At 41.9% G+C, this 243,059-nt stretch overlaps 9 protein-coding genes across 12 annotated transcripts; 4 read left to right on the plus strand and 5 right to left on the minus strand.

Annotated features, from left to right (window-relative positions):
* The first annotated feature begins 6,688 nt into the window (after positions 1-6,688).
* LOC115403121 (zinc transporter ZIP10-like) lies at positions 6,689-40,840 on the plus strand. 3 transcript variants are annotated; one of them, XM_030111923.1, is made up of 11 exons: positions 6,689-6,789; positions 17,364-17,440; positions 19,595-20,965; positions 21,242-21,431; positions 33,852-34,027; positions 34,869-35,033; positions 35,109-35,217; positions 35,296-35,601; positions 37,363-37,443; positions 38,753-38,943; positions 39,102-40,840. In XM_030111923.1, exons 3-11 carry the CDS (start codon positions 19,616-19,618, stop codon positions 39,252-39,254), a joined length of 2,721 nt encoding a protein of 906 aa, XP_029967783.1. In that variant the 5' UTR covers positions 6,689-6,789; positions 17,364-17,440; positions 19,595-19,615; the 3' UTR covers positions 39,255-40,840. The 3 variants fall into 3 exon arrangements, with proteins under 3 accessions (XP_029967783.1, XP_029967785.1, XP_029967784.1); XM_030111925.1 differs by having other exon boundaries at positions 6,690-6,789; positions 21,257-21,431; XM_030111924.1 differs by lacking the exon at positions 6,689-6,789 and adding an exon at positions 15,601-15,730.
* A 708-nt stretch (positions 40,841-41,548) lies between these two features.
* LOC115403414 (dynein heavy chain 7, axonemal-like) lies at positions 41,549-115,227 on the minus strand. Its single transcript, XM_030112296.1, has 63 exons — positions 115,195-115,227; positions 113,224-113,404; positions 113,023-113,095; positions 112,664-112,789; positions 111,603-111,722; positions 111,163-111,346; positions 110,906-111,085; positions 110,377-110,655; positions 110,156-110,277; positions 109,777-109,855; positions 109,347-109,571; positions 109,083-109,229; positions 108,461-108,640; positions 106,416-106,556; positions 105,921-106,288; positions 104,858-105,044; positions 100,390-100,583; positions 97,761-97,959; positions 97,394-97,534; positions 95,590-95,802; positions 95,400-95,509; positions 93,686-93,854; positions 92,877-92,979; positions 92,157-92,284; positions 90,953-91,165; positions 89,993-90,091; positions 89,434-89,682; positions 88,296-88,445; positions 82,176-82,358; positions 79,981-80,157; positions 79,600-79,731; positions 77,001-77,222; positions 76,112-76,309; positions 73,677-73,832; positions 73,399-73,567; positions 72,583-72,709; positions 71,829-72,048; positions 70,976-71,602; positions 70,504-70,749; positions 70,081-70,310; positions 69,564-69,894; positions 69,117-69,463; positions 66,148-66,328; positions 64,096-64,281; positions 63,161-63,324; positions 62,249-62,403; positions 59,776-59,966; positions 56,879-57,012; positions 56,461-56,796; positions 56,120-56,246; positions 55,655-55,849; positions 53,531-53,623; positions 53,263-53,439; positions 52,889-53,050; positions 52,362-52,562; positions 52,059-52,220; positions 51,185-51,370; positions 50,059-50,196; positions 48,078-48,308; positions 46,370-46,522; positions 44,525-44,702; positions 43,664-43,767; positions 41,549-41,772 (listed from the first exon to the last, which is right to left on the minus strand). Exons 1-63 carry the CDS (start codon positions 115,225-115,227, stop codon positions 41,566-41,568), a joined length of 11,619 nt encoding a protein of 3,872 aa, XP_029968156.1. The 3' UTR covers positions 41,549-41,565.
* A 1,125-nt stretch (positions 115,228-116,352) lies between these two features.
* On the minus strand, positions 116,353-130,053 carry LOC115403123 (extended synaptotagmin-3-like). The gene is made up of 23 exons (XM_030111926.1): positions 129,549-130,053; positions 127,426-127,467; positions 126,307-126,441; positions 126,036-126,112; positions 125,851-125,920; positions 125,672-125,761; positions 125,528-125,583; positions 125,324-125,444; positions 125,025-125,201; positions 124,536-124,618; positions 124,138-124,186; positions 123,775-123,864; positions 123,588-123,650; positions 123,446-123,508; positions 121,942-122,013; positions 121,740-121,826; positions 120,371-120,520; positions 119,942-120,291; positions 119,762-119,860; positions 118,627-118,758; positions 118,418-118,523; positions 118,110-118,159; positions 116,353-116,879 (listed from the first exon to the last, which is right to left on the minus strand). The coding sequence occupies exons 1-23, from the start codon at positions 129,879-129,881 to the stop codon at positions 116,840-116,842; spliced, it is 2,535 nt and encodes an 844-aa protein (XP_029967786.1). The 5' UTR covers positions 129,882-130,053; the 3' UTR covers positions 116,353-116,839.
* A 1,877-nt stretch (positions 130,054-131,930) lies between these two features.
* LOC115403120 (protein mono-ADP-ribosyltransferase PARP14-like) lies at positions 131,931-144,754 on the minus strand. Its single transcript, XM_030111922.1, has 17 exons — positions 144,488-144,754; positions 144,256-144,362; positions 143,389-143,419; positions 141,187-141,471; positions 140,819-141,043; positions 138,471-140,692; positions 138,140-138,370; positions 137,504-137,722; positions 137,333-137,411; positions 136,939-137,088; positions 136,037-136,099; positions 135,683-135,859; positions 135,284-135,505; positions 134,060-134,674; positions 133,771-133,907; positions 133,455-133,629; positions 131,931-133,100 (listed from the first exon to the last, which is right to left on the minus strand). The coding sequence occupies exons 1-17, from the start codon at positions 144,660-144,662 to the stop codon at positions 132,817-132,819; spliced, it is 5,397 nt and encodes a 1,798-aa protein (XP_029967782.1). The 5' UTR covers positions 144,663-144,754; the 3' UTR covers positions 131,931-132,816.
* On the plus strand, positions 144,735-149,965 carry LOC115403124 (protein mono-ADP-ribosyltransferase PARP9-like). Its single transcript, XM_030111927.1, has 9 exons — positions 144,735-144,890; positions 144,974-145,048; positions 146,415-147,317; positions 147,451-147,663; positions 147,828-148,043; positions 148,207-148,267; positions 148,426-148,898; positions 148,986-149,142; positions 149,234-149,965. Exons 2-9 carry the CDS (start codon positions 144,995-144,997, stop codon positions 149,494-149,496), a joined length of 2,340 nt encoding a protein of 779 aa, XP_029967787.1. The 5' UTR covers positions 144,735-144,890; positions 144,974-144,994; the 3' UTR covers positions 149,497-149,965.
* A 2,437-nt stretch (positions 149,966-152,402) lies between these two features.
* LOC115403127 (fas apoptotic inhibitory molecule 1-like) lies at positions 152,403-156,021 on the minus strand. 2 transcript variants are annotated; one of them, XM_030111932.1, is made up of 5 exons: positions 155,896-156,021; positions 154,823-154,953; positions 154,518-154,746; positions 153,039-153,088; positions 152,403-152,924 (listed from the first exon to the last, which is right to left on the minus strand). In XM_030111932.1, exons 2-5 carry the CDS (start codon positions 154,934-154,936, stop codon positions 152,775-152,777), a joined length of 543 nt encoding a protein of 180 aa, XP_029967792.1. In that variant the 5' UTR covers positions 154,937-154,953; positions 155,896-156,021; the 3' UTR covers positions 152,403-152,774. The 2 variants fall into 2 exon arrangements, with proteins under 2 accessions (XP_029967792.1, XP_029967791.1); XM_030111931.1 differs by lacking the exon at positions 155,896-156,021 and adding an exon at positions 155,421-155,517.
* A 3,193-nt stretch (positions 156,022-159,214) lies between these two features.
* Positions 159,215-162,717, minus strand: LOC115403126 (C-X-C chemokine receptor type 2-like). The gene is made up of 2 exons (XM_030111930.1): positions 162,659-162,717; positions 159,215-161,373 (listed from the first exon to the last, which is right to left on the minus strand). Exons 1-2 carry the CDS (start codon positions 162,689-162,691, stop codon positions 160,339-160,341), a joined length of 1,068 nt encoding a protein of 355 aa, XP_029967790.1. The 5' UTR covers positions 162,692-162,717; the 3' UTR covers positions 159,215-160,338.
* Positions 162,718-189,394: 26,677 nt separating this feature from the next.
* Positions 189,395-196,570, plus strand: gjc4b (gap junction protein gamma 4b). The gene is made up of 3 exons (XM_030111929.1): positions 189,395-189,579; positions 194,414-195,590; positions 195,673-196,570. The coding sequence occupies exons 2-3, from the start codon at positions 194,444-194,446 to the stop codon at positions 195,684-195,686; spliced, it is 1,161 nt and encodes a 386-aa protein (XP_029967789.1). The 5' UTR covers positions 189,395-189,579; positions 194,414-194,443; the 3' UTR covers positions 195,687-196,570.
* Positions 196,571-209,218: 12,648 nt separating this feature from the next.
* On the plus strand, positions 209,219-240,590 carry LOC115403416 (uncharacterized). The gene is given in 32 exon segments (XM_030112298.1): positions 209,219-209,872; positions 209,959-210,583; positions 210,669-212,228; positions 212,447-212,715; positions 212,792-213,082; positions 213,731-213,929; positions 214,021-214,211; positions 214,374-214,480; positions 215,036-215,170; positions 215,390-215,613; positions 215,811-216,050; positions 216,194-216,300; positions 219,294-219,401; positions 221,538-221,651; positions 221,702-221,714; positions 221,773-221,973; positions 226,869-226,953; positions 227,295-227,967; positions 228,054-228,702; positions 228,792-230,351; positions 230,571-230,839; positions 230,982-231,272; positions 231,925-232,167; positions 232,287-232,460; positions 232,651-232,757; positions 233,742-233,873; positions 234,024-234,247; positions 234,413-234,648; positions 234,860-234,970; positions 238,741-238,817; positions 239,500-239,749; positions 240,342-240,590. Coding segments are annotated over 32 exon segments (10,368 nt in total).
* Positions 240,591-243,059: the final 2,469 nt, after the last annotated feature.

A 243,059-nucleotide genomic window follows, 5' to 3' on the forward strand; every position in this document is an offset into this window, starting at 1 on the left:
GGGTCACCTCAGTGCAAATGGGGGAGTGGGTGGTCATAATATCATGCATATTTTATGTAAATTGCCAGAGGGTCAAAAGGAAATCTGGGCTGGAGTGAACCGAGGATGTTTGGGATATCATTAGAGCTGCTTCAAAGGGAGACACACCACAAAATCTGTAAGAAAACAACACGTGAAATTTGAATATCTACATTAATTACCTACCTATTAGCTGATGCAATGCAATAAGCAAATATCATTTTCACTAAGTACCCGATTAGCAAAATCAACACTTATCTTAGTGAACAACAGTGGATGAAAATGTTTATTAGATTTTGCAAGTTTTTTACCTATATCAGCTGATTCACATCATTAGAGAAAAAAGGTTAGTGTAGTCATTTCAAGCGAGCCATGACAAGTAAGACGATGAATAAAAACCTGCTGTCAAATAGATTGAATACAGTGTGAATGAATGCCTTTTCAAAATGCCAAAACCTCCTCCAATGGCTGGCCCAGGGTGCTGTTTGAAATCCTCTGCTTTAGGAAAAGAAATAATTAACAGCATTGGCACATGCTAATCCCACCTCTAAAAAACGACATCAAAGACACCTCCTAAAGTGGCATACAAATGTGCCCCCCCCCCCCCCCCCCCCCCCCCCCCCATCACACACACACACACACACACACACACACACACACACACACACACACACACACACAACCACACACACAACTTGAAAAATAATATGCTAAAAATTAGATCTGGCCCCTCAATCATCTTGTCTCATCCAAGTTGGATCGAAGCATGTCCATTTGCCATCATACCGAATGACTCCCAGATGTATAGCTGAAATCTGGCTCTCTCAAACATGTAGATGGGAAAAATATTTAAATTAAAAAAATATACTCCATGGTTTAGCTTACAGATGCACAGTGGTGACTTTGGACCTTGGGGTCTTGTAAATCAACTTGTGTTTCGGAAGAGTATTTTCTGACTTTGGAAAAAAGTTAAGCAGCCCTGGGACACAAAACACATCTGTGGGCCTTCACTCTGAAGTGGTCAGTCTACTTCATGGCTGGATATTTAAAGCACCACCTGGAGCCTGATGGAGCTCAATGAGCGCTCTTCCGCTGCCTGCATCGATCCGGTATGTGCCAGTCGGAAAGCGCGTGGGTATCGCGTGTGCGCGTTTTCAGCTTTGGCAAGTACAACAAACCTGAGGGGAAAACAAGCGAGTGCACTTGCCTTTCTTCAACCTCCACCCGATTAAAAGGGAATGAAAAATCCATGAGGGCTCATTAGATGGGTTTACAGGTGGCTAATGAGCTGATATTTAAAACTTGTCACTTGTCGTACCTCTCGCTCTCTCTTCTTTCTGTCTGTCTTTGGCTGCCCTCCAGGACAGAGATTCAGAGGGTCTGCAGGGGTGCCAGCATTGCTCTGTGTCAGCAAAATGTCAGCCAGGAATACACACGCACACACCCACACACACACACACAAACAGGAGATCTAGACGGCATATTGCTAATGCCTATTTCCATCAAATGGAAGGACACGCTCAAGATAAATGACCTTAATTCAACTTTGCTAATACAGGTTTATAATAGGCTATGCAACTTTAATAAACTATCTTACTCATGTCTGAAACAACGCAGACGTGCAGCCTCTAATGGTTCAGTGTGAAAAGTTACTCCTGATTGTCCTCATTAAAAATCACCTCACCTTTTAACCACCGTGTGATAAAAAAAAAAAGGCAATTCCACCACGAGTCAGTGCCTCGTCTTTCATGCCAATCCATGGGCAAAAGCTGCGTCAGGTGGATTGCCCGCGGACCATAACCACTCTAGTTGCAGTGCGGGAAATATTGCCTCAGTAATCTGCAGCAAGAGGCATTTCAGCAGGAAATGGCTCCCCGTGCTGGGCTGTATATATGGCCGGGGCTGACTCGAGCTCATAATTCAATGCAGTCGTTGGCACTTTTCATCCTCCGTCTGCTGGGGCTGGGTACTGGCTAAATGACAGCGGAAGCCACAATGGCACTTCTGCCATTGCTTTATGACTAGCTGAGACCCCTGGGCGCCATGGCTGGAGTGCTAAGTGAGCAGACGGCTGCCAATCACTTGATATTAATCACCCCATGATCATGAGAGGAGGGTGGGGGAGGAGCCAGGACGGGGTCCAGTTGGTGCGAGCAGACAGAAATTAGCCGGTGTGTTCTCAGTGGAGTGCACAAACACCTGCATTGCGTATCACCTGCACACTGCAAATACGCACGCACACACACACACACACACACACACACACACACACACACACACACACACACACACACACACATGCATGGACCATCAAGGTCAACTGAACTTCACTGTATAAATATAGTCTTCAGAGTAAGACTATTGTTATCATGTTGTTTGCCTTTGATGGCAGCAAGTCAAATGGTCTGGTTTCAGGACCTGTCATGCAGCTCTGAAAAGCAAGACTCAACCCAAATCAAAAATATATTCAAGATTCAAATAAAGTGCAGATAGAGTGCAATTAAAATGCATCCAACCTCAGATCTAGTTTCACTGTACTTGGTTTTGATGCTTCATCCTTTCCTGTATGAACATGTCGTCCTCAATGTAATAAAATCCATATTGCATACTCAACTTAATATGTGAAAGAATGTGGGTCTTCTTCTACAGTGTACAAGGTGTTTTTGCCACCTACACGGATGTTAAGTTTGATTTTTTTTTTTTTTTTCTGTTTCCCTCAGACAATCTTTGACGCACTGGAAACCAACTTTTGCATCACTGATGAACAATTTTGTAGGTGGGGCTGTGTCATATCAAGTCAGTTTAGGTAACCATGCTGGTAAAACTGAACAGAAATGGCAGGATGTGCTCAGTGCACTGTGAAATAATGACTCACTGCCAATATTATTAACTTAGCATTTTTGCACAAAACCCAAAAAACATATTGCACAACCATAATTTTTAATTTACCACATGTTTTTACCTTTTTACAGACAGTTGAAGACATGAAACAGTGCATTAGCAGTAAATCAACGACACAAGTTGGATATTTTAAATATGTTAGGAAATTAATATTGGAATACAAAAATACTGTACATAAGTTATGAGAAATTATGATACTTGAGAAGTCTTAGAGTCTCAGTGAACGAGCTCTGAAGGTTGTTCTCCATGAAAAACTGGAACAGAGTCAGTGCACCACTGCAGACCTTGAACTGATCTTTCTCATCAATGAGGGATAACTCTGTTCTCGGCTGGGCTTGGTTCAACATTCGGGGGGCCTCCATGGTAGCTTCCAGTGCTGAATCTGGGAACTGTGCAGCATCGTGCACAAACAAGTCTCCATGTAGCAGGGTGGCACTGGTGAGCATATAGTAATCACACATATCAATAAAAAAAAGAAGGTAAAAACCCTACTGGTTATCTTATAAACACTAGCTGGACTATACTATTGCAGCTTGCCTCTGAAGCAACTGCTGTTCTCCATGTCCAAATTTCCCCCCATCTGCTGCACAAATGCATTGTGTTCCTCAGTCAAAGAACGAATGGAGTCTGGGCTTCCCTGTATTATTTTCAGTTCTTCCACCAATGTTCTCCTCTCAAATGGATTTTGGAGAAGAGACCATATTGAATTATTTTCACTGCCCAAATCGCCTATCTTTGTCATCGCCGTCACTGATATCATATGTACTCACGTACACCCAGGGGCAAATGTGGCCTGGGGTGATCTATTTTTTCGCCCTTTGGACATCAGATTTGACAACGCTGATTGGATAAATTCTGTGCGCCTTCTATTGGCCGCCCTTCTGTAGCATGAAAGAGTGATTGGAACAGTACCAAGCACTTGCACACCTCCAGCTAACTGATAAAACTGAGCTCCCATTTACACAACAATCTTGTCAACTGTCATGTCCATTTTGTTCAAGAAAGAAAGGAAACAGCTTCTCTCATGTAACTATTCATTGGAATTTAGCATTAGCTTGTACAAGGATAATTTCTGTTCAGAAAATCACAGTCAAAAAATTGTTGGTCTACAACCAACCTCCCAGAAATGGATGATGTGTTACTGCGTTAAACAGGTTTCACAGGTCTCCAACACGGAATCTAGTATGGTTGGTCAACTCGATAAGGAGAGGCCGTGCTGTAGATTTAGCTGTCACTTGTCGCTCCATTTCCTCCCTGCCTCTAGTTTTTACTCCACTTCTATGTTTCACTCACTTGGTACAATCACAACTTTCAACAGGACCATCAGCCTTCTGCCAGTCACTGGAACAGACTAAATCAATAACAAAGTCAATTTAGCATTTGTTCATTATTTGGGAATATACAGACTTTGACTGGGCCCCTCCAGAAAATATGTTTTCTTAGTCAGTAATCTGTAATGGGATTATTTCATGTTTCAGGGTTGCTATCTCATTGTATCAGCCTCCACAGAGCGGGCAGACAGTCACCGTGACATTATCCTTCAAGATACTGAAGTAAACCTGGGAATTAATTTTCTCCTGAAGGCAGGTAGTCCAGGCTAATGCAGGGGCAGAAACACAATATGCTACTTTTTTTTTTTTTTTGCAAGAAAGTGTTTTCATTAAAAGTATTGATTTCAATTAAAGCTAGGGTTGGCGATTTGAATTAGATACATTTTTTTAAATACTGGTTAAAATGATCTTTATGACCCGATGGGAAGCAATTCATGGCGTGTTCTTAAAGTAGTTTGGAAAATATCCGCTATCTACAGCAGGAGTAAAACGGGAAAAACAGCAACCAATCGTCTTGACGGGACACCTTTTTTTAAACCAATCAAATCCCTTCGCCGTTCGACCTGCCCCCTGCGCGTACATGTCAATGGCGTGCACTGACCCTGGTTCAGTGCGCGCGTAGAAGGACGGAGCGTCGTTGCAGAATGGCGGAGAAGAATGTTTGGGGCTTTACTTACCGGTGAGTGCGCCATAACTTGGCATAGTGCAAATAAGGAAAAACGAAGAAACGAAGCGCTGAGGACAGGTTACGCCAGGAACGCACTGGACGCGGAAGCGCCGTGCGCACTGCACGCATCGCCTCCGGTCTCCGCTCCCAACGGAGCTCCTCCAATGGGGTGGGAGCTGGGCGGAGCCTTGGGAGATGCTATATTCGTGCTACATGCTAGTTTTCCAAGATCGCCGACCCTAGCTTTAATCACTTAAATTAGACAGCTTATATCTCATCTCAGTTTACAGTAAATGTATATATTTTTTAATCGAATATACAAATCCATTCATAAATATGCATCACGTTTGATTTTTCATGTACTGTAGTATAACCGTGCAAATTTGATGCTTAATCCATCAGTTGGAAAAGTCTAACCCAGCCCCTATGTGTTTCCATTCCTCACCACAAGTAATTTGAGTGTAAATGTAGAAATTAAAGCTTTCCCAAGGTGATTAATACCTTCACATTCCCAGACAAAATGCTGAGGACCTGACCCCTGCGCTGTCAGCATGAGTCCTTAACTGGTCATGTGAACGAATCGCCTCAGTGGTAATCCTGCAAAAGAGGGGCTACAAGTCCATTCATGGGAAAAAAAACCCCACATACCTAATTAAATAATTCCATTTTTATTGGTATTATCTTTTCAGTAAATGTTAATGTTGTCGGCTTAGTTCTGAAATGTGCCATTCATGGGATAAAAGCTGTGAAGTTCAAGCATTTTAATAAGGAATTTTTCAAAGTAGAAATGGTCTGATTCTGCTGGTTTTATTGCATTTTCAACGTAGTACCCATAAATAGATTAACTTACTAACTTACTATAGTTTTATTGCAGTTTAAATTCGAAATTGCCTCACAAAATATTGAACATGCAGCAACAGAAAAGCACACTTAAATCTAAATTGAGCAGGGTATATTGGCATTAAATACATTTATTTACATCTACACATTTATATGTCAGGTATGTCAATAAATAATACCATATTCGAAAAGTGGACTTTTTAAAAAAGAGAGGGACGGAAAGATCCTTTTAAAATTACTAAAGCAATAAATTCATCTTTTATGTTAGCTCTTTTTTTTTCACTATTATTTTTATCTTGTGATGAATAAGTTAATTAAAAAGTCACAAACAAACCCCTAATAAATGTATCAATTTCTTACATGTAAATTGAGAATTTTTTTTTACATTTGTTTGTTCTTTTTTTGTGTCTTTTTTCCCTTTTCTTTTTTGATTCATCGTTTATTTTGTTTGCATGTTCAAAATAAAGCCTCAACCAACCAATCTATTTAATGAATATACTTAAAAACACAATAGATCTTTTCTTTATCCATTTTACACGCACCTACAATGGCATACTGATTAAAAAACAGAAACACGGAGATAATGGAAACTGGTGGAACGATCAGTGAATGAGGAAATGACTACAACTTCCTGGTGAAAAAGGGGGGGTTTACGCCTGCTTTAAGGTAGACTCGAGCAAAATACTTGGGATTTGAATGCAACGCTATGTGTACTTTTTATATACACATGAATCAAAAAGTAAAAAACGTGATCGCGTTATCTTCCGAGCATTCTTAAAGTAAAAACCGGTCCACACGTGCTCCCTCAGACAGTCACATGACACAGCCCACGCTCAAGGCGGAAAGCGGCGTCACAGCCTTCTTCAGAGCACTGCGCACTTTGCGCAGACAGCCGCCTCGCCGCCGCCGGGACTCTCCCGTCAACTCCGTAAGTCGTGTTGGTGGATACGCTGACCTCCCGCGCTTTGACGTAAAGCAGACGGCGGTTTTTGGTACCGAGCGGAGAGGAGATGCACACGGCACTCGAGTGAGGTAACTATATAAAAAAACCCATTTGTTATCATTCACTCCCACAACATGGACCCGGGCGGTGTCTGCCGATGCGTGTGGCTGTAACACACCGCCGCCGCGGACGTTTGGGAAGGAATATACAAAATTCGTGTCGCACTCTTTGTGGGGCTAATTTCCTGGGAGTCGTCTGCTAGCTAACGGCGGCGGCTCGGATTGTTGCCTTCCTTTATGAGCTAGCTTTAGCATTAGCTAAGGCACGAGGAGGCTCTTAACACAAAAGGGGCGTTAAGCTTTAAAGTTGTGCTTTGGGTGATTTTTAGGGGAGGATTGAGGACTCCGTTGTCTTATTTTTGTGGAGCTTAAGTGTTGGTTTTGTACGATTTGTCGCCGTCGTGTTTCGGTCACGTCTCAGTGGCGCTGAGCGGCTATTCTCGTGGGGGATATAGGCTCACCACGTGCGGCTTCTATGCCTCCCCCCCTTCCCCTGCGTCGTCCAGCCTCTCTCTGCTCACCCGGCTCGCAGCTTTACTGCTTTTTCTAGTGTTTACATCGTGTTTTAAACCTTTCCTCGTGCTTCCTGCCTTTGTGTAAAGCCGACGCCATAGGATTAGCTAATCTGCGAGCACTTCCTTTTTTACAGTTCGCTTCAGTTCACTGATCAGAGCTGTAAAGGACTAAGAATAACTGATTTGTTGCAGAAATATAATCGAACCCTTTTTTTTTAATCCATACAGTGAAACTGACCAGTGGTGTCTTTTATTAGTTTTTGGGGCATAAATGCGGCCAGTTTCTGTCGTCTAACTATCATCAGGCACCTAAACTGTTTTAAATGTTAAGAAACACACTGCGTAGATCAGGGATGTCAAACACAGTTTGGGGCCACATTCAGCCCAGTTTCATCTTGACTGTGCCAGACCAGTAAAATAGCGCCATTGAAATTTAAAGTTGTACTTAACAGAATATATGTGGTGAAAATGTCTATAATTTCTTGAAATCAAACTAGAACTTTTTCTAATCCCAACACAACTTCCTCTCTTCAGGTGCTACGCAGTGAAATGGCGCTAGAAACTGCTTGTTGCATCATACAGATTTTTTGCAAAGTCACCCTGACAGGATGCCTTTGTGGCTAGTTTGAAAGCCACGAGGTAGCTGACTAACATGGCAGCATCGCTGAAATCTCAACTCAGGTTGCTGTGTCTGCTACTTTAAGAAAACCCTTGCTTTCTTTGAGATTTTTATAGTTTGCTCAGCAGTTTGGTGGGCTGGATTGGAGCCTCTTGTGGGCTGGTTTTGGGCCAACGGGCCTTATGTTTGACACCCCTGATTTAGAATCTGCTCAGAGCTATAAAGGACTTGGTGAGCTAATGTGAGAGAACTGAGCATGCAGATGAACAGCTGTTAGACACATTTGTTCAAGTAATGCAAGCTTCAAACAGAGAAGCTGATAAGTGACCTATTTATTTGATTCTGTCAGAAATCTGCACAATTTCCCTCATCTTCATATTAAACACCTAAACTGTAGTATCTGTTAAGACAACACACAGTGTCTGTCATGTTAACAAGCACATTGTTCAGGGTTCCATCATTTTCAGGAATTAGGAAGCTTTGTCTGACCTTGCGGTACTTTTAAGTGATGCTGAAAGTTCCCTTTTGCCTCTTACAATAAGGTGCCAAACAGTGCAAATCAATAATACTCTCTTGATAACCAAGACATTCTTGTCCAGACAAGACATGAGTTTCCATGATTTTTCATTTAAGGACTGATTGTCGTTACCTTGTGCCAAAAAGCCTATGCTTGGGGCTTTTGTGTGAAGATTGAATGTTCTCTCTAGACGCCAATGCACTTAATAGATACACTGGCCAGGTGGACATGGTCTGAACATACTGAGAGATTGTTGATACATTAGACAAAAGATGTTAGGGTGGATTTGACAGGCAGGATAAGATTTGTGTGTCATGTCTGTTATATCAGTAGAGAAAGATGTTATTCAAACGATTCTTTCTACATACCACCTGTAGTTTTACCTGCAGTAAAGTATGAGCTTGAATTTAAACATGAATATGTAATTGACTTTTTGAGAAAACACAATTTTCAACTTTCCCTGAAATCCATTTTTCCACAGAGAAAGCTAATTTATGAGAACACTGTCCACTTTTTCAGGTCTAAATAAAAGTTTCAATCAAGTTCACACACCCTCCTACCGTTGCCCTTAGTCATCACAGTAATCCAGTGCTTATAATTTCTTGAAATACACTCAGCAGTCACCTCAAAGTGTTTGCTTACATGCCCTCTACTTAATGTCATCTGGTTATAAATGGCTTTCATTGTAATGAATGGAAAATCATAGTGATGAGTGCAGACTTAACTTGTTCTTCCTCTGCACGTCACAGTCCAAATATGAAAATTATTACATTTTTCTAATTTTTGAGTTCAGTAAATAACTATATTTTCCTCATTAATCTTCTTTTTGACAGAAGTGCATCGTATTCACTGAAGAAGAAAAGCATGACACATCTTACCTTGTAATTATGAGATCCTGATGTGGAAAAATGTACCCAATTTAGATGTAATAAATTCAGAATTAACACATTTTCATTTGGGTTAGTATTTCCAACCGTCACCTTGAGGCCTGGTTAAGTAAAATAAACATACCACATATGGGCCCCGACTGTTCACACTCAGAATTAATGGTGGCTGCTTTCACAATAGAATAGAAACCTTTAGTGTAAGTCTTCAGATGCAATTGAAACACACAAACACATTCACACACAACAGATAAGAACAGCACAGCCTTATATTAACACAGTAGTTCCTAATCTTTTTTTGAGCCGTGACCACATTTTGACCTAAGAAAATTTATTGCGACCCCACAGACAAATTCTCTCAAGAATCAGTTTTTCATAATTTTTGTTAGACTGTGTTCCAAAGTGCACAAAGTGACTATCTTATTTTCCCCAATCAGGATATGGGCTTTATTTACAAAGCTGAAAATGAATGCTTAACAATCTCTATCAACACACAGATGTGCCAGCTCAGACATGCTCAGACATGCTGCTTTTATTTGAACTACATTTTTATTCGAGAGAGTTCAAGTAGAATTTTGTCACAAGTGCATGGTTAACGATATCAAGCCTCAGAAATGCGCTGTGGACTGTAGAGTTTTCTTTACAGGCCCTTCAGACAGTGAGAATAAAAATGATGGGTTGTAGCCCCTCTTAGTACCCGCTATGAATCTGTTCAGTTGGAGAGTTTGTCACATTATGTACACTTCTCTCAAGTGTGGCATCCTGAGTTTAGGAAGAAGCATCGACAGTCATGAGGACAGCTTTTCCACGATGATGATAGAAAATCTTTTGAATCAGTGCCTTTAATATAAACAAATACTCTTAATAGTGCACACGTCACTTACGGTGAACTAATGTGGGAGGATTTAACAAAAGCTGTGAATCCCAGAGTGTCACTTGAACAGAACAGATGTGGATCTGGTAGCACAGGGTGCTCGTGGGAAGTCCTTGTCTCTGCTAAAGAGAAGGTGAGGATGGCGGTTTTATACCCTACCTCTTAATTAAAAGGCCTTTCACAGAGTCAGCTCAGAATTTGGAGGGATGGGAATATAAAGCTCACACTCAACACATCTCTTATCCTACAGTGGCCGAAGTGCTGTCAACAACACCCCTCCATGTTTATTAAAACCAATGATTTTCAAGCTTCTTGACCTTTGCATGAGTCTTATATAAGATATTAGTAATCTTAAGACTAAGCTGAGATGACCCTGAATGTGTTGTCTGGGTTATTCTCTGAGAACTAACAAAGCCCCTCAGAGAAATAGAAAAACTTCAACTGTTCATTCAGATGCAGGAGCTTTGAGTTGTGTTCAAACCTTGTGTGCTATCAGTGGAATTCCCCTTTTGGTGTTAACTTGTTATCAAATCTTGTTTACAGCTTGAACATCTCGCCTTGAGACATTACCAGAGATTTCCATTGCTTGGCTATATGTTTGAAAATGCTTACATGGAACAATGCTGCTTTTGTTCACAACCAACAAAGATCAAATGTTCACCTCTTAAATAGTGTAATGATTCAAGGTATGGCATTCCTGGAAAGAACATCAAGGCTTATCCAATGGGACCTTGGCTCGTATGTTTTGTACATAATGATGTCTCGTGTGTGAATAGTGTGAATTAATACATTGTTTTAGTCTCAGATTTGCTTACTAAACTTCTAAAATAAGCTTATAGGACGTGGACAAATTCAGGGTAACTCTGATGCTTATTTGTGGATTATTCCTTGTTATAAAGAAAGTAAATACAATTAGCAGCGGTAGTGTTGCAGCTTGCGTTTTTTTTTTTTTATTTAGCTTTTTAAAAGTAGCTTGTACGCAGTCCAAGTTTAATTGAACATTCTGTTATTTCAGATTCAGGGAGAACAAATGTACAGTATAAGGTTATTACGCTAAGCTATGCTAATGCGGACAAAAGTCCTAAGACTTGAAGAATAACTTTTGATTGTTTTTTTTTCTACTCTGAAGGCAGAACACATTGCCAGCCCTTTGACCAAAAGTATATTTAAGGTCAAACACAATGTCTGTATTGATGATAAAAACTTGAACATCTTCATTGTTTTATGATTAGCCACGCCTTTTGCTGGTCTGTCTGTTCAGCTGCCATTCTTGTTTTATCCTCCAAAATGTAAAATGTGGCCATCAAATTATGTTTTTGGGTGTTAAATGAGCAGAGAGGTTATTGAATGGCATCGGTTTGTAAACTGGTTCAACTCAACTTGAAGCTTACTGTCATGTAGGTACAAATAAGCCAGGAGAGTGTAAAAATACAAACTCCCCGCAGTACAAAATATTAGACACAAACTGCTTGAACAGTTTGAAAACTTGAAAGTTGTGAAGTTCCCCATCGTCTTTTCATGTCAGAATCTTCATGATTCACAAATAAACGTTCCCAAATTAGCCCCTTTTCCTTGTGGACTTGAATGTAATGAGGTTTTTGTCAACACAGACATGCTTGGCGTTTGTTTCTGAGTTCTCGGTGTTTGAACTGCATGTACTGATCCAAATATTTAAGCTATACTTACTGTTGATGTCTGAAGTTGAAGTGTAGCAACACTGGAGCAAAGTTTAGACATTTTATTTGTCGTACTTCAAAGGGCTTTCGGTGTTGACATTAGAGACAGGCACACTCACACACGGCTTCAGGTCTTTTATATTTTCAACACAAATTTTCTGGTGTGGCCTAACAAGGACTCCACATCTAGTCTTTCAAGGCTTCACCTTAAGATTATTTCCATTATTATAGATTGTTTGACTAAGATGGGTTTTGTGAGGAGGAGTATTGCACGACTGCAGTCTCAGGTCTGGTTGACCTAAACTAAATGATAGTCCGATGACCCTCTGCAGCCCGGAGAACATTTGTGATTCTGAAATTGCTGTGAAGCGTGGTTTATATATTAAACCAACCCTGGACTCTGCCGTATTTGTCAATTTCAGTACTGTGTTGATCAACTCAACTTCAAAAAACAAAATAAGGGAACATTAAGGAAATTGTTGCTCCTGGTGATTCTTTAAAAAAAAAAAAAAAAAGAAAGAAGGCAAAACCAAAGTAACACAAATTAGTTTAGACCAGCGGTGTCAGACACATTTCAGTTCTGGGGCCACGTATGTCCCAATTTCATATTGAGTGTTCTCTTAGAACAGTGCCATAATAAGTTTTAAAGGTGCATTAAGGAGTTTTTCAACTATAAAAATACTTATTTTCCACCATAAATATGTTACACATTTTTAATGATGTGTACAATGTGCCCTGACACATTCATTACAAGTACCGCTAACAGCGCTAAATTGTCACTTGAAAGTTGCAGTGCCGGTCCGGCACCAGAATTTTTTGGGGGAGAATTTGAAAGGAATGATGTAATGCACGCTCCGGCTGGCTTGATGGAGTTAAGTTTCATTTTGTCCGCCATTACTCCTCCAGATGCTTAGTGAGCAACAACTGAGCAGGATCTTCCAGAAAGTAAGAAAAGACTGGCTTGTAGCACTGCCACAGCTCCAGCACAGACTCCACCAGGTAAAAGAAATTTAAATTTTACTCGAACGCTACTAAAAGAGCGAGGAAGGAGTTCCCCTCTTCCGTGCACGCGAGCCACAGGCACGAGTTTTTCACTAAGTTGCATTACGCCCAAGGCCTGCAGGGGCCGCTGTTTCAGATAAAATGTGCAAACTCCTTAATGCACCTTTAAATTTAAACCAAAATATTTTTTTTATGTTGCGCCGCAGTCTACATAATGAAAATTGAGACAATATCTACACAACACAGTTGTTGATATTGACACAACAGCATAATGCTAGTCTGCTAACAGTGAGGTGGGTCTGTTTCATGGCAGCAGATGTTTCAGTTTGGGTCTCAGTGTGGTGCTGTGTTCACTAGTGAACTTGGAAATTTCTTTAAAAAAAAATCCATGTTTTCTTGGAAATTTTTATAATTTGCTTGGTGGTTTGTGGGGCTGGATTGGATACTCTTGCTGGCTGGTTTTGGCCCATGGGCCTCATGTTTCACACCCCTTGCTTAAAGAGTGTAGAAACCTCATGATTCAGGGCCCTGCCTTTATATTTTTTTTCTGTCTGTGGTCCACTGTAGGAAAAATCAGGACACCCCTGACCTAAACACAAACCAGATGCCGACAGTAAGCGGTAGATGAGCTCAAGATTAATATGTAAAACTCACTGGGAGTGTTTCCAGGACACGGTGTTATTTTTATGAACCGTCAGGTGTGGAATAACATCCGAGGAAACCTGCTCTGTTTTAGACTTTGCAAGTTAATTTTCACCACGGCCAAAATAATGAAACGGTTAACCACGTATACACACACACACACACACACACACACACACACACACACACACACATACACACACACACACACACGGGCTGCCACAAATTATGATTTTGGTAGTCGACTAATCACCGATTATTTTTTCGATTAGTCAACTAATCGCATCATACATAAATTAAAGTAAAACATAGTTTATCGCACCACCATGAAGCTGCTCTTATATAGCCACAATTAAATTTCAGCTTTTAAGTGTTTAAGGTATATTCTAACTAAAAATAAAGACAATTCAGATGATAGTTAATTAAACCTTTATTGAAATATGCAACAAACACTTGTTTAATTGTGTACCCTAAAGTGCAAATACTTGAGTAAAATAAGGAAAAGGCACTTGCCTAAACAAGACAAAAATTAATCCTTAATGTTATTTTTTTTTCTTAATTTGTGTTTGGCATCAAGAAACCAAGGAATTATTGAAGTTTTCGTCTCACTGACTCAAAACAAAAGTGCATTTTGTGTTCAGTGCTCAACTGTATACTACTTTATTACACTGCGACTCTACGTAATCCCAAACTACACAGGGCTCTGGTTCATAGCCAGGAAAGTCAGCATTTCTACATGTGTTGGAGACAGGCTGCTTTCTTTTGGGAGCAAATGTTCTGCTGCGGAGAAAATCCGCTCCGATGGGGTGAAGCTCTGAAACATAACGTTAGAAAACATTAGCGCGACATCACTTCTTATTAAAACACATCACTGTTATAACGTTAGAGAAAACATGAAATGTGTGCTAAAGGCAGCTAATGAATCAAATCGTCACCGCTAATGTTAACGTTGACAGCTATGAGTAAATAGCAAGTTAGCCCTCTATGCTAATATTATTAGCTTACCGAGACGACGGGCAATCATCGTTGTCACGAGCCACGACGTGCTTCTGTTTCGGCTGCTCATGCATCGCAGTTGTGCTGCCGTGGAAGGCAAGTTCTGTCCTGCAGATAGCTGCATTGCACACTTTTCTCTGACGTTTTCTTGTAATGCTCCCACACTTTTGAGCTCCGCTGCTGCCGGGTAGCCATGACACCAGTCTGGTGCTGTCGCAGCTGACACGACTGCGCATGTGTGTCAAATACAGAAAGGCAGACGCGACAGTGGAAGGTGCCGCGGCAGTTTCAAGACAAAAACAATAAAAAAAACAAACAAAAAAAAACAACGACTCGTCGACTATTAAATTAGTCGTCGATGATTTTAATAGTCGACATAACCATGATTAATCGACCAATCGTGGCAGCCCTAACACACACACACACACACACACACACACACACACACACACACACACACACACACACACCCCTATAAGCACTCCAGGAGTAGTTGGTCAGGTGGTTGACCCTGGATCTGACTGGACACACACACACGCACACACACACTCTCTCTCCCAGTGCCTCCCCGCCTCCTTGTACAAATTGGTTAAGACGCTAGACTCAAACATTCAACCCTTTACTGATGTTGGTGCTGGTGTGAACATTTTGAGTTCTTGTTGTCTTTTGCTTGTTACTCAGAGGTAAGCCTCCCCGTGCTTTGACATCTGTGCCGCCTCGTGTACCTCTACTCAATTTTCTGTTTTACTTGTCTGAGTCCGGTCGAGCCTTGCGGTCTTTAGCGCTCTCACACTGCGATGAACATGTTTCCAGGCCACAGAGCATCAGAGAGGCACCTGCGTCCCTCCACTGCAGGCTCGTCACCGTTTCTTTATCCTGCTGGCAGAAACCTCCTGTCGCCTGCTACTAATTACTCAACAGCTTCAACTCGCATAACCACAATCGGTTGCTGTATTTGTTGTCATGCATGGCGCTTATTCAAATGTAAGGAGTTAAGAAGTCTCAGCCTATTTGCTTTTGTTTTATTTGAACCGACGTGCGTCATGATAGCCTGCTTTCCCAGAAGGATGCTGGGTATTTTTTTTAACCATATGTCACGCCAACAGTGTTTTCCCAGTAGGTTTGTCTGACTTGCACAGTCTGCTTTAGACAGCCGCCTTGTCATTTAGGGCTTTTTTGCGCAAGCTGGAACTTTCCTTGACTTTATCTGAGAATTCTTTCATCATTATCATTGAGTGGATGACAGGTACGTTGGGATCTGCTCATACTGAAACATGTGGCTTCACCCACCACATGTGCTGAGTCTGCTTTGCTGAGCGGTTTCGTCTGACAGGCTGGAAATGAAAAGAGGCTTTTGACGTAACTGTGAGTATTGTTGGCGTCTGAGTCAGGATTGTCGGTTTGACCTGTGGAAATGGCCACCTTGATTCATGTAGGGATCAAACGTCAGCGTCTGTACCTGCAGGTGGATACCACATTTTCTTTTCCCTCCGTGACACTCTGACGTCTTTCCGTGTGGCAGCGTCCCGCTGTGCTGAAAACAGCTATTATGTTTTCAGTTGCTGATGTTTGTGACTACAAAGTGTTACTCAGGCTCGTCTCGAGTGTCTTACTCTCCCGAATCCCATCGTGCAACAACAGCTCATCATGCTTTCATGCAACATTTGGTCCATGTGGCGACTGACGTCTGTCCTTTTCTGGGTGCTTCAGGCCTGACTAAGAAAAACCTCAACTCTCATAATTTTTTCTTGTCTTTGGAACAAGTTGTTTTTTGACCCTCATTAGGTGTCTCTCTTCAGCAGTGTTGATCAAAAATGGGAAAATTAATTATCTAATGTATCGGTCAGATCTGGAAACCAGCTTGAATTTTTGAAATGATTCTGTGTATTTTGTACCTTTTGAGTGGCATATGTAATCCAGTATTGTGTTTTACTTTTTCTACGGATGGTAGCGTTTTTGTTTAGTAACAGCGTGTTTGAGTCCTTCAGTTACATGTCTGGAATACCACAGAAGATTGTTTTTCTCTCTTTCCCTGCTTGAGACTGATATGAGGAGGATGTGCACGGTCGCGTGAGAATCATATGAAGCAGTTTAAGGGTCAAAGTCAAACTGAAAAAACAACATTCCTCTGAAACAAAAAGAATACGAAGAGAGGTTTAAGAATAGTGTATAAACAATGTTTTGGGATTAACTGGTTTTTTTAATTGTTGTGGATTACATTGCGGGTGACTTACATTATTGCTCAGTTGGTGTTTAAGAGCTTCAGGATTGATTGATTATGAAGAGGTGACTCATGTTTCCCTGTTTCATACAGATTTTTTTAAACCCTTGTTTAAAAATTACTATTATTATTATAACTTATATGTAGTTCCTCTTACAGGTTAAACATGAGTGAAAGACAACGTAGACATGCTTGCTAGGAATTTATACTTTATATTGTTTGCATGATCACAATATTCTGTGAATACTTGTGAACCAGTCTGCTTTCATTGTGAGAAAAAGGATCATTTTGTAAGCTTTTTATTTCTACTTTGAAGACATCTGTGAAGGCTAGTAGTGATCCTTTTTTTTAAACAACGATTATGCAACGTTAATTTTATTGTTGCTGATCAATCAAAACTATTTTGTGGTCAATAAAATCCCTTTGTCATTATTAACCATGAAAAAGAAGAAGAAAACCTTTTATAAGCACATCCCAAACACGACTGCAGCAGTTTCTCTTAGTAGTTCGGCTTTGAGCTTCAAGAGTTTGATTATTAATTCTTCGTCTCAGGAGAATCTGCTGCAGGACGGTTTCTCATGGCATAACTGTGTGTTGTTAAAGGAAATTGGTTCCTGTGATCCGAGTCTGAATTTCACTTTATTTTATTATTCTGCAGTGCAAGGTTGAGAAGAGTTGTGAAGCCCTTCAGAGTGTTGCGTCAAGACGGGGGCCAAGCAGGAGGAAAACTATCCGGTGAGTTATCAAGGCCGTGCATTTCACACCTCCATGATTAGATTATTTGTTTGTATTGAAAAGAACTGTGGTTTCGCCGCGATTACATCTCCAACAATTATCTTCCCTCTTCAATTATTAAAGCATTAGGTCCCTTAACGTATTTTTCTTTTGCTTGCTTTAACATTAGCTTGAATAAAAGACAAGCTGAAGCTCAGTAGAGATCCTCCTCTTCCCATGAAAGAGGAATGTAATGAGGAAACCCTGCAGGCTGCTGCACAGAGGGTGTGCTCTGAAGAATAGGATCTGTTTTGTTCCGACCTATCTCCTGCAAGGTTCATAGGTCACTGTTGTCTCATGTTTATAAACACTGTCTTGTTGGTGGCTGCGAAGCCGGTCCGTGAACGCACTCAACGTCTGCAAGATTGAGCCGGAGAGCCATCAGTTGGCTCTCAGGAAACTTTACCAACCTCTCATTCAAGAAAACGGCCGTGAGTAACATTATTGTGAGCAAGCTTTGTGTTGAGTCGCTGTTAAAAAGCTGATTTAATTTAGTTTTTGCTATATTTAGGACAATTTGTTGCAGAGTTTAAATGTGGCAAAGGAAACATTTTTACCAAATTGTTCGCTGTTTACCAAAAACAGCCATTGTGTGGCATCAGATCTTGAAACTTTGTATAGAAATTGACCTCAATTTTGTGAAACGAATGGAAGGAATGAGTGAGTCATGATTTCCTGATAAACGTTTGATGTCATCTGGATGGTGATTAGACGTTTGATGAATGGCCAAAGGCTTTATCTTCACTTTGATCTATTCAAACATCATGCTTTTAGCCTTTGGATTCATTGGCTGAGCTAATTTTATATCTGCAAAACAATAATGGAATACATTTGAGCTTGTGAGGGGAAATGTTTGTGCAGCTCAGTAGATTCGTTTAGTTTCTTGCTGCTCTGTGGCTATCCAGAAAGAAGTAACTGTTGTTACACTGTGGTGTTTTGCTGTTAGCGGTCTGAAGTGTGCTGTGTGTTGTTAACTGGCTTGACAGCCATGAGGAGGATCTATCCCCATCCTTGTTTTTAACAGTGTCTGTGGTCAGCACAACACAGATCTGTTCCCTGGCGATGGAAGAGCTGTAAATCCAGTGTAAACTTCCCTAACAAGTGTGTGTGTGTGTGCTAGCATTACGCGGCAGTACTCATCTGGCCTCTCTTTTGCCCACACCCCCACCCCCTCCCCACCCCCTCAGCCACCCACAGGCTTCACAAGACCTTATGAGGATCATTTGACTGAAATGATATTGCTGCTTCAGGCTTTTTAAAGTGTGTGTCGGGGGGAAAAACAAGCAATTGGTTACACAATTCTCTGCAGAGAGTTTACTGTGTGGCAGAAGGCCCTGTGATTCACTTATTAGATCTGTTATTCCAAGCTGAGAGTAGCAGGGTGGAAGGAGTTGGTGTTTGTGTTGTTATGGTCATTCTTTTTTTTTTTTTCCTTTGAATTTGATCCTCTTAACTCTGAGAGGTTTGTCAATTCACACATCTGCCTCAGTCGGTTAGAAGAGGGATTGTTTAATGAATCACTGATTCCAGTTAATGTTGATTATCATAGATTATCTTCATAAAGTAGGCAGTGGTGAAAACGACTGCTGGTTATTTATTGCTTATTCACCCTTGACACTTGAGTTTGGACTTGAAAGATCATCATGTTGTTAATGAATAAGTTTATAAAACTAAATAATTAAATCCAGCCACTTTCTCCTTGTTATGTTCCGCCCAAGCCTGAAAATAAATGTTTCTGCAGAATACTATAGATTAATTTATATTGTTAAAAAAAAAAAAAAAAATTGCCAGAACATACAAAGGATTTCTAGGAAATAGTGATTGAAAACATTGAATTGGTAATTTTTCTCAAACATTGAAGACAGATTTTTGTTTTCTGAATGAACCCATAGTAGTGCTGGAGTGACGTTTGGAGCAGGATGTGTATTGAAGCAATACATCCATAGTGCAGCCCCCTCTCATAAAGTGGGGCGCATGTATTGAATCATGAGTACTAGATACCTATACCGTCGTTGCACAGCCATCAGCGGTCACCTCCGATCACTCTCTCAGTCCTTGCTTCAGCGTGAAGTGTGTGAATGAGACTCTGATCCTGTGCTCTCCCTGTTGTTGCAGGGGAAAAGAAGTGAGGGGACAATGCGAGTCCAAGCGCACACCAAGTTCTGCTTCCTGTGTGTGCTCACCTTCCTCTTCCATCAGTGCAACCACTGCCATGGAGAAACGCACAGCCACGACCACGCCGACCACGGGCACGCCCACAGTGACCTGCAGATCTCCGAGGCTCCGTACGTGAGAGTGGCCACCGTGTCCCCGATGTCTGGGAGTTCGGAGTCAGACGCTCTGGAGGAGGAGCAGCGCTACTTCATCCAGGAACTGTTCAGGCGCTACGGACGGAAGGATCGTTTGGACTTCGACGGATTTCAGGAGCTGCTCTCCAGTTTGGGTCTGGGCACGGTGAAAGTGGTCAGCGTGGAGCACGAAGACCTGGGCCACGACCACGTGGCTCACCTCGACGCGCTGGACTTGCAGGAGGGGCACCACTCACATGGTTCGCCCGCCAGAGACAACCACAACCATGGGCATGGTCACTCGCACCATAAGCCAGGATCCCACCACTCACACACACAACGTGGACACACAACCCCGTGCAGCAAGACCACTGCTTCAAAAAACCACGAGCATGGACACAGTCACGAGGACAATGGTTCTGATGGACATGTGCACGGTGGACACGACCACCATCACAATCATAATCATGGCCGCACTCACACTAAGGTGGAAGGTAGTGACCAGAAACATTCTGATGGACATGTTCAGGACGCACACGACCACGACCATGACCACGACCACGACCATGACCACGACCATGACCACGACCACGACCACGACCACGACCATGACCACGACCATGACCACGACCATGACCACGACCATGACCACGACCACACACAAGACAAACAGCACAAGCAGGAGCAGAGTAACCAGAATGATCTGTCCTCTAAGACTCACAGTGATCATGATGATCATGACGATCACAGTGGTCATGAACATAATAACATCCCTCAAGAGCAAACAGCCACAGACATCACTCCCGTCATTCAGGATCCGTCTGCCCCCCTGGACCCCTCCCAGCCCCCTCTGGTTCCAACGTCCTCTCCGGCCCCAGCAGAAAGCAGGACAAAGAGACCCAGAAAGCCAGCGAGAGGGAGAGGAAACAGAGGCCGGAACAAAACCCCGTCTCCTCTCACACCTTCATCTGACAGCCATGATCACGGCCACGACCATGACCACGACCATGACCACAATCATGACCACGATCATGACCACAATCATGACCACGATCATGACCACGATCATGACCACGGACACGGTCACAGTCATTCTCATAAAAAGAAGAGAGAAGCACCGGGGTCCGACGTCACCCCGGAGCCTCTGGACACTGCTCTCTCGGGACATCCAGGTGGACAGTTTCATCAGCATGAAGAGGTAAAAACATGACCTTATACGACCTTTGATCTGTATTTTTTACTGTTTGACAGCAACAAATGTCTATATTTACTGCAGCTTTCATGTCCTGGAGGCATTTTGATGAGTAATTTTTTTTACAGAAACCTCTAATGAAATTTCTCTACACTGTAGTATTAATGTTCGTAGGGTTCTCCTTTAACCATTTACAAGTCCAGTCTGAAGCAGGCACTCTCAACTGACACTGATGCTGTGAAGTGATCTCTGGCCCCTTCTATTGTAATCACTGTCTGATAGTCTTCTCCTTTTCAGTGTTTGAACCTCACTCAGCTCCTCAGCTACTACGGCCTGAGTCCCAACTCGCTCATCTCCCCCAGACACTTCACCTACCTGTGTCCCGCCCTGCTCTACCAGATCGACAGCCGCTCCTGCATCCGCCACTACCACCAGGTGGTGGAGCAGACAGCTCTGGAGCCCATCAGCCCAGGTAAGCACACTTCTAAAATAGAAAGTAAAAAAAAAAAATAATAATTCAAGCTGGAGGATGAAGTTTTGTCATCTGAGATGTAGTAAGAAGAAAAAAAAATGCATAGTTTCAAACCACACTTTAGAGTTTAATCTCAATTAAAGCCGCAAGCGGCATTGGACGGGACCTCGCCCTCTGGCAAGGTGGCCCGACTGAGGTCGTCCTCGTACCTTGATGACCGAAGTCCAGGTCACTGGGAACCTTGCTCCTCCATAGACTTCCAGCACCCTCTCACCCACTAACATGGAGTTGTTAGCATCCCCCATCCGCTGACATGGAGCTGTTAGCATCTGTCATCCACTAACATGTAGCTGTTAGCATCTCCCATCTGCTAACAGGTAGCTGTTAGCATCTGTCATCCGCTAACATGTAGCTTTTAGCATCTCCCATCCACTCACATGTAGCTGTTAGCATCTCCCATCCGCTAACATGTAGCTGTTAGCATCTCCCATCCACTCACATGTAGCTGTTAACATCTTCCATTCGCTAACATGTAGCTGTTAGCATTTCCCATCCGCTAACATGTAGCTGTTAGCATCTCCTATCCACTGACATGGAGTTGTTAGCATGTCCCACCCACTAACATGTAGCTGTTAGCATCTCCTATCCACTAACATGGAGTTGTTAGCATGTCGCATCCATTAACATGTAGCTGTTAGCATCTCTTATCCACTAACATGGAGTTGTTAGCATCTCCCATCTATTAACATGTAGATATTAGCATCTGTCATACACTAACATGAAGGTGTTAGCATCTGCCACCTGCTAACATGTAGCTGTTAGCATCTGTCATCCACTAACATTTAGCTGTTAGCACTGAAGTTTAGGTAATCGGGAACCTTGTCAGTATATAAACCATTTTCATGACTTGACCTCATTTTCTGTTGTAAATTTGCTTTTAATTTGAAGGAATTTTGGGCTTTTATTTTGGAAAGGTAGACCATGCTGTCATAATCACCGGCTAACACATCGTACTCCATAAACATCTATTTTCATGATTGTACTTCATTTTCTGTTGTGAACGGGCCTTTCTTTTGCAGGATTTCTTTGCTTTTATTTTGGAAAGGAAAGGTTTTTTTGACACCTGGACCTTATTTATAGGTGTGTGCCTGCTCATATACTCACTCACACAGACATCGTGCAGCTTCGAGTCCTTCAGAAGTTATTTAGATCCAACCGATTCAGCAGGGGCCACGGCAATGGAGCTGCAGTGCGGGAAGCCCCATTGCTGTGGCCCCCGCTGAATCGGTTGGATCTGAATAACTTCTGAAGGACTCCGATAGTGACTCTTTACATCGCTGAAACTCTGAAAGAAGGATGAATTTGTTGTAAACAAGCTTGAATACTATTATTTAGGCCTTCAGAGATCTATATGACATGACTGAAAAATAGCATCATATGTACACTTTAATGACAGCTGCTGTCGACTGCACTGCATGCCCATATATGGTCATTAGTGGGCTTCCTGTTGGATTTAGGTTATTGGTGTCAATGGGTGATTTTTAGATCTCGATGAGCTGAACACATGAGCACTTGGTTTTATCTCTCTACGACATTCCTACGGGCTGTAGCGGCCATTTTTTCCAAAAATGTGACTTTTATTTTGAAGGGCTGATAAAATCCACACCGTGTGACTTTTGACAAAGTTTGAAACATCGTTTGTAGAGAAGCATCTCCTCTTTCAGGCCGCATTACTTTGAGGTCTCTACGACAAACGGTCTCGGACAAGAAAATTTTTAAATGAGGAGTGATTTTTACTTTGAAAGGGAAATAGCGGACTTCCTGTTTGATTTAGGTAATGCATGTCAATGGAAGATTTTTAGATCTTGATCAGACAAACATATGAGCAATTGGTTTGATCTCTCTACGACATTCCTACGGGCCACAGCGGCCATTTTTTCAAAAATATGACTTTTATTTTGAAGGGCTGATAAAATCCACACCGTGTGACTTTTGAAAACGTTGTGCACATCGTTTGTAGAGAAACTTGTCCTCTATCAGGCCACGCTACTCTGACATCTGTACAACAAATGGTCTTGAGTGGTATAACGTTTTCTTGAGAAGTGTTTTTTACTTTGAAAGGGAAATAGCGGACTTCCTGTTTGATTTAGGTAATGCATGTCAATGGATGATTTTTAGATCTTGATGATACAAACACTTGAGGAATTGGTTTGATCTCTCTAAGACATTCCCACAGGCTGCAGCGCAGGAGTTTTTTTTTTCTCAAATTTTACACTGAAAGGGAAATAGCGGACTTCCTGTTCACTTTAGGTATAGGTATGTCTCTTGGTAAATTGTAGAGCTCGATGAGACGAACTCATCCATGTTGATTTTATTTCTCTGCGACATTCGTGCGGGTCGCACTGTCCATTGTAGTGTTGCAAGTGCGTTTTCAGACTTCAAACTTTAAGGGTTAATAAAATCCACACCCTGAGACTTTTGAAAAAGTTTTGAACATCGTCGGAAGAGAAGCTTGTCCTCTTTTATTTGGCACCAACCTGACGTCTCTGCGACAAGCGGTCTCAGAGCAGATAATTTTTAAAGGAGGAGTCATTTTTTGCCAAATTTTACACTGAAAGGGAAATAGCGGACTTCCTGTTGCATTTACGTGAAAATTATCTACGTCGTTATTTATAGATCTCGAGGAGACGAACGCGTGAGCGGTGGTTTGATCTCTCTGCGACATTCCTGTGGGCCGTGGCGCCCATTTTACTGTTTCTAGGTGGCGCTAGAGAGCGGATGGGGTTATGGGGTTAATTTTTTAATTTTATCAAGTGGTCCACCGGTCCACATGTGCGTGCCAAATTTGGTGAGTTTTCATGCATGTTTAGGGGGTCAAATTAGTGCTTGAGTGCGTCAGTAAAATAATAATAATAATAGGGGAAACAAACGGACGAAGAACAATAGAGGCCTTGCCCTCAGGCAAGGTGGCCTCAGTTGAGGCCACCTCGCCCTCGGGCTCGGTCCCTAATTATTATTATTGTAATACCAAATGATTACATGACACTTTAATAGGTTCCAGAAAATTTTTCAAAACTGTAAAAGTTCTTCAATCCTCAAAATTTACCTCGTATGCTTTGAATATGGAGCAAATTACAGTGTCTTTCAAAATGTCTTGTAAAATCAAGATGTTTACTACAGGAACTATTGCAATAATTCACTATTATGAATAGAGGAGAAAAAACTAGGTAAAATGCAGTATTGTGATAAGAATGTGTGGAAAACTCAAGTCTTTGCCGTGGGCCAAAGGAAGCGGTTACAGGGGCTGAACCTCAGAGACTCACTGAGATGCTATCAGCATGTGTAACCTGGAGAGCTGGAGCTCCTCTGCCGGGAAGATCTGCATAATAGGATGCTTATTCAAAGTAATCAATCCGTGTTTTATCGGCAGGAATGATTAAAGGCGGTCAGGAGTTTTAACCGTGCCCCCCGTGGGGGCGGTCCAGTAGCGTTGGCTCCATCCTCTTCTCATTGTCAGTGTGCTGATCGAGCAGCTCGTCCGTGGAAGAGGATCAGTGCAAAGTGCACTCACATGAGGCCAACATGCACTCTGACAATACGAATGAGTCGATGTGTTTCACATCCCAGGCTGTAGTAAAGTCACTTCTTGTATTTATTCAGCTTCAACAAAGAGAAAGAACCTCTGTTTTTATTACAAACTGTTAACCGTGCTCTCTGATCTTGATAACACAGCCGCATTGTGTTGGTTTAACTTTTGGTGATACTCCTAAATGTTTCTCTGAAACAGTGATTCTCAACGGCTGCCTGTTCATGAGACGTTTACCTTTTTTGAAACTACATCTCAGTGGAGATAATTTTTGTTTTAGTATGGCCGTGAAAGTGTCTCCCGCTCGTGTGATTTAGTGAACTGCCGTCTCCTGCTAATGACCTAAAATAACCACTGACCTGGTCAATTGTGGAAGATTGAGTGAGGATAATGAATGTGGGTGAAGCTGTAAATGTTTAGTTGTCTGTACTCACCGTGGTGACATCTTCAGTCTGCGGCTGCCACTTTTTGTCAAGACTTGTGAAAGCTTAATCTCTTTATGGAGCAGTCACTGCAGGATCTCACACATTTTTAGCCTGAGAGCATTTGATGAGTCGATCTTAACACACTAGCTATTTATGCACTGTGTGCAGAATTATTAGACAAGTAACTATTTTGGCCTTATCTTCTCCAAGCTGCAAAAGTGTGAGTCTTTATTGGATTCAAGCGTTTATGTAATGAGGGAGGATGCTTCCTCAGGGGATCAATACCTAATATTAAGGTGTGCATAATTATACAGATTCTTTTCCTCTAAAAAGTAAAAGAAAAACAAATCTTTGAGTGGGATGTGGCTTGCTTGAAGCTGCAAAGTTACTGCTTTGTAATCACAGAAGTGTTAAACGTTTTGGTACAAAAAATCAACTGGGTCAAAAGAAACGTGTTGGCAAGAAAGATAGAACAAATAAAAACCCAACAAAATAACTGCCAAAAATAAATAAATAAATAAAGCTAGAAGAGTCTTCCAGTGCTGACTTATTCCTCAACTGTAACCTGCCCGGAATACCCAGAAGTCAAGGTGTCCAGAGTTCAAGGCTGAATTTCACTCCAACATTTAGCAAGACATCTCAACTGAGCCAAAAAATACTTGAAGACATATTTCTCAAAGGTTTTTTTTTTTTTTTTTTTGTGCATTATTGTAACTTTAACAGATGGCAAGAAACAAGTGAAATGCTGGAAAATACTAGTTTTTCATTTGGTTGCCCATTAATTCTGCACACTGAGGTATTGTGGAAAGAAAGAGGAAAAAAAAAACCTCACTTGTACTCCCCTGAATATTCAGGTGCGAGCTTCGTTAACATTTTAGATTGAGTGAGAGCACTGTCTTTAAGAAATAAAACTAATCATCAAACATACAGCTTGCCTAGTAATTCTGCACAGTGCGTTCAGTCATTAGAGCTCATTTCAGGATTCTTAGCTCAAAACCCAGTGACTTTGGAAAAAAGAGACGTGGGCTTATTTACATGTTTCAGCTCCATCGGTGGATCCGCGGTGCAGCCTGTGTTTTCTCTCGGACCGCGCAGGTAAACTTCTGCTGTGGGTGTCGAGGGCGTACATAAAAACCAGCATGGCTCTCCTGGCTCCTCCAGTGTCGCTTGAAATATGTCGATGCATCCAGATGGCGTCCTGGAAACGTCCAGCAATTAGCATAGTTATTGGTTCATTCATTTCTTCAGTCAGTCAGAGGTCCCAGTGAGCAACTGCATAACTAATGTCCATCAACAGGGGTTGATGGACAGCGGACGTATGAAGAGAGTTGATTAGTGTAGAGAAAGCGGTCCTGGGTGTGCCCCGAGGGTGGGCTGTAACTCATGAATGAGCAAGTGTTCAACTTCATACGAGAAAACATGGACCATCTCATGTGTTCAGTGGATAAATGCTCCTTTCGTAGTGTGTTTTTAAAAGCATGTGTGATCAGGCACACTGGGGGAGTGCTTGGGAAAGAGTGCCAAGGTTGGTAGTTTAACTCTTTACTTCTGCCTGCTGCTGAGTTTTATGGTCTCTGTACCTGTAAGTGAGCGATCACGTGACACAGGTGGAGACTGTAAAACGTTCACTCAAGCAAAGTACACTTGCCTTGTGGGACACGAGAAGCTCCACTAAGACACCCGGAGCAGCTGAGTTTGTGTTTGCTGCTTCTAAGTCTTTCTTCAGGATGTTTCGAGGCTCTCGCAGATGCTGCGATTGTGTGTGACCGCGCTGATGTGGTACACGACTGGCTGCCAGTTGTAGATGAGACAAGATGAGCCTTCCCTGCACAACAATAACCCTTAAAGTCATCTACTTTCACCACCAGCGCCTCCAGGAGAGAAACGATCTAACAGTTGAGCAGTTGTTCTAGGAGCACTTATTTACCGGGAAAAGGGCAAGAAAGGGAAACCGGGTGATCTTGTGAGCCCGAAAAATAAGAGATCCTGTCAGATTAAAACCAGGTCACGTAAGCTTCTGTCTGAGTGAATTGGTCCTATCATATTAGCATCAGATAAAGCTGTCTCACCACTATAGTGTTGGTTTTGCTTCAAACACCAGCAGGCTAACTCATGTCTTGTCACTGAACTAAAGAATTGTCCTGCCCGACCCATACATGCATTTAGACATGGTGTCCTGATGGTGAGTTTGACGTGTTGCCCACAACGCAACTCAGAGTACTTTGTACTCTGACCTTTCACTGTTAAACCAGTAGCATGCCTAAATACACCGACAAATAAAACTAAGCAGCGATATGTGATAGATTCTGCAGAGTTCATCCTTTTAGTCCTTTTCATGTCTTTTTTTTAAATCAAATTATATTGTCTGCTGCGAGAGTAAATGACGTCAAGTTTGTCCGAGTGTTCAAACGTGCATTTCTTCCTGGAAAACTATCCTTTTTTTTTCCCACAGTGTTGTATTCTGATCACATCCCTTAATCAATAGTATACAAAAAGAAAGCAGCTAAAAGACGAGCGATAAAGAAATGAAGGTCAGTGTGAAGTCCCACTCTCAGACTCTTTGCTGTTTTTAGTTTCTTGAGAATGCGAATTATAAAAATCACAGCGTTTTAAAGTTAATGAGTTACAGGTCGTGAAATAAGACTCATAAAGCCATAAAAGCTTCATACAAATCAAAGCCGTAACCTCAGATTCTGTGTGCAGAAAGAAGGTTACGCCGCAAATCATTGGGATTTATATTGTACGCTACATTGCCGTGTGCGTATTAGCAGTCCGAGCATGTAAATCTCACAGAGCCATCTGGAATAGAAAAGTATTCTGAATTAATCGGTGTTGCATTGATTTACTCTCACGTTCTGTGTCTTTGCTGTAGTTTTAATTTAAAATGTAGGCAATAAGTTGTGGAGCCTGTAACTGTAAAAAAAGATTGTAACATTTTCTGACTTTGTTTTTAATTAGCGGCTGCTAATGTTGTTTCTTTATGATGGATAAAAAAAAATTCAGTGTTTCCTTTGGGGATGGAGGAACGCTTGAGTTCAGCAGTGAGGTGAGAGGAATTCCCTAAATGTACAGCCCCCTAAATCTGTTAATTATTGAAGACGCACTCCTCTCTGAGCTGCCGCTGTCACATTTGCCTCAGGCAGGCGTCGTGCCGCCACCGAAAACACTCATGAAAATGGTAATAACAGCACAAACAGGCCAAAAGGCCAGCCGTGGATCCTCATTAAGGCGAGAACTGAAGGCACTCCATCCTCCAGAACGCCGTACCAGGACTCCGCCGCGGACCTCGCCACACGCCGCAGCGCCGCCCCTCATTTACCTCCCGCTGGCGTCCGTGGGGGACTTAAGAAAACTTCCTCTGCGGTCCCCACTCCCTCTCTTTTTGCGGCGCGCCAATTAGGAGAGCCTAAGCGACACCCTGGGCCCGTTGCTTCTGAGCTGTGGCTCACAGGAGATACGTAATTGGAGAGAAGAAACAGGCCAGACGGTCTCCTTTTTCCTCTCTCCTACTCCCCCATCACCTCCTTCAATCACCCCACAGAAACCCCCCCTCACACACACTCACTCTCTCTCTCTCTCTCTGCAGGACTGCATACAGGTAATGAGATAGAGAGGTAGATGAAGGACCTGCAGTCGTGGACTGTCTGGCTGATATATCCAGTCGCCTCTCAGGGTTACCCGGTGTTCTGCCTGATGGCGACAAATAAGAAAGCAGCGAAGCACAAAACCCGCGTTCCTCTTAGGAACCTGAACACCGGAGGTAGCCGGAGAAAAACCTGTTATTAAAGACATTCTCAGCCACGTGAGAGCGTGAATTGAGCCCGTCCAGTTTGTTCGTCTTGTTTATGATGCCGCCACCGTAATTATTCAGTATGTTGAATAAAGCAGACCGGACAGACTGGTGAACATATGTCTTTAGAGAGCCAAGTAATAAAGTGTCTCACAATTTGGTGTTTTGCGTTGATCTATTAGAGGACAAAGGAAAGCAAGGTTTAAAAACAATACAAAAAGTGGGCGTGGCATTTGAGGGAAAGCTTGTGCTCATCCAAGATGGCAGCCAAACTGATCGCCTCGCGTCTGACTGAACGTCAGAGTGAAGGAAAGCGAACACCAGCTGTTTCTCACTCATGCTGTCTTGACTTTTTTGGACTTTCAGGGCAGCACCAGAGGAGACTTCAGGCTGTCAGACCGTAAAACCTCAAATATAAAAGCTGGAGCAGAATTATACGGCCAGTGATCAGTCTTTATGCCACTGCCTGATGGCAGCTGTACGTTAGAGTTTTAATGTTGTCACGCGTCTCTGAAATACCAGAGGCTTCTTCACATCTGGCTCACACGCTCGCTCTCACTCAGAGACCTTTTATTCTGTCCTTGTTGTCCGTAGTTAGATAATGTGGGTCATTGTGACCTGGTCTCAGTGCAGCCAACACCTTGAAGATAAGATAAGGTCTCTCCTGTCATGGCAGAACACTGTGCATTGACATGTAAGATGACAGCTTTTCACCCCTGACAGCATCATATGGATGAAATCAGCAGCTTAAAGAACGTGAGATAAAAATGTGCGTTGCTGTTAAATACAAACAGTGATTTGCTTAATTAAATTACAAGAGCAGTAATTCAAGCAGAGCTGTTAGAGCCCCGACAGAAGCTGTTAAGTCTGAGAGTTTATCTTCCAAAGACGAGAAAATTCACAAGTAGCCTCTCTGACAAGTGTTAAACATATTTATTTTATATTTATATTCTTTCTTAAGTGTTTTTTTTTTTACAGAATGCACACAGTTAACATTTAGATCCAGATTTTAAAGTATTAAAGTTTGAGTTCCTAAGAGACAACTTTCATTACAGTCCAAGCTGTTAGCTGTTTTTCACTCCATTCCCAGTGTCTTAGCTACTCTTACAAGCATATTTCCTCTCCCTGTTGGCTAGCTGCTAGCCAAACCTGCAAGACCGTCGCATGCCGATGTGTCAATACACTCGGCGAGCCTGCTTTGGCGAGCCGACAGAGCAGGATCCACAGACTGATGTCTGCTGCTCCACTTACTGCTGTCTCGCTTCCTCCTTTCTTCTCTCGCTCGCTGGCGAGTTTCTCCTCTGTACGTTTGACCACTATGTTGCTTTGATGGACACGTGGACAAGTTACTGGGCGGGGGTGACGTAGGGCCCCTTTAGGGAGATATCCGTCATTCGACCACTGGTTGCTTGATGGGGTTGTGATGGGGTCGGTCACTGCAGTTCGTACCTTTTAAGACATTACTGTGGTTTGAAGTTGGCCGTCCCTTGGGGGCCCTGTAGTGGCCTCGGGCCCAAAGCAGCTGCCTGCCTTACCTGTTGACAAACCCCCCCACTTCTGGGTGTCCGCTCCCCCGAGGTGCTTTAAGCCTCTCAACCTGTTCGCCAAGATGCCATCATTTTTGTTTCCTGAACTAATCCATGTGGTAATGATCCACAATTAAATAAGACGTTTTGTAAATAGTTCTGAAGATTGACTGTCATCTGCGACATTGTGTTGGAAGCATAATGAGTATAAAACGTATCGCCACGGGCAGTAATTTCCCCCGGCCCGTTCACGATGAGATGATGCAGATAATAGTCGCCCCTGTTTACGGGGACAAGACCGGCGCGAGCAGAGGAGGCCGAGAAAGTTCCTCTTCACGGCTGAGCGAGCCGCTCTCACTCCGTCCAGCTGGCCTATTGATCCGTGGCACAAACTGTGGAGTAATTAAACACAACAATGTTTGATAGGCACACAAACCAGAGGTTTTCTAAGGCCTTGCACCTTGATCCCTCAAAGTGCATCACCACAAATAGGCCATGAGAGAGCTGTCAACAATAAATAGTATATTTACTGTCTGAATAATTCATACATACCGAGTTTAGGTTTGGCCTGAACTCTTGACTTCACTGCTCGGTCAGAGGGGAATTGAAATGAGCGTCAGTCATGTTTTCCTCATGTATCGAGCACAACTGACAAGTTTAAGGAAAGTGGGCAGAAAAAGTTCCTCATCAGAATAAGTAAATGCCTCGACTCATGTAAACTGGCAGCGAGCGTCCCTGAAGCTCAGGACGAGTGGCTGTGTGTTCAGCATTTAAGCGTGAGGGCCTGCCTCTTTAGTGGGAACGTTTCCCCCGAGAGGATCTCCAGCCTCCTGTTCCGAGTGGCGAGACTGCAGCCTGGGGACGGACTCCTCCTTTCTTTATGGAGTGGTTTTTAATCCTGCAGCTGGGTAATGGTACAGAAACAGCTTGATTCCCGCTCTCGAAAGAGCGCTCCGTCAGGCGCAAGACGCGTTTCAGATCATCTCCTCAAAAGCCTCTCCACCTGGGGCCGATAACACCGGGAGCCTGATTTTACTGGTATTAGCCGTTTTCCCCCTCCTCTCTCTCTCTCGCTCTCTGGGTGTCTTTGTTTAGATGAATTAAGCTCTGTGAGAACTCCGTGATCTGTCAGATGTTGTCTGGTAAAGGAAAAACCTTGAGAGGAAACGCAAATGTGAAGAATCAGCAGTAGATTCAGACACGTCCCACCAAAACAAAGGTACTTAGTTTAACCTGAGGTCAATTTGACAGATTATTAACTCATTCTGTGTCTGTGGCCTCATTTTACTTCATGTTTCCAAGTGAAGAGAGAGGTCAGCAAATAATAGATTAGACTAGATAATCTTTATTTTGGGGAGATTTTCATTGTTTCACCAGAAAGTGGCCCTTATTAAAGCACACAAACAATAATACTAATAAATACTATATAAAACAGTATCGACAATATTGAAACGAGACTGTTGTGGAATTTTTGGTGAAACAGATCCAAAGATGACGAGATGAGGTTTCAACGCTGCACAAGGAGGTTTTCATTTTAGGATTGCAAGGGTTACAGACAAGTCAGCTGACTGACAGTAAGGCTCACGCAGAACTCCAACCGTCTCTGCCATGGCTTCAGTCACCAGAATAACGTCCGTCTGCTATTCAGGTGAAAGTTTATGACTCCTCTCAGCTCAGGTCAAGGCAGTGTGTCCTTCACACAGTTTCCCTGGAAACGTGGAGTCAGAATATGTTTCATACCAAGACTACTGGTGACTGTAATTTGCGATAATGTTGGTATTGATTGGATTGAAAGATATTATTATACGCAGTGAATAAATGAACAAAGTATGTGGGACACGGGGCGGTTTTGGGCACTAGAAAGTGTGGGTTGGGGGTCATGTGACGGGTGGTGTCGCTGACAGCAGTGCTGATTATAGAGGCTCACAGCTGCAGGGAGGAAGGACCTGCGATGTTACTGCACTCAGCATCAGTTTAATGATTGATAATATGGTAAATTGTGACTTTTTTGATCATTTGAAATTTGTTGCAATTATATATTTTGAATATTTTGAAGAATGCTTAGCTAATGTCTCTATTTCATGATGTTTTCCATTACTTTTCATGGCATTTGTTTTTGAACATCTTGTGTGTTGTGATCTTGAAATTCCACTTATTGAAACAGATTTCAGAGCGAGGAATTCGACCAGTAGCGACAACAAGCAACCCATGTTGTTGTCTCTGTGTGCGCTCCGGTCACATGCCCCAAAAAAATTCTCAGCCTGCGGGAAACTTCACAATAAAATCCTTCACAGGTTCGGCCTTCTCTCCCCGCTGCACAGGACAAGTTTCAGCATTAATTGCCCTAAAATGAAAAAAGTTGGGATTTGGCGTTCTTCAGTTGCGTTGTTCTTCTGAAGTCAGTTCTGGGAGTGTGAGGCGCAGTATTTCAGTGAGTAAATGTCCTTTAGCTGAATGACAGCGGCGAAGGACCCGGCGCCGCTTTAGCAGACGCGGCGGCGCCGTGACATTGAATTTCATACCACATTAAACATTTTGTCGTCTTTGTCGAGTCAATCACAAACTTTTTTTCCCCCGCTTGCTCTTGTGCTGTGTTTTTGAGAAGCGTCCTGCGCTGACAGCCGGACTGACACTCTAAGTGATCGTGTACCTTCCTGCCTTTCTGTCTCCCGTGCGTCGCGGCCTTCAGTGAAGAATGAGGCGGGTAGCGCTCCGCCGAGATGTCACATCATGACTTTGGCTGTAGGCGTCAGGCGGCGTCCCAAGGACGGCGGGATTGAAAACCTCCGGGGAATGCTTTTTTTTTTTTTCCTTCACACGGCAGCCGGAGAGAAAAATACCTCCGCCTCACAGCTGTGCGATGATAAAGCTGCAGGTGTTAGCGGACTTCTGTAATTCCTGGAAGTGATGACCGCACAGACCCCCGCGTGTGCCTCAGCTCGCTTTTTCTTTTTCTTTCTTTTTTTTTTTTTTTTTTGAAGGTTGTCTAAAGTTCAGAGTGCGGTTATCAATCAGAGCTGTGATGCAGCGAACAAAGCGCTCACGCCCTGAACGTGTCAATCACAGCAGTGTGGCTGCTCTGTGTCCCTGCAGGGTGGGTGTGGCTGTGGGGCTTCGTCTCCATCACCGTCATCAGCCTGCTGTCTCTGCTGGGCGTCGTGCTCGTGCCCATCCTCAAGCAGTCCTGCTTCAAGTTCCTGCTCACCTTCCTGGTGGCGCTGGCGGTGGGCACGCTCAGCGGCGACGCTCTTCTTCACCTGCTGCCTCACGTGAGTACTCTCCACGGCCAGAAACCACCAGAGAGACCTTCCTTTTTATGTAAGTTGCTTTTTATCAGGAGACAAAGGGTCACCTCTGCAAAACTGAAGACGTTGATGATACATTCCACTGTACAGTATGTCTGCTTGGTTCAGGTTTTGGATCTGGGATCAATAAAAATATAAGCATGGAGACCGCTCCAGTGTCTGCAGTGACATAAATGCTGAGCGTCATAAATCATGTTTTGAAACATTGCTGCTCTTTGTGGAGCTGATAAAAACGAGGGTTTTCAGATCAGTGGTTCAATAGTTTTGGCTTCGGGCATCAGATGAGTAATGATCCGAGCAGGAGAAACACACAGGCGTCACGCGCTGCGCTCGGCTCCGACGCCATCACGTCACACCCCAGTGGTTAGCTTTATGTTTGAATCAGATGTTCACAATCAATAACCCAGTAGAAGATGTTATTAAAATAAATTGGTTCTCGCCATAGCGATCCTCCGACTGTCTCGAGAATCACAGATGTTTAAAATGCTCTGCAGCCACAGAGTGTCTGATAGAGACAAGAGCAGGTCTTGTTTGTCTTTTGTAGATGTTTAGATACGGCGTCTCGGGCTAAATTCCCTCTTGGATCAATGAAGGGAACTTATCAGCTCCACATTCAGGCCAGTTTGAGTTGTTTTGAGCAGGTTAACGTCCAAGTGTTGGAATGCGGTTGAGTTTTGCCCCACTGGACTCAAATTTGATCATTTATTTTATTTTTTCCTGACATTGTTTTTTTTAAGATGAAGTTAATCAATCAAACTGCAACAGTCCTGTAAAACCCGGCTGAACCGCCTCGCTCTGCTTTCAGTCTCAAGGGCAGCACGACCACAGCGCACACAGCGCCAAGTCCGACATGGACCTGGCGACGGAATTCGACGGTGTGTGGAAGGGTTTAACAGCGCTGGCCGGCATCTACCTCCTCTTCATCATCGAGCATTGCATCGGCATGTTCAAGCACTATAAGGACCAAATGGTGAGGCGAGGAACCGGACCCCGCGTCGCAGGAAACGGTCGGCAGACATTAAAGTGTGCGATCGATCATTTTCAGAGTCAGAAGAAGAGGAAGCAGGAGGGGAAGATCGGCACGAAGCTGTCGGAACACATGTTAAACCGGCGCTCCGACGCCGAGTGGCTGCACCTGAAGCCTCTGAATGAAGGTGAGAATCAGGATGGGAACGCCTCGACAGCAGCTCCGCCGTCGCCGCCGCCGCTCTAACGGCCCCCCTCTCACCCAGATCCTGACGGCACCGCGGTCTCCTGCGACAACGGCCACAACGACACGCAGCTGACGGAGCTCCAGACGCCCGACTCGCCCACCACCAAGACGCCGCTGGCGCCCGCAGGCCTCCGGGCGGACGGGTCACCCATCAAGGAGAACGGACGCAAAGCCAAGTCGCACAGACACTCGCACGGCCACGGTCACTCGCACGGAGGCAACTGCCACTCCGACCAGGAGATGAAGGACGCCGGCATCGCCAGCATCGCCTGGATGGTCATCATGGGAGACGGCATGCACAACTTCAGCGACGGCCTTGCCATCGGTAAACTGCCTATCTTAATTCACTTAATCAGCCCAGAAAGCAACAGTTTGTAGTTGGATGCTATTGGTTCATTTGCATTTGGGGGCGGGGCTTGCCCAGAGGTAGTGGTCAGGTCATTTTATTTTAGTGAGAGTGTTATTTCATCACTTATTACTTTTCAGTTTCACTCACAGTGACAGTCTAGGTTTCTTAAAGGAATACTCCGAAGATTGTGGACCCACGCCCTATCCCGATCGTTTACACAGTGAGATAAGCTCATAAATACCTTTATTGTGTCCGTTCGTCCAGCCGCGGGCTCCCAGCTGTTAGCATCGTAGTTAGCTTAGCTCAACTGCGGGAGGTGAAGAGGAAACAAAGCCGGACTGACGAAAGTGGACAAAATACTCCTTCCAGTGGTCCAGGGCACGGCGTATTAGCACGTGAAGTAAATCCGAATGGTTATAAAACATTTTAAAAGACGTGTTTTCCTTTTCAATCCGTTAAAATAACGTGTTGATACACACAGACCTGCACAAGCATAGTGCTCCGCGGAAGGATAGACCGGCGCACAGAGGCCGAGTCTATGCTTCTACTGCTGTGCACCGGTATATCCTTCCGCGGAGCACTGCGCATGCGCAGGTCTGTGAGTATCAAAACCTTATTTTAATAGATTAAAAAGGAAAAAAACGTCTTTTAAAATGTTTTATAACCATTCGGATTTACTTCACGTGCTAATACGCCGTCCCCTGGACCACTGGAAGGAGTATTTTGTCCACTTTCGTCAGTCCGGCTCTGTTTCCCCTTCACCTCCTGCAGTTGAGCTAAGCTAACTACGATGCTAACAGCTGGGAGCCCGCGGCTGGACGAACGGACACAATAAAGGTATTTATGAGCTTATCTCACTGTGTAAATGATCGGGATAGGGCGTGGGTCCAAAATCTTCGGAGTATTCCTTTAATCAAGGCTTGAATAAAGAACTTTTATTGCAGCTGTAGATGTTGATAAAGTCGCTCGCTTGAGCCATAAAACACTGACCTTGACCTACTGGAGTCAAAGACAGTTTACACAAGATCTTTTCTCATTTATTGGAATAGTTGAATTTTGGTTTTCTTATTATTACTTATTTGGCTTTTTTCTTTTTGATCGTTTTGTATTTTCTTTAACTTTTAACTTGACACTGCACTGAAGCTTTGTTTGAAGAAATATTGCGAAATAAATCTTGATCGCATGATCTGCCAGACAAATCACGACTAGATGTGTTCCTGAAAACACTCAGCCCTCGTAGAATTCCAGTGAAATTGTTTTATTGTAGTTTAGTGAAGGTGGCGTAGCCAGTGTGAAAATAGTCACAGATGCATAGATTGGTGGAGAATTATCCCCCTACACACTGACACACAGTGGAATTCTGAGCTGTTTTATGAAGTTTTTTTTTTTTTTTTTTTTTTTCCTTCCACACATCTAATTCCTGGAAGTTAAATTCAAATGAATGATCTTCACCGGTAATGAGCGCTCTGCGCTCACACAGCACATCCTGTCAGCTCTCCACCCTGAAACGTAAATCCTCAGAAACCTGTTGGCTGTATCAACACCGTGCGAACTGAAGTTTTCCGAGTGAAAGGCCCGCTCGGCAGCTTTCAAGTCATTCTTCAGCTGCCTCTCTTTTGCTGCTCTTGAGCGAGATGAGCAGATTGGCACGGTTCTGAGGGAGGAAAGCGGTATCTGTCTTGTCATCTGACTCCCCCGTCTTGTCGTCTCCCTGACTCTGTGATCTCGTCTCTGCAGGCGCGGCGTTCAGCGCCAACCTGACAGGTGGCATCAGCACATCGGTGGCAGTTTTCTGCCACGAACTGCCTCACGAACTCGGTAAGTGCACCCGGAGAAGCCCCAGAGCGCCCAACAGCAGCCGGCTCCTCGCCGCTCCCCGAGCCGAGACTTTTAATCATCGCTTCAGAAAAAGAAAGTGTCCATCTGAGCGTTTTTTTCAGCAGAGAAAAGCACCTGTCGCTTCATTTGGGGGCGTTTGTCCTCCTCGATGTTTGTTTACGGCGAGAGCAGAGCGGCCCGGAGACCCAGACGGCGGTACGGATGATGTGTCTGGCCGCTGCGCCCTCTCACGGCCTCGCCGCTCCGCTTGATGAATAGAGTCGTGTCGATTACCGCAGTGTGTGAATCGCTGAATAACGGCCCCGGTTTGTCTGGCTGCTCCCTGCTGCCCGGATCCGCAGGGATCCGGAGAGAAAAGGGATGAAACGCAGTCTGGTTCAGCTTTATGTCGCTGCTTTCTGAGAGTTGGGGGTCAGGGGCGATGCGGTTTGTGAGCCGTCGACGCTTCTCGGCAGCACTCGGATCGTCTGGAGCGACTCTCTTTGCGACTTTAACGTTTCCCGTTGATGCCGAGCCCGCCGCCACGCCCCCCTCCACACCGGGTTTGACGAGCGGCGCCTCTCCCCTCGGCTCCTCCCGAACACAAAGAGGCGTCCTGCGACCGGCAGCTGGATGGGAAGAGGATGATTATGGGGCTTCTTTAACCACCCGCGGTGAAGCTAATTGGCAGTGATGGGTGTGTTAATTGCGGTAGATGAGGCGGCGAGCGCTCGAGTGTCTGACAGTTTGGAGCCGGGGAGGCAGGAAATGTGAAGGTTGAACAGAAGCAAGAGGGAAAAAAGAAAAAGTGTCATCGAAGCGAGGTGTGTTGGAGTTTCTCTTTAACGTCTCCCCTCGTTTCTCCGGGGCTGATTGATGGATGAGAGCCGAGCGGTAATATATTCATTGTGGTAATTAGCCGGGAAAAGAGGACGCTCGCTACACGGCGCGGGGAATGTAGGCCACCCCCTCCTCTGCGTTCATCTCTTTCTCCACATCCAGGGCGTTTCCGCCGAGACTCGGCCCGCCAGCGGCGGGAGAGTCGCAGAGGCCTCGGCCTGCATGGGTAATCACCAGACGGAGTTTCAGACGCACTCCTGAGGAAGTCCGGCTCCGATTTAGTCAGGATGAGCCGCAGGGAGCCCGCTGATCGCCGCTGCCGGAAGAACCGATGAGAGAAATCAGCGCGACGCTACAATAACGCACTCTGTGCATAGTTAGGATTGAATTTACTGCTCTTCAAAACTCTGCTGAATATAGATCCTGTACGAGTGTCGCCGTGTTAATGTGCGTCTCTCCCGGCCGACAGGTGACTTCGCGGTGCTGCTGAAAGCCGGCATGTCGGTGAAGCAGGCCATCGTCTACAACGTGCTGTCCGCCCTCATGGCCTACGTCGGCATGATCATCGGCACCGCAGTGGGCCAGTACACGCACAACGTCACCAACTGGATCTTCGCCATCACAGCTGGCATGTTCCTCTACGTGGCTCTGGTGGACATGGTGAGTTGGCGCGGCGCTGGCAGCAGCCCCGAAGTGATAATTTCCCCCCCCCCCCCTTTTCTCACCTCCTCGGCAGCATTAGCTTTACTTCTGCTGCCTCCTCTCTCTCTCTCTCTCTCGCTCGCTCTCTCCCCTGACCTTCGCTCTGCTGTGTGCAGCTTCCAGAGATGCTGCACGGGGACAGCGAGGACCACAAGCGCTGCCAGCTGGGGCACTTTGTCCTGCAGAACCTGGGCATGCTGACCGGGTTCGGCATCATGCTGGTCATCGCCATCTTCGAGGACCAGATCGTCCTCGACTTCGACTTCTAGTGGAGGACGGCGGGGAGGGGAGGGGGAGTCGGGCGCATCGGTGTTGTTCTTCTCGGCCTTATCGCGCTCCGGCCCTGCATGCAGTGTGCGTCTCATTCCAAACAGGCGGCGGCTCCGCCCCGCTCCTCCGTCACCTCTCCCCCCGTCCGCTCGCGGCCCAGCGGCTCGCTGCACATCCTTCACCGCCTGTTGTTAGTATGTCGTCGTCATCGTTGCGCCGCCATCGTTTCCCCCGTCTCTCGTCCGCCCTCCACGCCGAGCTTCGGCCACTTGGAGCGCCTTTAAAAGAGCGAGCGGGAAGCCCGAGTGTCAAACTGAATAATCTCTGAATGTCTCTTTGTCTCTACCACCGCCTATAAACCAGAACTTGAAAATTGATCGAACTTCTTTTATAGCAACAATAAAATAGTTATTTATAATGTTTACTGTTGTTTAGAAACAAAACATATTTTGTCCTCGAATCTTAAAAGGTTATTTAATTACATGAGCTGGGTGATGCCCCCTCCCCCCCCCTCTGGTTCATCTGAATCATATCAATGCTGGTTTTTAAATCCCAAAGAATTCTGTGAATGAACCCAGTGGTCACAATCTCAATTCATATTTAAGTCTCGCAGTAAAGAATCAATTCAGTTGGATTAACTCTCATGTTACCATTCATAGATCTTCCAGAGAGTTGGTTTGTGCTCACGGTTCAGATTTTTAGTGGTTATAGTGATGATTGCTGCTGCCAAGACTTCGACAGATGAACATTTTACCGTGATCAGTGTTAATTTTGTTTGGATGCTCACAAATATCTGACCAACCTTTCTGTTTTGTTTTGTTTTGTTTTGTTTTGTTTTGTGAGGGTTTTGACAATCTTTAGCCAAACGAGACTTCTTTGTCTTGCTGTGTTTTCTTCGCTGGTGAGAATCAACAGCTGGGAAATGTGACTCGGGGTCAGCTGGGTCTCACGGTGCCGTAGTTTATTGGTGCGGAGCGACGACGTCTCACATCCGGTCTAACGGGAGCCGACCCGCTCCGGTGGGAGGATCTGTAGATACCTGATGTGTTTAGTGTCAAGAGTTCATCTGGAGGACAAACGCTTTTCTTTCTTCTGCTGTTTCTTCTTTCTTCTTGGGTTTTTTTTTTTTTTTTTTTTTTGTGGATTTTGATTTTCTGACAATCCGAGACGAACTAAAAACGACACACACACACACACACACACACACACACACGCGTCACAGCAGAACAAATCATCAAAGTCAGATTATTTATTCTGAAGAGCATTCCCCTGTGTGAACCACTCACTGTGGATGAGCAGTGGCTGGTGCTTGATGCCCCCACCCCCCCGTCCCCTCCTGTCCTGTCCCCACCCCCTCCACCCCCCACCCACATTCCATTGGCTGCTACAGCTGCTGGACACACACACGCACTGTGCGTCTATATGTGCGTGTGCGTGTCTTCATCTATCCTGTCACTGTGTGACATCCATGCTCTGTGTCTTATCTGGCTGTAAACCATCGAAGCGTGCATGAAGCATGACCCAAAGCGGTACGGACGTCGTGTCGACTCTAAACTCATCCAGATTCAAGTATTGACGACCTTTTGTTACTTTTCAAATGAGCAGTGTGTGTGACGATCACGCAGGAGTCTCCGGGGCGTAGTGTGGCCTGCGTTACAGGGGTCCCGTTCTTTCGGAAAACGGTTGATTTGTACGTCGTGTCTTATATATTTAAAAGTTATTGCAGCTGAACATGAATGTATTTGTATCCCAGCTGTTTTCCATGATATTATTTTTGTACTTTGAAAGTTTCTTTTTTTTTTTTTCTTCTTATTTTGGTTAATGTATTAATAATTTAAATCTGAGCTGCCCTGTGGAGTGTTCACTGATACTCTGTAATGCTTGAAACTCTACGCCCTGAAGTTTTCCTGCTGTTTTGGGTGCTCCCCCCCCAAAAAAAAAGAAGCCTTGTTTTTGCTTTATGTGTATATTTGTTGAAAATCTGGATATAAAATGCAAAATGTGACATCATTGCTGTTTTTCTGTCTGTGCGTTCTCCCCATTCTGAAAAGCAAATAAACTCTGGAAAAAAAAGATTCTGATCCCGCTCTCTTGCTGGTTGTGCTTTTATCTTAAAGAAAGCCCAGTGGGGTCACGGCGGCGTGACGCCTCTTATCGGCTCCTCGCCGCTCATATCTGCTGCTGTGTTTGTCTTTCTGAATCTGTTCAGGAAGCAGGTGAGTAACTGGACCCCGTCCCCGCCGCCGGTCACCCTCTCAGAAAAGGCCACAAGGCGCGTCTGCTTTTCTTTTATTGGCTTCGTTATGAACCTCATGAGCTGAGCTGGCAGAGCAGAGCGACGCCCCGCCTGATCCAGTGCTCCGGGGGGACGTCGGAGTTCAGCGTCATGGCGACGACGTAGTTGGTGGAGTGGCCCGTGGTGGACAGCGTCCCGCGGCGCTCGCTCGTCTTGTAGACCGGCGCCACGTAGCACATCCTGGGTGGAACCTCCTCCCGCTTCATGGGCTTCAGCCACATCTTCGGGAGAAGAACGGAGAGCGGGAGAGGTTACTGAGGGGCCACGGGGGGCGGCGGGCGGCGCCACTCCGAGGTTATTTTTGACGCTGGATATTTGGCATCTGGCATAATTCCACTACAGCTCAACACTCCTGATGAGGGCAGCACGCCGTCCAAAGGTCAGAAATAGTTCCCACAGTTTGACCTCGTGCTGCTTCTCACATATCTGGAAACAGTAAGGTCGACTGCGTCGTGATATTTTAATTTAACAGTTCATTTAGCTTGAGAAAACATTCTAAAACATGCCAGAAGTCTAGAACTGTGCCTGTAGTGCACACACACTGCCAGACTGGTAAAATAGTACCATAATCATATAATACCTTAATCTCAAAATGTGAATTTTTGTTGTGGTGTGTTTGAGATGAAACTTGATATCTTCTTAATGTCTCTTTGGTCTATCTTCAGTTGTTTCTGCAGGTCCAGCAGGCCAGTCCTGCTTCCTGACGCGTTCTCCACTTCAGCAGCGTGCCCTCCATCTCTTCTCACCCAAGCATTAACTTACAAATTGGAACTTTTGGGGCCTAAACTTATAAAACAAAAGCATCAACAAGGACAGGACCCCCCCGGGCAATTAAATGGTCTTGGTTATGCAAAAATAAGTAAACTGGGTCACTCCAAAAACATTTTAACCCCCTCCTCCTCCTCCTCCTCCTCCCAGTAAAATCAGAAACAGTTTGTAGCTCTGCAGCTGAAGAGGAGTCGTATGGCGCCACAACAGGGGCCTCGCTGAAACATTAGCATTTCAAAGCTCGGGCGGCTCCATGGTGATTTTTTTTTTTTTTTACCCACCGCAAATAATAAACACATTTTAATTAAGTTCCACTCTTCTCAGAAACTGATTCTGTTAATAAGATGCCCTGGAATACGTCTGAATATTAAAAAATAGTCAGTCTTTTGCATTATTCATGGTCACTTGGATGTATTGTGGCGCGGAGCGAGCCGAGGAGGGAAAAAGGCTCCATCGGTCGTCGGTCTTCGCCAGTGGCGCTTGTTTCCATCACTCCCGTCAGTCTGTTTTTATGCTCCATATCAAGCTCGGTTAATTAATAAAAAGGGTGGGAAGTGAAGGAGACGGGCGTCCTGCGGGCGGAATGTAAAACAGTCCGGACAACGAGGAGCCGAACGTCCTCCAGAGTGAAGCTGCTGATCGGCTCCTCGCTGCGCTGGAGAAAGAAAAACCTTGTCGGGGCTTTACACACTCGGTCGCAATGTGCTGTGAGCACAGATAAGATATTTTCTGAGGCCCGGAGGGAGCCGCAGCAGCAGAATCAATAAACCTCTTTCCCTCAAACTTTATGTAAGAATCGCTTACGCAACAAAGGAGTCGGGGTTTTTTTCTTCTTCTTCTTCCTTTCTTCTTGCGGTTGCCTCCTTGCTTTACACTTTGGATTCCGAAACTCACACTCAGGCTTAATAGTTGCCCGCACTGAGGGGCTGAAAGTGATCAATGTGAAATAAACCCTCACGCTCCTCTTTCTCTGCACGACGCAAACTGACTGAGCTTCAAATGCATCTTCTGAGAAAAGGAATGAGCAGCCGAGTGTGAGCGAGCGAGGGAGGATAGGTCCACTGACTGACTGATTGTGTGTGTGTGTGTGTGAGTGTGTGCGAGTGTGTGCGAGTGTGTGAGGTCCACAGACTGAGTGAGAGCACAGCTCCTCTCCAAACTCTCCCAGTCATCTGCTCAGAGTAGCAACTTCTTCATTGACCCGCCGAGGGCAGTCGATAGAAACAGCTGTTCAGTATGGGCAGGAACGTGTGTGTATGTCTTTATCTGAGTGTGTGTGTGTGTGTGTGTGTGTGTGTGTGTGTGTGTGTGTGTGTGTGTGTGTGTGTGTGTGTGTGTCCTCACCACAGGCATGGGGTCGTGCAGCACTTTGGGATGGGATTCAGCCAGTAGTTTGGCCTTTCTGTCCCAGCGGGCCCCGTCAAGGAACAGTCCTCTGATGTACACACCTGTCTCACACACACACACACACACACACACACACAGACACACAGATGTAACATCTGCTCATCATGCAGTACACACCTGAAGTCTCAGCTTTTTTCTTTTTTTTTTAGGAACTTCTAATGAGAAAAAATGTGATAAACTTGATTAAAGCGATTCTGTTTTCCTGCACTTTAACTCTTTGCCTGATCTTTGGTGTTCAAGAGAAGAACTTGTCTCAAGAACTGAGTGGATGTTATTAACGTAAAATCAAACTTTTTTTTTTTTTTTCAATCATTGTGAAATTAGCTCAACATGAGCTAAACTGATTACAATGTAAAATTAAGTGGAGTCATTCAGATGGCAGATTAATGTCAGTATCTGCATTTTCACATCCCTATGAACACTATGAAACAGGTTTCATACTTCTGGTTCTTGGAGTCTAATTTCATGAAGCTGTCCTGACCTTGGAGATATGAATTATTCTGACCAGATCGTTTCATGAATGGAGCTGAGGTGACCTCTACTCTCGCATTCATTTCATGTGAGCTCCTTGCGATGATCGTCTGAGGAAAAAGCGGGTCCATAACCGGACCGCTGGCGCCCCGCCCACATCGTACATGGACGCACAAACACACTGCGGGCCTGGCGGTGGTGTTGGTGTGACGGGGGCCCAGCTGGGGGCTGATTGAGGCCGAGCTGCGGGCTCAGCGAGGGGCTGAAGCAGGCCAGAGCGGCCGCCTCTGCTCCACGCCACTGGCTCCTCCTTCTCCCCGGTCGTACCGTCCTTCGGCGGCCGGGTGAACTGCCGGTCGTCCAGCACCTCGAAGTCGAAGCCGAGCAGGTCGATGGGGACGTTGTGTTTCCGAGCGTAGTTCTGCTGGATGCCGGTGAGGAAGGCCTGCGTGAAGAAGAAGCCCGAGATCCAGAAGACCGCCGGCGTGCCTTGGTCGTACCAGTCCTGAGTGACGAGAGGAAAAATGAAAGACAAGCGCACGACTTCAGTACAGCTGGCAAAAAAAAAAAAAAAAAAGATAAAAAATAACCCTGTAAACTCTGTTATTAATCATTTCTCACTTAAACACTGAATTAGGATGTCAGAGAGCGATCCCTCCTGATTCCTGGGGAGTTTTCAGTCTGTGCCATGGATTGACTGACGCGCTGATCGCAGCTCATTACCAAGCATCCAGGAGAGAAAATGACCATCTTGGCAGCTTTCATTTGGGTTTATTTTTTTGTTTTTTTCTTTTTGGAGGCGGGACACAGCTGTGCAGTCAGCAGCAGACAACAGGCGTTTATATTCGAGCACGCTGACGGAGAGTTCATCTCTTCTGCAGTGCGAGGAAGGAAGCCGGCGAGCTGGAGGCTCGTTTCAGGTCAGAGGAGAGAGAGCGGCCGCGCAGCGACAATTACGAGTTAAACCTGTGATTATTGTACAAATGTAAGATGGATTTTTTTTTTTTTTTAAATTTGATGTAAGTCAGGAAATGTGGTGTCGTAAAGAGTGCGGTAAAGAAACTGTATTTCACAGCGGGGTGAATCAACGCTGAAGCGAAGCACCTGTGACTCAAACAAAAAAATGCTCCCAGCAAGCAAAAAAAAACATTCCTGATAAAGTACTCTTTAATATTGTGATGATAAACATTTCACCTCTGCGCGGCTCACAGAGGGGAAACATTTTCTTAAATCCTCTTTCAACAAGACACACTATGATGTTTCTACACTATAGAAACATTCCAGGAAAAAAAAAAGGGGTGCTCTTTCTAGGAAACTTGTGACTCCTGTGGGAACTCATGGGTGGACGTAACACACACACATATGCACTCACACACACACACACACGCAGCATTCTTTTTCACCCCACTGCGTCCTGATGTAAAGCAGGGACGGCGTCTGCTGAACTCTGGGACGGAGCAGTTCACTCTGCAGACTCACATGTGGGCCGGTCATGTGGCTGCCAGGACTTCCTGTACAGAGCTGAGTGGAGCTGACCTCCCAAGCAAAGCATCCTGGGAACTGACGCGTGACACAGCTTAAGGCCGCTCCCACACCGCTACATGTGTTTAACTTTAACTCAGATCAGAGGAAAAACATTGAACTAAGCAGCGACGGGAAAGATACTGATTACATCTGGGAAAGTAAAAAACAGGCAGAGCAGCTTTTTACTCTTCCAGCAGACTTTTATATTTTATATTTAAACGTCTCAGCTAAAGTAGAGATTACATATGAGGGATTATTTTGCAAATAACAAAAACAAAAACTTTTCTATTTCTGGTTTCTTTCTCTGTCTCCTCTTTAAGGCTTACAAAGACAAAGTAAAAATCTGTCTGTTGTTTTAACTGAAATATTACTGAGAGGGTCGCACAGTGAAAAACATGTTTTAATATTAAAACATTTTTTGTGCCGTGACAAAGTGATGCCAGTTCACTTAGTGTGGATTTTCGTCTGCGGCTGCAGGTTGAATGAAAATGACGGCGCAGGTGACTGTGTGTGAGTTAATCTGTGAAGTGACCGGATCAGAGCGGACCTGCCGGCTAGTCAGAGGTCGGGTGCGCTCTGATCACACGGAGCATAAACCGCCTGCTACTCAGCGTTCCTGTGATGTTTGGATTGAAGAAAAGACGGCACCTGCAGGAAGCCGAGCCTCTCCAGGAAGTCGTTGACGTAGCTCCCCAGCGGTTTGAGGCTGGGGTAGGACTTCTTCATCCACAGGGCCGGGATGCGGCCCGTCAGGATGCTGCTGACCACCTCCTCCAGCTCTGCAGACATCACCACCAGGCCCTGTAGCACAGGGAGCCGCGGCACAGCTTCAAACACACACTCGTTGCTCCAGTCATGTTCTGACGCTAAACTCTCTAAAGAAATAATGTGACAGAAAACCAAATAATGGAAAGTCTTATTGCTCTGTGGGGGGTCTTTGATACCGGAGTGAAGGAGGATGTACTCATTCTCCCTCCTGACTCTTTCATGCTCTGTCGGATTCACTCAAAGCCAGTTCAATAAGGTGTTTGAATGTTGCATGATTCCTTCCAGCCTTGAATGTGTCCAGCTTTCTGTTAGCTTATTTTATTTATTTATTCTATGAAGCAGCTCAGTGAAGTAAATGACTGCAGTATTAATAGCCTGACGGTCAAACTGCTATTGAGTCTGATATTTTCTACATCTTGAAAAGGCCTGATTGTTGCGGAAAAGAGGCTGCAGCTGACAAATACTCCTCTTCTTCATTTCTTCATGGATCCATGCCTCCTGTGCGCAACAAAGCAACAGATGCGTGCGATGTGAGCAACATAAACAGGCTCTGAATCGCAGGTGAAAGCCTTTTTTTTCTCCACACCAGAGGTGTCACAGTCGCTTCAGTTCAGGGGCCATAAACCTAAACTCCAGTGGGCGGGACCAGTCAAACGAGAGCTGATCTGTTCTCAGTGTGGCTTTGATTCAAACGTTTCTCAACCAGCAAACAGCAGAACTTCCAATGAAAGACTTTGTGAAAAAATCGACTTCTTCACTTATTGAGGAAAAGTCAAAGTTCTGTGTCTTCTGTATGAATGACTTTTCAACAGAGCTCATGAAGCTCACATGTTGGTCCACGAAGAGGATTGTGTACTCCTGTTTTTGAGTGTATGTTAAGTGTGTTTGTTAAGTTTTAGCAATCTTTATAAGTTAAGGTATTTATTTTGAAATGTATACAGACGTCATGTCATTCAGCCGTGATGCTGCGTCTCGCCAGATGTCCACATGTTGAAGTGGCCCTGATTAAGATACTTAACACTAAATTGCTCCAAACAGACATTGCATACCTTCCCCAATGGCATGTGGCATTGTTTATGAACGGCTGAATGTGAAGGTTTTACACACAAATTCCTGTTTACATGCAAATTTTTACTAAAAAGCGCCAATGAGAATGCAATTTTTTGAAAAATGGCTCCTAAGGTAGAGCATTGTGGTGTAAATGGATCCTAAGACACTGAACACTGAATTTCTCCAAAGAGACGTTGAGCGCCTTCACCTCGGTATGTGAAAATGTTCATGTGTGTTCTCAGACTGCTAACGTTTTGAAAATGTCTGCATGTGGTGCACTGCGCTGAGCGCCTGCACTCCCTGATTTGTGAGGATGTATTAGTGGGGTTGTGCTACTCCAACAGCATCACAGAAATGTAAAATCAATGGCGATTCATTATTTAGCCTTGGCGTTTATCTGAAACAAACACATTTGGTGTGATTACAGCGAATTCAGCCACAGAAACTCAAACTATGTGGATCCCTGTCAGGAGAACTGAGGCTGAGCTTCAAGTTAATACGTCTCCTTCCTGCCTGTCGCTGCTCTGTCGGTGCGTACCTTTATGGCCTTCTGAATGTTGGTGCAGGAGTCTCGGATGGTGCTCAGCAGGTTGTTGAAGCGGCCCATCTCCTGCACCAGCACCGTGTTCATGCTCTCATTGTAGCTGGTGGGGAAGCGCCTCATCGCCGCCTCCAAGTCGAAGTCTCCAGGCAGCTTGCTCAGGATGTCAGCTGCCACATCAAAGACCATGTCGTCTGAGGATTTGGCATCTCCGCCTGAAGAGCGGGACTGATCAGAGACACGGAGCGGCAGAGGACCGATGAGAAGGCGAGGCAGGATGTGTGGCTCGCGTCAGATTGACACTTCATCGGAAAATTATCATTTGCTATCTTTGACTTGTCAAATTATACATTCCCTTTTAAGGACTCTCTCACGCTTGCTGCTATTTTCGATCCTGAAAAGATCTTGATGTTAAGTGGCTTTCAAAAGCTGCCTCCTCGTCGCTTACTTTGTGTCATCTTTGTCCAAAGGACACTGCATAATTGCACCTTTCCTTTCTTAATTTGCAGGCATCTCTCTTGATCGCCTATAGCTCCTCGTATCTCTGGCCACAGAGGAATACTGGCAAGTACAATCTGAAGATTTCATCACAAGCCGTGAGATGAAAGGCTTCACGTCATTTCCCCTCGCTTCTCCCGCTCGGTAATTTGAGATGCTCTTATCAGCCACTCTAATGATCGTTCATGCTGATCATAATTCACTCTAATCTGCCAATCCTTTGCTTTTCCTCACACACCAACTTGCACCATTTACCTATATGATGCTCGCTAGCTAGCGAGCGGTAATGGATAATCACGGGCTAATGGCGGCGCCGTTACAGTAGGAGAATGATGAATAGCTGCTTGGTTCCATTTAAAGTGTCTCCCTGTTTATTGGTCATTGAGACAGATGAGAGTGTGTTAGATGCTAATGAAGTCCACACATGACTGAAGCCATTATAAATCTTCTTGAATGGAAGCGAAATGAATAAAATGCCAGACTCCATGGAGCGCTAATACCATCGTGAGTGACAAAGCATTTGGTCTGTAGCAGGTATGCTCAGAGCCGCCGTGCACTTGTTTATTATCCAACTAAGTTTCCAAAGGAATCCAGTCGATTTGATCTTTAAACACAACAAAACGTATTTGATGAGGGAAGAAACGTCGCTCTACTGCCTCTGAAAATACATAAATGCAAACACGGATGAATAAACACCGCGCTCCCCTTTTTTTGCAGCGGGAGAATCATCAAGTGAGTCTTGTTGTGAAATGCCTCAGATTTGATTTGGAGCTGGGAAGCGGTGGAATATGATCCTCAATAAGCGGAACTAGCCAAACTCCTCAGAGCTGAGATATAATGATGCGGGATCACACAGCTGAAAGCCACTGTGACTCTCAGGGTGTCTCTGCTGCGCCAGAGGAAGACAACCTAATAAGAGAGGCTTTTTTTTCAATCTTTGAGCAGTCTCTCTGCAAACAACTGAAATATTCATTCAAACTTTCCTTTTTAATTATTGTTGCATCATCTATTTTAATGAAGAGCGATAAAATATTGAGAGCTGGATGGAATAACGCTCGTGCGTCTCCGTGGCTCTGGGAGAAATTACTTTATTGTCAGGGTGAATGTGTTTTGTTTTTTTTTTCTCTCCATGCATTTGATCCGGTCTATTTATTTTGAGTGTATTTATGTGTTGTGCGTTAGCTGGATGGATACGTGTTTCTGCAGCCTGAAACTCTACCAACAGAGAGGCGAGCACTCAGACACATGATTTGACCCAGAGAGGGTGCGATCCAGAGACCCTTCGCTCTGCAGCAGACTGAACTTTTCTGTTTTTGTTTTTTTTTTTTGTTCCCTCGTACATCGAGTAATTAACTGTGTCTCTTGTTGAACCTGAACTCGCTGGATTGGCAAAACTACAGACGAACACACGGACATCAATGTTATATTTGAGTCTTGAATGATCAGATGTCACATACCGTACCTTTAAAGCGTTTGTTACCTGTGTGAGCAGGATGCTGTCGAACAGCAGCTGCGTCTCGGCCTGATCCTTGGTGATGTCTGCGTTGGCGTTCATGCCGAAAACCTCCGGCGACTGGTTGAGCGGCAGCGACTTGGTGTATTCGATGTAGCTGTTGTACTGCGACAGGCATGCAGGACAGAGGGAGAGGAACAGGTTGAAGCGGGAGAACTATTTTTAAAGCGGCATCGGGAAGCATCTTGTGTAATAACACTCATTGAAAAACAAGTCGGCTCCTTAGATTGCTGACATTTATTTTAATGACTATGTAAATGTGACTTCATGAATAAAAGATGTGGTTGGAGGGGGGGCTGCCGTGCCAGAGAACAAAATGCCAAACGGGGTGGTGTGCGCCATAGATTGCGCTCGTGTTAACAAATGCATCAACCCTCACTGACGGTGGGTGCCTGCTGTGCCTTGTTACACACATTTTGCCGCCTAATGACTTTTTAAAGGTAGCTCGAGAACAGCGCTGACAAACTACCAGTCCTGTTATGTGCTTTGTTTAGATCGTTGAGTTTAACTTCCGTTGACTTTTGCTGCCAGCGGCTCTGTGTGGATGATGGACTGATGGTCATGGAATCGTTTCTCCTCCGTCGAAAACTGCTGTTTGATATGTGGATAACAGATATTGCACAGCTCTTACAAACCATTTTTTGTATTTCATTCTTTTTTAAAACTTAGCAAGAAAATGTGACACCCTTGTTAAAGGCTTGGCCCATAACTAACTGAGGAATCTTAAACTAAGAATGCTTGTTCAGAGAACCTCCGTGAATGACTGGGTGTGTCCAGACTTCAGTCAAATTTCAGGTTTTCAAATGGCAGCAATTGCAAAAATAACATTTATATTAAGAAGATTATATAGGAACATGTAGAAATAAAAGCATCTCCTGAGTGTCGTACAGTTTCAAGTCTTCCTTTGTAGTGATTGTACACAATGCAGTGTTGTTTTTTTTTAAATCTATGTCGGGAATCTAAATGAACTGTGCCTAATGCAGCCAAATTAATGCATTCAAGTTTGCAGTGACATTAATGTTTCTGTCATTTCCATGTAAACGGACATTGTTTTCAAACGTTGTCATGTAAACGGGGCCTAAGTCTTTCTTACGTCGCCCTCAGCTGGTGCGTAGTAGAGTCCACTGGGGTCAAACTTATAGTCGGGGTCCTCGATGATCTTGGAGGTGTAAAAGATGGACAGGATGGTGCGCAGAGTTCGTCTGTCCCAGTCGTCAGTCACTCGGCCGCCGTAGTTACACTCCCCTGTCATGTAGCGCAGGGCATCAAATGGCACTTCCTGCAAGAAACAAGAAAACATGACTTCTATAGGACAACTTCATTACAGTCAATAAGAATGGGTAATATTAATTCATATTCAAAAAAAAATATTTTTTCTGCGGAGAAAAACTTTGTTCAAAACAGGAACTCTTGCTGTGATTGAGTTAAAAGTTTGGAATGTAGCAGAGTGAGCTTGTGACCACTGTGGCATTTGCTGGAGGAGGATTTCACATCCACATTCACTCAGCAACACTTGGTTACAAGCTGAAAATGTCACTGCGTTCAAAAAAGATCTCAGTGGTTTATTTCTGCCACTTTCTCTCGGCTGGGGCCAAGAAACTGGGAATGGTGGTGGGCTCGAGTGCTATCTGTTTATGGAAAAATGTCAAGTGGGTTTTGAATATGGCATATGAAAGAGAAGCCTGAGCCAAGCAGAAGCCTCTCTTAACAGGCAGAATTTCTATTACGGGCTTAGATGCTTCGATACATGGAAGTGAATTGTGGATGTGAATACTCATGTAAGAGTTTTACTAGATAAAGCAAGTTCGTGAACAGCAGACAGAATAGGGCTGAGTTAGCATGTTAGCCTGGAGCCCCAAGTTCAAATGTGTTCAACATTTGATAGTGTTTCTTTCCAGAATTCCTCTCAGTAAGATCTTGCATCAAAAAAATGTGATCCAGATTCACTCATCAGAAGAATGAAGGACCTGGTATTGCTCGAGGAACATGTGGAGCTGCTGAACGGAGATGCGGAGGTCAGTCTCGTTGAACTCATATGGAATGTTCCAGCCTAAAGGTCCAAACTTTCGCCTCTCCTGGGTCAGGGCGTGGAAGAAACACAGGCCGTACAGGAGTTTCTTGAACACAGCCTGGGAGAAGGAATGAGCGCAGATGAAAGGCGTGAGAGGAGAACAGTGGTGGTGTGGTATCGTTATGAAAACAAACACCGCAAAGCTCCCGCGGGTGCAGGAATGATCAGTATGCACGCGCATACACACGCACGCACTGACCGGCTTACTGCTGCTGTTAAAAAACTCCGGGTCGGAGATGGGGTCCATCAGGAAGGAGCGCGCGATGTTGGAGCGCAGGCCTTTGGGAGCCTCGTTGGTCATCTTCACGCCGTTCTGGAGCACCGCCACGGGGAAAGTAGGGGACGGGTAGCTGGTCAGCCACAGTCTGAAGTCTGGGTGTGTGGTGTCTGGGTTCAGGCCCTGCTCACAGCCACAACAAGGATGAAGAAATGGAAAGAATCTGTGTGAAGAATGCTGTTTGTACGGTCTGAAAAATGGGAGGACACCAGACGCATGAAGTTTAACTTAACTAGTGAGGTCATAAATGCACGGCCAATTCACAAACATTTTGAAATTAGGACACGGTTATAAAGGTTACAATTAGGTAACATTAGGGTCAGTGCTAGGCATTAAGCTATAAGGGTTAAGGTCAGGGTATAACAAATGTTTTTTATCAATAGGAACCAATGCCCAAAGATATTGGTGTGTTTTTGTTTGTGTGTGTGTCTGTGTGTGTGTGTTCTGACCTCACAAACCCTTTCCAGCGTTGACATCCACGAAGTGGCCAAGTGACAATTCTGCAACACCACCCAGGTGCCCTCTTTAATGCCTGTCTCAATCATACTCATTGCGATAGGACCCTGGCCTTGACCCAGAGAGAGGGATGTCAGCTTGTTACCAGTGAAGCCCTGAGGGATGAAAGACGCCAACACACACACACACACACACACACACACACACACACACACACACACACACACACACAATAATACATTTTGCTCACTTTTTTTATCGTCTTCAGGCGTCAGAAACTTTAGAGGATTCAATTTTTTTTCTCTCATTTCGACTTTGTCCACACAGCAGGACTCCAATCCACCAAATTTTCCAGATGTCTGTGTACCTTTTCATCTCCAAACTTGAGCAAAGCTGCCATGGGGTCAGAGCCGGGCGAGAGGATGAAGATGAGGGGGGCGCTGCAGTGGCTGTCAACAAACGCCTTGCTGAGGTTGAAGGGCGGCGCCTCGATGAAAGGCTGACCCAAACTGTCTGAAACAAACTCTTGCACCATGGGAATAATCTGGCAGGGGAGGCGGGGCAACATTTTTGGAGAGTGTTCAGCAGTGTGTATAAGTATTCATGAAGAGATGTGAATTCCCACGGGGACTGACCTTGTCTGGTCTGAGGCAGCGGATCACCAGCATCTTCTGGAACTGGCTCAGTTTCTCCTGCCACACACCAGGGAACTCAGACTGATGTGGGTTCTGCAAATAAATCAGGCAACATTCAGCTTCGTCCGAGTGAGAAAAGAGGATTTTAGCTCATCCGGTCTATAAGGTCCCTGGTGAAGGACTCAAATCAAAAGTTCAGACTCGACTCTTGGTTTTCATGCTGAACTTGATGAGTTGTGTTTACTACAGTTACACTGTTCGAGTAAGATGTAATTGTGCTGTAGTGTGTGTACGTTGCTTTTTGGTTTCTTCAACAGACCTTGAGAAGTTATTCTACTTTTGCATTCACAAAATGCAGTATTTCCAAATGTTTTTCACTACAAAGACAAAAAAAGCATATCTTAAGACAAGCTTAAATAAAAATTACTCTCAGCTTCACATTTCTAAATGTTGACATGTTCTTTTTGTCTTTGTTAAGGCAGGGGTATCAAATATGACTTTAAAGTTTAAATTTAAAGATTATTATGGAACTTATTTACCACTCAAGATGAAATGGGCATGTATGTGGCTCCGGAACTGAATTTTTTTGACAACCCTGATCTAACTCATTCATTTCATTTCAAGCATTATCTGTTGAATGAAACAAATTTCAAAGCAAAACACCTCAGAATAAAAATTTTCCATTACAAAAAAAAAAATAAGTAAAAAATCTTTCTTGTAGATACGAGATTGAGCCGTCTAAATAGGAAGTACGATCTTGAAAACAGGCTGTGTGCCACATGAGGGAGGAAAACTGAATGAAAGAGGAAAAAGGATGGTGGGAGGAGGTCTGAGTCTTAGGTCGGAGCAAAATGTGTGATTAATCTTTGGAAGCAGTGTACCGCAGGAAGTGAGCGATGGAAGCAGGAACTTTTGGAAGTATTGGCCCCGGGCTGTTTGTGGAGGGATTTCTGGCTATGTGTGTTGGCAGGTGCTCTGAGACGGATACACCTATTTAGGGTCTCCCGGGGATTCTCTGTGTGAGCGCAGGCGTGTGTGTTGGCGTGTGGGAGTCTGAGTGCCTGTGTGCTTGATCGAACAGCTGTTCTTGCATCCAGATTGAATAAATGCGAATTCTACAACTGGAACAAACGAGATTTAATTAGGAGTGTTGTGGCTGATTCCGTTGATTATAAATCAAAGGCGGCGCGTGCGCGCTCAGGCACTTGTGTGACAGCGCGGAGACGGGAATGTGGGCCGCGCACATTGATTAAACAGCTGTTCTTGCATCTAAATTGCATAAATGCGACTAGCACAACAGGAACTGAATGGATTTAATTAGATAAAACTTCAATTTCAGATTCTTTACAAAATCATAAAAGGAGAGAGTGCCCATGAGCATCAGCTGGACTTGACATGCAAATGATTTTTCTTCTGTCTCTGCATCTCCTTTGTTTACACCACATTGAAATATACAATTCTCAACTATTTGACATAAAATAAGCTAAAACTTACATTTGGAAATACTGGATCAGGGAACAGTGAAGGATGAGTATAAAATTAACTAAAATGTGCAAGTGACATTGATGAAACCCACATCCAGACACAAGTCAACAAACTGTGTTATCACAGAAGAAATGCAAGATCTGCAGTGATCTTGAGCTGATTAGCACACTTTTACTGTGACCTTTATTAGCCTACATTTCAAGTTTAGACATATTGTTAGACACAGAGATGTTTTCTCCATGCCCGTCAAAAAGTCTGTTGTATTTTCAATGATTTAACATCTAAGTCTTTAAAGAAAAAAAAAGTGCTAAGGCACAGCAATGAGGTGTCAAACAATTGTTCAAAGTTGCACAGCTCTTCCCCCAAAGACTTTGAAATACATCTTTATACTTATTTTGAGATATTACGTGATTTTTGTCAGAGTTTAGGATGGTGATTGTTAAATGAAGCAAACCGCTGATATCACAGACGTGGGTGTCAGTCTACATCATGTGCTTTCAGGTGTTTCAACATATCACTTTTCAGAGAATATAACTATTTTTTTTTTCCTTAGTTTGTTTTTTCCAAAACAAACAAAACTACACAATACCCACAGCACAGGCCCCTCGAACCCCGAGCTGTCAGCCTGATGAAACTCACCGGGCTGTCGTAGACCTGCCTCCACTCATTTCGGAGGTGAGTCATGTCGCGGCGCAGGCCTGTGAAACTTTCCAACTCATCCAAGCGGCAGATCTCGTCCCAAGACTTTTTAGGGAGCCAGTTGCAGGGATTGGAGTGACGGTTATCCAGGCCCACGCCACCTGTTAGAAGGAAGCGCCACTCCCCCTCATCCACCTAAACATGAATTGGCAACCCCACGCCAAAATACAGCGTTAACATCGAGGTGGAATGACCAGCATTGTTGATTAAGCGGATTAGCTGTTGACAACACAAGATACTAATAATCTAAAGCAATCACGGAAAAGGATGATACAATAAAACAACACTCACTGGCTTGTTTGCAGAGCTTATCTCTGACTAACAAAGCAATAAGATGTGCATTTCAGGCATCTTTGGTTTGTGTGAGCGATGTGCACATGCATGTGGCAGTGTGTGTACCCCTACCAGCTTGTTGTGTATGAGCAGGCTGACAGTGAGGCAGAAGGAAAAGAGCAGCTTATCCTTCTCAAACAGAGAGCGGCACACATTGACATACAGCGTGTAGGTAAAGTGGTCTCTCAGGATCTGCAGTCTGAGGAAGATACATTTAACCTTGTTTAGTGGAGCGGAAATCTAAAACCAAACAGAGCTTAACAAACTCCTCCACACACTTTTTCAACAGGCCATAAATGTGTGAGTTTTTTCTCTAAATGAAGAGAAAACAGGCAGCAGTCTGTTAATGGTGAGCTTGAGTAACACAGAGCAGAGCAGAGTATTTTGCAGGTACATTAGTCAGGCCTTCTTACCTCTGCTCCAAATCGTCACTCTTGTCTGAGCTGTCAATGGAGCTAATGAAGAGGTTGATGAACCAGGCCAGGGAGTACTGGTACATGGGTTCGATGTTCGCCAGGTCGGCAATGGCGAAGAACAAGATGGCTGAATGCACCGCAATGGGTGTGTAGCCCATGCGGGTCTCATCAATCTTCTGCTCGGTCACCTCGGCCACGGCCTGCTTCTCTGTGATCTCATTGGCTAGCACCTTGGAGCAGGAGAGGATCTTCACAGCGGTCTCGTCCTCCAGGATGTTGCCCTCAGACGAGGAGAGCACCTCCAAGATTTTGTCCTCGATTTCCTTCAGTTGCCTGGTAAAAATGCAGGGCTGATTCAACACAGCTACAGGACATGTTTTATTTGATTTATTGATATTCTGCTGAGCCGCCGTACCGTTTGTTCTCTGCTCCCTGCAAGATGAGAGCCTGCTTCTCCTCTTCCAGGTCAGGTCTCTCCCTGGCCACAACGATGCCTAAGAGCTGGTCTTGGATGCCCTCTGGAGTGATCATGAAGTTAAGCAGGGTCACCTACACCACCCAGAACACAACATAGAAAGCATAGATTAAAGTTTCAAACAAAATCAATGGACAAAGGCTTTGTCTGTTTCACAGTCTTCCATCCAACGGTAGGATGACCATCTGTTTATAACTAGGGCACTTAAAATTTATCAAAAAAAATTTTCACTCACACTGAGATGATTTATAGTGTCAAATATCTTAATTTCAATTAATCCATTCAAAGCACAAAAGAATAATTTCTATTTGTTTTGCACTCATTTCATAAGGTCACCTAAAGTAATCATTAATCATTTCACCAGTAGTACATGCCACAGAGCATAAACAGAATAAACCTAAGACTTCAAATGATTACAGTCTTTGGTCTGACCCTCTGCACCCAGCTAAGTTGCATTTGAAACCACAACACAGCTATATTCAGTTAAATGAATAATATGCACTGAATGATAGCTAAAGGATGTTAAAATGGCATAAAAAAGACATTTCAGACCACTTTCAGATCTTCAACCCCACAGCGAAGTATGATGAAGGAAGCCTCATGATAAAGCTTCGCTAAAAGCAAAAAGACCCTAAAGGCCAGATTCTAACTGGAGATATTACTATAAAGAAGAGTGTTCAGCTAAACACGGGCAAGTGAACAAGCAAACAAGCAGAAGGGATTTATGAAAATGAATATGATTCGAATCTCGCTGACAGTTAAACTGCAACTTCCTTGTTGAAGTATCTGCTAGCCTGCCCGTTTTTATCAAACTATGTCCACGAGTTCATGAGTGATCCTCTTGAGTTTCGGGAACAACCAACAGCAATCAAAACATTTTCTTCCTAGCAGAGGTAAAGGAAAAATATGTAAAAGGAACATGAATGTCAAGATGGACTACCTTTTTCAGGAGTATACACATAGAAATGCAATTTATGGACATAAACGTGCACAATTACAGTCTGTGTGCGCGTTGTTGTGTTGTGGGGGAATTGCTCTGGAACGCCCTCGCTCTCGACTGTTTAAGCACAGTATTCAGAGGGCTGTGCTCTGTGCAGTTCTTCCTGCGAAACCTTCTATCCAATCAATTCCAATCACCACTCCAGCCTTAGCAAAGTACAGGTAGGATGCGTTTACTTTTTTCCTTCTCGGTGAAAAGGTGTTGCTGCTCAGGGTGAAGGAGTGTCTTTTACCGCAGCTGCAGTCATCCTGCTTTGCACTTACCCCGAGGTTAAAAGCCTATCTTGCTATCTACTCTCTGCCCTAATAAACGGGTGCACTTCTCCGGGGCCTAATTCCATTTCTATTGATGCTGCGAGACCCACTCAGCTGGTGGTAAAGACTCGGAGCCCATATAAATCTCCTGTTTGTCCTTTTCACACATACATCCTCCTCCTTTGCTTCTTTTTGTCTTCTTTTCGTCCTTTAAGCTCCGTAAGAACTGCCCACCCTCTTGTATTTGGAACTATTGCATTTCAAATAGGTTTAATGGAGAATAATAGAAGCTCTATTGTGAATTACATGCAAAAAAAAAAGACTTTGTGGAAGAAAAAAAAACCCATAAAGAAAGTAAGACTGAACCACTTGTGAAAAATGAGTTGAATCAATCTAGTAGCAGCCCATAAAGAGCCCAGCCCCTGCAAATAGATGCTTGAAATGTGATCTTTGGTAATGCTTTCCGAGCTCTTGCCTCTGTAATGCAATTTCCTTTAATGCTGTTTTTCTTGGAATATTTTCTTTTTTGTTATTTAATAATTCCTTTTTTTTTATTTTGGTGGGGATAGATGGTGGTGTTTGATGCTCTGTTATACTGAGTAGGTGATATGAAAGAGCAGGGGGGGATGTTGGCTTCTTGAGGTAGTTATACAGTAAAGATGACGAACAATTATTTACCAAACATAGACAGTATTAACAACATGGCACACAGCAATGTACAGGTTGCAAACCAAATAAAAGAAAATATAGGATCCCCGAGCTCATGTGACATTCATGATTTAGAAATCGGACTGCATGTTTGACTACCTGAGAAAAGACAAGAAATAAGGTTATTACTATCGGATGCAATAAAAGTGATATCTTAAAGGCAGAATAATGCAGATGTCACTGCTGCTGCCTGCGAGTGCCTGCATTTTATGAGTCCCTTCTGTTTTGGCAGAAACTCTGCTGTGGAGGATGCGTGTATACCCTCGGCTGCGGTGGGACTGAAGAGCGCCGGCTCCATCTGTCTGGAAGGGCTTGGTAGGGAAGGCAGGCAGGATTGCACGAGGCTCATTATGACAACAGTGACACCTGCTGCAAACAGCACTGGTGTGTGGCTACTGTCAGGAAATGCTCGGCTGCGCTTTTGTGTTTGAAGGTGTGTGTGTGTGTGTGTGCGTGTGTGTGGGCTCAAGCCTGTCAGGTTGGATATGTTTGTGAGCGGAGCGGAAAGGAGCTGTTGCAGTAATCCCTTACACACAGGTATATTTGTACGTCTAAACACTGCCAAATGAATACAGCAAAGGTAATTCACAGGGACCCTGGTGTTGATATGCGTTCCACCGATGCTGTTTTTGTAGAACACCACAACATACTTATGAAAGAGCTGAAAGCACATACAGCTGTATGTTAATATGAGTTATCATGGTTTACTTATCATGTTTTTGACCTTAAAGACTGTTTTATGAAGCAAATGTTATAATCCTGTAGTGTTTGCTTACTGCCATCTACTTTTCCAAGGAGATATTAAAATATGTTTCCACGATGCACTCTAACCTGAAAATTAAAACACCACCTGAGGCGGTTTCGCTCCAAAGTACCTTGACAGAGGTCTCAGGCAGGTAGTGGGGGTTGCGCAGCTTGGTAGTGATGTAGAAGCGAAAGTCGGGAGCGTATTCGATGGTGGAGTCTCCCAGCCGGATGCACATGGCACCGCCCTGTTTGAACGTCTGTCTGAGCAGCAGAGGCTCCAGGATGGGGTCCAGCTCCTCACCGACGTTCTCCAGAAGCACTTCAAGGAAAGATTCAAAGTCAGATTTACTTTTCTACACAGACACACCTGTCATTTTACCTACACTAAAAAAAAACTATGTCAAAATCCCATTCCATAATCTCAAATAGCTCAAAACCATGGGTGTCAAAGCCATTTTAGTCCAAGGGCCACACATTTTCACAAAACAAACAATTAGTCCTGAAACGGGCTCACCAACACAAGTGTTGTAGCCACTGACACTGCATGTTGTCTTTGCAGTCCACACACACACACACACGCTCACACACACACACACACACACACACACACACACACACACACACACACACACACACACACACACAGAGTCAAATAAAAAGACCATCTTCATGCTTGAATAGATTTGTTTCTCTGAAACTGCCTTCTTGAGCATTAGCTAGCAAATAAAGGCACCGTTTATTCACATGGTAAATGGTAAATCTGTTATATCGTGCATTTCATGGCCTCAGTATTAGTAACATGCGTTAATCAATCAGTCGTATCCACGGCTGCCACCTAAGGTGCTCACTGGGAGAAATTTGAGGTTTGGTGTCTTTTCCAAGGACACATGATGAAGAACAATCATTCAGTTGTCACATGAATGTATGGTGAGATTTATCCTCTGCATAGATCCTTTCTCTAAGCAGCCAGTGTGTGCAGCCAGGGGAGCGTTTTAGGGTCGACGGCACTGGGAATAGTGACATTGAAACCTGGACCCTTCTTTCACTCCCACATGGCATGGCATTCTTTATCTTCTTGATTATCAAACTGTGTGTAGTACATGAGCTCCCTCTGATGGTACTTATGGAAAATGTCTTTTCTAAATAGAAAAATGTATTAAACATAAGTATTATCTTTCCTCAGTTTATTCTATTGTTTTTAGCTTTAATCTCTTACACATAGATCTTGATTTATATTGCTCCGATGCTATCTTCCTGCCACTGAAAAGTTCCCTCTGTCTTCCTTCAAAAGGACCCTTTAAATTACTTGTACAATACAGCGATGTCGTTGGATTTGAAGTTCCATATCAACTGGAAAATCAGTGAAGCACGTAAGACATTGCCGGTTACAAATGCCTCACTCCCATGACATCATTATTAATGTGGCTTCACATTAGGTATGATAATGCTGTTCTCATGTTAAGAACATTAGCTCATCTATAATTAAAATGATGCCTTCAGCTACAAAACTAAGTTTTTGCTCAACTTTTAGCAGTAAAACCCAATGTACTCACAAGAAAAAGACACAAATCAGGTCGACCCGCGACGACATGCTTTGGATGTTGAATTTCTTACAAACAAAGCATCAGTACGTCCGCAGATTGCAATGGTTCGTTGCATTATTAAATAAATGTAAATGTTGCTAAAGAGGTTTGGCAGAGAAACAGTTAAATTATGCAGAGAGAGAGAGAAGGCACTAGTACATCTTCAGGGTAATAAGCCACAATGTACAAAACAAGAAACTGTAAAACTGTGAAATAAGTAAACAGGCTATGAAGGGTGAAAGTGTACCCTTGGGGGATTCTTTTGCACCCTGCAAGGACACGCTACTCTCTGAACTGTTAGCCTTGCAGTCTGCCAGTAAGCAAAGACCCAATGGCTGGCTGAGCCAGGTCATTATTTAGATGTCTTTTTAATGGCCGCATAGCTCTCTGTCTCTAACTCCAGCTCCTCTCTTATCTTTGTCTCTGATGCCCCCTCAAAATCCTACGAGAAAACAAAAAGCACAAGTATTTTACCAGATCTGTTTTTTATGTTTTGTGCTGTTGTGAAAAGATGGTGGGTTGTATTCTGAAACCAGCTTGTGGACTGAAAGGTCATATCCACACAGTCACACTGGGGAATGAATGCTACTCCACTTCAAGGCAACAGAGTGAATAACAGAAGGAACAAAGATTCTGAAAAAAAATGTAACAAATAAAACAGTCACATCTGCCTACATATGTCGATTCTTCCCAATATTGCAGAGATAAAATGTAAGTACAGGAATGATAACTGATTTCTCCAGAGGTTTTGTATAATTTAGAACAGTTTGACATGCTAATGGTGCAGCAGGCCTGTATGAAAGCGAACTGGGACCGCTCACTCAGAAATACTGCTTATGTGAGTTCTTCCTCTGCAGAGCAGAACAAAGGAGAGCAGCAGCCTTTGTACAGCAACAATAAAGTCTCTGTGGTGAAGGGAGACCTCAGCAGGCCGACAGACGAACTGCAGCGACGTGGGCGAGGCACACAAGTGACAAAAGCAGCAACAGCATCAAACAAAAGAGACACTCAGACTGACCTGGTGTGCCAAACTGGATGCAGTTCTCCAGAGTGCGTACGAAGTCAGCATCGCTCAGTTTGATAATATGTAGGCTGTTAGTCTTTTCCATGTTTTTCACCCACTTGTTGGCCTGACCTTGGGGATCGATCATCAGAGGCCACCGTCTGGCATTGCTGCAAGTGTAAGCACACAGAGTGGAGTGTGAGCAAATGAAGCCGCCGTGTAAAAAGTAAAACTTCTTGTAACTGTAAAGCATGAGATGCCGCAACAGCAGGAGGGATATTGGGAGACAAGAAATGAGATTGAGTTAGCAGCTTAAGGGTGAACATTCACTCTGAGCACAGTTGGACAGCTCACAGTGGGATAGCCCACCAGGGGCCACAATATTGTGATTAAAAAACAATGTTGTTCCTTCATTTACACAAACAAGCAGATGTCTTGTCATGTTACTTTTTCAAGGCACCTTCAGGTTGAAGCAGACGACTCATGTGATTGCCTGGTTGTTCATTAGGATGAATGGATGGCTAATGAGCAATAAAAACCTAATCCCTCAATAAACTACTGTGGTCATGAAATACTGTCTCTGAACAACATACAACTAGACCGCATTTTGACACTGTAACCAATTCCCTGTGCCAACGGTGTGGGCTTTAACAAAATGACCTGCAGTGAGTAAGATATTCATCAACTCGGACTGCAAGACATCAACCATTTTTCAAGGATGTATATAAAACTTTGCATGTTGCTTCAGAGGAAAGTTTACTGAAAGGTCAGGTTTGTTTCCTTTAAATCTACAATAAAATCCTATTTCCAATTTTTTCTTATGATCTGCATTTTCAGTCTATTATATATGCAAAATTTGTCCATCAGCTTTGGTAAAACAGTGTCTTCATTTCCACTGCGAAGTTTTCTTCTCTATCCACTACTCACGAGATTATGATGCCGTTGTCTATGGAGAAGCTGTCTGATGGCAGGCCAGCAATCGTCCATGCACGAATCTTCACTGGATCACCCAGTGAGCTCATGAGAGACATGTTCGAGGAGCATGGGATCTCTCTGCTCCTACAAATATCCATCCACTCCTTAGTCTGATCCTGAAGAGAGACACATGAAGAGATAAATTAAGAAACTCCAGACTAGTGACAAGATAGAGATTCATGTGTGTGGTGCCAATTTCAGTGTTTATTGTGATATCCATGAGAACCATGCCTCACAATAAGAAAATGATATCCTTAAAGTGCTTGCATTACGTATTCTAGGTTTGTAAAAAACCGGGAATAGAACAGCATGTCCATTGAACTTCAGGTCGCTAAGGTCTAGAGCCCATGCCAGCTGACTCAGGGTGCAGTTTGGAGAGGTCACCACTTCATCAACGGGAAAACACAGAGAAACTTTATAGCCAATAATAAATCTCATGTTTTCACGTAGTGGGAAGAAAGTGGAGTACTGAAATAACCTACACATGCACAGGAAGAACATGTCAGACTAGTTCTGAATTAAATATAATATTGATCCTGTATAATTAGCTCATAACGCCCATTCATACCAGAAATTGTAATAGTGATAAAGATCTGTAAATCTGTAATGAAGAATAGTACTGAAGTCTTTGTGGACACTGTGCAGGTAATGGACATGTTTGGCTGAGGTTATTGCTGCATTAGATGGCTTTCTTGTTAATAATTAAAGTACTTTTTTATCAGGACTGTCAATTTGGAATGGCTGAGTTAAGTTATCACTGTATGCCACTGATACGCAAACCTGCTTCAAAGCAAATGAAAAAAATGTTAACTCCACATATCACAACAGTCTCTTGACACGATTTATCGGACTTTTCATCTTGTGTGTGTTTCCTCAGCTCTGTGTACCTGTCTGTAGCTGGAAGTGAATGCTCCTAGGTAGGCCACTATTCCTGCCGAGATGAGGATGTCTCCTGTAAGGTTATCGTAGAGCTTTCCAAGATCCAAGGCCATTTCACTCCAGCGTGTTTTCTCTCCACCCAAACCTCCAATCAGCTGCTCAGCTCGCTCCAGCTTCTTACTGCACAGATCCACCTGGAGGACAAAGCAAGCGGAAATGTTGCAGGTGTAGAGGATGGGGAAAAGCCTTAAATAAAAAGTAAATAGAAAGACTGACCCTTTCAGGGTCAGGTCAGGGTCAGGGTCAGCGCGCTTTCAGGGACTACTGTGCTAAAGCACAGACGCGCAAGCGTCTGGCTTGGTCTGCCACGGCTTCCATAGTTCAGGGAGCGTGCGCAGACAAGCACTGCGGAAGTACGATATAGCACTGTTTACCTCTAAAACTGTACTTAATGACCTCGTTTAGAATTAATTATAGACGTTACGTGCTCAGGACACTTGGATTACAGCGGACGAGCAGTATGAAGGAAAATAGGCATATTTTGTGGACTTTATGGACCGTTTTTTCTGTCGGGCTCTGTCGGTCCCTGTTTGTGGAAAACGAAAATCCCCCAGGACCTCCAACTGCATTTGAGACATCGAAAAAGTGCTCCAGAGTGTTTCTCAGCATGAGGGTGAGTAGAAAATGAGGCCAAATCGTTTTTTGGGTGGAGTATTCCTTTAATGCACCATTAAAGCTAGGGTCGGCGATCTTGGAAAACTAGCATGTAGCAAGAATGTAGCATCTCCCCAAGGCTCTACCCAGCTCCCACCCCATTGGAGGAGCTCCCGTTGGGAGCGAATGCACTGGACGTGGAAGCACTGCGCGCACGCGCGAGGAAGCGCCACACGCACGGAGTTTGTGATCGCCTCCAATGTTATTAACCTTTCTGACTGCCCACACACAACGCGCATAGGAGCGCAGCGCGCCCGCTCCACTTCGTTCTATTTTTCACGCGAGCCGCGAGCGCCGAGAGCGCCTTGGCAACGCACTGAACCAGGGCCAGTGCACGCCATTGAAATGTACATGCAGGGGGCTGGTAGAACGGCGAAGGGATTTGATTGGTTTTTTAAGAGTGGTCCGCGCCTTCCGATTGGTTGGAGTTTTTACTGTCCTTTGGCCGCTACAGTTGTCAGATTTTTTTCCGCACCTTTTTCCGTACACATAATGTATTGACTTCTCCCAGGGGGCAAGGAGCATTTCACTCAGTATGACAAAAAGTGCTTTTGGACAACATCGCCTACCCTAACTTTAAAGTGACCACGATGTGGCAACGTGTGGGAATATGTGAATGTTTCATGACTGCTGTGAACTAAACTACATACATAATAACTGTAAAAGAACTTTGGGAAATGTATAAGCAACTGTTAACGGTTTATCTGAATTGGAAAGTATGTATGCAAAGTAGTGTTGTGTTATCTTTGTAATACTGTAGTGCATGAGGGCAGCCGCCTCATGATGTTGCAATGCTGAGATATTCTCATTAATGTTTGATTTCTGATTAGAAGATGAGTTTCGAAGTTAGTCTGTTCATTGTAAATAGTGTATTTGTTATGTTGAATGTGTTTGATGTGCTTTGATTGATTTGAACTTGTTTGAAATGTGTTTTATGATAGAATTGCAGAATTAAGATGGCGCTTCCAGCGGTCACACACGCACAATCGTGTCTCGTCTTACTGCTCCACAGTTTTCTATGATTGTGAGGCAACAACGCTACCGGCCCAGGCACCCCTAGGCTGGAGGCCGGTAACACAGGCCAAGGTATGGAGGCAACACACATCAAAACAGGACAATCAGTGAGTTGGCTGTTTGGTTAACAAAGCTCCACGTTGTCTGAAAGATGGCGAAAAGAAATAAATTCTATAAAACTCATAACATGTTGATTTAATGTAAAACAAAAATCTGCAGTTTCAAATAGATATTTGTGACTTTTAAACAGAATATTTCGCGGTCCAAACCGTTTAGCCAGCCCTCTAACATCAAGATTTAAAAAAAAAAAGAAAAGAAAAAGAAACGCAAACCTGATTCTCAAGGTCAGCTTTCTTGTTTTTGTTAGCCTCTAAAGTATCCTGAAGCTTTACAAGTTTATCCTGGACTTCCTTCAGGGCAGCTTGTTTTTTCTGCAGGCTCTCCATGGCCACCTTCAGCTCCCCCTCAGCCTGTGCCAGCTTCTCTTTCTTCGGCGCCACCACCTTGGCCACTCTGAAGGGCACAGAAAGCATTTCATTTGATTGCTCTCTGGTTTCAAGTCATGTAACATCACAGATTCCTGTCACATTGGATTAACTGGGAATGTGTGAACCGAAGGACAAAACGGAAAGTTTTCTACCACATATAATGATCTGAAACTTAAACTAAATAATCACCGATAAAGGGGAAGGCTGAAATAATGATGATTGCCTTCACTTGAGTTCTGTTTTCTCTTGTGTGAATGTGAAGTAGAGGTGTGCTGTTGTGGTCCTGGAGTGTTACAGTCCACCTTTTAATGAATAAATATTGTAATTCCCTGATTTTGAAACTTACATGATATAATACTGTCATTCAGCTGATCTAATTAGATGTGTTATTGGGAGTTACTTTGACTATAAAACTGGGTGTTAAAGCGAACCCCGATTAAAACGACTACTAGCTCTAAAAATGTTTTCACTGATGTCTACACTTAAAATACGCTGTTAGAAAAGTAGAAACATAATGCGTAAGTTTTAAAATATCACGCGTGTACAAGATTATTGTTTACATGGTTGTGGTCATGTTTTGGCCGCGCAATGCATTCTGGGAGGGATGACGTCATGTAGTTGTCTGTTCACCGAACAACGCCACAAACCACTCACGAAGTACTTCTGTTGTCAGCTACAACAGAACAAAATGCCACATTGCGTCGCTTGTGGGTGTAATTTTGAAACCAAGGTAAATAAAGGAAGTGCGGTAAGCATCCACAGCTTTCCTAAGGAGAGAAAATTAAGAAAAAAGTGGGGAGAAGCCTGTGGGAGATTTCAGCTTGACAAGTATCCATAGCTGTGTACAAAAATCACGTTAATTGCATAAAATAATAAATATTCTAACATATTATTTCACAGAACAAATGTTACTAATTTCACATTGTTTAATACAATTAAAAGTAAAAAAAAAACAAAAGTCATTTAAAACAGCTGCAGATCTGCTGACGCACTGAATCAAACCCTGCCTCTGACAGAAAATAGTTGCATCTGAGATTATTCATGAATAGAGTAAGCAAAGGGCTAATGAAACATGTCTAAAAGACAGTTACATTTACTGTCATTTCTTAAAAAGAAGGAAGGGGTACGCAATGATTGCTCAAAACGAGTCCGAATAACACCAGCAAGTGACGCTGAGCCGAAACATTAAGGAGAAGTGGCAAGCTGAATGGGACAGAGATAGAAGAGGTCAGTGGTTCCACAGGGTTAAGAGGAAGGTGGGGCCAATGAGGAGCACATGTGGAAATGGGAGGTTCGATTCAGTTTGCTCTAGGTTAAGGTTTGGGCATGCAGGATTGGAAAACACATCTCAGGCAATTGTGACTATTGAGGAGAGTCAGAAACAATTGAACATATATTCATGGAATGTGAGCAATATGATTCTGAACGGAAGAATATGTTACACAGCATCTACAATCTCAAAATGGAATTTAATTTAATGGACCTTTCACAGCATCCGAGTAACCGTAGTTTTAAAGATTTATTTAAATTTTTGATTGATACTGGTTTAGTCTGCCAAATTTAAGTTTATCTTTCCTTATTCAGATTTAGTTTAGCCGTTCCATGTTCACACTCCTTATCAGTTGGTGGTGGTAGTGCACCTCAAAGTTGTTTGTCAACCACCAGTAAAACACCACAAGAAGAAGAAGAAGAGCCGAAACATGGAGGAGGAGGAGAATCCGGACATGGACATGATGTGTGGTGTTTTGGACTGTTAAGATAAGCACACTGTTATCAGGCAGCCGTGCCATATTTTAAATTATAACAATAAAAGATTTGTGTGATCCATTGTAAGCTCCGAGCAGCTCCTGCTGCTTTCAGGGACACTTGTAAAAGTAGCTGCTGATAGATGCCGGTGTCTCAGTCAGCTGTTAGCTTAGCTGTTAGCCACCGACGAACTAGCTGGCTTTGAACGATTCCTTGATGCCCCAACATCAGTGGACGGGACGCAATCTCAACTTCTGAGATGGTGGAAAGAACATTTAAATGCTGAGCTTCTGAGACAGAACAGAAAGGTTGTTATTGACGGAAAGTTTAGTTCTGAGAGGAAGGATCTGAGCGGCGTAGCAGCGGCTTGGAGAGAAGGAGGGAAACATTGTTCTGGTAGGTTTAATTTCTGGGTTTAGCGTGGCTGTTAACTGTTCTGTTGTTGTTTTATCTTCATCTTGTTGTTCAAGGATCATTGTGTTGCTCTCAGGAGTGAGGGGGCTTTACAAAGCTGGTCACAGATCACTCCTAAAAACACAGCTGAGTGGTGAAACAACTTTGTGACGTCACTACCCGGAGTGCTTTGCAACGTGCACAACAATGGCAGCCTATGTGCGAAATAAACTTTGTTAAAATATAGATAACTGAATATAATTTTCAAAAATTTTATTCATAAATATTTTACTGGCATCAAGCTGAACCACATACAGCAAATGTATCATTATAGTCGGGGTTCCTTTTAAGAAACATGCGATCAACAATAAAACCATACAATATAATAACTTTCAGCCAAAGCTTTAACTTCGATAAATGACTGTAGGATTTAGGATTGTTACAACAGTAATGATGTAAACGTTTCCCTTTTGAAAGACTCTCATCCAGGACTGTGCCTTTTACATGAATCACTCGGGACTTTGCATATGCGTGGTGCACACCAGAATAATAATGATTTATTTGAAGCTAAGCTTCACGTTGATCACTAAGACAGATGGAAAACTTGCTCAAGCTTTGCCAATGTGTATTAATTTCCATAACTGCAAACACAGGAGGAGAAGAACATCACTTACTTTTCATACTTGTCCATGGCACAAACCCATTTACACATGCCTTCAGCGGCAGTCGAAGCGGTTCGTATCTTCTCAGGCACAAAGTCTGGGTTGGTGATGTACTTATTGCGAATGATGGCGATGAGATTTGGTGGGATGTTGTCTTTATCGTACTCGTGGAGGCTCTGCAGGAATTTGATGTCTCCCAGAAGTTTTTTGGCCGGGCCCCAAAAGTCTTCCACTTTTTTACCAGTACCCGAAGGGTCCGGCACACGGTCTGGCTTGATGCCTTTAAGAATGCAGATTGCCTCCATCACCAGCTTGACAGCTGCAGGTGGGCTTTTCATTGACTTCACCACTGTGATATCCTGCAGGTAGAAGTGCAGTTTCTTGGCATTTCAGTCATAAAAGGAAAAAAAAAAAAAAAAAGACAGAAAGATAAAAAAAAAAACATATTGCTGCTTTTACCTGAGTGGTGAGGGTATTCAGTGCGGCCAGGGCTGACTCCAGGATTGGCATGGCTTCAGCCAGATCAGCATCGCACTCATCCTTGATGGCCTTGGCAGCCATGGCTTGTTCGTTGGCTACAGCCTCATTCGCTTTGACAACCTTCTCGGTCTCTGCGACCTCCACAGATTCATGTTCAATTACCACCATCATCTCGTCTACCTCTTTGCTGGCAACAAGTAGCTGTGGCTGCAGAGCCTCGAGCTCCACTTGCATTGTGGCCACCTGCTCTGCTGCTGACTCCAGCTTTTGAAGACCCACCTCGTAGCGACGTTTCAGCTTCATCACCTCACTGGAAAAAAATAAATCAATAAAAAAACAAAGGATTAAGGGAGATAATTAGAAAAGATAATAGAAAGATGACTTCAATTGTATTTCAGTTATTAAAATTTACTACTACTAATACTACTTGACTTTTAAATATGAGTTAACTATAAGCTGAATTATAATAGACTCATGCAGTATGCCTTGATCTTACGTTCTTTTTGTCTTCAGCAGAGCTTTAAAAGTGGAAATGAGCTCCAGGTATGAGGTTGGGGTAACGTAGTTGTGTCGCTGCAGCTCATTTAAAAAGCGCACTGACAGCTGGATGGTGGAAGTGTGGAAGCTCTTGCACATGTTGATGCAGCCTTCTCGGGTCTCATCAGTCATCTCGACATCCTCCAGGAAGCGGCAGGCCACGGCCTGCAGGGCATCCTCGGGCCAGGTCTAACAAGGAAGAAAATGCCCAGTCTTACACCTGTGTTGCCAGATGCACAGTAACTTCCTATTTCCATGGTGTGCCGGTGACCTCAACAGTTACTGAATGAAGCTCAATACATGTGCTCCCTGCATTAAGTAACAGATTATTAAGGCCGTCCTTTGAGGGAACTCAACACACATGTAATACACAAAAACATACCTGGAACCAATCAATGGTGCAGCAGTTAATGAGCGCGGGGAAACGTCTCAAGCGGTCCCTGAAGGTGTCTCCAATAGGACTCATAGCTAAAACCACATGCAGCTGTGTGCGACAGCGCTCTATAAACATGTTGAAAAGGGACAACGGGCTGCCGTCTGTCTGCTTTTCACGGTCTCGCTGTCGGTCCAGCAGACGCATTTGCTCGCAGATTTCTTGTTTCTCATCAACTGCGAACAAGTTGGGTACCTGGAAATAAGTAAACAATAATGCACACTGGTTCGTCTAATCATCAGCTAATAATCCACAACTCCAACTATTGCCTAAAGTTTTTTTAACAACTACTTTCTTTTTTTATTTTTTGCGAGCATTAATACAATCCTTTGATTAAAGCTTCTAAAGATTATTGGCAGAAGTCACTCAAACCTCAACACATCTGATGGGTATGATGCATTCTCTAAGATGGAACTCTTACCTCACCAGTGTTGAGCAGGTTGCCAATATCCTCCAAGAAGGATTCCATCTTGATCTGTGTGTCCGTAAAGAGGAACACGCCGTGAGCTTCGCCCTGCGTGGACTTCTTCATGATTAGCTTCAGGTCGTCATGCCACTCGGTGGTCCCGTAGGTCTTGGAGATTTCCACCTGGAAGAGCTCTGCCTCAGCCATGTAAGCAGCTAAACGGGTGAGTGACTGGCGGCCGCTTCCGCCGACTCCCACCAGCAAGGCGTGGCCGCTCGGTTGCTTGAGGATGCGGGAAATGCGGCACACGTGCTCGATGGCAAAGCGGAAGAGCACCAGATTCATGGGCGCTTTGTTTATGTTGTTGAACTCCTCGAGGTGTGACTCCACCACCTGACGGAGCTGGTCCAGGTTGTGTACTTCGCGGTAGTTGCGGTCCTCAGCCTTGGGGTCATGGAAGTCACAAAACATGAGGCTGCGCAAGTCATCCTCCGTCACCTTTCCATCTTGGTCCTGGTCTAGATGCTGGAAGAGGTGATGGAAGTTTTCCTTCATGTGATCCTGAACCACAACCTGTAAATGGCTGATAAGCCAGGAGCGATCTGTATTGTGGACCAGTCGATCGTAGTATACCCTCAGGACCTAAAGATTACCAAGGCGAAGAAGAAGAAAAAAAAAAAAAAATCAACAATGCGGGACACAAAGGAAGGTATATATAGATATAGATTGGCTTTACTGCAATCGAGGCAATAGATTTATCAGTTAGAAGAACAAGTTCATAGTTTGACATGTGTGGTTGGTTTGTTTGTTTTCACAGCAGTCGTGCAGCTTACAGGCACCTTATGCTGTTTGAAATGTACAACATTACCTCATGGACCCAGAGACGTTTGATGACAGATGGTTCATCTGCAGTCTCTGGCCGTGACAGGCAGATGCCCTGGATGACCCGCGAGACGTCGCGCAGATTGAACAAGTAATGGGACTTTGTGGGGGTTGGCAGCAGGTTCTTGGTGGCCTCTTGGTACACTGACAATGTGCTATTGACAATCTGAGAGGTCAGAGCAGCAAATGACTTGGCGAAGGAAAACCTGTAGATGAAATGGAGATCCTGTTCTGACTGTATTCTATACATTACAAAATTAATCTGTAATTGTTGCAAATTAAATCGATGAAAAATGCATTAAAAAAAACAAAGATCTGATCACCAAAAATTTAGAAGGCATATCTGTTAATTTGTATTTTTGATATTATCTTTGGTCAATTTCAAACCTGTTCAAAACACTTGATTGCTTTAGGGGCTTGAGGAGTCTGTGTTTATAACGTAGCAGTGCATAAACAGAGGAAAAAAACAAAACTCCTTCAATCCTCCAGTAATTCAAAGAAAACCTGATGAACTGAATCATCTATAATAAATGTCTTTTATCCTTCTATCAATATAACAGTCCTGGTTGTCTCATATGACTGTCAAGCTTTGAGAACTCAAAACTTTCTCCATTCTAGACTCCGCTAAAAGGGTATGTAAACCAAATATCTGCTGCTATATTTGGCTCATGTTAAACTGCCAAATCAACAGATGTTATTCAAAAAGGATAAATAATAGGTTCCGTTTCTACTGTAGTTACCGTATTGTGAAATGCCAATCTACTATCCTGGAGAAGATTGCATACATGGTCTTTTCATCAAAATCATTGATGGTGATCATGTTGAAGTGGCGCAGGTAGCGAGGTGTGATTGGGTTCCGACCTCCACCTAAAAAAAAAAAAAAGAAGAAAAAGAATTGTGACAAGTTTTTCATTGTGCTCTTACGAAAGCACTGTATCAGTGATTTATCAACGTGCACTACTCTGTATGATTTGCATTTCTAGCTGAATACCTACATTTATAAAATCCTCACGCTGAGAAAGAAACAGAAACTGACACAAACATCCGTAAGTTATTTTACCCACTAATATTATAAACACAGAAGAACAATGTCTGTCCAAGTGTATCATGACAATCATCACATAAGCAGCATAATAACACTTAGGACAGCTGTAAAATTGATTCAGAGCTCGCAGTAGAAGACTTGAGAAGAGGTACTCAAGTGTCAGCGTCAACAACAAATATTGTTTCTGAGTGGCCACCTGAGAGTGACACACACCCCTTCTCTTTTCCAGCTGTCACTGCCAGCTGCTTCAGTGCACAGGGAGCCGTATTTACACTAGTAGTTATAGAGGAGGAGGCGGAAATGGTAAACACTTTCTATTTGTAAAAAAAGACCTTAAGGCAGAGAAGAGCCTCACAAAACAGCAGGGAGTGGTTTGTGACACTGACTCAAAAACAAGAGGGGAAGAAGGGCTCACTCTAAAAACAGCCAAACAACAAAAGCTCTGAAATGGTGCCATTGATGTGACAAGTCTCCACTCAAGAAACTTTAGGGCAGAGAAACTGCTGCTCACCGGGTGGTCCCATAGCACACAGAACCTGGATGTCCACGAGTTTGATCATGGAGCAGTCCTTCAGGTCGTACCAGTTCCAGTGGTCCAGCCACTGGCGCAGCAGCTCCACAGGGGGCTGAGCGCCATAAACCTCCCTGGCAGGCATGTTCACATCATCCACAAACACCACCTTGATTAAAGACAAAAAACTTTTGTTTTTGGCTGACAGCCAGCAATGGCAAACAAACTGCATACCTTAAAGACAATATGCCAAAAGAAAAAAACAAACAGTAAAGTACCATGTTCTTCCCAGGTGGAGGTCCAAACACTCCCTTGCGTCTCTTATCTAGCTTGGACATGATAATGTTTTGGGTCTGGGCAGCTGTAGTCTGGGCCGAAAAGTTGATAAACAATGGGTTGTAGTCGTCCTTCTGCAGCTGGTTCAACAAGAAGTCCTGAGAAGAAGAACATTGAAATATGAAAGTCCTATGCATTAATGATATAATAAATGTTTACAGTGACCTGTGGAAAAATATCACTGAGTTGTCAATAAAGAGCATATTTCCTATTTTCTTACTGAAAAATTTAAAAACAGTTATAGAGGTCAAAAAGACCTGAAGCAAAGAAATAACTCAGAGCAGAACATGAGTCACTGCAGTGTTCAGAGTAGGCAAGATACAAGTCGACGAGACAAAAAAAAATGATCGCTTTGATTCTGACAAAATGGCTGCGATAAGCTTTATAATGTAATTAAACGTGGCACTCAGTGTGTATTCCATTAGATGAAACTTGGATCTCAGTTAATCCCTAAAAATGACTTTTAATTAAGCGAGAAATTATCTGCTCTCAACGGACGAGATCTAAAGTAATATTATGTGGGGGAAAATGATGAAATGTGAAAACTTTGATTATGAAACAAGAAGCACAATGTACTGAGAGCCAAACAAGTACGATATTTAAATATTCTCTTTAGCTTATGTAAGGAGAGGACGGAGTGAAGACGGGATGTGTTAAGTGACGTGTTGTGATCTCTCTGGGACGGACTCTCTGGGTTCGGGGCACATGCCCTCTCTTGCCCTATGCACACACCGCACACAGTGCTCACACACATGCTCGCAAATTCATGTGAATAATGAGCTGCATAATTAAAGAAGACTCACAACACGAATGATCCCGGGACGAGACCAAAGTGCATCATCATCCTGTTGTATAATTTATGAACCAGTGGCTCAGCTCGGCTTTGTCTCGCTCCAGAATTGCAAGAGCATTACAAAAAAGCCCGGCGTAGAGTTGTATGAGGGTACCAGCGAGGGTACAATGACATTCAGATTCACACGGTCCGAGTGCTGGTGCTCCTTCACTGTCTCTAAACTGCTCAGGATTTCGCCACAGCCTGCCAGTTGTGCCACAGAGTATCACACATATAAGTCACACAAGGTAGGCTCCCCAATGAGACGATCTCTGTTCACCCCAGAGTCTCAGGTTTGAGAACACTAATGGATGAACTAAAGTAGCAAAGGGAAGGAGGGAGGATTAGTCCTAGATATAAATAGCCAAAGCCTCTGCAGGGAGAGAATCTGTATTCCTCCAAGGTGGCCGTTTCACACCTGGCATCTATAGATCTGTTGAGTTCAGAGCACAATCTCAGGGCAAAAACCAAACTTCTGACAAACAAATGCTCACATCTTGAACATCAGCAGTGTTTTCTGTACACAATCATACTTTAACAGTACGACAAACAGGCTAATCTTTTCTATTTTTTGCAACGTGGTATATTGTATTAAGTGATGAGCAAGTCCCAGTTTGTCTCTCATCTTGAAGTCAGTTCAATCCAAGTCTTATTTATATATCACCAATAACAACACAGTCATGTCAACATACTTCTACAGAGAAAAAACCCAATTATTCCACATGAATAAACGTAGGTGAAAGTGGAAGAGAAAAAAGTCCCTTTTAATGGGGAAAAAACCTGCTGAACCAGAGACAGAGGTGGAGACTCCTTGAGGTCTGGGAGATCATCATCTCCCCAGTACTGGTAAACAGCTGTACTCCCTGCTCATACATTTCTTAAGAGCCTCTGAATCTTCAAAAAACTCTTGCTGAGTTCTGAAAGACAGAGCCTTTTCTTCTTTGTCTTTTGGGTGTTCCCTTCAAGAATTGCCACTAATTATAATAAGATCTGCTTTGACTGGCCAGTGAAGTAGTGGGGAGCACTCCTGCTCAATAGTGGCTCAGGGCCCTTCTGTGTGGAGTTTGCATGTTCTCCTTATATCCTTTTTTTTTCTGGTTACTTTCAATTTCTAACACAATATAAATACATGCATTTGATTCTCACGGGTTATTGTAAAATTGCTCTTAGGTTTGGGTTTGTGTGTATTTGATTTTATGCCCTGAGACGGACAGAGAACCTGTCCAGGGTTTATATACCCTTCTTCACTGATGCTCATCTACATTTGCCCTTCAACTCTGAGATGGATAGAACGGGAATGGCTGATAAGTTGATAAGTTGTGATCTCACTGATGTAGAGTCATGGGTGATAAAGGAAAAAGAGAAGAAACGATTAGGGAACATGCAGAAAAAGGCAAATTTAGACACACTGAACGAGCATGCCATAGTAGTTTAAAAGCTGGCATAATAAGGGAAAAAGTAAAAGTTATTTTCAATTGCCGTTGAAAAAAACATGTCACATTTGGACTGTTACAGCGAACAACAATAGAGTCTGGGAGGACTCACAGTGATGTAGACACTCTTGCCAGTGCCAGTAGGGCCGATAAAAATAGTGGGCTTCTGGTGAGTGACGAGGAGCTGCAGCAGTGCCATGTAGCGCACTGTGTTCTCAGTGGGCACAATGATCTCGTTGAACTGCATGTCTTTGCCGATGGGGGGAGCAGACTTTAGCTTATCTGTCCACAGCTCCCACCTGCCAGGGCCCTGAAGAGGAGGGAAGAAAGATAATGAAGACTTGCAGGACCATTGTGCTTCCGACTCAGACAGAAATATCTCATCTTGAGCAGAGAGGGATATTTAATGAACTGGAGCTCATGCAATGATTTGTTCATATTGGTAGGTGCTAACAGCCACAGGTACCTGTATTTTTGAGGTCTCTCGTTTTATCAAACCCTTTCCATGTGCTCTGTAGTGATTCATTTTCATGCCTACAGCAGTAATAATGGCTAAAGTGAAGGAAGTTTCTCTGAGGCCAAATGCGGTCTCACACATTTGTTTTGTTTTTGTACTAAAGAAGAATTCATGGTAACTTTCAGACTTTAGAGTCAAATTCACATCAGTTCTCCTCTCAGGAAGTTCACTTGTAAACAAAGATGAAAATAGATGTGACCTGTGTGGAAGCTGAGAGAAAATTAGGATTAAACTAGCTTCACCATATTTAATGGCATTAGTTTGTAAAAAAAATATTATAAAGCATAAAACAATATGGTGACAATATAGAAGCACCGTCTCTTCAAATTCCTGCAATAAGTAAAATATTCTGAGCAACGATTTTAAAGAACAAGAACCTTTTTTTTCTTACAATCCTACAATGGCAAACATGAAGATCAGTCAAGAACGGAGATAAAAATGCAGAAAATCCTTTCTGCGTGCTTGAGCATGAAAGCAAACCTACTTCTTTAATGAAGCAGTACTGATACACCGATCCCTCCGTGGGTAAGGGAACTGTCAGCTCTTTAGGCGGAGCTCCAACAGTGGCCAGAATGCTGTGGCGGGCCATTGTCTCTTCTGTCAGGGGCCCGTTCAGAAGCTCTCTGATCAGTTCATCGAACTTGACGCGGCCTGAATCGTCACAGCTGGCGCCCACTGACCACACCAGGCTGAACACGAACACGCCCTGTGGAGAAGAAACACACCGATGTGACTGGATTTGACTGGGAAGCCACACTAATGAGTCACGTGCTTCGTGGTAGAGGTTTTCAAATATACCTTAGTTTGTGGGCTTTTGCATTTAATGTAGTGGGAAAAAAAAGTTCTGAAATAATGAGCAAAAAAAAGAAGTGAAGAATTTAAATTAAAAAAAATCCCTGTATGTGTATGGACTTTAATCTAAAATTATTTATTTTATTATTTATTTATTAAAAATTGGATCCCCATTAGCTGTCACCCAGGGTGACAACTAATCTTCCTGGGGTCCATAACTACATACAACAATTATAAATAAGAACATAAGCAAAGTACATAAAACAGTGAGCAGAATGGATAAAACAACTACTCATAAAACGCAGTGCATAAAGACCATTAAACAATTGAATACGAAAAAGAAGTAAAATAAATATACACACACAATTAAATAGAAGACCAGAAAACCAGATAGAACAAGGCAATGATACAAATGAGACATACAACAAGAACTAAGAATGCACCTACAAGGCAATCATGCTATGAGGATTTTCGTGACCATGGTTTTAAAAGCTTTTATGTTGTTCTCCTTTCTTACAGTAGAAGGTAGCCTATTCCACAGTAAATTGAGCTACACGAAAACAGATTTTTACCTAGTGAATAGATTCAAACATATAGAAACCATGTAAATGCTTCAACCAGAGGGCAGATTATTTTAAGAGACAAAAACAGATTCCACCGAGATGTCTTTGTCGAGTAGGAAAAAAAAAAATAAAAAGAACCAGCAGGGTTACTGTAGGAATTGGAAATGAGGCTTAGCAGCCTCATGATAGCTCATGCTGTTAAAAAGCTGATTAATTCAACACTTTGATAATGACTGGCTGGGAAACATGGGAGACGGGGTTGAAAGGCATTCATCAGTGCAGTGTGTCACAGGGGGATAATAGCAGTGCTTTCAAAAGACATGATTCAGAGGCAAAAAATCAATTGGAACTCATGCAGGGGGCAGAAGAAAGGGCTCATCTGCTAAAACTTTTCTCCCGTCTGTAGCCTTGTGTGGAAGCAGACCTGATTAGTACATTAAACAGAGAAAATGTTTACACTGCATTTGTATTGTTTCATTGGATGAAAGTTTTACAATGGATGTTTTCATTGCAGTTTGTGAGGTGAATTTTTTTTATTTTTTTCCTCCACAGCTAGACCCCAGAAAGTCTGAGACAAACAAACAATAGTTAATGTCTTTGGATGTTCTGTACTTTCGACCAGTGGTTCCATACCTGGGGCACGAGACTGCCTTGTTGGTTGTCTGAAGGTTGTCACATGTCAAATTAAAGACACTTTGTGTCATCTAAGCCAGTTCTTCCAAACATTTTTTCTTGAGGGATGCACATTTTTTCCATTGTAAACTTTGGCAACACCAACCCACCACACCCTGTACAACTCCAAACAAATTAATGGAACCATAACATACTATATGCATTATACAGTTTCTTTATTGTATTCTGTAACGATGAGTTCCTTTTTGCTGAGAAAAAAACTCATTGGGTTTTATACACAGTTTCAGTGTTCAGCGGACTGGCGCTGTTTCAGCTTGCAGTTTTAAAGCTTGCAGCTGCCGTTTCTTCTCCCAATGTTGACTGGATGTCCATGTCCATATACTCACAATATTTTAAAACTTTCAAATTTCTTTTTTGTATATTGTGACGGTCCCCGTCCTGTGGTTCTCCTCGCTCCTCGCTCCTCCTCCTCCTCCGGCTATTTAAGCTGACGAGTCACACCTGTGGAGGCTGCCTGCCCTGCACTGCCACGTCTCCTCGGCTCCCTCGTCTCTCTCCAGCCTCCTCGTCTAAGGCCTTTTATTTGCATTAATAAATTGGCGTTAAATCGCTCATCGCTGTTTCCTCGTCTTTATCCTGTCGGGGCTCCAGAGCCAAGCCCTGACAATAATTTTTTTTAATAAATATTTGTGGTGAGAGTGTTCACCAGCATTCAACTTCACTGTGATGTTTGGAGTGTACTCTAGAGTGTCATTTAGTATACTGTGTATCCAGTACAGTTTTCATTGGTTGGCTTGGAAACTGTTAATTTATCTGTTCAGCTAAGGACACTGGCGATCTGTTTTCCCATAGCGAGATAATTTATTTTTGCCTTGACGTGTAAATCTGCAGTTTACAACTTCGACATGCAACAAAATAAACGTTAAAAAAGCTATCCCAGTGGAAACCTTTTAATTCTTCCACTAAAATGCTTCAAAAATGATCAAAGTTGATACATGGTTAACTAGTAATTCATTGGTCCACTTATTCATTGTATTTGTTGTTTTTTGTAAATAGTAACCTTTAGTAGTAATAGCACAGTAAGTGTTGACAAACCTCCAGCCATGAGCAAATATCTTTGTCGTTCATCTTCTTTATCTGCTCTTCATCATGAAACTCATCCATCATGCAGTCCATCAGATTCATCAGGGACTTGACTAGATTGGTGTCGGACGTTGGGGACAGCTCCTGGAAGGCAACAGAAAAGAGGCAACAAACAAGTGAGATCTGAATTCAACAGCAGTCTCACAACTCACTAAGAAGTTCTGGGCTGATCTTTGTAGCTAAGAAATACTGTCATAAGTATAACTGAGAACCTTAATGACATGGAAACTGGTGCAAAGAGAGAAAAGAAATCTATTTTAGGTGGAAAGAACACAGTGTAACTACAGTTGGTGAATACAGTATGTGTGGAGGGAGGTTTTATTAATTCAGCACCTTGGTGGCCTTTCGAATGAGCTGCAGGCAGGCGGGCAGTACGCGGTCGAAGAGGGCAGTGATGAGGTCTTTGTGCCTGGCATTGACTGTACTTGGCAGGGTATTGAGCCAGGACAGCATGAGAGGCCGCCAGCCCAGCATATGGGGCTCCATGTAGATCATGCCACAGCGAGAGACCTGGCACAAATACACGTCAAGTCTGAAAATGCTCGTTTCAGCTGCAAGACTTAAACAAAAAGCAAGGGTCTTTTACTAACTCAAATTAACTTCTCATTTTCTTACCTGAAAGCAAAGCTGTCAGGTCAGTACCCAGATTTAAAAAAATAACAATGTAGCCATATAATAATAGCTGAGAAGTACATGTGAAAATGTTTTGCAAAATCTGTTATTGTTTTAGAGCCAATGTGATTGTCACGTACCAGATTTAAATGAAACATACAAATGCAATCATTACATCATCTGGTTTGCGCTGATAAAACAGACCCGGTGAAAAGACATGAATAAATAAACGAGTGGACACTATAAAAGACATGAAAAGACGGGGGGAGACATACAAGTGATACCTAATGCATATTCAGGTACAACAGGAGGGGAAACTAGGAAAAAAAGGTTTGAAAACAAACTGTAAAGGGAGAAAAATAACTTGCATAGACAAAGAAAGATTGAGAGAGATCAAGAGTGCACAAAAGGGACGGTGCACAAAGTGTTGCAGGGTTCACTGTGATCACAAAAGTTTTCATGCATCCGCATTGAGCATGATGAAAGGAACAGATGCCAGGCAACAGAGAGGCATAAATAAACATCTTCTTGTTAAAGAAAGTAGAGCTGAAAGAGAGATGCAAAAAAACTACCCTCTTAAGGCGTCTATGCATCAATTCAAGGAAAACTCTTTATTCTCGCCTCACCACAAAGAACTTAAACATGAGAAACAATTAAAACACTTCCTGTTTACTGAAAACCACTTGTAAGAAGTGTTTGTCTCGTGTGATCTCTTCGAAGGAAAGTTGACAGATTTCTCCCGAGATGCATATTTCTTTTGTTTCGTAATATAAACGCATGTGAAGAGTAAATGAGCTCTGTAAGCTCTGATAGATGGAGGGTATTACATGACTACTGCCAGGTGTTGTGCTCGGTCGCAAATGTCATTATGCAGGCATGAAAAATGACACCGAGACGATCAGCGGTGGAAGGAAGCAAATATCAGCATGGAATAAAATCACTGTTTTCATTTCTGTAGATGGATACTTCTCATAAATTACTCTGAATCTTAAAACTGTGATTAACATTTTCTCTGGTTTTTAAAGAGAATATTGCTGACTCCCACAGTCCAAAAACATGTATTTAATGTAATTCCATGACTCCTGTGATGGACTGGCGACCTGTCTAGCGTGAACCCGGTCTTCACCCAAGCTATATAAAGCACGACAGCTGGGGTTAGTTTCAAGATAAATAAAGCAGCAGTGAAGATATCAAATTGGGTTTCTTCAGAGAGCTTTGGTAATGAGTGGAAAACCACATCTGGACAAACAGACCACCATATTTCTAGTGATTGCAACTGATTCAACAAAAATCCATGACTTCTTTTGTTTTGTGAACCAATGCTTCTTCCAGTTTAACTACCACAGTTTTAAGTTTCAACCATCTGTTCATACTCAGAGAAACAGCTGGATGTGACCTTGCAGATTAATCTGAACACTTCAGCTGCTTCACTCTTCAGTGGTCACTAGTCGTTGTTCTATTACAAATAATTGCTGGGTAAAATTTACCAATTTAGTCTTATTTCCTTAATTTCTGTTTATTTTCCATGTTGATTCCTTCTATAGTAGCATCTTTCTGGTTCCTGGACTTGTGCTTTGTTTACCTTTACTTTCAGGGCTTATTATCCTTTATATTCCTACTGACCTTATTTAATGCTAAAAGATTTTTTGGGAGAATTTTTAAATCATGAAGCACTTTGAGCTACATATCTAGTTTTATTACACTGCAACACACCTGTATTATAGTGATTAAAATGTCTTGTGCCCTATTGCCTATGGGTAAGAATGCATAATCTGCATGGAAATAATTTTACCTTTTTTCTTAAACAAAAAATGTAATGGAATAATAGTCAACATGTGTTTAAAAGCAGTTAAATAGAGATGAGTTTCATAGCATATCGCCAGGTTTTCCCTCAGTGCTGTGAAGGCGCTCCTCACCGTGGCAGGAGACGCCACCTCCAAGTCCATGGGCTCAAAGATGAGGCTCATCTGCGGGGACATCTGGATGATCTCGCCGCTCATCAGACACAGCTTCTTGTTGTCGTCCAGCACCGTGTTCATATTCTCGATCCACACGGCATCCACTGGGCCGTCAAAGATGAGCCATTTTCTATCAGGGCTCTGATACACACAGTGCATAAACATTTCAACTTACATTAAAAAAAAAAAAAGATATGTGCCTAATTTTCTAATCACTGTTCATATGAATGAAACCAAATTAAATTGTAAAGATTCAGTTTGATGGATGCAGGTGGGAAACTCGGGCAGCTCAGTGAAGAGGCAGATTAATACAATTCTTAATCCCCTCGAACCCGGAGAAGTCTTCTTATTTCATGGAGTAGTTAAGCTAAATTTACCAGGAGGCTGACCCCCTGCAGCAGATTTTTAAGCACTCAAGCAGCTTTTATGATTATAAGAAGACTTTTAAAGTGCAGGAAAGCACACCTCTTTTACTCCACTGGTATAAATCAGTGCGTTTCACTTTCAAGGTCAAACTTATGTAGATTACACCATAAGTGCAGAATGTTCCATAATTTAATGACATTAAGACCTGCACTTTTTTAATAGATGTTGACAACAAGTGTCAATTCCCCAGTTAAAAAGGCTGGCAAAAGCTGTGCTTTAAATTGATTTCTTGTAGTATAAACAAATGGAGACGCCTGGGCTGAGGCCATCTGGAGCCAGGGAGGGAAGTGAGTACTCAGTAATGTAATGATCTGACTCGAGAAAAAGCGGAGAATTTAATACAAAGCACTGCTGCACTCCAGATTATAGCACAGAATTATTTAAGAAACGGGAGCAAAAATGAAGAACTTTTCCACAGACGGAAATAACTTTTTAGAAAATGAATTAAAACAAGAGCAGGCAAATTCTTGTTTTCCCTCTTCATTACAATGATATGTCACTCCCCACAATCTTTATTCCATAAAAAAAGCACCATTTATAAACTGACAACTTCATACACAGAGCCACTTTTTTAATGACAAGTTCATTTTGAAACAATCTGAGAATAGAGCGAAGAAATGATTTTCCATTAGGACATGCCAGCGCCGCAGCCTGTAAATTGCCTGCCTATGTGTGTCTCGCGTGTGGCTACATGTGCGGTGTGAACGAGAGAGAGTTATTAAGGTTCTAATTTTAACAAGACAGCTAAATGTTGCTTTTGTTTACCTGTCACTGCAGCCTTTCTTCCCCCCAGGTTTCAATTAATTGGAATGTCATGTCTATTTCATGATGATCCATCTCAAAGCTCATGAAGTGAGACTGAGCGCACCATAATGCATCTCCCTCTCATCTTCCACTTGTGCAGCAATAATAGGTAGCTGCATGTTGCACATCTGGTTCTGTCCTAATATCCCACCATGACAACATGCTATAAAATTTTAATTTGTGGGAAGAGGTAATTTGGTCCTGAATTGCTCATAATGAAAGCAGCATACGCTGTATCGCAGCAGAATAACTCAGAAGAAATATTTCTTCTGTCATCTGCCAGAGAGGAAGGTTGCTTGAATATCTATTTTCGGCAAATTATTCTCAGACAAAGCCATAACCATTATGTAGCTACCCAGCACAGCTGAAAGACACACAATATCAGTTTAAATAAATGTTACTGTACAACATCAATTGAAATGAATACAATATTCATTTATATATTGTGTTATGCTTTAAAGGGCAAGTGTGTATATTTGATAGCTTTAGAATTTCCTGTCTTTTGCTTCATTATCAACAGGAGAAACTTAATTCTGCACATGGAATTAATGCATATATTCATGTGCTAATGGTGCTGCTTTGTATGAGTAGTATACTTATTGTAAATAATGACACTGCAGAACAATTCAACCTTAAAATTCACTAAATATCCTCAACACTCGTGTTTTTCCGCTGTGTTTTGTCAAAGAATCTCTGAATCAAAGTCAGTGCAGCATTGCACCTGAGAGACGGTTCAATAAAAAAGAATACGGATCAAGGGTGTCAAACATAAGACCTGTGGGCCAAAATCTGCCTGCAAGAGGCTCTGATCTAGCCCTCCAAGCCATCAAGTAAATTGCAAAAATTTGAAAGGATTCATTGATTCTATTTAAAGTACATTTCTTAAGAGAAGCAGACACAGCATTACATTGAGACCTGAGCTGAGATATCAGTGACACTGCCATGAGATCTGCTACCTTGTTGCTAAAAGTGCAAACTGAAATTGGCCTTAGGGTGTTTGTGAAAATATGCAATGCAACAGCTTGAGGAGAATTTTCTTTCTTTTTTTTTTTTTTTTTTTGGGGGGGGGGGGGGGGATTCCACTGTGTCGTGCACCAAAAATAATTACTAAAATTGATTTTACGTTGAGACTGTAGTCTTTTTTAGAAGGAGCTTGAGGGTTCTGTAGGATCTTAGCTGTTCCTAGCACTGCGCTCATCTGGAAAGAGATCTCAGATGCTGTTCTCGGTATTTCCTGGAGCCATGCTTCCAGCTTGGAGGCTCCTGCCCCTGGTGCTCCGATCACTACTGGCACCACTGTTGCCTTCACACCCCACATGTTCTCGAGCTGTTCTTTCAGTCCTTGGTATTTGTCAAGCTTTTTGTGTTCCTTCTTTCTGTTGTTTCTGCCACTGCGGATTGCTACATCAATCACTCCTGCTCTCTTCTGATATTTATCCACCACCACTATATCAAGCTGATTGGCCATCATCAGTTCTGAATCTTGAAGTCCCACAGGATCTTGGCTTAGTTGTTCTCCATCACTTTCGGGGGTATGCTCCATCTCTGGGGTCTCCAGCCTGTACTTGGTACAGATGTTTCTGAATATTATGCCTGCAACCTGGTTATGGCGTTCCATGTCTGCCTTTCCTGTCAGAATGTTGCACCCTGCTGTGATGTACTGTTCTGTTTCAGCGGCTTTCTTGCACAGTCTGCACCTAGGTTCTTGTCTCGTGTGATACACCCTTGCCTCTATTGATCTTGTGTTTAGGGCCTGTTCTTGCCACGATCTGTGCCTCTGTGCTGTCTCTCACTCTTGCCTTTTCCAGTCACTGCTATGTTCTTTCTATGGCAGTTACTTCTTCAATTTGTCGGTGGTACATGCCGTGTGAGGGTTCGTCTTTCCATGATCCCATCTCTGGCTTCTCTTTCTCAAGGGGTTTGACTCGTTTGAGGCATTCACTTAGCAGGTCGTCATTGGGGGCCATTTTCTGGATGTATTCGTGGAGGGATGATGTTTCCTCCTGAATGGTGGCTTTGACACTCCTCGGCCTCCCTCACTTTGCTTCGTGTACAGCCTCAGGACGCTGGACTTAGGGTGGAATCCTCCATGAATTTTGAGGAGTTTCTTTGTCTTGATATCGAAAGCCTGCATGTCTTCCATTGGCCACGATATTATACCAGCTGGCTATCTGATTACTGGTAGGGCATACATGTTACCATCCGCCCACACTTATCTAGTCCGAACGACATCCCAATGTCGTTGCTGTATATCCTGGTGAGGTGAATCAGCGAGTCGATGTCCCGCTCACTCTTGGCATACAGCTTGATGTAGTGGAGGTGGGTGATGATTCGGTACCCATATCCACTCTTGGTGATGATCTGGCTGTGGGGGTTCAGGCCTATGCCTCTTTGAGTTTCCCAGGAAGGTTCTCAGTTCCCTGGTGATCTTGTATAATTCCAGGCATTCCAGTATCCATGTGTGCAGTACTGAGTCATAAGCTTTCTTGTAATCATCCAGGCAATGCACAGGTTGGTGTTTCTTTTTTTACAGTCTTGTACAATCACTCTGTCGACCAGTAACTGGTGCTTGGCTACTCTGCTGTTATTGCCAATTCCTTTCTGGGCTCTGCTCATGTATTGCTCCATGTGCCTGTTCATCTTAGTCACTATAATGCCAGATAGGAGCTTCCATATTGAGCTGAGGCAGGTTATAGGCGGAGGATTCCTGAATGAATGAATACATGCTGTATACTGTATTATTACTATGTATTGAATAAATACATAGTGTGAGACAAAGCACGATTGGCGTGAGTTATTTAAGCATTGCCCAACATTCTTAATGCATAATGTATTATGATAAGTTTGCATATCTGTAAACTTTACTTCATAGCTCTGCAGTTTTACATTTTCCAATATATCTAATGATATAAACCACCTACAATGCTATTTTTTCCTGATGACATTAAAAGGTCCCAAAACAGTGACAATATCTTGGAGAGTCCTTTAACAGATCCATCAGGTTAACATTTCCTTTTCAGGTATTTCATTGACTGTCCAATAAAGAGCTAAAATGTCTTGCTATGTCTGTGTGAGTTCTCCAGATTTGAATAGGACAAAAAGTAGATGGACTGCTACAACAGAGTGTCTAATTAAAGTGCTTAACAAAGCAAGATAGAGAGTGCTTTCAGGGCTCAGCTGTCCAACTCCCAGGACAAAATCAAACCCACAAAGTTCCAGCGGGACAGTTCAAGAGGTTATGTCCACTTCTTTCAGACGGTAATTTTAGTATTGCACAGGGAGCCCGAACGAATAGAGACAGAACACTGTGTTTCCTTCTGTTCTCTAGACATATTCCATTAAAAAAGTTTGTCTCTTACTAAAAAAATGTAAAAGTTAAAAAAATTAGGAATGTTTCTGCATAATTTATAGTGTCAAAAAGGCTTTAAAACAACACATTTTACACAAGATTGAAGTTGAATGCGATAAAATTAAATAAAGATTTCACGTTAGATTAATCCAATTCTGCCACCACTTTACTGCTTTACAAGACAAGTGAAGGCAACATAAAACGATTTGTATATTAGCTGAATACCGATGCTCTGTGTGGACCTGGCAACCTCTAGAAAAACACTGGGCTGTTTATCAAACTCATATTCCATCTATAACCTTGAGTTGACGGTGATTGTTTGGAGGAACCAGCGATAATGCACTTTCCTAGCTCAGCTGTGTCCTTATCCAGCGGGAGCTGTGGCAGGTGTCACATCAACTGAAAAACACTGGTATCTGATTGGCCTGCAGGAGACCATTACACACCTTTAACAAGGGAGTTCTCAGAGTGTGAGAGGATAAGCCTCGCATCACAGACCTTAAAACACATTGCTTTGTCCCAGCCCACCCACAAAACTACACATTTTAAAGTGTTCACATTAAAAGATGTAAGATGTAAACTTTTAAGTGGCGAGAAAGAGAAAGACGAATCTGACAAAAAGGAAATAAAGAGAGTTATTTGAAATATGGCTTCACAAAAGCAATGAACAAAATTAGAGCTGAATGTATCGTATGTGGTGAAAAACTGGGGGATGAAAGTTTGAAACTGTGGAAGCAGAATCAGCAGTAGTCCAACAAACACCCCGAGATGGTGTGTAAACTCAAAGAGTTTGTCTTCAGAGAAAGAAAATCATTGTTACAGAATATAAAAATGAACCTGTATTTCACATGTGGTGCATTTCCATAATGCACCGCATGTGAAATACAGTTTTTTTCAAGTTTTCCCGGTGAATTTGCACCCCTCTGCTTTGAATTCTCCACAGAAAATTCTAAACCCAAAGGAATTAGTTTCTCCTGGAACATTTAAAAACCTTGTGGGGAAATTGGAATCAGCCTCGTAGTGTTCCAGCTATTGCTTTACATGAAAGTCCCATTATTTAACTCACTGCTATGACTTGCTTATATTTGTTTTGTATTCTCTGATTTATATATTATGTAGCCTCTGCATTGTTCATTTTAATTCTCGAAACCTAATGTTTTACCCTGCTGCCTTGGCCAGGCTTTCCTTGGAAAAGAGACCACTGTGTCTCAACAGGACTGACCTGGTTAAATGAAAAATAAATTAAAAAAAAAAAAGTGCAACAGTGTTTGCTCTCTGTGTTAGATTTCCAGAACAGGTGGCTTTGAGTAACCTGCTCCCTGCTGTGAACATGTTCAAATGAATGAGGCTCGGACAGAGCACGCTATTGAATTAGTATTCTGCTTTACACTGCACGAAACATTTGTTTGTCTGCTTATTTGACTCTTTCTGCCTGAAACAAAATGTGTTCCACAGATAAAATCACTGCTACACTCGTACCCGATGGCTGGCAATTTTACCTGGGAGGCGGCGAAGGCTCTGTAGCTGACAGCGAGGATGCCATCGGACCACTCGTGGGACACAGGGTCAAACTGGCCATACAGCTGACCCATGGTGATGGATTTGGGGTTGATAACAGTGATCTGCACCTGATTCTCATCCATCAGGCCCTGATGTAACAATCACACACACAAGACCATTAGGCAGAGAAATTAACTGACCTGTCTAGTGAAATCAGACTGCAACACAACACAGTTAAAAACAAAAACAAAAGATGCTACTAAGTGAGTACAGTGATCTGCTCAATTGACCAGTGTGCCTCTGCCAAGACTCATCATTTGCTTGAAACATAACTGTCTGACTGACACAACGTATTCCAGCAGAGGGAAAGAACTAAAAACTGCAACAAACGGAAATTTAGACAAGGTGTCAGTTTGAGTTAAAAATAATGAGGAAGCAAAGTGGTGGGGGAAACGAGGAAGGGAGAGAGGACAGCGAAGCGAGGTTGGACATGATCAGTGGATGTGCAGCGACAAGGATGACGATGATAAATGTGGCATTCCCGGGCGCTCCATCAGCAGGCCTTCATCTGTCTCCTTGGTGGGATGCCTCTCAGCTCTCTCAGCCATGTAAATACAACAACCAGCTCTGGTCCTCTCCGCGAGATCGATAACTACTAAACAAAGACTGCAGCTCTGACAAATTGGATGGATGTGTTTACTCAGGACAAACATGTAGCTCAGATAAGCCTTGGATATTCAGTGTAACACATATATTTTACTTGACATTTTTTTTACTTGGAGATATTTATAACAGATTGAGTAAGTTTGGGTCCCAAGGACCAAAGAGATCCCTTGAAGATTTGTAATGAAAAACATTTCGAAATGCTTGGTCAGCCATCTGAAAAAGGGCTTCGTTTGCAAAATCTCTTCACAAATTGAAATGCACGATACCTGACATGAACATAATTGTGCCATTTACCTTCAGGACCTGTGCGACACTTTACACCTCCTGTGCTGCCGTCGTCATGTCACAGCTCTAACTTAGTTCCTCGCCGAATTACGGTTCATGTTTTTTCGCTTTTGCTCCATTAGAATTACGAAGACACTATAATCACATCATTGCCCTTTATGGACAGTTCAAATTTAAATTAGATACCTTTTCAAAGACGTCATGAAGCGCTGCTGCGAGCACTCGATACGCGCTGGTCTTTCCTCCGAAGGGTTCCCCCACCAGCATGAAACCGTGCCTCACGATCATCATCTCGAAGATCTGCAGGATTTTCTCAGCAAAGAATTCGGTCATTTGAAGATTCATGCGCTGGCAGTTTTCCTTAATGGCCTCCAGGAGGATGCAGTAGTCTCGTTTGGGGAGCTGGACTCCAGGAAAAAGGTCAGAGGTGATGCCCTGATGTAGAAAAATAATTTAGTTGAGGATAGGTGAGTTGAATCGCACAGCGGAAATAGCAGTGCATAAACTTGTGCACCACAACAAAATAATGTAAAGACACACAAGATAAGGGTGGACATGATAACAATTTCTGGTAAACACACACTCGCTTGTGGAAAACACACATCCCAGTAAACGGTTTTCACTCAAGTAGAGTGAAATTGTCTCTGTGCTGTGTGATTGTAAACGAAGTGACTGGAATGAATCTGGGCAGACATCAGCTGATGTGAGCTGCTCCATTAATCAAAACAAGGCGAGGCCCACACACCTCGAACAGCTTCAGATCGTGGGCCAGGAACTTGGGCAGATTGACATCGATAATGGACCTCAGCAACAGGGTGTCTTCATTCTCCTCGGGAAAAGAGAGCTGCGGCGCAACCAGTTCAACAAAAGAGGAGGAGGGAGAACAACATGAGTGAAAAGGAAAGAAAGAAATGTAGCAGAGGCAAACATGCAATGTTTGAATAGGTTTTTGGTTTTATGAGGTAAAGTATTATTCCATATGCCACCTGTGCAGTAAAGAGCAGACCGAGACCTTTGCAGCAGCAGCAGCGAGAACACTAAATACAAACCTTCCTGTGTGAAGCAAAAAAAAAAAAAAAAAATCTGGTATAAGGTCAGAAGAGTCAGACCTCATCTCAAGCTTATAGAAAGAAAGCAGGAGACTGCTGATAACCTTTTTTCAAAGCCTGAATCACAGCTCTTTTTTTCCACATCATTTAACTCTTTCAAACAGAGGAAAAAAAACACACCAAGCAAATACTCTCATTCGTCAATCTGTCTATGCCCTGGGGATAAACATAGAAAAACACCAAAAACAGACAAAAGCATCTAAAAATCTAGGATTTTTGCATTGATCCTCCACTCCTAAATCCACTCAAGTCAAGACATTACATTAGAGATTTTCCTCTGACTTCTTGGATACATGTGCTCAAGTCAGGGTCCTCTTATAATTTGGCCTTTCAGTTTGATAATTAAAGATTTTTCTGCTCTATTTAGCTGCATTTCCCAGGAAAAAAAAAACAAAAACAAAAAAACACACTATTCAAATCTCTCATAGTTGTCACAAAGCTGCTGCGTGATTCATGTAAGAATATGAAAAAACTCAGATCGTGATAGCTGCTCTGTGGCTACTGCGTAACTGTCAGGAGGCATTTTGTGTGGGACGAGGAAATGTGATAAATAACAAAGAGTCCCATCATATCAGAGGGAATCTGTTTTGACGTACCTTGAGGTTTCCGGCTGCTGTGAGCACAGACTTGACAGCTCTCATCCCGTAGTCGTAGTGATGCTGTGAGGACAGCTGCTCCGAACACAGACGATAAGTGGCCACTATTTTCACCGAGAGAGGCCGCGCAGTCACAAAGCCGCATGAGTAGAGGACAATCTCTGCGATCATCGCATAGTCTGGGACCATCATGGCGACAGTCCTGAACAGAGCCTGGTGTAAATAAAGACAGATTCCGACATGAAACCATGCGTGCTCTAACAACTCTAAAGTGCAGTTGCTTTAAAAGTATCTTTTTTTCCCCTGTTTTTGAACTTTGCCATGTCTCATTTCAGCCCAGTTTTATACACTCTTTCAGATCCATGATGAGCTGATAAAATGTGGGGTCTCCAACACTTTTCTTTGTATGAAAACATTGTCAAATAACAGATCCCTAAATGTTTTAGAACTAAGAGTCACTGGGGGCTGGAATTCATCCCAGCTGACTATATGTTAAGGGCGGAGAACACACTGAACAGGTCACTAATCCCTCACAGTGCAGACACACACGAGAGATGAAACAGTAACACACACTCACATTCACACCTTCCTGAGAGGATTCAACCTCATTTAATTTTTCGAACTGTGGGAGGAAATTAGTGCGTCTGGAGAAAAACCCACACAGTACAAAGAGGGCATCCAAAATCCACATAGTAAAAAACATGTTGTAACAAGTTTATATAATTCTTTGACATAGATAACCAGCATTTAGAGGTTTATTTCCTTCACAGCAGAATAAAAGTTTCCTATCATTTTGTTACCTATAGGCAGACTGAAAGGAATTGACAATCTTTCTTCTTAAGCTCTTTGGATTGTTAGATAATGAGAGTTGTTAAATCTTCTATATTAGTCTGAGGTTTTACTCATTTAAACTGAATTGGAAGGATTTGAGGATGTTTGAGTGTGATGACTTTTTAAATACTTCTTTTTTAATAGACCATTTGTTTTTGATTTCAATAAATAATTAAATCTGTTTGACAGTGTGTTCTTTATAAATAGACTCTGTCTGGGAACGTGCGACAGTTCAAATATGATCCAAAAAGACAAAAAAAGCAAACAGTGGCCTCAGTGTACACTTACCACTGACAGATGAAATATTATTCAAAGTTTTTATAAACAGTGGGTTTTTTTTATAGAAACATTTTGGACTGTCAAAACATTGTACCTTGAGGTTGTCTGGTAACTCAGAGCGTCCGGCGTAACCAGGATTCATGGTGATAAACACGGCACAGGAGGGGTTCAGTTTGAGCTGCGTTCCTTCAAACAGCAGCATCTCACTGTGGGCAGCGATTCCTGGGCACACAGTTGGGGTTGGATATCGTTTGCATTGCGACTTTTCATCATTTCATTTGTTCAGTTTGCCGGTGGATGATCGCTAGCACACTCTCAGCTGATGCACATAAAATAAAGCGAAAAATCCTTATATGAGGCTGTCCAAGTACAGGCTTTACTGATTAACGTCAGACAAATCTTCAAAATGAAATTTTAATTTGAAAAAAACAATCAAATTCAAGTGTGATCCGAACCCTGAAAAAAAAACACTAGCTCCAGTGAAGCGACATGAAAGCCATTAGCTTTTTTTTTTTTTTAAATTCTAATTCTAAGCAGAACAAATTCAGAGGATTACATGACGCAAGGCAGACAACATCCGTAACACACACAAGACCCACTGCTGTGCTGCGGTGAACAAAGCTGTGCTTGAAGTTCTGCTGGCCAGCCTACACAAATTGACTCCTCTCAGTGTTGTGCTTCTTTGTGGTCTGAAACCTGCGTTTTCTACTGGTGGGACTAAATTCGATTCTGGGATACTACTGGCTTATGCCAAGATCAAAGGAAACAAGAGAGAAGAAGCAAAATAAATGAAAAAAATAAAAAAGTAACATACCTCTTTGTATGGTGAGAATCTGTTGAGCCACCACAGACAGAACCTCCAAGTCAATGCGATTGAACTCATCAAAACAGGCCCAGGCTCCGCAGGAGAGGAGACCCTGCTCACAGATCCACACACGTACACACACAAATCCATCAGGTTAAACAGAACTCATTACATGCAAATGCATGCATCACATCGAAAAAACAAAAAAAAACATTGTCTGTTCATATGAGCTTTTTCAGCATGATTAAGTGAAGTAATTTCAGTTTTTAAGGTAATTTCTATACATCATCCCATGATATTGGTAAGAAACAGAAGGTGAGGCTTTATTGGAGTCCTATTTGAAAGCATGAATGTCAATATTAAATAGTCAGCTTTTGCAAAAAGAAGTATGCTCATGTGGAATTGTCTCGTCTTTTCACCACTTGTGTAACAACAGGCAAACACCGGAGCGATACTGTTCCCGTTATCTGTCGGGACAGGCTGCAGTGCTGTATAGGCAGGCTTGTCAATGTTTGTGTGCCTCTCTCTAGAATAGGAGGGAATACGAATGAGGAGAATTTTATTCCCGTGTCATCTCCTAGCGTATCTCGCTCTTTGAAGTGCTAATAGCTCTGCTAGCAGGATAGTCACAGGTAGAAGTCTGTGTTCTGGCACACTTCTATTCAAAAGAAGCAGGTAACAGCGTGTGAGAAAATGCTGATTAACTGAAGGGTTTCTCCCCCCCCCCCCCCCCCCCCCTCGTGTTAGGTTTCACTTATGTTTCAGGTTTTATGGCGAGTCACAGTGAAGATTAAGTCCTCGTCAAAGAATTCACCCACTTTGAAAAATTTGCCCAGAGCGATGTAGTCGAGTCCATCAGAGCAGTTGAAGACCACACACTGCTTGGCTACAGCTTTGGCCAAGTCTTTGGTAGTTTCTGTTTTTCCTGTGCCAGCCGGGCCCTCGGGGGCTCCTCCCAGATGGAGGTGGAGGGCACCAAACAAAGTGCTAGAGAAGGACAAACACACAGAACAAAGTGGACTGTCAAGTGAATTGATAGTTAAGGCTGAACAGAGGCTGACCACCTGTGTTTGAAACTTTAACTGTATTGTTGTAGTCAAGGTTCTGCAAGGTGGAACCAACTGTATTTTTGTCATTGTCCTGCATGATGTATGATCGGTCAGCCAATGAGCTCTCTTGCTGATATTTTGACTCAGTGCTGAAAGGCATCAGGTCTGTACGAATACCGCTATCTATCAAAAATATCAAAGTCATTTCTGTTAAAAATAGGCGAATCGGACCAAACTGTGGTGGGAGTGGTTAGGGTGCTAAATTCAGAGCAAGAAAATATCCAGTTTGTGTATTTATCATCCAATAGTCATAATCTTAACAATAAACATCAGTAATGGTTCATGCTACAGAGATGAAACAGAATCTTCACATATTTTTGAGCTAATTTATGACTATATTCATTATAAATAACCTCATGAAATCATTTATGTTGTCACTGGTGAACCGTTACAACCAATACACAACAGATAGTCCTCAACTAATGTGAAAATAGTAATTATGATGACGGAGGGTCAGGGAGCCACTTCATGCACAGCAGGGTGGTAAAGCATTACATGTTTACAAGTGAATTCTGTGTTTGTCCAACTGATATCTCATCAAATACACACACACACGCACACACACACACACACACACTGTTTTGTGGCCGTCGCCGACTTCCAATTAATTATTCATACCGGTGGGCGTGACGAGTGAGAGCTGCTTAATGGGGCGGTGAGTAATGAATCCTTTAGCGATGCAACAAGCCACAAAGCTTCATTGCCTCACATGTTGGTGTCACTGGAGTACAAGCAACTGGCACTAACAACAGCATAATGGGCTCTGTGCCCCCGTGGGCGTTCTGATCTTAAAATGAGGTGTGGCCAGAAACATTGCTGGTGCGCTGCATCTTGAAGCAGAAGGAACTGATTGCTCTGTCAAAGGTTCCATAAAAGGCAGAATACGCTCTACTGGGTTAAAGCAGAGGTGTCAAACACGTTTTAGTTAAGGGGCCCCATGTCATCTTGAGTGGGCTGGACCAGTAAAACAGTGCCAGAATTACATTTAAATTTAAAATGTAAAGTTTTTTCTTTGTTGCTGCTGCTCTTAACGAATGTGAAGAATTAATCATCAATGTTTTCTTTTAAATTTTTGGAATTTGTTTGGTGGGCCAGATTAGAGCCTCTTGTGGGCCACTTTTGGCCCACTTGCCTTATGCATGACACTACCAGGTAAAATGGTCGATCTGAAAAAACGATGTTAGAAATATGAAAGAATTTCACATCAAATTCCCTTCTTTTCTCTCCCTGTACAACCTCGACAAATGTCTCATGACTTATCCTTCACTTCAGGCTGTCTGCGAATTCTAAATCCCATAGAAATATGTGATTAAACTTCAGTGCCCCTGTATCTTTAGGATCAGCTTTTATAATGATAATTATAACATTTCCACATATGATGATACAATAATGTATGATGGGAGAACTTGTGTAGTAGTATTACCGGTAACAGCGGTCGGTAAGTGGGGTGATGACCAGACGTGGGGTGTTACCCAGGTACTCGTAGCCATATGGCAAGCCAGCGTTTATCATCTTGGTCTGGAGGTGATTTTCCTGCACAGGGAGTGACAATGCATCATGAGCTGACAGGAATCCCAAAACGTTGCAATCAACCCGCACCCCAGACCACGTACCACCCAGTAGTAGCGGAGTTGGCTCAGCCACTCAAAGTCATTCTCGTCGCTTATTCCCTTTTGCACCAGTGTGGCGAGAACATCTCTGGCGTGGACGTCCAGCACGACGAGGGCTCCGAGGGTTGTGCGGTTCTGCTTGGACAGCTTTCCCCGTACGAGGGCCACAATGTCGTCAATCTGTCGGTTGTTTTGCTCCAAATAAGCTTGGAGGGCCTGAGGGGCAGGGGCAGTGTTAAATATAAAGGAGAACATGCTGGGGGATGTTGAATGGACTGCACCAACACAAGTAAATATCACCTCAATTTCACCATTCTGGGCACAACTAAAAATTAATAATTGATTATTCCTTTAAGAGGTAGAAGGGTTAAAGTTTTAGTATTTTAAATAGTTTCTAAATTAGTATATCTTAATGGTTGTAGCATTTACAGAATAGATTAATGAATGATCTCAGCTGGGACCATGAAGAGAATCAGTCTAGTGACAATGGAAATTATGAACTCATGAACTTAATCGGATATGCTCTACAATCTGTAAGCTGACAGTTTATGAAATAATGACAAGAAAAAGAAGCAGCAACAAAGCAGCTGAGATAAAAACAACATACAAATAGGGGTGGCGGTTTTTCGAATCAGAGTTTAGTGAAATAATAACTATAAAGGAAATGTATTCTGCATGTGCTGAAACTAACAGATGGCTTCTGAGCATGGGAGACACTCTGCAGCTCTCCGACTGTTTTTAGGTCACCCAAAGCTAACTAGAAACAAGCTTGACTAATGATTTGCAAAAAAGAAAAACATGTTAAAACTATTTAAGCAATTAATCATGCTTTAGTTTTACACTCCATCACAGAACATTTGTCATGCCTGAGGAAGTCCCATTCAGATCTGATCATGCAACAATGGCAGATGTCGGCATTATAAGGAAAAAAAAAAATGTCTTGATTCATTCATCTACCACAATCAGCTTGAGTTGAAAAACATTACTTTGTACAAACAACTGATTTCAAAGCTCATTATGGTTCATCATTTAGATTAATTATGTGAAATGGCGTCGCTATTTCCAGTGCTGGTGCTCGGCATGTTACAAACTGTGAGGATAATGAAAGAAAACGCCAAGTGCAACTCACTGGCTTTGTGAAATTTCAACACTTAATCTTATATTTATGTACAGTATTTGTGTTTAGTTTGAATCAGCTGAAAGCTGGGAAACACAGCACCACAGTGTGAGTCGTAACCAAGATCAAAACACTTCTTAAAAGGTAGACCAGCATCGTGAAGTTTATCCAACAGTGATCGGACTCAGTTGACCTCATACTGTATGCCGGGAGTCTGTTGCATCTGTTGTTTAGACAGTTTCTCGTGCTGTGTCTGAAATAGTATACTACGCATGACTTGCTGTCATGGTAACAGTTTTGATAAAGACATCATGGAGCGTCAAAGTAAACTGTACAGAGCAAAGCATGCTGGCATGAAAAGGTTTTAAGAAAACTTCAAAAAGAGCACGTCTGAGTCTATGATAAATAAGCAAACAGAGAAACACCATATCGTTATTTTTGCATATGTTTAAAGGAATCTTTGGAGATACTTGGATTACTTTTGAAACTGTGAGTATTGTTGAACAATGCTCTGCTTGTATTTTTTTTTTCTCCAAGACTGACAGGGCTTTGTTGTTCATAAAAACAATGCTTAGCTGGGGGAATCAAAACTTCAATATTGCATGTGGAAAGAACTGAAGAGATTTCCAGCGCCAGATATGAAAATTACAATTCATTCTGTATGAAAAGCAAACAAATAAATGTTGACACCTTTTGCCCTGAATTGATGGCTTGCTGGACATCCTTTGTCCAGTACACCTGTGAGACGCACAGCACAGTCTGGCCCGGCCAAGCGCGCACCCAGTCGATCCTTTGCTCATTGGGGTATGCTGCGATTGCTTCCCCTATTACCTACAAATCACCACAAAAGAGAGAAGCTTTCAGTCCTTGATTTGAGAAGTATGGATTTATGAAATTCTATGAAAAGCTGATTTCAAAAACGCACTCTTCATTCTTTTTCTACAAAAGTATACAAAAACTTGAGTTCTGACAGTTCATTGCCACCTAACTTTTATGAACGCTATATAGGAGGAAAAAGCTATTTAAAAAAATGGAGCAATAACAATCCACACAACACCTTATGCAGGGAGGCAATCATGCCACTTTCAAGCTTGAGAAGCCATTTCTCCACCTGGCCCCTGGCTTTGGAGGTGGAAATGATATCCAGGAGCTGCACCATTTCACCCTCGCTGCTCTTCATGTGGGTGATATCCAGTTCATCAGTGAACACCACGCTCGCGATGCCTTCAAAGCATTTCTTCAGATGGGGCTGCACCCTTATCAGACAGAAAGCAAGAAAATGAAATCACTGGGGTGTTGTCTAATGCCTGTGGTACTGTATATCTGAAATAATGAGCAAAATAAATCATGCACAGATCCTTCACTTTTTATGGGCTTACCAAAATGAGCAATGAAGTGAAATGTAACCTGAACTTCACTTAACCTGGGCAGGTATCTACACAGGATAGATAATGATCCAAGCTCTACATAATCACACAAGTAAGAGATTTTGTGTCCAACAATGCTTTGTTAAATGTGTGTGAGTGCAGAGTAGAACTGTATAAAAATGAATTTAATCAAATGAACAGCTTTTGCTATTGAGCTGTTCGTGTGGAACTTTAACAGCACAGCCAAAGAGACAAGTGGAGTGTTAGTGTGAATCAGGCTCACTGTAACTAATTATTATGTCCATACAATTTCAGTATTTCTTTTTTTTAATTAAAAAAAAAGGTAGACTTTATGTAGTAAGTTGGCACACTAACCCACTAGTCCCAGCTTCTGATTGTCTTGAGAATTCAGGATCTAGTCTGTCCTCAGTCCAATGAGGCAAATCAGACAGTAAACACAACTGAGACGAGAGCTCTCCGTAATTACTGACAAACACAACATGCCAAAGCTGATAAAAATTCATCACTGCCAACAGAGACCCAAAAGTGGCATTACTTACATTTTTTAATTTGAGTCTCTATCCAGTATTTTCTGTTTTTGCTATTTTTATCTATTATTTAGTAAAAACAAATTCACAAAGTATTACCTGGGCTGCCTTATTTAACTTTCACTGAATAATTTAGCATAATAGAAATATATATTCAGCTGCATCCCCTTTACAGAAGTTTCCACAGCAAATCATAACAACCTGAACTGGAGTCAGAGCTTGTTTTTCACCTTCCTGTGGCAGGATTTGACCTTTGGCCCCCAACTACCAAGGTCAATACTAAAGGTGATGCATCAAAAATACACACATCGATTTTTTATCGCAGAAGTCTTCATGTTATATTTTGATTGACTGATGTGGAATCTGTTAGAGATCAATTTGAGGTTACATAATGAGGTAACATCATGTATAGCGTGGGAAGCTGATCTCACTCTAAGAAAAAAAAAAAAAAATTACAACCATGAAGCACAAGAGCAACAACTGCAGCAAAGTTTCATCATTTTTTTCATACTGTTCTTGACTCCAGTTAATCTTCTCTGTAATCAGTGGTACAGCGCACCAGTGGCTAATTGGAAATTAAACTAAAACATATTAACAGGCTTGATGGGAAATTGCACATGTGAAGGATTATCACATTAATTGTATCACAATGTAATAAACAGGAATTAACAAACCCTGAAATATACCAAAAAAAGATTTCAAAAATATTTCACCATCAAGCTTATTTCAGAAATTTAAAAGAATTTTTCACACTATGATTAAGAACTATAACATTTAATGGCTGGCTTTATTAAAACATTTGAGAAATAGTTGAGAAATAGTGATGCAATTGAGTTACATCCATGAAACATCAAGCAAATGACTCGTTCATCATTTGTCTTTCATGTTTGCATCATGCTCTGTGGCTTTGACTCCTCGTAACCCCACGCTCATACTTTCTTCCACTTAAATAACTTATGGATCAGGATTGTTACAGTCATTTCAATCATTACTACACAGTTAACAAAGCCTTTCTCTTGTCTATCTGTTTTGTCTCAGGATTGAGCTGCATCCCTACCTGAATTTACAGTAAGTCCATTGGCACTCAGTGACCGATACAGACATTTCTCAAGAAGTTAACAACCCAAACACAGGGCCGAACAAATCCCTCCTCTACAGAAAAGCCGAGGACTGTATAAATCTGATGTGACGAGGACTCGCAGCAGTCCGAGGGAGAAATAACAAAATGGTAAAATAATGAGGAATAGAAATAGGACAAGGAGGACAGAGAGGAGGATGCTTACCACCGTACTTATTAATCCAATGCACAGGACGAATTCAGACAAGGAGGGTGATCTCTGAGGACTTCACTAAACCACTGTGGCAGTACAGCAAGTGCAACTACATGCTTTCTCTGTCTTGACCTTATCTTTTTGGGAAAACATTCTCCTGCATCACTATGTGCTTTATGCAAAGCTTTGCAGGTCACCTGGACGACTACAGCTCAGCATTAAAAGTCGGGGAATTTGTTGTATTAATAATGTATTTTCTTAGTTGTGAATCATTGCACATGAGTGAGTGTCATAGTTTAGCGGAGGCCCTGTCTGGTCATTTGTGTGTTAAATTACATTTACTGTTGTGTGTACAGGTCGATCAATTGAAGCTCTGCTGCTCATTCCACAAATGCATATTTCTTACAGAGGTGTCTTTAAAAAAACAGGCTTTCTACAAACTGCATACAAGATAAAAATGAATGAATGAAAAGACTTTGTGCACTGATGAGACTGCGTACCTTGTTGGGTCTTTGGTTTCAGAGAGGATTTCCAGGAGCTCCTCGTTGGACAGAAAGAAGAACCGTGGGAAAAACAGACGCTTCACCTCCAGGTAGTTATTGAGACCTTTGAGGATCACTTCCAGGAACTCGTTGGACTTTTTGAGCCTGTCCAGCATCTTGTCGATGGCTATCACTGCCAGAACGTGTTTGTCCTAAACCAAAAGCAAGAATGAGCATTAGCCAGCTACCAAGTGGGCTTCGTTGTGAACTAATTCCCACACATCCAAAGGACTGATTAATATGAGAAACCAGTAAAATCGGCTTTTTGTGAGGGTAAAATAAACAGGGATCACTTCTCAATACTTATCCATTCCAGTGTCTGACACAGAGTATGTTACAATGGAATGTCTTTTTTAGGTCAGTTTGGAAAAACAAGCTTGTTTCCAGTGAAGCCTTCCAGGTAACTATCCCTACAAGCATCAGAGGTTTTACATTGAATTCCCACACTTCAATTTGAGTTGTATAATATAAATAAATGAGTATTGAACAGTGTGATGAGCATATGTGGCAGATGTTTTAAGATATCTGTCCCAATTAGGCCTGAATATCAAAAATAAATTATTAACACAAATCAAATAGGGAATATTTTCTTCAGAATTCACTCAGATGAGGTGATAGCTTCTTGCATTTTTTTTCTTTTTTTTGTCACTGGTGCTTCCAGGGTGACCCAAATATATTAATTTCCTCCTGTGGTAACTGCCACTCCAGACTCCTCAGTGAGGTCTATATGACACCCATGATACAAAAAAAAAAAAAAAAAAAAAGTGAAGCAGTAATAGAGATTTCACCTCGCGCCTGTCTAGCACCCATGAAATATTTCAGCTCTCATAAGATCTCATCTGCACAATAATTCAATAAGCTTTGGTTGAGGAAGTGACTATATATGAAGTCAAACTGATGAATAACGAACATACATGAAAGTGGTAAGGATTACCAAATGGATTAATAATCAAGCCATCATCTTCCAAATAGAATACAAACACTTGTGCTCATGTGTAGCCATCATGAAAAACATGGAGTGACATGTGACCTTATGGTTATGTCACATAGCATATAATTACAGCGCCTGGATGGGAGAGCGTTCTCACACATTACTGTGCCCCTGCTTACTAAAGTTCTTTTTTCAGACTTCGGAATAAGAGTGAAATGCTAAAAAAAATATGTATTAAGTACAATGCTAATGTAACCTTTCTGCCCTTTATCAGTGAAGAGGGAAAAGAAAGCAGATTGATTCGTTATAATGACTTTTGAAAGGCAGCATTGCTCCAGTCACAATCATAGAAACTTTCTGTTTCATGTAGAGCTGGAATAGTGAAATAGAATTATAATAACCTTTAAAGGTAAACTTTGAAGTTTTTCTATATAAATGCAGAGTATATGTGATGGAAAAACTATATTTTATTCTATATTTTCACAAAGCCGAACAATTACACCAGAAATGACTATAATCTGAACAAAGTCAATTTAAATAGTACCTTCTGTTGTAAAATATAGTCAAAACTCCTCCTATAGCTGGTGCTGGTCTAATGCTAATACCCGTCTGCTGGCTTTGATGGCAGCATCACAGATATCTCAGCTCCGGTCTCAGTGTTGTGTTGTACTCGCAAGAAATGTATTGAAAGATTTATGTTTGCCTCGACAGTTTTACAATCTGCTTGGTGATTTGGCGGGCCGGATTGGAGCCTCTTGTGGGCCGATTTTGGCCCATGAGCCTTATGTCTGACTCCCCTGGTAGGGAAGATAGCTGTATATTAATCAAAGCTACTCATAATTAAATTAAAGATCAAGCTAAATGGTCAAGTTGAAGAGGAAAGACAAAGCTGATGCAACACTCTTAAATGAATTTCCCTGCATGGGCATACAATCACACTGGCTGCGGGACTCTGATGAACTGTGATTCAACCATTTTATAGATTTCATCACACTTGTGATTTTGGCCCATTCTTGAAGGGGACAATGCAATAATGGATCCATTTTTATATTCACTGTGCCAGCGGCAAGCTATTCATGAGCACGCTGAATGGGTAACAATGTTTTATTGCGTGCATTATGTGTGATAATGTCGTTTTTATGCACCAAACAGATGGCTTCAATGAGGGAACAGGAACTGTCCACAGCTGATATGGCAGGTCTATAATCTGAACGCAAAAAAAAAAAAAAAAAAAAAAAAAAAACCCATAACATGAGGAACACATTCCTCTTTGTTCTCCAGCGACACACAACACATGAGGGACTGGGATGTCTCGTCTATTCAAGGTGCATTCTGCAGAGAATTATATCTGCATGAGCGCAAATATCATTTTAAGTGAGCTTCTCTTTTACCTGATTATTGTGCTATTATTGCATATATCCATTATTGTGTTAGTAAACAATATGCCAGTCATCTCCTCAGTGAGCTCAGAGGTGACCTGTTTTTGCCTTCCTCAGCTCATTAGGAGGGGTAGGGGTGTGTTGTGCTGTGCAGTTAAAAGTAAACAGGTTCATTGAAATAGATCTTCTAAATTGATCTGGCCTTGTTTTTGTTTTTTTTTAAGCAACTGAAATAGTGAGTAAGTGACATCAAAACAGGTAGAAAAAGAAAGAAAAGCCACATTAAAGCATGCTAAAATGAGACAGAGATGTGAAGGATGTAAACTATTGGAAGATCAGTGGATCTTGAGCAGCTCCCAGTGGTTGATTTGATGCAAACAGCCTTGGAAGAAAAATTCCACCCTGATTTTATTTGTGAGGCAGAATGCTGCAAAGCAGATGAATATGTTGTTTGTCAGCTTTTGATGCAGTATAAGACTATGTGAAGGCGTGTGTATTATTCTACTGGTCTTCACTGGTGGGTCAATTGCATTCATTAACCTTAAACAATGCAAGAAATCTGAGATTAAATGCAGATCGCAGGGCAAATCAATAAGATGTTTCAGCACTTTAGTTCTTCAGTTGAGATGCTTTCAGCAAATGAACTTGCTTCAGACCTCCTCTTGGACAATAACAGGGGTTAAAAAAGTGCACCCTGATACACTTTAGACTGCAATAGAAAAACAGTTTTGACTGCTCTCTTCCAGCATGGCCACAGCAGATGATGAGATCTGGCACAGGTTTTCTACCAAATGCCCTTCCCGAAGTACACCGAAGCTAGGGGTTAAGGACCTTGCCACGGGGACAACATTTATGAATCCTGATTGTGAAATTTCTATTTACAATCGGAGTTCGGAGACTGAGAAATTGTCACGCAGATGTCCGTTTTCTTAATGTCCCACCAGCCACAGCGGCAACGTCTTCACAGCAGAGAAACACCGGGTGAGCATGCTGGGTACAGTGAACCCGAGGACCAGACGGCTGCACAGAACAGGTGCAGCTCAGCTGGCTGGTTTCTTCAACGTGTTTAAATCAATGCGGTCAACGACAGATGGATGTTATGTTTCAAATTGTGCTCAAATCTTATCCAAAGAAAAAAATGACGGTTCTCTTGTGCGTGCAAACTTTCTGAACAGTCAGTGAGTGCAGACTGGCTGCATACAAAGATAATAATCCCCACATAAGCACATAGTGATCCACATTTCAACAATGTCCCAATTCAAATAGTCTTTTTTTTTTTCCTTTTTTAAGAAAAAATAAATGATCTATTAAATTATGCATTGTTCCTGTTTGCACATAATCGACTAATCAATGTCTGCACCTTTCTAAAAATAACACTGATATCATGAAACTGAAACCCGTTTTTCTGAAACTGGGAGAACAGATTCAAGAATAAAAAAAAGACATGTAACACACACTAACGCCGACATGTTCACTAACACAGTGCACACACACAGACACACACGCTGAATGTAGGCTCCCTGTCCCTTGGTGACCTCATTTTCTTTGTGGCTCCATACACCCCTGCCCCTTCCAGACAAAATCCATAATTTCTATTTGATGGTGCAGTCAGGCTGGGCTTTCTGGAGGACACTGCCTGAAATTGATGTGTCTCATTTCAGGTCTACTGAGGACGCCAATTACCCTTTGGAAACTCTTTGAGGATGCTGGTGCAACACTCACTTTTTATCGTTATAGTGCTGTTTTTGTCTTGCTCACCCTCTTCTTTTGGTACTGATTCACTGCCCCCTCTTCCAGTTTCCTCTAAATGCTCCTTCCTTCTGTACATGTCCCACATCTTTCTCCATCTTTGATTTATGAGTATACCTGTCTGTTGTTGTCACCTCCCATTTAAACAAGAGCAGTTCTGGTGATATATAAATGTTTATGTCATAGTTATCAAACACATTTTTGTTCAGGGGCCACATAGAGCACAATTTATTGTTGAATGGTTTGGACTGGTAAAACTGTTATAATAGTCTTTAAATTTAACAGCCATTCTCACCCTTCTGAGTAAGCACCTTTAGCACGAGCATTAGATGGTAATGAACAAACAAAACTAAATTAAACAGCTTACAGCAGTGACTTCTTTCATGGTGTCTTTCCATGTTTTGTCAACACACGTGAAGCGGCGTCCCTCTTTAGGCATCTGCTGCATGATGTCTGGCGAGCTGAATATGGGCTCCAGGTAAAGCCATGTGGACTGCACCTTCAGCCACTCGTCCAGGATTTCCTGGAGAAGCAGCAACTTTCCCTCCCATTCCCTACAAAGAAGCACAACAACGATGAGAACTGGATGTGTTTGCTTGTTGCTTTTTGCCTGACTTTCGGATTTTCACTTCTTCCTCTCAGCAAAGACAGACACCATCATGATTATGCTTTCATGAGATTGGATGAAGAAGCATTCTAAATATCCTTCTCAGAGTAAAACAAGAGCAGTGAGAGACCATTTCTTTTTTTTAACTATGCCTGGCAGCAACATATTTCAATAATATCAGAAATGACAGAGAATAGGGCAATTTTATTTGCAGAACTCAATGGGATATTGACACTGAATAGTAATGACTTTCAAACTACCATTGTGACAGAAGTAATACATGTCTTCATACAGGCACATCGACTGTGCATGTGTTTGTGTGTGAGATCGCTCTCACATTGCCTCACTCACATCTACTGAGTGTGACTGAATACAGAGAGTTGAGAGTAATAATAAAATCAATGCAATCAAAAGTTGTGCAATTAACACCATTCACCTCTAGACTTAAAAAAACAACATTCAAGCTTCACAGATCTCTGCTGATGGGTACATTTATCCATATACTGTGACATCTGTTCCCCAATCAAGTCCTTTTGCATAGAAAACACAGCCTGCGTATATGAGTATACATATCTCAGGTTATTTACTGTGGTTGAGGATGCACAGCTGTTGTCAAAAACAGTTCAATTTTAGCAGCCAAATTAAGGAGCCATTGTTGCTGAGAGTCATGGCACAGATGTCTGTGTTTGCTACATAAGTTGTACGTCGCCCATCGGTAAATATACCGCCATAACATTGTGCCTTAACAATGACAGCATGGGACTTTTCCCCTCTGTGCTTCCAGTAATTTTCCAACTCTAAAGTCAATTATCTTGTTTTTTACCGTATTTCCACTTCAAGAGGCTTAATAAAGGGTGAGCCCCTCATGGTCTGTGTCTTCACAATGTGATCATCAAGCAGCATCTGCACTTCATCCACAGACGACAGGATGGAGGTGCCCGTCTCTCGGTAAGGCAGGAGGCTGAACTCCATGTGACTCCACTCGCCGGCCATTTTCTCCAATGCCTTCTCCAAGGAGTACTCCTTGCTGGCCGCCTCGCTGATGCCCTCCAAGCTGCTCAGGTGCTGTTCCAGTTGCATGGACAGGAAGTCAGTCACACACGTGTGGTCGCCAGCCGGCTGCAGGGAGACGCCTGCTAACTCTGACATGGCGTCCCAGTGGCGATCACGCAGACCAGGGTTACAGAGAACCTTTAAGAGACAGATGAGATTTGTTTTTTTTTTTTTTGTTTTTTTCAAATTCAGGCTGCATTTGGGCCCCTCAGTCTGAGCCCCAGACAATTTGGATTTCTCCTTTTCTGTTGTTTAGATTTTTTACCTGCACCATAGGAATGTGTTCCTTGAATTCCTCCACTTTCGCCTTAACAGCAGTCACGATGTAGAGGGCCTTGGGTACTTCACTGAAGTCTTTTTCCAGTTTATACAGTGTTCGCCAGTAATTACTGGCATCACCCTCAACCTACATGATCGGTCCAGAGAAGATTCAGAAAGTAATTAGGATGAATATAAAGCAAAAAACTGTCATCTGGATTATTTTAGGAAAGTTGAAGTTTGTTAGTGCATCTCAATAATCCATCAATCAGCCATCCTGTTTTGCTTAATTTAGGATTACAATGGGTGGGAAGGTTGCCAGTCCATCACAGAGCACACACACACACACACACACACACGCACACACACACTCAGATTCACACTTATCGGTGCAAACTTCTCACAGACAGGACCCCAAGCCAGACCTCAAATCTGGATGATCCTGTTATAGGGCTCACCATTACACCACATTACACCTCGGTTCACTATTTTTTTTTGCTAAAGTTATCAAAAAACACTTTGTTTTTATCCTTTTAATCACTCTTTTGTTGAGTGTGTTACACCCGCAATCAAGCCCAAGATTTCTGACTTGTTTTCTGATTAAACACTCGAATGAAAGACGAAAGAAACACTTGAACCAAAAAAAAAAAGTAGGAAAGTCATACAAGGTAAAGTGCAGTCATACAGACAAACAAGAACCTGCCTAACAAACAAAAAGGATAACAAATAAGATAGTGAGGAGGTGAAACATCTGCAGAATGTGTGCTTGCTGGCTTCAAAAAGTTGCCATGCAGCTGATGAATTGTTTTAAATTCTACTGCTGGGGCAGGACAACCTATGGTGATACTTTACTATGAAGTACCACGTAAGCACTGCTGATACTGCTTGTAATAAACACATGGTAGTAAGGCTCACGGAGATATTATCAACACCAGTAACAACTATTTGGAGTGTATAAGACATTTTTAAAATCAAACATTGGCTTATAAAGCATTCTGGTTGAGAGAGGCAGCTTTTTAAACATGATAATAATAATGGTGTAATGAAGATAATCTGCACTGTCTGCTTTTCTTTCACACAAAACGAGAGCGGACAGACTTCATTAGAACCAGTTTCATTAAAGTTATTAGTTTCACCTGAGAGATACATGCAACAGTAACTCTGGTGTAGCTTCACTCATCCTGTTAAATCTGATTTATTTTGCTTCAGACTGATTTCACACTTCCATCTGATCTCAGCCCTACTGGAAATTTCTTTAAATGTCTGTTTTCATGCTTGTTTGTGTTCCTTAATTATCTTGGCTCAGTTCTTTAACTTATGTAAAGATCTTCAAATACCTTGGCGGTTGCTGAAAGGAACAGCATGAAACATAACTCCCTGTGTTGCTGAAGTGACGTTAAGCAAAGATAAAACAGCTGCTGATGAAAAGCCATTAAAACATTGGTATGTGAGGAGAGATTAGTTGTCAATTAAACAATGGAGCAGCGTAGTGCAATAAAAACAATGGCTCTCTGTGCTTTACTGAGAGTTTCTGTTTAAACACTGATGAAGAACATCCATGAAATAAATTCATGAGTAGGTGTATCTATAAAAAATTTCAAGCAAAAAAAACAAAAACAAAACAAAACAAGAATGCAGACAGATTTTGAATCGTGCAGCATCACTACATAATATTACATTTGCATAAAGTGTGAATAAGTGCATGATTGCAAAGCTTCTAAGGAAGCAAAAATGTGAAACTAAACACTGCCTCAGCATGGATCTCAATATAGCAAAAGTACAAGATTAGATATTATCAGTTCTTTCAGGAAGGTTTTCTTACATTAAGTATCCATGCAGTACTGTGTACAATTTAAATAGGAAAAATCAAAATAAAGTCAAAATAAAAATAGAGATCTGGTAAAAGAAGCATTTCGATATTAAATGCAGAAATTAGATTGCACAGTCCCAGTGTGTCAGTGCACTTATTCCAGCTTCACAGAGAGGAACACAGCTGATCTTATGTCAGCCCGCCCTGTATGTGAATGCAAAGTAGTCTTCCACTGGATTTACCTTGTCAGGGTTCACAGCAGAGAGAGGTCCTCGCAGCCACTGCTCATGTTGTTGTAAGAAATTACAGGCCGTCTCATAGAGGCGCAGGAACGGTGTCAACCTATCCTGGATCTGCTTACGCTGCGGATACTGGGAAACGGGCCAGCCGAAGGCCTCCTCCTCCAGATTGAAACTGTTTATCTTTTTAGCATGAAAAAAATGTTGGAAGACAGACAAGGGTACACTGAAATCATTTCACAAACAGAAAAAAAAGACACGAAAAAATAGACCGTCTCAGATTGTTGAATGAATGGCTCAAGAGTTATTCATATATCCAATGCTGCCATCTAGAGTTTAAAATAATGAAGAGCAGACCCTATCCCATTAATCCATCCCATTCCTGTAATCAGAATTCAAACATCTTCACTTTCACATAATTCCAAAAATTGTATGACTTCTATTCATCTGAATTATGTTTTTTGTCACAATGATACAAATAGTTTGGCCATCAATATAACTACACTTCTGCATGTGTTGACTTCAACACGGATCTCCTCTCACCGTTCACTGTTTGTATTCAACTAGGCTCCTGTTGAAGATTTGTCTCAGTTATCACAGATCAACCAGTGCAGGTGTGATATACCTTTTCCATGGCTGCCTCCAGTTTGGCACTGAGGGTCTGAGCTTTCTTCAGATACTTGCTGAGATCAGTAAGTTCCCCGAAGGCAAGAAACTCCTCCACCTGCGCACTGTAGCTCTCCATTTCTTCCACAAAATGCTCCCGGCGCAACTGGAATCAGTACATAATGACTCTGTTTAACCTTTCCACAGTTTGGACACAAATGCATTACGATTCAGGTAAAAGTAGATGTCAGAATAAAAACAGGCTTGGAGATGAAGCACAGACCTTGAGTCCTCTTTGATACAGCTCTGTCTTCTCCTCAACTATCTGTCGGTGCTCTTTGAAGACAGACGGCATGCGTTTAAACCACTGGACAGTCCGTGAGTTCAGCTCCATGTCCAGCGGCGACAGGGTGACAAAGTCCACCAGGAAACACAGGTGGGCGTTGGACTCCGCCAGCCTTTGCTCCAGCAGAGGCATATCGGTGGTCTTCACCTTATCAATGTAGGCCTGGATCGGGGAACAAGGAGGATGATGATGATTAATACTGCAGTGATGTGAGAGAAATATTTAGGTTGAACGTGGAATTCGTGCTCAAGCCAGGTGTTTGCTGAGTGGGTGCTGAATAGGAAATCCATAATGGCTTGACAGACAACGTGTGTATAGCATGAAAAGCATTAAACCACTGTGGGATGAGAATATCAGGGGTTTTCACCTTCAGCTCCATCAGTTTGTGAGTATCAGGTGGTGAGCTCAGTGCTTTTCCTGAAATCATTTCAAATTCATGACAGAGCCTGTGAAAGGGAGAGAAACATTAATTCCAGGATATCTGTTTACCGTACAAAGCATTGCAGAGATTTACAATCTCATTACAGCACAGCTTGGAGATATACAGCTTGACAGGAAAACAGCAGTTATCGCAGAGTAAGAAATGGCGAAAGCATTTATGTAAATATACTGGGACATACGTAACATTCATTCTTCCAGCTACAGCAGCTGACCGAGGCCTGAACCTAGAGTCCTCCTCATGCACATTTTAGCTGAGCATCTGATGTGACACGCAGAGAGCGAAACACAAAAATCAACCAACTGACTTTTTGTTGATTTCCTGATGGTCGTGCAGCATCCGGGTAATGAGCCGCTGCTGCAGCTCCTGAGCACGCTTCAGCAGAGAGTGGATGAGCTTATGGGACTGGACCTCAAACATCCCAAGACGCTCCACCTAACAGCACAGTTTCACTCATTACCAGAAGAAACTTAAACAGATGGATCAAACATGTGACTTTCCTGGATTTCCTGTGTAATCTTGGTGTACTAGTACCTTGATGGAAGTGTATTCAATCTGGTCAGCGAGCTGCTGGTAGCGTTCCACCTCCACCATGATTTCCTCTAAGGGGTGCTGCTCACTGAGGAACTTCTCCACATCTTCCTCCGTCTGCCCGGATATCAGCGCGGCGTATGTGTCGTACCCGTGGACGTACTCTTTGGGTCGGACACTCTCAGCCCGAAGCGCCTGACGAACCTCCTCCAGCTGCGACTCAATGATCTCTGGAAGGACGGTGGGCTTCAGGGTGCCTTCAAACTGAAAGCCTGGCTGAGGAGACGCAAGGAAGGGGACACAATTGTGCATAAACAAAGCACCCACATAAAGGTATTTCATTGCAATATTGTTACATGAGTACAAAACAGATAGAAAATCTAAACTAACTTCAGTATTTAACAAAAAAAAAAAATGCGGCCTCTTCAAGGTGTAGCCTGAATTCAGACATACTCCACTTCCCACCAACACTAAGTTGGTTTAAAGTACTACAGAAAGATGGACAATGACAGCTGAGTGTTCTTACCAACTCAGGGAACAGTTTGGTTTCAACACGGGGGATCATGTCGATAGATGTAAGCATCAAATCATAGACGCTAACAAAGGCCTGCTCATACATTTGGAAATCTGGCTCAAATTTGATCTCTTGGTCCTCCAGGATCAGATGCAGAACAAATCCCGGGTGCCCACTGGTTTGGTCGGAATCCTAAGATGGTGAGCAAAGCTAAATATGTCACCTGTTAACCGAAAATTTCTCCGTTGAGATTTTCGATTTGGTCTTACCAGGTCTTGGCAAATCAGGCGTGTGTAATCCCTCATTGAATCTATTACCAAACTTTGCAGTTGAGACGCCATCAGCACAGCTGCACAGTTGAAGAAATGCTGCAGTTTGGCCATGCTGCTGGACGGAGGCACCAGTTTGCGCCTGCACCCTTGATGATAAATGCTGCACACCTCAGGAATCCAGCTAGAGGAGATGAGAAAATCAAGGACACATAAGAGTCCATTTCACTTATTAGCTACTTGACTTTATCCTGGCCCCATTACAAGCATCAATAAAAGGTTTAAAACTACTTAATTTTTGAAACTGTGTGTGCCGCTCCAAGATATTATGATGGGTTTGTCACTTTGTTCAGCTTAACTGCTGTTACATCTGCTGATCTAAATTGCATAAGTCACTTTGCTCCCCACAAATTTGGCGTGAAGTGACAATGTCAGCTTACTGCTGGAGCAGGATTCCTCGGGCATTATCGAGATGCTTCCTGACAATCTGCTGGAACGCAGACAGCTCGATGGACTCCTCCCTGCTGTGGAACTGCTCCACGTCGATCAGACGGAGATTTCTGCAAGCAGATCGTCCATGAGGGTAAGCTCATGTGCCAAACAAGAATCCATTGCATCAATCAACTGCAATTATCGGCACCATCAGCAGCGTGACAGTGCATAATTGCAGTCCTGCAAGCTTTAGAAAACAGAAAAGCCTCAAGGATTAATAAACTATTTCTATTCAATTCTATAACAGCATTTTCATCACTGGATATATCACCTCTTAGATTATTATTAAAATGTTCTTCTAATAATAATGCATTTTATTTAAAGATGTCTTTCAGGGGCCTCAAGGCCAACTAACATAAAAAGAACACATAAAATCAAATAAATGAATCACAATGTGAACTCAGACGGTGAGTTTTATATATATTTTGTATTTCTTCTTCCTCCGCCTTTTCGTGCATGTAAAATAACCAGTGGGCACATATGGTGGTGACTTTTTATTTTCTCATGCTGTCTATGTAATTGGATGATTTGTTTTTCTTTCTTTTCTTAAATTGTTCACTTATTTTCTACATGTTCAAAATAAATCAATCAATGACAAGAGAGGCATGTCTTAAAAATTTGCTATTTTTCGGCTTTTTAGTCCTTTAGTGCAGTGATTCCCAGCCAGAGGGGCCCGACCCCCATGGGGGGCATTGGATGTGGACATCCTGTCTCCAATATACACAAAAATAAGCTCTCAAAATCAGCAGTGAGAGAAAAAAATGGCGGCACATCAGACTCTAAAGGGAGATGGTTCAGTCAGCAATGTCTGTTTACATTTTTAAACTCACAGATTTTTGAGTTGTTTTTTTTTTTTTTTAGTTAATCTTTTTAAGTTGATAATAATAATGCATTGGTTTCATACAGAGCCTTTTATGGGGAACTCGACGCCACTTAAAATTGCACTATTCTTTCATCAGATCGGGCATCAGCGAGGTGGTCAGAGTGCTGAAGTTCAGGGCATACTTACTTGTAAGTGACGTGCCAGTGGGTCAGGACACGCAGCATCGTGGGGTTGAACAAGTGAAGATTACTGCTCATCCTTCGTCGTGCTTGAACAAAAGAGCCGTTCCAAGGTTTTGGCACTATTTCCAGTCTAACAAGGGAATGACAGAAGAGGAGATGTAAAGAATTGACTTTTTTGCCCCAAAAGTCAATAAAAAAATATGCAATTAAATGATTTCATACTTTGCTTCAACTGTCAGATTGTTCTCATGCAATAGAAATAAAAAAAATCCCATGGTTGCTTTGTCATTGCTGTCATTCAGTTTATTAAAGTATTGTGTTTCCGTCACATGATAGATTTTCCTTCATGTCCTGATAACTTACTCAAGCCTGTGAGAAGGCACATCTTTGACTTTGGGCTTGTCACTTTCCATCGACCGTCTGAGCGTGTATTTCACTGCAAATGCGATAAAACAAGCAAAACGCATTAACAAAAATATATACATCCCAACCAAAACCAAGCACCAAAATGATCGACAAATAACTTCATAACCATTAAATCACAAAATGTGACAGAATAAATACGTATTGATGTCTTGACGCTGATTAAATATTCCTCCTTGATCTCATCAACCAGCAATTTCAAAGGTGTGCTCTGGCTCTTCAGGCGGCAGGGAACCAAACTCTTCATGTTGTCCAGCCAAGAATCCGCCAGTGGAGAAACAAGTTCCAGGTTGATTCCAGTTTGGATGTAGTAGTTGAATCTCTGAAAGCACAATTAGCATTTTTCAAGAACAGTGAAGATGTTTCTAACAAATATCTTGGTGACAGCTTCGATTGAAACATCCAACACCTTGTTGTGTACTTTGACTGTTATGAAGCATGAGATACATGGTGAGAAAGTCTTATTGTTCAGTAGATATGGTGACTTTATTGTTTATACTGTGTGCATGAGCTACAGCTTTAATATTTGGGTCTACTTCTGCATATTAACAGCTAAAGTTTTAATCCACTGATGCATGGCGGCCAATGTAAAGAGAATGCACTTAGCAACTGCAACCACAGAAACCAAGAGGACAAAAAGTGTATATAAGATAAGCAAATCAAATGTTCTCCTTTGATAAAAACAGGTTGAAGAAAGATGGAGAAGAATGTCTTCAGGATGGGGAACAATAAAAAAGAGTCACAGATAAAACTGAGTTCCCGTTGCATTTTACCGTTTCACGTTCCTGCTTTGATTTGGGTGAGCCATCTGATGAAGAGTCGCTATCAACACCCTGTTGGCTACAAGATCACACACAAAAAAAAAAGTGACAATAAAAATCGACATAAATACAATTATGTAGCATGAGTTCAGTCTTAGTTTTAGTTCATAGTACTAGATTGACATCAGAAAGGCTGGATGGGACACCAAAGTGATTGTCGACTAATTCAGTCTCTTCTGCTGTGACTAATAATGGTTGGAAATATGTAATTTGACATGTCAGCTGGAAATAGAATCGAGAAAGTACAGCTCATGTATATTTCAGTAGTGAAATAAGAGAGATGACGTTGAGACGTTTTTGTCATGTAAAAAAGAGACGAACCAATGAATCGAGCATTGAATCCTATGTATGGAAAGGGGTGCTGAAGATAAAACTGTCAGGAATGTGGAGAGGAGAAAGGCCAGTGAGGAGGTGCAACAAACGAGGACATGACTGCTGTGAGGGAGGAGTGAGATGGAGGAGGGCACAAAACAAGACAAAGATGAAAATAACAGAATCAAGATAACAGTGTCCAGTAGAAGGTGATCAAAACTCACCACATAAACTGTTTCAGAGTTTTTCGTAATCTCTGTTGTGAGGCACGGCTGCTGCTGGTGCTGCGCCCATGCATGGAGATCCGAGGATTATAAACTGCCGTCCTACGACTGGTTCGACTGTGTGTGCTTTCACTAAAAACATCAACTAACAAACACATGCAGGACAAATAGAAACTTATTTTAATGAGGCAACATGAATCTTTTCATTTTGTTGATAATATCAGAGCAATGAACCCACCTCTGGAAGCTGCTTCGCTTGCTTGAGGGTTGAGACCCAGTGGGGCTGAGAATAAAGAATCTGCCTCCAGCCAAGGCTGTTTACTGCTGCACTGCAAGGGCAGAGAGGTCAATCATCAGTGAAATGGCTTGTAAAGAACAAAAACTACAGACGACTTCACCTGCAAGTATTCAGTGGAAGCAATCATTACTGCTAATTTATTTACAGTGGATTTCAGGTTGTTTAGTTCAGTTTAGTATAGTTTTTTTTTTGGTTTTGTTTTTTTGCTTGTTTGTTTTTGTAAAAAACAAAACAAAACATGAATTGAAGCATTCATTTAATATTTTTGCATTGCTTCCAATTAAGACAAAAAAAGTATTTGATAAATTATGCTGTTTTTGATTCGATTCGAAGGGGGCTTAAAATGACACTTTTAAGTATGCGTTTGACACCTGTGTTATAAAGCAATGTGTTTTAATCCAACAAAGCAATAAAACAAAGCAATGCAAAGCACATTGTTAATGTTTTATAAACTTACCTTGGGTGGTTTTGGTGGTTTGGACATCGCCATACTTTCAGAATTATTTGTCGTTTTGTATAAACCCAAACAGATATAAACTGTTAACTTCTTGGACAGTTGTTCGGGGCCGTTGCTAAGGAAGTGGCAGCGTAACGGCGGTCTCGTCAAGCTAAAGTGGGGCAAACTGTAAAGAACACTTGTCTTTACGTTGTAAAAGGAGTCTTACTCGGTAGATGCTCAACCAAAACGAGGCTCCGCCACTCTACACCTGGCGGTGGTTTAAACCTGTGCGGCTGTGATGAAATTTACTTCTTGCTTGACACTTGGTGTTACGCAGAAATCTGTAACCCACCAGATTCAGTGCCGGTTCCTGGTCGTCCTTGCCCCTCGCGCCTTAACCAAAAAGTCCGTGTATGTCAATAATATCGTGGATTTTCTTAAATTTGTTAGATTATTGACTGAAAACGCTCATCGACTGAAATAACTAGTCAAATGTAAGTTACGTTCGGAGTTTTAATTGTTGAATAATGAGTGAAACGCCTCAGACTTACACTTTTTGCGTCCCTAGCAACGGAAGAGTCCACTCATCTGACCAGTGGAGGGGTGGAACACTGTCAGCGACTGTTACAAACAACTCACAGGGGGATTTTAAAGAGCGTATAGACATATACAGGTCTAAAATCCGGTTTTCTCACTGAAAATATATGCATAATCAGAATCATTAAGTTCTCATCAGTCAGTTAATAACTGGATAACTGTGAAGTTCCCCCCTGCCACGGTACGACACAAAGATTGGAACGGCTGAGAAATCATGATTTTGAGATTGAGAATATTTTAAAGGTGCATAAATACAGAAATTGACGTTGTGTTTTTGAAACATAATACGGTTTTGTTTCTCATTAATCAATGTACAACAAACAATCCACATAACTGAGCAACTGATCTGAAATTAATTAGGGATAAAGAAATTCCATTAAAAACTAAAGATGAGCAACAATGGAGCGTACTCGATATAACTGATGAGGTGATCTACTTATTGCCTCAAGGCCTGAGCTCTAATAGATGCAGGAGGGCAGTGAACCAAAACATCAGACTTGTAGTAAAGTGGAATCATAATACAGGTGGAATTTGATGAGTATCCACAGCAGAGACAAGGACACAAGGGAAGGCTTTTTGTTTGTAACCTGCCCCAAAGCCTAAGCTTTGAAACTGTGTTTTATTGAGTGTTAAAGTGTGTGTTGTTCACAATTCAATAACCCTTTCAGAACCACATTACTCGAAAACAATATATTGTGCTTAATTTATTTAATAATATAAAAACTGCACATACACATATTTACATAAAAATACAAAAGTATAGCTTTGTCTCAGTTGACCTTGCGCGCACACAAAAAAACAAAAACAAACAAGAAAAAAAAAACACATCTCTTCTGGTTTTGCAGAGACTTAAGCATTTTTGACATTTAAGTGATATATGCTTATCGTACCAGTAAAGAAGGAGCCAGTTCGGTATTTAAAATTTGCAAATGAAACAGGATCAAGACAAAAGGCGTGGACATGTCTGAGATCGATCCCTTGATGAAACTGTAGTCTGGTCTGCTTTCATGAGTAAAGTGAAGGGATGTGTCGTTCTCCACCTGGCCCTGCAGCAGCACTCCATCAGCTACACAGATTTTTTCAGGCCCGGCAGCGTGAGCTCATACCTGACGACAGAGAAAATATAAAGCATTAATGCAGCTGTATGGAAACACAGAAAGTTGTAAGCTTTGTTTCGTATGACAGCAGTCATCAGTTCATTTGACAAATTTGGGTAATTATCTTTGTTGCTGTGAGTTAAACAAGAAGGTAAAAATCCAATTAGTGTACAATCACCTTTGTATGATGCTAAAACAATTAACTGGCCAAGTTGTGAAAAAGATGGTAAACACTGAAAAGGCCAGTGTTTAAAAGCATGAGAAAGAATACGCAAAGGGAATGACAACAGTATATTAGAAAAACAAACAGGATATGATATATTAAAGGGATAATGATAATGTAGAATCAATACGACAGTTTGCTTGGAGATTGTATCTTTGTGTCTTTTTTATAATTTCAGTGAGAAATAAAAAGGATATTGAAGAAATTATGTTTGTCACAGAACGTCAATAGAAAGTGACTTAAAAAAAGGTCTTGTTCTTGCTGAGAACCGGTTTCTGATTATCATCCTGAAAAATGTCCCCCCCAAAAAATTTTTTTTTTTTTTTTTTTTTTTTTTTCAAATCAATGTTTTCTTTGAAATTTTCAGTTTGTTGAGCCCTCTTCTGGGCCGGTTTTGGCCCACCGACCTTATGTTTGACAAGCCTATCTAGATATTCCAGCTATAACAATATCTCTGAGTTCAAATATGTACATACGTATAAATGAGGGGAATTATTGTGGTATTTTCACTACCTCAGTACAAACCGCAAGAATTAGAAAAATGTATCAAGGCATGAAACCAACAGCAGGACTTCCTCCATCAAACACACCCGACAGCAGTGCATTCCCAGCACAGGGCAGCGCTCGTGTCCGCCTCATCCTGTGTTTGGTTTCCTTCCATGGCTTTGGTTCGTGCTCCGATCCCGGTTCTAACTGCATCAGTATGTTCGGAGCGCACCGGGAGTTGGATGGGACTAACAGAGCAACCGCACAAAAAAATTGAACCTGCCAACTGCGAACACGGCCTGACCTAACTCCAGACAGAAAAAGGCCAATATGTGAATTTCTCAAAATGCCAAACTTGTTTCTTTTTAGCAAAGATAGCGTGGAGAGGAAAAGAGGAAAAGTTGCAGAGAGAAGGTCGACCCAGCACATCAAACTCAACTTGATGTCTGAGTCACGAAACATAACTGTTGTTTCTTCAGCCACCGTGTCAAACAGATCAAGTAAAAAGAGAAAACAGGGTCGTCGTGTACCATTGTGTGACGCCTTTGACTAGATCCAACTGGGAGAGATCAATCAACACCTGTGAACAGAAGAGGAACTTCAGAAATTTGTCAATTGTTCAGACAAAGCTGCAATGAAATGGTGCAAATGAAAAATCTGACTTTCTTTTCAAATTACTTTGAGTTTTGATCATCTGCTACATTTCAAGCATCTGCTACTGCGCAGATCAACCGCACGGTCAAAGCAAGTTTTTTCGCAAAACTTCTCTGAAGCAAAAATGAAAATGGTCCGTATTCGTAATTGGGGTCGACGTTTATCACAGTGAAGCTGGACCTACCATGCCAATGTCCTTCCTCTCTCGCCTGTGGAATAACCGGTTGTTTTTCACCGACACGTCCAACATCCTGGTTTGTGCTTCTTCAAGGGTCACATCATACTCAAACCTGTCGAGGAGAGAGGTTTCACAGGAAGAGATAAGATTTCAACCTCTGAGCACAACAAATCTGTTCTCTTTAGATTGTGCTCGATAAATCCAGTTCCTCTTACTTGTCATTGAAAACCGGATTGACGGTCTTCTTTTTGACGTGCGTCCTCTTGCGGTGTATCCAGGACTGATTGGGAAGTAAATACATGCGGACGTAGGAGTCTGTGCCGTTCTCACTGCAGGGGAATATGTTTCTGTAGGGAACAAATGTGAAATAGCTCAGATTAAATTAAAGAATTTTACATTTCATTTGATCTTTATACAGCGTCGAGATCAACTGGAATCAGCAGAGGTGAAAGTCAGTAAGAGAAATCCTGTAAAAAGCAGATTTCATTGATTTCCTCAGACTGTGAAACAAACTACCGAGGTAACAAGGTGCTAGACCAAACCACTGATCAAGTCAATGATAGGAGTAATTTTCCTTTGGTTCAGAATTTCCCAGTGACACTGAGAGCCGGTCAAATAGAGGTGAAAGGCCACATATGGCCCCTGGACCTTATGATGCCCAGCTCTCTGCGACATTGTTAAAAATAAGTCAAAATTGCATATTGAACAGTGATACGCCATCAAACAACCCTATTTATTATATTCTGAAAAATGAAGCAACACTGTTACAATTATTACTACTGTTAACAAGCAGATTTTACCTTTATTTTTTTCAATAGCTGGGATTTCACGTTGAATTTCAGGTGCTTTCTTAGTAATGAAATGATTGTTTTCTGTCCTTGCTTTCACACAACCCCACCAAAGATGAAGCAGGCTGAAAAGATCCCTTACTGTCACTGATATTTCCTCAGTTTCGGAGGTTAAAAGGTAACATGCCAAGCTGGAAAGAGGAGGTGGTTCTATTAAACAGCTGAATGTGAGGTTACATCAGGTCTAATGGAGTAGAAACTGATTTGCAATGAAAATGACATTCAGAGAGGTGCGTGCCACAACAGCCTTTGTCCAGGGGAATGTCAAACACACTGCGTTGCCTGGGAATGTAATGGTGTGTAAAACAAATGCTCAGCTCTCTGATCGCCAAACAACTCTAAACCCACCAGCTGTGGAGGGATTTCATTTTCCCCGTCCCATTCTAATGTTCAGTCCAACCAAGATTGTTACTGATCTTTAATCAACACATTAAACAGCATACATTTTTGGTAATTCAGCCTTTTTTGGTGGAAGATACTGGTGTAGGTTTGTTTGTCGTACCTGCAGGAGTTAACGAGGACGATAAGTTTCTTCCTCAGCGTGGCGTAGCGCACGCTCAGCTCGATCTCTCCAAGTGAGCCCTGGTGGTTCCTCAGAGCTCTAGAACGATGACGTGTTTGCAAATATGACTTCAGCAAACTCAACTTTATGCGCCATGATATACAAAAGCCGCAGACTCACGCCGGATAGGAAGCTCCCTCCAGCAGGTCAAAGCGCGACGAGGCCATGGAGTTCTCCGAAAGCAGGCTGTGGGAGTCGAACCGACGCATGTGCGACGCGGACGGCGGCGACTTCGAGGTCTCGGAAGCCAGGAAGGAGCCGCGGCGGTGAGCCGGGTAGCTCTCGTTCAAACCGTTCTGGGAGTACGCCGCTCGCAGCGGGGAGGAGGCGGCGGGGACGCTGCTGGTGGACGCCACGGTGCGAGAGGAGAAGCCGGAGTTCCCTCCCGACGCGTTCTGGACGCTGTCTTGGGCTTTTGGAGGGGGAGGCGTGAGGATAATTTTGGGTGGCGGCTCCTCCACAGTGAGAATCTGATGAGGGAAGGGTTTATCATCAGCAATTCAAACTGTATCTGTGTGTGCGTGTGTGTGTGTGTGTGTGTGTGCCCACCCTGAGCGTGACCTTCATTTTGATATGGCTGCTGGCTCCAGAGCGATCCAGAGGGAAGCGCTGGTCCAGAGTCATGTCGGAGGTTTCCAGCAGGCGAGTGAGCGGTATGTTGAGAACGCCGAGCTGAGTCTTCTTCTCGTGCTCTTTCACCTGAGGAGAAACAACAGAAAAAAACATCTGGAGAAGCAGAGCTGGCAAAAACACTCATTATTTGCTTTGATAGGAATAGCTGCTGAAAAAAGACTTTGATAAAAGAACCAAATCAACTTCTTTACTTCAGCGAACATTAAAAAACAAAAAACAAAACAAAACTGAATCATGAAGTGAGTCAGTAAGGAATAAAAAGTTCAACTGAAGGGGCGTAAAAGTAGGAAGTTTTGAGAAAAATTAAATCCCATGACAAAGAACAACAACCTGGATTTTACTGAAGTGTCGATCCAGTATCAGATGATGTCGTTAAAATTGGCTTTATGTTAAGATTGTAGTCATTTTATACAGAAGTGTACGGTTTTGTAAAATACAGACACTTTCATCATGTATACTCTTCTCCCCAGCAACACAAAACTTTTAAATCTAAACTTAAAGTGTATTTATGGCACTATTTTAGTCTTCCAGCCAACTGAAGATGGAAAAAAAAAGAAGTGTTGCTGCAGGTTTATTTCTGATCTGATTAGATTTGGACGACGGTTGCTTTAAAGAACTGTCAAGAGTTCGTTCTGACTGCTGCAAAGAGCCAAGTGTGAAAACATTCTGAACTAACTCTAAGGACTGAAAAATGCCTCAGATGAAATGACAAGAACATTTCATCCAGCTTATCGCCACTGGTAACAGGATTCTAGTTCATCACAGAGCAAACACAGAAACAGATAAGAGTAAAAAAAAAAAAAAACAAAACAAAAAAACTCCACAGACAGCCTGGGATTGTTTTCAATCAAGAGTGCAAATCACTACATCATCCAGAGGCTCTCACTCAACTGTTTAATTCAAAACTGCATTTTTCCCCCTTTGTCCGACTGCTTTAGGTTTTGGGGGATTTTATTTTTGAGAAACAAGGAAGTGGAAAAATTCTAATTTTCAAATGCATGTGTAGTACTTTGGTGTGTCGTTTCCAGACATTTTTTGGTCACATTTGCCAAAGCAGGTGAACACCAGAGGCAAACCCGGTCTGGCTTTCATGTTGGTGATCCACCCGTTTGCTTTGGCACAAGCGTCACGCAGGACGTCCTTCCTGACACAACCCTCGCCACTGATCCAGGCTGAGGACAGAAGGTGCCGCTCCAACGGGCAACGTCACAGAAAGAGCCTCAAGAACTGTTGTGTCACTCCTATGCGGTGTTTTTAATGATGTGCACGGCATCAAATGACAAACCTGAACTTTGAGCTGCTGTGTTCTGGCATTGCGGATGAAGAAGGTGAAGCCCTCCTCCCACACCGGGTCTTTAGATGCATATTTGACCTGTAGAGAGAGACAGAGAGAGAGATGAATACTGAGAGTTATGTCAGGAAGTGCCTGATCCGCTGTAAATTCACACAAAATAAATAAAAAAATAGTGATAAAGTGAGAGCACTACCAGGCTTTTCTGGACATCTTCGTCAACGGAAAACTCCACGTACGAGTTGGGGTTGGCAACTCGCCTCGTGAGCTAAAAAAACAACAAAAAAACAAAGTGAAACGCTGTTGTCACTGTAATGTCCAGAATTATTTCCATCTGGTGCAGATTTAAAATTTAGACTGGGATGGTATATAAACACACACTGGAGGAACTGGTAGTGTGTCAAACAGATTTGACTGCATTCCTCACACACACACACACACACACACACACACACACACACACACACACACACACACACACACACACACACACACACACACACACACACACACACACACACACACACACACACACACACACACACACACACACACCACACACACACACACACACACACACACACACACACACACACACACACACACACACACACACACACACACACTGAAGAGACATGTTCACACTGGGGCATGATGGGAATGCTCCTGATGACACAGCCCGTTTTTAACATACCACTGTAATGACAGTGAGAAACTCAGCGTTCCTCCTCACCTATCCCATTCCTCACTTTGTGTATCTTCCTACTCAGGCCAGCAGGGGGAGCCAGAGACAATCACTTCTGACAACATGTTTTCAAATTTTAATGTCTCCTCAAACTGTTCCAGTAGTTTGCTTGTCACTGCTTTTACCGCCTCACAAACAGAACAAGAAAAGAACAAAAAAAGAGCAACCTTGGAGGAATCCACACATATTCCCCAACAAGAATGTGTCCAGACCCGAAACAGTCCTGAGTTTACCTGCTGAGCAACTCTTGCTCGCCCTTTCGTTCACGCTGGGAGACGAAACCTGGCCAAACTTCAACTTAAGGAGTAAATGTGGGAACAACAACACCAGCTGGAAAGCTACACTCCCCCAGACTATAACAAACATGCACCAGACAAACAGGAAATACCAGCTACACACACTGACGAGCGCAGCGGCGACGCCAGCAGAAAGCATCTGATCTGAACTCCAGACAAAAAAATCGAAGACACAAAGAGAAGACGTGCCATCGGACAATGGAGGAGGACACGCTCTTCTGCGAGATATTTTATCTGCCGACAATCTTCTGATAGGATGAATGGACTTCACTTACTGAGCATCTTACCACTTCATGTGTTTACGGCTTTTACTGTTCTCATTTGTTTTTGGATTTGAAGATGCGGCCACTGAACTATAATGTGTTTGACACTCCTGGTCTAGACACTATGAAAATACAGAAAAACTACAAAAACAATCAGAAATACATTAAGCTGTTGTTTATTTCATGAATACGTAGCCACAAAGGTACAAGCTTCCTTCCATTGTGTGCTGCTGGTAAAATTCAAGACCGAGCAAATCCTAAAATCCTGTTTGATCACTCAGAATGAGTAAACCAATCAGAAGAGAGTTACAGGAAACATTTTGAAATGAGAAAATGCAGCAAATCCATGAAAAAAAACAAAAAAAAAAAACAAAGGTGCATAAAGTCTTTTCTCACCCGCGCTTCCTTTGAGTGTTTCCCATGTCTGTGATGTGAGTCGTCTATCTCACTGTGATCTTTCTGCAAGACAAAAAGCACAATAAAGCTTCGTCGTCATCTGCTCGCAGAAGCACCAGTCACAGCAGTGGAAGCCCCTTACCGGCAGGTTCGAGGCACCGTCCAGATACACGGCCAGCATGGCACAGGAGAGCCCGTCGGTGGTCTGGAAGGAGGAGCGGCGGCATGAACCACACAGCCGGGAGGCGGAATACACACATCAGCAAGTCCAGGAGCTCACGACCTGAGCGCCAGGACCGGGGGACAGGGGAAGTCTGGGGATACGGTACCTCCGTCAGCAGACTGGAGTCACTCTGGAGGGAAAGCCACTGCAGCTTGAGATGAATTTCACCATAGGGAACGCCTTCCAGCGGAAACCACTGCAAGAAGGAGATCAGGGAGTCACTGATTCATATGGAGCAGCGATCCGAGGACTTATTTTGGACAGAAAACACAGATTTAAACAAAGTGACGCTGCAATGTGAATTAAAGTTTCCTTTCATCATCATTTTGTAACATGTGAGAGATGAAGGGTGGAACAGAACATCTTCTCAAGGAAGGATAAAACTTGAATAAAACATAACAAAACTCAAATATACAGTATGTTAAAAGCTTTGATATATAAATATCACGCCGTCAATGCAAACGCTCACCTGATCCATTTCCTTCTCCCTCTTCACTTCTCCAAAATCAAGGTTAAATCTGAAACAGAAAGCCAGTGTGATATTTGAATTATGCCAAAAATACATCAATTGAATTCATCAGAATGGAGGACAAATGTATTCTTCCAGTTTTAAACTAAAGTCTAAATATTTTTAGGCACTTTTCCAGCTGAAGAATGAAAAGAGGGAATATAATACATACAGATATATCGAAAACATCTACTACATTTTAACAGGAGGCTTTCTTTGAGCGTATTATGTGTGTGTACTGGAGGACAGGAGTAACTGGTCATGAGACGAGCTCTTCAAACCCGAGCAAACACAACACACATCATTCAAGGCAGGTTTTAATTCCAAGTGTTTGTGCAGCCTTTAACGCAGGAACGGACCTCCCAATGAAGTCGTCTTTATCCGTGTCCTCGTCGAACAGCTCCACCTCCAGCTCCTGGCCCGGGGCCTCGTGGACCACGAACTGCAAACAGGGGAAGGACCAGAGGAGATTAAGAAACAGTGAGTTTGAGTTCACGATTCCTTCCAGACATGTCAATAATACACGCAATTTAATACAACTGTCTTTGTGAAGCAGCTTTGTCATTTGAGCCTCATATGAAGGAGGCTGTTCTAAAGCCTTGTGTGTCTACTTTCAAAGTAAACGGGGTTCAAGTGTCCAAAAGTTCAAAGTTGTGGAACAATCCTGTAGATATCAGGCAGACCGGGAAACTGAGAAGGTTTAAGTTAACTTTTAAACTGTGTTACTGTCCTACAAGCACAGCATTTTGATTGAAAGAGCTTCATAAATAAAAGTATTATCACTATTAAAGGCCCAGACATTAATTGTCAGTATAAAATAATTCCCTGAAAATCCTGTGATACTCTACCTCGTATACTTCTCCCCATTTGGGGTGTAAATTCTCTTTAATGGTCTTGCTCTTGACGCTGCGGTTGCCGACCCTGAGCGTGGCGTATGGGTCCGATTTGCCTTTCACCATCCCCATCATGTAGGTGTCCTTCGCCACCAGGTCTCTGGCCTCCAGCAGGTGGACCCTCACCACACCCTGAGGGCCAAAGAGGAGGCTGCACTTTAAATTAAACCAAAAATATCTTTCCACTGCAAATAAAACACCTGAATGTCCAAAAATGGCACCTTCGAAATGCGTGATGTTCAAATCTTACGTACACGAGGAAGTGGAAACCTCATCTGGTCGACCTTGACCTGGTCAATGAGGGGGATGCACATGCGGTTGGGCAGCACCATGAGAGACGCGATTATATCCATAATGGCGTCTTCAGACAGCGAACTGGAGAAAGAAAGAGAAATTAGTCTAGACTGCAGAAACCACTGACATTATTATGAGTCTGGGGGTTTTCTGTGGAAGCTGACCTGAAGGCAGGACTGTCCAAAAGGTTGGTCATTCCCGTCCAGTTGATCTGCAGCGTCTGGCGGTTGAGAGTCGATGGAGGGATTTAAAATGTGCAGCTGCATCTTGAAATCTATGAGATATCGAGAAATGTCGCAGGCGCTCACCGGACGGCGAATGAAAAAGAAGGTGACCCCTCCCACCAGCGGCGCCTGGCCAATCAGAGGCTCCAGAATCACCCTGATCATCCCCTGGAGCTGGAAGGGTCAAAGAGTGTTCACAGAAGCAGAGTCAACACATCGAGGGAGAAAGATTAAATTTAGAAAAAAAAAAAAAAAAGACTCACTTTTAATCCTTTTACACCAGCTGTGATCGGCGGTTTCACTTCAGCGTCGATGTCCACGTCGCCTTCGTAGCTGCAAAGTGAAGAAAAGAAACACGAATACAACCAAGTTCTTCTTCACAGGAGAGTAAACCTCATTTCAGCTCAGTTTTATCTGAACCACAACAGTGAACTGAGATAAAATCTACCTGACATTCATGTCCAGAATCACCTCCCTGTGATCCACCTCATGTGTGAACGCTTTGATTCCAGTGATCTTTGGAGGCTGGAGTAGAAAAACAAACCCAGAATCAATAACACATCATAAGAATCAAATGAAGACTCATGTGCAGTCCGGACCACTCAGGATGAAATTGGACTATGTGTGGCCACTGAACTAAAATGCATTTGTCAACCCCGAGTTTAAAGAAGAAAGCAGTGCGTAACAAAACCCTATCAAATTGGGGAAAGAGAACTCACTATGTGTCCAAAGTGAACTTTGGTGAAGTTGAACATCTTGAGAGCACCGTTGGACTGCCTGACGACCGGCTGGATGTTTTCCTTCAGCAGCTTCTCCATGTACATCCCGAAGAACGGCCAGGCCTGCTCCAGCACCTGAACGCAGCACGGCACGCAGAAGAGTCAGAGTCAGCTCACTGCTGCTAAAGGAATTCATTTGGATGAAACCAACACATTAACTTCGGATTTTTTTGGGAGATTTTCAAGATGAGACTCAACAAAAATTCTCTATTTTTAACTTATAGTTCCATTTAACAAAGCTAACAGATTAGGTATCAAACAATAAAAAAAGATGTAAATAGATCAATAAATTCTGCCAATTATTTTGAATCCACAAGTCCATAATTTATACTGTCCTGCACTTTAAAATATGAAGAAATTGTGCTTTTAAAAACAATCGAAATATTACATCAGGTGCAGAATAAATGACTTCCTGTTCACAATCAAGTTGACAGAAGAAAAATAAATTTTAGAAAAGTGATAATTAACATATAATGCAGATGTGTTTCTCTATTCTGTTGGATAAACTCTCAGTTATGAGCTTAAATATAGTAGCTCCCGGTTGGTTTACAAAAAAACCTGTCAAATAGAAAATGATTAAGGGTTCTGGTTCAGGCAGATGAGAGAATAGTGAATGTAATTAATTTATGTTTTTTTGTTTGCAAATTGTACAAATTTCTGATTATTATATTGAATTTATAGGCTAGGTATAAATAAGCCCCAGGTTTCGGCCTGTTTCTTTTCTTGATCATTTAAAATGAACAGTATTGTGTTGGCAGTAGTATTTTGCATGTGTGGAACAAAGACACGAAATAAACCATTCATTCATATTTCAGATTATAAAGGCAATGCTTCACGCTGCAAGACCTCCACTCGAGGTGTAAACCTCATTTATTTAATAATTCTTCATTGTGACGATTCCAAAAACAGACATTTAAAATACAAACTATCTTCAAGTTGCTTTGCAGCATTTTTTAATAATCTATAATTGATTTAGCTTATTTGTATTAGTACTGTGACAATATTTGTGGAGTTCTGAAAGCATTCCAAAGCACGTAATGTAACGCTTTAACACCATACCTTGTTGAGCCAGTTAGCTTTCTCCACATCAGTGAAATGCACCTTCACAGAAAAACAAAAGGTAGAGTTAAAATGTGGGAAAAAACAGTTATAGTGTTGATCAAAACTGAGCAAAAAACTCCAATGCATGCATGATGGATCAAGGATGAGCTGTTTGTCATTCGGTCGAAATTATCCTTTCATGCAAATCTAAATTAAACAATGAATTAAAGTTGTGAGCCTGACATCTTTCAATTAAATACAGATCATATGCCCCAGCCTGCTGGATCCAAATGACACAGGATGCTCCCCAGCTCCTAAAATTGACAACATTCCTGGGTTTAAAAATGCACACAGACAAGCACTGACGGGTCGTTTTGGGTCTTACCAAAGCTTCTCCGCTGCATCAAAACTGTGGATTTAACAAAAGTCTTCAGTCACCCGTCAAAACACAGAATCAGTCTGACACACACACCGAATAAATATTAAGTAAGCAACTCATCTTGAATGAGAACAGTGACATCAGTTTTTAGTCTGAGTAGATTTTTTTTTTTTTTTTGGTACAGAGGTTTTAAAAAAGATGTCATGATAAAAAAAAAAAAAGAAAAAAAAAAAAAAACATCACTGCTCACACACATGCATGTGACGGGGTGGCGTCCCGAACAGCGTGTTCAGCTGCAGTATGGGTAAAAGACAGTCCAACATTCATGCATCTGAAAGATTCATCTGCTTCTTATATGTGGAACATCAGACTTCACATTTCTACTTGGCCATTTTATCATCTCTTCATTCATTCATTCATTCATTCATCTTCCATCTGAATCCAGATAAGGTGTGCCAGGACCTTATTCTCCAATAATTTGGCATTCATGCAACTGTGGAACGAGTATGTTGATTAGACGTTCGATGAAATATCAAGTATGTTGGACGACAGGTTTGTCATCTAATTAATGACTTGTGGATTAATACAATCAGTTTTTTGTGTTGTTTTTTTTTTTTTTCAGCAGGAATTGCCCACTCCATAACTCAGAAGAAATGTTTTTAAACTGTGTTGGTGCATCCGTTAATCTTAAAATCACAGAAAGTTAGGGGTGGCAGAGTGAATTGCACTCAAGGTCAAGGGTTGAAAGACCAGTCTGGACAATTCATGCTCTCGCCATGCCTGTGGCTATGCTTCTGCTTTACACCTTCTTTCCATCACTGTGAAACTTTTGCAACATTTACATTGAGAATCAAGAACATGCAAACAGTGCAGGGAGGCTGCTGCTCACTACACGGAGTGACTTTCCTCTGGAAATCCAAGCAAAACAAAACAAGTGAGAATCTGATCTTAAACAGAAATTCAACCTCTTTTCCTTACAGGGCTCTACCGTCAAAGCCTGCGGTTCTTGTTTGATAACCATCAAGTTCACAAAGAGAACTTGATACTGGTGAAATTTAGAATTCTAGACCAGGGGTGTCAAACATAAGGTCAGCGGCCTGCAGCCAGCCCTGGAAACCACCAAGCAAATTGTAAATATGGCAAAGAAATCATGGATTTGATTTAGTGGACACAACACAGTGTTGAGACCTGAGCTGAGGGATTGGTGATGCTGTCATGAACCTCACTGTGAAAATGCAAACCAGTGTTTGCTTCAGAGTCATGCTGTCACGTTTACTTTGTAAAAACATGCATTATGCAAAAGCTATGGGAGAAGATTTGTGGACATTGTACTTTGCAAGCTTTATGTCAAGGTTGTAGTGACTTTCAATCAAGATTCGTTTAATTCTTTCTGCACCACAAACAAAGTTAATGTAAAGTGTATTATGTCATTATTTAACTGCTCTGGACCACTGCAGATTAAACTGTGGCCCTGAACATCCTGCTCACCCTGATGCATTCCTGGGACATTAAAAATGACCTGAAATACTGTTTCAGTCCCGTGACTCACTGGCTGGGTGGGTGTGGTGTAATCACATGTGTCGAGGCCAAACCTTGAGCTGAATAAAATGAAGTTTGGGTGGTTTCACCACAGATGACCCAGCTGATGTGCTCCAGTTGTTTACTGTGTAATCTGGAGCGGATCAGCCTCTAACCTAACCGGATCCCCCTGAGAGGTTCGGGGTCCCTGCTGAGCCCGGTCAGATACGAGTACAGTACATACCCATGATGCCATCTGCAAGGCTCCTTTCAGCTCCTCGTTGATCGTGTCGGTTTCGTTGTCCACGAACTGGATGGCGGAGCCGATCCGCGCGTCCTTCCACTGCCGGTTCTTCTGGTACCAGGTGATCATCATCATGCACAGCAGCACCCAGCTGATGCTCAGGCCCAGGTAGCCCGTCAGGTACACGGGGTAGAAGAGGAACACGGCCCGGCCGAAGTACATGAGGAACTCCATCAGCATGCGGTTGACGGCGGAGGAGCTCAGCTTCTCGGAGCTGCCCGAGAGCGAGCCCGTCTCCCCGGGCTCCGGGCGAGTCGGTCCGACGGAAGCCATCGGGTCCAACTCCCGCTGGAGTCGTTCGCGCTCGAGCCTTTAAAGTGATCGATAACCCGCTTGTTTGTGGTTGAGAAGTCGTGCGCGCACCGTGGACGCAGTGTGACCGTCGGTCCCAGAGCGTCTTCCGTGTTTGAGGCTTCTGGAGCGGACAGGTAGGCACACCTGCGCCTGTGGGTGGAGAACCAGTTCAGCCCCAAAACACAAAACAAAACAAACGAGAGAAAAAAAAAAAAGAAACAATCCCACCCTGAAAATGACTGTCGAAAGCAAAAACAGCTTTCTCTGTTCCTTTTCCAGCTTTAAATATCCCCAGTGAGAAGAGAGTAAAACTCTGCAGGGTTTGAGATTAAATAGGCTGGAAAATGATTTTTGCCTTATTTGTCCTGCAGGGGGCGCCAGTTTTTAAAAAAGCCTCATACCAGTGAATGAATGTGAAGTCTGAGATTTCCCTCTGCTGGAAGAGTCTGGAAACATTTTGTAGAATGAATGTCAATATTTCCTGCAAATACACGAATTTTTCAAATTCATGATAATGTGTATGGCTTTTTGTAAAAACCGTTGTGTTTTTCTCTCAGTTCCATTCTTCACGCTTACAGCAGGCACAGATGCATATTGCATTCACCTGAATAAATAAATAAAAAGAAAAACCAGCTTTATTTTTCAGAAGTAACGGGTAAAGTATCTCATAATTAAGAGAAAAAATACATTTTTCACCTTTTAGATTCCGTAAGGTTCATTCTCAGACAATTCGTGTCCAGACAAGACAGAGGTGATTGTTTTTGAGAGGTCAAAGAGCAGTGCTCACCTAGACTCACATGTTACTAAAAGATAAAACTGCAGCCAGATATCTTGGTGTAATTATTAACTCAAACCTGAATATGTGCCTTAAAAAAATAGCTACAATGAAAAATTTTCTGTTCAAACAAGACACAGAAAAACATGTTGGTGCTTTCATTTTCAGTATGTTAGATCACCGTGATGGTGTTTCAATCAGGCAGCTTCAACTGACCTGGAACACTGCTGCCAGAGTGCTTAAAACACCAAGTAACTGGAGCACATTACACCGGTCCTTAAAACACTACAGTGCTGAATGGTCTTGAATGAAAAAACATTCAAGATTTATGGAACCAAAGTGCCACAGCATTGAGTTCACATGCTCCTCAGTTCTGGAAAAAAGTTCCAGAACACCTAAAGTCTGCTCAGACTGTTTGGTTGTTGATATCAGGGCTGAAAACTTTATTAACTGCAGCATTCTGATTTTAATAATCACTATTTGTCATCACTCTAATGTTTCACTCTTCTAAATGCATTTTTATTTGCTTCATTTTAAATTCTTAATTATTTATTCTCCTGTTTTAATTGATTTTTCGTCTTTTAAATGTGCTTTCATTTCAATATATTGTTTTATTCCTGGGACTTTAATGTAATTATATGTCTTTCTTTGCATTTGAGAAGTACTTTGAAGCAGTGAATGGTGCTATAGAAATAAATTTGTCTTGCTTTACACTGAAAATGCATTCACCTTGCTTTATCATTTACCATTAAATCACAGTCCCATGATTTACTTACTGCAACATTAATATAAATATCCATCAATTTTCTACTTTTTCCTCTCTGTAAAACTGCTTCACACCTGACATAAGAAAATGTACAACTGTGCAGCTTTAAGCCTTGAACTTTCAGTCCACTTGATTCCTAATTGTACCCTCAAAAACTATTGGCATATTTAATAATGCAAAAGCAGCACAAAAGTAAAGTGTTGTGGTGGATTTCTTTAGCCAAAAGTTACAAAACTCTGTTAAATGTCAGCCTGTTATATTGCATTGGCATAATTCCTCCTGTAGTTTCGCTGCCACCTGAATAGGCCGTCTGTTGTAAACTGTATGAATTGACACCCATAAAAATATCATGGTTGTGTACAAAATTCCACTTTGCGCACCTTGTGAAGACAAATAATGAGCACAAAGTCCGATGTCCCTGTTTGTTGTAAAACTGTAGTGAGGCATAGGCCAGGGTGTGAAGGGTACAATAAAACAGAAACACTGAAACTCTTCACATCTCGAATAGGCAACTTTATTAATTGCACACAAAATAAAAACTTACAACCACTTTCCCAAGGATTTTTTTAAGTGAAATTTATTTAATTTTAAGCCAATTTCAATTACAGTAAAGACGTGTTGTCCCAGAAGTCCCACAAGCAACAACTAATTACAACAAAAAACAAAACAACCAAAACTGTTTGAATTGAGGAGAAAAACGCATTCAAATAAGGATCAGTGATCTCTGTGTTGATGAACAAGTATAGACACTTTTAAGACAATTATTCTGTGGTTGATTTTCAGTCCCCTTGAGTTTTGCCCTGGGTTTCAAGTTGGCTGTGTAGAAGCAGAAGGCCATGGGTGAACAGTGTTAATTTGGGCAGTTTCTAATGGGTGTTGCCCTTTTATACTGCACAAATAAGGCACACAGACGAGCATGAGTAAGGCCTGTTAAAGCTGCTGAGATAAGAGTGTGGTTTTCCTAGAAGCATGCTCACAGGATAAGGGGGGAAAACAGCAGCGATCATTAACCTCATTCATGCATATATATATAAAACGTGCTTCCTCAATAATGTGGTTTTCTGGAACAGAGCAAACAATTCCGACTTATCGGAGTCCCAGAAAAACCAAAACAAAACTATGAACTGTGTTTAGTACACACTGATAGTGATAGTTTAATGATTTTTAGAGTGTCATACCACACTTAGGTCTCAATTGTGAACTGTTTTAATTAAAACAGATTTTTCATGGCACTATATTGGCATGATTTACATTTCACACCTGTGATGATCACCTACTAGAATATTAATTCGATTACAAGCCAAACATAACAACAAAACAAAAATTCCCTGTGATCAGAAAAGACTACTCTTTGTTCTTTATCATTTGATGGGTCATTTGAATGTAATCAGATATTCAGGACAAGCCTGCGTGTCGTGGAAGATCACGAACATGGAGGGAGTGTTCACGTTGTCAACAACACTGTCATACATTTCGATGGAGCCGGGGGCCTTGGGCGGCGGTGCGATCATGTCTCGCTTTCCGAGAGCAAACTCTCCCGTCAGGACCCGGCAGAGGTACATGCGCTTCTCTTGGTTTTGATTGGGCTTGGAGTAGGTGTCCTGAGCAGAGTAACTGGCATTGACCGCAAAGTAGGTGCCATTGCCAAAGCATGCAGCTGAAAAGAGAAGAGAAAATAAATGAGGTCCTACAGACAGGCTGGGAGGTGTAGAAGATTTTTGGATAGGTGAAGTAATCTGCAATTATATTTAGTAATGGAGTTATAACATATCTCCAAGTATTCCTTTGAAGAAGCAGTATTCATTAAGTTTAAACAACGATGATGTGGTTTGTGACTGTAAAAACACTACATGATTAAGAAACATCTGCATGTATTCCTTTATGATTGTTTCCATGCTTCTGCCTGGCAGGGGCCACATGAAGAATTGGCATAAGTATTTATTAGAATTGAACACCTTCTACTTTGCCATCAGGTCTCACATACGACTGAATCAGCTTCACAAAATCTTACCATTTTTCCCTGCGTAGCTCCTGTTGAAGCCGTATTGGTTAATGGTGGGCACGGTGGTCTCACAGGTGCCATGAAAAAGACGTCTCTCGTTGTTCTGGATTGACTTTCTGCTCTCCATGTGACGTTTCTTGACCTGGAGACCTTTCCATAGAACTGGATTCTGAATCCTCTCAATCTAAGAGCAGAAACAAGTTCATTTGAAGTGTTTCACACAATATGCAGCAACGCCAGTCATTTCTCCAGTAATGTTTTTCTTCACTAATCTGACATCTACTTTTAAGAAAGATCTTAAAAACAGGGGCATGTTTAATTGTACCTTGATGACAGTTCGAGGGCACGTGGCCTGGAAGAGCTGCAGGACTTCGTTGTGCTCAGTGGTCCCAGCAGGGATGTCGACGGTGTGACTGGCGCTGTTGGCTGGCATCGGATCCCAGTGCTCCGGCACCTCTTCATCTGGCAGCACAACCATCAAAGTCAGTTTATTGTAGATGGCATGAACAGTTGTACTATTTTCTAACTGCGGATACTTGTAAAGCTCCCAGCCATGTTTCTAATTTGTAAAGACTTATGTGCAAAATGAAGTATAAATCCCAAATTATCTTTACCTTTTAGTTTGTCAACTCGCTTTATCTCCATGGAGCCTCCCCGGCTGTTTTTGGCAGGTCCCTTTGGCATGGTGACAGTGTAGTCTTGACCGTTGAATGTTATGTTTACACTGCCTAGCTTCTTTTCCAGTGCTTCCTCCAGCTTGAAGTTGCTCATCGCATCCAAACTCTTAAAGCCGTGCCCCTGTTTCTTATACTGCCAGTCTGCCACTGTGCTCGCCAGGTCCACTTTCCTTTTCAGCTCCTCCTCGAACCTCACGTTGGTCAGCATCTTGTGGATCTCACTGCTTGCGTCAAGCACATCTTTGCTGAGACCTTCAATGGTGATGGAGGCTTGTGTGTTCTTGCCCACAGTCTTTATGCTCACACTCATTCTGAACTGGATATCTTGAATGCGCTGGTGGTCTGCGTCAGAGAAGCTCAGGATGGCGTTGTCCATGATGTCAATTCTATGTAATTCCCTCGTTACCAGGTCTGTTACCCACTTCTTGGCCGAGTCGATCTCCATTTGTGAGTTACCGCAGATGTGGAAACAAGCGGGGTCCACTTCAACAGGATCAATGATGAAATCGTCATCCTTCTGTGGCTTTGACGTGTTGTCGCTTGTAAATAATGCTGTTAGAAGACATTGCAAGAGTTTAACATTTAAAATGACCACAGAAAGAAAAATTAAAGCTAGGGTCGGCGATCTAGGAAAACTAGCATGTAGCACGAATGTAGCATCTCCTCAAGACTCCGCCTAGCTCCCACCCCATTGTAGGAGCTCCCGTTGGGAGTGAACGCACTGCGCACAGACTTTGTGATCGCCTCCAATGTTATTAACCTTTCTGAATGCCTGCACACAACGCGCATAGGAGCGCAGCGCGCCTGCTCCGCTTTGTTCTATTTGTCACGCGAGCTGCGAGCGCCTTGGCAACGCACGTGCACTGAACCAGGGCCAGTGCACGCCATTGAAATGTACGCGCAGGGGGCTGGTAGAACGGCGAAGGGATTTGATTGGTTCCTTAAGAGCGGTCCACGCCTTACGATTGGTCAGATTTTTTACTGTCCTTTGGCCACTACAGTTGTCAGATTTTTTCCGCACCTTTTTCCGTCCACATAATGTATTGACTTCTCCCAGGGGGCAAGGAGCATTTCACTCAGTATGACAAAAAGTGCTTTTGAACAACATTGCCTACCCTAGCTTTAATGTTAAAACTTTTTTTTTGCTCTTTCCGTATTTACCTCTGAGTTTTAGGCCAATATTTTCCCAGAAGCCCTTATTTTTAGGGTCGTTGTCACCAGCCACTCGTTCCTGCATACTGCTGAGGAAGTCATTGACCATCGGTGGCTGGAAAATAACAATCCGGATTGTTGTCAGTGAGCTGGAAGAATTCTTGCCCAGCACTTCTATCACCGCGTCCAACATGGCATCTGCCACGGACTTTGATTGTACTCCACCTTGACCTTAAAAAAAGCACATAAAAAAATTAAACACTCTTATGATGAACATTGGAAACAAAATATAACAAAAACTTCTATTGACTTCACAGAAGCTGCTCTTGCTGTGAGCTCATTCGTTAATTATATTCATTTTGAATTAACAATTGAAAAAGCACAAATTAGAGGAGATCTATGTCTTACCTGTACCAATAGCAGGGAATGACACAGAGGAATAGGACTTGGATATGCACATTTTCAGAGCTTCTTTCATCCGGGTGTTGATTCCTGCCGGGTCCGTGGTTCCCACCAGGTGGAGGATTTTGTTGCACTTAAGGTTACCTGGCTGTGTCATGATCATGTTTTGGTGTGGCAAGGCAGCTGAAGATGTGTAAAGTGAATCCAAATTACTTTCAATTAAAAAAACTGGAAGTGTATGTGCATTTTTGCTTCCACTTGCCCTCAGAAAACCAAAATTTCAATATCCGTGTTTGCAGCAAACAAGAGGAATACAACTCCGGTTGGCATTGAATCTGTCTTAAAAGTGTGTTTTCTTACCAAGGCTTTGGCATTCTGTTTCTACAGCCGGGCCAGCTGCATCCAGAATCGCTTTAGATACTCCTAAAAGAGGGAAGCAATAAAATCACAACAAAGTAAATATGTGTACTCCTGCGATTTTCAATGGTTGCAACATTTAGAAACTGAGGTGAATGTGTTTCCTTGTCCAATGTTTCAAACAAATTTAGACACTTGTTAATTATTCACCTTTAGGTATGAGAACTTAAATCATATCGATCAAAAGTCAGTACCAGATGCTGAATTTAGGCTGATTTTACCATTGAATTTTCTTCCAACGTGAAATTTTCCAGATGATTTAAAACAAAGAGAGGTCTGAACAGACTGAAAGCTGTCTGGTGTTAACATCAGTACATCTTCCTTAAATACTAAAGCTTAGAATTAGTGAGGTGCCTTTCTTCTTTCCTGAATGAAACAATCAGTTAAGTAAACTGCTCATTTCCCTTTTTCTCAGTATTTTGTAATGAAATCTGTACATTTTATGAAAGGCCACTTTGATACTTTAACTAATAAATGCCAGCCACAACTGCCTCTGAAATGATCTCTTTATATCAGGAAGTATTGTTAACGCTGACCAAAATGAAGACAAATTCATAAATAAATAGACTACTTTCAGGTCGACGGTGACTGTGGGTTGCTGTGTATGTGTGCTATAATTGGAGTTGCTGACTGAGCTTATTAATCCAATACTGGGGGGTGATGACACCCGAGACACACAGTAGGTCTTTCACTGCTGTTTCACTGGCATCTTACAAGCCAGGAACACAGATTTCTGATATATTTGCACACACTTCAAATTATTATCATGCTCCTGGTTATTCAGTTTAGAAAAAACAGGCCTGATCCTAAATATGGATAACAGAAAGCATTTTCTGCATATTTACCTGACTTCAGAGTAAAACTATCATTGGAGGAGTTGACAATGACGTCACTGGTTTCCTTTGTAATGTCTCCGGTGACTATCTGTATCGTCGCACTTCCCATTGTGGTCTCATGCAGTCCGGACTGTGAGACAACTTTGGAAAAGGGTCCTCCTGGCAGTGAACACAAACAGCTGTCAACAAAAACTGTTGTTGCAGACAACAGAACTAAACAAAAATAGTTGTAACCCTCCACCCGACTGCTTCCTTTACCTATAAACCAATGAACAGTATAACAACAGAAATCAGACTTTCCTAAGAAATGTATGCAAAGTTGCTGTTTCTTGGTGTGTTACAAAAACTGTAAAATTTCATGTACAGCCTTCTATGTTTGACAAATGAAAAGGAACCAACCAACCTGAACTTTTAGCTGAACCTGCAGATGCAGACGTATTTGAGGCATTGGGGAACTTCTTGACAAATTCATCACTGAAAGCCTGTCGCAGAAAAAAAAAAATCAGATTCAAACAAATCTATTTTAACTATTGTTCATCAAGTGAGATGTGTTTTGATGGGTTTTTTTCTTAACCTGGATGGTTTTAACATCCCCTGGGAAAACAATAATCATCACTTTCTTCAGGTGCTTGGGGCTATTGCTGCTAAAAGCAACACATTCGTCTAACATCCAGGTCATCACGCGGTCTTTTGGGTAGCCCAGGTTTCCTGTGCCCATGGCTGGAAAGGATATGGAGCTCAGACCAGCATTCTCTGCCATGGCCAAACAATTCCTGAATATTCCTTTCAAGATCTGTAAGGCAAAACATAAACACAATTAAAAAACAGGACATCTAATAAAAACTAATTCTGTGTTCTCACTGAAACCAAGTTGTTTATTAAGAAATGGTAAAAAAAAAAAAAAAAAAAGGAGAATAGAGAGGTCTTTAATCTCATACTAACAATCACGTAACGCATGTCAAACGTAATGCCTGGGGGCCAAAACTGGTCAGCAAGAGGCTCCAATCCAACTCGCCAAACCACCAAACAAATTGTGTTAATTACTTGTTTTGTGAAAATATAGACATTTTAATCACATTTTCCCTACAATAGAACAAAGAAAAGCTTTAAATGTTTAAATATAAAGGTCATTGTGGCACTATTTTAGAGCGCCAGCTGGATGTGTTCGCTTAACTTAAATGTGTTGAACAGCCCCGATGTAATTCCTTACCTTTTCAGATGCACCTTTGTCATTGTCCCATTGAGGCGTAACTGCGTGAAAGACGTGACTGCTCTTCAGCTTGCAGCCGTCTGTCACAATGATGTCGCCAAAGTTTCCATTAGGTGCTTTTGCCAATATCTGCTGCTGAAGTTTGGGACCAGCCACAAGCAGGATCGCATTTGAAATGGCTCCTCTGTTCAGGGCAAGATTTTCGAACACAACATTCACGGTCACTTCCGTCTGAAAAGGGGAGTTTTAAAATGATGTAAGTCTAATGTTTTTCATTTACCGTAAATCTGTCGCAAATTAATGAATAGACATGCTCCAAAATCAAACTTACTGTGGCAGTCTCAATTAAACCTTTCTTAAGAGTGATGCCTAAGCCTTCCTTGGTTTGTACGTGACACAAACATGGATCAGAAGCTACGTTCTTGCCAGCCGGCTGCTTGTTGGGGGTGGTTTTCTGAGTACTGGTAACGCCCTGGTTTCCAAACTCGTGCCTGACAGCAGCCTCCATGGCCTGCACAGCAGCGTCATCATTGTTCACGAAATGGATCATCTTCAAGATGCTGTCGTCCCCCTTTTCATCACAGTGTTCTCTCACTGCTTTCACAATGGTAACTGCACACAGGTCGAGAGGGAAGCCGAGACCTCTGCTGATGACGGGGAAAGCCACCGTGTCGCAACTGTTGACTTCGGCAAGCTCGAGGCATAATTTGACAGCTCGTTTCAGCAGCAGAACAGATTTGTTGCGTTTTCCCGAGTCAAAACTCGGTGCAACCGTGTGGATGACATTTTTGCAGTACAGCTGCCCTCCAGCAGCAGTTATCATGCAGTCTCCGGGCTTGAGGGGTCCATTCCGTTTAACGTATCTGTCACAATCATCTTGCAGCTGAGGGCCAGCAGCTTTTAAAAGTGCTGCTGCGAGACCACCGTTGTGTTTCAAGTCTTGATTTGAAGAATTGACCACTGCATGCACCGGGTAGCTGCACATGTCTGCCTTGCAAACAACTATGTCTACTCCATCAGCTGTCTGAAGTTGGTATGCCGGTGGCGGGAAGAGTGACATGTTGCCCTGAGTGCCACGAGTATCATCCACTAGCTGGACCAGGCAACCAGTCTGGTTCTTGGCTAAGTCAATATACTCTTTCTTCTCCTGGAAGAACTTCTTAGCTCCGGGCTTGGAGATTTTTAAAGTGTCAAAGATCACAGCGGTGATGATGTCGTCAAACAAATCCTTGCATTCTGTCACATCGGCCCGAGAACCAGTCAGGCAGATGGTCTCTGGTCTGTAGGACACCGACACTTTGTTTTTTAAGTCCAATAACCAAGATGTGTCGAGACTTTTAATGTATTCAAGGATGACCTGGGGCTTAACTACAATAGGTTCTTCAACCTCAGTGTTCTGTAATATGAAATCATTAAGTTCCTTGCTAACTTTGTCGACATTATCCTTATAGCCAGACACCACTACCTGTGTACCCTTGGTGCAGATTTGAGTTCTGCACAGCTTAGTGTTGGCCTTCTCTAACTGACTGACCAGCTGCTGCCACTCAGGCATCGTCAAGACTTTTTGGTCCTCAACATCAATATAATCAGATTTCAGGAGCTGTGCCAAGTAATCGCTTGCATCTTCTAGGTCTTTTTCAGAAACACCAAGGAGCTCCACCCGGCGGGCACTGATCTCAAACGCTACATTCATCCCATTAGATGTGAGGAAAGCCTCTGTGAGCTCCTCTTCTTGTTCACCCTTCAACAAGTCAAACAAAGAGCCATCGAGTTCTAAAATCTGTCTTTTCATCAACATTGTTATGTTAATTATGGCTTGGTTTCCTGCAAAGAGCTCATTTGTGGTGCCTGTTATTTTCAACATTGCTTCCTCTTTCTCATAAGACACGAGGAGATCTGGGAACTGCTTTTGAAGCCTTTCCTGAAAACCATCTTGGGACAGGATGTGGAACGTCGAAGGCGACATGTGGATATTTTGAGTTAGGCTGGATTTCTCCCTCTGCACCCTCTTTTCAATATTGGCAATGAGGTCAGAAAGCTGTTTGTGCAGCCTGTCGACATCTTTCACAAGTCCAACAACAGATAAGACACCTCTGGCCCTATCAGGCACTGCTACCACATTTTCATTCATCTGTGCGATCTTCATCTCACACTCTTCAAATATTTGTAATTCTGGGCTAAACTGCAGGGATCTGAACTGGGACATAGCTTGTGCAAAAGCAGACTTCACAGTACGCGTCCACTTCTTGATGGTAGCCTTGGCATCTTTGCACTGCAGTAGGGAAGGTACAGGACTCAGGCACACAACGGGCTGGCTCAGGTTTACGTTACAGAAGTGTTTTGCTAAGTCACTGCGGATGGTTTGTGCAGCTGACGGATTGTCAGTCAGGTATTTCCAGACAGCACTGTCGATAGATTCAGAGATTTCAGCAGGAAGTTTCAGTGAAGGTTTGTCTTTGCCATAAAGCACTACTCCCAAGGATTCATAGAAAGGATAGACTCTATATTCATTTTCCTTGATTTTGTGCTTCTGCTCTGTGATTTTCTTGACGCCTAATGGAAGATGAAAAAATTATTGGAACATTTAAAATGCATGCATACCATGAGGCTAGTGGCTGAATATGTTTTGTCACATTGTACAATCGATAAAAAAATCTTAATGTAGTGCAATTCAAATACCTTTGTGGCTTCTAAATGTGATAAAAGCCGACTCTCCGTCTTCATCAAGCACAACTTTTTCCACGTCCAGTCCTTCATTCTCAAATGAGAGGGTGAGAATCTCTTCATTTACATTTTGAATGTCTTCAATAGCAATTTGCTTTGTGGCTTCCAGTGGTCGGACTGTAAGTCCTTTGTTCTGAAACGTTCTGTGTTGGGGACATTTTTTCAGGAAGTTGGTGTTGTCTGCAAGACAAATAGTTGAAAAGCCACAGTCACAGTCACGAAAATCATTTTCAAGCTGCAGAAATTTGCTTTAATAGTAAACAAAGTTGTTCTTGACCTTGACAACTGTTTGTTTAATCAGTGACACGTCACAATTTTAATACCTTTTTCACTCTGAAAAGTCACCACGGCCGAGGAAATATCAGGAATAACTTGCAAAGTGAAGCTCTTGGGGTTCACTGGAGAGTCTGGATTCTTGATGATATTTTCCACCAGCATCTCTAAGTACTCCAGATGTATGGGTTTTGGAATATTCCCTAGAACGGCCGAGGTACAGCATAATTCGTCATCTTCTGCATCGTCTTGGCTGCCTCCTGCCTCCGTCTGGCCTTCAGCAGCGGATTGGACTTTGTCAGTCGTCAGCTGTTGGATGGTCACTGCAGCATCCACTGTCAAAGACATGTGAATGCTCAATCAGGAAACAGGTTATTTGACTAGAATGCAACTAGAAAATTTGCCTCATAGCTACATGCCTCCTCCAACTTACAATGTCAACATCACTTTCTCATAAAGTATGTAATAAGGTGTGTTAGAGCTGTGAAATATTGATTCTTGAAAGAAAATGTAGGTTATCCAAAAATCTGTCACAAATATCACACTGAGGGCCCTGAGTTGCAAAAACCTTCACACCCACAAAATTGCACAGTATTTTCAGTTTTTTTGTGGGTATTTGGCAAAGTAAAATACTGTGAGTGACATCATGCGCTAACAAGACTTTTCAGGAAGTTTTCCAGTGCATTAGAGCCCCTTTACCTGAGAAAAATCTGCTTGCTTGATTAAATTTGATAAATAATTAAACAGTGTGTTACAGCAAATTAATCTGAATTTGGGTCAGATAGATAGATAGATGGATATAATAAGGATGGATTAATTTTAGACATTTATTTTCTTGTCAAACACGCTCCAAACACACTCAAATCAGACAAAAGCAAAATGGAAACAAGAGAAAATAGAAAGGAATGAAGAGGGAGGGAGGGAGAGAGGGAGGGAGACAAAGAAAGAGTGAGAGAGATGGCAGAAAAACAAGTTGAAAAATCAGAAGTGAAACTAAATACATCTGAAGAAAAATGGGACGGTGTTTGACAAATGACTTTATGGTTGTAAGAGAGAATCAATCTAGTTTTCTTATCTTAAACCACAGGCAATAAACAAGTGGAAGAGCAATAAATGTAGATTCATGTGATAGACAGATTTTTGAAACACTGTTCATGTTCCGAGAGATGCCAGCAGCCATTACAGTAGTGTGAGCAATGGTGTTTTTCCTGTTAGACAAAGAGCAACTGAGCTAACCTACTTATCAGGCAGCTCATGAGCAACTCTTATCACGAGCAAGGTCTCGCATGTAGCGTGTAGTTATGGCCAATCAACTCAAATGGTCTTCCAGTTTAAACTTGATTTGCTTTAAATTGTAAACCACGATACTGAAGCACAATGGTTGGCTGCACATGATTTACCATCAAATGTTATCCAATTTTCATGAATAATTAATAAGTAATATGGCCCAGCCCAAAGGTCCTAAACTTACCGCATCAAGAAATAACCCATTAAATAACTTCAGATCTCATTGATGATCAAAACTCTTATCAACTAATACTATCTGTATGCACTCGGATTTACAGTTATACACTAACATCTTGGATTTAGGAGAGAAAAAAACATGTCAGGATAAAAAAATAACTATGTGTTAATGCTATTTTTCATTTGGGAGCACTTATTTATTGATTTAAAAATGACTGAAATGTGCTTTTATAAATGCTATATGATCAATTCATCCTTAAAAACAATTCTAAATGGCTGAAGATAAAACAAATAGTTGTTAAGCAGAATAAGACAATTACTTGACCTTCAGCACTTCAACAAATCATAGCAGTAGGTTTTAGTAAGGGGTGAACTGAGGAGGCAGCAGCAACAATCTGGGCATTTACGGGATGCTTGTCCCTCTTATATCTCTCAAGAAGAAATCTTAATATAAAGAAATCTGAGTAAAAGTAACTAATTTATAATTAATTTAATTTATGTGAAATACAAACTAATCAGAATGATCCATTTCAATGACAGGATTTAAAACACTTATCTGCTTGCTTGTAATGAGGCTCAACATGTAGCAGTCCTACACTTTCAAGTGTGTGTGTGTATGTGTGTGTGTGTGTGTGTGTGTGTGTGTGTGTGTGTGTGTGTGTGTGTGTGTGTGTGTGTGTGTGTGTGTGTGTGTGTGTGTGTGTGTTTTACCCCCAAGTGCTGGCATGTCCTGCTTTTTTATTCATTTTGTATTTTGTTACAGTAGATTGTGTCAGTTCACCACTTACCTTCCTTGTTGTCTTCTTTAGATGGCGTTTTCTGAAGTGAACAGATAAGACATTAGTAAAGTCAATTCTCTTTTGTTTGACACGTAAATATTACGAATGCAAGTTGCCATTGCTAAAGCAGGCATAGAAGATTTAAGACTGGATTATTCAAAGGAGAAAAATGCAAATATAACAACACATAGTGATATTGCACCTGGAATAATTCCTGCAGCTTTACAGTTTAACTTGTTTGTTGAACAATTCAATTTAATAGAAATATTGTCAGAATCTGTTGCAGGAGTTTAAATGTACTTGGGAAAAGGGAAAAGATATCAACTTAAAAACCTTACACCAAATGCTACTTAAATGCAGTTGTGTATGTGTAAATTGTTGTGAGGGGATTCTGTGCTACTTGTGGTGCAGTGACAGTCATGTGAACCTATCTGCGCTTTACAGACAGTGAACATTTTCTCCAAATGGCTGTAGCTGATTCTGTCTATGTGGCCTCGGGGTGTTTTGCTGATCTGACCTAGCTCTCTCCCATACAGTGTTTTGCTGGGATGGATTCTACCTCTGCACTATGTACAGTTACAGAGAACGGATCTCACAGGAAGCAGCACCACCTTCTGTTTATGAGTCATCTGACTTCCTTGAATCCTTGAATATACAGACTTTAGGCCTTTACTTTACTTTCATGACACTTCCAATTAAAGTTTAACCCCAAACACTGATTTATTTATTTATTTACTTATTTATTTAGTTGTTGCAGAAATTAGCTTACTTTTACTTTCACTTACTCTCTTTTCACTACACTTGTGTCAAAAACCAGAGTCTCTGCTGACACCTTTGTTTAGCTTTTCTTTTTTCTTCACCACCTGGAGCATTTACCTGCGGGGTCACGCTGGGCTCAGGTGTGTTTAGGCGGACCGTCAGCTTCAGAACGCCTTGGTCCAGGCTGATCTGGTGCGCCTGCTTCTCCAACACGTTGCGCCGGTCTGGGTAAAGAGTTGAGAGAAGAACTGATGATAAAAGTTACTTATGTACATTTATACGCAAATGCAATCGAAAAAAGAGTAAGCCCTTAAGGCCGAGCCTGAGCCTGTAAAGGGGGGAAACTCACCCTCCTCTCGGCGGAAGCGCAGCACCGCGGTCCTCTCGCCCTGCTTGTAGTCCACCTCGCAGTCTCCGCCGCTGGATTTCCTACTCTGGAAGTATTTCACCAGTTTGTTTTTTAACTTCGGAACCCCGGCGTCTTCCAGCTCGACGAGCAGAGCGAACGCGTACTCGTCCGCCATGGCGGCAGGTCGCACTGTCTGTCTCCGTCTGCCCGCCGATACTTTCACTTTTGTTTCTTATGAAATGAGACCAGAATCATCCGACTCGCACTGAGCCGGTTCACCGAGTCAGTATCAGGGTTTCGCCCCTCGCCGGCGGACAGACTCCTACTTTTTTAGAGGTCGCGCCCTCTTTTTCTTCATACTTTCACTTTCTCTTACTCCGACGGGACTTTCCAGTCGCGGGAGGTGAGTTGATTGTGCGCAATAATCTGCCTCTTCCTCCATTTTACCAGCACGTCGTTTCTGTTCTTATAACTTTTACTCTTGAGGATTCGTTTAAACTGGCGTGAATGGCTACGTGGGGACCACTCGGTCGGTTTCTGGGTCTGACGGACTCTTCGCAGGTAAGTCGCGAAAAAATAAAAAAGCATCCTCACACACTTCAAACTGTCTTTACGATGTTTTTTTTAGTCGTTGCTGTCGCAGAACGACTTCAATCTATGTTTTCAGTCAGTGTATGCTGAATGAACATGCAAATACTGGGAAACAAAAAAATCTAACAAACATTTGTTTTATAAGATTAAAAGTGACAGTTTTTTTAAGAGAATATGATATGCTTCTTTGTAATCTACACATTACCGTAATATGTATATAAAATGCAAGATTGCTCGAACAAAGTTGTATTTTGCAGCCTCATTCTCAGTTCCATATCTTTCCAGTTCAGGTTAATGAGTATTGGTTGGATTCAGCTTTTTAATTGGCGGTCTGTGGCGCCCTCTACTGGACAATACCTTACAATGCAGTGTACAATGAAGCACTAGTGTTGAGAGAAGGTGCAGCAGCTCCCTCTGCCGGTTGCTGGAGGAACTGCACATTCCAGCGTCTCCTCCACTGCCAATTAAAAACACACAGTATTCTCTCGCTTCAGGTGAGGCCACCCTCACGGTGTGGGAGGGTTCTCACCAGCTCCAACAGCTTTAAAAACGACAACAAAACGCCCATCTCTCCTGCCAGTTTAATCCTTGAATGGGGGATTTCCCCGTTTCTTTATCTTATTTTCATTTTGAGTCATTTTGCATTAGGCTTACAACAACGTTTGTTGTAAAACTCTATCAACTCTTTCATTTATTGTCATGCTTAAGTTACTTGAATTCATCAGATTTTTTTTTCTGACAGAGCTCCACACCCAGCCTGACTTAGCATTCATATTATTGTTACAATATATTGAGCAAATCTGAGTGTATACTTCTGCCATAGTTATTATTTTCATTAAAAACAATTGCAGAAACAAGTAGTGATTTCAGGCTGTACTCATTAAAGACCAGTTTTAGTGTGGGTATCTGGAAAAAGTTCACAATTTCATGCACTTTCTCTGAAGTAAATGTTTTAAACTCTCCCTTTTTTGCAATTGAGACACTCACTCAATCCATCAGGTTTTTTTTGTTTTTTTTTTTAATCTCCATACATCTTTTTAGTTAAATTTACTTTATCTACAGTGCAACTTACAATAGTAACAAGTTCACACATGCTTTGAGTAACGCAGTAATCACAAATCAACTTGAAAAGATTAGATCACAGCAAACTCTAAAAACACTGAAGGAAGATTTTTAGACTCATTGAAGCCTTTCGAATTTCTTGAAAATGTTTTTTAAACTTTAATTATTCTGTTTACTGTCACTTCATGAGTGCCCCTAACAGTCGTTACATGACAGACTGTAATGTGTTTTCTGGTTTGGACCACTGTCACTGACGCAAAGTTTATTTCCACAGGCGGGTTCAGAAAACATGGACAACAAACAGAACGTTCCTCTCTCTGGACCCTCAGTCCACGTAGTGAGCAGAAACCCAGCTGAACTGCGTGAAATCCTCCTTAACAGATTTGGGTGTGAGGCCACCTTTGAGGGCGTGGAATTTCAGGGTGGTTCTAAAACCCTTAAAAAGAGAAAGGCACCTGCCCCCCCATCGCAGAGGTATGGGGTTACCCTGCCTTCAGGTGTCCGGGTGTCTGTGTGGAAGGCCGACCTCACACAATTAAACGTGGATGCTGTTGTGAATGCTGCCAACACTCACCTTAGCCATGGCGCTGGCCTTGCTGCTGCCCTTTCCAAAGCCGGAGGTCCACAGATCAAACGTGACAGTGATGATTATATTCACAAATATGGTCCCTTGAAGACAGGACAAGCAATTATCTTCGATGCAGGGTTTTTACCATGCAAGAAATTGATTCATGCTGTGGGGCCACGTCTGGCACACCACTCTGAGGTTAAACAAGCTAGACCACAGCTGGAGAAGGTCATTGGGAGCATTCTTGACATAGTTGTAAAACATCAGCTGAACACGGTTGCCATCCCTGCCATAAGCTCTGGGTTATTCAACTACCCCCTGGCAGACTGTGCACACACCATTGTGACCACAGTGAAGCGCTACTTTGGGTCCTTGCCCAGTTACAAGTTTATCCAGAACCCTATAGAGATCCAGCTGGTGAACAATGATGACCCCACAGTTACGGCGATGTTGAAGGCTTGCTATCAGATACTAGGATCTCCGTCCTCCAAGTCGTACAGCCAGGCTGTATCAAGCAACACGAGAAGCTCTGCCAACACACCACCCATCACTGTCCAGATTGGAAATGTCCTCGTGAGGCTCATGAAGGACAGGATTGAAGAGCAGCAAGTAAGAATTATTGCATTGTTTACTCGAGTGTGCTGCAGTGTTTCTTTTCTCTTATTGACTTTGAATTACCTTTTTGGAAATTGCCAATATGCAACAATGCCATATCCATTTTTCTTTTTTTGTCTCCTACCAGACGGACGTCATTGTAAACACAACATGGAGTAAAAATCTGAATAGTGGTGCGATCTCTAAGGCTTTGTTGAAGAAAGCTGGATATAAGATGCAGCAGGAAATAAATAATGCTCAGCAAAAGGGCCGTATCATTGTCACAAAATCCCATGATCTGGAGTGTAAAGAGGTGTTCCACACCTTTTGTGTTGACAAAGCAGACTTCAATGCCTCACAGGTACAGTTTACGAGCAGTTTCCACCTTCCCTCATTCATGATCAAGAAGTATGGTGTTATTATAGTTTGCTGTCAGATTATGTTTAATTAAATTTTATGTTTTTAAAAAATGCACTCAAGAATTTGAGAAAAAAAATTTCTTGTTCATCTGTTTGTCCATGACAGGTTCTGTACACTTGTGTATGGGAATGCTTGACAATGGCAGAGAAACATCATCGCAGGTCAATCGCTTTTCCAGCGATCGGGACCGGAGGTCTGGGCTTCACCGGACAAGAAGTGGCTTCCATCATGTCCCAGGCAGTGATGAACTTTGCAAAATGTCGTAAAGACAGATTTGAAGTTCATTTTGTTATATTTCCTTCTGACGTCAGCACATTTGAGGTACAGTTTCAAGAATGATTTCAACATTTGAAGAACATTATCGGCCTGCATATAATAATAATTATGATTGATCCCGAAGGTTGCTGTAAATCCTCATGTTTTGGTGTAACACATGGAATCATGTCTGTCAAAAAAAAAAATCAAAATAAACTTTTCATTTTAGGCTTTTGAAATGGAGATGAGATCCCTCAAGTCACGACAATCAACTGCCAACGTTCCTCTTGGTAAATGGAACATTTCTTTCAGTGTAATGTGTGTGCAGAGCAGGGACCTGCAAACTAAATATACATTTCCAATTCAAGCACAGTCTCTAAGAAGCTGTTGTACATGAAATATGGCGATAATATTGAAACACCTCTGACTGTTTTCTCTTTTCTAATAGCGTCGGTGAACCCAGATGAGTCCCGCAGCAAGAAATCTGGGACTCCACACATCAGCCTGATGGGCCCATCCGCTGAATCGATAAGAGAGGCCAAGAGATGGCTCAATGACCTTTTCAGATTTTCAGAAATTACTATCCAGAACAACTTCATCCAGCACTTCAGTGACCAGGAATATCAGCAGCTGGCTCTGTTCAACCAGGATGGAGTCTCCGTGGAGGAGTTTTTCACAAAGGGCCACGCGTGCATAAGTTTGAACAGCGAATCACAAGAAACTGTCAGTGAAGCTGCGCTGCAGGTGGAGGCCATGCTCCAGGAAGTCCAGAAGGCGTTTGTCACAGAGGAAACGAAAGAAATTCAACTGATGACACAAAGTGAAGTTCTGTTCTGTGACAGAAAAACAGTTGACAGGTCAAGCCATGAGTTCATTGACGTAGTTAAGCCTTTCAAAGATTTGCCGATGAGCCCAGTGAAGGTACAGCATTGCTTGTTGAGTTAGTGTTTTATCGTGTTTCAGATCTGCTGCTGTCGCCTCATTTTGTGAAATACTCTTTACTTGTAGGTGGAAAAAGTGGAAAACACAGCGCTGGAAATCCTGTTTAGCGTCAAGCAAAGTCAGCTGCAGTGCTCAACTCGAAAAATGTACCAATGCATCCCTGCACAGTTCTGCAACATGATCAGCCGTGTTGGATTCCACGCAGAGATTGCTCCACCAGAAGGTATTAAAAAGCTTCCTTGTTGAATTAGTGATGTGTTGGATGGAAAAGAATGGAGACGTGGATGTTTACTGTTTTATGCTCCCGTGCACAGCTCCAGACTTCGGAGAGGGCATCTACTTTGCTGCCACAGTGGAGAAAGCCAGGGATTTGTGGAGGGGGAGTAAAGAAGAGTATCTCTACTTTGTTGAGGCTGTGGTGCTGGAAGGAAACTCCACCCGTGGAAAACCAGGGCTCATCCTTCCACCAAATGATTCCCAGGGGTCGTTCAACAGTGTGAATGGAGGGAATGAGATCGTGGTCATATTCAGCGGCTACCAGGCTCTGCCCAGGTACATCATCACCTGTGGGAAATAGTTTATCCCAGAACACCGTCATCTAGTGAAGACGTCTGCCATCAGACAGAAATTACAAATTCATATGAAGTAGTTCACAATAATCTAAAGAATTACTTCATGTCCCTGTTGCTCATTACTGAAGTATTTGCAGCAGGATTCAGATTTTTCTTTTGCTCTTTGATTGCGATGGTGACATAACTGTGTGAAGTCCAGCTGTAATGATGTACTGAGATGTAAAAACTACTGAGGGCACAGAGTTAATGACAGTCACATGATAGACGCTGTGCAAAGATCGAGCCGCAGATCATTTAAATGAAGTCGATTGGTTTTGTTTAGAGGAAGATGGGCAAATAATCACTTGTGTGCTGTATATAATTTTGGTTTGAGCCGATGATGCCTGTTGATTTTTTTATTTTCTTTTTCTTTTGCTGTAATTTTAAGCCAATGATTCTGGGATGGATGGTAATGTGAATGATTGTTGATATATTGAAATAAACATCACAAATGAAGAAATGTTTGCATTTTTCATTATAATTTGAAACTGCCCGTGTGCATGTTTCTCTCTGTCCTGTGATGGACTGGTGACCTGTCGAGGGTGTACCTGATCCTTCAACCCTCGCTACTTCAGTTCTTTCTGATGCTGCGGCCCACTGGTACCGCCACATGCTCCGATGACTGTTCATGAGGGGAAAAACAAAACGGACTCAGATCAGTCATACTGCTTTAATCCAACTAAATCGCAGATTCAAAAGACATTTTTGAAAAGACATTTCCTTGAAGCATTTCAGCTTGAACTGGACATTTGAAAAGACGTAACAAGAAGGTATCATTTTCTCGGCTGCTAGAAACTGCAGGTTAGATGAGTGTGATTATTTGCCAGTAACATTTTGACACAGAAAACGCTCTTAAGCTGCCTTTCACTCATCAGCTGAGGTTCGCTCAGGAAACATTCACACTGGATTTCACCAGATCTCCATATAAAACAAACACCTCTATATAAAATATCTCAGACATTTTTTAAATCATAAAAATAGGCTAAACTCTGTAATATCAGCCTTAAAAATAAGAGACTCGGCACAGTGGATCTCTAAAGACGACAACCACGATTTATAATTTACATCTGGCAAACTTTACATGTGGATGTGCATGAAAATAAAGAGTGAGCACAGATCTGTTCTGTCATGTAAATGGAAGTGGTATTTAAAGCTATGGAGAAATGATGAAGCTTAAATGGAGCGAATAAATACAGGTGCATCTGAAAATAACTATAAAGAAAAAAAATATAAATAAGATTTTTACACATGAACTGACAGTTTTCTTAGCTTATAGGTTTCAAAAGTCCAGAATACAGTGTCTCATAAAAGAAGATGGGTTTTTTTTAATTGGAGGACAAAAGTAATGAAACTGAAATTTGAAATAAAAGCAAACCAGTTTTGTTTTTTAGAGTCACTCAAATCTAAAAACATTACAAAATAAATGTGCATGGCTTTATATTATTCATTTTGTGAAGTAATACCTCAGTGGGATAATGCTATCAGATCTTACTGTTGATTCATTATCAAGAGATGATTTGAACATTTTACATTATGATGATTTATGAGCAGAGATTTAATGTTCTTCTGGTACAAGCTTCTGCATATGAAGCAAAACTCATATTGTAGCATAAATGTTTACATGATCTTCACATATTACCTAAAATGTGTTGTTAAATGTGATATGACATCAAGTGGAGGACATCCGATTCAAAATGGAAACCTTCCAAAATGCTTATTTTTAATCATAGTTCATGACAGATATTGTGGTGGAAGTTTTTGATATGAAAGTGAAATTTTTTTACATTGTAGCATAAATAGAGTTCATCACATCTGCTCAAATAGTGCAACAAAAGATTGCATGAAAGTTATGCAATTGTCTGTGTTTAGCCTTAAATGACATTTCAGATTACAGTACGATCTTATTTTGTAAACACTTTTGGGGAAAACTCGCATGTGAACATATGGAAACTTTGACATAATCAATATTTACATGAATGAAGTGAGTAATCAGGTTTTCAGAGACTATTTTTGTTCCATTTTATGCTATTTTGTTTCTGAGAATTTTCACAATGTCACATTTTACGTAGTACATTTTTGAAGAGATAACTTCACTCAAGGGATGTTAAGAAAACAGAGCATGTAACAGTTTACTGTGAGGAAGATTTCCTGGGTGTAAGGAAAACTAATGCGTTTCTCAATATAAAATAGAATTTTCACATGATACCTCAATAGATTTTTACACATTTCTGACACAATTGCATGTAAAAGTAAGCACTGATCATATTTCTTGGTAAAATGTGATTTTCTACATTATGATTTTTTAAGAGATTACTTAAAAAGACTTTTCATATTGTATTATGAAAATATGCCAATAATTTATTATGTTGTTTAACTTTAAATTTTCTTATGTCAGACCCTTTAACATATATTATATTTTAAAGCCATATCATGAAAAAAATGGTTTTTATGGGCTTTTGCCATTGTTAGTGTGTGATTACTTCATGCTTTCTTTTTGTCTTATGTTTTAAATGCTTTAAAGCACTATGTATTGTTTTTTTTAAATCTGAAAAGTGCTAAATGAACTTTGATTGATTAATGTTTTGTGTTATATTGCAATAAAATTGCTTGATATATGGGAAAGCTTTATAGCATAATAAACTTGTTTTATAGGGGGAAATTATATGCCCACGCTATATTATAATGCCAAATCCAAACATGTATGAGAAAATTACCTCAAAAAAGATTTTTGTTGGAAAGTTTTACAACATACACATTTAGATGTCATGACAAGATGTGATAATATATTACATTTCACGCTACAATGTGATAGTTTCTTGATATTAAAGTAATAATGTATAAAAACGACGTTATCGCTCAAAATGAGAGACAGTAAAACTGCACGAACTCTTTACTGTGAGTTTGTGATTTGTTATTTGTAATGAGAGGGATTTTTGTCCTAAACACATTTGACTCTGTACTCATTCATGTAAACTTTAAATGCTGTTGACAGTTACTGAGATTGGTCCCATTCAGATCAGTATAAAGTACCAGCTCTCTGATCAAATATTAAAAAGGTTTTTGGGTTGTTTTTTTTTTTCTCTCTCTCTCTCGCGTGGACATTTTCAGAAAACCCTGATCTGCCCACGCTTCTTCAGCAGCTGCACGGACACACAGTCAGCGTTCCCCGTCGTTGTGGCTGATGTATTCTGCACTGTGTGGCCATGGGAACCGGCTCCGCCAGAACACAAACCCCCGGCTGCAGTCACTCCACACACTCTGCGATCTCGGTGCCGTCCACCAGCAGCGTGTGGATGATCCCGTCTCGCCGCTTCCCGCTGCTCACAGCTTTCACGCAGCAGTTGTGATCCCCAAGCGTGAAATGTGTCTCCGTGCCGTCGTCCACAAACTCCCCCTGAGGGGAGAGAGGGATGCTTTCAGCGGTGGCATTCGGGACGCTCACAGAGACTTTATTCATGCACAGCTTCATGGAAACAGTGATGCATCCTCGAAAGGGAAACAGACTCACTGCAGTCTCGATCTTCTCTCCGTTACACCACACGTCCATCGTGTCTTTCTCTGAAACACAGCAGCAGTGAAGAGGTTAAGCCAGGCTCTCAGATCTGATCTGATCACAGAAATTGATTCAAAATAGTGATATTAGCACATGTAAACTTTAAATCGAAACATGAAACATATCTCTAAATACAATAAGACTTGTGGTGGATCTGTATAGCCTTTACAATTACTCAGTATGTAGAACACTGTAATAATCGGTGTCTGACAGATGCAACGTTTTGTTCCCTTTGTATTGTGTTTTATTTTTCTATTTTATTGTCTGTCTTGTATCTCAAGCAGGAAATAATCTGTACATAAAGATATTGTCTGTTCACTAAAAATGGGAGTAATTTCTAAACTGCTGATATGATGATTCAGCCGTTGTGTGATATTATCTAATCTTGATGTCACGTCACCAAAAACAATAGCAGAGAAAGTGATGGAGGCAGCAGGAGATGAGACTCTCTCAAAGGAGTCCATTTGTCTCTGCAGTTTGTGCCAATAAGTAGACCATTCCAAGTTAGACACGGCAAATTCACAGCAAAGGAAAGCCTTTGATTATTCTTAATGACTTGTAACAACAGGGCAAATATACACTCTATGTGTTTAAAACTGACTGGATATTTATTTGTAGTTGAGGCTGCATCTTTCACTGTTTCTTTAAAAAAACACCATTTAGAACCACATGGTTTGAAAGTATGATGGAAATAGTATAACAAGTATTACGGAGTGTTAAACCGTGACTCCATACAGGTCTGAAAAGTAAAACAGCAGCTATAATCCTGCCTAAATTTAGAAAACCTGTCTTAGCTGTGTCTTGTGTCATGTTGGAAATGCGAGTAATACGACTGATTGCTGAAAAGATCTTAGTCAACATCTCTGTCTACTCTGTTTTAACTGTTGTTCTGCACTTCAAATATTGATATTTCTCAGGGAGAAATGCTGTCTGTTGATACAGATCAGCACTTTGTGGAGGAGGAAATATCTGAGGAGCATCTTTAAACTCATGAACTTCCCATTACAAAGTCAGTAGCTGAAAACTTTGGTAGCTCTAAGCTGAATTTGAACCAATATTTTAATGTGGAATTCTTTGTCCAGTTTAGTTTTATGGAGGAGACTAAAACCTGGTTCCACCCTCTCCATTTCTGCCCATGCAGTGAGCCTCTTCTGGCCCTTCACATGTTCCTCTGCATGCCACCTGATCAGCTGTGAGAAGGATTAACTAACCCGAAGATGGCACAGCGCTTAAAAGCAGTTAAAGAGCTTAGCCTCAGCTCTGGTGTAATATCACAGGGTAGTTCTGAACGGGCATAAATCAAACTATTCAAAATCAATCCCGACTGATTAGACTGAGGATTAAAAATGATTGAATCATGGATGTTGAATGTATGAGGCAGTGATAAGTATGAAAACTACATGATCAGTGGAGGATATGGTGTCGAGGGCTCACCCAGGACCACTCTGCAGTCAGTACCGTCCAGGTTCAACACCCAGGTGCTGGTGACCTTTGACCTGTTCTCCATGTACTTCTTCAGGCTCTTGCCATTGATCTCCAGGGTGTACTCGTAGGCGAAGCCGCTGACCGCGTCGATGTTGATGGTGGCCTTGGTGTCCGCGCCGCCCACCGTGAACGTCTCCTTCCCCACCAGTTTGAACATCCAGTCTCGTCTGAGGACCTCCTGCACGCACATTACAGGTGAGCACACACACACGTGCACGCACACGTAGGGAGAGGGGAACACCGTGAAGGCGTACTTTGCCATCCACGTAGATGACCCTCTTCCCCGTGGTCGTGCCGTGTTCAAACTCGATCCGGTGGACGCCGTCGCTCAGAGCCACCTCCCACACACCGGCCAGGTCGTTGGACATCCTCACTCTGTCCGAGCCTGCAGGAAACAATGAGGAGCATAAACAAACACAGGTGTAGACACACTGGCGCATGTATACAAACATAAGTGCAAAGAAACAGGTTAACCCACACAAGTGGAACAGACAGCGAAGTAAACAGAAATGGGTGTAAACAAACAAACATGAGTGTAAACAAACAGGTGCATACACTGAACTACACCTGATTCAATGACCAAAATTGCTGTCAATGCAAATGTCTCGTGTGATTATTACTATTTAATATGTTTTGTTTTAACATTTTTTTCCCCCTTCTTGCAACTACTGCACAACAAATCGGCCGTCATGGGACAAATGCTAAAGTTGAAGGGAAACGAGCAGATAAAAAACAGGAGCATCAACAATCTGGAGTGTAAACAAACCGGAGCGCTTCATGGCGCAGCACGGATGTCACGAGCCGAACGGTTTAAGCTAACAGTTAGCAGATGACAAACAAACACGGACTCACGTGAATTCAGTTCGCATGTTTCAGTAAATCCACCAGGAAATCAACGAGTGTCGCGTGAAGCAAATTAACTTCTCATACAAACGTGACTAAAGATAACGTGAAAAGTTAGAGTGGCCTATTCCATTATGACTTCCGGTTGGAGAGGTCGCCTTTCAAAATTAAAGTCAGCGACAGGTCAACTTCATGAGGTGAAATGATCTCAGCATGTCAATTATTTTATTTAAAAAAAATCTCTATCTGTAAATGAATAGAAATAATCCAAACTCGCATTCAATGCTAACTTCAACTACACTGATAACTAACAGTTGTTGATGCCTGGGGTTTTAATTTCGAGAGCATCATCGGAAGTCGCCTGCTCCAGCTCAGCCATTATCCAAACTTGATCGTTTTCTCAGTAGCTCGAACCGCTAGCGTTACCGTGTCGAGCTGCAACAGGGGCTCGGGGATCTCATCTGTTGGGACTCACGGGGATTACCTGAATGCTGCGATGATAATCCGTCCTGCTCCGCGGCTCACAAGCGATCAGCGGGGCACTTTCGCGCAGTTTATCCGCGACAAGGTTAGCTTGTGCTGAGAGCCGACAGACGAGCTGTGACTACGCTGTTACCATGGTAATAGGAGCTCGCGCCTAAGCGCAGCCGCGTCCCCGCCCACTTCTGTGAGTGCAGGGCGGGAAATACCCGGCGAGCGGCCTGAGGGGCCAAATGGAGCTGCAGGGGCCCCTCATAGAGAATCCATGATCACGGGTGGGACACGTTTTAACATGGAATAACTATAATTTGATTCTATAAATAAAGACCACATTAAAGTGTATTATAAAGATAAATTTCCTGTTTTTTCATAACACAAGCATGGATTTGACTGCAAAATATGCCTTCAAAACATATTGCATGAGGAAAGAAAAAAAAATCAAAGAGCACAACCATGTGTAAGATGAGGTTACAACAAACACAAACATCCACATTAAAAAAAATTCAACAATTCGTTAGAGCAACTTGTGTTGCCTAGTTCAGCTGATATCCTGAATACACTGCAGGATGTCTTTAGAAAGTTTAGATTAGTTTAGATTCAGTTAAGGAAAAAAAAAGTGTGCCTCAGAAAGTACAAAGATGGTGTAAAAACCTTAAGTTCCTGGATTTTGATGAAAGAGACCAGGTAAGATTTGAAGAAATCCAACCAGGTCCAAAGACTCTGAATATGTTTGTAAAGTTCTTGATGCTTTTTGGTGAATCCAAAAAACTGAGGATACTGATCAACTTTGGGGAGAACAAAGTTGTTTTTAAAGAGTCCTAGTGAGGCCTGAAGATTCCAAGCGGTTAGTGTCCAATGGAGGAATTTATGTTTGGATTAGAAATGACTGCAGTGCCTAGTATGCTTAAGGAGTCTGAAGTGTTTACTTCAGAACCTTAACCTCACTTCTAGTAAACACTCTCTTTAACTTTTTATTGCAACATATTGCTGCTGCTACTGTTTACTCATGTCCTGGAAATGGGTCAGTTAAAAGTGTTGCGCTGTTACTCTAATGGACATTTTACTGGATTGACCATTTCCAATATGTATATGGAAGTGAATATTAATTCAAAAGATCATAAGGTATAAAATCCCCCCCACTTCCTCTTTTTATTGGATTAAAACAAGATGTATCGAGCATTTCTCGAGGTTGTGTTTTGGTCATCTCTTCTCACCGCTATTTGTAATGAGCCATTGGGCACAGTGCACTGATGACGTGCATGATCCTGGACAGATTCCCAGAATGCATTTGTGATGATTCATGCAGCTTCCAGTATCTAATCAGCTGCATCATTTAAAAAGTTAGGGGAATACCCCCAGAATCTTCTTGTCGACATAGTGACTTTTGTTTCTCAAAAATAAACAGTGAATCATTGAAAAAAAACCACAGTGAGCAGGTTCATTGGTGAACTGAAGAGGTTGAAATGATATTTAACAGAGGAACAAATCAACAGCAGAGACAGAAACATGGCTCGAGCTCTGAGCATGAAGCAGCAGTAAATCCTGTTGAAAACATTGGAAGTTTTTCTACCTTTTTTTTTTGGGGGGGGGGGGGGGGGGGGGGGGGGGGGGTCAGGGCATTAAATGTATGGCCCATTGGCCAGAATCAGTCCACTAAAGAGTTTCAAGATGAAATTTGCCAGCTGTGTGAGAAATTTCCACATTAACTGGATCATTAGGGTCCACATTGGTAATGGCTATTACCTTATTTTCTTTCTAGTTTGTATCATGTGGTGAATCAGTTCATGTGATCAGGATCATTCTAGCATTATTAATATGGTATTACGAGTATATCCATAACATGAATTAATCTACTGTATTTCTGAGGTCCAGCGGTGTTGGGGGTCAGTGGAATATCTCCAGCATGAAGATTGTACAGTTTTTCTATGTGGATTTTGTACTCCAGATGAACTGGTGATCCTTCCAGGATGCCCCCTTTATTCCCCCAAAGTATACTTATTACCATCGAGCCTTACTGGGACAAAATAGTACAGAAGGCCTGAAAATGTATGCACAATCTCCTTTTAAAGGTACATTCTACCTTCATCTTCTCAGCACTAGTTATTTGGGTGTCAAAACAAATGTGGGTTTATATTGAATAAACTACCGTCACATGCTGTCGTGTTCACTAATATATTGGGTTAATCGTGCAAAAAGAAATTCGAGGACAGTTTTAAAAACACCGCGGCTCAAGATCACAGTGTTGATTATGAACTGCAGCGTCACGTTTGTTGAACCACACATTTCAACATAAGTGCTTCATGAATGAAAATTGCTGGTCAGAGAGATTGCAATAGATGTTTCATCACTTCTGCCTGTTATTATCTGATTGCAAGTCATTTTCTCTACATATACACTATTCTAAGTGGGCTTAAAACCCAATGTTTTGCAAATATAGACACAAGATTCGCGACAGAACAAGATCTTAAATACTACAGGACAATGCATTAAACGACATTAACAACACGGAAAGGGCTAGGCAATAATTTGCCGACATTTGAATGGTGACAGTCAGGCTTCTGACGTATTGTCTTTCTTTCTTTTTTGCAGGACAGTGGTGAAGACAGTGTTGCAAGAAGAGAAAACACTTTTTTGAGGATATCCGTTTGAGATTTTGATCACATTTTTTGAAAACTGTTTTAAAACTTGTTGAAGCACTTTCCCAAAAGGCTTGACCACATATAAATTAAATTTCTGGTATGTACCAACTTTAAAACTAAACTTACAAAAGTAATGAAAAAATGTGAACACAATGCTGAAAACAGTGAATCTGTAGATATTTAGAATAAAAAATTTTTGAACCCCCAAACACTCCTAAAATAAACAGATATTAAAGTGGCAGAAGAGGTGAGAGACACCGATTTCTGCCTTTACCAGGTGGTTGTGACCATTAAAGGTTGTCACAGTGGTCACTGCATATTGTCGAGGAGCCACATGAGGTCAAGCAAGGTAACAGCCTCTAATAACAATCTAACCAGTGATCTGAGCAGTTAAGATTACGCTGGTGACACGATTTCTTAAATGATCTTTTCTCGCTAACTGCAGCAGGAAGCAGCAGCTACACCCATCTGCTGACTATATGACAGGAGCAACACATCCTGGACACATCTGAAGTTCACTACAGGGCAAACATAGAGAAACTTATAGATTGATGAAATAGTGCCATAGTAAACTTTGATTTGAAACTTCAGTTTTGTGGTGCAGAGTGTAAGTGATTAAAAAAAGTCTTTATTTTCAGAAAAAGGGTTACAATCTTAAAAAAAAAACAAAAAACAAAGCCAGTTTATTGAAATCTTCTGGTACAAAATACAGTGAAATATCCAAAAAATATTTTTAAAAAATCCTATTGATGTTAGATCATTTTACAAACTCACTCTGACAGCGTGGCTTTGGGGCTGGTTTGGTTGTAGTGAGTTACTTTTCATGGCAGCATCCCTGATACCTCAGCCAAGGTGTTGTGCTGTGTTCCTCTCTCTATAAAGAAATCTCTTTAAAAAAAAAATCTGTCTTCTTTGAAATCTTTAAAATTTGCCTGGAGGCTCGGTGGGTCAGACTGGAGCCTTTTGAGGACCGATATCAGGTTTTGTCTTTTTATTTCTTTTGTCATTACTGACTTTGGCAGCATTTCAATCAAACAAAGCCCAAATTCAGACGGCCATAAGTGATCACAGAAAGACAAGTTTTCATGCATTACTTGTGTAAACCTGAAAACAAAATTAAAACAAGAGTGAAAATACATCAATGCATTTGTAATTGTTATCACAAAATTTCCACTTACTCAGGGTAACATAATCTGAATCCACCAAACGCACAAAAAAGCCAAACTAGCAGAAATAAACAGGCACACACACACACACACACACAAAATAGACAACAATTGATATGTTTTCGTGAATAAATCATCAAAGAAAACAGTTTATCAACAGTAGGAAAATTTAAAGAAAAGTAAAAACATTTTGCAAACCAGTTAAGTTCATGGTTGTTGAATCTGCTATATTGCTTTGAATTTCATGTTTAAAATTCTGTCGTTTTGCATTTTGAAGCCGTTTTCAGCCCATATCGCAAATTGTTCATCAGTCCAAATTATCAGTTGAACCAATCTCTAAAGCACTAACTCTAATTACACGATTAATGTGATTTAAAAAAAAAAAATCTTTGACAGCCCTGCATTAATTAATTGCAATTAATATGATAAATTCCGACAGCCTAATTTTCTGTCCAAATAATTTCAACATTACTTTTTTAAAAAATCAAATACTGTACTGGGAGGAGGCTATCAGTTGTTTCAAGGTTAGCTTCTCAGTGGGAACTTGAATTTATGTCTGGAGTTACTTACAGTACCTTCAGTTATAAACATTGACTCACACTGATAAAAGCAACCACCGCTGGAGTGGACGGAGCTCCTCCATCAGACCAACACCGAGGAGTTCCTGGATCTGACGCTCCCGGCGCTGCTCCTCCTGCTCGCTGCCTGAAACCTCTGGCAGAGGCCACATTTGGAAAGAGCCAAGGCCAGCTGCCTTCGAAACTTCTCGCCAATGAAGGCGTACAGCACCGGGTTGACTGCGCAGTGCATGAAGGCCACCAGCTTGGTCACGTTCAGAACCATCTCCACCACATACTGGGTCTCACACAGTTTCACTTTCAGCCACTTTCCCCTCATGAGCGTGTCGATCAAGATGGTGACGTTGTAGGGCAGCCAGCAGAGGATGAAAGCCAACACTACGGCCAGGATGACGCACATGGCCTTGTGCTTTTGCTGATTGCGTGTCTGAAAGAGCGTTGCCACGGTCCAGCCGTAGCACACAGCCATCACCAGCAACGGCAGGAAGAAGCCCACGGAGTGCTGCAGGATGCGCACGCTCACCCTCCAGCGGTTGCTGCTCTCGACGGTTACGTTGTCATAGCAGATGTACTGACCCAGGTCGTCGTCGTACATGCTCTCCCTCTTAATCATCGCTGGTAAGGACAGCCCGACGGCCACCAGCCACACCACGCCGCAGATCACCCTCACCTGCAGGTGATGGAAGGACGAGACCCGAGTGGCTCTCACGATGGCGAAGTAACGGTCCACGCTGATGCACGCCAGCAGGAAGACGCCGCTGTACACCGACGCCTCCTGGAAGCCTGAGAGGAGCTTGCACAAGAATCCGCCGAAGATCCAACCATAGTGAACATCAACGGCCCAGAAAGGGAGGGTCAGACAGAAGAGCAGGTCTGCCAACGCCAGGTGCAACAAGTAGACCTCTGTGGTGGTTTTCCTCATGCTACACACCACATACACGACTACGCTGTTGCCCATGAGGCTGATGACAAACACAATCATGTGGACAATCAGCAGACCCAGGGAATTGAATCCAGGCACGATGAATTCGCAGGGAGCAGAGAGATCTTCCTCATCCCACGAATATGTATCATTCGGGAGTTGCTCGTACTTTTCCATCTGAGGAAATAGAAACAGAAAAGGAACAGTTTTCACAATTTTTTTGAAATCAACAACAGTGAATCCTTTGTGATGTTCAGACGAAGCGTCAAGAATCACTGTCTTTATTTCTTAAAGCTACTAGATGGTACTGTCTGTTCAAGAAATGTTTGAGAGCACATCTCATTGCCAGTCCTCCAGCCCCTATCTTAGAACCAAGAGTGCCATCTAGTGGTTTCAGAAACTAAAGACGGCGCTTCATGAAGCTCCACAAAGCTTCATCTGTGCATCTCCAGTAATCCTGAATTTAGTCTGATTGCTCCCCACCAAGACATTCAGCTCATAGAAATCACGCTCCCTGTCCTTGGTGTCAGTTCCGCAGCCCAAAACGTGGAAGCTACATTTGATCATAACTTCAGCTTAGAGACTTCCAAGTCATCTCTGCTCCGGATTGAACAGAAGACATCAGACACCTCAAAGACTCATTTTCTCTCCCCTGACTTCCTGTAAGTGTCGTGGTAAAGAATTGAATTGTTACTGAAGCTCATCATGAGTTGATTCTGGTCCATTAGAAGTCTGTTTGTGATTTCAGATCTTCAAGGAAAAAAACTAGAGGTGACGTAACTTTTCCTCTCTTCGGACCCTCACACCCAGGAACAGCCAACCCGAGGCTGCAGAACTACTCACTTCTTTTTATTCACATCTTCTATTCAGACGATGGTGTCGTTTTATAAATTCATCTTCTGTTACCACTCATCTTGTTCAGGGCCACGGGGTGCTGGAGCCAATCCCAGATAACTTGTGGTTTGAAGGCAGGGTATGCCCTGGACAGGTTTACAGTTCATCACAGGGCAATAATTTATATAATTTTATCAATGTCCTTATTTGTTCAAGTTATTTTGGCTTCAATATATTTTCAAGTGTTCCTTTTGGTTCAACAATATCATTCTTAATGCTTATTATTGCGCAAATAACAAAAAATAAGTTCTCAATATTGACAAAAAGGACTTAAACATTCAAGCATTTTAAAAAGCATTCTTTTTGTTGCATGTTTCATGTGTGATCTATAGGCTGCAGCACATAAACACGTCATTTAGTTCCTGTAGTATAAGCAAACATGTAAAACAGTTTTACATCTAAAGTTTAGAAAAAAAGTGTTTTCAATAGATTTGACAAACTTCATGTAGCTATTGATATCTTCTAAGTGTGAGCTGTTCTTAAAAACAGATTACCTATATATCTAAAATGTACTTACACAGAATTGTCACATTTCTTAAGTAAATAACTGATCAGTTGTGGCATTTACCTGTTCTTCACCCTCTGCTTGATGTATGAGCATCAAATACAATGGAGCAGAAAGCTGCAGCTCGGTTACTCTTCTGTGCACAGAGTAAACAGGAACAAAGTTCTTGGCCAAGGAGTTTGTGTGTGTGTGTGTGTGTGTGTGTGTGTGTGTGTGTGTGTGTGTGTGTGTGTGTGTGTGTGTGTGTGTGTGTGTGTGTGTGTGTGTGTGGTAAAGGAAGTAAGCAAAACATGCCTTTTATCTGATCTGATCAAATCTCCCTTTCTCTCTCTCTCTCTCTCTCTCTCTCACACACACACACACACACACACACACACACACACACACACACACACACACACACACACACGCACAAACACAAACACACACCAACCACATACATAGCATGCCATTTGTTGATTCTACACTGGAGAATCATATGTTTACATTACAAAGCATTCAAAACAAGTCTATTTCTGACGACTAATAACAGAATCGGTGTGCATCGGTGTGACTCTCACACATCTGCCAGATCACCACAGCACGGTTACTGTTGGGCACCTCCCAACGTAAATGTCACTCACTTCACTTGTGACTCCTGGTGACCTGTGACCCTCACCCCTGAACGTGCTCCAACTCCCCCCTCAGCGGAAAAAAAGGCTTCCTAATACAACCCCACCACTGCCATTTAAAGACTGGGTTCCTTCTCCATCTGTTGGGCCGCATGCTGCTCTAATCAGCAGATTCTGGACTGAGAGACCGGCCAGGAAAGCAAATGGCTTTTCTCTGCTGCTGCCAGACCAGAATCACTAATACACACAGCATTTGAAGTCTTTGACCCATTTTATTAAGTTACCCCTGCTGAAGTAATCAGCTTTATATTGTTTAGAGAACAAGTCACGTACTCTAAATTATTGGTGATAAAACGAGGGATTAAACAAATGCAGAACGTTTTGTGGCTTGTGGGTCAGAAGATTGAACTGCATTCAGACCTCCTCGTGTTACAATATGGCAATAAAAGCAAACATGATTTAGATTGCTCATATATTTGTCTGCAGTCACAACGCGTGAAGACACCATATATCACAATATTGAGAAAAAAATAGAACCAATAAAACATAGGTTTCAATAACCATTTTGCTGATTTAGTCAACTGTGAAAGAAGGCGTTTAAATTGCTTAATGCATGAAACTTCTAAAGAACTTATGAGCCTAAACCACTAAAGTCACACTGAGTGTCGTCGGCATCAAGCATGCTTCAGGGTTTCATGACCCTTTAAAAATAAGTTAGTGGTTCCAAAAACTGCCCTTTAAGCTTCAGTGAAGAAGCACTGTAATCATACAAACTGATCTGGTGCGCGCACAAGTAGAAAGCCTTGAGTAAGAAAACTTCATTCTCTTGAAAGAAAAAAAAAAATGAAAAGAAATTCCACTGGTTGCTCAAAACAATTTCTATTTTTCACAGATGATAATTAAGTGTTGCATAAGAGGGGAAGTCTTACATAACACTTTTGTAACCGAATACAATCCCTGAAATGAATTCAAAGAAGTGTGTGAGGAAAAACACCTGCAGGAATTAGTTATAAAACTCACGTGTCGAGCGCGAGGTGTTCTTGTCCACTAGGGGGCGCGCTGGGCTGAGCTGAGTTTGTCCTTCCTGCTCTGCCCTGATGGAAAAGTGATAAACATGCCGGGCAAGCTGCCAGGAGGATCCAGTCCTTTCCAGATGCATAAACACGCCGTATATTTAGGTTTTAGTACTTTGGGAGGCTTGTTTCTGTAAATCTCAGGCACGTTTTTGAGAAAAAAGAAAAGAAAAAATGCTGACAGCAGTCGTTTCATTGTGTCAACATAACTTCATTGTCCTATGATTGACAGGCATGTGCAACTAGAAATATTCCCTTTGAATCCAAACCTGAATATTTACTGGCACGTATCTTTTTTTTTTTTCTTTTTTCTTTTTTTTTTTTGGGGCAATCATCCAAAGTGCTTGTGGTTATTTGCCTTCACTTTTGCAGTTCATGAGTTTGGGAGAGCAGTTTCTGTCACTGTTTGGATCACTCATACCAGAACCTGCCGCTCATTTCACTTTATTTGCAGCCATCTCACCACCAAACTTCAGAGGCTCAGTCTGTTGCCTGTTTAATCCTCCTCTACTCTTTACTCTCCTTTATTTTAAGTGTCCTGTGTGTTTTGTGTCAAATGTGGCAGATGCTTTCCTTCTGTTTGCTGTGTGTTGTTTTAACCTTCTGCTGTGACTCCTGTTGGGATCTTACGGAGCCTTTATTTACTAATTGGGAAGTAAGAAAGGTGTAAATACCTTGAAAAGCTAATGCATTTGTGCATCAACATGACAAATAGTATCCTTGATGAAGCTTTCTCTCTAACATTAATGATCTCTCTCTCGTACTTATAGGAGTAAAAAAAAAGAGGCCTCTTTCATTAGATTGACCTACTAAGTTTATCAGCCAAGAAGAAATTAGTATTTCCATGTGTTTTGAAGTGAAATATTGACAAAAGTACCGTGAGTGTTCAAGCATGGGCGAAGGGAGAACATGAGTGCTAGTTTCTGTAGGTGATGATACGGTTTGTTCTTTGCAGAAAATCGTTGGCTTCACACGTTAACTGTTGGAAAATGAATTCCCAGCATTCCCTGCATCATCATGCTCACAATCTGCCCCAGTTTATTCACCACTTTTCTGAAAAAACCCCAGTGAGAACTCCTGCCTTGAAATCGGTCCTGTATTGGGACAGAATAGCCCAGATGTCAACATATTGATCTACCAGTAATTATAAAACTGAATTAAAATTGAACTAAGTTGATATCAGTAATAATAGTAATAATAGTAATGAAATAAAATTGATAGTAATGAATAGCTTCATATTGGTTGACATCTAACTGTGATGAAGGAGAAACTCATCCGTGAGATGAGAAAACGTTTTACAAGCTTCTGAACAGAACTGTTTGGTTTCAAAGCTGCAGCATTGTGAGAACCAAACACACGAAGAGCTGCTGATTTAGTGGATGATCTGGAGAGCGCAGACAACTGTCACAGTGTTTGTTATAGGAAGCAGATGTGAGTTTTTTATTTGTTATTGCTTCATGCTTAAAGTTTTGAACATTTATATTTCATTATTGTTATGCGGTCTGAAAACTTTGGGGCAGGTTTTGTGAACGTTTTCTTTGCTTGGAGTGATAGGGTGAGGCTCTTCATCTTCCTTCTTCCTCTTTCTATCACAGTCTATGGGAGTCAACAGGTTGTCAGATTGTCTTGTCTCCATACCTTCCCTGTCGTATGTGCTCGGTCTGTGGTGTCATGTGTCTGTGGAGAGCTGATGAAATAAAGGAAGAGATTCCAGCTGCGAACTCTGCTCACTCTCCTCTTAGCAAAAGAACAAAACAAACTCAACTTATTGCTTCATGTCTGTTATGACTAGATGGAAACTGGATGGGTCGCCAGTCCATCATTCATGGGAAATAAAATCCATGGGACCATATCTTGTAACATGAAAATACAAAGATGTTTGTATGTTTGTATGCTGTTCCTGTGGCTTTGACGGTTTTCTCCAGATTTCACTGGCCGCATCCATTCTGCAAAGACATGCTTGTTGTGGCTGACTGGTGATCCGACTAGCTGGAGTGTGGCTGCCGGACAGTTACCTGTACTCCTCTGCTACAGAGTTGTTAAATTAACATTTCATTTGCATTTACTGTTCTCCTGCTTTGAATCACTTTTTGAGGTGACTGAAATGTAAAGTAGATTGCAAATAAAATGTATTATTATTATGAATGCACATGCAAATAACCAAAGCAGCTACAATTACTAAAAATGGCTTTAAACAGTGCAGAAGGTAAAATGAGAAATGCAGCTTAAATGATTCAAACAACTTGTTTTTTAATGAGAGAGATAAGCAGCATTACTGTTGGACCAGTTTCTGGGTTTTTGTGCAGTTTAGCTGTGTTTATGAGTAGTTTTCAGCCTGAACTTATCTCTTTGACTTAATGCATTTTCGTAGGCCTCAAATCATCTGGTTGCAGCTGAAGGAGGATTTCTGACAGCTGTCTTTCATAAATCCAGATGCTTTCCACAAACTGAGGCAGTCACTCTTCAAGATCAACATGAATTTGTGCTAATCTGCAAGATCACTGATTGCAAAAAACATGATCACGTTGTTCCACCCATCAAATATTTGATCTTCTTTGGACTGTAAAGTTACCTCCCAGGAGGAAAGCCCTCGGCCATGCATGCATGTCTGTGTTCTCCGCTTTGCTGGTTTTCATATGTTGCAAGAGTAAATCCAGCACACATTAAAGTGTATTTGCATGAAGAGCGGTCAGCCTGAATGGGGGGACCGCCCTCTCGATCGCCGCCATTGGGCTCTGTTTGCTTTTGTTTTTGTCTGTTAGATGGCTGCAGATTAGCCTGTGCACACACTGCCGAGAGGTGCCGTCTGTTTAAACGGGGGTTAAATCAGATTTGGGAACAGAAGCAAGTGTATAGTCCTCCTTGTTGTCGCGGCGAGCGTGTGCAGCCCGGTCCAGAGTGTGCCCCAAACAATCCATCCATCTTCTTTACAGCTTCATGCAGTTTAGGGTCCCTGGAGGGGGGGCAGCCTGAATAGGTCACCATTCCTTCACAGGGAAAGTGGGGAGAAATGCACAGAGGCCAGATTCAAACCAGGCGCGAACACCAACTACTGCGGGGTCTGTGTATATTTTATCTAGCTTGGCAGCCTGGCTGTTCTGTGTAACGGTTCATAAAGCGGCCTTGGCATTTCGTGATATGGGCACAGGTCATTTTTCGGATCATCGGAGGCAACGTGGACGCTTTTAAACTCTGACTCAGTGCTTTTCGCGAACGCCTCTGCTCTCTGCACGAAAAGAAGTCAAATCTTTCTTCCTTGTCTTCTTTGCTGAAGGGGAACCGCAAACACAGAGCATATTGAATGAACGCTGTCCAGCTGTTGTTTGTCTTTTCAGCCTAATACTGTAAAACAACCAGCTTCCTGCTTGTGTAAGTAGGTTAGTCTGAGCACAGGCAGCGGATGTGCTTCGAACATGAAGCCATAGAATGGGATCAGTCGTAAAAAGTGACTTAGAAAGCTTCACATGATCAGGATTTGACATGCTACGGTGGTGGTGCTTCGAGTTTTACGGCAGTCTGTTCGCTTCACACATGACGTGTGTTGTACTGTTTGTGGAAAGTCAGGAGTTGTTTGATGTGTTGCAGAACTAGAATGTTCATGAGCAGATCATGGAAATGGAGCACAGGGCAATGTTGAAGCTTGGGGAGGAACACAGCTCCAACCAGGATTAAACTCAAGTTTTCTTTTTCACTCGGTTGATGCTGTGTCAGTTTGCCTTCACACAGGGAGCCAGCAGAGGCTTCGCAGGTTTATGTTACACTGACCACAATTCACAAAAGAAAAAGAGAGAGAGAAGAAAAAAGCGAACCGTCCCAGAAGCCACGTCTCACTCAGGGTCAACCGCTGGGCCTTTTTTTTTTTTTTTCATGTGGATATTTTCAAGTGTCTAAAATAAGCCGACTGTTCACTCGCAGTGCAGAAGGAAGGAAGAGAAATGATACGCCTACCCACACACTCTCCCTGCGTGTGTGTGTGTGTGTGTGTGTTTCTTTTTTGCCTGAAACAGTGGGGGATCTGTGTGGCACAGAAAGGCCCGTGGTGCCTGAGTGTCTCTAAATTTAAGGCCTTCTTGCCAATATGTCAACTGCTCCTGAGTTTTTTGGCTGACATTTTGCTTGAAAAAACAGAAACAGCTGTGTCCACAAAAGCGCTGCTTTATTTAAAACACATGAGTTTTTCAATTACATAGTGCTCACTTATCCAAATGACTCTGCTGTCACAACAGTATCGCCTTCAGGAAGGTGATAATTTTCTGATCCGTTTTGGATGATTAACACCAGTCCCAGTATATTCAATATATAGTTTCAGTAAATTTCCTGCAGCATGTTTCATCTGGTTGAAGGGAGCTAAAGCTTTTATGGCTCGCCGCCTCAAACGCAGTGTTCACTGTGTCGGTCAATCACTGGCGTGCATGAAGCGTGCTTTGCAGCCATGATGAAGGAGATGCGGGATGGGACGGAGCCACAGAGGACGACTCTGTTTGGTCACAGTGACATTTCATGGACGTTGCAGGGTTTAATTATTTAACTTAAGAGAGTCATGAAGCTCCTGGAACACTCCAGATCCAACAGCAATGGTTTCTGAAGACAAGAAAAGAATTTCATCTGTGGTTTGTCAGTCCGGATTAGAGCCTCTTGTGGGCCTCTTATGTCCCACGGACCTTATGTTTGACACCTCTGATTTAGGCATACGAAAAACAAGTCAGACTTCAATCAGTTATGTGAGCCATTTTTTAAAGTTTTTTTTCTCTGAAACTGTGCATATTCTCCTCCGGAGTCTCTGCACACAATGTTGTTCCATGGATTTTAGTATTTGATATTTGTTGTTGGAGCCTGTGGTTGTTGCATGAAACAGATTCTATCATCTGTTCATTTTAATGTGAAACTTCACCATATGCTTTTCAAGTCGAAGGTTGAAGAGTTTAAGAGAATTTTATTCAGAATCTCGCAACATGAGACGAGTCACGAAACACAACCTGATCTGAGGCTGTCCAGGAGTCGTCTGATTCTGCCTTAAACTTCTCGCCCTGATAGCCTGAAGTGAACAAGGACTGATTTTCACAACAGTGCAGCTGCAGATAATGATAAGATTGGAAGTCTCCTCTCCCCCTGGAGAAGGTCGGACCTTGAAACTAAAAGATCATCAATATTCTGACAATGTAATGTAATGAAAAGTGTGAATTCTTCCCTCGAACATGCAGCCCTGATGGCAGAACTGAAGAAGTGTATGTTGCATGATACCAACATTTGAAATGGTCATTTATTGAAAATCTTCTCAACTTTGTTTTGGGACCCAGACGTTCTCTTTAGCTGCTAAATACATCCACGTGTGCAAATACTATTTAATCACCTTCCCTCTCTTTCTCTCCAAGGCTGTGGGGTGCAGTGGGTTTATGAGAATTTTTTGACTAAAAGCAAGAGCCCACAGCAGCTGGAAACAAGGGCGATGAAAGTCAAGTGTGCAGACCACAAAACCACAGCGGATTGCACCTTAAGAAGCAAATCGGCCCGAGGGAGCTCACACGCTTTACATGACTTCGCCCTTTCTCATTACACTTGTAATTATTTTTGATTAGTGCAACTTTAACACACAATTAAAGTTGTAAGTGGCAGATTCCTGCTCAGAGGCAGTCAAAAAGCCAGCAATGTGTGGCAGAGTTTTAGGACTGCAACAGCATTTTCAATATGAGCATGCCTTTTTTTTTTTTTTTTTTTTTAGGTAAATCACCTTCTTGCTAAATTCCTTCCTGAAAAGTTTCATCTGGAAGAAACCTGGTCGCCACTGGAATGTTGAGGGATTTTTTCTCCTTTTCTTTTGAAGGAACCGATATCAGGTTCTCACTACAATAACACGTTTGTTTTCTTCCTTCTCACTTCCAGGTTTTACCTAATGGGCACACCTGAAGAGTCAGGTGTCTGAGAAACAGCTGTACCTCCCACGTGCCTCAGCACGGTTCAGTCACGTAAGCAGGGCGGCTGGAGGAGTGTCACCGCTTCCACCCTGGCGAGACGCTTCAATCTGACATGAGTAATTCACCCAGAGGAGCGCGGCGTGGCGCGGCGAGCTGTCGTCATGCGAGGCGGAGCCGTGATCGGAAACCAATAAACTAAAATTCAGAAGCTGCGTCAGCCTGGCATGTCACCACTTTCGTATTCCTAAAGAAGTACAGTAGTTTGTGATCAAACACATTATGCTCAACTATGACTGCGATATTAACAGTCAGACAAGCTGATTTTTTTTGCTTGTTTGTTTGTTTAAACTTAGTATGCATGCATCTTGGGTTCAGTAAACCTCTTGAGGTCCCAGCTGGTTGTGAGGGAGGCTCCGGAGGAAGAGGAGATCCATCTGACAAAAGAGCAAGATTTATTCAGTGACCTGGAAACAGCAGAGGACCCTCCCTTATTTACAGAACCGTGCAGACCTATTAATTCTGCAAGTCAGTATGCAACAAACAGGGCCAAGAGAGCAGTTTGAATGAAGCCGAGGGGATGTCCAGGTTAAGGAAGACACGAAGACCAAAAATATGCATCAATGCACTGTTTATAAACAGCTGTACTGGTGTGTTGAGCTTTGTTGTAATTAGGCGAACTGGGTTGATAGTAGCCATAAATAGGGATTCACCTTTTTGTAAAGTAACAACATCTGTAAATAGTTTTCATATCTTGAATGATGTGTGCACCAATATGAACATACTGGTATTATGTATTATGTCTCATTTGGATTACATAGATAATATCTTGTGAATAATTTCATTGTTTTGGTGATTTGATTATTGTCTGACTTTATAATGTATATTATATATTATTGTAATTTATCCACTCCTTTTCAGACACGTAGCAAGTCTTCAGCATGTTTTTTTCCCCCCAAATTCAGTTGAGTTGACAATAACTAATATGAAACACCATACCAAACTCAAATCTCTCTACACAACGCATAGGTATCAAGCAACTATAGGCCAGAAGATGTTTCTCAGGTGATAAAGGTGAAAAGTTATTTTAACCACATTTGAACCTGATTGCTATTCACATCAAATTGCTAAAACTGCCCAGACTAGCAATAATTCAGCCATATATGGTCAAGTTCGGCTGAAACGGGGGTTGACATGTGAGAAGTGAATGAGTCAATGATAAAGTCCTTTATCTTAAACTTCAAGAACTCCATTACACGCACAATTATCAGCAGTCGTGCACAAATCAGTATAACGTCTTTTCTTGAAAGCAGATATATTTTTAAACCGATGCTTGTAAATGAAACAGCCGAGACAAACTATCGACGTGCAGGCAAAGATCTTGGAAAGGAAGAGTTATACACAGCTGGAAAACAGAAAGACAGCAACTCAAGGATTCTTTATCAGCGCACTGTTACATAACGTGGGATGGAATTTCACACTCAAGGCCTGGGAAGTAAAATAAAATTGAAAGTAATGTTTTGTTGGACATATATTCAAACAATGGACAAAGGGCAGATGGTTTGAGCACACAAATCAAGAAAGAAATGCAAAAAAAAAAAAAAAATCTGCAAAGTCCACAAGCTGTTCCCCTTCTGGAGCTGCAGATGCAACATGTGAGGAAAAAAAAAAGAAAAACTTGGCCCAATCACAACTCATCTAAACTATAAAGAGGACATGACAGCAGTGCTCGGAGCCACTGAAAATGCAACTTTTTAAAGATATCTCCGAGGAGGAGCGTTTTAAAATCACTCAAATGCTAAATGCAATTTAATGAGGAGAATATAAATAATACTTGCTGATTACTCAATTGAATAAACTTAATTTAGTGACCAACAGTACATCATTCCTGTGATCAGCTGTTGAGCTAACACACATACTCGTCTATTATAAAAATGTTTGGTTTTCTGGTAGAAAGACGTTTCAAAAAAATGATCAGAGTTGCTCGTCCCATGACTAAAATGAATGGCTGCCTTCGATACACACTCTTCTCTCACCTCACACGTCATCAAGCCGCTGAGTCAACAGTTCCTCTGCGGAGCCCATGAGCTTCATGACTTTTCCCTGAATGCCAGTTTAACACGAGGCCGGTGATTGGACATTTTTCAGGTTACTGTCGCCCCGTCTTTGTTGGTGTGCTGCCGTCAGAGTCCTGTCCCACACTGATCCCTTTGTCCCTCTGTTTTACTTGCGCACACCCTTGCAAAACAAGACACAAGGAGGCCTGTCTTTAACTCCTGGTCTCATATGCTCACGCTCAGACACACACACACACACACACACACACACACACACACACACACAGCCTTCAGTCCAGGAAACAAAAAACAGCTGGTTCTGTTGCAGCTTCCAGCCTCTTCTCATGCAAATCCCAAGAATTCCTGCACCGAAAGTCTGGGCTGCACGGCGGCGCACGCCATCGCCGTGCTTTCTCCTCTGATGCGGCTGGCAGAGATCGAACATCTTCAGACTCTTGAGAAACACTTTCATGTTCCTGCTGAGGCCAATCAAGTCTTCAGTTCTTCAGACGCCGACATTATTGAAAAATATTTGTGCTCAGTCATGATGAGAGGCCAACTCAACAAGTTTTTTTTTTTTTCACTTGAATTCCTGCAGAATGCTTCATATGAGTCACGACTGCCTTTCGGACAACAGTAATTCAGACTGTTATTTTAAGTTTATGATTCTTTAATGCGCATATTAAAGCTTTTTGCTTGGAGCTAAACCAAGCAACTTTCTTCATCTAAACCACAATATTTTCTCGGCCATAAAATAATTTCCAGCCCATTAAATAGATTTATATATTTGGTGTACTGTACAGAGCACCAGCGGATCTTTTTGTCACTCTGAAGGACATCCACACCACAAAGTGGTTGTAAGTAAAAATGACAGCTACAGACAGTGTCGTTGTTGTTTCATTTTTAAGCCCGAGGCTTTTTAACTTTTTAACTCTCCACCACAGAATACTTTCAGAAATTCAGTCAGGGACAGCTGCAGCTGTGAAGCACTGAAACAGCAAAACGTGGGCTCCATAGATACACATAGCCAGCCTCTCTGTTATATTTCACCACGAGTGAGATTTGAGGAGCAACACAGCAAATTTCTATTTTCACTGTTTGGCATTTTGACAATTTTACAAATGAGTGAGTATTTACAAGCTTCACAGAGACATTTTTATCACAGTAAAATAAGACGGCCTCCTCACTTAGACAAGGTCTTGGTACATTTTGAGGATTTGGTTCGATCACCAGTGTTCAACAGGTTGGTTGAAAAACAAGGTGAAATCGCATTAATCACCACTGCTGATTAAAAGGAACAAGTTCCTTGGGAGAACTGGCGTTTGCTTTAGTTAAATTGTCCAGACCTGTCTCGAAAATGTGAAGATTACCGTGTTATTAAAGTGTTCCTGTTACATGTCAGACTGACTGATGGAGATTACATGACATTGCATAACTTAGTGTGAGGAGGATGATCTGTTGTCTGGATATTCCGGTTCTTAAACGAAACTGATTCCTCAATGGAAAACCTTGAGATGAAACAACAACGCTGCTGGAATAAGCAACCAATAAGCCAACAGCAGTAAGTTTGTGTATAAATGATGAATAGACTTCAGTTTTATAAAACGTTGTCATTTTCACACATTCACACATTCAGACACTCAGGTGATGTGTACATGACAATGTTTCAAGCAAAAAAATGCTTCTTATTTTTTAGCGTTTTTGTTTCGAAAATGATGTCTGTTTACACAGCAATGCCAGAAACCCCAAAAACTATGTAGTTTTATACAGGGCCACTAGAGGGTGCTGTTGTTTCTTTTCTGAATAAAATCACACACAAAAAAATATGCTATAAATATTAGCAAGACACATGCACTGAAACAGCATGTGTAAATGTTTTCTTCATTTCCACATACACGAAGTGAGAGCGTTTTCCAAATATTGCAATGGCTCATTTTCACCGATAAGGAGTGAGAGCATTTCCACGTCGAGAGTCGTTTTCAAAAAGCTGCATTTTCAGTGGCTCTGGGCATCATTGTCACTTAAATTCCCAAAGCACTTTCATTTGAAAACCTTGTTGCACAAACAGGCTCTCAGATAGCAAAGACAACGTGTTCGACCTCCTTCAGGATCAACTTGAGGTTCAGTGTCTTGCTCAGGGACACTTGGACAAGGTGAGATAAGGGAATCGAACCACCAAACTTTGAAGTGGAAGATGAACATTCAGGATAGGAGTTTAATAAAATACCGACAGAATCCTTTCAGATGTAAGAGCAGCTTAAGGAAACGCTAATGCTAACAGTCAGCTGGGCGAACAGGACAGAAAGTGGCGAGAAACAAATCCACCTAAACTTCAGTAACCGTTACTGTATCTTTTTTTCATGGTCCCATCAAAGTGTCGTTGGCAGCAATTTTTTGAGGTATTTTCATGGATTTTCACTAAACAATCATCAGAGATGTGAAACCAAGGACAATGAGCTTCCAACCAGTTCAACAACACATGATTACACAACACATCCTCTCTACTGTGTGAATTACGGTGAATTATGGTGGACTTATTCATGTTGCAGAGAGAAAAACACAAGGTTGAGTGATGGGTATTTGTTTAAGTGGATGTGATGAATATACAAAAAAGGAATTCAGTCCATTTGGTGAAAAAAAAAAATAAAGAAAACAAGCTGTGAACAATGTTATGTGAGTTTTTTTTTTCCGAGCTGGCCTCAGTTTCACTCTTTAAAGCCCAACAGCTGTTTTGTTGTTTGGCTTGAAAGCAATGAAGAGTTCATAAATTCTGCTGGAAGCGGAAACAGCTGTGATTATAAATCATCAAATATGTCTTTATATACAGCCATTTGAAATACTCTTTTTTTTTTTTTTACATGAACACATAGAGGGATGAAGTGTTTGACTAATTTGATCCGTCTAGTCTTAATCAGCTGGTGAGACCATGTCTGCTCTGCTCATGATTCTCGGTCGGTTTTCAGTGGAAAGTCTGCTCGTCTATAATGTTCCAGTCTGCGTGCTAAACCACCGGACCCTCCCTTGGTTGGTGACCACATCTGACGTAAGAAGGGAAAGTTGCAGAGCTGGTACAGGCTGATCTCAGACCGCCTGAAACTTCAGTTCCCACGTCTGAGAGAAACCATGGAACCATATTTTTGGTTTTCATTCGATCATTTGATTATTTTGTTTAAGTATTTTCTTGGAAGATGCTGTTGCCGTTCAGCAACTGTTCTGATGTCAACAGCGGAGAACAATGTCTCTTGTAATATACGTTTGATTGGGGGACAATTGAGAGAGAAATCACTCTTCACCTTGGAGTCCAAGTAATTCACCTTTCAACATGTTTGCCCAGAATTTAGGCCAAATTTAGACGTCAATGTTTAGAAGTGAAAACGGAAAACTTTCATTGTGTTTTGTGGTGTATTTACATGGCAATGTTGCTCAGGAAGTGCAACTTCTTGAAAAGGAATTCCAAAGGGGAACTTTTAAAAAAGAAGAAAAGCTCTGTCTCTGATGAAACGGGTGAAAACACGAGTTTTCTGAAATGCTGCTACTGCACGTATGTAATGCTAGTAGAGAAGCGTAAGTGAACACTCTTTTTATTTTTAAGCATAAAAACACAAAACCTTTCTGAAACAGGAGCACTATGAAGAAAGGTCGCCGTGAGTCTTTTCTGACTGCTTGACCAAGCCACAAAACTATAGGAGGAAGTTACAGTACGCAGAGATGCCGATGCTCACTCAAGGAGAACATGCATCACTTTTACATTCTTGACCCTGGTTTTTTTCTTTTGCTTTGAGGCAGTCATGCCTAATGTGACATGTGAGACTACAAGACAAAAGGGTTACAGTAGTTTCTGCTACGCACAGTTGTGTGTGTGATTAGTTTCCTCGGGGCACGCCACTCACGTAGCAATCTTTCAAAGCTCCTTTGAGAAGTTAATGTAGTGGTTTTGAACATATATATGAGGGTATTTTAGAAAACACTGAAATAACTCCAAGTAAAACAACTGCGTCAAAACTCTCTGACTGCAGTTTCTACTTGTGGTTTTGGTTCAGGTTGTTTTCGTCCATCATATCTCTTCAACTCCCATCTCCACTCGTGCACACGTCAAAGTTTCCCCTGTGGCAAGACAGTCAACCTCGCAAAGCAGCCTTCAACACTTGTGTGTGTGTGTGTGTGTGTGTGTGTGTGTGTGTGTGTGTGTGTGTGTGTGTGTGTGAGTGTGTGAAAGGATGAATGTGATTGACCCTGGAAAGAACTTTGAAGCTGCTGAAGCAGTGAAAGGACACGATTTTGATGATTGAGGGCCATCCTTCATTTTTGCTGGAATGATCTGCTTTGCAACGGCCAGAACCATTTTGCATATTAATTTCAGAGGTGATATGATCTTATACCATAGGTCTATAACCTTGTACAGATTTTATAGGTTGTTTGATGACCCAGGCTTTAACTAGATCTCCAGTCAGACTGGCCTATTTTAGTCAGAAGCAGATATTTTCTGTTCAGTTTGATCTCACTGAGACTACTTATATTTATCATGTTGCATTGAGGCTTCGATTGATTATTTTCCACAGTAACTGTTTGATCCCTTCAAACTGTGTCTTAACTCTTTAACTGTCATAAAAATCAGCATTATCAGTTTGGAAAAAATGTGCAGGTTATCATATGTGGTTACCTGAAGGATAAAAGGTTAAGGATTCATTGTATTTACTAGGTTGCTACACTTATTTAAATTATAGAAAGCAGGACAATTTCCCTTTCAATGCTTCCTGGCTGTCACAGAAAAGTATTATATGAGACCAAAATGGACATTTCACCATTCTGAGTAACTGCTCCAAACTTGTAATCTGGCGAAGAAGCGTGGTTTATATCCCGTGTGATGGTTTTAGCCTTCACAGCACCGTCCGTCCGTCAGAAGGCTGTTTATTACACTGAGTGCACAAAATGTGAGCGTTGGGGGAGTCCAAAAGAACAAAGTCGGACTCAGGTCTGGCCTTCAGCTGCTTTTTTTTTTTTTTTTTCAAGACAACAAATCACAATAGGCTCGCCGCCGGGAAAGTTCCCAGTGACCCCATTCTCACCGAGAAGCGTCGGTATCAGTGTCCTGTTGGTTTCTACTCAGTATCACACAGAGGACACTGGCATTCCTGTCACATGCAAGTGATTTTGAGTTAAGATAAAGCACTTCACACACCTTCACACACATTGTTTAAAGGATAGCTCCATTGTGAGCCTGGCTCCACCTCCAGGGTTGCAAATGAGGTTTCCCTTCCTGACATCTTGGTCTTGATTCCCTTTATTGAAGCAACAAAGGAGGAATAATGGGGAGATAGCACTTCAGCAGCTGTACCCAATTACAATAGAAAGTAGAAGACCATTTTCTGCTCCTTTGTGTTGTTTTCTCAAGTCCTGTGAGGTTGATACTTTAGTTCAGATATGCACATTTAGAGTCAAACACTATTACAGCAGTTGGAACTCTCATTGTATATGGAAAAGTAGCTTAACATAGCAACTGTGTGGTTTTTGCTGAGGAATATATTTGAATGTGGAGACAGTGTGGGGGCAATATGGCCAATCCGGCCCAAAAAAAACAAAAAACAAAAAACAAATGAACATGGTCTCCCAAAAAGACTAACTTTGCTGTGAGACCCGAAAACCTCCTGTGGATGATATCACCACTCAGACATGAGAGGGCAGGGCCAGATGGGATAAACACATGTGCAACACAAGAAGCCCGTCCGAGCTACCCACACAAGTGTGAAGACGCACAACTCCTCACCCAAACTCTTACTCAACTCCATGATCCGAATGGCTAGACAAATCTAAAAATATAATCACAACAAACGCTGACACTCATAACCAAATATACAATTTCCAAATGAGTCAAATTCAGATTTCAGTTCTGGTTACTGTGCTTCACGGATGATACTGAAGCTCAGTCTTGACTTTGCATTCTTGTGGCTTTTAAGGCACAAATCATCTTCTCCTCTGCAGTCTCTTACTGCTGCCTTGATAGATTGGCTCATTTTCCTGTCATCCCGAGGAGTGGTGCTGTACATGCTGAATCAATGGTGATCCCAGCAGTTTTACTCGGCTCATAATTCCTCGCTGTCCCAACTTACTCGAGGACTTTTTAGCAATATGGCTGCCAAGTCTTTTACGCATTTATGGCTCTTTGGCACAGTCACGCTCACGTCATCGGCGCAGTGTGCTTCAGAGGCAGAGAGCTTTTGGAGGCTTAGCTGAGGACGACTGTTGGTACATTGTGTTTTTTGTTATATTCTTAGTCCACCAGCCACTGCCCAGTGGGACAGAGTGGAACCAGAGGAGCAGCGAATGTGAAGAAACCTTTAAACCAGATGTGGGCAGCTGGAATATTGGGTAACGAAGAGGAATTAAGTACAAGCACACGCTGTACAGGACAATAAGTGATGCTCTTATATGTTCCATATTAGCTCCCAAATCAATTAATCATAATAATTAGAAAACAAGCTCTGGTACTACTTAGATGTGCAGTAGGTCCAATAGTTGCAGGGATTCACATACATTTTTATCAGAGATTTCAGCAAGCTTCATATGGTGTTTATTTTTCTTTCTTTCTTCTTTGTTAAATGATCTACAGATTGCAACAGCTGTTATCAATATGTATCATTGTGAAAATACAGGGAGTACAGTATTTAGCCAAAGATTACAAGTCAAAATGAGGCGGCGTTTGAGTTTAAAGTTAATCATGAATTTCACAAGAAATGATTTTTCTTGTCCCTTTTCTGTAGAAGCATATCAAGGAGAGATTAAATTTATCTCCACTATTAAGAAATATGCATTCAAATCTGTTAACTTTTTTAAGCCCCCACACTGTCTCCACATTCAGGATTTTTAAGCTGTCATTTTTTTTTCTACTTTAAAACAAACAGCTTGCTTTCGTTTGATCTTAAACTTTGCACTAGCATATATAATTTCTTGTCTTAATCTTAAGTCTGGATGTTATTGATTTCAAAATGTTCTTTTTTGTGACAATGAAAATACACTACTTATCAAAAGTTGTAAAACACCTCAATCTTTGACAAACATTCAGTTTATCTCTGCAACAAAATCACGGAACAAATTCAATATTTTTATTTATTTATTTTTTGTAAAAAGATCATTTATGAGAACCTTAGCTGCCAGTGGAAGGAAGTCCACTCACCAGACAAGAGCTGTGAAGGGCAGGGACAGCAGAGCACAGAGGTCGGCCACAATAACCCCATTTCCTGTGCCTTCAAGTGTTTCTGTTTCATCCTGCTAAATAACTGCCTTTTACTCTTCAGCCTTGTTTGTTCTCGTGGCATCAAAGACTGCTTTTCTGTCTCTCTGTGTGGGTACGCTGCTGCGGGTGCTGGCCGGAAAACTTGAGAACGAATCCAAGGAGTCCAGTTTGAGCAACAGATTTATGAGGGTACGGCTTATCCCGTGCCAAATCAGTCACGGCACAAAAGTGTCTAATTACAAGGTAAACCGGGGAAATGAAGCAGTTGTTGCTGCCGTTGGATCTCTGACATGACTTTACGACATCACAAAATTTGTCATTTTTCTTAAAGACCTCCCTTTTTCAGAGTCTCTCTGTTGGTTTCTCGTCTCTGCTGCCAAAGGTTAAATTCGGTCTGGAAACAGTCTGAAAGACACATTCCGCAAGGAGGGAGAAACTGATATGAGGCTTTAGCTTTTACCCAAATGAAGTGGATATCTTCCAGAAGTACAGACTCCTGCTCTGTAAAGACAGATTAGCTGCCTCAGCTCATTTTCCTTTGTCAGTTTAACTGAAAGGCCGAGTGTTTCGTGAATGAAGTCTAACTTTGTCCGAATAATAAGATGAACTGGGCCTTAAAAAGTGACCTAGAAACCAAACAGAATGTTCCATTAAAGAGACTTTGCTTTCATGATTATATAGTTTAGGAAGTGAGTGCATTTTACTCTTTTACCATTGCAAATTAACTTAGTGTGTTTTTCAGAACCTAATCAGGCAGATTGGGTTGTTTCTGTGTCAATATTTAAAGGGTAGCATGCTTATTTTATATGAACGCCTCTCGCTGTAGTCAAATGCTGACTCAGTAGAAGACGGTTGTTTGAATTCATAAATCTGACAGGAGCAGTTTCTGCAGTGTCTATGCTTTCACCTTGGTGTGCATGACAATCCTCTAATCCTTTATGGGGACCTCATTAAACCCTACATATTTAGGCATAGATAGGTATAGATATGGGTATAGACCGATATTGAATATTTTTTCAGAGAGTCTGTTGAATAGCAATAAAATCAGCTGAGAAAAAACACACAATTTCTACTGTGAAAAGTCCTGCAATCTACCTAATTTGTCGTTGGTTTACTGTAAATGATTGGCCACCACCTTCATGCTTATACAGTATGTGCACACTCAACTATTAACAATATTCATGATGTTTGTTCACATCAATCAAGCAGTCTAACTTGAGGGAAAATACACTTTGGCATTGTAAGGAGGCAAAATATTCACTCATTTGTTCAGTGTGACTAATCGATCTTGTATTTTATGACCGTTATCTAGTTACAATGATTTGTGACTTGATATTTGCAGAAGTTACTAAATAAGGTCATTCACCATATAAAGGGTTAATCCTTTTTACATTGGTGACTGAGGAATGTTTACGTGCATACATTTACCTCACATGCCACTTCAGTGAGAACACTTGTGTAATCTAAAGTGCTCCAGCACAATAACTCTGCTATGAATTCAGACTGAGGTATACAGTAAACTCAAGTATTCTAATGCAGGATCCAAAATGTCTGAAATGCGTGTCAGAAGAATGCAGCTCAGCTCAACACTGCTGCAAACTCCAACCTCAAAAATGAACTGTCATACATGATAAAATGTCTTTGACAATCTCAAGCAAGAGGGAACACCGTGACCTTTGTCAGGGCACAATCTATGGGAAACTGTCAAACTGGATCACATTAAATTACGCAAGAATGTAAGAACATAAACTGTGTATTTCTGATGCACGTTTAAACACGTTTGTTTTCTTGCTTGTACGACTACTTTCTTTGGGTTGAAATAACAGAAAGACAGACTGTTCATTGAAATTTATGAGAAAGTTGAAATTGTGGGCAAACTTTGTTTCTTGACTTGCCTGCTCACTCAGCGCTCGAAGACTTCTTGGTTCAACATCAAGGCAAAGAAGCGTTTTAATTTTTACAATTTGGGATGAACATTTTTATGTTTTCTTTTCAAGAACGATAAAAACATTTCCAGAGAAACCAACCATTGACTTCTACAATAAAAAACAAGTTCCTAAATAATTTTTGCTTTCTTGTTTTCAAGCAGTTAGGTTTTTAAAAACAGACATTTGACATGTTTTGATGGTGGTCAACAAAAAGAACCTAATTTCTCATTTATATTCCCGTCAGTGATACTATAAAGTCTATTTTAGAATATCAACATGAACAAAGCTTTGTTTTCATGATAATGGTGATCGGAGCCACTGAAACTCAACTATTTGGATGGATAAAGAAGCAATCAGACCTTCCATTGTCTATTTTCTCCCAACTATTGTCTCCCTCAGTTTCATGGGTATTCAAGTAAGGTATTAACATAAACTGTAATCACCTCCTTTAAAGGTACAACTCATTGATAAGCCTTTGTTTTGAAGCCACTAAAGGCAGGCAACATCTAAACAACAAGGTTTCCATCCACTCCAAACCATCAAAATGTAATTATTCGAATGGTTAAAACTCTAACAAGGCATTAAGTGTAATTGCCGTGGGGGTTGTTTTAACCCTCGGAACGCCTCAACGCAGCAATGCCACCTGTTTTAGTGGAGAAGGCACACAGAAGCTGTTGTTTCAGGACAGAAACCTGGGACAGATAATCATCTCTGCGTCCCGCCATCACCGAGCACCCAGCCCCCGATTCCCTCCACCTCCACCATCTGCTGCGGGGGTAGGGCTGTCTGTTTCCATGGCAACGTGGTGCCCCTCCTCCCCTCCGCTATTGTGTGCCCCACGTGCAAGTCTTTCTCCAACTGTATCCCCAACATGCTGCTGCAGGGTGTCGGTGCCGGTTGCGTGGCAGGAACGGGGGGATCCGTCTTTCGCCGGGTTTGGCAGAAGCAGCAGACGAGACGCGTTCGGGAAACAAAGCACTGACAAGACTCCACAAGTGTTAAAGAAAAAAAGGGGGGCTTGAAAATCTAAAGGATCCTCATTAAGAGAGATCATCACTTCCCCTTCCCCCCAAGGCATAAGAAGGTGACCTTGCAAATTGAGCGCTCCCCCCGATCCCCCCTTTTACCCAGTGCGCAGTCATGCCCTCTCCCAATGGAGTGAGACTATAGGAAGCAGTAAAAAGAGTGAGAAAGGAGTGTGAACGAGGTAGGTGAGACTTTAGTGCACTTTTCTGAGCTGTCTGGCCCCAATTCCTCTAAAACCTCATTCGTTGATCATTGTTTGTTTCGTGGTTTAAACCCGGTGATACAGTATTAAACAACTACCACAACAAAGTGTCAAAATGTTGCTCAAATAACTGAAAGTTATTGCTTGATTACACTACTTCCTGAAAAAGTAACTGAAAAAAACTTACTTTACTGAAAATCTAAAGTACTGAGCCACTGGAAAAAAAATGAAAATTACATCCAATGATGCTTTAAGATTTTCCTTTATATGATATTGATGAGTTAAATGGAGGCAAAAACTCTCTTATCTAGATATTAGAGGTAACATCAGAACCTAAGAAATGAAGCAATGACAACAAGGAGAAGAAGCAACCAAAAAATTAGGTAGAGCCCAAACATGCACAGCGGTTTTGAAAAGGAAAGTAAAAGAACTCAAACAACACAGGCCAAGGTAAAATATTCCATGTCGCTTCAAGCTAATCTGAGTGAGGCCCCGTTAACATGACAACAACTTGAAGAAAATCGTAAAAGTTTTGTTGTGTTTTAAGGCCCTGTTTACACAACAGCTGCGCACGGAGCCACTAAAACCGGCTCCTTAGGCGGAACTTTTCAAAACTACTCCAACTCCGTCTGGGAATGTTAGTAGAGTGTCGTTCTCAGTGTGTGTGTGTGTGTGTGTGTGTGTGTGTGTGTGTGTGTGTGTGTGTGTGTGTGTGTGTGTGATTTCATTCCAAAAAAACAGCGCCAACTCATGTCCTGGCATGCTGATTACATCAACTTCAGTGTTTCTGCCATTTCCGTGTTGATAGACATAATTTTCAAATCGTTGCCGTGTAAATACAAAACTTGCTCATAAAAAAGTGAAAATGATGGATTTTCTGATTGAAAGAAAACCTACTCTGCTGACTGAGCCACAGTCACCCTGTTAACTTATCATCCTTTTTTTTTGACATCTTTCTTATACTTACCACAGTCTGAACCCGATAAGGTATTTTAAACACATTTACAAGACTCAAAGTTGCACAATAGCTTAAAATGTAGATTCCAACATGAGACATATATCCACACTGGTTATAGTCCTTTGCAGGGGTTAAAATATAGTGCCTTTTAAATATACGTACATTTTTTTATTTTTTCATAACTCCATAAGCAATTAGTGGCTGTAGTGCTGTAATTATATGGATGTTTCTTGGCATGGAAGGAGCACCTCTTAGTTTTATTTTTCCCCACATGTGGGATTGTAGGCGTGATGTACAGTATAGATTTTAGGCCTGTAAGCACATTTTTCCCTCTATACTTTTTTTTTAACCTTCATGATGCAGGCATATGAAACTGCAGTGTGAAAACTGTTAAATGGAGCTCACTCACTCCCCTCTTTTTCCGGATGCATTATTGGGCTAAATTAAAGTGAGTTACTCTGATCTGAGGCAGAACCTTATTAGGCTCTATTTGGGATACAAAGACTCCTAAACAACACACAGATGGAAAGCATTAGTCTTGCTGGCAGGAAGCTCCACTTCCCTGTTGTACTGTGAATTAAAATGTTCCAAATCTGGCTGGGTTTAGTGCTACATCTAATTAATCTGTGTCCAGTGAATAATAGCCTAGAGACCCACAGGTGCAGGTAGATCTGCTACTTCAATGTTAACATTTATGAAAGAATGAATGATTAGAGGGGAAACTGTGTTGCACAAACAGTGAGAGTCGAGGAGCATGCAAAGTCATTAAAAACAAAGTTGCACAACCATCGAGCCGGGCATGCGGGAGAAAGGAATTTCACCGTGAGCCGCGATGAATACGCAACCGGTCATTTTTCCTCAAGTCATCTTGGCAGCTTGCCAGGCTAACCCTGCGCTAATGCCATTTAATAAAGTGAGTCGCACCCTTGTGCATTTTCCGTTGGCACGGAGACAGCCTCAAGAATGCGAGTTAAAAAATTAAAACCAGCGAGAGCGTACCGCCAGCTTTCCTGCAAACATCAGGGCCTCATTATGTATGCCTTCCACCGTCGTGCCTGTCGCGTCTGCGCTGCAAAGCCTGAGCTAATGAGGACAAACGGGATTCCCTTTACAGCGTGTCTGTAACACGAGGATGAATCAACACGTTGTTTGTTATGAGAAAAGACAATAGAGGAAACACTCGGTCAGAGAAGGAGTATCGGCCTCTGCGGCTTTTCAGCTCCTTCTTCCTTCTGCGCTCGGAGACGCTGACCACAACCGCCAAAAGAGGAACATTGTGACTTTCCTAGCAAAAAACTTGCACAAACATGCAGGCACAACCAGTTCTGGGATGAGTCGATCATCTGAAGTGCATGCGTGAGCGATCGTGTGTGTGTGTGTGTGTGGCAGGAAAGCAAATATCACCAGGATATGATTCACTGTGGGTCAAGTTCTGAGGCAAGCATGAGGGCAAATTTAGAGCGAAACCCTTTCACCTCGTTTGGCGGGTACGATGTCACAACACGCTAACCGTGTTGCTTTCTGTCTTAGTGGTTGATACTGGAAAATAGAAGGAGAGATTACAAACAGAAACATAGTTGCGAGACCACATCCAACAGTGTGGATGAGTCTTAAAATATATAGATTTTATATTTCTCTTTTTAATGCATAGAAAGAACTATAGAGCTCAGTTCGACCCCCCCCCCCCCCACCCCACCCCCCCAAAAAAAAAAAAAAAAAAAAAGAAAAATCAACACAGGAATGTTGAGCCCTCCTTCGTTGGGTAATCACAGACCACTTGAGCAAGCAGCATTAAGCCGGGCTGTATTTCATAAAGCTCCATCACCAATAAGGGCGTGTACAGGTCTGGCAGGTTTGCTTCCCATAAAACAAACTCTGGCGCTATTGCTCCGTTGGTTCAACTCATTCAAACTAGCGCTACAGTCTGGATGTAAACAGGATGCAACAAGAGGCCGAACTGCGATTTCCTTTCATTCATTGAGAGAAAAACAGGAATACCTGTTTGGACTCCTTTATATATTTTATAAGCTCTTAGTGAGTTGGGACCTCAGACACCGATATAACACTGCATTGAGCTCAGTTATTATGAATACACCGTTTTCTTTCATCATAAAGGGATCTCATATGACACATGTTTACATGCTGTTCTGGTCTGTTTCATTTCAACCCCCCTCCCCAATGCTGTCGTCTGCTACATTCCAGCTGTATCTGGACATCTCATTGGAAAACCTGGGTGGTACCATGTCAGTTTCTCACAAAAATGTAAGTCTTAAAACAACATAGAAACCTCTTGCTCCAGCTATTTCAAATATTGATGAAAATGTCAGTATTTCGGCAAAAACCAAAGAATTACAACAGAAAATCACAGTAATCTCAACATGAAGTCAATTTTAATTATGCCTTCCGGTGCAAAATACAGTGAAATTTACAAAAGACCTTCTCCTATAGCTGTTGCAATATGTGAATTTTTATTTAATCGCCTAAAGACTGATCGAAAAAGACCAAACACAGGATGTGACAGGCGTCACGATCCCTGGCCTCTTTGCAGCAGTTTCTTGTTGATGCGTGCAATGGAGGAAATCCTGCTCCACATTTTATAAACTCACAACTTGAAAAAAAAAATTTAAAAAAAATATCACAAGTGACTTGGCCCACCATGGTGCTGACGTAGATGTTATGAAAGATCTGGTCATCGTTCAAGCTGTCACACACGCCCTTTGAAACTACTGTCGATGTGTTTTCACATGCTGTGAATCAGAACCAGCCAGAATATGGATCAGTTCAGCACACCTGCTGCACAATGTGATCATTTTGGGCGTTTGTTTATGTGACAACGGTACTTGGAGGCACTTAAAATGCAACTTTTTGAAAGCGATTCTGAATGTGGAACATTTGAAAACACTTTGTCTCTGTGGAAATGGTGAAAAATGCAACTTTTCTGAGACATTGCAGCTGCCAGTGTCAGACTCCAGTGTCATGACTCCCTGTCCATATTCTCCTGGGACTTGGTGGTTCTACCGTTGAGAGCCTCTCGTAACAGATATCCAACTATATCGTCAGTCCATATGAATGTCCGTGTTCTTGCCTATCTTAACGTATATAGCATATTGTTCTCTGTGTACATGCATGTGATTTCACTGCAAAAATGGCAGCAGCACCGACTAGTTGCCCGACATGCTAACTACACTGTTTTCGGTGTTTCTGCGGTTCCAGTTGGGGTTCAGACCAGATACTTAAACAAAGCCCTGATAAACGGGTTTGCTGGTCTCACATGTCAATTGTTCTCAAGCATAGACCAAAGACAAGAGCCAAATAGATTACAATTTTCATAAAATTAGGAACACTTGTATAGTCTATTGTGCAACACCTTGGGTTTGATGACCGGACCGCAAGCTATGAAATATTTGAATTGAGAAATCAACCAAGGTTCAAGAGATTTTTGCAGTAATACAAAGATGATAACCACAATGTTTGCTAGAGATGTGCTCTTCTATCAACTATTGACGCAAACACACACACTTGTTCAGCCCAGTGAGGCTCTGAAGACGCCACAAGGCCAGGCCCTCAGCGTCCACATTATCTCCTGTCATCTGGACGGTGGTTTACCAAGGCACCCCCACATTACACCCTGTGAATAAAAGCACGCTTGCACAATAGAGCTCCGACAGCACCCTGAGAAGGGGGAAGGGCTTTGCATTCCTCCACTGACCTCCTGTTTTGCAGCAGATATCAAACAATAACCGCCACTCTTTGTGTGCCTTCACCAGCAGCCAGCTATCCAAAGCGGTGAGACGAAGCTCAGCAGTTCCTCCATATTCACAAAAAAAAGAAAAAAAAAAATAGCAATGTGCTAAAATAGAAAGGATGTGCTCCGTCCACACTCCTGTGTGGAGGAGTAGGTAAACGATGAAGACCGGTCAGGGAAGAACAATAGGATCATTCAATCTGAGTGGCTACCTCAGGAGACTGATGTCTGTCTGCATGCCTGAAATATTTAATCTCGGAGACTGCACGGACCTCGTTTAAGTCACTTCCAGAGAAATAGTGCAGCATCAGCTGAGTGGAAACTCGGCAACTTGAGGGATGAAAAAAAAAATCACTTTTGATTGATTGCTAATATCACAGTGCAGATGGCAGATGCCCCATTTCTCTCCTCTCCACCTCAGATAAAGAGTCCATAATGTGCTGAGTTCAGACATCTGTGCTTTTCACCTTGTGATTTATGACACAACTGCTTCGCATCTGACACAAAAACAGAGAGAAACCTGGTCGATGACACTCGGAGTGGGGTCAGGGGAGCGTTGCGAAGTAAAGGGCCGAGGAAGCGCACGTGTTGAACTGGCCAAAGAAAGTGTGACATGAATGAAGGGACCTTATGGTAGCAACAACTTCCTAACATCTGCACCAGCAGGAAAGAGAGAGCGGGGGCTGCGTGCTGCTCCACATCCTCAACACAGATTAAAGAGGAGGCAGCTGCCACTCACAGGGTACAACATGAATGTATGTTTTCTCTGAAAGAAAATGGCCAAACAACTCCACTTTTCTTGGCTGCTGGCTTTAAAAAATGTCTTTTTTTTTATTATTTTGCAGTTTTAAACAGTCCAGAAAATTCTTGTGTGTATTTTAAGGCAACAGGCATCGGACCAGCATTGTTTCTCATCTTCCTAGGAAATGCCTTTGGTAAAATTCCACATTTACTCAGCAGTTTGGAGAAATATGTGGTGGGTCGCATGAGTTTTGGTCTCTAAAGATCCTGGAGACCTCAGAGCTCACACTGAAACAAAGGAAGACAAAAGTAAAGGTTGAAATATAGATACTTTTTGTTAAACTTGTATCTTTATCAGACTACTGTTTGCATCATGACATTAAAAACACTGAGTGGTATCTTGATGAGGATTCGGATCATGATTTGAAACTTTCCTTCTGTTCAATAAAGAATTGCTGATCTGTTTTGATTTTCAATGCAGAAGAATCGTTACTTCTATTTTTTCATTTGAAATGATTTTAAAGATACTTTTGGGAGACTTGTTGTTGAAAACACATTATTTTAGAAATATTAAAACAGCTATCAAATGTCAAACACATTTTAGTCAGGGAGTCACATACAGCCCAGTGTCATCTTGAGTGGACCGGACCGGTAAAACAGTCCCATAGCAACCTTTCAATTTAAACTTTAAAATTTTTCCTGGCTGTGCTCTGTATATGTTTTTTTTTTTTTGGGGGGGGGTGGCTAACATTCACTCACAAAAATGTCTTTAATTGTTAATGTTAGTGATACATTTGGTGCAAAATACAGGTGGAGCAACAGGCCTCAAGTTTGGCACCACACCTGCAAAGTCCTTTTAAAATTATAAAAAAAAAATGTAAATTAATTTGTTCTCTGGCTTTTCTGAAGAGATTTATTATCATATCTATGAAGCATCTTTATGAGGAATCCTAGCACAGTTTAAGTATCTCCATTCCTGTGGAAGGGTCCACTGGGTTGGAAATCAGAATATTTCAAGTACTCAGCTCGTTGTCATTTGCTTCTTACTCAAAATTTGGATGTTTCTGAAAGCAACTTGCGCCCGGAGAGAGCTTCTCCTGGTTCTGAAGTTACAGCAGAGTGAAAAAGGACGAGGCAAAAAAAAAAAAAAAAAAAAAAAAGATTGCATCAGGAATGCTGGCAGTTGATCGTTTTCCTCCACTGTGCGCAGACAGGGGGTGGGGTGCCCGGCTCAATGGGAGGAGAAAAGAGGGGGAGGTGGAAAGGAGGAGGAGGAGGAAGAGGGGGGATTTAGGAATATTCTTTGTCCTCAGCCCGCAGTACTACACACAACTGGAGAAGGACGCGGGGCGCTCCTCAGTCTGGAAGAACAACAGGGGAAAAAAAGAAGAAAAAAAACCCTGGATGGCTTGATAGAAGATTGGGAGTGCGCTATTTAAAGAAGAGAAAAACGCCAGGAAGGGAGCTCACCGTAACTTGGACGCTTGAAAATCTCCATTGAAGGTAAAGGGAAAAAAAAAAAAAAAAAAAAGCCACACACACACACAAAAAGCGTAGCGGCGGCGCAGAGACGCAGCAACAGCGCCTACATATATGCATTTTAAGTGTTTTTGTCAGCTTTTGGGGGGTTTAAGTTTAAACCCCAACTCTAGCACGACGCTTGATGGGTTTTTCCCGGAGCTTTAAGCGTGATTTCCACCCTTTAATGACACGTATTTGTCTCACAGCTGCGTTCAGACGGGTGGTTGATGGATCAACTTTTACGCGCACAGACTGGCGGGCGGCTAATTAAAGCAGGACAGAAAAATATCGCTAATTTGAGCAAGAATTACATTGGGAACACGTTTTAATCACTGGAGCCAGGTGTGTGTATGTGCGTGTGTTGCGTTGTTGCTCATTTTGTCTCCACTTTTCAGCTGTGTTTGGTGGGATTCGGTGATGGGAGGGAAGCGCGGGGACCGGCTCCGGTTTCCACCCTTCTCAAAGCCCCACATCCGCTTATACAGCTTTAAAATAGGATGTTCGTCAGCCCGCAGGAGTTCCAGGTGTTTTTGTTCCACCATACTTTGCTGAGGCTGTTTGGGGAGGTGAGCGGCTCCGCAGGTCGTCCATGGCCGGTGTGGAGAGCATGTGGCGCCCTGCTGCGTCCCGTTAGCCACGAGGAGGAATTTTCCACATGATTCACCTTCCAGGGCGCATTTTTCCTTTTTTTCTGCTTTTGATAAGAAAAAAAAAAAGATTTGCCTTACTTATTTTATTTCCGCCATATAAATCTCTTTCAGTGTGTTTTTTTTCTCTCCATAAATCATGGTAATATGAGGGTTTGGTGAGCGGATGTGTCTCTCCACCCTTTAACGGCCTGGCTTGTATTCACTCTTCTGCCTGGTTTCCCCTCCTCTCAGCTGAAGGGCTCTCGGGATACACCGGGGTTAACTGTAACTACCCTCCCCAGATGTGAGGTGCCACAAAAGCCCCTCTGTGTTGAATCCCCAGCTGCCTGGAAGCAGACTCTTGTGTGTCAAGTGTCCCATATAGACCCAGACCGGCTCTCTGGACAGTGAGTGGAAATGCTGCATGAAGCTCTCAGCTGGTGAACACATCCCTCTTTATCAACCAGAGGAATGCAGAAATAATTGAAGGATGGCCTTCAGGAGGTCGATCTTGGTCAGTATGCTGCATATTTGTTGGCGAACACGTGGAGAAAGCACTCTGGTCCTTGTTTGCCTAAAGAAATCAAAAATCAAATAATCTGGTGCTGTTTGATTCTTTTGAAACACAATGTGATGATAAAGTCCTAACAAGATGTGGTTTGAGGATTTCTCACGGAATTCCTGGACATGTGCACTGGGAGTTTTGCTTGGTCAATGTAACCTAAGTTTATTTGACTTTATCAAATCTATTAAGCATTTCCATCAAATCTTTCATTAATATATACATTTCTACATCTGTTCCATTCATTTGAATTGGAATACAGTTTTCTTTTTTCGTAACTTATGCTGTTGCAACACCAGAATTTCCCAGTTTGGGATTAATGGAGGAGCTCTCTACTCTACCTGTAGACTAAAGTTTGTTTTACAAATACTAGTTCATACAGTATTCCGATTACTTAGATTTAGAGAATGGCTGGTTTGAGTCTGTGTTGGGCTTCAGGGTTTCTGGAAATAGTTTGTTTCACCATGCGTTTTCTTAATGCCCCTCCAGCACCACCACACATAGAATTGGAATGTACAAAAATTGCCAATAGGTCTGAAAGTGTGTGTGATGTACGGGGTGTAGTCTGTATAGTTAGCTGGGATTGGTCCTGTTGATTTTTTGGATTAAACATTGTAAAAGGTGGATTTATGTGCACCAGTATCTCTTGTTTTTTTTCTGCCTCTGTGGTCTCTACTGTGACGTGCACACAATCACTGAACAGCATTGAACTTCTCATATCTGACTTAAAGCAGTGCTTTACATCCAGGGAATCCGGCGCCTTGCCCTGGTTACAATGAATGAGCCGCATTGAAGCTGTGCAGATAACATCCTGATTGCATCAGTTGTGTCGCAGCAGGGAAAGTAATCCAGGCTTGTAATCTGTCTAACAAGTTCTGATCTGCGAAATGGAAGGGGGGATAAAAAAAAGCTACTGAACAGTAAACTTCAGTCTTTTCGTTGTCCAGTAGCTTCATTTCCAGCATCTGAAATTTAAACTGGAAAAGACGCATGCTTATGGTGGCTCTCCCAGGAGAACGTGAATCAGTACCTGTTTGAATTGTGATTGCTTGTTAGTTTTCAACAAAGTGTTTGTCCTCGTCTGATTTTCTGCCTGTTGGTGCTATTTGTAGTTGTGCAGTTGAGAACAGGCCTGCAAGGAAGTGCCTTGGGTATAGTTATCAGATCTTACAGTAACTTTGTGCAATTTTAAACCGTTAACCCAGATTACGAGCAGCTGAGCTGTGTCGTTGAGGTGTTTCTTGCGCTTCTCTCCAGCAGCCTGAATAGAGAACATTGTGGTCAACTTGTACCACATTGGTAACTGTGAACAAGTTTTCCATTTGCTCTCAACTCTGGTTCCTTTTGAATGTTTTGTTGATGTACTGCCTTAGTCGTTAGATGTGGAAACCGATATCTTTCAGGTGTCTTTTGCACTCTGCAGATACATTGAAGCAGTTTTGCACAAAGCCACAGGTTGAAACATAATAGTTGAAGTTGACTGGTGCTTGAAAGAAACATAATTACTTTCTGGTATAGAATCTGTTGTCGTGCTTTTTTCGTTGATGCTAGTTGTAATTTACATGGCCAGTGCAGATATGCCTCCATTTAGACCAGGAATCTGCCAGTATGTTATAGGTGCTTCCTCCATGATGTTTTTTTGATATCAGACGACAGCCCATGTGAGCACCGACTGCTGTAAATGAACTGTGGTGTTTCTGAAGGGAGCGTTTGTGCCACGACATTCAGAAAATAGTTTGGCTGTATTGCTTTCAAACGCATCACATCCGCTGCACAGCTTGTTCGACCGCTTTCCTTCATGTGCGGTTCACATGTGAGCGCGGAACGTGAGCGCTCAGTCATCAGGCAATAATCGGTTTTCCTCTTCAAGGAATCTGACGGAGTGACAAGTTTCAAACTGTTCTGCTCAACTGTCAAACAGCTTTCCTGCCGAAGACCTCATTTAAACCTTTAGTTGGTGTTTTGAGTAAAACATCTGATTTCGTGAGGGTCCTTTAATAGCACATTTTCAAATTAATGTTTTCAAAGCACATTTTCATTCATTAGTAGTTGTTTGTAATAAATTAAAGTAAGAACATCTTGAACATGGGCCTTTTTTTCTGTCATTCAATTTCTGGATAATGTGGATTGTGTAATGAAAGGATGTATCTTCAAGGGAACATTTATAAAATATGATTGAATGTCGTTGAAAGCTAAACAGTTGTCCTCATACTTACGTTTTCCGATGTTTTTTTTTTTTTATTTAAATGTGTAGAAGATTTCTAAACGATTTACCTGAGCCTTTGTGCATTTTTTTTAACAAATACTTCTGCTCTGCTAAATCCACAAAGCAAAAAACTACAGCAGAAACACAGCAAGGACTTTTTGCAGTCAGAAATGTGGTGAAATTTTATTTTATTTTTTTAAGTACATCTGCTCTCTGATTAAACAGTTGACTTATGGATTCCATGTTTCTCTCCCAACGCACAAATCATAGCGTGCACAGTTTCAGTCAGATGCTCTTTTTAGGTGGAGCCGCTGCCACTGAAAAGGAGCACCATAAATATTACGTAGCTGCCCACATCCTGGGATAGGCTGAATGAAGTGGAGCCTTTCATGTCAAGCTTTTCTCTCTGCTGGGCACTGTTTGAACTCTTGCAGTGCTGGAGTGGCTTTAAGTAGTGGCTGTCGTCAGACATTCGGCCCTTAAGATTTGATGTTTGGGAGTTATTGGTGTACAGAGTTATCGAGTATCAGTCTGTTAAATCACTCCTTGGGAGTCTGGTAACCGCTGCATGTGGTTCTCTCGTCTTCCAGATTTCAAGTAATCAAAGATATTGAGGTTTAATCTTGTCTGAAAGGACCAGTGTCTTACACTATAGACAACTTTGGCCACATCGGTCAGAGACGAACCAGGAGCCGAATGTGGCGAGAAACCAGTCGTCAACCTAAGTAACAAGTAAAATGTAGGATTCCTACTTGGTAAAAGCATGGTGGTGCACTTTATAAAGGCAGATAATTACCCGGCGGAAGTTGTTTTATGAGGTTTGTCGCAGATGGCGTGAAACCACAGGCGCTCTTCATTACCTCTTCGTTGGGAGTCAGATTATTAAACCACGGCCGCCAGCGAAGGAATGTGACTGGTTTGTGTGTGTGTTTTGAAATGCTGAGGGGGAGGCTGAATTGTACATGGTTATGGGTAACTGTGGAATTTTATATTCAGAAGACTTGGGAAAACGACCTTGAGTTGTAAAGCGCAGCTGGTCACACATGCCGAAGTTAGTCTCTGTTTGGAAAAGTGAGATAAACTTGGTTGAGGTCATAATTTTATAGTTTAGAAAGTGTGAGATGAAGTACTTTGGTCTTTCACACATCAGGGTATAATGCCTAACAAACCCCTTTATGACTTTGATAGTTAATCTTCTCACCTCTTTATATGGTTCCAAAGAGACTGTGACTCACACAACCTGCTTGGAACTTCTTCCTCTGGCTTTTTGTAGCATGTGTTAATGTGGTTGGCTTAGGGGGCAGAAGTTAACCAGGTTCTTAAGTGTTACTTAATGGCTCCATCTTGTGGCCATCTAGTGTAATCAGCCAGTTTATGTGAGCTGTTTTTTTTAAATGTGATTTCTTTTCTTCTCTGCAGGTCTGAAAGTCTCCCTGCCTCGCAGACAAGATGAGCTGGAGCTTCCTCACGCGTTTGCTGGACGAGATCTCCAACCACTCGACCTTTGTGGGCAAGATCTGGCTCACGCTCCTCATTGTTTTCCGGATTGTGCTGACGGCGGTCGGGGGCGAGTCGATCTACTATGATGAACAGAGCAAATTTGTCTGCAACACACAGCAACCCGGTTGCGAGAATGTGTGCTACGACGCGTTTGCGCCGCTCTCGCACATTCGTTTCTGGGTGTTTCAGGTGATCATGATCACCACGCCCACCATCCTGTACCTCGGGTTCGCCATGCACAAGATTGCCCGCATGGAGGATGAAGACTACAGGCCCCGGAGCAGGAAGAGGATGCCCATAGTGAGCCGCGGCGCCAACCGGGACTATGAAGAAGCGGAGGACAACGGAGAGGAGGACCCCATGATCCTGGAGGAGATCGAGCCGGACAAGGAGAAGGACGTGGTTGAGAAGCCCAGCAAAAAGCACGACGGACGCCGTCGCATCAAGAGAGACGGGCTGATGAAGGTCTACGTTTGTCATCTGCTGTCCCGTGCCATCTTCGAGGCCTCGTTCCTGTTTGGACAGTACGTCCTGTACGGGCTGGAGGTGGCGCCGTCGTACGTCTGCACGCGCTCTCCCTGCCCGCACACCGTGGACTGCTTCATCTCTCGCCCGACGGAGAAAACCATCTTCCTGCTCATCATGTATGCCGTCAGCGCCATGTGTCTGCTGTTCACCGTGCTGGAGATCCTTCACCTGGGCGTCAGCGGCATCCGCGACTGCTTCTGCAGGCCGAGGTCTCGGCCTCCCACCCCTCGTCACCCAGCTCTGGCCAGCCAAAGGTCCTCCATCTCCCGCCAGCCGTCGGCGCCTCCAGGCTACCACACCGCCCTGAAGAAGGACCCTTCGGGCAAACTGGGCTTCAGGGACAACCTGGCGGACTCGGGCCGGGAGTCCTTTGGGGACGAGGCGTCGTCGCGGGAGCTCGAGAGGCTGCGCAGGCACCTGAAACTAGCCCAGCAACACCTGGATCTAGCTTACCAGAACGGGGAGAGCAGCCCGTCACGCAGCAGCAGCCCGGAGTCCAACGGCACGGCGGTGGAGCAGAACCGACTAAACTTCGCCCAGGAGAAGCAGAGCAGCACCTGTGATAAAAGTAAGTGTTCAGTAAACCTTGTGAGACTTGAGTTGTTGATTTTATGAATGTTGTGCTGACGTGTGCAAAATCTCCTCTCCAGGTCTCCGTGCATAGGTCCTCTCCAGCGGATCGGCTGACACGAGGAAGGGAACAGGGCAGAGGAGTGTGAACGTGTGACATTATGAATCGGCTTGAGGTGGAATGAAGTCGGCCCCAAGCCTTGCAGTGTTATTGCCTGACTGCGGTCCATCATCAAGTCCTACGATGACGGGACGTCTCAGTCCAGCAGTACTTGAGACACCAGCCTGTCTGAAGAGCCAAAGTGCTTACAAACTGCCTTCGTGCAAAAAGAACAATTAAGGTGAACATGTCCTTTTTCCTCAGGGCAGCTATTTTCTTTTTTTAATTTCTTTTATGAAACTTAGAGCTGTTAGTCATTTTTAAAAGTTTGTTGTTGGATGTTCAGTGAGTGCATCTCATGCTTGCCTTAGAATTAAACTGGAACTCCCGTTTTATGGCATTTTGGTGAGGTGAGGTCAAGCCAGTTGTGCAAAAAAAGAAAAGCTTAAAACTGTAAGACTTTTTTTTTTGTTTTTGTGGGTGAGCGAGCGAGCGAGTGCTTAAGGATGCAAGTCAAAGGTTAACAGACAGGGCACCACTCATCTTAAAAGGTACTGGAGGTATTGTCATGCTGATGAAGACATTTTGAAGAGCTGATTTTTCATACAGAGGTGTGGACTTTTCGGGGTCGATGTTGACACTGCACCGGTCGACATTCTCGAGTCTGGTACCTGGATTGTAACTGGACCACACTTGGGGTGCCTTTGTCCAAAGGAATAAACAAACCTGGGTAATGCTTGAAGATAAAGTAAAATCATGTATTTCTTGATATTGTCTTGTATGGTTTCACACATTTGATACTGTTTATTTTTGTATTTTATGTATTGTGGTGTTGACAAAAGCCTTTGTCACTGTGGCAAACATGCTAAATTTGAAAACTACATTTACTACTGTCAAAGCTTTCGAAGCCTGATTCTGGCAGTGGACCAATGCAGACTGAAGATGGTTTGGTACAATCTTTGTTTGATCACAGCAGTTTCCTTTTGAATAATTCCATTATTTTATCTATTGTGTAGTTTTATCCGATTAGGTACAAGTCATCTTTGAGTGTTTTTTTTTTTTTTTTTCCAGTGCAGATGTGAATTACTTTGCATTAATATTCAGAAAAGGGATCAAAATGTACATTTTCTCTGAGAAAGTGCTGATTGTTCCCACTGATCCAGAATCTACATGAGGGTTGTAAACAAATGTAATAATTTCGATGTGAACTCAATGCCTTGAATGCGCTCTAATAAGATGCCATCCTTTGTTTTTATATATATTCTGATAATACCCACAGTGCCACGAGTGCCGACTCAAATGTGTTGTCATCTCAAGTTATTTTTGACCAATGCTTTTTGTACTTTTATACTTTTTGTATTGATAGTACTTTGTGGTTAGTTTTTGAATTAAATTTTTAAATCAAAGAATGCTTTTCTTGTTTATTTCAAGTGTTCAGTGACTTTCCCAGCAGTTACTGAGAATTTCCTTGGTTAAAGAGCATCTTCTCCCCACTAAGTCAGAGGTCTCATGATCATGTTAGTTCATGGCCACATTTACTCCAATTTCATCTTGAGTTTCTGCTTACTGTTGTCTGCTCCTCTAAAATGTAAAAAATTCTTTGAAATTTTTACATTTTGCTTGGTTTGGCGGACCTGATCTTTGGGGCTGGCCTTGGGCCACAAGCCTTATGTTTGACTCCCCTAACTTTGATTTATGAGCTCACAACAAGCGGCACAAAAACTAATGGACTAAACTGTACCACAGCTATTGTCTCTTCCCCAAATTTCAATAAAATAATGGGGGGGGGAAGACTGCCTGTATTCAGCAGTCTCTTGACTACAACGCTACCAAGTTAGGTTGATAGCACAAGGCACAGGTTTTATGAAGTGTTTACTTTGAACAGTAAGAGGCAAACTCTGTTTGGCCACTTGGAACCCCAAACTGTGCCAAGTGTGTGTGTGTTTTTTTTTTTTTTTTTTTTTTTTTTTTTTTACTTCTGAAGGGAATCTATAAATTCTTGTGATTTCCATCACAGGAGTCTGTATGTGTACAATACACCCTTTGGTCCTGGTATTTAGCCACTATATTATCAGTTTCATCCAAGAGACTGTCAAATACATGAAAAAGTATATACCATTGGTATATATTAGTATAAATTACAATAGAAACAGACATATCACGGGGAAAATAAAATTCCCTTTGCTATCTGAAAGAAAAAAAAATCATTGTGCAATGTAATAAGAGGTAAAATGTGGATTTTCAGAATAAAAGTTGCCGAAGTATCGAAGAGTTCATTGATCCAAGATGGCGGCGGCTCTCCTGTGTTTACGCTCACAGCTACAGTATATCCCTGAAAGTGGAGTCCCATTCAAGTGTAAGATTTACAATGTCAACAAACTTTATTTGAATTTCCCAACACTGACGATAAGTCAACAAGAGGCAGCAGTCCAGACTCTTAAGAATATAAATTGGAAAAGGCCACAAAACGGTAAGGACATAAAATATATTGCTTTTGGTGTGAAACGTTTTGGAGTTTGGTGAAGAAGTGTGTGAGAAACATTGAATTTGAGCTGCCGGTCGTAAAATATGAAGGTCGGTTTTCCGTTTGTTTTGAGAAAAGTGGAGCTTTGGGTTGGAGCACGTGGCGTTTTATTTTACACATGTATTTTAAAGATGTCATAAAAGTAAAAATTACTTGATGTCCCAGTGTGTTCACTTACTGGCAATAGAGCTTCTTGTTTGAGAAACAATTGTTGGAAAACATCCCCACGCTTTTTACACACAGTGAAGTGGTGCTGGTGCCAGTTCCGTCGAGCTTAAGCAAAAAAAAACAAAAAAAAACAAACAAACAAACAAACAAAAAACAACAACAACAACTAACCAATAAACAAACAATCAAACAAACAAACAAACCGTAATGATTGTAAATAATACTCTGCAGCACCCTGAAGACTAACCTTTTTTCCACTCAGTACATCAGCTGTTCCAGCTGTCACCCTCAGGGGGGCGCTATTGGATCAGCCAAGACAAACAGACAGACTGAGAGACAGCGCATATCCCAGGTAATTTATGAATCACACAATTGATTCACATAAATTCGAACTGTGCAAATAATTTATCCTGCACAATATCGGGTTTAATATGCCACACTCCACTGCTGCAGAAAGACATTTTTATCAGATGCACTTTTTGATTTTGATTTTTTTATTTGAAAGCTGTATCATGTCAAACATGTAAAAAAAAGAAAAAGGTGAAACATCACAACGAAAAACAGACTTCCAATCACATAAACAACATGATAGAGTCATCACTATATGTGCCTACATCTTTCACAAAAGGAATAGGAAGAAGAAACACTTTTAGCAGATTTCTTGTCTATTTTTTTTTTTTTAATATTTGAATCAATTTTATTTATTTATGTCTTTTTTAATCTATGTCGTTTTTATGCACTGAATTGTGTTACTTAAAGGACTATGGCAATACAGATGGTATTGTATTATAATGTATTCTTTGTGGAAGAATTTTGAAAAACAAAAACATAACAACTGTTAGGCAGAGCAGATCGTGTTTCTGGCTCTGAATATGTCTAAATCAACATTTTGGATTGAACTTTATTATTGTCAAACATTTCACAGCCTGTTTTTGGTTTCACTGACTTACAAAGTCAAGATTACATCAGCATAATTTATAATCTGAATCTGTATTTGGAGTCTTAAAATATTCCCACTTGAAAAATGAAATCCCCGAAAATCTGCAAAAAAAGTTATGCTTTCTCTTTTTTCCACATTCAATACATTAGTCATGTCTGACAATATCATCTGTCAGAGTAAACTCTCTGGATGCTTTTGACTAAGAACTTATACATGCTCGAGCAGCCTCTAGTGGCAGCGGGAGGTTTCTACATACATCACAGCATGGAGCATGCATCCACTTTATGTTCAGTTCAGTAGATAATGATAAGGAAACAAATTTTCTCAAATGCAGTCAGGTGACTGGTCAATCACAAGTTAAGGCATGTGATTGTTTGCTTGCTTGGGTTTGTTCTTCCACATACTTCAAAACAGATGTCTGGCTGCCGTCTCTCTTTTTCAAGGTACTTTCTGTCTTCTGTCATTGTCAGGATCACAGTGATCCAGAGAGTACCTTGCTGTCTCTGCTCCATCTGGAATCATATTTCTCCAAAAAGACAATTGAAAATTTGCCAGTGACTCCTCTTTTTTTTTTTTTTTTTTTTTTTTTCACAGTATGGGCTTTGTCTAAGTAAAAAAGTTCATAAAAGAATTGCTAAATCATTATACTATTCTATACTATACTAACTACAAACACTATAATGTGAAAATGAGGAAATATAACTATACTCACTGGACTTTCAACCACTTTCAGTTTTTTGTGAAGTGTACAAATTGTTAAACATAATTACAAAGAGAAAAAAAACCTCTTAGAACTTGGTAAAAATAAGAACGCTTATTTATTGACGTATTTGTTTTTTTGTTTTTTTTTTGTCATTGGATGTCCTATTACTTTGCTTGAACAGACCAGTGTGCATTACACAGCAAAAGCTGATCGACCCCAACCAAAGAAAATGGTGTAAAATTAGCAAAAGACTTATAAGGATCTTGTTTTTGTAATTTAGTAATAAAACCTAAATGTTTTCTTATTTCATAATATGCTAATAATAACTTGAGGATTCTGAGGATGAAAGTTACTTTATAGAGATGTTGACCCAAAAGCTTTAAGTCCTGTTCTGGATTCTGTTTAGCCTCTACTCTAGTTATGTAAATCACTGTAAATTGAACATAATTTCAACGTAGAGCACTGTGGTGCGATTGTTCCTACAGGGATGACACAGAGGTAACAGGCTGGACGGACTTTTAACACTAAGGGCTCTAACTTCGCAGACTGCGCCGAATCCGCCCGCTGTCAGCGGAGCGCAAGGTGCGCCGTCGGCGGATAAAGTCAACGGGGCGTGTCCAGAAAATTGTCCTAATTTCGTGAACCAGGCGCAGTCACGCCTCCATCCCGCCCACTGGCGCAGGTGGCACAAGAGGGAGGAGAGAAAGTGGGTTTAACCCAGCTGAGAGTAATTTGACCAATCAAATGAACACCTCTCCTTTTTTTCAAATGCACTGCAGCAAAGGACACTGCTTCATTAACATGATGAAATACATTTTATTTCCTGGCCTCAATACTAAACCATAGTGAAGCAACAATGTATATGAAGGTATTTTAAAATAAATAATCTCTTGAAGAGCTTGGGGAACCAGACAAATGAAATAACAATGCAGACACATTTACAGGCTAATACTTCTTTCAGAGCGCCGATCGGCTCCGCCGAGGTCTTTACATACAGTGCGCGCTTTTACGCACGGCACTATTTATTCACAAAGAAAGACAAGGCAAACTGACAGGTGCATGGCTGTAGCAAATGCGTCGTGACAAGATGCAAGATCAATAAAACACTCTAAGAGCCCTCCCAAGACTGTCCGAACCGTGTTTTGGTCCGATGGTGTGAAATAACTTCTGACATCGTGTGGGTTTCCTCCTCAAAATCACAGGTAGAAATGATGATTCACCTGCATGCATATACAGCCGTGCGGGATCCACATAGTTTCCGCGCCTGCAATATGTTCATTTTATCTTTTTTAATCAGATCAATCAACTGAATGAAGCCGCTGTCATTGCGTGGAGTGTGTTGGTCAGCTAGTGACAAACGGACCGATTCTCCATATGAAGGATTTTCTTTAAGCCGGTTCAAAATGACCTGAGAGATCTTCCATCACAAAATAGAGACTGTTCATGCATGAATGAGGCGACGCAAAGCGGAGAGTCCCTCATTTTCGACTCATTCATGATGACAGAGTTGGTGTCACAGCTCTGTAGAGACAGCGTATCCTGCTCTGGGCCCGGCCGAATTGTACATTGACCCACATGAAACCATTTTCGCGTGTGGTTTGTTTTTCTTTTGTCTTTTCTTTCTTTCTTTCTCTTTTTTTTTGTGTGTTTTTTTTTTGTTGGTTCTTTGCCTGTGGAAGATTGACAGCGGTCGAAACCTAGCGCGAAAATAAGATAAATAAACAAAATATTAAGTCAAGAGGATCAGCAAACCTTTTAATGCCTCATGTCTGCTTTATCAATGCCTCAAATCAGGTTTCAAAATTTATTGAACTTTTTACAGTGCGCATTTGCGCAGCGTCACCTCTCACTGACACTCCGCGCACTTATGTCCCTGATAAACACGCACACACACACCAACACACATAAAAAAGTTGTATTATTAACCGTCAATAATAATCAAAAGCATATTAAAATTAGTAAAATAAGTCTCCCCGGCTGCGCACCAGGACGGACAACTTCCCACACCGTCCCGTCCTCTGCTCATTTGATTCTGGGACTACAGGCTTGACAGGACAAAGGTTTTTATTTAGAAAATATGTTCGTTCTAAAATTAATTTTTGGAAACGAAAAATACATGGTTTGCTGTACTGTGATGGAGAATATAATATTTTACCTGAATCTGTAATTGGCACCTCTGGAGACGCTGCAGTGCTCCTGCTGTCAACTACAGTGTTCACTGTTGTTTTTAATTTTAATACATTAGTTGTTTTTTTTACACCATTTTATGTTATAATTATTTAGTTGTAAACTGACAGCAGCCTACAGTAATTCTCTACCTGGAGGTGACGCGTGAGCGCTTCATGCGCCGCTGCAGGTTCTACGCTGGACTGTACAGCAGCTGGAGGTCGATCGGGCATTTTTGGGGCAGCAGGATTAAATTTGTTTCACTGTTTGGCACGTGCCTGTTCTGACTCTGATTCAGAACATTCCTCCTCTTCACTCCAGTCAAGATCGCTGATGTCCGACACGTCTCCGCCATCCAATTCCCCCTCACTGACCTCCTGTATCATTGCTAAAGCTTCTTCCACCTTATATCTCTTATTTATGCCTGTTTTTATTGTCTTTCTTTTGGGATTTGCTTGATATTTTTGGCCGTCTGTCTGATTGTCTGCTGTCAGAGCTAGCTCCCTGTTCAGATGCGCGCATGAACCAAAACAAATCAATAGCAGAAGAAAAAAAAAGCCCCGTGAAGTGCGTCTTTTTTTATCAGCAGTCTGTGAGACCACTGTTGGCCTTTGGAGGTATAAATGCTTTGTAATATTATTTGTGTCATTGTTAGGACCTTATTTGCTTCAGAAAAACATACAAGACACATATTTAGGAAAAGTCAAAGAATTAGAGGACAGGGAAATTATTTTTCACAGATTTATTTGAATTCCAAAAACCCAAACGGTCTGTCAGAGCATTTTGGCTGTTCTAGTGCTAAAGAAGATAATAAAAACAATTATGTGCTTCATGAGTGATTCTGTGTATCTTTCATGACACTGACAAGCTGTCAGTGTCATCAGATCCTCCTCCCCAGCCTGCTCACACCTTCTGCACTGAACTCTCACTGCGCCCAGCTGATTCTGTCGATCCCTCCCCCTGGTGCGCCGCCACGCCCATCTCGGCGCAAGTGCAGCGGACCTGCCAGACACCCTCTTCTGCGCCTGTCGAAAATAGGAATGCGCTGTCTCCGCCGCTGATCATCGCAAAGTTGCGCCGTCAAATTAGAGCCCTAAATGTTGAACTTCCTCTCCTTTTCACAGAGTTTGATCACTTCAATGCAAAGTTACAGCAGCTGTCTGGCCGGCTTTCCAGACAAGCAACCATGTTAACCTTTATAAAGTAGTTTACAGATTATCTTTAAAAAAAAGTTATTTATTTTAGATAACATGAACTGACAGATTATAAAAGCGTGTCCCTCCTTGTAATCCACTATAAATGATTAGCTTTGGTGAAATTGAGCAGCCCACAGTGGGGAAAAAACATTTGATAGCCTTTGATAAGACTTAACGAATCACAGCTTTTATGATTATTGTATTGCAAAGGTTTATGATATTGCATTTTACAACTTAGCTGTAATCGTTTTGGTCTTGAAAAACGTGGTAGCAGAGCGATAGTATTGCGATGTTGCTTGAATGGTCGTACAAATGTCAGATCAGATGGACAAAGGTTAAAAAAAATTGAATGGAATTATTTAAGCTATTAGAATTATTGATCCATGTGATCAATATTATCTGTGTGGAACATGGAACATAAGTGATAAGCAATGAAATTTAATGAGAGTAACCTTGGAGGAAATCTCCAAGAAGCTGGTACCGACTGTTGGTACAATGATTAACTGTGATTTCGAATATCAGGATGGGCAAACTTCCAACTTCCGACAATACAATATAACGTGTCCGCAATGGCAATGTAATGACCTTTTGGAAAAAGATTAACACAATTCAAACAAATGCTGTGCCATGCTTCGTGTACCTGTAATCTTTTATCTCCAAAGGAAATTCTGCTGACAGACAGCAACAGTCAATGTGCAGTGTCAAGAAATCCAATTATGACAATGCAAATTCTGCAGATCTCTCTACACACACACACACACACACACACACACACACACACACACACACACACATTCCAACTGCTGGCAAGTCACCCAACAGCTAAATTTTTTTACTCATGAAATCACACATGATATACATGTTTTTGAGATGAAAAGAAAGAAATTGAAGCTAAATTCAACGATGAATTTAAACTACATGTAATATGATGATTCATGCTAATGAACTGAATCACTTTTATTTAAATCCTTGACAATTTTAAAACTATGGCGCTTTCAAATGTGAGGGCTCTGAAGTGGAGGAGCAGTGTGCTTAGTGAGAAAGGAAGTCTTAAACATTTCACTTTCGTACATACAAACATAAATGTATATGTAGGATGTGGAGAAAAAATATTGTCAATGTTGAACATCTTCAAGAATTATATGAATATATGAACACCTATGAACTGAAGATGACGAAGCATCTTTCTCTTAGTGCATCCTTACATAATGAAGAAAGATATCATCTTCCAATATTCCGACCCATGGCGTTTTATTACCGCGTTGTGATATGGTCAGAAAGACTCTGAACTCTGTGATAACTGGATCTGCAGCCAGAACTTGTGTTGAAAAATAACCAGTTTAGCAATATGACTTCAGCATTAGAAAGGAAAAACCATTTTTGAATATATTAAAACTCATAAATGTAGGGACATTAAAGTTTACAATCGTTAATGAATTAAGAGTGCTGACTTTGTTTGGAACCTACATGTGGGTTACTCTTTTGAGGAAAATACTATTATTTTATCATAGATATCATTTCTACAGATCATCTGTAAAGTTTTCATTTTCAAGAAAGTCCTGTGAAATCACTTGGCATGAATTTACTTGTCATTACATATAGTCCAAAATAGGATAAATCAGAAAGTGCAGTGGTAGGATGTATGACATTTTCAATCATTTAAAAAAAAATAATCAACAGTAACAAGGCCCTTCAGGTTTTCTCTGATCTCATACTGAAATGTTGGGACTCTGATGGGACGGTTTCAGGCCTTGTTGGGATTTGGTTCCAGGTTGATGGTGCAAAACAAGAGTAGAGGTTGTGAACAGCATGTCGATGGATGAATATGGTGGCCTCCTTCCACCAATGGATCAGTGTAAGAATCTGCATAGAGATAATGATATCCACATGACCAAGGAATAAGAAATACAATGATGGCCAAGACATTAACATCCATTTATAAATCAGAGGACTCTGTGAAAAGCTGAATCTAATAAATGAAGAGATTGTGTCATGGTTCACATTTAGTTTCTTGTTATTTTTGAGTTTCTGAGTCTCTTTCGTCTCAGGCTGCTTGACTTACCCTCCTCCTGTCCTCGTTCTCTGCCCTGATGCGTTTCACCTGTGTGTGAGTGAGTGATTGTCTGCGCCTGGTAGCTCAGGTATATATTGGGACTTTTCTTAGGTGTCTTGTTTGCCAGTTTGTCTGTTTCCCTGTGGTTTCTGTGTTCCTTGTGCTCGGTTGTGTTTGGATTTGTGTTTTGATGGCGCAACTCTGTTAGCTGCTCGCTCCACTTCTACTTTCCTCAGTGCTTCTAATGTGCTTCCACTTAAATCACAGTGTCTCGCAGCTTGTGCTGCCAGATTAATGAAACAGCACAAGCGTCCAACAAAACAAGGGAGGAAGTGGCAGGTGCAAGCCATTTCCGACCAAAACATGATATTTCTAAAGAGTAAATCAAATTTCTGAACTGAAAACTAAAATGACCAAAATAAGCCTTGAAGTTTTCATTAATAAAATCAGAAAAACTATGCGAGAGGCTACAAGCTCAGTGGCGCAACCTTCTGGTGTCATGATACAGATTGTCATGAAAGACGCTTTCTTCTTATTAGAGAACAGCATGGCCCAAGCCTTCTTGGCATTTAACACAAGTTTGGGCTCATTCAGCTGTGACTTGATTCAAAAGCCAGGGAAACTGTATGAGAATAACTGTAAACAACCATCAGGGGCATAAAGATGAAGTGAAGCATTATGATAACACGTTTTGCTTAAACTATGCGCATCCAGAGGTCAACACTTACAGAAAACCATGACCAACATTTAGTTGGACCGGAGATGATCCATTGACTTGAACCACCTGCTTTCAGTGGGATAGATAATCAACCCAGAGAGTGGTCAGACAGGTGTAAGTCACATACGGTGTGGGACAAAATGTCACGATCAACAGAACCGAAGTCCTTACAGTAGTGGACTACGAGGGCAGCATGCTGATTTTTAGTGTTTAAAACCTCAATAATGTCACTGAGAAATTGTACAGCTGCACTGCTTGTACTGTGCTTCTTGCTGCAATTAGACTGACAGTCTGTCTGTGATGGACATACCCAGATGGGTATGATCGTCAAGATGTTGTGCCAACAAAGACAAAATTGTATGCCAGGGACTACAAGTGACTGAATGTATCTGGGGATTTCTGTAAAACGATGCCCTCTCTGAGATCCTCCTGGACACAGGTTTTGGACAGATACAGTGACAGCTGTCACGGTGGTTGCCCCGCCTGTGCCCTGTGAGTTGGCTTTGTTCTCAGGCTCTGGGCCTGGTGTTGAGTTGGACTGATTATAAAAGGGTTCAGATTTTGTTAGCTGCTCGCAATAAACGTCATGTTTACACCCTTTGAAATACTTATAAACTGGGCCCAAAGATCAGAAGACACTTACATAATCTTACTCTCATTGTTTGTTCAATCTCTTCCAAAATGTATCATGCTTCATTTGTTCACTCCAGGTTCCAGGTCTGACTGGAAAATACACAATAAAATGAGACATTTGATCCTTTTATGATGAATTTAGTGGAACGTAGTGTGCATGTATCATGTCGATCATCAGAAAGTTTTTTGATTTCTCGAGATTTTCTTTATTTGTGGACTTTGGTGTAACTGTAAGATGGTGAAAAGAACCTGTTGTAAGTGTAATTGTTGACGAATAGCAACTCCAAGTTAAATGGAACGACTCTGTTGACGGCTTGGTTGCATGGGAGGGCAACAGATCAGGCTTGTAGTACATAGATGCTCCTTCGGGGGGTGATTGTGGTGCTGGATGCCAAACACTTTTTCCATTAGAAGGAGATGACTGTTTTACATTTTCATTTCATAATGTTGCATGTGCAGAAGGAAACATTTTAACAACAGCTGTACACAAAAGTATTAGTGAACACCTTTTGCTTAGTGTGCCATTTTAAAAGGTTTTCTGAGACCTGCAATGAAATTACTGTGTAAATCAGCAGCCAAAATGCAACAAATTATATGTTTTTAACTTGAAAACATTGTTGCGTTGTATGTCTTTACTACTAGACTTGAGACCAAGACGTGCATTCACTCTCAGAACTCCTTTATCATCTCTAATGTAATCCAGTTCATATTCTCTCTGCATAGATGCATGTCTGTGGCCCTCGCTCTCTCTTGCAGCTGATAGGACATGCCTCGGTGACGGTATTGCAACTTGGTGGAGCACTTCGGCACAACTGTCAAAAATGTTTGCAAACTCAGTAATTAGTCATAATTTACTATATGATGCTCAAAACACCATTAAAATATACTCAGATCATTCTCATAGCCTGCAGACATGATGTTTAAATCATTAATGGATGACTAAAACTTCATTTGGTTATTCATTGCTAGATTACGTGAACCACACAGCCTCATGTTTAACTTCTATACAGATATTTATATAATAAATCTCTTCAGTTTGAACCTTTGTGTGATATCAGAAACTCCTGTCCACATCATAAAGTCTCACAACAGTTTGACCATGGCAGTTATGAAACCGCGTGTGACTGAAAGTTCAAGATTGTAAACACAACTTCTATAAAAGGCCAGCCCTGCTCGGGCTGATTCACACCAAGACACCATGTCTGTGTTGGGGAATATCGTCTTGGTGTTTCTGATAGCTGCTTTAAGCAGCTCGACGAGCCTGGTACATGGACACAAAAAGCGGCCGTTGGACACTTTTGCTATGCACCACTCCCTAAAAAGGTATTGTATTTGATTTGATTAATTCATTTTCAACATGCATAAAAGGGAAAGAAAATGAAAAATAAGACGTGAACGGCAAGGAGTAGGAAGAAGTAAATAAATTTGTTTATTCCTACCCCTCAAGTGCCTCTGCATCCTTTTGCTCTCATAACCAGAAATTAAATAAGCACAACTGTATCTGCTATGTTATCATGCTCAGACAATTTGGCATTACGCTCAATCTGATGTTAAAAATTCTCAATCACTGAAATAAGCACACTGTCCACTGACAACTCCTGATAACAACTTATGCATAATGCAACTCTGAAGACTCAGTTATTTGTATTTCTTTTAAAATTGATTTCCGTTTATTTGTTTGAAAACCTTGTTTGGAACCTTGAAATTTAGTTTTTCGCTTAGCATTTCTAATAATGCTGCTTCGTACTTTCTAAATGCCTTTAAAATTATTTTGTATACTTTCACAGTATTTCATAACAATAGTCCTTCTTACATATTATCACAATGTTAAAGTTTTAATATTTCTTGTACTTATTTTCTGCCTACTTAGTTCTGTACTTTAAATACTGGATACAGTATTTTTCTTGATCACGCATTTTTTTAATGTCTGTTATCCACTAAGTATCATTAAGATTTCCTTGTAAATTTCTTTGTAAATTGTATATCATCTTAAGTATAATCTCAAAAGTACCATAGGCATTATCGATGTTTTTCTTGAAAAATTGGTTCCCAGTCAAATGTTTGGAAATCTTTTTTAGTTTTTTTCAAGGATTGCTCTGTTTTGACATCTGTATGATGTGAGCAAATCTTCTGTGTGAACGTAAAAAACGTATTCATATTAGATATTATAGCTGATTGGCTCACAAACAACATTGTAAGAACATTGCAACATTGTATAAAGGGTGTTTGCAATCACATAAACATGCTACAAAGTATTTCTATGTGGGAAAAAGGAATGCAGAGGAACATTGAGTAAATTGAATAAACAGTCAAGTCAGAGTTTATTTTCAGTGATAAATTAGGAAGGTTAAATGTTCAGAAAGTGTTCTTGTTTTCACATATCATTCTGTGTATTACACCCTACAGTCTTCCAGACGTCAGGAAGATGAGTGACCTCAGAAACAGTTACCAAACTGTGTGGGACAAGTTCAGAGGTCAAACTGCAGCTGATCGAGATGCTTTCCTGACTGACTCATTCCCTAACGGCTTCCAGTGGGCCACTTCCAGTGAGTCCTTCAAGGTTGAAGGAGGATGGTCAGTGGGAGGAAAGGGTGAGACCATTTGGGACCGCTTCGGGCATCAAGGTCAAGCTTTTGAAAATCAGACTGCTGACCTGGCATGTGACAGCTACCGCAAGGTTATTTATGACGTCTACCTCCTGCGAAGTCTTCAAGTCAACACCTTCCAGTTTTCTATCTCCTGGGCCCGCATTTTCCCTTCAGGCCACAAAGACAGCCAATCAGAGGATGGGGTTCGCTACTATAACAGCCTCATTGACACTCTCATAGAATCAGGCATCAAACCTATTGTCACTCTCTACCACTGGGATCTGCCCCAGAGTCTCCAGGACAGAGGTGGGTGGGCTGACGCTTCCATTGTCGAGGCCTTCAAAGAGTACGCAGATTTTTGTTTTTCTGAATTTGGGGACCGGGTCAAGACCTGGAACACATTCAGTAGTCCCTGGGTGGTGAGCCATGCTGGATATGGCACCGGTGAACATGCTCCTGGTGTCAAGGACTACGTGACTGCAGCCTATCAGGTGATAATAAAACTCATAATAAACATCTCGGTGTTTCACTGGGGGTGAGGTCCATTCAACTTACACTTGTTTTTGCATTTTTTCAGGTCACTCACAATATTCTGAAGTCCCATGCTGAAGCCTGGCATGTCTACAGTGACAAGTACAGAACGGCACAACAAGGTCAAGTGGGCATCGCATTAAACGCTGACTGGGCAGAACCAGCAGATCCCTCCAAATCTGAAGATGTTGCTGCTGCAGAGCGCTACCTTGAGTTTATGCTGGGCTGGTTTGCACATCCCATATTTGGAGCCGGAGACTATCCTTCAATTCTGAAAACTCAAATTGAAGAGAAAAGAGCAGCATGTCCATCCTCTGTGCCTGCAATACTACCAACATTCACTCCTGCAGAAATTACTAGAATCCGTGGCACGGCTGACTTTTTTGGACTGAACCATTACACCTCCCGGGTAATCACACATGTTGATGGTGGCTGCGTCGCAGGTCCTGAGGGGGTGGGTAACTTCAGATCAGCTGTGCACCCCTCAGGGAGCTCTGTGCCTTTTGGCCTGAGAAGGCTTCTAAACTACATTTCAACAGTGTACTTACAAACTAGGAAAGTACCAATCTATATAACTGGGAATGGGATGCCAACAGAGTACACTGGGGATGTCATCAATGATCAAAGCAGAATACAGTACTTAAGGAGCTACATCAATGAGGCTTTGAAAGGTATGTTGAGAATAAAAATTCATTAATTTCAAACATCTATTTACACAATATTGTGGCTAAAAATCTCCATTTCTTTTTCCAACAGCTGTCAAACAGGACAGTGTAGACGTGCAGAGATTTACTGTACAGTCACTTCTGGATGGCTTTGAAGGTCCACAAGGCTATAGCGAACGTTTTGGTCTGCATTATGTCAACTTCGATCTGCCTGACAGACCCAGGACCCCAAAACAATCTGCCTACTTTTACTCAGAGGTCATTGAGAAAAATGGTTTTGCTCCACAAAACACAGTCTTTCATAGTTCACAAGAGAAAAAGCTGAAGTCAAAGAAAGTAGGACCACTGCCACCGTCCACCGTCCCATCCAGCGCCAAAGATGTTTGGAGAAAGTTCTCAGGTCAAACTGTTTTGGAGAGAAAGTTGTATCACTTTGGTACTTTCCCAGATGACTTCAGCTGGGGAGTTTCTTCTTCAGCTTACCAGATTGAAGGTGGCTGGAATGCTGATGGGAAAGGGCCCAGTGTCTGGGATACCTTAACTAGTACAGGTGGCAGCGGTGTCCCTGAGGATGCCAATGGACAAGTTGCCTGTGATAGTTACAACAGATTTAAAGAAGATGTTTACATGCTGCGAGGTCTGAGGGTAAACTCATACAGATTTTCTATTTCCTGGTCCAGGATCTTTCCTAATGGAAGGCTTTCCTCCCTGAACCAGAAAGGGGTTGACTACTACAACAATCTCATTAACAGCCTTGTAGAAGCAAATATCTCCCCTATAGTAACACTTTATCATTATGACCTCCCTACTGCTTTGCAAACTGAGCTGAATGGCTGGGAAAATCCTGAAATGATTGATATTTTTAATGACTATGCTGACTTCTGTTTTGCCACGTTTGGTGACAGAGTGAAATTTTGGATAACTTTCCAGCAGCCTTACACAATTGCTTGGTTAGGATATGGAATTGGACAGTATCCTCCAAGGATTAGAAATCCAGGAACAGCACCATACCAAGTTGGACACAACCTGATTAAAGCTCACGCTACAGCTTACCACACATATGATGATAAGTATCGTGGTTCCCAATTTGGCAAAGTCTCCATTGCTCTAAATGCTGATTGGATCGAGCCTGCTGACGCTAATAATCCCCGTGAGATATATGCTGCTGACCGTGCAATGCAATTCCAATTAGGTTGGTTTGCTCACCCCATTTTCAAGAATGGTGACTATCCTGATGCACTGAAGTGGCAAGTTGGAAACAAAAGTGAACTCCAAGAACTTTCAGAGTCAAGATTACCCTCCTTCAGTGAAGAAGATAAGAACTTCATCAAGGGAACTGCCGACATGTTTTGTACAAATCATTATACCTCAAGAATAGCAGGCCATGCAATAACTGCAATTAACCCCCCATCCATGGAGAATGACTATGACTTTACACTGTCCGAAATGTTTGATCAACCAACCACGCCTATCGAAAACCAGAGAGCTGTGTCTCATGGCTTGAGAAGACTTCTCAACTGGATCAAAGAGGAATATGGAAATCCAGAGATTTACATTACTGAGAATGGAGTTACTTCAGATAGGTGGACCACATTTGACGACACAGACAGAATCTTTTTGTACAAAACTTATATTGACGAGGCTTTAAAGGGTGAGTGTGCACATCAGTTTTGAGGTTTGTTTTTTGTAAGATTTAATTGTTTGTGATGTTGTGAAAAGTCTAGCTTTTAGTCAGTTTTGGTGATGCCAGTATGTATCAGTTACCATACTGTGCTAGGTTATTCGTTTTGACAAATAAGTTAAGTTTGACGATATACGTGGCATTGTTATAGCTCAGTGATCATTTCTATCCTGTCATTTATCATATAGCTCAGAATCTGGATGGAGTGAATGTGAAAGGATACATGGCAACATCACTCATGGATTCCTTTGAGTGGACCAGAGGATATCTATTTGCATATGGCCTGCACCATGTTGATTTTACAAACCCAAACCGGCCAAGGACACCAAAGCGCTCGGCACATTATTACTCCCAGATCGTTAAGGACAATGGCTTCCCAATTCCAGAGGATGACAAGTTTCTTTATGGACACTTTCCTGAAGGTTTTCGCTGGAGCACTTCCAGCTCTGCTTATCAGGTAGGCCATCATTGCACATCATTTTCAACAGATTTTCTGGAAATGATTCCTTAATTTATTGTTATTGTGATTTTAGATTGAAGGAGGCTGGAGAGCTGATGGAAAAGGACTAAGTATTTGGGATGAGTTTTCCCATACTCCTTCCAAAGTGCACAACAGTGACACTGGGGACATCGGCTGTAATAGCTACAACAAGATCACGGAGGATGTGGAAGTACTTAAGAGACTGAAAGTCACGTCCTATCGATTTTCTATCTCCTGGTCCAGAGTCTTGCCTGATGGTACTATCAATAACATCAATGAAGCTGGACTGAACTACTATCATAGATTACTCGATGCCTTGCTTGCAGAGAACATTGAACCACAGGTAAACAGTGATATTGTCTGGATTACTAAAAGCCTTTTACTTTTTAAAACTGACAATGGCTGCAACGTGTAGTATCTGGATAAACTTGTGTAAGACTTGGCATGAATCAAAATGCCTGGAGGGACGACCTGAGACAAACTTGTTGGGTTTATGAACTCCAAACACATTGTCTTGTGATTTCATAGGAATATGAACACAGACAAGTTTAGTTCATTATCCAAAGTTATCTAGATTATGAACTAAACCTCCATCAGAAACATTCAACCTGACCTTCCAAAAGCACATTACATTGATGATTGGTTTCAATTTTTACTTGAAATCTGATCATCAGCGTGCGATCCGTTCCAAAAACTTAATTTGTTTTTGTCTGGATAATTGGGTGGGGTTAATGATGGAATATCAGACCACACCAATAAGAGTAGAGCCGGTCATACATGTGACCTCAAACAAACAAAAACTACAAAAAGTAAGAAATTGCATTTTAAATTTCACGTGGTTATTTTAATAAAATGCTTACGTGAATGCTAAGGTGGCCTCATGATGCAACAGTGGGTCTTTTTATGTGTAGACCAACAGAACTGTGAGCATTAAAACACATATTGCTTTGAAATATAATCAATGGTACTGACACTTTATTTCATTTTTCAGGTTACCTTGTATCACTGGGACCTTCCTCTGGCTCTGCAGAAAGATGGAGGCTGGGAGAATGACACCATTGTCCAGCGCTTCAAAGAATATGCTGATCTTATATTCGAACGACTTGGGCCCAAAGTGAAGTTCTGGATCACTCACAATGAAGCCTGGATTGTGGCCTACCTTGGCTATGGAGTTGGCGCTTTTGCTCCAGGTAACAGCTTCCTTAACATCAAATGCCGCCTTGAACATCTTGAAACATTCATGAATTTTGTCTGGAACTAATGTTCTTTGAAATGTTCCAGGTCTCGTTGGCAACCAGTATATTACTGCTCACAACCTGATCAGGTCCCATGCCGAGGCTTGGCATGTTTATAATGACAAGTATCGAGCAACACAGAATGGCATCATCTCCATTACAATCAATTCAGAGTGGGCAGACCCAAGAAACCCATACAAGCACGAGGACTGGGTTGCACAAGAACGCTACATGCAGGTAGAGAAATGAAGTTATGAAATGTTGCTGTTTTTTTTTTTTTAACTGCTTACCAAATGGATGATATTTCATCTACCAGAAATTCATCTGGTTTCCTTGGTAGACTTTTCAGCACATTCATTGTCATAAAGATATTTTACACTAATCCTCACCATTCCACAGTTCTTCATTGGTTGGTTTGCCCATCCCATCTTCAGAGGTGATTATCCTGAGCTGATGAAAAAAGTTGTTCGTGAAAGAAGCCTTGCTGCAGGACTCCCAAAATCACGGTAAAACTGTGATCAGTACTATTGCATGCATGGTAATGACTTGAGATTCAGACCATATTATTGTAGTTCAATCAATCAAAAAGCCCAATTTTATTCCACTGATACTCCCACAGATCATTTCAATGATATAGGATGAACTTTTTTTTCAGTTTGCACCTTCCTTGGTGAGGCAGATAACCCTCCAAATTGAAGGGAAATTATAAACTCAACAGCTGCATTGCCATTGCATACTGTATGTTAAAGACCCATCAGATCGTTTCAAGTAAAAGCACTGGAGCAGTTATGATTTTTTTTTTTTTGTAAATGGACCCATATTATCGCAAGTGAAAAATAAGAATACATCTGAGAGTCAATCAAAAAGGACTGCATGATGTGAGACATTGTGTTACAGAGCTGTGGGTTGTATTGATGTTCGAAATATGCAACACTTTCAAAGCACGTGATCAATAATTATATTAAACCCGATCTGAATCGCATTGATCAGAACGTAATGGCTTGTATGCAAGAAGTTTCAGAAAAAGTTTGAAAAATGTGCTTTTCTTTCTTCTTATGCAGGCTCCCAGAATTCACCCCTGAAGAAATCGCAAGGATCAATGGGACTCATGATTACTTTGGCTTTAACTTTTACACAGGAGTTCTTGGATTTCATATTGAGCAACCACTCGATCAGCAGACTTATGAAGGTGATCGGTAAGTTGAAATGAAAACAAGACTTTCAGATGGTAACTTGGAAGTGGATTGCAGACAGAAATCGAATCAGTTGATCAAAAAGGCACTTTGCCTTGCTTTAGGAGTACCTAACATATAAACATCTATATTAAAAGGAAAGGCACTTGAATGGGATATGAAAATATTAAACTGAACGTTACATGATCACTGATGCTGACTAACCTCTGATCAAATACACAGGTCAGTTGCCTTTATTCCTGATCGTTCCTGGATCGATTCTGGCTCTTCCTGGCTGAAGATCACACCATTTGCATTCAGGAGACTCCTCAAATTCATAAAGGATAATTACGGAAACCCACCCGTCTATGTCACCGAAAATGGGATCTCAGAAGCAGGAGAAGTGGACTTAAATGACGCTCACAGAATATACTTCTATGAGCACTACATTGATGAAGCTTTGAAAGGTACCAAGATCAGTGGGAACAAAGCAGACAGATTTAAGATAGCTTTATGGCATTATATATTTTGCATCCCATAAATGTAATAATAGAGTAGTATCAGAAATTTATGAAATCTGAGATGGTCATACATCTTCTTAAGGTAGGCTAGAAAACTCTAACAATTTTTTTTTTTTTTTTTTTTTTGTTGTTGCTTTTTTCAGCTATTCGTCTGGATGGAGTTGATGTGAGAGGATACACCGCCTGGTCACTAATGGACAACTTCGAGTGGGCTTCTGGCTACAGTGAGCGTTTCGGACTTTTCTATGTAAATCGCTCCGACCCCAACCTTCCAAGAATTCCCAAGGCATCAGCAGCGCGTTATACCTCCATCATCATGTGCAACGGTTTCCCAGATCCAGATAAAGGACCCCATGCGTGTTTGAAGTCTGGCACTGGTACTGGTGACAATAATAATAATAACAATAATATTAATCATAATAATATGTTCTCATATTCTTAAAGAATACAGTCACTTAATTTTTTGGTACAATTACTGACATTCTCAATGTTTTTTCCTTTTCTCACCCTTTTGCTACAGGTGCAGACCCGCCCGAGACCACCGTGAACAAAGTGGACTTTTTGGGTTTGCAGCTTTTGCCTGAAGACGCTGAAGTGGGACTTTATGTCCTCTTTGCGTTTCTGCTTGTAGCCGTACTCAGCATTATTTTTGCTGTTTATATGGTCATGAAAACTAAAAAGAAAGCGAGGAAAATGAGCTCTGAGATGAAGATGGAGAAAATGTGAAGAAAAGATACACAATTGTATTAAACTGCCCCAGCATTTCTTGTATTCTGCTCACTGAATTATGATCATATTCAACTGAGTACTGTATGCAGTATCTAACTTTTTTATGTGTTGTTCGAAACTCAAAATGTGACATATGAAATATTTAAATATTTAATACGGATTGGTCATGTGTATGTCATGTTGTCGATGTAATCATCACCCCTATTATGAGGAATAATAAAAAAAAAACTTGTACTCTGCCTCGTCGCTCCCCCTTTGTAATTCTGTTTAGAATGGCATGGACAGAGAGATTGTTGGATGGATGAATATATAGCTTCAAAATGTCAGTCAATGTTGCTGAATGACCTCTGGAGGGCGCAAGTCAATTATCTTCAAGGCTACAGTTACTATTAAATCTCACACAGCAGAGCAGTGGCAGGCCCTCTCGCCTCTGTGGTGGGAATTTCTAATGAGTGCATGCTTAACTGTCTCAGTGGTACTGTCTCAGTCACAATGAGAAGTTGATGGGTTGAAATGCTGACCAGACTCATCTGTGTGGCTTTTTCACAGTCTGAAGAAAAATGCATGAATTGGTGAAATTGCCTGTGAGTGTGTGAGACTGTCTCAGATGCCTTTACCCACAATTGGCTGGGATTGTCACCGGCACATCGCCCAACCCTGCATAAAATATGATAAGGGGATAAAGTGATATACTCAGTTGCTTGCTCTATAACTAGCATTTCTGAGTGAAATAAAAGTATGAGTTGCATCTACAGCAGGGTATAGATTGCAAGTGCCTTAAAAAAATAAACAAAAATAACCCTGAATTACTTAAGACCAACATTAAGATGTGTGGGGTTGTATCTTCATGGGAATGTATCCAAATCTCCAGAGCAAATTAAAAGTTACCTCTAAAAAGATCTGGAAAATTGTGTAAAGTTCTCAGTAAGAACCTTTTTGTTCCAAATCAAGGAACAATATTTACAGAAGATGTTACACTGGGAGAGTGAAGGTACCAGTTCAGGTTCGGATAATGTAAAAATACATTTGAAAAAGCTATTAATATAATTAAATACCCTCATAAGTTAACAATTGTCATGCTGTTTCAAAATGGACAGTTTATCATCAAGATATTAACTATATAATTTTCTTTCTGCACCATTCACGTTATAATGAACATCTTCTGTACCGGCTGTGTGCCACTCTGTTCATTTCTTGGGATTTGTGTCTTCAATGTTTTCAGATTTGATCGAACGTTTCATAATCCAGTAGAGTTTCCTCTTAAAATTTTATTGTCCCCTCTGTCCTTGCACTTCTATCGATGTGTCCAATGTCCTGTACAATAAAAACTTGGAAATGATAACTTTTGACACAGACAATGTACTTTGTTGTGTTGTTATCGGCAAGATTAGTAAAGATATTATTAATGTTGCACAATCAAAAGTGATCCTGCTGTGTCTGGATATTTTTCAGATAAAGGATCAAACACCATACAGCGTCAATAAATTATTCTGTTGGTGAGTATATGAACTCAATAAATCAATGCTGAAGTCCCGACAAGAGAGAGAAAGACAGTCAATGGATGACATTCAGTTCTACCTGTCCTCCAATCTTACTGCATTACTTCCTCTCACTCACTCGTAACTTTCTCAAACTCAACAGATATAAAACAAATTCTTCTCACTGGTACCAAATAAACACTCCATGAATCTGACAGTTTTTCATTAAACATTGACAGCGCTGCAGTAGATCAAGAGTCCGCGTGCTATCAGCTGCGTGACAGCACTCTTACCTTTACCTCCCACATCAACAACATCACCCTGACTTTTAACCCCTCTCTCTGAAACCACCTCTGTTCACCCATTCATCCGAAAGTTGTCTGCTTGCTTGCATCATCTGAAGGACTCGCTCCACACAAGGTCCCGACATTTCAAATTCTATCTAAAAACACACCTGTTCAAACTGGCCTTCCCCTCCTGAAACAGTGAAATTTCATTATTTCCTCAGAATTTAGACTTTCCCGGTGATGTGCAGGTTCTTTTTGGTAAGATACAGATTGATGTGGTAAATGTCGAACCCCGGCAGCTTCCTCCTGTACCTTAACAGCACTGCTTTGTGGTCTGTCCTCTGAGACTGGAACAATGGGGTCACCTGGCACTCCAGAGAGTCTGACACCACCTCAATGTCATTCACTCCACCATCCGGCTTTCTAAAAACATTATGCACTTTTCCTACTCTGTATTTGTGAGGTTAAGTATTTTCACCTCCTGAGCTCTGAAAGCAGATTCCAGACACCAGTAGTCTCTCAAACCTTATATGAGTTACACTACATGCTAACTCAGGACTCTTCATGCTCACTAATCTGTGAGTATGAAGAGATCTGTGTCTGTTGAAGAAGAATAGCCTTTATTGTAATTATACAAGTGTACAATGAAATTGAAGACCTCCTTCAGTGCAAGTAATAAGTTGAAGTAAAAGTCTAAATAAGTATATAAAAAAGTAGCAGCAACCGCAGTGGCATCAATATTGCACATTTGCATTTACTCTTGTGACCAGAGTAGTTGTAAAGCCGAGTTCAGGGTGGTGATGGCTCTCGGGAAAAAGCTGTTTTTCACTCTATTAGTCTTAGCTTTAATGCACCTGTAGCGCCTGCCAGAGGGCAGGGGATGTGATCTGTCCTTGATGATGTTGCGAGCTCTGCTGAGGCACCGGCTGGAGTAGATGTCCATCAGGGAGGGGAGAGGGCAGCCGACGATTCGCTGTGCTGCCTTGACTGTCCTCTAAAGCCTCACTCTGTCCACCTCGGTGCAGGTCCCGTACCAGGTGGAGATGCAGTAGCTCAGCAGGCTCTGAATGGACGAGCGGTAGAAGGCTAGCAGCAGCTCCCTGTCCAGGTTGTTTCTCCTGAGGACTCTCAGGAAGTGGAGACCCTGCTGGGCCTTCTTGATGACAGCTGTGATGTTGGCTGTCCAGGAGAGGTCATCGGAGATCTGGACTCCCAGGAACCTGAACGTGTGGATATTCAGGTTCACTGACATTCAGGTTCAGGAGCACTGATGTGATCATTAGACTCCATTCTTAAAGGTATAATACAGGATTTTCTCGAAAAGACAAAGCCAAACGTCTGTTACTCACTTTTTGAACAACGCGCATGCTCCAGACCATCCGCCCGGCTCTCCTGCTTCTCCCAGGAAACGCGGAAGCGTGCGAGCACGATTTCCTCTTCTCCGGACGTGCACGGCTCTGTTTACAGTTTCTGCGATCGGCCTCGCTCATACATAAAGCTTGTTTTCTGAAACAGTAACAGTTTCATTATGTCAGACTCGCCATCTGTAAGTACTAGCTCAGAAGCTCACCGGCTACATAAACACTCTGAATGCGCATGCGCAAAAGGGAGAAGCTTATTGGGCGCAAGCAAACTGCCTTACAAAACCAGCTCGTCAGAATGATTGACAAACAGACCCACCAATTATTTAGGTGATCCACCCGGAAATCAAAATCCTGTATTACACTTTTAATTCTTCAAAATGCCAAAATCACCGATGACCCCGGTGGCCTTTTAATGAATGATTTTTTTTTTTAAAACAATACTGTTGTAAAAATGTTTTCCCTCCATGTTTTTCTCTTCTACATGTTGACAGTCCGCATTTCCCTGAGTATCAGTGGACTTATATATTCATCATTGATTGTGAAACTAGTGATTTCTAGAAGTTATGAAGCGTTGTACAACATGAATACATGAAACAAAACAAACAAAAAAGGTGGTTTTTTTGTAAAAAATCACATGAAAATAGACATCTACAGAAAAGACACCTATGGTTTGAGATAAGTTTTGAAACCTGCAGATGTTGTGTCTGAACATATTCATTAAATGTTTGTGTGATATTTTGGTCCAATATTTTAATAATTATTGGGGTTTGTAATCACATTATGATTTTTTTGTCACATATAGTAGTCAAACCCTTTCTCCGTGGTCAATAGGGTGCATTTCAACCCCTTTCATATCACTACTTATATGAGAACCAAAACAGTTTCGAGAACCTCAGCATAGATGTGAGTGAAACTTGTACAGTTGCACATTTACGAATGTGCAACCAGCAATCTGCAGTCACTATGTCTTCAGGTCAGAATGGTCCTGGGGCAGTTTATTAGAATGCTCATCAATGAATGAAATGCACCACCAGTGAAACACACCAAAACAATTATTTCTTAAAGAAATCCAATGAGAGCATTGACAAGGCTGTTGTAGTCGAGAACCCCATGCTCTGATTGTCTGTCTTTGTAACCTGAAGGGAAAATGCAGGTCCAGGAGGTAGAAAACTGGAAGGTGTTGACTTGAAAACCTTGCAGGAGGTAAATGTCATAATCCAGCTCCTGGTAACTGTCACGTGCCAGGTCAGCAGTCTGACTGTCAAAAGCTTGGCCTTGATGCCCGAAGTGGTCCCAAATGATCTCACCCCCTGTCAAACTCCTTCAACCCTAAAGGACTCAGTGAATGTGGCCCACTGGCAGCCGGCATCAAACGATTCAGTCAGGAAAGGATCTCCTTCAGTTTGGGTTTGACCTTCAAACCTTTGCCACACATTTGAACTCACTTATTTGGTTGAATTGGGGAATACTGTAAATTCTAGAAAAAGGACGTGAAAAAAAGTCATTGGCATTTCTTATGAATAACACCAACAACAGTTTAATGGCAATTCAATTCTTTTTTTTTTTTAAGATAACATAACTAAATGAGAAACCTTGATCAAAGAGGGACTGAATTTTGCAACAATTCATATTTTGTTTAACAAACATGTGAGCTCAAATTTACAAAGCTTGTACTACAGTTTTCATCCCACCCACTCACTTATACAGTCTCCTTTTACACTCCAGATTTTATGGTTGTTTATTTCAAATAGGCTGGAACTATTATTAAAAAAAAAAAAAAAAAACGTGTCCACAGGTTGTACTCCATGATAAACGTGGCTGGCTGTATTAAACTTTATCAGCTCAAAGCAATAGGAAAGCACAGTAATTCAAGCCCTTTGATAAGACTCCCATGCTTTTATGATTATTGTTTTGTAAAATTTTATGATGTTGTTAGCAACTCAGTTGTACTCTGCCTGGTCACTGAAGCCGACAGCCATGCTTTCCTGAATTTTTTCGCTGATAAAATCAAGAAGCTCAAGGACAACATGCCACCCCCTCAGTGTGGTGCCTCAGCTGCTGCTGAGCCTATCTCCAGCTTGTGGTTCACCTTCGAGTCTGTAACTCTTGCTGATGTTCTGGCTCTGGTAAACAAGACGAAACTCTCACCCTGTTCCTCTGACGTCATTCCCTGTAGACTCTTCCCAGAGGTTCTGGAGGCAGTTGGTCCCTCGGTCACTGAAATGATAACCCTCTCTCTGTCATCAGGTGTGTTCCCGAATGCCTTCAAGCACGCCATTGTGGAGCCTCTTCTAAAAAAAGGAGGTTTAGACCCAGCAGACCGAAATAGTTATAGGCCCATCTCTAAGCTGCCATTTCTGTCAAAGATTCTTGAGAAGGTGGTCTGCAATCAGCTGTCTTCCTACCTCGACCAATACAACCTCTTCGACAAATTCCAATCTGGCTTCCGTAAGCACCACTCCACAGAAACAGCCCTACTAAAAGTGTCCAGTGACATAATGATGTCTGCCGATTCGGGCAGTTGCACCGTACTAGTTCTCTTGGATCTGTCCTCAGCGTTTGACACTGTTGACCATCAGGTCCTGTTATGTAGACTGAGGGACCATGTGGGACTGTCGGGGTTGGTTCTCCAGTGGTTCACTTCATATCTGTCTGGACACAGCTTTTGTGTGTCTATAAACCAGGTTAAATCAGAGTCCATGAATCTGGCAAGTGGGGTGCCTCAGGGCTCCGTCCTGGGCCCTATTTTATTTCTATTGTATCTGCTCCCCCTGGGTAACATAATCCAAAGGTTTAAGGATGTCTCTTACCACTTGTACGCTGACGACATCCAGCTCTACTGCTCTTTCAAGCCAGATGGGATACAGAAGCTGGATTCCCTTTTCCACTGCTTGGCAGAAATAAAACAATGGCTCAGCGAAAATTCTCTCCAACTTAACGCAGACAAAACTGAAACACTCATCTTCGCCCCGGATGTCTCAATTCCAGGGATCAAACAGTACCTTGGTGACCTCGGGCAGTCTGCTAAATCCAGTCTTAGAAACCTGGGTGTTTTCTTTGATAAAGACATGTCTCTGGCGGAGCAATGCAAGCAGCTGACGAGAAACTGTTTCTTTCAATTGAGAAAAATCTCTAAACTTAGGAAAATGGTCTCATTCAATGATTTAGAGCTCATCATTCATGCTTTTGTCTCTTCGCGCTTAGACTACTGCAACAGCTTGTTCTCATGCCTGAATAAGAAGGAGCTTTTGAGGTTGCAACTTGTGCAAAACTCTGCAGCAAGAATCTTGACCCGCACAAACAGATGGACCCGCATTTCTCCCATTTTGAAGGAGCTTCATTGGCTGCCAGTCTCTTATAGAGTGAACTTTAAGATTTTGGTTTTAACCTTTCGGGCCTTGCACGACCAAGCTCCCTCTTATATTCGCGATCTGCTCCAGCCTTACTCCCCTGTGAGGGCTTTAAGGTCTGCGGACCAGAATCTCTTAAAGGTGCCGCGTACCCGCTTCAAGACCAGAGGAACCCGATCGTTCCAGGCCGTTGCTCCCAGGCTCTGGAACAATCTCCCGCTCTCTCTTCGATCAGTTGTGACTGTTGACACTTTTAAGTCACAACTTAAAACCTTTTTATTCTCTCAAGCATTTGCTTAGTTTTTTGGGCCTGTTTTTGATCACATTTTTAGTGCTGCTTATTTATGTATGTGTATTTAATTGTTGTCTTATCTATGTATGCTGTGAAGCACCTTGTGGCTTTTTGTCTGTGAAAGGTGCTATATAAATAAACTTTACTTACTTACTTACTTACTAAAAACACAAGATCACACAGATAATGATGCTTGTTCCGATGTTGCTTGGTATCTTTAAATGGCTGTACAAATATCAAACCAAATGGAAAAGATTTCACAAAATTTGACATGAAGAATCATGCTCATCATTTTATGAACGACTATTTAGTCTATTTTTTTTTTGTTTCATTCTCTTTTGTTACTTTTGTAGCGGAAGTTCTCAGCAACCTTTCTCATTCGAAATGCCTTAATTTAACTTCCCTTACATGCAGAATAGAACCTGTTGTGAATATGTTCTTATAAAACTACCGATTGAGGTCATTCTCATTCTCAATTTCAATGAACACAGAAGTGACAACTTCTCACATGCATAAGAACTGAAGCATAAAAAGCTCTCATCTGAGCACTCCTGTTCATGCGTGAAGTCAGTGGTTTTATTATTCTTAAATCTCAATCAACAACAAAAACACCCTGAAAACACAACCGATTTGTGTGTGTGCAATTTAGCCACTTCGTGCCGTGCCATTACACTGTCAGTAACTTTGGGGGATCATAAGTGGAGTCCATTTACCATTTATCATACCCGCTTTCTCCCTACATGAAGTGTACTATTGTTCCCAAGCCAAACACTGAGCGCTTCACCTGAATTCATACAGAATCATGTACGATCATCAATGGTATTGTCAGGGTTTGATAATAAAGATTAAAAATGGGCTGGAAGAAATGTTTGTGATTATCCAGTACAGGAGTGTAATGGTGGTACTGTTTCATTAGGTCATTATAGAGAATTCTTGGATGTTACCGGTTGGTTCGGTTTAGTGAAGCAAACATTAAGCAGCCAGTTCAGGTATTCAAACAAACAACAAATCCACAAGGGAGGTTGGTGTTTACACCTTCAGTATCATCAAGTTCATGGGATGTTGGAAAAATGTTTTATCGTAGAAGCTAAGAAACACAGTATTTTGTAAAATTATGTTATGTATGTAAGTATCTTGTGTATTTTCGTGGAGGGCTTTCTCCACACATGTCACAAGATGATCCAGTTCTCGCATGATCCTGCAGTCCCTCCTCTGGTGAGACTGCACAACTGACACGTCTGGTGGGGAATGGCAAAACTCTGCTGTGGAGAAAAAAATGGGGATCAGTCTGCTTCCCTGTCTTTCTTCTGCCTTCCTCCTTTCATGTGAAGCAGTCCCTCACCTGTTGCTAGTTTGTTTGTTGACTGCTGCTCGGGGTTGGTCTGCTGTCTTCAGGGGTGATGATCTACTTGAAAACAACAAACAACTTAAAACACAATAAATAGATCAGAACATGCAAGTAAAGTTAAAACATTAAAAAAAAAACCTGCTAAGGTTAACATTAGGCAAATATTGACTATCCTTTACAGTTCCACTCTGCTCAACCCTGATAATGTTAAAGTGATTCTTTTACTTGATGTTGAATGAGTGTTTGATCAGTTTGAATGTCACAACCTATTCAAAACCAAATAAGCTTTTAAATTCAAATCTTGAAAATTTCACCCAAAACTCTTATCCATGGATTCAAATTCTTTACACTTTCCAAATGACTGTTTTCCAGACTAATATAGCAACTTATCTGCCTATCACCTGTGCCTGGTGGCCTCATTCCACACCATGCTTGTCCGGTTTCTCCGGTCCACTCCGCTCCAGACCGCCTCTGTCTTGTATGTGAAACCCAACACCCCCACTGCAGCCACTGAACCCAGAAGATGGGTTGGCCTCTTATTATTTACAACAAAGTTTTAAGTATTAAACACTCATTACAAGCATGTAAGTGAATTTAACTCCATCCACTTGTAAAACTGGCGCTATGTCCGCCCATACTCTCCCCTTTCTGTTGGTGTCTTTGTAGAAAGGATGAAAAGGTATTTTTTGGCTTTCAACTTCTAAAAAAAATGAGTGTCTCCTCATCCAGTGTTGTGTCAATGAAGTAAGTGTGACAGAATGTGAGGCCTGTGAGGTCATTCAAAATAAAACCAAATCTAAGAATTTGGGGTACGCAAATATTGGTACATAACAGTTTGAAAATACTTTATTTATTACAGGATTATTGTACAAACAATTTGGTGCGACAAGCACATTTCACATTGCATATATATATATATATATATATATATATATATATATATATATATATATATATATATATACATATGTCTAACCTTTAATTTCACTATCAATTAAATGTTTTGAAATGCAAACACTTTAGACATACACTCGATTTAATTTTGAAAATTTAGAGGCTGCCGCCATTCTTTTTCCTGTTTGGTACGATGTTGTCTGTGGAACTTGATCCGTCAGTGCTTGACAGATCAGAAAATGGACTTGATCCGTGTTTTGGACGTGACAGAGTGGAGCGGAGGCCGTGATTTTTGGACTGTCATCAGCTGTGAAGAACCTCAGAGCTTCAGTTGAGTGTCCTGTTGCGAGTTCTGCTGTGGTACCACGTTCCCTGTTCCAGCAGTTTGTCACATTCTGTCATGGTTCTGAGACCCCGTCCTGTTTCCAGTTGACGATTCCTGCCAAGCACTTGACTGATATCTGAAAAATGGCGGCCCGACTCTCTCAGCCATTGATTCCAAGGGAGCCCATAGCGGCCCGCAAGAGGCACCCCTGCTACATCAGGGTTGTACCCCTGTTCAGCTCCCCTCATCTTCACAACACTGCCGCCAAGACCCAGCTAGACCATCAGGATTCAGCCGTCGAAGTGTGTAAACAGTCACGGTGCATGTTTTACGACTCATCTGTTTCCTGTTTGTTTTTGAAGTCTCTCTCGTCTCAGGTCCCTTGACTTCACTTTTCTTCACACATTTACAAATCAGAGATTGATAGAGTTTGGGTGTCTCTACTCTGTCTCAATAGAGTTGTGGGGGTCTATTAGTTATATGTTTCTTGGGTGCAAGCCGATTTTTAAATGAGGGTACAGTTACCGTGCTGTGATATCTGCAGCATGTGATGTCTCTTTCCGGTTAATTATTTTTACAGGCTGGAGCTATAAATTTTATCTTACCTCCGTCATGATTAAAGTTACTTCTCCTGCTGATTAGATTGCAAAGAAATGTCTTTGAATCTGAAGTAAGGTGGTTGAGAGTAAAAGTTACAAGATTAACGCAAATATTTACACAGTTTGCCTCTTTTTTTTATAATAATACAACTGAGTTAAAATTTTAAAAATGATGATTAACTCTTATCACCAGAACAGACTCCAGTCTTTGAAGGCCAAATGTCTGGAATCAATAATGAATGACTGAACAAATTGCAGTATTTATTTGGTTATTCATTGTCAGGTCACGTGAACCAAACAGCCTCTTGTCTGTTCTTGATAGACGTTTTTTTTTTCTTTATATTTGATCCATGTGTGATATTAGAAACTCCTGTCCACATCATAAAGCGTGACCGTGACAGTTGTAAAAATTGTGGTCTGATTGAAAGTTCAAGATTGTAAACAAGACTTCTATAAAAGGCGAGCCCCACTGAGGCTCATTCACACCAAGACACCATGGCTGTGTTGGGGAATATCCTCTTGGTGTTTCTGATAGCTGCTTTCAGCAGCTGCATGAGCCTGGAGCATGGACACAAAAAGCTGCCGTTGGACACTTTTGCTGCGCACTCCTCCCAAAAAAGGTATTGTATGGTGTGAGAAAGCTTGAAAATCTGTCAAAATGCTTGTATGTAACCTTAAGTAAATATATGAAAATTAGATATTATGCCTGTTCAGCTCACAAACAACATGGTTCAAGCTTGTAACACAGGATAATTATCTTTTGAACAAGATAAAAATTGTGTTTTACAACAAAAAAACATGTAGAAAAAGTAGTTATGTATGGAAATAAAAAAAACAAAGAGCAACATTGAGGATGAGATAATAATAAAATAATAATATATTTTTTGTGATGAAAAAGAGAGGCTAACAGTGTATTTATTTATTTTTTTTCACAAGTCATTCTCTTGATTACAACCTACAGTGTTCCAGACGTTGGGAAGATGAGTGACCTCAGAAACAGTTACCAAACTGTGTGGGACAAGTTTAGAGATCAAACTGCAGCTGATCGAGATGCTTTCCTGACTGACTCATTCCCTGCTGGCTTCCAGTGGGCAACATCCAGTGAGTCCTTCAAGGTTGAAGGAGGATGGTCAAAGGGAGGAAAGGGTGAGACCATTTGGGACCGTTTCGGGCATCAAGGCCAAGCTTTTGAAAATCAAACTGCTGACCTCGCATGTGACAGTTACCACAAGGTGGATTATGAACTGTACCTCCTGCGAGGTCTCCAAGTCAACACCTTCCAGTTTTCTATCTCCTGGGCCCGTATTTTCCCTTCAGGCCACAATGACAGCCAATCAGAGGATGGGGTTCTCTACTATAACAGCCTCATCGACGCTCTCATTGAATCAGGCATCAAACCTATTGTCACTCTCTACCACTGGGATCTGCCCCAGGTTCTCCAGGACAGAGGTGGGTGGACTGACGCTTCCATTGTCGAGGCCTTCAAAGAGTATGCAGATTTTTGTTTTTCTGAATTTGGGGACCGGGTCAAGACCTGGAACACATTCAGTAGTCCCTGGGTGGTGAGCCATGCTGGATATGGCACCGGTGAACATGCTCCTAGTGTCAAGGACTACGTGACTGCAGCCTATCAGGTGATAATAAAACTCATAATAAACATCCTGATGTTTCACTGAGGGCGAGGTCCATTCAACTTATACTTGTTTCTGCATTTCTTCAGGTCACTCACAATATTCTGAAGTCCCATGCTGAAGCCTGGCATGTCTACAATGACAAGTACAGAACGGCACAACAAGGTCAAGTGGGCATCGCATTAAACGCTGACTGGGCAGAACCAGCAGATCCCTCCAAATCTGAAGATGTTGCTGCCACAGAGCGCTACCTTGAGTTTATGCTGGGCTGGTTTGCACATCCCATATTTGGAGCCGGAGACTATCCTTCAATTCTGAAAACTCAAATTGAAGAGAAAAGAGCAGCATGTCTATCCTCTGTGCCTGCAATACTACCAACGTTCACTTCTGAAGAGATGAAGAGAATTGTTGGCACGGCTGACTTTTTTGGACTGAACCATTACACCTCCCGGGTAATCACACACAATAATGGTGGCTGCGTCGCAGGTCCTGAGGGGGTGGGTAACTTCAGATCAGATGTGCACCCCTCAGGGAATGCCACAGCCTCTGACTGGATCTCCTCTGTGCCTTGGGGCCTGAGAAGGCTTCTAAACTACATTTCAACAGTGTACTTACAAACTAGGAAAGTACCCATCTATATAACTGGGAATGGGATGCCAACAGAGAACACTGGGGACATCATCAATGATCAAAGCAGAATACAGTACTTGAGGAGCTACATCAACGAGGCATTGAAAGGTATGTTGAGAATAAAAATTCTTTAATTCATTTAAAAATTGTTTTAACATAGTATTGTGGCTAAATATCTGCATTTCTTTTCCCAACAGCTGTAAAACAGGACAATGTAGATGTGCAGAGATTTACTGTACAGTCACTTCTGGATGGCTTTGAAGGTCCACAAGGCTACAGCGAACGTTTTGGTCTGCATTATGTCAACTTCGATCTGCCTGACAGACCCAGGACCCCAAGACAGTCTGCCTACTTTTACTCAGAGGTCATTGAGAAAAATGGTTTTGCTCCACAAAACACAGTCTTTCATAGTTCACAAGAGAAAAAGCTGAAGTCAAAGAAAGTAGGACCACTGCCACCGTCCACCGTCCCATCCAGTGCCACAGATGTTTGGAGAAAGTTCACAGGTCAAACAACTTATGAGAAGAAGCTCTATCACTATGGCACTTTCCCAGAAGACTTCAGCTGGGGAGTTTCTTCTTCAGCTTACCAGATTGAAGGTGGCTGGAATGCTGATGGGAAAGGGCCCAGTGTCTGGGATACCTTTGCTAATGCACCTGGTAGTGGTATCCCTGAGGGTGCCAATGGAAGTACAACCTGTGATAGTTACAACAGATTCAATGAAGATCTTTACATGCTGCGAGGTCTGAGGGTAAACTCATACAGATTTTCTATTTCCTGGTCCAGGATCTTTCCTAATGGAAGGCTTTCCTCCCTGAACCAGAAAGCGGTTGACTATTACAACAATCTCATTAACAGCCTTGTAGCAGCAAATATCTCCTCGATGGTAACACTTTATTATTATGACCTCCCTAATGCTTTGCAAACTGAGCTGAATGGCTGGGAAAATCCTGAAATGATTGATGTTTTTAATGACTATGCTGACTTCTGTTTTGCCACTTTTGGTGACAGAGTGAAATTTTGGATAACTTTCCAGCAGCCTGACACAATTGCTTGGTTAGGATATGGAACTGGACAGTATCCTCCCAGGATTAGAAATCCAGGAACAGCACCATACCAAGTTGCACACAACCTGATTAAAGCTCACGCTACAGCTTACCATACATATGATGATAAGTACCGTGCTTCCCAAGGTGGCAAAGTCTCCATTGCCCTGAATGCTGATTGGATCGAGCCTGTTGATGTTAATAATCCCCGTGAGATATACGCTGCTGACCGTGCAATGCAATTCCAATTAGGTTGGTTTGCCCACCCCATTTTCAAGAATGGTGACTATCCTGATGCACTGAAGTGGCAAGTTGGAAACAAAAGTGAACTCCAAGAACTTTCAGAGTCAAGACTACCTTCCTTCAGTGAAGAAGAAAAGAGCTTAATTCAGGGAACTGCTGACATGTTATGTGCAAATCATTACACTACACAAATAGCAACCCATGTAATAAGTCAGACTACCCCCCCATCGTTTGAATATGACAGGGACTTTGAACTTGCTGAGGAAAGTGATGCACCAAGCACAGTCATTGATGGGCAGAGAGCTGTGGCTTGGGGCTTGAGAAGACTTCTTAACTGGATCAAAGAGGAATATGGAAATCCAGAGATTTATATCACTGAAAATGGAGTGGCCACAGATTCAACAACAACATTTGATGACACAGACAGAATCTTTCTCTACAAAACCTACATTGATGAGGCTTTAAAGGGTGAGTGTGTGCATGAATTACTGAGTGTTGTTTCGAGATAACAATGTCAAGTTCCATAATGTAGTGAGAATCCTGTTGACATAACCAATGTTAATCCCACAGCCACTTTTTGTAATCACCTTTATTTAGATGATTAAGTTTAAATAGATTTTGTGTGACAATATAAATTCCACTTTTCTAGTTTATCACTTTATGTCTATGCCATCATTTATCATACAGCTCACAATCTGGATGGAGTGAATGTGAAAGGATATGTGGCAACATCTCTCATGGATTCCTTTGAGTGGCTCAGAGGATACGAACTTGGATTTGGTCTACACCATGTTGATTTCACAAACCCCAGCCGGCCAAGGACACCAAAGCGCTCTGCACATTACTACTACCAAGTCATTAAAGACAATGGCTTCCCAATGCCAGATGACGAGAAGACTCTTTATGGATTTTTTCCAGAAGATTTTCGTTGGAGCACTGCCAGTGCTGCTCATCAGGTAGGCCAACACATCATATCCTTTTCAACAGCAACAAACAAAGATTTAAATTGCAGTAGTGAAGAAGTGCTTCAGTGGAACTGGAATATTATGTGAATGGGATCGACTTTTTTTTTCTCTCTTTTTTTTTTTTAAATTTTAGATCGAAGGAAGCTGGAGAACCCATGGAAAAGGAATGAGCATCTGGGACAAGTTTGCTCATACTCCTTATAGAGTGTCCAACTTCGACACTGGGGATATTGCTTGTGACAGCTACAACAAGATTGACGAGGATGTGGAAGTGCTCAAGAAGCTGAAAGTGACCAACTATCGATTTTCTATCTCCTGGCCCAGAGTCCTGCCTGATGGCACGAACAAATACATCAACGAAGAGGGACTGAACTACTACAGTAGATTAATAGATGCCTTGCATGCAGAAAACATCCTTCCACAGGTAGGTTGTGGGATTGTATCACTAAAAGACAGATTTCTTTATTGTATTATTTTTTTCCCCACTGGCAACTACTGACTTTGAATATATTTGACTCTGCTAGTTCTTAACGGAATTAACAGTACTATAGATTTAGATAAAGTATATATATTGATTCCCCTTGACTATGCTGGCTTGTGTAAATGTTGGTCAGTTCAGGTATTTAAACTCTGTGGTTGTGTCAAAGATTTTATATGCTCATCACAGTTTTTCAGTGTTAATTGGACGTCGGGCCCAGGGTGTGGCTTGTTGATACTTTACTGTGATGAATTTCAATGGGATTCCTTGGCTCACATTTGGTCACAGTAGTTCAAAGGAGGTCACTTGTGAGTTACCATGATCCTTTGAAGCAGGGTTTTTGGATTTATTTGAAATTGGTGAGAACTGTTGTCAATAGGGAGGACTTCTAGGCATAAATCTCCTCTGTTAATAGATTTCACATTAATGGCTTCCTGTAACAATTTCTTGAAAAACTATGTCTTTTCTGTGCATATAGTGTATATTGGTGTCTTCAAAGGAAAACGTCTGATTGACGTCTGATGGGTCTGCCCCTATTGACCAGTTGCCCCTTGCCCAAACTGTAAAACTCATTTGCACTCTATCCTTCATTTTTCAGGTCACCTTGTACCACTGGGACCTTCCCTTGGCCCTACAGAGATTGGGAGGCTGGGAGAATGAAACCATAGTCCAGCGTTTCAAAGAATATGCTGATGTTATATTCGAGAGACTTGGGCACAAAGTGAAGTTTTGGATCACTCTCAATGAACCATACATTGTGGCCAACCTTGGCTATGGATATGGCACTTTTGCTCCAGGTAACAGCTTCTCTTATGTCAGTGACCAGTTTTGAACATTCATTGTTGGAAAAGTTTTCTATTATCTAGATTTTGTATCACATTAATGTTTTAATGGCTATGGTTCCGAGGATATAACACACATAATTTAACTTTATTTATTACAGGTGTTTTCCGCAAGCAGTACATTGCAGCTCACAACCTGCTCAAGGCTCATGCTGAGGTTTGGCATCTTTATAATGACAAGTATCGTGCAACACAAAACGGGCTTATTTCCATCACCATCAATTCGGACTGGGCAGAGCCAAGAAACCCTTACAAGGAAGAGGACATTGATGCAGCTCAGCGCTACATACAGGTAGAGAAATACATGTCAGTGCTGAAAGTCTATTTGCCAAGTGTTGCTGCTTTTTCTCATTTACTGTTTAGCAGAGAAATGAGATTTAATCAACTGGGAGTTCATCAGATTCACCTTGTACACTTTTTAGTCGAATAATAACTAATAAGATAGCGTTGACTAATTCTGACAAGTATGATTTTTTCCACAGTTCTTCATTGGCTGGTTTGCCAATCCTGTCTATAATGGAGATTATCCTGAGATCATGAAAACAATCATTCGTGAGAGAAGTCTTGCTGCAGGACTTCCAGAATCACGGTAATGAAACATTAAAAGATAAGTTCAACCAATCAAAGCACAATATATATTATATGGTACATCTACTTCTTCACTTTTAAGATCTAAGAAATTGTTTCAAAAGTGAGATCCTCCCCTGGTGTTTGCCAAGAAATTTTAAAAATTTATTTATTGTAAAAGTAATTGAAAGAAAGTGAAATTATGAAATAAACTTTAGACTATCAGCTGAACAAGAAAACACTTCAGTCGTGGTGAAACACATGAACAATCAGATATTCTGTACTAAAGAAAAGGGTTGCTTTTAGTTCCAAAGAATTCTAAGCCATCAAAAATGTCATCAACTTACATGAAATAAATATGAGGAAGTCTGGCAATCAACCAAAAATAACTATGCTGAAGGAATGTGTTTGAAACCATGTGGGTAGGATTCATCCATATATGAATTGGGGTGGCTGGAGCACAGCCGGTACAGTGTGTTGTGCCAAAAAAATAATACCAGTAACATAATACTTGCTAATGAGGTCGTAATTTTAGGCATTTTCAATGAAGTAAAGCCACTAATATGTTAACTTGCCTATAGTTTACAGTGTGATGTTTGAATCATTGCCACATTAGCGTTTGGCAATATTCTAAAAAGGTACAAAATAAAATAATTTCAAAAAGTAACTGCAGCCAATATTTGAAAAAAAAGAAAGAAGAATCAAACTACATTTCTGAGAAATCAGACTTTTCCTGTGGAAGTTTTGTGCTTTATCAAAAGTAGGTATAGTGGATGAGATAGATGTCATACTCAGTCATTGAGGTAACACTTTCAATTCTGGTTGCAATTTTTTTTAATTGTCTTCTTACATTTGTTGACAAGTTATTGTATTATTGGCTTTATTACATTAAAAATTGACAAAATTATTGCATAACTGCCAGTTAGTCTACAATTTGTCTTTTGATCTCATGTCACCCATGTTTAAAACAGTTCAAAAAATGCCATCTCTTTTTTTTTTTTTGCAGTCTTCCAGAGTTTACCCCTGCTGAAATCGAGAGGATCAAGGGGACTCATGATTATTTTGGCTTTAACCATTACACAACTGTCCTTGCATATCATTCTCCCAGATTGAATCTGCAGGATTATGAAGGCGATCGGTAAGTTGATCGTTTTTGAGGTAACAAAGCACCATGGTTTTCGCACTGTCTCAGCTGAAAATTTTTATATTTATGTAAAGTGTTAGAAATAGAGGTTGAAATATCTGAGTGAAAGTTACACTGTGAACTAATCTCCAATCAAATCTACAGCAAAGTGGAAACTGTTGCGGATCGTTCCTGGATCGAGTCTGGCTCTTTCTGGTTGAAGATCACACCTTTTGGATTCAGGAAACTTCTTAAGTTCATCAAGGATAATTATGGAAACCCACCCATCTATGTGACGGAGAATGGGATCTCAGAACGAGGAGAAGTGAATCTCAACGACCTTCGCAGAATACACTACTATGAGACCTACATTAATGCAGCTTTGAAAGGTACTAAAGTCAATAAAAAACAAGAAGTGGACAGATTTAATTAAGCTTAATTGGCTAAATTATTGCCTTAAATTATTAAAAGAAATGAGAAAGAGCAGATTCAGATCTTCATGATGTGTTGTGGAAGATGCTACCAGTTCCAGTATTTATTTTACTTTTTTCCAGCCAAAACACTGGATGGAGTTGATCTGAGAGGATACACCGCCTGGTCACTAATGGACAACTTTGAGTGGGCTTCTGGCTACGATGAGCAGTTTGGACTTTTCTATGTAAACCGTTCTGACTTCAACCTTCCGAGAATCCCCAAAGCATCAGCCTCTCGTTATGCCTCCATCATCTCCTGCAACGGTTTTCCAGATCCAGCCAGTGGACCCCATGCCTGTTTGGAGTCTGATGGTAAGATGTTCTCATGTTCAAAGACAATATACAGGAAACTGTCAAGCAGTCAGCAAACTTCACTTGAAGCGCAGCGCTTCTTCTGAATCAAGACATAAATTGCAGATTTATTCACATGTCTAATTCTCTCTCTCTGTCTTTTGTCACCGTCGTGCTACAGATTCAACCCCCCCCACAAACCCAACTCCCCCCACAAACCCAACTCCCCCCACAAACACAACCCAGAACCTTGAGAACAAAGTGGACTTTTTGGGTTTGGAGCTTCTCGCGCAAGATGCAGAAGTGGCCCTTTATGTCCTGTTTGCATTTGTTCTTGTAGGTGTAGTCATTATTGCTGTTGCCGTTTTTGGGCTCTTGAAAGCTAAAAAGAAAGTGAAAAAAGTGAAGGCTGAGAACTTAAAGATGGACAAAATGTGAACAAAAGGTTGTAGTTGTATTTCACTTCAGCAGCATGTCTTTTTTCTGTTCTTTGTATTATAGTCATTGGTGGCTGAGAAGTACGTACAGTATGTAACTTTTTTGTTGGGTTGTTCAAAATTTAAAATGCAACATTTAAAGAATTTTATATAGGTGTGTATATTGGTTGTAGAAACTGTAAGTCATTTTGTCACTGTCATCATCCACCCCTTCCCTAAAATGACAAATAAAAAAAATATATGTACATAAAAATCTGTACTATGCCTCATCTCTCTATAATTTTGTTCACAATTGGATGGATGGCTATATTGATTTGCACAGCACCTACACTGAAATTGCACTATTTTGTTTCTAAATGGAGAACAGGGGCGTCACTAGGTTTTAAGTCCAGGAGATACACAGGATGTGAGCGAACCTAGCGCAAAACTCCACAAACAGCGAACAAAGACTGAGAAATTATTCATTATTATTTATTTATTTATTTTTTAATACAGTAAAACTAAAAATATAGGTTTGCAGAGAAACAGTGTGTTTAGCTGCAGTTCTCAAATTGGAGTCCCTTTACCCCCAGTACTTAGCGAGTCAGAGTTTGGGGTTTATGAAAAAATGTCAGATCAGCTGATAATAAATTAATAACCATGCTGTATCAGTTTAAAAACAAATGTATGTCTGCATGTAGGTAGCAATGCGCCAATGAACAAACTAACTATTCCCACAGCTATGGATCAATAAAAAAACTGACATTATTGATACATATCACTAAAGCTGTGATCCATTACTGTCATCACACACAGCTCCTGCCTCTACTCAGTGTTTCTCGCCATAGACGATGGAAACATTTTTAAATAAGCCTCTTTATCAAGTGGTGCTGAGTCTAAACCAGCAGAACTGAGAAGATATCATGACCTTTATCTGGAGTGTGGTTTCATTGAGAACAGAGACAGAAGATCAAGATGTGTGGAGAATCTTCAGCTGGTAGCAAATTAAGCCATTAAGCCGCCGAGCTAAAGCACCTCCTGATTACCAAGAGTCACAGTTCAGAGACTAAACAAAGGAGAGAGTGAGGAATACCTTAGCCTGAAAACAGAATGGTGTATTTGGCTGTAACTTCAGAAAAAGCCCAGAGAGCTTCTTATTTAGTGGTAGAATAGGATTATGACTTACCATACCAAATAGGTGACTATTTGTCACCCATCACTCCCAAGAATAGAGAAACTGTATTGTGAGAAACAGGCTCACCTTCTCACCAATTTAACCTGTTAGTGACGTGAGTGACTGAGGTAAGTAAGTAAGTAAGTAAGTAAGTAAGCTTTATTTGTATAGCACTTTTCCCAGACCAGGGTCACAAAGTGCTTCACATAAAAATAATATGTACATAATAGAAAATACAAAAAACAATCACTAAAATAACAAATATGCAAGGTAAAACAGTACCATGCAGGCCAGAAAACAAATAGATATACAAGATAAAAAACAGTACCATACAGGCTAAAAGGCTTGTTCAAAGAAAAAGGTCTTTAGCTGCTTTTTAAAAGAATCAACATTGTCCAGAGACCTGAGCGAGCAGGGAAGCTCATTCCAAAGACGCGGTGCCACTGCCTTAAATGATCTATACCCTCGAGTTTTGAAACATGTGCGGGGAACCATTAACAAGTTTTGGTTGGAGGACCTCAAGCAGCGAGTGGGAACATAGGGCTGGATCAGGCCCCTGATGTAGTCCGGTGCCTGCCCGTGTAGAGCCCGAAACGTCAAAACCAAGATTTTAAAATTTATCCTGAATGAAACAGGGAGCCAGTGCAGGTCCTTGAGAATAGGACTTATATGGGCTCTCCTACGAGTGCGGGTCAGGAGCCGTGCAGCGGAATTCTGGACAACTTGAAGGCGCGCCAGTTCTTTTTTGTTGAGACAGGTGAACAGGCTGTTACAATAGTCGAGGCGAGATGAGACAAATGCATGTATAATCAACTCCAACTCTTTGAAGGACACCATTTTGCGAAGTTTAGCTATATTCCGAATTTGGAAAAAGCAGTTTTTCACAAGCTGATTGGTGTGGTGTTCCAAGGACATTCCTTCGTCAAAAATAACACCCAGATTTCTTAGGCTGCCTTTAACTGAACAGTTCAGGTCACCAAGATGGTGTTTTATGGCAGACATGGCGCTGTCTGGGGCAACAATCAGAGTCTCCGTTTTGTCTGAATTCAGCTGCAGACTGTTTTCACTGAGCCACTCTTTAATTTTGGCCAGACATCTCATCAGCGACTTAAGTTTTTCTGGCTCAGATGACTTAAAGGAGCAGTACAGCTGCAGGTCGTCGGCGTACAGGTGGTAGGACATGTCACTGAACTGCTGAATCAGCTTGCCAAGAGGGAGGATATACAGCAAGAACAAAATAGGTCCAAGAACAGATCCCTGTGGCACCCCCCACAGAAGCTCCACAGGATCAGACATCACATTGTCAACGGAAACACTGAAAGTTCTACCAAACAGGTATGAGCTAAACCAGTCCAAAACAGGACCTGACAACCCAACCCAGTCCCTCAGTCTGTTGATCAGGATGCCATGGTCGACTGTGTCAAAGGCAGATGATAGGTCTAGTAAAACCAGTACAGTGCATTTGCCAGAGTCCGCAGCCATCATAATGTCACTAGACACTTTCAACAGGGCCGTCTCGGTTGAGTGAGACTCACGAAAACCAGATTGAAATATGTCGTGTATGTTGTGTGTCTTCAGAAAGGAAGCAAGTTGGACACAGACCACCTTCTCCAGGACTTTAGCCAGAAATGGGGTTTTTGATATTGGCCTGAAGCTCTTAACATCTGTAGGGTCCAAGCGTGCTTTCTTTAAATGTGGCTCCACAATGGCATGTTTGAAAGAACGTGGAAACACGCCAGCTGACAGTGACATGTTGAACATTTCTACAATACAATCCCCGATCAGATCAAACACGTTCAGGAGGAGTCTAACAGGGAGAACATCAAGACTACTAGAGGATGGTTTCATTTTGTGAATGACAGATAAAATGTCCTCTTGCGTGACGGGCTTGAAAGATGCCCAGCGTTGAGGGGGGGGTCCCAGATGCTGAGGTCCTTGGCATGGGGCCAATGACAAAGGCAAACCATCTTTTATAGCTCTGACCTTCTCAATAAAAAAGTTCAAGAACTCATCACTTCTGATATTACAATGAGCCAAGGTGGCAGGGACAACAGGTGATACAATAGAACTGATCGTATCAAAAAGCACCTTGGGATTCTTTTTGTTGGAGGAAATCAGCTGATGAAAATAGGTCGCCCGAGCCTCCTCTAACTTCTTATTTAAGGAAGCTATGAGGTCCCTTAAATGAAGCCTGTGGACCTCCAGTTTCGTAGATTTCCACAAACGTTCAGTTTGGCGACATGTTCTCCTTAGACTCAAAATTGCATCATTGATCCAGGGACAGGACTGTTTGCGGCACATAATATTAGTTTTAAGTGGTGCTATTTGATCCAGAATAGACCCACAGTGACTGTTAAAACAGTGCATAAAATCATCAATATCAGTGCAGTCATTAAAGAGAGAAGGGTCAAACCTATCACAGAAATGCGTGGCTGTTGCCTCTGTGATAATCCTCCTCTCTGACTGAGATGGAACACGCCTGGACTCAGGTGGGGCACTTAGTTCAAAGAAGACACAGTGATGGTCACTCAAATGCACATCTTCTACACAGACATTGTCAATATGCAGACCCAAAGAAAAAACAAGGTCCAGAGTGTGATGTTTGGTGTGGGTGGGGCCTGACACATGCTGTTTAAAGTTAAAAGCCTCAGTCATGGATAAAAGTTCAGTTGCTGGGCTGCATGTGTTATCATCAATGTGTAAGTTGAAATCACCCATAAGCACAACTCTTTCCAGGCGGATTATTGATGATAAAAAGTCAGAGAAATCCCTTAAAAAGCCCCCAGCAGGGCCCGGAGGGCGATAGATTAAAATACAATAAAACATGTCTGAAGTGCCAACTTTGATCATAAGTGCTTCAAAGGATGAGAAGTGCTCAGTGTTTATAAGACCACAGGTGTACCTGTCCCGGTACACCACGGCCAGACCTCCTCCACGGCGGCAGGGGCGGGGCCTCCCAAGAGTCAGACAGCCCTCAGGACACAGTTCATTTAAATGAATGAACTCATCCTCCTTCTGCCACGTTTCTGTAAGGAAAAAGAATTGGAGTTTTTCCCTGATGAAAAGCTCATTAAGGGAGAAGGCTTTGTTTGCTATCGAGCGTGAATTAAATAATCCGATCTTGCACGATGAGAGGGATGGCGAGTCCGTGCGGCTCGCTGTGCGCAGCGGGATAGGCTGCAGGCATCTCCCACGGTCACGTGACGACCAGCTGGACCGGCGGCAGGACCCACGCTGCTCCGGGGATGTAAACACTGGGAATCGGCGAAAAACCGGCGACCACATAGCGCATTCAGCGGGGATCCAGCGCTGCGGAAAAGGAGCACGGCCATGCAGAGAGGCTGCGAGAGGCGGAAGGACGTCGGCGGCGTCGGTCGTGTCCTGCAGAAGAGGAATCGGGCGCAGCCACCTGTAGCCTCGGTGAAGTCCTCCACGAGCAGCGTGCTTCATTACACGCTTAACCCGGACCTGGACACCGGCTCGGCAGCCTCTTTTCCTCCTCTTTCGATCACGCGGACGGCGACGAAGAGGCAACAGGTAATCCTGCGTGGTGGGAGGGCAAACAAACGGTGGAGGGAATGCCTGCTTGTAGCCGTCCCAGTCACTAAAGAGGCATTCCATAGACTCCTTAACTCTAAGGAGGGAGCTGCGATCATAAGTCCTCACAGCACAGACACAATCGCTGTCCGTCAACGTCGTTATGACAGCGAAAACGACCATAAACAACCCAGGGAGTCGGCACAGGAGCAGGTGAGCAGCCCAAACAGACGCAGGCGCCATCTTGCTTGTGACGTAGTGCAGGCGTGTGAGGTGTGTTTGATAAGACAAATTACATATATTTACTGTGTGATTATAACTTTTAGTATATGGGTTTGTCAGTTTTCTGCCAATTATTCAAAGAAGTGGCAATAAGTGTTGAACCACTTCAGAAAGTTTTGAGCTGTTTGTTCAACAAACTAGGTTCGCTGGGACTGTGTCAATGTTAATATTGTTTGTAGTGACTTGAAGATGAAGGAAACATTGTAGTATGAAGCTTCAGAACTCCACACCAGGGACTTCAGTCAGGATGCTCTTCATAGATTTCAGCTTGGTCTGTAACACCATCATCCTGGACATCCTAACATCTAAGCTGGCCGACTTGGACCTCCCCCCCACCACAACCGCTTGGATCAAAGACTTCCTCACTGACCACCCGCAATCGGTGAGAATTGGTAACAGGAGTTCTTTCACCGTGTCGCTCAGTACCGGCTCTCCTCAGGACTGCGTGATGAGCCCTCTCCTGTACACCATCTACACACATGACTGCACACCCATACATCCAGTTCAGTTCATCCAGCTCAAGTCCTTCACCTCTTTGCCTCAAATTTCCCGAAATTGAACAGTGATAAAACTGAACTTCTTCTTGTTGGCACCAAGTCCACACTCTCCAAATCTGACAGGTTTTCCCTCACCATCGACGGCTCCACAGTGTCCCCCTCCCCTCAGGTTAAGAGTCTGGGTGTCATCCTCGACAGCTCACTTTCTTTCCACCCCCACATTAATAACATCTCTTGGTCTGCATACTTACACCTACGCAATATAAACCGTCTCCACCCCTCTGTCGCCCCTCACACCACTGCCATCCTGGTCCACAGCCTCGTCACCTCCTGCCTTGACTACTGTAACTCACTCCTTTTTGGTGTCCCCCACAAATCCCTCCATAAGCTCCAACTGGTCCAGAACTCAGAAGCTTGCATCGTCACCAAAACCCCTTCCTCTCACCACATCACTCCTGTCCTCCAGCAGCTCCATTGGCTCCCTGTCAAATTCCGGATCATCTTCAAAATACTTCCGTTTACATTTAAAGCCATCCACAACCTCGCCCCCTGCCTCCTCCGCATCAAAGGTGTCGATGTAGAGAGAGTGCCCACCTTCTAGTTCTTCGGGACCCACATCTCGAGGGACCTGTCCTGGGCGGCCAATACAACATCTCTGGTCAGAAAAGCCCAGAAGCGCCTCCACTTTCTGAGGGTCCTGAAGTGGAACAGGCTGCAGACGGACCTGCTGGTCTCTTTCTATCGGGCTACAATTGAGAGCGTGCTGGTGCATGCTATCCCTGTGTGGTATGCTGGCAGCACAGTGGCTGACAGAAGAAGACTGGAGCGGGTCACAAGAACAGCTGAGAAGGTGATCGGCTGTCCGCTGCCCCCCCTGGACAACTCCAGGTGCCTTACCAGAGCCAAGGCAATCATGAAGGATTTCCACCACCACCTGCCCTCTGGAAGAAGGCTCAGACCCATCAAGAGCAGAACAAACAGGCTCAAAAACAGCTTCTTCCTTTGGGCAATTAGAACACTGAACTCAACATGAACATCTCTTACATAAATCACTGATTATCATCTCTCACGTGCAATATTGACACCACCACCTATGCACCCATATGTGTAATACCTACTATCTTATTTATTTTCCTATGTGCAATGTGACATTATTTATTACTCTGTATATAGTCCCTCTCCATCTTACCCATCATCGAATTAACTATTGTGAACTTATGTCACTTGTGTATGATTTGCTAGTTATAATGTAGAACTTTTATGAATTGTATGCACTATAGTGGATCTGCTGCAATTTCGTTGGCCAGGAAACTGACCAATGACAAATAAAGAATCTTGAATCTTGAATTTTGAATTAACAGCTGCTTCATAGAGCTTCTCACTGCACACACTACCTGGTTAACTCCTTAACGTCCTGCAACCTGCTGTAACTCTGGGACCCTACTGGAACATGTGAGCTGACCTCTGACCTGCCTGACTGTCACATAACGTTCACATTACACTGCTCGTGTTCTGAAAGCTGTAAATTTAAAATTCTAAATGCTGTGAAGTGAAAGTGTAGCTTCAATAAGACTTTGCCTGTGTTTAAAATGATAGAAATTATGTTGACATTACTCCAATTTAATTTGGTTAAGTTAATTTCTACTACACAGATCTTAAATATTTAGGTTTGAATTAGGGATGTGCGATACCACTTTTTTTCAGACCGATACCAAGTACGAGTACTTCATCTTCAGTACTCACCGATACCGATACTTTATATACATAAAATTCAAAATAATGCAATGACAGATTATTTTTGAAAATGAATTTTATTTCCAATAAAAAGGCAGCCCAGCCACTACGTTTAAGTCCAAAATAATAGTCTGAAAAATAAAACAAGCAACTCTGAGTTTGCACTTATTTAAATGAAATTAAGTGCAAGATAAAACAATTTCTCTGAGTTTTACACTTTACATAAACTAAGGTTTTTAAATGTACTAATTTTAATGATTTCTTTTATGAACTAAAGTCAAAGATAGAAAAACCCCTGAGTTTAAAGAGCTGCTCGTGTTATTTGTGCTGCTCTCGGATCTCTGCTCTTCAGTTTATCGGTCTTCTGCAGAGTTTGCCGTCGAGTTGCTGCCGGAGTTTTCTTTTTTCCAGCACAACAGCGTCAGACTCTCGTCCACAAGCTTCCCTGAGGTGTTTAAACAAATTACTAGTGGTAAATGAACAACATCGCGCACCTCCTTTAGCAATTTTAGCATTGCAGAGTTTGCATTCTGCAAAGCTCGGCTCGTTTTCACTTATATAAAAGAATTTCCACACCGGCGGAGTTTTGGTGAGACGAGCAGCCGTTCTGGATTCATTCCTGTTGTCTCTGCTCTGGATGAGACTCATGGAGAAGTCAGCCCGCTGCAGTGAAGCCCTGCGCCTGTCAGCGCTCCAGAGAGGAGCTTCTTCCTCTTTCATGTTTGTCGGCAGCTTGCATCCCATTTGGTTGCACTACCGCCAACTGCTGGTGAGGAGGGCTTACGACGCGTGGGGTT

This window comes from Salarias fasciatus, chromosome 16 (assembly GCF_902148845.1).
Source record: "Salarias fasciatus chromosome 16, fSalaFa1.1, whole genome shotgun sequence".
Classification (NCBI taxonomy): domain Eukaryota; kingdom Metazoa; phylum Chordata; class Actinopteri; order Blenniiformes; family Blenniidae; genus Salarias; species Salarias fasciatus.

Coding starts and splice junctions, on each gene's coding strand:
- LOC115403126 (XM_030111930.1), bottom strand. CDS start 162,691: ATGCTCATACATCAAGCAGAGGGTGAAGAACAG. Junction 161,374..162,658: donor AAGCAGAGGGTGAAGAACAG/GTAAATGCCACA, acceptor CTATTTCCTCAG/ATGGAAAAGTACGAGCAACT.
- gjc4b (XM_030111929.1), top strand. CDS start 194,444: ATGAGCTGGAGCTTCCTCACGCGTTTGCTGGACGAGATCTCCAACCAC.
- LOC115403120 (XM_030111922.1), bottom strand. CDS start 144,662: ATGGCGGACGAGTACGCGTTCGCTCTGCTCGTCGAGCTGGAAGACGCC. Junction 143,420..144,255: donor AGCCCAGCGTGACCCCGCAG/GTAAATGCTCCA, acceptor TGTTCACTTCAG/AAAACGCCATCTAAAGAAGA. Junction 137,723..138,139: donor ACAAAGGTGCATCTGAAAAG/GTAAGGAATTAC, acceptor TTTGCCTTACAG/ATCTTGAAAGGAATATTCAG.
- LOC115403127 (XM_030111932.1), bottom strand. CDS start 154,936: ATGTCCAACGACCTGGCCGGTGTGTGGGAGGTGGCTCTGAGCGACGGC. Junction 154,747..154,822: donor TCATCTACGTGGATGGCAAA/GTACGCCTTCAC, acceptor ATGTGCGTGCAG/GAGGTCCTCAGACGAGACTG. Junction 153,089..154,517: donor TGACTGCAGAGTGGTCCTGG/GTGAGCCCTCGA, acceptor GCTGTGTTTCAG/AGAAAGACACGATGGACGTG.
- LOC115403414 (XM_030112296.1), bottom strand. CDS start 115,227: ATGGCGATGTCCAAACCACCAAAACCACCCAAG. Junction 80,158..82,175: donor AGGTGGCGTCTCCTGCCACG/GTGAGGAGCGCC, acceptor TATTTGTGCCAG/GTCTCTCGCTGTGGCATGAT. Junction 72,049..72,582: donor GATTGGCATTTCACAATACG/GTAACTACAGTA, acceptor TTTCATCTACAG/GTTTTCCTTCGCCAAGTCAT.
- LOC115403121 (XM_030111923.1), top strand. CDS start 19,616: ATGCGAGTCCAAGCGCACACCAAGTTCTGCTTCCTGTGTGTGCTCACC. Junction 20,966..21,241: donor AGTTTCATCAGCATGAAGAG/GTAAAAACATGA, acceptor ACTGTCTGATAG/TCTTCTCCTTTTCAGTGTTT. Junction 34,028..34,868: donor TTCTTCACCTGCTGCCTCAC/GTGAGTACTCTC, acceptor CTCTGCTTTCAG/TCTCAAGGGCAGCACGACCA.
- LOC115403123 (XM_030111926.1), bottom strand. CDS start 129,881: ATGGCTTCCGTCGGACCGACTCGCCCGGAGCCCGGGGAGACGGGCTCG. Junction 120,521..121,739: donor CACAGCAGCTCAAAGTTCAG/GTTTGTCATTTG, acceptor GTTTCTCCTCAG/GTGAAAGAGCACGAGAAGAA. Junction 119,861..119,941: donor GAGGGAGCTTCCTATCCGGC/GTGAGTCTGCGG, acceptor TCATCGTTCTAG/AGCTCTGAGGAACCACCAGG.
- LOC115403124 (XM_030111927.1), top strand. CDS start 144,995: ATGGCTACGTGGGGACCACTCGGTCGGTTTCTGGGTCTGACGGACTCT. Junction 147,664..147,827: donor CAGACTTCAATGCCTCACAG/GTACAGTTTACG, acceptor TGTCCATGACAG/GTTCTGTACACTTGTGTATG. Junction 148,268..148,425: donor AACTGCCAACGTTCCTCTTG/GTAAATGGAACA, acceptor CTTTTCTAATAG/CGTCGGTGAACCCAGATGAG.